The 243,614-nt window shown below is 41.2% G+C and overlaps 4 protein-coding genes across 12 annotated transcripts in view; 2 read left to right on the top strand and 2 right to left on the bottom strand.

The window, feature by feature from the left end:
* Nucleotides 1-17,753, bottom strand: part of BORCS5 (BLOC-1 related complex subunit 5) — a 71,822-nt gene extending 54,069 nt beyond the window's left edge. The window contains exons 1-2 of one of the 2 annotated variants that reach the window (XM_059682223.1): nt 17,668-17,753; nt 15,642-15,785 (exon numbers count right to left, since the gene is read on the bottom strand). In XM_059682223.1, coding sequence (XP_059538206.1) covers nt 15,642-15,785; nt 17,668 — 145 coding nt within the window. In that variant the 5' untranslated portion in view covers nt 17,669-17,753. The other variant, XM_059682222.1, reaches the window with a different exon arrangement.
* Nucleotides 17,754-26,382: 8,629 nt separating this feature from the next.
* On the top strand, nt 26,383-40,733 carry MANSC1 (MANSC domain containing 1). 2 transcript variants are annotated; one of them, XM_059682220.1, is made up of 4 exons: nt 26,383-26,869; nt 28,346-28,665; nt 30,672-30,812; nt 39,368-40,733. In XM_059682220.1, exons 2-4 carry the CDS (start codon nt 28,443-28,445, stop codon nt 40,255-40,257), a joined length of 1,254 nt encoding a protein of 417 aa, XP_059538203.1. In that variant the 5' UTR covers nt 26,383-26,869; nt 28,346-28,442; the 3' UTR covers nt 40,258-40,733. The 2 variants fall into 2 exon arrangements, with proteins under 2 accessions (XP_059538203.1, XP_059538204.1); XM_059682221.1 differs by lacking the exon at nt 26,383-26,869 and adding an exon at nt 27,057-27,076.
* A 31,671-nt stretch (nt 40,734-72,404) lies between these two features.
* On the top strand, nt 72,405-218,615 carry LRP6 (LDL receptor related protein 6). Of its 6 annotated transcripts, XM_059682215.1 has the most exons (24): nt 72,406-72,729; nt 94,366-94,759; nt 138,707-138,904; nt 148,324-148,520; nt 150,456-150,587; nt 153,669-154,065; nt 155,756-155,927; nt 168,999-169,215; nt 169,985-170,274; nt 171,905-172,131; nt 174,258-174,442; nt 175,079-175,405; nt 178,170-178,372; nt 181,153-181,364; nt 182,508-182,698; nt 198,093-198,302; nt 201,926-202,051; nt 202,556-202,792; nt 205,141-205,251; nt 209,163-209,393; nt 210,833-210,972; nt 211,619-211,716; nt 214,703-215,037; nt 215,847-218,615. In XM_059682215.1, exons 1-23 carry the CDS (start codon nt 72,675-72,677, stop codon nt 214,995-214,997), a joined length of 4,845 nt encoding a protein of 1,614 aa, XP_059538198.1. In that variant the 5' UTR covers nt 72,406-72,674; the 3' UTR covers nt 214,998-215,037; nt 215,847-218,615. The 6 variants fall into 6 exon arrangements, with proteins under 6 accessions (XP_059538200.1, XP_059538198.1, XP_059538201.1 ...); XM_059682218.1 differs by having other exon boundaries at nt 202,691-202,792; nt 214,703-218,615; XM_059682214.1 differs by having other exon boundaries at nt 214,703-218,615.
* A 4,623-nt stretch (nt 218,616-223,238) lies between these two features.
* On the bottom strand, nt 223,239-243,265 carry BCL2L14 (BCL2 like 14). Of its 2 annotated transcripts, none has more exons than XM_059682212.1 (6): nt 243,034-243,265; nt 237,891-238,366; nt 233,192-233,371; nt 230,562-230,632; nt 226,816-227,082; nt 223,239-223,993 (listed from the first exon to the last, which is right to left on the bottom strand). In XM_059682212.1, the coding sequence occupies exons 2-6, from the start codon at nt 238,312-238,314 to the stop codon at nt 223,955-223,957; spliced, it is 981 nt and encodes a 326-aa protein (XP_059538195.1). In that variant the 5' UTR covers nt 238,315-238,366; nt 243,034-243,265; the 3' UTR covers nt 223,239-223,954. The 2 variants fall into 2 exon arrangements, with proteins under 2 accessions (XP_059538195.1, XP_059538194.1); XM_059682211.1 differs by having other exon boundaries at nt 237,891-238,321; nt 243,034-243,264.
* Between the last annotated feature and the right edge of the window lie 349 nt (nt 243,266-243,614).

Here is a 243,614-nt window from a genome sequence, read left to right as displayed (position 1 = left end):
TTCAGAAATCTGTGCAACAACAAGCATTACAACACGTACACAATGGAAATCCCAGAAGGAGAAAAAAGAGAACTTACAATTTTCATGAAAAACTTTAATCCACACATTCAAGAAGCTCAATAAACACCAAAGATAGTAAATATTTGAGTTAATATAAAATATTATATATTTGTGTTTTTACTAATTTCTTCTCTTAACATCTTTGAAAGATGTAAACATTTAAAAAATATATATTTATAGTAATATAAATACACTTTCATTTTAATATATTGTTTATATATTTATATGTTATTAGAGGCCATCGCATGAAGATTCGTGCAATAGGCCTTCCTTCCCCTGGCTGCCGGCACCGGTTTTCCTCCGGCACCTGGGACCCAGGCCTTTGCTCTGGCCGCTGCCTTCTGACTTCGCTCCGGCTGGAGTCTTTGCTGTAGCCAGAGCCTTCAGTCTTCGCTCCAGCCAGAGCTCCACTCCTATAGCTCTCTCCACCCCCCGCCCTCCTCCTCATAGCAGGCATCCCGCCCTGCCCGGCCACTCCGCGCCTGTATGCGTGCTGCCCAGAGGCCCGGAGTGGCTGGGGGTGGGGTTGCCACCATCTTTGGTGGGTTAATTTGCATACTCACTCCTGATTGGCTGGTGGGGGGTGCGGAGGTACAATTTGAATCTTTCTCTTTTATTAGTGTAGATAATAACAGCAAAAAGGAAGGAGGAAAAATGGAGCTATATTGGAGCAAAGCTTATATATTTTACAAGAAAATATCTGAAAAATCAATAAAAAATAATAAATTTTATAAAATCTGCAAAAATCTGAACAGAAACCTTACCAAAGAAGATATACAGATAGCAAATAACCATATGAAAAATGTTCAACATCATGTATCACTGGGGGATTGAAAATAAAAACAATAAGATACCACTACAAACTTATTAGAATGGTTAACATCCAAAACAATGACACCACCAAAATGGTGGTGAGGATATGGAGCAGCAGGAACACTAATTCACTGCTGGTGGGAATGCAAAACGGTATATCCAGACCCTTTGGAAGACAGTCTGGCAATTTCTTACCAAACTAAATAAACTCTTGCCATATTTACCTAAATGAATAAAAAAACTTAATGTCCACAGAAAAACCTGCACATGAATGTTTACAGCACCTTTATTATAATTGCCAAAACTTAAAAGCAACCAAGATGTCCTTGGAGGTAAGGGGGAGAGATCAACCAAAGGACTTGTATGCATGCATATAAGCATAACCAATGGACACAGACAACAGGGGGTGAGGGCATGAGTGAGGGGTGGAGGGGTAACGGGGGGATAAGGACACATATGTAATACCTTAATCAATAAAGAAATTTTAAAAAGTGAACGTATGACCTGTAGTACATCCAGGTATACAGTAGGTCTATTATTCAGCAATAAAAAGAAAGAAGCTATCAAGTCACAAAAGATCTGGATAAACCTTAAATGTATATTGTTAAATGAAAGAAAACAATCTAAAAGGCCTACATAATTTACAGTTCAACTATATGACTATCTAAAAGGAAAAACTGTAAGCTCAGTAAAAAGATTAGTGGTTGCCAAGGGTTCCACAAGTAGGGAAGGTGGAACATAATGGCAATGAAACTATTCTGTATGATACAGATGTAATGGTATGATACCAATGTAATGGCGGATTCATGTCATTATAATTTGTTAAAACCCATCGTATATACAACACAAAGAATGAACTCTAACAAACTATGATTTTTAGTTAATAAGAATGTATCAAATTTGGCTTGTTCATTATAATAAGCTACACCAATAAAAGAGAAAGATGTAAATTGGCCATACCTTCGTGATGCCCACCAGCCAATCAGGAGTGAGTATGCAAATCAACCCAACAAAGATGGCGGGTTAATTTGCATACGCAGGTGCCACACCGCCCCAGCCGCTAGGGGCCTCTGGGCAGTGTGGGAAGGAGGAAAGGCGGCTCCGGCCAGAGTGAAGGCGGTGCTGGCAGCCAGGGGAAGGAAGGCCCATTCTTGCACGTATCTTCGTGCATCAGGCCTCTAGTGTATTATATTAATACAAGAATATTAATAATAGAAAAAACTAGAGGGGAAAGAGTATATGAAAACTTTTGTACTTCTTGCCCTATTTTTAAAATTACAAAACATTACCAAGCCTAAAACTTCTATAGGAAATAGAAGTTGGTTCATTGAACAGATCAACAAAACTGACAAATCTGTAACCAGATTGACCAAGAAAAAAAATGAAAAAAGATGCAAATGATCAAAACCAGGAATAGAAGAGAGACATCATTACTGACCTTACAAAATTTTGAGGATTAAAAGGGAATATTATGAAAATTTTTTTACCAGCAAATGTAATAACTTACTAGAAAAAAATTACCAAACTGACTCAAGAAAACAGAAAATCTGAATAGACCTATACCAAGTAAAAATCTCTTTGGCTTTACTGTGAATTTTATCAAATACTAGAGGCCTGGTGCATGAAATTTGTGCACGGGGGGGGGGGGGCCCTCAGTCCGGCCTGCACCTTCTCCAATCCTGGACCCCTTGGGGGATGTCCGATTGCTGGGTTGGGCCCGATCACTGTTTATCAGGCCTAAACCGGCAGTTGAACATCCCTCTCGCAATCCAGACTGCTGGCTCCTAACCACTCACCTGCCTGCCTGCCTGATCGCCCCTAACTGCTTCTGCCTTGGCCCCCGCCACCATAGCTTTGTCCAGAAGGACATCTGGAAGGATGTCCGGAAGACGTCCAGTCTAATTAGCATATTACCCTTTTATTAGCATAGATTTAAAGAAGGGATAAATACCAATTCTTCACAAACTCTTTCAGAAAACAGAAGAGGAAATACTTCCCAACTGATTTTATGAATTCATGATTACCAAAGGCATCACAAGGAAAAACAAAACAAAACATAAACTACTCCTTTGTTTATGATAGGTCAAAATGGTCTGAATGTCCTGTATACAGACATTTTTTTTTTATTCTAAACATTTAAAGTACAGGAGTGTACATATTTTTTTAGAGTAGGCTTTATTGAGCTTTTTAATTTTATTTCCAAGGTTATAAGTATATATAAAATTCACACACTGATTTTAGAACTTAATTATACCCAACACCTATACAAACATGAGATGTCACTCCACTATTGTTTAGGCCCACAGGGAAATCTAAGTAAAGATGATAAAACATATAAGGCAAGCAAATTTATGTTAAAAAAAATCATTTTTTAAGTTGAAATGCAAGGTATGTGTTGATAGCAAAGCCCTGGGAAGCTTCATTAGATTACTGTGCACATCCTGAAAAGGGGGTGGGTAGTACTAAATAACTGTTTGAAGAGTCAATGTTCAAGTGACCTTAAAAGCCAGGACATTGGGGAAATTTATCTATTAGTGTATTAGCAACAATATGTATAGATAGAGGTGTTAAAATGGACTCCAGGGTCCTTATAAGTTCTACTTCCCAATATTCTGTAATGTCTCCTCCCACCTAAAAAAATATTAAGTCTAAGTATAAGCCTTAAATTCCTGGCCCTTGACTTCTTCCTTTTCTGAATATTTATTGTTCATAATTTCCTACCCTTCAACCCTGGCTCATTACTTTGTTCACTTGTACCTGCCCTCCCTTTTCATCTCTAAATACTCTTTCTTGAGGACAACTTTAATCCCTGCCCCTAACTCCCAAGAGCTAATGATCCCCTGAAATACCACAGAATTTAATGACTGCAGTACTCATTTGGTACATAGATACTACACTGACCTGTGGGCATATGCTTTTGTAGATTTTTGTCTCCCAAATGAGACTATCATGGCCTATCTTTTTCCCCCTATGACATCTAGTATACTATTATAATGCTTAATAACACATTCCGAACACCTACCAAGTGCCAAACTATATGCTAGGCTCTGAGAAATTAAAGATGATTATATACAATCCAAACGCTTGAGAAATGTTTGGTATAATAAATATTTTTCTGAGTGCAGAGATAGCCTGAAAATAGTTTTCTCTTCAAAAATTAAGGTCACTGAAAGCTTCCTATGGCAATAATTTTTTCCTTTTCTATCCTGATAAACACTAAAATAACTAATTATAGATTACTGCTGTGTTACAGAACATTTATATTTTTCAACTAGGTTGTGCTTGAAGCTGTGACCTGGTTTTATGAGAAATCCAGATGCTACAGAGTAAACTTAATTAGCCAAAGGCTTTTGCAAATATTGCCTCAGGTTGTAGCAATTGTAACTAGTTTAATAATTGTTTTAGTCTAGTGACATCTAGTGGCAAAAGTGGTAAAAATAGCACTGCTGTAAATTAAACTACATTAAAGGGAGGCCATCTTATAGGGAAAAAAGGCAAACTATGAACAAACTATGATATTTATTAGCATTAAATAATGTTTCAATCTCTCTTCGGCCTATATAACTGTTAACTCCTCTCAGTAGGATTTATCATTTGTTTCCTTATAGCTGGTACATATTAATCTTGATATAACATAAGATTTACTGAAATAAAAGATACTAATATTTTAATTATAAGTTAGAGAAAAGCTCTCACTTAGAAAGACCGAATGAAGAACAAAGCTGTCCCCACCGGTGATATGCCTGCTCCAACAATCTTGCAATTCAAAACTGCATTGTTGTTTACGTGATTTGCTTACTGACACATATATTAATAAATGCTTAGAAACTTTTGTCAATGATTTTAATCAGCTCTTATGAGGCAAATAATTATATATCAAAACTCGTTCTTTACAATGTCACTTTGCATTTCATTAGCTTTCTGTGAAACTGAATTTTGATAGAAACATTTTGTTAATTTTATTTTTTCAATCACCATTTATCCCCTTTATCACCTCCCCTCACCTCTCTCCCTTCACCCCTGCAATCACCATACTGTTATCCATGTACATGAGTTCCCTCTCTTATTTTTTCTTTTTTGCTCAATCCCTCCATCCCTCCCCAACACCTCCCCACCTCCCAAAGCTGTCAGCCTGCTCTCTATCTATGAGTCTGTCTCTATTTTGCTTGGCAGTTCAGTTTGTTCATTAAATTCCACATATGAGTGAAATCATATGGTGCTTGTCTTTCTCTGACTGGCTTATTTTACTTAGCATAATGTTATCCAGGTCCATCCATGCTGTTGCAAAGGGTAAATTTTTCCTCCTTTTTATGGCAGAGTAGCATTCCGCTGTATAAATGTAACACAGCTTTTTTTATCCACTCATTATGAAAACCTGCGACTTCTAAAAAATTCTTCCTCAATAATGAATTCTCAATGAATCCAAAATTTAACATACAGGCATCAATATGAATCGGTTTTAATACTGGAGTTTACCCAAAAATAGTAAAAACCCAATAACATATTGAAAATACTCTTTTGATAACCACTTTTTAAAATATCTAAAATCATTTAGTTAAATGATCTAACAGCTCTGTGATCTCAAGTAAGAGACTCATGTTCTAGCTCAATGTTTTCCAAAGTGTGATCCATGGACCCACTTCAGAATCACCTAGAATGCTAGTTTAATATACAGTTGCCTTAAACCTGAACCTACTGAATCAGGCTCTCTCTCTGAGTTGGGATCTATAACCAGAATTTTTAAAAAGTTTCTTCAGATGGTTTCTTATGCATGATAAAGTTTTGAAAATAATTACTATCAAGATCATGAATATAGCCCAGCAGGTGTGGCTCAGTGGTTGACCGTCAACCCATGAACCAGGAGGTCACGGTTTGATTCCTGGTCAGGGCACATGCCCGAGTTGCAGGCTCGGTTCCTGGTGGGGGCATGTGGGAGGCATGATTCTCTCATATTTTTTAAAAAGACCACCAATATAAATTCTTCTAAGTTGTTCTGCAGAGTCTCTCAGAATAGGCTGTTCCGTCCTTTAAGTTCTCCAAAGGGTTACACTTTATTTATAGGCATTATCATGTTGAACCACAATTTATCTATTAACAAGATACATAGTTTCTCTCACTGGACTGTGAGCTCCCTCAAGAGAAGGAATAATGGTTTTTGTGTTTGTATCTGTAAGCCTAACAATATCTAACAAACAGCAAGCATTCAATGAATATGGTTAAATGAATACATGAAACATCATGGTTCTAAAAAGAGCATGTGACTTTGACTTGTGCCCAGTTCCGAATACTATACAATTAGCATCAAATTAATCTGATCAATAGCCAGTTAAAATTTGGGTGTAGGGGGATGGAATTTTTTAAAAATGTTAGGAATACCTTTAAAACTCAGATTTCCTAAACATTTCGGTCTCAAATGCTAATGTGTTTAAAAATAGAATTTTTAGCCGAAACCGGTTTGGCTCAGTGGCTAGAGCGTCGGCCTGTGGACTGAAAGGTCCCAGGTTCGATTCCGGTCAAGGGCATGTACCTGGGTTGCGGGCATATCTCCAGTGGGAGATGTGCAGGAGGCAGCTGATCGATGTTTCTCTCTCATCGATGTTTCTAACTCTCTATCTCTCTCCCTTCCTCTCTGTAAAAAAATCAATAAAATATATTTTAAAAAAAATAGAATTTTTATATGTGGTTTTGGAAAGGTAGAAAAACTGAAGATGACTAACAGAATTTTATACTACTCAGACTTAGAATGTTTCTAGGCTGTCACTTAGCAGAAACTACTGACAAACCAGAGCCATAAAAGGAAGTACATACATCTATTTTTATTGTCATATTCCAGGATTAACCAGCTAGCTCATTCAGGAAATGTTGTTGCTTACAAAGAGGAAAACATAGGATGATAACCAGAGAAATGAAAGCCTTTTTTAAAGGTGGGGAAGGGACATCTAAAGCTGAAAAATACAATTGTCTGAAATTAAAAATAGATTGGATGAGATTAAGAGCAGTACAGACATAACAGAAATAAAGACCATTGTACCTGGAAACACAGCAGTAGAAATTATCCAAATTAAGGACAGAAAGAAAAAAGTTTTCTGTTTAACTGAAAGGTGAGTCCTCTGTGAGAAAATACCAAATGGTCTAACAGAAATTGAAGTCCCACAAAAAGAGAGGCGTGAGGACAGAAAAATATTGGAAGAAATAATGGCCAAACTATTTAATAAAAACTATAAATTTATTGATCAAAGAACATGGGACACTTAGTGGGAACTCATAATTTTCAATATGGATAGGTAAATATAGAAATAAACATAGGTGCAAAGGTGTGTGCATGTATGTGTCTGTGTGTATATTTTATATATCCTTGCTAAATGCAATGAGAAGGCCCGGCTCTCTACTGAAAGAACCGGGGTTCCTGGAGATTCTGGGGCTGGGGCCAGGGAAGAACAAGATAAGTCTGGGATATTATATTGTCCCAGAATATAAAAACATGTTTGAAGAATAATGAGAAATGTTAAATGAACATAGGAAGCTAGACTGATGGTGCTCTGACTAGTTAAATTTGGAGCAAAAAACTTTATAATGAAAATGGCCAAAAACTGATATTTTCAGATAAATAAAAATAATTTGTTTCCAGCTGACCTGCACTTGTACAAAATGCTATAAGAAGTTCTTCAGATTAAAAATAAGTGACATCAGCCAAAGCCGGTTTGGCTCAGTGGAAAGAGCGTCAGCCTGCGGACTGAAAGGTCCCAGGTTCGATTCCGGTCAAGGGCATGTGCCTGGGTTGCGGGCACATCCGCAGTGGGAGATGTGCAGGAGGCAGCTGATCGATGTTTCTCTCTCGTCGATGTTTCTAGCTCTCTATCCCTCTCCCTTCCTCTCTGTAAAAAAATCAATAAAATATATAAAAAAAATAAATAAATAAGTGACATCAAATGAAAACGTGAATCTACAAAAAGGGATTAAGATTTCCAGAAATGGTAAATATGTAGTGTAGGTAAACATAACATTCAATATGCAATGTTTTTCTCTTAATTTAAAAGATATATGATTTTTTAAAATCAACTAAGAAAGCTAATAGAAGAATTAAAATGAAATACTAAAAAATATTCAACTGATCCAAAACAAGTCAGGAAAGGAGCATGAGAGAAACTAAAAGCAGGCAGCATAAATAGAAAATGAAGAGCAAAAGGATAGATCTATATTCAACCATATCAATTTATATACCAATTAAAAGGCAGCCTGCCCTTGCTGGTTTGGCTCAGTGGATAGAGCGTCAGCCTGCAGACTGAAGGGGTCCCGGGTTCAATCAAGGGCATATGCCCAGATTGCTGGCTCCATCCCCGGTTGGGAGGAGCGTGGGAGGCAGCCAATCAATGATTCTCTCTCATCACTGATGTCTGTCTGTCTGTCTGTCTGTCTCTCTCTTCCTCTCTGAAATCAATCTATATATATAAAACCCTAATATGCAAATAGATCAAATGGCAGAACGGAACCGGTCGCTATTACATGGACTGACCACCAGGGGTGAGTGCAGAATATGGTGGGCATCGGCAGCAGGTGGCAGAACACGGAACATGGTGGGCGTCGGCTGTGGTGGGATGGTGAAGCAGGTGAGCGGGGGTGCCAGACCAAGGCAGGATACCAGCTACTATCAACAGGGTGAGTCTCTGGTGGTTACTGAAAATTCTTTGTTCCCACATGCTGCGGTCCCACTGGGCGCTTATACCCGCTACTGGCACCGGAGCCACCGCTTACACCTGCTGCTGGCGCCCAGTGCCAGCCCCCATCACTTGGTGCTGTCAGAGGGTGCGAGCAGCGGCTACTGGCCCCTATCGCCCCTCAGGGCTTCTCCACCTCCCACTGCTCCTGAGGGGCGATTGGGGCCAGCAGCCACCGCTCACACCTGCTGACGGCGCTGGAGCCGCCGTTCGCAACCACTGCCAGCACTGGCCCCACTCACACCCCGCCCACCACTCGCACCCACTGCTGGCGTCTGGTGCCAGTCCCGATCGCTAGGCGCCATCAGTGGATGCCAATAGCTGCTGCCGGCCCCGATCGCCCCTGAAGGCTTCTCCACCTTCCCCTGTTCCTGATGGGCGATCAGGGCAGCAGCCACCGCTCGCACCTGCTGCTGGCACCAGCCCCAATAGCTCCGCGCTGTCAGCGGGTGCAAGCAGGTCCTGCGCTGTCAGTGCATGGGAGTGGCAGCGGGAGAGAGGCTGCCGGCAGACAGGGGGTTGGGGCCATGGCGGGAGGGCTGGGCGGTGGAGCGGAGGATGGGCTGAGACCCGCCCCTGTGCCCACCACAGCTTTGCAGCCAACAGTTCCTTTCAAGGTGCACAAATTTGTGCACTGGGCCCCTAGTAAAAATATAAAAACAAACAAACAAACAAACAAATGGCAGACTGTCAGACTAGATACAAAAGCAAAACCCAATTATATACAATCTACATGAGATATGCTGTAAATATAAAGACAAAAATAGGCTTAAAAATAAACAAAAGAATGGAAAAAGATATACTAGCAAACAAGTGTAAAAAAGCTGGAATGACTACATTAATATAAGATAAAATGCACTTCAAGATAGGGGGTAAGACCATAGATAGAAGGGCATTTCATAAGATAAAATGGTCAATATAATAATCACTAATGGCTTTGTGCTGAATAATAAACTTCCAATGCACAGAAAGAATGAAAGGAATAAACAAATTCACAACCGTAGCTTGAGATTTTAATACCTCTCTTTTAGTGAGCGAATAAAAAAAATGGAAGATTTAAACAACGCCATCAACCACACTACACCCTACAACTGTAGAACACATTCTTTTCAACTGTACCTGAATGTGTCTTATTCACCTAATAAAAATAAGGTTCTATAAATTTTTGTTAAATAAATGAACACATAAATGGAAGATGGGGTATGCTGACTTTTTAAATATAATTTTTAAATTTTTGATTTGAGACAGACAGAAACATCAATCATGCTCCCCAGGGCATACCCTGGGTATGTGGCCTGACAGGGAGTCCAAACCGCCACTTTTTGGTGTAAGGTAAGGTGCTCCGACCAACTGAGCCATACCAGTCAGGGAAGGACATGCAGAAATTAAAGTAACAATGGTTGGCTGTATTGACTAGTTCATAGTTAAAGAAATGGACAAGAAGTTGAAGCTAATGTTATAGACTTAGAATCATCTAGGCCAGTGATTTTCAACCTTTTTCATCCCATGGCACACAAACTCATTACTAAAATTCTGCAGCACACTAAAAAATACATTGTCGATCTGACAAAAAAATAAGTATAATTTTGACTCATTCACACCAGACAGCTATTGATGTGTTGGCTGTTGTCATTTTTTTCTAAGGAAAAAGAGGTCAGTACCCCTGACTAAATAGTCAAGTATTGCATGTTTTAAATTTTTTTGCGGCACACCGGTTGAAAATTGCTGATCTAGATGTCTATATTTCAAAATACTTAAAGTTCACTAAGCTAGATGCTAGACACAAGTACAGAAGCAAAGTCCCAGGGAATGAAGGAAAAAGTTAAATAAAGAAGCATTAAGTTTCAGGGATAGGCATAGGTACCTTCTCTGAGATTTAATACAAAGAAACAAAAATGGATGCAGGCACAGAGCTTTATTGGAGTGAGGAAAAGAGTGAGGCTACTCTTGCAAAATGGCTTCACCTTCTCAAGCGGTTTAAAGGACCTTTCGCTTGGTGTTTCCCAGTCTTCTGAGTAAGGCTCACTATACTGGTTAACAGCCTTGTTAAAAAGGTTAACTGGTGAGCTATCATACATACAAGACTGATTACAAGGTAATCAGGAATAAGTGATCAACTGTTCTAATATGGTGTTTGGGGGGGAAATATACTCTTAGGATCCACCTGGGCTGAGTCACCTTAAAGCCATTCAAAGACTGTGCTCTGATTAAGATCCATTCTCTTGACACCCCATTTTCCAATGCAGAGATAAAATCTGACTGCTGGGAAACACGGGTGTCTTATAAATGCAAAGACTTTCTACCTTCATACTATTTGTCTGGCTAATAGACAAGGAGGTGAAAAGGATGTGTAGAAACTGGTCATTGAAAATCTAGCTCCCTCGTGTTCTCCTTATCGCCCTTTTCCATCGAGTCATTCTAACCCAGCTTCAACCTCAAGCACTCATTCTCAACATTCCATGTGATTTGAGAAGCTTCACTGCTGTTCCATGAGCTGTTGCTCCCCCAAGGAAAGCCCCTAGCTCTTTTCAATTGTCAAAATCTACTTCACATATATCATGGTCTTCACAACCAAACACAAAATTCCCAACAAAGCTGTTTAGTGTCACTGAAGCATCTACACTGTATGTTTGACCTTCCTTGTTGGTAACAAAGACAGTCTCTTCCGTAGTCAGCAAAACAATCATATGCTATATCCAGGGCCAACAACAAAAATGATAGGTCAATTGCAAAGAATGTGCCTATGCATGCGTATGTGTATGCATGCATATATATTCATCACCATGAGTAAATAGAATAATTATTTAACATATGTATATATAAAACATCAATATTGCCGAAACCGGTTTGGCTCAGTGGATAGAGCGTTGGCCTGCGGACTGAAAGGTCCCGGGTTCGATTCCGGTCAAGGGCATGTACCTGGGTTGTGGGCACTTCCCCAGTGGGGGATGTGCAGGAGGCAGCTGATCGATGTTTCTCTCTCATCGATGTTTCTGACTCTCTATCTCTCTCTCTTCCTCTCTGTAAAAAAAAAAAAATCAATAAAATATATTAAAAAAAAAACCAAGAACATCCTTTATAAAAAATAAAAATAAAAAAAAAACATCAATATTGCCTTTAGCTTGTGAATATTTCATTTCTATAAAATGACATAAATAATGGGAATCATTAAAAAATATGAGTGGTTAAATTTTTTTTAAAATAGATTTTATTGATTTTTTTACAGAGAGGAAGGGAGAGGGATAGAGAGTTAGAAACATCGGCGAGAGAGAAACATCAATCAGCTCCTGCACACCTCCTACTAGGGATGTGCCCACAACCAAGGTACATGTCTTTGACCAGAATTGAACCTGGGACCTTTTAGTCCGCAGGCCGACGCTCTATCCACTGAGTCAAACCGGTTAAAGCTGAGTGGTTACATTTTAAGAAATCTATGGAGCTTGTTTAATCTTTAGGAATCTAACTACTTTGCATCAAATCTACATTTTGACTGTTCTGTCATTACAATTTATTGCTACTTTCTAATTTTTTTAATTTCAAACTTCTACTAAATGTTTTACATTTCAAAATAAATTGGTACACTCAGACACTGCTATGACAAACAGAAATTCTTTTGACTTTAAAAAAAAAAAAGAGGAACAGATATTTGGCATTTGTATGGAACATACATTATATTCTGGTATAATTATCCAAAAGGGTTAAAGACCAAAGAAAGAATCTGCTTGCTTATTAAAAATGCAAACATTACCTCAGTCATACAAATAGCCCCAAACTCGCCTGGCCACTGCCTCTGCAGATCACCCACCAGCATCAGCATTACATCATATGACATTATGGAACAATAGTGAACTCTGTGTAATACTTGAATATATTGTTTTGGAAGAATAAACTGTCATTAACTTGAATAAAAGCTTTCTGAAATCAAACCTGGGGGTAGAGCCCTCACTGTGCAGCCCTTTTACTACTTTGAGAAATAGCCTCATCCTGAAAGCAGGAAAGAGGGGAAAAGAGATTTGAGTATAAAAGCTACAGTGATGAGTGGCCCCTGCAGCCGCCCAGCGGACAGCCCGCAGGGCTTTAAATTACCAGACAGAACAATGTCAAAGCAGGAGGCACCTCGACAAACGCTGCACCTAGAAGTCCAAACAACCTCACACCCATCACTCTATTTCCTATTACAGCCCAGTCATTTGAACAATGGGTTTTGCTAGAATTGGGAACTGAGTCTCTTCCTATGTACAAAATTTTTAAACACTTGATGTCCCGATGCCATTGCAAGATGGGCTATCACGTACAGCCATGTGACTTTCAGGCACTGAATTTAAGCTCTGAGCACCAATGTTTTAATCCACGAAATGAAAAGAATAACAGCTATCATGCAGAGGCATGAGGGGGAGGGGATTAGCTACTATTAAAATTATACTTATTATTTCCACCAATTGTCCCCTTTGCCTATCTTTTCCACTGTCCAGGATGCTGCTACTTACTTCACAAGTGAAACATGAGCATCAACTTCAATACTCACTGTTTTTTTTTTTAATGTGTTTGCTTGTTTCCTGCAATCTGGCCATGGTCACATGTTGCCATTTCTACTTTCATGCCACTCTTATCAAGTGACTTCTGTACCTTCCAAATCCTAGATCACCTCTCAACTGCAACCTGCTACTCACCAGCTTTCCTCTCTCCTGAAACTGTCCTCAATGTTCTCAACACACAAGGTTCACAGAGGCGGAAAACAAAGCCAGAGCAACACAGCTAGCTAGCGAGTCCCAGTTAAAACCTCGGTAATCAGTGCAACCAAGTCCAGCTGCACTGCATTGACTACACCTCATTAACTATTCACTTTCAGGATCCCCAGAGATTCTTTTAAATCTGAAGTCAGCTTCCCTTAATACAGAGGTTCTCAACCTGTGGGTCGCAACCCCTTTGGCGGTAGAACAACCCTTTCACAGGGTCGCCTAGGACCATCCTGCATATCAGATATTTACATTACGATTCATAACAGTAGCAAAATTACAGTTATGAAGTAGCAACGAAAATAATTTTATGGTTGGGGATCACAAAATGAGGAACTGTTTTAAAGGGCCAGAAGGTTGAGAACCACTATTAAGGCTTAATACCAAGCCTTTTCCTAGATGTTTCACTTACTGATCAATTTATTATCATAAAATATGACTTATTTCAAATACTTAAAAAAAGAAACATTAATCACAGAAAATTATTCAGTATATCTCAAAGTTCTGGGGGAATTATTGTTGCTTGTTTGTTTTTAGTATTTTCCTAAAGTGGGACAAAAATTGGTCACATAAGGCCTCATCCAGGGACTAGAAGACTTTAGAAGAAAGGATGCAGCTAACAGCCATGAAAATTCTGACTGCGAGAAGTACTGCATGCATTTCCAGAGGGACAGAGTAGAAAGGTTTCCTTAAACCAGCGGTTGCCAACCTTTCAGACCTCACGGACCACCAGTGGTCCACGCACCACCAGTTGGCGACCGCTGGGAGAATACCAGTTCCCACCTCTAAGTTTCTAAAGATAAAGGTAATATCTTTTAATATTATTGTACAAGGATATGTGGAGATGAAAATTTCATTAACGTTGGCTTCTTTGGAGAATCACATCATTCCTCAAAATTATGAAAACTAAAAAGAGAATGTAATGTGTCATTTTATGTAAGAACCAGAAGAGTTTACCAAAGTCTAACTCTAAGGCAGCCGTGGGCAAACTACGGCCCGCGGGCCGGATCCGGCCCATTTGAAATGAATAAAACTAAAAAAGAAAAAAAGACTGTACCCTTTTATGTAATGATGTTTACTTTGAATTTATATTAGTTCACACAAACACTCCATCCATGCTTTTGTTCCGGCCCTCCAGTCCAGTTTAAGAACCCATTGTGGCCCTTGAGTCAAAAAGTTTGCCCACCCTAGCTAAGGACTGTGGGGAAGAGAATGAAAGCTGTACTGCCTCATTAGTAAAGCAGATGAAGTGCTAGGAAGAATGAGTTGATATATGGATCATCTATAAAGCACCATTTGTTTTTATATTTTTGTTTTTTAAGTATAGTGTGGAATAGTGTAACTAGTATAGAATTTGACATCAGTGATGAAGGTTCAAGTTCAATCTAGCAGCAGCTATCTGATCTGGCACAAATCACTTAAACATATTTAATGATGTAAAAATTAAGGGAATGATATGTGTATGGAAAGGGGCTTATAAAATATATAAATGTAAGATGATTTCTATTACTATACACTGTACCAGGTTAATAAACCAGTACCTCATGTTCATTTATACGCCCTAATATTTTAGGGGAGAGGGAGACAGAGAGATTCTTATAGTAGAAACCCCAATCCATTAACAGAAAATCATTACCAGTACTTAATGGAGATATGAAAATAGCAAAATAAATTAATATATTTACTAATGTAAAAGTAACAGAAATATAAAATTATTAAATAAACAATAAAACGCATAGTAAAAGGTAACTACCTCAATATACACTAATCAAGAAAGCTGATGGTTTGTATACACTCTCCCTCCTCAATATATACGCTCTCCTCTCGTACAATACGGTTGCCAGAATTAATTAAAAGTGTATCAGTGGTCATGGAGATTGCCTCTATGGATCTGAACTACTCAACCCATAGTCCAGACCATTCATGGAAATATAACAGGTAAGGGCTAACTCCAACATCATTCATTCATTCACTCATTTATTCAGACCCTACTTTATACCAGGCTCTATTCCAAGTGCTGAGGATTTAACACTTGGAACCAATGCCATCACACATTCTAGTAGAAAAATAGAGACCGTAACCAAATAAACAATGCAGTAGGTCAATGATGATTAAGTGCTACAGAGAAAAACAGGCAGGGAGAAGGGGAGAAGGGCTGCAATTCTAAATAGGGCAGTCAAGGAAGGCTTCACAGAGAAGATGCCATTTAAGGGAAGACCTAAAGGAGATGAATAAGGCACACAGATATCTGAGGAGAGTAGTGGGGCTATGCAAACCTTTCCAGCAAGTCCAGATAAGTCAAAAGGCAAGTCCTTACCTTTCAAAAGAGGTTGGAAGGTTGGAATCTCTTGCAACTTGATGACATCGGGATCGTTGCTGACGTTCCGTGAGGCCTGGGAGCCCTGAGCTACAACCACAATATCATCCATCTTGGCTCTGTGCTTAGCTGGAGAAGGAGTCACTGAAAATAAAGTTACACCACTCAGGAGTTGCATGTTCGTTAGCCACCTCTGTCTCACCAAAGCTGTTTCACTGTAGTTATTAAAAATAATACTTTTATACCCAAAAAAATGCTAACTGGATTTTTCCTGTGGTGGGGGCTCATAAGGGAAATGAATCATGGAGGACCTCCATTTTCTATCATAGCTTTAAAAAACTCAAACATTACAGGAATATATATATATATATATATATATATATATATATATGAAACTGTTTTGTAATTTAAAATATTTTATTATTTGGCACACAAAGGAATAGGCAAATTGCGTTTTTAATTTTTATTTCTTTGCTCTTCTTGATGTGTGTCCCTATTTTACCAATGAGGAAATAAGGGCACAAAATTTGGCTGTGACTTGCCAAAAGTCAACAGCGGCAGAAAAGGGGTTAGGAAAGGAACTGGAGGTCTACAGGTTGTTGGTATACATGATCCATCCCTGTGGCACTGCGGGTGCAGAGCTGTCTAGCCACCCATCCCAGAAAACCAAGTATATTTAACAGTTCCTAATTATGGGGGGATGGGGACAAACCCTGATACTCAACCCTAGATAATGGGTGTATTCCTGAGGCACCAGCCCCCTCATCCTTAAAGTTACAGGCATTAGTCCAGGAAGGTAAAAAATAATCAGTAGGTCCCTTCCAGACTGAGGCAAAATTCAGAAACTTGGAGGACCGCTCGAGGCAGGTCAATTTCAGGTCTCTTAGGAAATGCAATCGACTCGGAGGGAAGTGATTCAAACTATCAAGGACTCACTAGTCCAAGACATCCTCCTCTCCCCAAATATGTTCCTGGCTGGGGCCAGAATAAACCTTTTACACGCTACAAGGCAGATCTCCACGCTCATCACAGTCAGGGTCTCGAGGGTCGATCCAGGGATGCCACAGAACTGCCCTGCCACCTAGAGGCTGCAGTCTCCTATGGCATGGCGTTCACTCTTCCAGAATCCCCCTTTTTTTTTCTCTCTCTCTCTCTCTTTAAGAAATATCTCTTAATCTCTTGGTAATTTACCTAACGCACCCAAGAGTTAAAAGACTGTACACCTGCCACACATCCCTTCTGAAAAGGAAGCTCTGAGACCCGTTTTTAAGAAGGAGCCTGTTCTTAGAAGTCCTGTCTACGATCCATCCACTGCGAGAACCAAATCTCACTCGGGCAGCCCCGAGTCCCAAAGCCAATCATTAACTAGGTCATCTTTCCAATAGGCTGCGGCCGGGAGAGACAGCTGTTTCGAAAATAAATAATGGGGATGGGCGCCCACGCTGGCTTAGCTGCTGTCACAGGCGCCCACTTCATCAGGGGGGGATTCAAGGCTAGGACAGATGGTGACTCAAAAAAAAAAAAAAAAGCACGGGGAGGGCTTTCGGTGCGTTCGTGCCCGCCGGTCCCAGACCCCACTGGGCTGGGAGGCAGCGCCCTCCGCAGGCCGACACGGCTGCGTGGAGGAAGGTGGAAGTTAGGGCACCGACCTGAGGAGTTCAGATCGTTGGGTCGGCTCTCGGCCTCCGAGCTCTGCTCACTGCCCATGGTGCAGGCAGCAACCGGCAGCGAACAGCGGGGAGGCGGTCACCGCTCCGGCTGGGCTGCGGGGCGACGGGCCAGGACGGGAGCGGGACGGGGATGCTACATCCAGTCGGGGCGCCGCAGCGGGGCGCTGTGTGCGGATGGAGCGCCCAGCCCGCGTAGGGGCGCGGGCGGTGGGGAGTGGGGAGCCCCTGTTTGGGGAACGGACGCGCAAGGAGGAGCAGCGCGGCCGCCTCCTCTGGAGGAATTCCAAGGAGAGACAGGCGGGAACGGCCGGCTTCAGCCGCGCCTGCCACCTGCGGGCGGCGCCGCTTTCACTCACTCGCTCACGCGCCGCCGGCTCGCTCCTTCCGGGACGCGGATTGGCGGCGCCGGCGGCGCGCGGCCGTCAGTTCCGGGTTAGAGGGCCGCCACCTCCCGCCGCAGGACGGGCGGGACGAGTCGCGTAGGAAACTAGGGTGACGCCCCCTTAAAGGGCCCCGACACCCTGAAAACCAGACCCGCCCAAAAGGATAAGCTCTTTGCTATTATACTGACCCGTCACCTTTAAGCATCATTCACACGACACTTTATCCCTATCTTTAGAACGTTATAAAATAGATGTGTTTTTTTTAGACTTTATTTTCCAGATAAGGAGAGGTAGACTCAGGGTCTGAATCCACAATTGTCTGGATCGGCGGTTCTCAAACTGTGGTTTGCGACCCCTTTGGCGGTCAAAGGACCCTTTCACAGGGGTCGCCTAAGACCATCCTGCATATCAGATATTTACATTACGATTCGTAACAGTAGCAACATTACAGTTATGAAGTAGCAACGAAAATAATTTTATGGTTGGGTCACAGCATGAGGAACTGTATTTAAAGGGCCAGAAGGTTGAGAACCACTATTGGAAAGCTCCTGTTTCAGCTCTGAAAGCTGGTCGTGTGGCAGCGGACCACCATCCCAAAAATACGATGGTGAAAGAAGGAGCTGGAAGTGAGACAAAATGGTATGTGTGCATCTTCAAAGGAGAGTGGATGCCGCTCCAGTCTAGGCACTTTCTAGGACACCTTGACAATTACCGGCAAGCTGCCATTCTGAAAGAAGCAAAGGCGAGGAAGGAGTACAGGTAATGCAGAGTGGAGACTGCAGTTTGGGCAGGTCAAGGACTTTGACTTAGCAATGCAATGCCATCAGAGTTGGGAGTTCTGGGATTCTCAGAACTTTGCAATTGATTTCTATTGTTTGCTTCAAGAAATTTCAAGCAAATGCCCTGAGATTTTATATATCTACTAGGGGCCCGGTGCACGAAATTCGTGCACTGGGTGTGTGGGGGGGGGGGGAGTGTCCCTCAGCCCAGTCTGCCCCCTCTCACATACTGGGAGCCCTCAGGCATTGACCCCCATCACCCTCCAATCGCAGGATCGGCCCCTTGCCCAGGCCTGACGCCTCTGACAGAGGCGTCAGGCCTGCGCAGGGGACCCTCATTTCCCCCCATCACTGGTTCTGCCCCCAGCCCAGGCCTGATGCCTTGGCCAGAGGCGTAGACCCCCATCACCCTCCAATCGCCTGATCGGCCCTTCCCCAGGCCTGACGCCTCCGCCAGAGGTGTCAGGCGTGGACAGGGGACCCCCATCTCCCCCTTATCACTGGCTCTGGCCCCCGCCCAGGCCTGAGGCCTCTGGCCCAGGAATCATGCCTGGGCAGGGGACCCCCATCTCCCTCTGATCGCTTGCTCCACCCCCCGCCCAAGCCTGACGCCTCTGACCCAGGCTTCAGGCCTGGGCAAGGGGACCATCATATCCCTCCAATCCCCGGCTCCGCCCCCCACCCAGGCCTGATGCCTCGGCCAGAAGAGTTGACCCTCATCACCCTCCGATCACCAATCACCGGATCGGCCCCTTGACCAGTCCTGAGGCCCCGGCAGAGGACCCCCAGCTCCCTGTGGTTGCAGGCTCCGCCCCAGGACTGCCAGCTTCGACCGTGCCCAGCTCCCATCGCTGGCTCCACCCCTACTTCCTGCTATCACTGGCCAGGGCGGCAAAGTCGCCTGATTCTCCTTGGCAGGGGGCTTCTTCCTGCTTTCCCTTTCGCCTCCCTGCATTGTGCCTACATATGCAAATTAACCACCATCTTGTTGGCAGTTAACTGCTAATCTTAGTTGGCAGCTAACTGCCAATCTTAGTTGGCAGTTAATTTGCATATAGCCCTGATTAGCCAATGAAAAGGGTATCGTCGTACGCCAATTACCATTTTTCTCTTTTATTAGATAGGATAATAAAAGCGTAATATACTAATTAGACCGGACGTCCTTCTGTCCTTCCACATGAAGCCAGGGCTGCAAGGGAAGCCTGGGTCACCGGTGCCAGAGGGAAGCTGGAGCTGGCAGCCGGAGGAAGGAAGGCCTACTCTTTTTTTTTTTTTTTAATTAAATCTTTATTGTTCAGATTATTACATTTGTTCCTCTTTTTTCCCCCCATAACTCCCCTCCTCCCAGTTCCCCCCCCACCCTTCGCCCTCACCGCCCCCCCACTGTCCTCATCCATAGGTGCACAATTTTTGTCCAGTCACTTCCCGCATCTCCCACACCCCTTTCCCCTCCCAAGAATAGTCAGTCCATTCCCTTTCTATGTCCCTGATTCTATTATAATCAACAGTTCATTCTGTTCATCAGATTATTTATTCACTTGATTCTTAGATTCACTTGTTGATAGATGCATATTTGTTGTTCATAATTTGTATCTTTACCTTTTTCTTCTTCTTCCTCTTCTTAAAGGATACCTTTCAGCATTTCATATAATACTGGTTTGGTGGTGATGAACTCCTTTAGCTTTTCCTTATCTGTGAAGTTCTTTATCTGACCTTCAATTCTGAATGATAGCTTTGCTGGATTAAGTAATCTTGGTTGTAGGTTCTTGGCATTCATCACTTTGAATATTTCTTGCCACTCCCTTCTGGCCTGCAAAGTTTCTGTTGAGAAATCAGCTGACAGTCATATGGGTATTCCCTTGTAGGTAACTGAGTTTCTTTCCCTTGCTGCTTTTTAGATTCTCTCTTTGTCTCTTGCTCTTGGCATTTTAATTATGATGTGTCTTGGTGTGGTCCTCTTTGGATTCCTTTTGTTTGAGGTTCTCTGTGCTTCCTGGACTTGTAAGTCTTTTTCTTTCACCAGGTAGGGGAAGTTTTCTGTCATTATTTCTTCAAATAGGTTTTCAATATCTTGCTCTCTCTCATCTTCTGGCACCCCTATAATTCGGATGCTGGTATGCTTGAAGCTGTCCCAGAGGCTCCTTACACTATCTTCGTATTTTCGGATTCTGTTTTCATATTGCTTTTCCGGTTGGGTGTTTTTTGCTTCTTCGCATTTCAAATCTTTGACTTGATTCTTGCGGTCCTCTGGTCTGCTGTTGGGAGTCTGTATAATATTCTTTATTTCAGTCAGTGTATGCTTAATTTCTAGTTGGTCCTTTATCACAACATCGAGGGTCTCATTAGATTTCTTGAGGATCTCACTATATTTATTGGTGGTCTCACCAGTCTTTTCGAGGGCCTTACTAAATTTATCGGCAGCTTCTAGACAGTTCTTGAGAGACCTTAAAAGTGTGGTTTTGAGCTCTATATCCAGCATTTTGCCTTCTTCCATTTCTGTCCTGTTTCTTTGTCTCCACATTTTTTATGCTTTCTTGGTGCACCCCCTAGTGGTATTTGTGTGCTGTCTTGTTGTAGTTAAGCCTTGATTGTTGTAGGTAACACTGGGGGGGGGGATTTGACCTCCAGGCCAGTTGGCTGTGAGAATCAGCTGTGTCTGCAGTGGGAGAACTTCTGTCCTCTAGGGTGGTGCTAATCTAGCCTTTGCCTGAGGCTAACCAGCAAATGCCTCTGTGCAGGGCTTGGGCAGGGCGGGTCCCAGGGGATCATCAGGGCAGGCGGAGCAAGCAGTTATGGCTGTTCTCAGTCCCATCCCCAGAGGCTCTGCCTCACAGTGTCCCAGCGACCGCTGCAAGTACCTCGGAGAGAAAGCTGCCCTCGAGTTCCTACTGATGCCAGACAGTCCCGCTTCTCCCGTTTGAGTCTGGGTCCCCAGAGACTCGCCTGGAACTGGAGCCCAGAGCCTGAGACTCCCTCCCGATTGAAACAGACAACTGCGCCCTCAGCCGCCAGCCCACTCTGCACGCACCTCCGCACCTTAGTATTTTACTTCCGTGCTGCGCCTCCTCTGAGTCTCGGTATGCTTTTCTCTTTCCTTCTAGTTGTAGAATTTCCCCTAAGCCAGCTTTCCTGTGGTTCTGGGTGATGTCCGTTCCGTCTTTTAGTTATATTTTTGAAGTGGTTGTGCAAGGCAGCATTCTCCGGTGTTTACCTATGCCGCCATCTTGGTTTCTCCAGAAGGCCTACTCTTGCACGAATTTCATGCATTGAGCCTCTAGTGTAAATATAATCTCAGAAAGAGTGCCAAATTCACTAAATGATTAAGTCCCTTCTATTCTATATCTCAGGCATTTCCCCTATTTTATCTTATTTAATTTTCACAACAACTCTGAGGCCCATAAACAGGAAACTTCCTCATGGTCACCAAGCAGAATTAGTATTTAATATTGTCTGATTTCAAACCTCAGGCTCTTTCCTCTACTCAGCATTATAGCACTGGGGTGAAGTGGGGGTGGGGGAGTAAGTGCAAATGAATACAAGTTCAATGTACTGTGAGGATAGAACTAAAAACTGCCTGAGAGATCAAAATAAACTCCTTCTTAGAAGGTGGTGTAGTCCAGGTTTACACAAACCACCAGGCTGATAGGACTGGGAAAGGGCCCACTAGGTAATATGATGTTGCTCTCCTGGACAGCCCGCCTCTTCCCTCCCATATCTGCCCTCATTTGGGGTGGGTGAGAGAGGAGGTAATGGGGGGAGCATAACTCATATGCTGGCTCTTGTTCTCCCTCTTCCAGATCAAAGTATATTTATCTTGTGTTCCATAACCTACTTCATGCTAATGTGATGATGTTTTTCATGCTTCTTTTTAGATGAACATTTCATTCTAAAAGGGATATTCTGTCCATCAACTGACAAATGGATAATTACAGGGTGTGCCCCCCAAAAATGTACATACACTTTAATAGCTGATAGTTCAATTTTGAAAATGAAATGTATTTTAATAAAGACGGCCATTATAATTATTCAAAGTGTGTTTATGCTTTTTTTGGCAACACCCTATATATCACCCTGTTCTCTGCTGATCTGTAAGGTCTCTGGCTAAGACATCGACTTATGAAGTTTCCCTTGTATGAGAAATATTTTTTCTTGCTCCTTTTAAAATTCTCTGTCTTTGATTTAGACATTTTTTATTATAATTTGTCTTGGATAAGAATGTTTTGCATTGAAATTTTGGGATGACATATTAGTTTGGATATCCGAATCTCTCCCCAGAACTTTGGGAAGTTCTCAGCTATTATTTCTTTGTAAGCTTCCTGTTCCACCCTCCCTCTCTTTTCCGTCTAGGACTCCAAATGTACACACATTGCTTCTCTAATCGTGTTCCATATGTCCCACAGACCTTATTCCTTCTCATTTATTTTTCCTCTTTGCTCTTCTGATGGGGTCATTTCAACTGACCTGTCTTCTAGCTCACTGATCTTTTTTTCCTGTTTAGTCAAGTCTGCTGTTGAAGCCCTCTGTTGAATTGTTCAGTTCAGTTTTTTAATTGTTTCTTATGCTTTTTATCTCTTTGTTGAACTTTTCATCTTGTTCTTGTATGGTTTTGCTGATGTCATTAAATTATTTTTCTGGGTTCTCTTGTAGCTCTCTAAACATCTTTGGAACATTTATTTTGAATTCTTTGCCAGGCAATTCCTGGATCTCCATTTTTGGGGGGCCAGTTACTGGAATTTTACTGTATTCTTTTGGTGAGACATATTTCCCTGATTCTTCATGATCCTTGTAGCCTGTGTCTGCACCTACAGACTTTATGGACTGACTTCAGTAAGGGAAAATTTTTGCCTGTAGGTGGAGGCATGTTGGAACATGCTGTGTCCCCAGGGGTATAGGGCACAAATGCAGGGGCTTGTGGTAGCTAATAAGTGATAAAACCAGGAGTCAAGTATTCTAAAACTCATTATATCTCTAATCCACTCCAGACTAGCTCCTCCTCCCACAGCTTTATATTGCCTGGCAACCCATCCATCCAGTCTCCAAGCCAGAAATCTGCTTACCCTCACCTCCACATCAACCAATCACAAGTCTAGAGAGCCTCTTGCCTTAATTTCTTTTCTATCTCTATGTCCTGTTCAGGGTCTCCTCGTTTCTTGGAAAACAGAATGACTCTGGCATCACCTCCTGCAATCCATCCTACATGTGGTTGGCAGAGAGAATTTTCTAGAATGTTAAATAGGTCTCTGACCTGTCATTGCTGTACTAAAAACCTTCAATAACTCAGCATGTCTTTAGGATAAAGTTTAAAATTTAGCATATGAGATGAAATCCCCTGAATCCTGAATAGTCATGCTATTTTGTCTGTCTGGAATGGTTAGCTTTCATCTCTCCATCTAGCTAACTGAACGTCATCCTTGAAAATTTAACTTGTTGAAAATTTATATCCACACCAAACCAGCACACAGATGTTTATAGCAGCTTTATTCATAATTGCCCAAACTTGGAAGCAAACAAAATGCCCTTCAGTAGGTGAATGGATAAACAAACTATGGTACATCCAGAAAATAGACTATCATCCAGTGACAAATAGAAGCGAGCGATAAACCATGAAAAGATATGGAGGAACCTTAACTGCATATGATTAAGTGAAAGAAGCTAATCTGAAAAGGCTAAATACTGTGTGATTCCAACCATATGACACTATGGAAAAGGCAAAACTATGGAGACAATAAAATGATCAGTGATTGCCAGGGTCTGGGGTAAGGAGGGAAGGGATGAATAGGCTGAGACAGAAGATTCTTAGAACAGTGAGAGCTGTATGGTACTATAATGGTGGATACATGGCATTACACATTTGTCCAAACCCATCGAATGCACAACGCTGAGTGAACATAAGGTAAAATGTGGACTTTACATTTGTATACAAAGTGTAACAAATGTACCTTTCTGGTGTTGATAATGGGGAAGGCTATGCTTGTGTGAGGGCAGAGGTTATATGGCAAATCTCCCTTCAATTTTGCCATGAACCTAAAGCTGCTCTAAAAACATTGTCTTTAAAAACAAAAACAAAAAAATGGTTGAACTTATGCACCTTGTATCAGAAGTCCATATTAGATGCCCCTCTTCTAGGCTTCCTTAGTTGGGATCTCCCATCATGACATTTATTCTTTACACAACAATTGATTCACCTGCCTCCCGCACTGAATATAAGCATCTTGAAGGTAGATTCTGCGTCTCACTGGTCTTTAATTTCCCCTGCAGGTGTTTAATACATGTTTTCTGGGTAAAACCCTAAAAAAATATATACCTCCACAGAAATGGGACTCTTAAGTCTAAGAAGAAGAGGATCAGTAATCTCTTCAGGCAATGAGGAGACAATGACTATAATTTCAAATTTAAACACCTCGTTCATTTTAATAGAAAAGTTCCTTAATCATTATTTTCATCATTATTTAAATTATGTTCACTGTCATAACTAAAAAAAATAATATATCACTTCAGTGATAACAGGTTCATTATATCAAAACATTGAATCTGAAGTCTCTAAGTGAGGGAAAGGTCGCTTAGTGCCTAGTATGGACTAATCCTTAAGGGAGAGTCAAAGAATGTGACCTCTCTGTACCCTGGACCCCCAAGTATATCATCTGCAGAGATGAAATATACTATACATCAGTCTATGTGGCATCAGGAAAATCACTCCAATGAAATTACTGTGGAATTTCCTTGTCTTGGACAACTCTTTAAAGCTTTTGCAATATTATTGCAATTCAGGAGCAGGCCACCTTCTGAATACAGCTAGTAAGAGTTAGTTTCACACGACGGACCATTATTCATGGGCAGTCTTTGTCAACATATGCTTCCTACAGTGATTGGTTAAAACTAGGATATACTAGTCGCTGTTGGCTTCATCAGGGCTAGAATAATAATCTACAATTGCAAAGTGCTTTAGGTTTAAAAGCGCTTTCACACCTACCAAGGCGGAGATATTGTCAAAGGTCAGACCTCTTGGCAAGTTGTCAGTGGTTTCATAATGTTGGATTTGTTTGCATGTATATGGGCGTGTGGGGTGGAGTGAGCATTGATGAAAAACACACTTCTGCCACCTATGCCCTAGTAGTTCTTTTCCATTCACTCAATCTACAAATATACTTTAGTTAACTATTTACTGAGTACCCACTAAGTGCCAGTCACCATGCTAAATGTTAGGGATATCATTTTTTAAAATATATTTTCCTATTGATTTTTTACAGAGAGGACGGAAGAGGGATAAAGAGTTAGAAACATCGATGAGAGAGAAAGAGACATCGATCAGCTGCCTCCTGCACACTCCCCACAGGGGATGTGCCTGCAACCAAGGTATATGCCCTTGACCAGAATCGAACCTGGGACCCTTGAGTCCACAGGCCGACGCTCTATCCACTGAGCCAAACCGGTCAGGGCAGGGATATCATTTTAACAACTATAACAGACACCATTTTATTTTTAATCATTATCCATGCCTATATACAATAAATCCTGCAGAACCCCAAATGTCTTCCCTGAGTTGCACAAAATATTTAACTCATAAATAGACAACTTTCAGGATTAGCTAAATAGAAGAAAAAAATGCAAGTTGAACTCTTATCAAGAGAAGGGTGTTTAATTTTATCATTTACCATAATATCAATCTTGAATCTTTAACCTTTTTTCCTTTAACTCTAACTGAGGACCCTCCGGGCCTCCAGTTATCGAAATAGGTTCTCATAACTATGCCCCGGATAGAATGCACTGTAAGTTCTTGAACGTGGAGAATTTGCGCTTAGTGGTTGCCTGTAGGCCGGGAACTAGATTAGGACACAGGGGGGCGAGAAGCAGACTTTTCACTGTATATACATTTTGGTAGTTTGACTTTCATCCTGTGTGTATGCGCATTCTCTGGCCCTGGGAAGCCAGCAGGTGCAGCTGCAGACCCTCAGGCAACCACGAGGTTCGCGCCCGCGCCCACGCCCCCTCACCGTGCCCTTGGCCTCGGGTGCGCGCGTGGGTGAGTGGGGCGGGGGCGCGTGGGACGAGGGCTCTTTCCCCGGCTCAGCGCGGTCGCCCGGAGCTGGAGCCGCTGCCGGGAGCGGCTCTCCTCTCGCGCCTGTACCGGAGGACCGCGCCCGCAGGAGCTGGGAAGCAGGTCCGGGTTGCCGGGCCGGAATGTACCCTCCCCCCGCCTCCCCCCGCCAACTTTCGGCTGCTGCGACGGAAGCAGGAACTTGCGAACCACACACCAGCTGGGCCGGTGGGAGCTGCGGAGCATCCCCTGCTGTGCACACCGAGACCCTCGCGCGGAGTCGCCGCTGCTTCCCCGCAAGCGCGTGGGAGCCGTCCACGCACGGGTGGACCCAGAGGCTCCGGGGTCCCCTCGCCGCCAGGTAAAGGCGTCCCACCCTCCTCCCGACCTGCCCCCGGCAGCCTCGCCACCCCTCCTGGCCTGGGGCGAGGCTCCTGCACCCGCCCTGGAGCAGGCGGGGGAGCGGGCTGCGCGCCGGAGGCTGACCCGGATCCTGGCGGCGCTGCGTGTCCCGGACAGGCTCTCCAGGCCGGCCCCGCGTCGTCGTCAGGACCCGCAGAATAGTTTAGTGAGCGACAAACATGTCCTCCACGGAAGGGAAATGTTCCCCCCCCTTTTTTTTTTCTTGTATGATTTGTGTCCCGTATTCATTATCAAACCTACTAATTGTCTAATACTCTGTAGGTGTGTGCGTGTGTGTGTGTGTGTGTGCGCGCGCGCGTGTGTGGTGATGGATTAGATGATGCTGTGAGTAAAATGATTTCCAATATTTGAAGTAGTTATGTGCACGTATGTTTGACTATAGTAATCAGGCATTAAAGCTCAGGCACTTCTTCTCATGCCCACCTATATCCTTTTCCCTCGCATCTTACAACAAGATTGAACTTGACTTTAGACCTTGAAGGCCTAAATAATAATGGCATAGAAGATTAACGTATCTAATAGTTGTTGAGTATTTTTAATGAGATAAATTCTTCAGTACTTCTCGCTGTCCAGGAGCTACAACGATGTTGCATAGTGAGAACACAGCTCTTAGCATAGAGACTGGCATGTGAGAAATATAAGTATTACTTATAATTTTATTGTTTCAAAAGTTGGACATCACAGTTAACAAGGTAGTTATTTGACTTGTGCTGGTTTGTTTGGTTTTTAAACTATTTCCTTGTTTTTTACTTACTAAAGTATCTATTTACATTAGAGTTCACTCTTTGTATCGTACAGTTCTATGGATCTTGACAAATATAATGATATGTACCCATCATTACAGTATCATATAGAATAGTTTCACTGCCCTAAAGTCTCCTGTGCTCCACTGATTTTTTTTTTTTTTTTACTGTCAATGTAGTTTTGCTTCCTCCAGAATGTCATATAGTTGGAATTATACCTTTCAGACTGGCTTCTTTAACTCAGCAATATGCAATTAAGGTTCCTCTATGTCTTTTTGTAGTTTGATAGTTCATTTCTTTTTATCCCTGAATAATATTTCATTGTATGGATGTACCACAGTTTGTTTGGAGATAAAACAATGAGAGGCAAGAAGAGGAAGGATTCTAAAACTCAGAGGCAGGCCTACTGTTTGTACCTCTTTCTTCACAAACACTCGCCGGCTTTTAAGCAGTGACAGGATAGTATATGTGTTTGTGTTTATTAGTTCTTTGCCAAGTTTTTAAATGAAAGGTTGTCTCAAATCTTTTAGAAGTGATATGAATAAAAATACTTGTTTATTTTTGCCCTATGAATTGTAAGTCATTGACATCAACTTAAAGGAAATGAAATGTATCTTTTCTAGATTTGCTAAAAGAAACAAAACTCACTAATGATTTTCTTTTTGGTCTAGAGAGAAATTCCATCATCCGTGCAATCTTCTTGATGCAAACTAAGACCACAGGAAGGGTTATCCTTGACCTTTGAGGACTTTAATAGTGAAATTTAAAATGTTCTTCAGGGAAGAATGGCGCTTGACCTACACTTTTATAATCATTGGTTTCCTGACAGTCAGGCTGTCTGCCAGTCATAATTGTCCTACCCAGAGTCTAGAAGATGTTGTCATTGACATCCAGTCATCTCTTACTAAGGGAATCAGAGGCAATGAGCCCATACATACATTAACTCAAGAAGACTGCATTAATTCTTGCTGTTCAACAAAAAACATATCAGGTAAGTAATAGTCCCTTGACAACCCTTTATTCCATGTGTTTTGTGACATAAGTGACTGGTTGACATGGCTCAACAGTTTATATTAGTGATTCTCAATGAGGTAGAAAGGTAGGTGACAAAATCACCCAGGCAAGGTTTCACAAGTGTGCCCTCTCCTCCCCTAAGCTGTGTCAGAGTTACTGATGTGTGTGTATGTGTGTGTGTGTGTGTGTGTGTGTGTGTGTGTGTATTACTCAGGTGTTTGAGTATAAAAAGGTGGAGAACCACCAGTGTTAGGTTCTAACAGGTATCTGGGATATTGAAACAAAAACGCTATGTAAATGCTTAGCTGCCATTCATATGACACTGAAGGAAACTAAGGCCACAGGTTTAAACCATGCCTTTGCATAATTTAGGCTCCAAACCTATTACCTGAAAAGAGGAGTATATGTCTAAGTGAAACAATGTTGTTCAGTTGTTTATGAACCTGCCCTAATTCCATAAACGAAAAAAACCCCAAAAACACCCACCTAAATTTATTGAGCACCTAATGCCTTGCTGGAGATAAAACAAATGAGTAAGATGGACAAGGCCTTGCCCTCAGAGCCTAGAAGAGCTAGTGAACGTTGGACAAGTGATTCTTACTTGATTTATTAGCCAACAAAATCCTGTTTTCTCTTAGATATTTACTTCCTTTTCTTTCTATAATGGTTGTGATATAGGAAGGAAGGAAGGAAGGAAGGAAGGAAGGAAGGAAGGAAGGAAGGAAGGAAGGAAGGAAGGAAGGAATATCTTTTCATCACCATATATTTGATTCCCTTTACCCTCTTTGTCCTCTCCATTCCTGTTCCCCTCTGGTAACTACCATTCTGTTTTCTGTATCTATGAGTTGATTTTGGAGGGGACGGGACTATTTTTTGTTGCTTTTTGTTTTATATCCCACATATGAGTGATAACATCCGGTTCTTGTCCTTTTCCGTCTGACTTATTTCACTTAGCATAATTCCCTCAAGAACATGCATTTTAAATAATTAGCCTATATGCCTCTTAACCTTCAACTTGGCCGAAGGGTCACAGGCCAAGCTGTGAGACTATACCAGATTGAGGTCAAAGCCAACTGTAGGCCATGATAATTAGAGAGAACGTAAGAGAAAGAGAAGCCAGCAATGAAAGTTAAGAGTGAAAAGTGAGGAAAGAAAACAGAAAAGCAAAAACGGTAAGAAATAAAAGAAATACTAAAAAAGAACCAAAAGAAGAATGGCACTGATAAAAATAAAAAATGGTCTTTGCATTCCATATCCTACTCAGATTCTTTGTGGAAGGAGGCATATTATGTATGATGCTGAATTTACTGACTCCATTCAAGGACACCTGGCTCATGCCTTCATATGTGTGTGAGACGCCTCAGGATACAAGAGCTATATGAAATCATTAGGGTTAGATCCATTTCTTAAGTCCCAACTCAACTGTGAGTTGTATAAAGATTGCACAATCAGTGTTTCTATATATTTTTTTGGTGGATATATTTTAGCAAATGGAAGGTTTATTTCTAAATAGTTAAATGCACTGTTAAAAATTGGTTTTGCCAGTCCTAGCTAGTTTGGCTCAGTGGATAGAGTGTCGGCCTGTGGACTGAAGGGTCCCAGGTTGAATTCTGGTCAAGGGCACATGCCCAGGTTGCAGGCTCAGTCTCCAGTAGGGGTGTGCAGGAGGGAGCCATTCAATGATTCTCTCTCATCATTGATATTTCTATCTCTCTCCCTCTCCCTTCCTCTCTGAAATCAATTAAAAAATATATTTTTAACAAATTGGTTTTGCCAAAATTACCTTAATTCAGGTTTTTAATCCAATGTCTTTAAACGTTGCTTCTAGTGGTTAAACTAAGGAAAAGGAAATGATTCAGCAGTCAGCAAGCAAGGGAACAAAAGTGTTTGTGTTGGACACCAGAATAAATGAGGTTCTTCCTGCTTGCTGTGCTCTTTAGAAAATCCTATTTCACAATAATGCTTATGAACCTTTCATTGCAGGGGACAAAGCGTGTAACTTGATGATCTTCGACACTCGAAAAACAACTAGACAGCCCAACTGCTACCTGTTTTTCTGTCCCAGCGAGGAAGCCTGTCCACTGAAACCAGCAAAGGGTCTTATGACTTACAGGATAATTAAAGGTAACGAGAACATTGTTCTTTTTCTTTTGTGATTGTAATTATTTAAGGGTCTGGTTCGTGTGAAAGATTTTCTGCAAAAGAGTCTAAGTAAAACTGCCCAAAGAGGCCACAAATATAGAGGCACACCAGGAAATCTCATGATTTGCAGTTCAGCTTTTAAACCAAACAGCTTTTTTTCCAGTGAAAGACCTCTGGGTGATAAGGTTTTTTTGTTTTGTTTTTACTTTCTTTTTTTTTTTTTTTTTATTGCTTAAAGTATTACAAAGGGTATTACATATGTATCCATTTTATCCCCCCGCCCTAGACAGTCCCCTAGCCTCCCCTATCACCCAGTGTCTTATGTCCATTGGTTATGCTTATATGCATGCATACAAGTCCTTTGGTTGATCTCTTACCCCCCTACCTCCTGTCCCCCAACCCTCCCCGGCCTTCCCGCTGCAGTTTGACAATCTGTTTGAGGCAGCTCTGCCTCTGTATCTATTATTGTTCAAAAGTTTATGATGGTCTCTATTATCCATGAATGAGTGAGATCATGTGGTATTTTTCCTTCATTGACTGGCTTATTTCACTTAGCATAATGCTCTCCAGTTCCATCCATGACGTTGCAAATGGTAAGAGTTCCTTCCTTTTTAGAGCAGCATAGTATTCCATCGTGTAGATGTACCACAGTTTTCTAATCCATTCATCTACTGATGGGCACTTAGGCTGTTTCCAGATCTTAGCTATGGTGAATTGTGCTGCTATGAACATAGGGGTGCATATATTCTTTCTGATTGGTGTTTCTGGTTTCTTGGGATATATTCCTAGAAGTGGGATCACAGGGTCAAATGGGAGTTCCATTTTCAGTTTTTTAAGGAAACTCCATACTGTCTTCCATAGTGGCTGCACCAGTCTGCATTCCCACCAGCAGTGCACAAGTGTTCCTTTTTCTCCACATCCTCTCCAGCACTTGTCATTTGTTGATTTGTTGATGATAGCCAGTCTGACAGGTGTGAGATGGTACCTCATTGTTGTTTTGATTTGCATCTCTCGGATGATTAGCGACTTTGAGCATGTTTTCATATGTCTCTTGGCTTTCTGAATGTCCTCTTTTGAAAGGTGTCTATTTAGGTCCTTTGCCCATTTTTTGATTGGATCGTTTATCTTCCTTTTGTTAAGTTGTATGAGTTCCCTATAAATTTTGGAGATTAGGCCCTTATCAGATATGACATTGGCAAATATGTTTTCCCACACAGTGGGTTTTCTCGTTGTTTTGTTGATGGTTTCTTTTGCTGTGCAGAAGCTTTTTATTTTGATGTAGTCCCATTTGTTCATTTTCTCTTTAGTTTCAAGTGCCCTAGGAGCTGTATCAGTGAAGAAATTGCTTCGGCATATGTCTGAGATTTTGTTGCCTTTGGATTCTTCTAGAATTTTTATGGTTTCCTGTCATACATTTAAGTCCTTTACCCATTTTGAGTTTATTTTTGTGTATGGTGTAAGTTGGTGGTCTAGTTTCATTTTCTTGCATATATCTGTCCCATTTTCCCAACACCATTTATTGAAGAGACTATCTTGGCTCCATTGTATGTTCTTGCCTCCTTTGTCAAATATTAATTGAGCATATGGGTTCGGGCCAAGGAAACATTTTAAAACACCTCTTTAGATCAATGTCAGCAGCACAGGAATAAGTGTTTTGAAAGGGTTAAGACCTATGTGACTATACAGAATTCTAGTATGTTTGTCATTAGGTTAGAATATTTTATAGTCACATGATCTGAAATCAAACTCAGTGGATTTTGTTGTGTAGACCTGTAGAGAAGTTCATTCAAAAATATTAATTGAGCATCTACCATGTAATAAATTCTGTGCAATGCATTGGAAATATAGTCTCCATGCACATGGAACTTAAATATTTCTTCAGAATACAGAAAATAAACTAATATAATTAATAACATAATTATTTGGATATATCTTGGTGAGAATTTGACTTAATTTTTCAGGATGAAATGCTTTCAGTATTAAATTTCCTTGAAAGCTTTTAGGCAGCAGAGTCGCGCAGCGGAAGCGTGCTGGGCCCATAAATTTCCTTGAAAGCTTTTGTTATTATACCTTGGATTATTAATATTATTTTCTTTATTCAATAAATAACATGTATTATTTAGTATCATCTGTGCGCCAAGCACTTTTTTACGCCCTAGGAATACAAGGATACAACACTAAATATAGAAAACAAGTTTCTCACTTCTGAGACAGAGACAATAACCATAATCCTATATATAAAAGGGCAATATGCAAATCGACTGAAACGGTGGAATGACCGGTTGCTATGACACAGAATGACCACCGGGGGCAGACGCTCAACGCAGGAGCTGCTCCGTGGTGGTCAGTGCACTCCCACAGGGGGAGTGCCACCCAGCCACAAGCCAGGCTGACGGCTGACGGCTGACCAGCACAGAGGCGGGGGCGGGAGCCTCTCCCACCTCTGCAGCAGAGCTAAGGATGTCCGACTGACAGCTTAGGCCCAGTCAGGCTGTCTGTTGGACATCCCCTGAGGGTTCCTGGACTGCTAAAGGGTGCAGGCCAGGCTGAGCGGACCCCCTCCCCCCCAGTGCACAAATATCATGCACTGGGCCTCTAGTAAATAAATAATCAAGAAAACTGTAACACAAGTGCAATGCAGATAATTAAGCTAAGATAATGTAATAGATAATCCCTGAGTGGACCCTCTGGATTAGGTGATCAGAGGAAGCATCTGTGAAGACGGAACCCTAAACTGGGATCTGAGCAGGAAGGACCCAGATGCGAAAAGATCATGGCAAGACCTTCCAGGGAGAGGAAATAGCCTGTTTCAGTATTCCAGTTGGCTGACTCACAGTGAACCGTGGACATAAAGGGTGATGTGCCCGAAGTAGGAAAGACAGAGAGATCACATAAAGCTTTGTAAGCCAGGGCAGGGTAGGATGTTATTTTAAGTTTATAATGGGAAACCATTGGAAGTTTGTTTCTTTAAAAAAAAGATTTTTATTGATTTCAGAGAGGAAGGGAGAGGGATAGAGAGATAGAAACATCAGTGATGAGAGAGAATCATTGATTGGCTGCCTCTTGCCCGCCCCGCAACCCAGGCGTGTGTCCTGGGCTGGAATCAAACCTGGGACCCTTTAGTCCACAGTCCGACACTCTATCTACTGAGCCAAACCAGCTAGGGCACCTTTGGAAGTTTTTAAGCAGGTATGGAACATGGTTGTTTTTTTTTGTTTGTTTGTTTGTTTTAATATGTTTTTATTTATTTCAGAGAGAGGAAGGGAGAGGGAGAGAGGGAGAGAAACATCAACGATGAGAGAGAATCACTGATTGGCTGCCTCCTGCATGCCCCCTACTGGGGATCAAGTCCACAACCCGGGCATGTACCCTGACCAGGAATCAAACCCTGACCTCCTGGTTCATAGGTTGATGGTCAACCACTGAACCACACCAGCCGGCAGAATATGGTGTTTTAAAGGTGATTTCTCGAAGCTCACTGTGATGGCTGTATTGGGAATGGACAATGACCCAGCAGCAAGAGGGGAAGTGGGAAGACTGGGTAGGAAGTGGGGGTGAGATGCATGTGGAAGGCCATGGCATGGTGGACCAGGGAGGTGGTAGAGGAGATGGAGAGAAGGAGACATAGGGGCTGTTTCAGAGGAAGAGTTAACAGGACTTGCTGCTGGCATGGATGTGGGGGACAAGAAAAAGACAAGCTGCCCTAGCCTGTTTTGCTCAGTGGATAGAGGAGTCCTGTGGACTGAAGGGTCCTGGGTTCGATTCAGGTCAAGAGCACATGCCCAGTTGCGGGCTCAATCCCCACTGAAGGGAAATGCAGGAGGCAGCCGATCAGTGATTCTCTCTCATCATTGATGTTTCTATCTCTCTCTCCCTCTCCTTTCCTCCCTGAAATCAATAAAAATATTTTTTAAAAAAGAAAAAGAAAAGCATTGAAGCTGAGTCCTAGCTTTTGTCTTGAGTGTCTAGGTCAGGGGTGGGCAAACTTTTTGACTCGAGGGCCACAATGGGTTCTTAAACTGGACCGGAGGGCCGGAACAAAAGCATGGATGGAGTGTTTGTGTGAACTAATATAAATTCAAAGTAAACATCATTACATAAAAGGGTATGGTCTTTTTTTTTTTTTAGTTTTATTTATTTCAAACGGGCCGGATCCGGCCCGCGGGCCGTAGTTTGCCCACGGCTGGTCTAGGTGGATGGTGGCACCATCTACTGAGCTGAGGAAGATTTGAGAAGTGGCTTCAGGGTTGGGAGGGAAAGTGCAGTCAAGGGCTCTCTCTCTCCTGACTGTATCTCGTTGCATGTGAAGAACTTTGGGGAATGATACTGCTCAGGGCACCTGGGCACTGACTCTGCTTCGTCCCCTGGGTGGGGCTGTGTCTGAGTTTGTTCATGAACCAGGAAAACCTGATATATCAAACGTTCCCTTAAACAGAGTATTTGTTTAAATAATAATCGCGATGTGAGCCCAAATCTAAAAAGACTGGCATGTTAAGATACAAAATTTCCATTTTGCAAGATGAAAAAGAGCTCTGGAGATGGCTGATGATGATGGTTGCACAACGGTGTGAATATACTCAGTGCCACCAAACTGTGCACTTGCAAAGGGTTAACTTGGTCAATTGTATGTGTATTTTACCACAATTTGTAAAAACAGTAATTTTTAAATGACTGTGGATGGTGTAGAACAGATTTGGTTTCTCAAAACACTCAAGACTGTACGTTGCATGGACAGTGTTTGTCCTCCTCCCCCCCTTTTGGGGCTTCAGTGGCCAGGGAGTGACCAGTGTAGCTCCTTCGCTTCCCCTGCCTGTTTGTATATGGTCTTGGCTAACCACACAGAGGACCTGCAGTGTGGGGTGGACATGGCTTCTCACTGTTCCTGCTTGACCACCTGGGACATTGCAGAGCCTGTTAGACACCCAGGGGTGGAGTCCACAGGAACTGGATATTCCAGTCTGAGTTTCCAGAGAGGTCGGGCTCAAGACATGGATTGGAACGTTAGCTCTTCTCCCTCAGGAGCTCCCGTCATGTAGAAGTTGGGCCATCACATTCCCCCTCTGTTATCCCTTCACACTACCTCTTCTTCATGCTGTCCTTTCTCCCACTATCCGTGTGTGTTCCCTTTGTCTATTATCTATTTCACAAGTAAAGCAGAATATTTAAAATATATAGGTAACTTTAATCCAGCAATTCTACTTCCATAAAATCTACACTAAAGAAACAGTATCAAAACAAGAAAAAAACTGTTGGTGTGAAGCTGTTTACTGTATAATTAGTCTAAAATATGAAAAACTAGAAGCAGCATAAATGTTCAGCTGCCAGAGTTTGGTTGGGTGGAAAATATGATGGGCCCACTTGAGGGAATATGATGCGGACACTAAAACGTAAGTTTGAGGTGTAGAAATAAACAAATTCACTTAAATTTCTGGTGAAAAACATTCAGTTTTTCAATTACATGAAAAAAAACTAAAGGTATACAGACAGGTTAATAGTGGCCGGAACATAACAGAAATTATAGTTGAATTTATTTTCATTTTTATAATACTTCGGTAATGTGGTTGCTTTTATAATACATATATTGTAAAAGAGGGGGTGTACGGTAAAGATTCTCTCCAATGGAAATGAGAGAAAAGGGAACTTGGCATGTGCGTAAATCTTTTAAGGGCTAGTGTAAAAGGCAATGAGGTGGAATGAGAATCAAGCAGTTCCTCTGGTAGCCACCAGGGGGTGTCATCAGCCCAGAGCAGGTTGATTAATAGCTAGGTGCAAAGTGGCTCCAATCCCAGACATAGTGTGCAGTGGACTGTTTATATTTTACAGGATGTTTACAAGTTGTGTGTGTAATTCAGTTTATGAATCTGCCCATGTTGATGGATTGAGATTACCCATAGAAGTAAATTATCTACCTCCTGTTTGGAGCGAAATTAAATGCCTGGTTGGTGGTGTGTTTCTGGATGAGCTCTATTTCCTATCAATGATTGACTAATATTTACAGACTGAAAGTTTGAAAAATGGCAGTGCATTCTACTCATCCTATAAAACTATAGCAGCTTGGCATCATTAAATTTTTTTCAGCTTGTGGGGTATCATGTCTACCAAGGACTGGAATAGGGGAATTCCAAAATAGAATAAATTGGGAGTCTTTGCTCAGCTGGTTTTCAAGTAATAATCAGTACGTAAGTTTTTTACCTAGTGAAGTCGCTTAAAAATGAAAATCAAAAGAGGGGTTGAGGGCACAGAACTGTTTCCCAACTCCCTCTGTGGCCTGTCTCTCCATGACTGAGAGAAACTTAAGTGGGTGAGGTCAGTGAACCAGGTGTGCAGGATCCCTGTGTGGTTCTAGGATCTTTGCCAATAGATGAATCTTATCAGGAAAGGAGACTGGCCCTTTCTTTGCTTTATTTACAAGTAGAGGCCCAGTGCATGAAATTTGTGCACTGTGCCCTCTCGCAGTCTGGGAGCCCTCAGGGATGTCCAACTGACGGCTTAGGCCTGCTCCTCACCAGCAGTCTTCTGGCTGAACGGCACAGCGCACTGACCACCAGGGAGCAGCTCCTGCCTTGAGTGTCTGCTCCCTAATGGTCAGTGCATGTCATAGCAACTGGTCGTTCCGCCATTTAGTTGATTTGCATATTAGCCTTTTATTATATAGGATGCTTGCTTTCTTGGGAAAGAAACAGCTCTTTTGGTCATTTCTTTCAATGGCCTTATTTAAGTTCTGAGTTCGCATATATCACAGAGCACTTCCTTAATCTTTTTTTTTTTTTTGAAATTTTAAGATGAAATATGTTAAGTACTGCTGGGTTGGTTTTTTTTTTCAAATATCTGATCCTACCTAAGCATAGAGATGCTGTTTATTTCATGGGGATGCTATGTCTATGAATATGATGTCACCTGCAGCAGAAACTCTTTTCTTCAGCATTGTTGGAGGAAAGGAATTCCAGGCAACTCAATTCTATTTTAGAGGAAAGTACAATATTCTTGAGCAGGTGTCTACAAACTTTTTTCAGTCAGGCCAGTATTTTAGTTTTTGTAGGTCATACACAATCTGTCCTACTTAGTCACCTCTGTCTTTGTAGTTGGAAAGCAGTGATAGACAATATGTAAACAAATGAACATAGTTGTGTGCCAATAAAACTTTATGAACACTGAAATTTGAATTCCATGTCATTTTCATATGTCACAAAATATTATTTCTTAGCCACTTAAAAATGTAGAAGCCATTCTTAGTGCACAAACCATATAAGGACAGGTGACAGCCCAGATTCGGGCCGCATACCATAGGCTGCAAACCCCTATCCTAGAAGGATTAATATGTGACAGTTCCAAAGGACCTCTTAGAGGTGTGAGGCTTAGAGAGTGGCCACAGATGTTACAGATCTGAAGTTGCCTCTGGATCTGTTTGTTAGGACAGAGGAGAGTGAGAGCTCATTTAGAAACCAACATGAGGGGAGTTGAGGAGGGAAAGGGGAAAGAGAACAGGGGAGAGTTGATCAGCAAAGGCTAGGAAATTCCTTTGCTTCCTTCCTTGTGTTTTCTGCAGTTCTCACCAAAGTGAACTGATTAGTTAACCAGCAAATGATCATTCCCTGTCCTGATTGCTTTAACAGACCTTTTGCAGTCTGAGCGGTGATAAATGGCGTGTGTGACTAAGAGCACCATTCTAAGCCTTCTCATGCGTGAGGAGGACCTGAGGCTGGTTCCTCTTCAGTAGGAATTAGGACTGTGCGATTTTCTGCTCTTTATGTGGCCATCATGATTTCAAATATGGGCTCATCATCCTCAGAACCTGAGATACTGGCTCTGAAATTTTAATATTTGAGAGCCAAAATTAAATCTCCCAGGTTGCCTCTCTCCCCTGAGTGTGGTGCTGAAAAAAAAATTTTTTTAATTGAAAAATGTCATCAACTGCTTTGGCCTCCCTGCCTTCTCCCTGCCTCCTGAGGAGACCAAAACCCCCTGTTCTCCTCCCCATTTCCCTTTGGCAAAGCAAATTTCGAGGATTCTGCCTCCTTTCCCCATTGTCCCGTGGCCTCCACCTACCTTTCTTGCCTGTCCCTGTCCCCTCTGTTAATCTCTCCAGGGATTGCTTGCTCCCCAGTTGTTATCACATCCCAGCTGGCACCGCCTGCAGGAGCTCTGGCCTCACGGGCAGTCTCCCTCCTGGTCCCTCTGCCACACCCCTGGCCCAGCCTTCTTCCATGGCCTTGGCCCCTAAGGCATCTCCATCTTCCTACATCTCCTGCTGCCGGTGCTGAGGTCCTCTTCGAGTCCCTGCTCCTCTCACCTCTTTCTTCGTTTGCCTGACCCTCCTCCACACATTCCCTTCTCCTCGGTCCCATCACCCTAGCCATAAACCACAGCGTCTGGTGGAGAGGTTCTGATTTAGCAGTTTGTATTTCTCCATTTTGCACAAGTTTCAAAGAAATGTCAAGTATCCGCAGTGTGGGACTTACTGAACAAGTGACTGTGTTTGTCTTTTTTAACCTACCTTATACATTTAAGTCTCCCTTATATTTTCTTTACATTTCCAGATTTTCCATCATTGGGCAAACCTGAGTTGCTGAGCCAGAGAGCCACTCCCATACCCCCTCATCCAACAGGTTATTCAAAGCCCACAGGTACCTTATGGAGAGATACATTTTCTCAGAAGTTTGGAGCCTCAGATCACGTGGAGAAACTACTCAAGATTGGTCCAGTGAGTACACCGTCCCCTCTTTATCAAGAAAAAGGGCATTCTCAGAGCTCCCAGTTTTCCTCAGGACAAAGAATAGGTCATCTGCTGCCTGAAAATGTGACGACATTCCCCACTACAGTAGCTGCTGCTGCTCTACATACCGCCTCCGCCTCTCCAGAGCCCCGGGCTCTCTTCCCCACCCGTGCTCCAGCCATGCCGTCTGTGTCTTCCCAACCACAGGCGGCCACCACAGCTCCGCCTGCAGCGACAGTCAGGTCTCAGCCTCCCGCAGTCACCTCTGCCATTCTGACACGTGCAGTGGTTACACCTCAAGCTCACATGACTACCACAGCAGTTCCAACCACCATCTCTCAGGCACCTACAGACTTGAAAGGCCTACCAGAAACGGCGCCCTTTAGAGAAATTTCCAACCTAACTGTGACCACAGAGCAGGTCCCTAACCCTGCTACAGGTCTTTTGCCAAATGCGGGTTCTCCCGCTATGAAGAAAACTGCTCCCCAGGAAAATGAAAAGACCAGTTTAGGCGGCTCCTCCCAGCGCGGTGTCTCGGAAAGTCAGCCCGGCCTCCCATACGAAAAGTGGCTCCTCATTGGGACCCTGCTCTTTGGCGTTCTGTTCCTCACAATAGGCCTTGTCCTCTTGGGCAGAATGCTCTTGGAATCCCTCCGTAGGAAACGTTACTCGAGACTTGATTATTTGATCAATGGGATCTATGTTGACATCTAAGAACAAAACTACATGTCTCTTAATTCATGTGGTTCCTAGTAGCCCAAACGCAGTGAGTTTCTACTAACTCGCTGATCCTAGGATTTTTGAAGGTATTTTAAAGGAGGTCAAGAGCCACCTACCACTTTCTTTTTTCTTTTTTTTGAAGGGGGGAAAGAAAGCAATTTAGATGATTGGAGTGATCTGTCTCTAAAATATTAGCTGAAAACAAAGCTTTACTTAAAGGAATAATGTATAATTGCCATATAAATTTGAAAAATGACTTTTTTGTTTGTTTGTTTTTGAGGGAAGGGGGAGAAAATGGTCAGGACTTCTAGGCTCCAATTTGTTAATATTTTTAGTTCCAGATAAAGTCATCTACTTATGATATTAATTCTAATGGATTTACTTTCCTTTTATATGTATACCAATGAAACTTATTCCAGATGTATTTCCCTCCAATTAAACATTTGAATAAATCTTTTGTTACTCAGTAATGTTCTTGTAAGTCATATGCCCAGCTGGATAACTTTCCATTTATTCCCACCAGTAAATGATTAAATGATGAAAATATGTGTTCTAAATTAAAATGAAAATTCCCCTCCCCCTTTTCTCATCAATGAGCAAAGAGGTTCCTTTGGGAGAATTCTAGCAAAATATTAGGCTACATGGAGACAATGGTAAGTCAGTTCTGATGCCCAAATCTACTTTGGATCTATTTTAATTTACTTTTAAAAATAATAATAATATAGGAATTTTCTTAAATTTAGAACTTAACCATATTCTTTATAAATCCTTATCTAAATTTGACCAACACTCATTTTTTGGCTTTATCTGTAGTAACATTGGAAATAATAGATAGCACTTACAATTTTTATTCAAGGATTAGCGTGTTTAACTTTCATTGATTAGTTATTGAAATGTCTGAGAAATGCTTTTAATATACAGAGTTTGCCAGACAAGTCACAGTGGGTCGCTAAGAAGCCAGGAGGCCACCTAGGTCAGTTTGACACCTGCAAAAGCAGAGGTTTGGTCCCTTCCTGGTGATAAAATGGAATTCAGGTGAGAACTTTACACAGTGAACACTAGAGGGCAGTAGGTGGTTAATAAGTATAGCAAGGAAGGCAAATGTAGGAAATGATAGAAACAGGCTTTTCTCTTTCCTCATCTCTTCCTTCCAGTCCCCTCTCCTGGAACCCTATCCTCCCCCTCCTCCCCCTTCCCCCCCCCCTAGCTTATACTAAGCTCATAAAGCTCATTAAGAGGAAAGCTAGTCTACTGAAAATAGTATTTTTCACATATTTTCCAACTTAACAGTTTGACACAAATCTCCAAGGGGTTTACATAAGCTTTAAGTAGGTTGAATAAATAACACCTTGAATCAATTTAATTTAACAAGCATTTATTGAACAGCCACCTGTAGGCCAGAATCAGATTAGTAACTAAGAGCCTCAGAATTTTTAAATCCCCCCGCCCCTCCTTTTTGATGGAACTAAATCGTGGAAATAAGGCTTTTCTGTGGGTGTTTTTAAGAGCTTTCTCCTGCTTCTCTTGGACCTCTCCATCTCCTTGCTGCGTACAGTCTTCTTCGAGATGGAAACTTGATGGGGAGCCCAGACCTGAGGCCCTAGCTGTAGTCCAGATGAGAAATGCTATGGGGCCAAACTCTGGCAGTGACTGGGGACGGATGTAGATTGTAGGGGAACCGTTGGATTTAGGACCTGCTTCTAAGGGGTGGGCTAGCTCTCCTCACACAGTGGATGGGACTGCTGCAAGAGGACATCAGGGGGGAAAGAAGCCTGCATTTGTGTTCTTTTAAAGAACTGTAACAGCGATTAGCTTAGCGGCTAAGCCTTAGCCGAACTTTTAGATAAGGTGCTCTGAACTATAAGCTCTCTCCTTTGGCTTGTGAAAAGGGATGGTGACAGCCTAGTACAGGTGAGTACATTACAATGGTTCCCCCTGCTCAAAAATATTCTGTCTCCGTGGTTAATGGAAGATAGTCACCTGGGTTAAAAGGCGATTCTTAAAAAAGAGAATGAGCCCTGAAGAACACAGCCCACCGTTCATTCCCCCTGGATGAATACCGCTGCATTCTTGTTTCTCAGTGAGCCTTGCCTGAGTGAGGCATCTTTGAAACTCTTTGGTTCCCAGGTTGTGGTGGGCACTACAGTTTATCCACGCAACAGCCACCCCCAGCTCCACGTCTGCCTTATTTGTGATAGGTTGGAAGTGTCAGATTCCTTCCCAGCCCCTCGTACAGTTAGGGATGGACCTGTGACCCATTTCTAGCTTAAAGGAAACCTACTGGAGGCTTCTGGGAAAGATTATCCTCCTTGATAAGTGAGGGTCACACAAGTAAGAAAGCCCCTTTTGCCTCTAACTCCTTATTTCCTGCTTAGAATGCAGGTCAGGTGGTTCTCAACCTTCCTCATGCCGCGACCCTTTAATACAGTTCCTCAGGTTGTGGTGACTCCCAACCATAAAATTATTTTCATTGCTACTTCTTAACTGTAATGTTGCTACTGTTATGATTCGTAATGTAAATATCTGATATGCAGGATGTATTTTCAGGGATCACTTTAAGGACTTGATAACTTGGAGCTACTGCATGCAACAATCATTGATAGTGAGGCAAACGTATACTATGTCCCAGGCACACTTTTACATATACAAACTCATTCCTACAATAACCTCATGAAGAATTTCTTAAAAATATGTTTTTATTGGTTTTAGAGAGGAGGGGAGAGGGAGAGGGAGAGAGAAACATCAATGATGAGAGAGAATCACTGATCAGCTGCCTCCTGCATGGCCCCCACTGGGGATTGAGCCTGCAACCTGGGCATGTGCCCTGACCGGGAATCGAACTGGTAACTTCTTTGTGTATGGGTCGATGCTCAACCACTGAGTCACACCGGCTGGGCAAGAATTTTTATGCTTATTTTGCAGATTAGTAAACTGAGGCACAGAGAGGTTAAGTGACTTGTTTGAGGTCATTTGCCCAGATAATCTGGCTCCAGAGTTCTCATTCTTTGCATTCTTATAACTGGGATGATAACAGAATAGCCAAAAAAAAAGAGGTTTGCAGTAGATCAGACATATTCTAGACAACAGCTTTGAAATTTTGTTGAATTGAATGATACCTTGAACCAAAGCATGAAAATTAAGGGATCAGTGGTCTCATTCTGGGATGGGCTTCCTGTAATTTTTCATTTGCTGACATCCTGTCTTCTTGTTTGGTCACTGACCACCTGTGCCAAAGTCAATGGCCACTCATTAGTTGGAGGTACACCAAAATAGAGAACCCATCCTGACCCCAGCTTCTCACCCCTCAATTAACAGTACCACCATCTCCCCAGTCTCCCTGGTACTGAGCAATGCCAAAGTCTAATCTACTTCTCTCTCCTCTTCAGCCTCCACATCCAGTGTTTACCAAGTATTACCTATTTATTCCCTTTCAAAAATGCTTTTCTCCCTGACCAGTTTCTCAGTGGTTAGAGCGCCAGCCTGTGGATGACAGGGTCTTGGGTTTGATTCCCAGCCAAGGGCACATACCTTGGTTGCAGGTTCGATCTAGGCCCTGGGGCTGTAGTTCTACACCCCTGCTCTCTGTTTCTCAAATGTGCCAGGCGCCTTCACGAGCCATGCCATTCCCTCTGCTTATAAGTGCCCTTCCCCTCGTTCACCTGGCCAACGTCCACTCACCTTTCAAGACTCAGCTCAAACATCACCTCTACCACTGTCTTCCCAGAGTCTCCCTGGAGATGTATAATCCTCCTGGATTTCTGGCATGGCTCTTGATTTGCACCACTAGCAAGACACTTCCATGGTATCTTCTAACATATCAGTTTATATGTTACACCGCTAGACTGTGATATATTAGAGAGCAATATTTCTCTGATTCTCCCATACTTAATAGTGTGCCTGGCACATAGGAGACACTCCATAAATGATCATAAGTGAATTTTAAAACCTGTTTGGTGAAGTTCGTTCCTTTCAGCAATGAGCAGTAATGTGATCGGCTGTACATGCAACAGCTTCTATATCATGCAGAGAAAATCCAGTTAAAACCTCCACTTATGTGCATTTCTTAAGAGAATAGGATACAATCCAAGTGCACAGTGATAAAGTATATACACTTAACTAAGACCATGTGCTGAGGAACCAGTAGATAAGTACTGATATTTGATTTTGTTTATTTCTTTCCTTAGAGCACAATTTACTTAGCCTATAGAGAGGGTGAGCTGACAGAATGTTTTCGCTTGTGTTCTCATACTATTTGCTTATTTTTTAAATCTATTTTTATTGTTGAGAGTATTGCAGATGACCCCTTATTTTTGGTTAATTTTAAGGTAACTTTTAGAGCACTCTTATAGCCAATGTAAGGCTCAGATTCTAAGTTGTGTGTCCCTAAATTATGATGTTAGTTAGCAAAGGAGTCAAAACTAAAACCTAGAGCTCCAGCCTTTTGATTCAATATTCTTTCCACCACACTGTACGACCATGAGCAGAGACGTGGAAATAATGCACCTAGCAACACACACCCAGACATTGTGTGGGTGTAGGTATGTGTCCAATTTTGATTTTCAATCTCATTGTCTATAACCTAATTTATAATGTCTTTAGTAACCATTTGTTTTTCATCTTCTTTTGATGAGAAATCCACTTACATTTAAATAATAGAAAATGAGGACATGAGGCTTATTGAATTCTGTTTTAATAATTACATGCAAATACTGTCCTTATCAAAGGACCAACAGAATTACCTATGCAACTTTACACTCGCTTGCAGTTTTTCATGTGGATAATTTGTCTCTTCAGCAATATTGGAAGTACCTGGAAGAGTAGAACTTCATCTTGTATTTCCTTTGATTGGCTGGTGTCAGTTATTGTTTGCCACCTGTGGCTACTGTGCAGGAAGGGTAAGAGAGGTACAGCTCAGAGAATTGAAGGACTCGCCCAACCTCGTCCCTGCCTCTCCATCTTTGCTTTTACTGCTGTGACAGCTCCCGCCGGCCTTTGCATTCAATAGGTGAGCAGTAAACATCTGTTAGTTTTAACATCTTATAGAGGGCTAAACTCTAAGGTTCCTGGCCCCTCTTTCATGGGATGAGCGGAAGCCCAAATGCAGCCAGACAAGAATTATAAAAGGTAGGAGTGGTGGGCCCTTCATAGGTCTGGCCTAGGTATGGGACCCCTCATTCCTCCTGTTCTTCTTCCCCTCTCTCTTCCTAACACCACCCTCAACTCCTCAGGCCCTGAGGCCTGTGCTTCCTCCAGCATTCCCTCTGCCTTCAGAGGCTTGGCTTCAATGGGAAATGGGGAGACACAAGATTGGCCATGCTCTGCTTTTGAGGTACCGTCTCCTCAGAGATGTCGCTTTTTCTCACAGTCACTGAAAGCCACTCACTCGCACCCTCAGAGGAAAAAAGGAAACCCTTACCAGCTCTGACAACACATACCCAGTTACACACCTTTGCAGGCCTTTTTTATAGGCATATGCATGATAAGCTTTTTCTTTCTTTTTTAAGAAATATATATTTTTATTGATTTCAGAGAGGGAGAGGGAGAGAGAGAGAGAGAGAGAGAGAGAGAGAGAGAGAGAGAAGAGAGAAACATCAATGACGAGAGAGAACCATTGATTGGGCCTCTGCAGGCCCCACACTGGGGATGAAGCTCCCAATCCAGGCATGTGCCCCTTCTGGGAATTGAACTGTGACCTCCTGGTTAATAGGTCGATGCTCAACCACTGAGCCATGCCAGCTGGGCTCATGATAAGTTGTTTTTTTTTTTAAATCCAAAACAACAAAATCTGAAAAGATAATATAGAAGAAATAGAATTTGGAGCTGATGCATAAACTCTTGAGTGAGTGAGTGAGTGAGTGCAGGGGAGTTAGTAAATGAGAGGGGACCGGGCAGATGAACCATTCGCCAGCAAATGGATGTTATTGCTTCATATTTCATGAAGCGATACATGGGGCTAAATTTACCAGCCTTAGCCAGTGTCCCCTAACAAACCACTAGGGCAGTGGTCAGCAAACTCGTTAGTCAACAGAGCCAAATATCAACAGTACAATGATTGAAATTTCTTTTGAGAGCCAAATTTTTTAAACTTAAACTATATAGGTAGGTACATTGTTATTAACTTAATTAGGGTACTCCTAAGCTGGCCTTTGCTAAAAACATCCTCAATCTGAGGGGTCGACCTCAGCGAACGTACCCCCACTTCTTCTAACGCCACTTCTTCAAAATGGACTCGCCCAGGCCGAAAACCGACTTCTGCGCATGGGCCACGAAGTTTCAATCGCACTGTACGTGCGCGCCCGCACGTGGTATTTTGTGGAAGAGCCACGCTCAAGGGGCCAAAGAGCTGCATGTGGCTTGAGAGCCGCGGTTTGCCGACCACTGCACTAGGGTGTTTCACGCTGGGTTGATCAGGGACAGCGGCACAAAGGCTGCTGTCACACAGCCTTCTTTTTGGATGCCCCAAGGTAGACAGGAACCAGGACAGCTGCAGTTTTGCAGACAGTAAGGAGCTAGAAAGAATCATTCTCTCCCGCCTGACCCTGCCTCCCAGGCAGCCATTCTCATACTCAAGTCAGGTTCTGCCTACCTCCTTTTTTCTTCCCATCCCCTTCAGTCCACATCATGAGCCATCTAAGGCTCGGCTTCTTATCTTGTAGAAGAAGGGAATCTCTTGCATCGGGAGGCTTTGTCCAGCATGAGCACTGGTGACATTCGCCCTCCCCCACCCCACCCAGCCACGAAAACCCAACATACCTCTGGGCTGGATTTCTGACCTCCCTCCTCCCCTCTGCAGTGGAGAGGGAAAGGGCACATTCTGAGAAAAACAAGTATCAGGGGTGGATGGTGTGTGCTGAACTTTAAAATGTTAAATGACGGTGAAAATATTTTGGAAAAGAAACCATCCTCGAAATTGCGCTACATGGTGAAGCTAATGGAGCCCATATGTCGTCTACCAAAACTTAGAAAAACAAACGAAAAACAATACTTTAGCGCCTGCCAGACTGAAATGGGACCGACTCCTTAATATTCACTCAACCCAGAGTAAAATGCTTTAAAATGGTAATGGTGCCAAAGTGTAGCCGAGCTGGGTGGATAAACAACAGACCTCAAACACAGGGGGCTTATGTTCAGATCCCAGCTCTGGGCAAATCACTTCATCTCCTTCTCAATTTTTTCAGCTCTAAAATGGGGATGTCGGTATTTCACAAGGTGTTTACAAGGCATACTAAAGTGATTGTAAAGCACTTGACAAATGTTCGGTAACTGGTGCTTTTTTCATAGCTTGGCTCTATCGCGCCCTTCGTTATTCACTCAGTGGTGTGGAATAAACGGAGACAAGCCAAAGGAGCACAGAGGCTATTCATCCCGGGCTTGCTTTAGTAAGGGAGTCAGCCACCATCACTCGCATTGGGTAGAGACTCAAGCCAAGCAGAGGAGTGGGGAAGCTTTATAGGGGTAAGGATGGAGGGGAGGGTGTTGGAGGTATGCCCTGGTTGGAGGTTGCTGGCCTGGGGAAGGTGGAGATGGGTTACCTAGAAGCTGGCCTCTTATGTGGTTGATTTGAGAAGCATCTTTGGTTTTCTCAGGTTAGTCCTGGACAGAAAGGGGACAGAGATCCTGAGTTGGAACCCAAGTGGTTAGACGTCTTCAGCTGATGGCAGCAGAGGCTGTGGGTCAGAGTTCTGCTGTCATATGTGGGCTGGCCATTGTCTGCTTGGGTTTTTATTCTCTCACTAGAGGCCCGGTGCATGAAATTCATGCATGGGTAGGGTACCCAGGCCTGGCTGGTGATCAGAGCCGATCGGGGCCTTCCGGCTGCCGGCTGGGGCCGTCCTTCATTCCATCCTGCCCCCTGGTGGTGGTGGTCAGCGCACGTCATAGCGAGTGGTCGAACTCCCGGTTGGTCGAATTCCCAAGGGGATAATTTGCATATTAGCCGTTTATTATATAGGATTGAAAAATAAAAGTTGGGAGGGGCCCTGCCTAAGCAGCCTTGGGAGTAGCGTGCACCTTGTATATCTTTGAGTCACTTTTAGAAGCAGCAAATTTGGAAGACAGATTGCTGAACCAACCATTTTTACTCTCCAAAATCAATGGACCTACCACTGGCCTAGCCATCGGGACACACACCCCCTCCCCCACCACCACTCCTCCACCCCCATTTCAGCTCCCTCATGAATAGGCTGAGAATTCCTATCTGTCTAGCCTGGCTTGTCCTTTGTTTTTGAGGATAAGGGGCTTAATGTTTGTAAGAGAACCCGGTCAGGCAGGTATTTTGGAAGGCATGTTAGCAGGGTGAAAAGGAAGACCGTGGCATAAGCCTTTGAATTTCCGCCTAGTGAACTGGAGTTTTGAAAATGTTTCCTTTTTTTTTTAGAAAAAGCATTTGCTACATACAGCACATGTAAGTGTAAAAACGTGTATACCCACTGCTTAAATATCCAGTAATGAGTCTGGAGTCTGAAAAGTCCTCTCCTTCATAAACACAGAGCCCAGACTACAACCAAGATAGGCCAGAAATCAGGCATACCCGTGAGAATAGGCAGAACTCATTGGCCTGGACACAGGTGCAGGGCTAAGGACATAAGACTTGGTGAATGTGCCAAGACCAAAAGATAAGCCTACAGGGGAAAGGCAGATGGACTCTCACCCCTATAAGCCAAGTCACAGTAGATCCTGAGGGTCAGCTCAAGCTGGAGTGGGGCAAGCAACTGGCAGCTGATTAGAAGGGGCCAAAGAGACTGTGGGCAACAGGGAGACTCAGCAGAAGGGCCCCAGGCACCACTCCCGAGTTCTGGAATCGTGGGTGATCTGAGGCAGTTAGGAACCAGAGCATACGACAGTCCTTCAACTCACGGGGTCATGGAAAAGTGGGAAAACCCGGTTTCAGAGACACACCTGTTAACCTAGCTCAGACATACTCAGTTCAGCCAAATGACTTGATGCTCATTTCTACCTTACAGGGTTATGATGGGAATTAAATAAAATATGGGAGAAGAAATACTCAGCACAGAGCCCACTACTAGAAATAAATCGAAGTCACTATTTAGTGTTATTGTAGTTATTGCTTTCTCTACTCATGAAATAGGGAGGGGGATGTAGAGAGGGAAGAATTTATATGTTCCTCAGGGACATTTTGTCCAATGGACCCAGTCTAGAAATTATTCAGTAAGGACCTGGGCACACATTCCCTCCAGACCTGCAGGTGCGTAGGGCAAGGGGGACTCATAGGGACATTCTGGTTGTTTGGCCTTCGGGCAAGGCTTTCTCACCTGGGGCAGCACCGCCTTCCCTGCACCACACCTGCATACGCAGCCTGCAAAATGAGGCGTCACTGCTTTCATTGCTTCGTCTCTGCGGGAGGAGGGAGCCAAAGCAGAGGTCACTTTCTTCTCTTAAGCCTTAAATCATAACGTTAACAAACATCATACATTTTATTATTAAGAAGCAATTACACATACAGATTATGAATCACATCTTAATCTAATTGGCTCTACACTCCATAACACATTTGAAACATACAGGAGGATTTTAAATATTTACCTTCAAATTTTCAATGTGATAAGGTAGTACCCTTTGGGAAAAAAGGAGGGAATTTCCTTCCTGATGTTTATGCCCTTTACTCAAATCTAGGAGAACATGCCCACACCCTTCGCTGCTCTCTGTATTGGGTCCTGCGTCCCAGACTTGTTTACTTATAGGTTTAAGAAGCTCAACTCCACCCAGGCCCTGAACAAAAATAAGATGTAGGCAGTTAGTAATTGCTGTTTAGGCCCAGTGTATGAACTTCAAGCCCTAGGCACAGTTATACCAACTATAGTAATTATTTTTCACTTTTCCCCTGCCCAGAATCCCTCCTGCCTCTTCTCATAACAGTACCCTATTTTTTTAGCAGGCGTCAGGGATTGGCAGGGGTAAGGAGGGGTGAACAATGTACTCAGGACAGAACTCTCATAGTGCTGTGCTTCCCTCACATGGGTGGGCACTGCTTCTGAATCAGAAGACTTGTCAGACTCCAGATGTATTATTGGATATTTAAGCAGTGGCTGTACTGACCATCCCTGGAGATTCTGATTTAGTTGGAGCCAGGGTATCGGTATTTTTTTTTTAAAAAAAGTATTTATCCATCCTCTTTTTTCTATTCTTTTCTCTCTCTTTTTTTTTTTTTTTTAAAAATACATTTTTATAATTGAACCCAGGACTTTTCAGTCCTCAGGCTGATACTCTATTCATTGAGCCAAATCAGCTAGGGGTATTCATTTCTTTTAAAAAATTAAATGTATCAGGGTAACATTGGTTAATACCACTATACAAGTTTCAGGTGTACAACTTTATACTTTCAAAAGTTCCCCAGGTGGTCCCAGTGTGCAGACAGGCTTGAGATCCGATGCAGCAGGGCAGCAAGCGGAGAGCTCCTATCCCTCACCAACTCCAGGGACTCTCTTTCCCCCTGCGCATTCTCCAGCTTTCTAGCTCTTGAACTTCCATCTGGTAGATCCATGTTATAATGTGGATATTTGCGCTGTAAAGCGAATACAGAATTAAGATTTTTAGATTGAAAAAATCCACCAGAGGTGGTGGATCATTTGTGACATTTTTCTTAAACTTAAAAAGATTCTACAGTTTCCAAGCATGACACATCTGTGTTAACAGAAAGGTTATTCTACTGGTCTTGTGAGGAGAAAACTAGTGATGAGAAGCAGCTAAGGCAGTGTGGAGGCTGTTTCCAGGGTGCAGTGGGCATGTTCTGATAAGACTCCTCTAGGAGGAGAGAGACATGCGGCCCGATGAGATGAAGGAAACAAGCCTTGTGATTCTGTGAAAGGACATACTCTGCTCATTTTTGTGCTATCTGGATGCCAGAATTTTGATTCTGATACTCATGTAGGACTCATAGGGTCCAGATACTAGATGCGCCATTATCTCTAAGACATGTTTTTAAAATTATCTAAATCAAGACTTTACAGGTAACAGACAAATGGGTTTGTCTGAAAAGACTGAGCCCACATACTGGGGTCCAAAAGGCACTTGACCCTCACAGAGGTTCATGTATAACAAACTATAACATGATACTTTCTGTGAAATATCATTCAATATCTCCCTGGCAGCAGTGGCAGCTGGAAATTACTGCTTAAACACTTCATGCTCACTGATGCATGGGCTACCCAGCACAGTGCTCAAAGTATTTAATTCCATGTCCTGGAGGTAGCCTTCCACCTGCTTTCCAGGTCAGCGACAAAGACACCTGTTGTAACCCCAGTCGGAGTTCACAATAGCCAATGATTTCTGGCCAAGCTACAATTTTTACGGTGAAAGTTAAAGGTACTGCTGTGACAGTTTTCCTCATTTCACTCATCCATTTCACAAGCAGTGACTGGGCAACTTCTCTGTGTGAGGCATTGTGTTAGGAACAGAGGACTCAAAGATAACTAATCCACAATGAAACAAATTGTGCCACAGACGATCTTAGAAGTATGAATAAAGTAGTGTGGAGAAACAAAGTTTTCCTAATAAATATAAGGGTTTTTGTTTTTGTTTTTTTAAAATAGGAGAAGTTGCCCTAACCGATTTGGCTCAGTGGATAGAGCATCGGCCTGCGGACTCAAGGGTCCCGGGTTCGATTCCGGTCAAGGGCATGTACCTTGGTTGTGGGCACATCCCCAGTGAGGAGTGTGCAGGAGGCAGCTGATCGATGTTTCTCTCTCATCGATGTTTCTAACTCTCTATCCCTCTCCCTTCCTCTCTGTAAAAAATCAATAAAATATTTTTTTTAAGAAAAAGAAAATAAAATAGGAGAAGTCATGTTTGACTTAAAAAGTATATGGGCGTTTCCCTAAAAGAAAAGCAAAGAATGGTACTCCAGGAAAAAGAATAGTGTGTACAACAGCATATGAGTAAAAAAGAGCATGGCAACTTTGGGAACAGTGAGAAATGCAGTATTGCTAGAACAATAGGTTCATGGCAATAGGACTGTGCATGAAACTAACAGGTAGTCTTTTGTGAGGGGCTTTTGTAAGCCTCTCTTGAGAGCTTACATGTTAGCCTGTGAATGCACAGGATAAAGTCATTCTTTCCAAGCATGCCATATTTTTTGTTTTAAATGAAAAGCTACCAGCTGAATGAGAAAAAGACTAGAAATGAGAGTCAGGAAGGTAGCTCCAAGGCTCTTTCTAGAGCATTGGTTCTTAAGCCGAGGAGATTTTTGCCACCAGGGGATGTTTTCTTACTTCATGATGGGGATTCTATAGTGTGTAGAGACCAAGGATGCGGCTAACATCCTGCAATATACAGGACACGCCCCCTCAACCCCAACAAAGAATTATCCCGCCCCAAATGACAACACAGTCAGCCTCATTATCCACTGGTTCTGTTTTACATCCATGAATTCAACCAACCGCAGATTAAAAAAAATTTTTTTTTAAAAAGTTACATTCTAGCCCTAGCTGGTTTGGCTCAATGGATAGAGCATTGGCCTGTAGATTGAAGGGTCCCAGGCTCAGTTCCAGTCCAGGGCACATGCCCAGGTTGTGGGCTCGGAGATTCTATCTCATCATTGATGTTCCTATCTCCCTCTCCCTTCCTCTCTGAAATCAATAAAAAAATATTTTTAAAAAATTACCTTCTTGCTGACATATGCTATGTAGCTAGGCCTATAATGGCTGTGTCTGTTCTGAACATGTACACATTTTTTTCCTTGTCATTACTCCCCAGACAATATAACAACTATCTACATAGCATTTATATTGTATTAGGCACCATAAGTAATCTAGAGATGATTTAAAGTTTATGGGAGGGTGTGTATAGGTTATGTGAAAATATGGCGCTGCTTTATATAAGAAACTTAAGTATGTGCAGATTTTTTATCCTTCTGGGGGAATCTGGAACCAGTATAGGAGCTACCTAAGAAAGAGTAGCACAGACTTCATGAGTGACTGGGTATGGGGGCTGCAAAGATGAAGGAGAGAAAGAGAATGTCAAGTATTCAGTTCATTATGATCGGAAGATTGTGATCTCCACAGATGGAAACAGGGTATTGTGGAAACAAAAAAAATAAAAATGCAGTTTGGAGGAAGCACGAACAAGGGGTCCTGTTCCAGGGTTTAGTGGACAGTCTCTGCTTTTGGTTGCTCAATGTCCGTCCCCTCTTTGTCTTTTCTTCAAGGAAAAGCACCTTGATTTTTTTAATATATATTTTATTGATTTTTACAGAGAGGAAGGGAGAGGGATAGAGAATTAGAAACATTGATGAGACAAAAACATCAATCAGCTGCCTCCTGCACACCCCCTTCTGGGGATCTAGCCCGCAACCAAGGTACATGCCCTTGACCAGAATCGAACCCAGGACCCTTCAGTCCGCAGGCTGACACTCTATCCACTGAGCCAAACCGGTTAGGGCGCCTTGATTTTTATTCAGATGTTCACCTTCCCTCTAAACCCCATGTTCTTCAGGGGCCGCTGACCCTACACCCATCCCTGGAGGTGGGTCCTGATTGGATTAAACCAATCAGTTCATCCCATTCTTCTATCGTAGTAATTTGGGTAGAAGCCAAGCAATGGTAACAAAGAAACCCACAAATAGTGCTTTAAATAAGATGGCAATTCACCTCTAACTCTCATGAGAGTCAGTGCTCAGGGAGGGATCCAGGGCCAGAGGGGAACTCTGTTCTGCTTGCAGTAGCGAACACAGATCACTTCCACCTCACGGCACCACCAGCTCCTGAGGCACAGTCCTCACAGTGTTGAGTTTGGCTCAGCTCCACGTCCACATTCCCGGCAGCAGGAGCTGTGAAGAGGGAGTTCACCGTTAGTCATTTTTTGTCTTTGAGAAGCCGATGGAGAAGTTTCACACACCCCTTCCCCTCCCATCCCACTGACCTGTACAGGACTTAGAAACCAGCGAGTGGCCATGTTCTCAGCTAACACTGGGGGGAAGTGGCACTTCTTGAGCTAAAAGGAAAAGGAAAGTGTAGAAACCGAGGAATAATTCCCATCTCTGCCACACCTAGATCGATTCAGTGTTTGATCCAGGATCATGAATTGATATAGGCCCATGAGATCGGAAAAATACACGAAAAAGACATTTTCTGGGAACTTCTGGGAAAGAAGCTGTAAAATTCACATAAACCTAAAAATAACTGACAGGGCCCTGCTATTTCCCCTTAACCTTATTAGATTTCTTTCTCCAAACAGCATTTTTTATTTTTTCAGTTTCCACAATGCCCTAGTTCCATCAGTGGAAATCACCATCACATTCTTCCCATCATAATGAACTGAGTACTTGACATTTTCTTTCTTTCCGTCGTTCCAGCCCCCAAAATCAGTCACTCATGCAGTCCTTGCTATCCTTTCTCAGGTACCTCCCATTTTTTCTTCTTCCTTTTCCCCATGAATCTTACCACTGTCTTTACTGTGGCCTACACGCCCTGCCAGGCCTGGTCTCTGCCTAACCCCCCCCCGAGCTCTCTCCTGTCTCCCTCCCTCACTGTCCTCCATCCACATTGGCCTGGCACTTGAGTGGCCAAACTTGCTGCCCTGTGTTCGCCCTGGCTGTTCCCTCGGCCTGGAGTACTAGTGCCCCAGCTATTCAATGCTTTACCTTTCCTTCATTTGCCTCTGCTCGAATGTTACCGCCCCAAAAGGACCTTCTGCAATCACTCTATCTAAATTTTAAATATTATCCACCATCATTCTCTATCTTCTTCCTCTGCCTCCCCCCACTTCATAGCAGTTATCACTAGCCTTTCATGTTTGCTTCAGATCTTTTGAAAATAAAGAATATAGTTGAAGGCTCCTTTGTCCATCTTCCACAATATCGTTCCATTTTCCTCCTTTACCAGAGGAAACTATTGTCATCAGTACCTCCTGAGAGGGAGCCCTTATTGGATTAAGCCAGTGGGAGGAAAGGGGTGGGAGTGGGGAGTGGAGAGCGAGATTAGGACATGTATGCTTTTGGCTCATATCCTTCTGGGTCTCAGAGGGCTGGCTGCATTCCTCTCTCTCCCTAAGGCTGCTGCTCCTTGGTTCTGTGGATCTGGTGACGACGCTTTGAATCCTTTCAGGGATAGCAATGAAGTTCTCCAAGCTCCCCTGCCATGATGACCCTCGTTGCTTTTTAAATTTTCCACGAACCCTACCCATGTTTTAGAAATAGTCGTTTTATTAAACTGTCCTCAATGACACAGGGTGAGAGTAACATTCTGTTTCTTGGAAGATGCTTGTGTGAGTGTGTGTGTGTGTGTGTGTGTGTGTGTGCGCGCGCGCGTGCGTGTGTGCATGTGCATTTTCAACTTTGCTAGATGCTCATCAATCAAACCAGCCTTCCAGCCTCGATTTCTCCCAGGGGACTTGTTAATGAAATCTTAGATATTTGGTAACATTACTAAAATATGACTTACTTTTCACCACCTGAAATCTCTTCTCCAGTCGGGTTAGGCTATTCACTGGTCCCTTGACAAGGTCTTCCTTGAGTGGGATATCATTCTCCCCTCTATTTCCCCCTTTTCATATTGTGATCATCTGAGCCCTCTCAAAACTTCCTATGAGGGAACCTCCCTTGCTTCCTGCAATCAAACTGATGAGGGAGCTGGTGCCTATGAGCTCCTAGCACTTACTGTCCCCACCACTCAGTGGGCACTGTGTGTCTCAAAAATCTTTTGTGTGGTTATTGTCCACTATTAACTAGTTTTTCCTATGCATACGTCTATGTTTTCAACAATACTACACTTCTCTTAAATGTAACAGATTTTGAGCTCTATTTTTTAGTATTTACTCCTATTAAGAGGTGCTCAGTTAGTATTATTAGTGAATCGATAAATGAATTTCTTGCTTTAATATCAATCATCAAGAATGGCTATAGCATGCATTCTGATGACCTGACATCCTCTCTGCAGTTGTAAATAGGTGTAATTTTTCTTTTCCATGCCAGTTCAATTCATTCCTAAGTCAAATGTGTCCTGCTATGTGGCCTGTGTGTCTGAATTCTGAGAAGTATGCATTTTGGTAGTGAATGAGTTAATGCCTATGAATTTACTGTCGATTAAAACCGCGTTAAAATAAAAATATTTATATTCTCATTAGGAAGACTTTTCTTAGCAGTGAAAACAATGATACCCAACCAAGTGAGTTAATAGGGATCAAGGACCTTCCATTCTCCACCCACTCCAATGTGAAAACCTGAGGTTTCTTTATCGACTTTGAAGTATCTGTTAACATCTGCAGACATCCTAAGGGAAATTGGCACGAAATAAATAGCTCCGTGCTATTTTTAACTCCACTTGGGGTGGGGGTGGGTGGGGGAATCAAGGAGAAATTGGGTTTCACTATATGAAAACAGGAAGAGAAATTTTTTTAGGATTCACCCTAAACAAAAAGAAAAAAATTGTCCCCTAACCTCCTTCATGGCCACCCCAAAAGCAATAATAACAACAATCACTTATCTCTAGCTAATATATACTCAGGGTACAAAATATCCTAGGTATCGTGGCCTTCAAAATATTATTTTTTCTTTAACATTGGGCTTTAAGCTTTTTTGTTGTTGTTTGTAATGAGTCTGTGAGAAGCACTTCAATTGCATTTGTAAGCAGTTACTCGGAGTAGTATGTAGATGCTAGAGGTGTGTTTTCAGTCAGGATGCATTAGACTGCAAGTAACAGAATGCCTGACAAAATGAGCTTAGCTCCTTGCTACTCAAAGTGTGGTCCTTGCCCAGTGATCCGACTTCTAGGACTATATCCCAAGAAACTAGAAGCACCAAACAGAAAGGATATATGCACCCCTATGTTCATAGCGGCACAATTTACAATAGCTAAGATTTAGCAACAGCCTAAGTGCCCATCAGCAGATGAGTGGATTAAAAAACTGTGATACATCTACACAATGGAATACTACGCTGCTGTGAAAAAGGAAGAATTCTTACCATTTGCAACAGCATGGATGGAACTGGAGAGCATTATGCTACGTGAAATAAGCCAGTCAGAGAAAGATAAATATCACATAATCTCACTCATTTGTAGAATATAATGAACAACATAAACTGATGAACAAAAACAGATCCAGAGACACAGAAGCATCGATCAGACCGTCAAACCTCAGAGGGAAGGTAGGGGAGGGTGGAGGCAAGGGGGAGAGGTCAACCAAAGGACTTGTATGCATGCATATAAGCCTAACCAATGGACACAGACACCAGGGGGCTGAGGGCATGAGGGGGGGGGGCAATGGGGGAATAAGGACACATATGTAATACCTTAATCAATAAAGAAACACACACACATACACACACACACATAAAAAAAACAAACACACAAAAACAAAAAACAACCACCACCACCAACAACAACAAAACACCAAACAAAGTGAGGTCCTTGAATCAATAACAGGGGCATTGCTTGGGAGTGTGATAGAAATGCAGAGTCTAGGCTCCATCCCAGGCCTACTGAATTGGAACAGTGCACTTTAACAAGACCCTCGGGTGACTTGTATGCCCATTCAAGTTTTATAAGCATTAGCTTGGGCTAAATAGGGCTTTATTATTTCACATAGCAGCAAGTCTGAAGATAGATGATTCTGAAGTGGGTTAATTCAGTTACAAAATGATGCTGTTGATAACCTAGGTGCTTTCCAACTTTCTGCTTTGACACCTTCGATGGGTTTGCTTTGGCCTCAGATGTCGCCCTTCTTAGTAATATACTAGTAATCATTGCCACAACTCCAAGCTTGCTTCAAGCGTCACATCCTCATGCAAACTGTATTCAAAGCAGGAAAAGTAATCTCTCCTTGTATTTCTTTTTATTTAAAGGAGAAAAATAATTCCTAGGATCCTCCTCCCCCTCCACAACCTCCCCTCTTCACACCAAACCTCTCTCCTTTTTGTCTCATAGGCCAGAACAGAACCATAGACTTGTCTTTAATCACTTTTAGTGGGCAAAGGGGTTTCGATAGTTGCACCTTATTGGCATTTTTAGCTACCTGTGATCAACCTCGATCTGAAAATATTAAATGGAAAATTCCAGAAAGAAACAATTCATAAGTTTTAAATTAGGTGCCATTCTGAGTAACATGATGAAATCTCGCTCCATCTCTCTGTTCTGCCTGGGATGTGAGTCATCCCTTTGTCCAGTGTATCTACATTGAATTCTCTCCCCATCCATTAAATCACTTAGTAGCCTTCTAGTTATCAGATCAACTGTGCGTTATTACGGTGTTGATGCTCAAGTCACCCTTGTTTTACTTAATAATGGCCCCACAGCTCAAGAGTAGTGAGGCTGGCAGTTAAGATATGCCAAAGAGAATTTGTAAAGTGCTTTCTTTCAGTGAAAAGGTGGAAGCTCTCATCTTAATAAGGCATGTTGTCATCTCACATCATCACAAGAAGAGTGAATACAGTACAATAAGGTATTTTGCACATGAGAAAGACCACATTCACATAACTCTTATCACAGCATATTATTGTAATTGCCCTATTTTATTATTATTAGTTGTTAATCTTTTATTGTGCTTAACATATATTAAACGTTATCATATGTATGTATGAATAGGGTAAAAAAGTATATAGAGTGTTTGGCACTATCTGTGGTTTCAGGTATCCACTGGAGGTCTTGGAACGTTTTCCCCCTTGATCCCCCCAAGGGATAAGGGGGGACTACTGTAATATGTTGGCTTAAATCAATCATGATTCATCTGGAAATAGGAAGGGGCCTACCTAACCTGGATGCCTGCACCAAAATGGGGTTCTATTAACAGGAGGTATTAATCTGTATTGTGTACGTACTCCTCAAGAATATTATAAGGGAAAAATAGCATTAGTGAGGAGAAGCAAAATGAGTTAATGAAGGGATGGGGACATAAGGACAATGTTCTAAACATACAGCTTTTTCTTATAAATATTGAGAACAGTTGGGTCAACAACGTCAAATCTGTGTCACATAAGTTTGACAAACAACGACTGGATCTGGTGATCATAAAGTTCAAATAATCTTTATGGACAGTAGAGTGGTAGGCAAGGGTAGAAGGAAGATTACAGGATGTTAAAGAGAATGAATGGCGAGGAAATGAAAGTAGTCAATATAAACAATTTTAAAAGTTTGCAAGTGAAAGAGAGATATAGAGTGATGGTTAAGGAATACTTTCATCAAGGGAAGGTGTTTTTGTTCTCTCCCCCACTTCTCCCCATAGCATCTATCTGAGAATGTCAAGAGGAGAAGGAGTCAGTGGAAGAAAGAATGTTGTCAGCAAGGAGAGAGCTAAATTTTGTATCACGGGGAACATTGCTTGTCTCAGGAAAGGACTGGCAAGCTAATCTATTGAGGAGAAAAATGTGGAGTGGGTGTTAGGAGGATGGTCCTCAAAGTGTTGTCCCCAAGACCAGAAGACCTGTTGGGAACTTTTAGATAAACCAATTTTCAGGCCACACCTCACACACCTACCAAATCAGAATCTCTGGGGATGGGACTTGGCCATAGGCATGTTGACAAGCCCTGCAGGTGATTCTGATGCATGCTCAAGTTTGAGACACACCATGCCAGGGAATTGTTTATACAGCATCTACCAGTGTGCATGCCTCTGCAATTAAACTATTTGAGTTTTTCCTGTCAGAAAATGTTTCCTACTTTGTTCTTCATTGCTCACTCCAGCTAGGTACACCTGTGGGCTCAGGTACGTTCACACTCTGAGGCGCTTCTGGCCCTGAGGAGGGTGTCTAGAACTTCAGGTAGACTAGGAGGTCTTTTGTGTATCATCTTTGTTTCTATTCTGGTCAGACTGGTTACCCACACTTCTTTATTTTCCTGCTTGGCTCTTCTTAAGTTCATAGAAAAAAGCTTCATTAAGTCTCCTTAATGACTGTCCATTGCTAAACTGTGAAAGTCTGCACCCCTTAGCATGAAAGGCCTAGCCTTCTATGACCTCATCTCTGCCGCTATTTTTTAATGTTTTAATTTGAAAAAAAATTTTTTTTCCAGAAAGGCAGGGAGAGGGAGAGAGAGATAGAGACATCAATGATGAAAGAGAATCATCAATCAGCTGCTTCCTGCACGCCCCTCACTAGGGATCGAGCTCAAAACCCGGGCATGTGCCCTGACTAGGATTGCAACCATGACCTCCTGGTTCATGGGTCAACGCTCAACCACTGAACCATACCTTCCAGGCACTGTCCACTTCTTGAGCCTTCTACCATGCTTCCATGAGGGGGGCCTCTTCTCTCTGGCAAGAAGTCTATGGACTGGAATAGAGAAAAATTCTTAGAGAATTCTAGCACATAGAACTTTATTAACTAACTACTATTTGCCAGGAATTCTACTAGGAACTAGGATAAAAAGATGGTTTGCAAAAGAGTATAACATATTCTGGAAGAGATGGTCAAATAAACAAATGATTTAAATATAGTGAAGTTAAATGCTATGACAAAGGTTTTTATGGGATGATGTGGAAGCAAAGAAAGGATATTTAAGTCAGGGAAAGCCTCCTGCAGAAATTAGAACTTGTACTTCAGACATAGTCTTGACGAAAAAGAAGTAGCTGAGAGAAAAAAGGTAGAGGTATGTGCTTCTGACAAAAGGAACAGTTTAGGGAGCTTCTGGTCAAGATGGCGGTGTAGGTAAACACATTACTCGCTTCCTCCCACAACCACATCAAAATTACAACTAAACCACTGAACAACCATCATTCAGAACCACCCGAAATCTGGCTGAACCAAAGTCCTTCAACTAGAAAACTAAAAGAAAGCACGTTGAGACTGGTGGGAGGTGTGGAGGTGCCAACGGGCTGGTCCCACACCCACGTGTGGTGGTTTGTTTGTTTTTTTTAAATATATTTTTATTGATTTCAGAGAAGAAGGTAGAGGGAGAGAGAGAGAGAAACATCAATGATGAGAGAGAATCATTGATCGGCTGCCTCCTGCACACCCCAGACTGGGGATGGAGCCTGCAACCCGGGCATGTGCCCTGACTGGGAATTGAACCATGCTCAACCACTGAGCCATGCCAGCCGGGCATGGGTTTTTTAATCAGGAGGGATATCTTGGCGGCAGAGGTCTCCTGTGAGGAGCAAGAGGCCCCAGCCCCACACCAGACTCCCCAGCCCAAGGTTCCAGTGCTAGGAAGAGAAGTAACTTCTGGCTATAAAATCCGGCAAGGGGTGGGGGTGGGGGTGGGGCGGGGATTGTGGCTGAGTAACAAGGAGGGTTTTGGAGTCCCAAGCAGTTGCTCTTAAAGGGCCAGCACAAGTACTTACTTGGACTCACTCCATCTGAGCTCCAGCTCTGGGGATCCAGGGACGTACAAGGAGGAAATAAATTATCTGGCATCAAGGCAAAAACTGGGGGCAGCTTTCTCCAGACAAAAGTACTGGCAGAGGTAACTGAACACAAGCACTGTGATACTATAACAGATGATCTGTTAATCAAGACTGCTACTGAGTGACTAATGAGGAGGGAACACATACAGTGTGGATACTGGGGACAGAGGTGGGACAGAGCAGGACATGGGAAAATTTCATCACGTGACTCAGAATTGCATGAAATTTATTTTTAAAATAATTTTTAATATATATTTTTTATTGATTTCAGAGTGGAAGGGAGAGGGAGAAAGAGAGAGATAGAAACATCAATGATGAGAGAGAATCATTCATTGGCCACCTCTTGCACGCCACAACCTGGGCATGTGCCCTGACCAGGAATCAAACCATAACCTCCTGGTTCAAAGGACCACGCTCAACCGCTGAGCCACGCCGGCAGGGTAGAATTGCGTGAAATTTAAAATTTGTGAATTGTTTATTTCTGTAATTTTTCATTTCATATTTTTAGACTGCTGTTGACCACAGATAACTGGAGCCACATATAAGGGAGGGCTACTGCATTTGGGAAACTCTTACAGGGCTGCATTAGCAAGTATAGGTGCCCAAGTGGGCTAGCCCTCCTCAAGAGAAGGGAAAACTGACTCAAGCCTCCTGTCTTTTGCTGTCCCACACAAGTGGGAAAATTAAAACACGTATAAAGAAACCTTGTTAAAGTGGGAGGTAGGAAAGGCAAGAAGCCAAGGAGGGAGGCTAAGACTTGCAGTCTGGAGTTCTGTGTTCACTGTCTCCACTTACTCACACACTCCTCTGCAAGCGTCAGCTTCCACGTCTGTGAAATGGGATAATACCTACCTCCTTGGTGTGTTTTGATGATCAAACAACAGAGTGCTGTGAAAAAGCTTGGTAACCTATAAAGCCCTAGATGAGTACTACTAATAGGACCACTGTCACACAAAATGTATGCAACCACATCAATCTAGAGAGTGTAATTTTGGCTGTGCTTGCATCACATTGCTTCCTGCTTTTCACCAGCCCTGCCATCATTAACAACTCCTGTATGTCAGCTGGCTTGCGTGCGGTTGAGAGCTGCTGGGGAGAATTGCTAGGGGAGAAGCAGTCTGGAGTCTTGTTCTTCCCTCACACCATAAACATTTAAACCAGTTAAACTGGGGCTGGAGTGAAGAAGTGGGGGACTGGGGACAAAAAGGAGTGGAAGAAATTTGTGCTAGCTCCCCAAATAACCATTCTAAATGTTGATATCAAGTCAGATCATGTCCTGCTTTGGCCTTTTAACAATTCCCTTTAGCCTATGGGACAAAGCTCACACTTCTTGATCTGGCCCCTGCTTACCTCTCCAGGCTCTGCCATATACTACAGTCCAGCCACAACACACTGCTAGCCAATTTGTCCTGCTCTCTTCTTGCCTGTGCTGTCCCTTTCCATGACTTTTCTCCTTAGACTTCCAATATGGGTTCAGATGCTACCCTCAGAGTGAATTCTGTTTTTTTCTTCCCCAAGGGTCAGGCACCAGTGAGCCAGTATATTTTCTGGTCCAGGTGAGGATATGTAATGTGATGTAGCAAATGAGAACATTTGTTGTCAGACATGCTCTGGCTTTTATACCTAGATCAACCATTTACTTAAAATTTATTTATTTATTTTTCAAACACGGTTTACATTTAACGCTATTTCGCATTAGTTTCAGATGTACAGTATAGTGGTTAGATAACCATATATTTTACATGGCGATTCTCCCCAATATTTCTAGTACCCACCTGGACACATACATAGTCATTATAATACCACCCTTTTACAAGTCAAATTCACCCTTTTGCAAAGCAAATTTGATTTGCAAAAGAGTGAATTTGAAAACCTGTATTACTGACCACACGTCCTATGCTATCCGCACATATTTGGTAATTGCCAATGAGCATTTCTTAATCTCTTCACCTTTTTCACTTGGCCTCCCAATCCCCCTCCCCTCTGGCAACCATTAGTCTGTTCTTGGTATCTATGAGTTTGTTTCTATTTTGTTTGTGCATTTATTTTGTTCTTTAGATTCCACATATAAGTGAAATCATATGATATTTTGTCTCTGTCTGATTTATTTCATTTAGCATAATACCTTCTAGGACAAGCATGTCAAACTCGCTGCCTGTGGGCTACATGCCTCATTTGGCCCGTGTAAACCTTTGTATTTGACATGCTTGGTCTAGGTCTACCATGGTGTTTGTGCAAATAGTAAGATTTCCTTCTTTTTAAAGCATTTCCTTCTTCAGGCAAGGCATAAAAGGCACTGGGGTGGATTGTGAAGAGCATAGAGCCAGTCAGCCTGGCTGTGAGACTTTGGACTGAACTTTGGGGGCCTCAGTATCTACATATGTAAAATGGGGATGATGATATTAGTACTCACCCCACAGGATGATCGTGAGGATAAAATGGCTTAATATACAGGGTTACAACTGTTCGTATGGAAAAAGAAGACAAATAATAACAAATAAATCATATAATAATTATATAAAAATTAATATGCAAGAATTACAACTGTAACCCTACTTTTACCCACCCCTGTATAGAAACACTGCAAACAGTACCTGACACATATTTGTTAGCGCTTGTAATTAATCACACTGTTTCTTTTTTTGTGAAATGGGAATAATATTCACTGGAGAGAGCTGGTATGAGAATTACTTAGGATGAGCAGAAGTGCCTGGCTTAGAGAAGATCCATGATAAATATTTTACTTGCCCTTTTAGCTCCTGCCCTTTGTATCATAATTCTCTATTTAAAGGTATCTCCACCACTAAAAACTCTTAGCTCCTCTAGGGAAGAGAGAGATTCAGCCATTTTTGTCCTCAGGAGGTCACGGGAAAACTCAAAATGGCCTTAACTGCCTCTCAGTAAGATCCTAAAAGGCCACAACATAGGAATTTAATACCTAAAAATTTGTATTTTTATAAATCTGTGTGCAAGTCATAGTTTGATGATTAGTTGTTGTTGTTTTTTTAATTATGTGTTTTGAGTTTGTGCTTCTTGGTGTATATTTTTCCCACGATTTCTCTCTCCTCTGTGTTTTCATCTCGGGCATGGTTTTTCCCTCCCGGTACTAACAATTCCTTGCTGTGGGGACTGTCCTGGGATTGCAAGATGTGTAGCAACATTTCTTGCCTCTATCCATGAGATGCCAGCAGCGTGTCCCACCCCTAGTTTTAACAACTTTGCTGAAAGTCTGGGAGAGAGGACACAATAAGCCCCCACTTCTTCCACCTTTGAGACACACTAATTTAGGGAATCTGCCTAAACATTTTCAGACAAAGTAAATTTTGGTAGGACTGATTTTTTCCCCTCTCTTTTATCTCCAAGGCAAAAATATGGCGCGTACGCCTCCAAATTGAACTGATTCTGACAATGGTGAAGGAAAAGGAATTTCTCCTCCCTGATGGCAGTATTCCTCTCAGAAATGGCCAGGGTGTGGCGAGGAGGAGGTTAGGACCATGTTTTATTTATCTGGACCTATGCCTCCAAGATAGCAATTGCATATTTCTTTCATTACATTTTGTGGGGAAACTGAAAGAATGCAGTGTTTTACAATTCAGATTAAAGCTACAAACACATCAAGCTGTCTGATTTTCTGGGAGTGAGAAGGGGGGAGGGGCTTTATTATGGCATAGCTGCATACTAGCTTTTCAACATCAGAAAAACTTTACAGCATGAAAGAAAAATGTATATGTTGAGAAGGAACATGAATGCTAAAAACACATTGTTACTATAAATCCCGAATCTGAGACACAGCTCACAATGCGGTTGTACTAATAGTGCAATTTTAAACCTATTTAAGCTGGGAAATTTGTTATCAGGTGACTCATACATGTGGGGAAATCCAGTTCATTTGTGCCAAAGATGAAATAAAGTGATTAGGTATTTAAATGTTGAGATTCTTTTCAGTCTTTTCAGTGAATGAATTGCAGTAACCTTGGATAGGGAGAAATGTAAGAGGGTAGTTACTCATCAAGTTAAAAAATGTTAAAAGGCTCTCTGGATTCAAATACTAAAAACTTATATCTATAACACATTTTTATTTAAATAGCATAAGTATTTTTATTTATTTTTTGAAATATTCAAAAAGTTCAAGAAAAGTTAAGTAGAGTATCAAGAACTTTCTGTTCTTAACCATTTGCGAGTAAGTACAGATCTGATGCTATCATTCCCAGATGCTTTTTTTGCGTTATTTCCTATAAACAAGGACTCTCTACTACAATCACAATTAAAATTAGAAAATTAACATTGATATATGACTGCTATATAATCCTCAGGCTCTACTCAAGTTCTGTCTACTTCAATAAAATGTTTTGTAGCAACAGGATCCACTTAGCATCACACCTTGTGCTCGGTATGTCTCCCTAGTCTCCCTTAGCCTGGAAGAAGCCTGGGAAAGTGGGCGTGGAGGAAGCGAGCTGGAACTTCAGCAGCCTTGATGGCACACTCATTCTCCCCTCATCCAGAAGTGGCTGGTCTCCTCTTCCCATCCAAGGCCAGTCCATCCTGCTGAGCTCCAGATCCTCTGGGAAGTCTCTTTTCTTTCCTCGTTCACTATTCGATCACCCACTGTTATAAATACGACCATGTTCCTTTGAACTTTAAAAAATAATGTAACCAATCAACCCTAACCAAGGCAACCCCCAATTCCTCCACCTCCAAATTCCAGCCACTCAATTGTGTTCTTGCCTTTAACAACAAAGTTCTGGAAGAACAACAGGGAAACCTCCCTGTTTCCCATTAATCTCTCAATTCACTGCATTCTTGCTTTGATTCTCCTAACTCTTCTGAAATCGCGTTGTCTAAAGTTACCAATGACTATTTTGTTCACTTTAATCTCGTTAGCAATTTTTAAAGACCCAGTCATTCGAATCCTATATAATAAAAGGCTAATATGCAAATCGACTGAACGGCAGAATGACTGGTTGCTATGATGTGCACTGACCACCAGGGGGCAGACACTTAATGCAGGAGCTGCCCCCTGGTGGTCAGTGCACTCCCACAGGGGGAGCGCCATTCAGCCAGTCACAGCAGTTGGACATCCCCCAAGGGCTCCTGTACTGCAAGAGGGCGCAGGCCAGGCTGAGGAACCTTCTGAGTGCATGAATTTTGTGCACCAGGCCTCTGATTAAAAAATAATGGTCCTCATAGTATCTTAAATAAAAAGGTGTCTAAAGTAGAATTAAGTTTCCTTCTAGTTTCTTTCCCTTCATTGCTTCTTTTCTCTAAATAAAAATTCCACCACACCATACATATTATTCTCTAGCTTGCTCTTCCATAACAACATATCAAGTCTATACTTCCAAATCAATACATATAAGTCTATATAATTACAATGGAATTTCAGTTCTCAAACTTAATTCGATCTGGAAGGCTGTTTGAAAACTGAATCATTTTTTTCCCATTAGAAATAATGTAAATTGAATTAATCCATTCCAAACCCCCAAATGATTCCGTTTTAACCTTTCTTATATACGATACATGTCTAATGTACTATTTAATCTATAAATAAACACTTTAAAAACAAAAAGTACATGACATTAAATGAAAATTTAACAAAAAGAATGTACAGTTAAAAATGAAAATTTAAGAATGGGAAGCAACAAAAGCAAAAAAAAAAAAAAAAAAAAAAAGAAAATATTCACAGCACAATTTCCTGAGATGTTAACAATGTGAGGTTTAGCGGTAAACTGACTCATACTCATGCATTCTCTCCTTTGTTTGTTACCTGAGAGGCATGTGACTGGTCATACAGGTATCAGCATGGAAGGGATGTCAGGTTGAGAAGTGAATTGCTCAAGATGGAACACGTTTGAGAATCGAGGTTTGACTGTATTTTTTAAAATATATTTTTATTGATTTCAGAGAGGGAGAGAGAGATAGAAACATCAATGATGAGAGAGAATCATTGATCGGCTGCCTCCTGCACGCAACCTGGGCATGTGCCCTTGACTGGAATCAAACCTGGGACTCTTCAGTCTGCAGGCTGACGCTCTATCCACTGAGTCAAACCAGCTAGGGCTTGACTGTATTTTTAACAGTGTATAGAATTCCACAATAAAGATATACCATTGTTCATTCAACTATTCCTATTGAAGAGCATTCAGGTTCTTTTGATTAGGTTGAACCATACAAAATTGTCATATTTGCAGGCTTTCTTTGTTGTATTTATTTTTATTTTCTTAAGAGAGAGAGAGAGAGCTGAAACCGGTTTGGCTCAGTGGATAGAGCGTCGGCCTGCGAATTGAAAGGTCCCAGGTTCGATTCCGGTCAAGGGCATGTACCTGGGTTGCGGGCACATCCCCAGTAGGAGATGTGCAGGAGGCGACTGATCGATGTTTCTCTCCCATCGATGTTTCTAACTCTCTATCTCTCTCCCTTCCTCTCTGTAAAAAATCAATAAAATATATTTTTTTAAAAGAGAGAGAGAGAGAGAGAGAGAGAGAGAGAGAGAGAGAGAAAGGGGGGGGAGAGATTTGTTGCTCCACTTATTTATGTAGTTATTGGTTGATTTTTGTATGTGCCCTGATCAGGGATGGAACTCACAACCTTGGCGTATTGGAACAAGACTCTAGCCAACTGAACTACCCAGCCAGGGCTGTTGTTTTTATTTTCCATTACAAACAATATTATAATAAATATCCATATACACATATCTCTGTAAACTTTTGTTTTTTTGTGGATAGGAAGCTGTGGGATTCTTGTTTAAAGGGGGTGTATGTTCTACTCATTGAAAGTAGATTGCCTTCCTAAAATACTGGTATAATGTATGGTCGCATCAATGACCTTTTGGGAAGTTATGCCACATGCCCTTTTTTCAGTGCTTCTCTTAGCAGACTTCTCCATAGTCCATTGGATATGTCATTATTGATCACACCTTCTCTTGTGACACCACTATAAACCAGTCTTCCACCTGCCTCTTTTTGGTCTCTTTCCCTAGCTTCTCTTCTGTTTTTTCCTAGATGCTTGTATACCACATGGCTCTTCCCTAGCTCATTTTTTTCTAGTCACACTACATGCTCTGGTCTCCTGTTAGGTAAGTTTATGGTTTCAACTATAATTTCTATCTGCCCTCAGCCCACCAGTGAGGTGGCCCAAAGGTGACTTCCCCTGAATTAGAATAGGGTTTCCCTTCCTGAAGACGTTTTCCTGTCATTGTCCGGAAAACTGCGGTGATTATTATTCAAGCACACTATTCAATATTCTACAGTATGTCCCTTGGGTTGTGTGGTGGCCAAGCTCCACAATCATCATTGATAGCTGTGTTTTCCATTTTCCCCCTGAGTTCAAACTTTCATGTAACAAATTTCCAGCTGGGTGTTTTTATGGGCACTGCCAATATAAAAGAACCATTGTTTAACTTTTATCATCATCACCCTCTCTTGAAATACTCCTTATGCATTTCTTAGTAAATGAGACTCCCATTCACTGGGATCCATAATTCAGAAACTTCATTCTAGACTTCTCTCTCTCAATTCAAACCTAATAGGTCACCAAGTCCTGCTGCTGTGATTTCCTATTCCTGAAATCCATTATTTCTTTTCAGCCCCCAGTGCTGCTGTCCTGACCATCCTTTTCAGAGACTAAAAATAACTTCTCACTGGTCTTCCTACTTTTTCCTTTGCTTCCCTTCTATTATCCACACTGCTGCCAGAGAACTTATTTAATATGCAAACCAAGGAGAAAAACCTTTAATGTCCACATTGTTAAGAGGCTAAAATCTTAGCACAACTTTAAACTGCTCTTTATTATCCAATACCTACTTAATGATCTTTACTCATTTCCTGACACTCTCTAAAAGCAATCTATGTTTCAGCTGTATGGGTCTACTTCCAAATCCCCAACATGCTGAGCACTCTCTAACAATTCCATGCCTTTGCCATGCTATCCTTCTGCTTGGAATTCTTTGCCAGTCTTGTTGCCCTGACAAACTCTTACTTATATTTCAAACCTCAGTTTTAGGGTCATTTTCCTTCTGTAAATTCTTCAGGCAGACTTAAACACTTCTGCATGTGAGTTCCTTGATAGTATGGGTACACTCCTGCACTATAGAAATTTTAGTTATTTGTTGTATTAATGTTTCCAAACTAGGTTGTAAGCCCTTGAGGGTAGGGACTATGATTAATCTCATGTTTCATCCCCTGCAAATATTTGACACAGTGACTGGAATTGATTATTTACTAGGTAATTGAATGAATGCAAAAACGAATTAGTTAAGTAGTGAGAGGAATAGTATCTAGGCTTGGGTTTAAGCTTAAGCTATAGATTGGCACTTAAGTACCTTTAAAAAATTGTAAAAGAATATATAATTCATTAAAGGAAACTTAAGAACAGGATAGTAAATATATTATTTCACCATCCTAATGCCTGTTTTAGTGCATTTACTTTCAGTCTTTGCTCAAATATGTGAGATATAGATATATATTTATATATATGTGAGATATATAACATGTGTATTTATATTTATATATATTTATATTTTACATAGCTATAATTAAAACGTACATGTACTTTTACATGCTTTTAAATTTAGCTAACTATAAACATTTATAACACTGTTACATTGTCCTCCAAAGTATTATTTTTCTGCATTGTATATCTCATTTCCTTACGTAGGTTGATAGCCTAAAAAAACTTAGGCTGCCCTAGCCAGTGTGGGTCAGTTGGTTGAGCGTTGTCCTGTGCACCAAAAGGTCTTGGGTTTGATTCCTGGTCAGGGCCCGTATCCAGGTTGTGGGTTCAATCCCCAGTGGGGGTGTGTACAGAAGGCAACTGATCAATGTTCTCTCTCACATCAATGTTTCTCTCTCTCTCTCCCCCCCTTCCCCTTCCTCTAAGATCAATAAAAACATATTTTAAAAAATAAAAATCAGGTTTTACTGGGGTTTCTATTATAAATAGGAAGAGAATAAGGTTTTGTGAAACATGAAATTGATACAGTTTTGAGGGATGTTTAAAAAAAAGAATACAAATGATCATACTTTTGCAAATAGGACAATGCGACCACTTTGTTAGGGTCCCTCCATGGAATCTGGAAGGGGCCTGGGAAAGTGAGAGGTCCTCCAGATTGTTTTATTGTCTTCACTGTTGACTATCTTCAATGATAAATAATTCTACAATAAACATTTTGAGCATGTAATTTTTGTCTTTCTTCTATTATTTCCCAAGAATCCAAGTTACTATGACACAATTCATCTTAAGGGGGTTGAGAAAGAAAGGAACTGGTTACATAGTGAACAGTTTATTTATACATTATTTAATTTAATCTCTCTTACAAGCCTGAAGAAGGCATTATCCCCGTTCTACAGAGGAGAAATACACCCCCTAGGCTATTGCTGGAGGTCAGAATACAAAACTTGCAGCGTATGACGTAGTTTTTGGAAGAAGAGAACAATGGTGGCTAGGCTTTCATAGGTAAAATTAGGATAAAGTGATGTGGGTGCTTCTGTCTTTCAGTCTTACAGATACGGATTGCAGCAGACATTTCTTGGAAGGAGAGTGAAGTCAGAATACCTGGTTTGGGTCCTGTGTTTGAGTGGCCTTGGAGAAGTCATTGAACTCCTCAGGTTCTCCTTTCCCTCATTTTTGCAATCAGGATGGTAAGTAACAAAACCTGCCTCACCCCAGGGTAGTTGTAAGTGTCAGATAGGATCATGTGTGTGTAAGCACTTGGTGAAATCCAATGTCCCTGAGTTACTAGTAACATGGCTGGAGTAGCTCCCCTTCCTCGCCCATGGGCCCCAGGGAGGGGCGTGTGACAGCTGGGCAGAGGGACCTGCTGGCTCCATGACAGCTGATTTAACTCCTGGCGCGCCCTCCTGGACTGAGCAGCCCCGCCATGCCAGGGGGTGTCTGGGTCGCTGCTCGTGAATGCCCCGTGCAGCGGCAGCAGCAGGGGCTGCGCCAATAAGTCTGAGATTCCGGGGGATCCTCTCCTCCTCAAGCTGGGAACTGATCATCAAAACATTGTGTTATAATGATATAAACACGACTAGTAAAACCCCAAATAACACTCCCGGTCCAACTGTGTCCCTTTTGCTCTGTCTTCGGTGCTGACGCATTTATCTAGGCATTTTAGCTGCCAGCTTAGTAGAAATCTTTAGTCTTGGTCTGACTTAATTCTGGGGGAAGTCTGCAGTTCTGGGAAACCAGGAGAAAAATAAAAATCTCAGGTTGAGTTGTCGTTTGAACATCCTTCACCAGATCCACGTTTAAAGCGGGTGTAAGTAGCACTGGCTTCTATTTTTTTTTTTTTAAATGCTTAAACCAATTTCCAACCCTGGAAGATTGAGCTCATCACCCCGTGTCGGGATCCGCGTGGCTCCCGGAGCGAGGGCCTGCAGCTCAGCCGCCCCCAGCCCGCCGCGCCCCCCAGGAGGGTCCCCAGGTGGCGGCCGGCGTGGACCCGGAGCGGCACCTGGCCCGGCCGGCGGCAGCCGCACAAAGAGCGGCGCAGGCGGCGGCCCGGCCGAGCCGCAGAAAGTAGTCCCGACCACGCCGGCTCCAATGTTGTCCGACGTCGCTTCACACCCTCCGCGGGGAGAGCCGGGGCCGCCGGCCCGGGAAAGAATCCCATTGGAATGCGTCGCCGGACGGCCTTTCCGCTGCAGGTCTCTTGAGCTCGCCAGGCAGATCTCTCGGGGTCTCCAAGCAGAGGCCGAGGGGGCGCCCCCATTTCCTTTCTCCACTGTCCTGGAGGCGGTGCCGGGGCAGGGTCCGGCCCCGCGCAGGGAGACCTTCGCGCAGCCGGAGGCGGTGGCGGCGGCGCGCGTCCCGTATCCCTGCGCCGCTGCGTGAGAGGAAGAGGCTGAATGAGGAACTGCGCGGGGGAAGCGGGGCGCCGGGGGAGGAGGCGGCGGGATGGGAGCAGACGCTGGCGTCGCGCGAGCCCCGACCAGCGCGGCGCGGTAGAGAGGGCGGCGGCGGCGCGCGCGGAGCCCTGACGTGCCCCTTTCTTTCTCTCTCTCTCCGGAAAGCCGGGAAGCATGAGCGTGCAGACCCGCCGCTGCGGCGGCCGCCCCGGCTCCTCGCCTCCGCCTCTGCTGGCCGCCCCTCGCCGGTGAGAGGAGAGAACGCGAGAAGGGAAGATGGGGGCCGTGCTGAGGAGCCTCCTGGCCTGCAGCTTCTGTGTGCTCCTGAGAGGTGGGCAGAGTCGGGGACACGGGAAAGTTGGTGGGGTTCGGGGTGGGGGGAGGTGGCCTTGTTTTGTGTGTGTCTGGGGGGAGGGGGTGAGGGGGAGAGGAGAAAAGGGGGACCGGGAGCGAGGAGAGGCCTGGTGGTGGGGAAGGAGGGAGAGGGGCCGGGAGCGGGGGCTGTGCGCTCCGCCCGGCCACGCTGCAGCCCCCGCCTGGGCTGCCGGACCTTCTCTGGGCACCGCGGGGCCCCGGCCGGGCTGCCGGGCGGAGGGAACCCCTGCAGCCCCGCGCTGTCGGCGTGGCTGAGGGTCGGTGCGTCCGTCTCCTGCCTGGAGTCCTCAGGGAGGGAGAAGGGTCTGTGCATGTATTTTGGCTTTGGGAGTATTGGAGCCCAAGATGCTTTAAGGTGGGTCTCCTCCCGCGGAGCCCCCGCTTTTCCGTGAACTTTTAGGGCCCCTCCGACTATTTCTCCAGGCCTTGTTGCAGCTCATCCGTGGCTTCGGTTGGGTATAGGATGATCCCGGGTGAGAGCGCACTTGGAAAGGGGCTCCGAGGTTATAGGCGAGCGGTTCGGCCCGGGTGTCCCCTGGGCTTCAGCCCGCAATGAACCGGGAACGCTGCACTCCCCGGTGTTCGCGACCGGCCTCTATTTTCGGAGCTTGCAAGTGTGCAGTGGGCACGGACCGGGAAAGTCATGCTGGTGCGGGAAGGAGCTGGGTCCGGGACCTCAGTATCCCTTGCTGCGTGCGCTCCCCAGGGGACGGCGGGGCAGTTGGGTGACTAGCCGAGCCGAGCCTGGATCCTTGGCTCTGAGAACCGCGTGCATTCGGTGGCTCTGTCACATATGCCGTGACTTTTATTTGGTGACAGTTCACGAGGTTAGGCTGGCCGGGAAGATGTCCACGGCTCCTCTCGAACTTAGCAGTGTGGAGGGCGGTGATGCGTCTGAGGCTCCCGAGCATTTACCAGCAGAGGAACCGAAGTCCTCATTGATGCGAGGGGCTCGCACTAGCTTTGGGTTTTGTCAAAATTCTCACTCGTGTTCATGGTCATTTCTTTTCAGGCATGAGACCTCTTGAGTCAATGGAGATTTTTAGCTGTTAATTAAAAAACAACAACACAAACTAAACTTCTGTTAAACCTCCAAAACGGACTGAAGTTTAGAGAACACGATATAGTAACTAAACGATCTTGTGATATAGATGAGCCAGGTGTGCCCTTTCTGCGTTTATATATTTCGGATGAGCTTGAGTGACCTTTCTTTTTCTTTCCTTTTTTTTTTTTGAGAAAATTCTTTTCTTTACTCTTCTGCAGGATTATTGTATTCATTTATATTTACTTATACTTATAGCGACTTATAGTTAATAATTAGGACCCACTAAGCATATTCCAAACTGTTTCCACATGCAAACCCCAGAAAGATAATGCTCATTTAATTTTCTTGGCAGTGGATTTAATGTGGTGTTAGGTACCAGAGAGGTTTAATAAATGTGCTTATTTTAGTATAGTATACTCCCTGTTGAAAGGGGTTTTTGTTTTAATAAATGTGTTTATTTTAGTATAGTATATTCTCTGTTGAAAGGGGGTTTTGCCATAGCTGTGAGAAACAATTATATTAGTCATCGCATATGTCTATATTTTAAGACAGAAAGTTAATAATGTTAACAAATATGGGAGTCTGCCGATAAGTTAAAGGGGACATTTAAATCCATAAGCCAACATGCTTCTGGTTGCCCAATTGTATTTTTTGGAGGGGAAGGGTATAATGTTAATGCCATTTGTTTATTTTAACACCAAGTTTGAGCCTATCATTATTGGAATTAAGAGATGTTGCACTTGAAGTATGATTTTGAAATATTGGTAGTATTGTAACAAGACCTAAGAATTAGTGGTTTAAATAGCCTCATTTCCACTAGCAAACAAAGTTTCCAGAAGTGGAGTTTTCATTTTAAATGTAGCATAATAATGGTATAAGGTGGTCTTTGAATTTAACCGTACTTGACTGTAAATACATATTATTTGAGCTAAAACTATCTTTTGATGTGAAAGATTTTGATTCATAATTTAGATTCTTTTCATTATTTAATAATGTCATTCTCTGTTATAATAGTGATATTAGTTAACTTAGACTCCAAGGAGAAAATGTGGATAATTTGTTGCATTTAAAGTCATTTTTCTTCATAGAAGAGTTGAAGCTTTAACATTGGAAAGCTGGGATGATGAGAGAATTGGGAGACCTTTTGTCCTGTAACCCTGTTATATTAGTAGCTGAAAGTCAGGAAATAATGCAGTTGTCATCTAGGCTGCGTTTCTGCCCCTATCACTAGAGATGTAATGGAAAGAATTGGAGATTTCAATCCTAAAATCCTGGGTTTAAACTCCATATTTCACTTTGTATTTCTGGTCTAGTCAGTCAATTTTTCTGGCCCTCAATTTCTTTACCTGTAAAATATACATAGTAATATTGCTCTAATTTGCAGGTTTATTGGGTGTAATGAATGAAGTAATGAATGTGAAGTGACCTGCAAATGTTACTTTTTGTTAAAATTTTTGATTGTGGACATATCCTCAAATGCTGGGGATTTGAAATTTTATTTGTTTAAGATTCATGAATTCTTAAAGATAGAAGAGATATTGATCATTTTGGTATAAGCTTTATTTGCAAGTGGGGAAACTCAGATTCAGAGATTATACCTTGATCAATATCCTACAGCTAATTAATGGTAGAGCAGGGATTTATTGTTCATTCTTTCAGCAAATATGTATGTATAGAGTACCTACTATATATCCAGCTCTGGTATATTGGTGAGCAAAATAGACATGGTTGCTGCTCTGATGTACCTCACAATCTAGGTTGTGACTTTTGCCATTCTCTTAGTTCCATCTAGGTACTGATTAGAAAATATTGTATCTCTTATTTTCTAGAGGAAATATTTTTATAAGAATGTATGTTTTGGATACCACTAGTGTGTATAATCTGTAAATACCATGTCCCAGTTTACTTTGAGGAGGAGAGGCTTTTGTTGTTTTATAAAAATTCTTTGCTCCTTACCTTTGTTTTTTGGTTACTTGTTTTGGTGGGGCTGTGGTAAATACTTTCAGGATAAGCCACTATTGTTTGTCATCTTACATTTTTATAAAAGTGATCCTTGGGCCCTGCTGGTGTGGCTCAGTGGTTGCGCATTGGCTCATGAACCAAGAGGTCACCAGTTCAATTCCTGGTCAGGGTTGGGGGCTCGATCCCCAAAGTGGGGGGCGTGCAGGAGGCAGTCATTTGATGATGTTTCTCTCTCATCAGTGTTTCTACCTTTCCTTCTCCCTCTCTAAAAATCAATAAAAACTGTTGTTTTTTTTTAAAGTGACCTTTGGAAAGGTTTTTTCTTGTTGTTGTTGTTGTTTTTTAATATATCTTTATTGATTTCGGCTGCCTCCTGCGCGCCCCCCTCCTGGGGATTGAGCCCACAACCTGCGCATGTGCCCTGACTGGGAATCGAACCCTGACCTCCTGGTTCATAGGTCGATGCTCAACCACTGAGCCATGCCAGCTGGGCCTTTGGAAAGGTTTTTTAAATACTAGATATGATGAAGTCTTGCGGAGGTAGAATGAATTTTGGAGTGGGAATCCGGAGAATTAGGTTTTAAATTTGCCATTAGCTAGTCGTGTGACCTTGGATAAGTCACTTAATCTCTGTACACCTTATCTTCATTAGGATAATGAATCCTTCTTTTGGAGATTCATTATTCATATGTACATATTAAGGGCTCAGGCATCCCCAGGGAGAAAGACCAGTTCTAACTTTGTTTAACCCACTATTCTCAAACTTGACAATACATTTTAACATGAATCTTTTTAACATTCTGCTGAACCTTTGTTCCAAGCAACTCACTTGAAGGAAACCTTCAAGCATTGGGTGATTCATGTGAATTGATATTTGATGACAGTTCCATATACTTACTTTAAGGTTTGCTCATCTGGCTAAGGAATAATTTGGTTTTGAAATTTAAGGTTTCAGCTCAGTGTTATAACCAGCCTAAAAATGATTTCGCATGGTTCAATTTTTCTTTTCTTTCTTTCTTTTTTGCTTTAATTGGAGGTTTTTCTATTGAACTGAAATACTGTTTTCATATAGTTGCACATGCTTTGGCTATCAGAAATGACTCCTTTGAATATAAAAAGATTCTGTGAAGTAGTATATAAATGGAAAATATTTTATGTGAACTTAAAATTTGAAGATATTGGATAAACAACACAGATTATGGTTTTGTTTAGGCCATGGGCAACTAATGAGAAAATTTATTTCCATCATGGAAATTTTATTGCAAATTTTTATTTGGAGAAGATTATAAAGGAAAGCACTATAATAGAAAGGTATGGGTTTTGTTGACTAACCAAGTTCAAATCGTCTACCACTTTATGTATCCTTGGGCAAGTTATTTAGCTTTCGTTTCTTCTGTTAGATGGGAATACCTTACAAGGTGACTGAGAACTGATGAAATAATGTTTATAAATGGGTAATACAGTGCACAGTCCATAGTAGACTTTGAGTAATTGGTCACTATTATTAACATGGCTAAATTATAAGAAATAGTAATGCTCAGGAAAACATTTAAGTGCCAGACACTATTTTAGATACTCAGTAGTTTTCGGTCAGTGGTTTTTAACCTTTTTGACTCTTCTGATATTTTCTATTTTGTTTTATATAAATAAGATGGCCACTATCTACTAGATTTATTTTACCTTCTAAAGGATTGCAACTTTAACACTGTTTTAGGTGATTATTATAAAAATGCTAGAGGAGAAATAGTTCATTTGATTGAGATACTTATTTACTTATTTGAGTTAACTATGGGAAAAATAATTTTATCAAGACATTTTCTAATTGAGAAATTTTACTGTATTTTTTGTTTACAATGATTAAAATTGTTCAGTTGATTTACTTTTCCCTGTAGGATCGGTAAATGCTACACTGCATTACCTGCATTGCACGTTTCACCATTCCTAGTATCTTCTGTAAAATGAGCCCAACATAATGAACAGAACACTGCTCCATGTGAATAACTTTGAAACTTAATCAAATACATGGACTGGGCAATCTAAGAATAGGGTATTTGTCCTTGAAATTACTCATTTTAAATATAATTCATCATAAATACAATAAAACAGTGTTACTTGATATTATTAGGATATGCTTTTGTTTCTCAAGCTTGTGTTATCCTCATAAAAGGTTCAAGAAATTCAGATGTGGGACTGAAAAATATTGAAATGTGCCTGGGTTCAATTTGATGAAAATTACTGATAACTTCAATGCTGGGATTCTGTTAGCTGTAGGATGAGTTGCTAATTTTTGTTTCTGTGATATCTTGCTTGCAAGGGATAGGACATAGTGGATGAGAAGTTCAACCACATTTTCAGGCAAAAATAAAAAGTTAAGTGCATTTTTAAGTTATTAGTTGACACTAGGCCTAAAGTTATTGATTAGATTCTTGGTAAAAATAAAAATGCAGAGGTGAATATGGTCAGCAATGGTCATATTTTTCAAGAAAGTAGTGACTCAGATACTGGAAAACTGTACCTTTATCAAATAATGTATGTTTGACCAGGAAGGCATTTTCTCTAATGGCCTTAGTTAGTCATCACTTGATCACTCCTGGACCAAAGCCACATCAAGTAAAGGATTTAGGGATAGAAGTCTTTCTCATTGTTGACCAGCTTTATGGGGGGTGTAATTTGCCTATGTCCATCTATCAATTTAAAGACAGCATATTTTGCAAGTCTGGGAAAGCTAACAGCTGACCTTCATTAGCATGAACTCTTATCTACACAATATATGGTATTTATTTGTAACAGTTTCTTGATTTATGCCAGTGAGGACAACAGCCCTTTGTGAGATAAAAGGTGTTTCAAGAGTAGAGTTTTCTCTTTCATATACCACAATGTACCAGAGCTTTGCACATATTAGGTATTCTAAATTTTATATTTAAAACAGTATAAAAAGATGTGATTTTTCATGTTTATACAGTTATATTTGGAGTTTCATTTTGTGTTTTATTAGACATGGTTAAATTATAAATTTGTAATTACTATAAAGTTTTTTTTTTAGCACATATTAAGAAAAACTAATCATAATAGACATAAATCATATTTATAACTGAGGTTGAACTTGAAATGTGGGCTATGTAACATTTTCTGGTTTTAGGATTTAACTATTACATCGATAGTATAATTATGTGCTCAACTACTTTTTTAACCCACTATTTAAAAAAAGATATTTCTTTTAATTATATTTCTTATAATTCATATACCATAAATTTCATTTTAAAAGTATCCAGTTCAGTGGTTTTTAGTATATTTACAAGGTTGTACAACCATCACCACTATCTAATTCTAGAACATTTTCATCACCTCAAGAAGAAACCCCATGCCCCTTAGCAGTCATTTCCCATTCTCCCTCCCCCCAGTCTCTGGAAACCACTAATCTATTTCCTATCTCTATGGATTTGCCTATTTTGAACATTTCATATGAATGGGATCATACCGTATGTGGCCTTTTGTATCTGGCTTCTTTCTCTTGCATAATGTTTTCGAGGTTCATCCATGTGGTAGCATTATCAATATTTCGAAAATTCACTTTTATGGCTGAATAATATTCCATTTTATGGACATATGGAGTACTTTTGAATGAGTGTGGGTTTGATCATTGGAATTTTTACCTTGAGAAATTATTTCTGAAATCTGTTTTTGAAGTTAAAGAAATAATCTTAAAAAAAAAATCTATGTTCCTATTTTTTTTTTTTTCTGGAGAAACACTGAGTAGGTCACCAGCATATTATTTCTGTGTATTGACTTATGAATAGCCTTGTCCCAGTTAAACCTTTTTACCAAATTCATATCTAGGACAGAAGGGATATTAGAAATTACCTGGCCCAACCTCTTCATTTTATAAATTAGAAAGATGTATGACTGACTTAAGGCCAGATTGCTGGTCTGGACAGTAATTTTATATTGCAGTGCTTTTTGTATGTATCTAATTTTATCTGGGCCTTATGGTTTTGAAAATGATACCAATCACCTTTGAAAGAGGAAAATAATTGTTAGCGTAATTTTGTAGTTTGCAGATGGGTGGCTTGTCATTTTGGTTAAATAAAAACAATTCTGGATTTAGGTAAGGAGAGACTTTTATTCAATAGGGAAAATTATTATTACAATAGGGAAAATTTCTAATAGCCAGATTTGCAGGGATCTCAAAATCAAACACAGAAAGACTTCTTTTATAGAGAATGGCTAGAAGGAATTTTGTAGGCATGTGGGCCAAGTGGGTGGGGGTGAGCAGATTGCATGATAAATGGAATTTTTTATTTCCTGCAGTCAGCTGATGCTTGGAATGAACTGTTAAGGGAAAAAGTTCTATGTGTACTAGCTTAAATTTAGAGCAAGCCAGAGTTTAGGGGATTGTGGGAAAGGAGAAAAGCTTGACTAAAGTTTGGTCAAGCCAAGTCAGTGGATAAGTAATGGGCAGTTGTGAACACTTGGTCAGGCTTCCTGTTTAAAACAAAATTTGTCATTATTAGGGATATGTTTTAGTTAGTTCAAGCTGCTATAAACAAAAATAGTATAGACTGGGTGGCTTACAAAGAACAGAAACTTATTTTTTATGTGTGGAGGCAGGAAGTCCAAGGTCAGGGTGCCAGAATAGTCACGTTCTGGTGAGGATCTACTTCTCTGTTGCAGACTGCTGACCTCTCTATGTTCTCACAAGGTGGAGAGCAGAGAGAGGAAGTAAGCTCTTTCTTGAATTTTATACAAATTCCATTCATGAGACTCCACCCTCATGACTTGATCTAATCCTAATTACCTCCTGAAGCTCCCACCTCCTAATCCTATCACATGAGAGGATGTAGGATTTCAACATATATATTGGGGATAGGGGCCACAAATATTTAGTCCACAATGGGATAAAATAAGAGCCATTGTGAAGTTGGTCTCATTAGATTTGGCCTGGTTATTTATGTAGGTTAGGCCTTTTACATTTGCTTTGCTGGAAGTTTTTATAAGGAATCTTGGATTGGACTTTCATAAAAGCCTATTGAGTCCGGGAAGCCAAGCTAAAAAAATCGCCATCATGTTTCATTTGCAGTATCTATAGATTTGGGTGAATTTCATAAGTTCTCAAAGTATCTTAGTATCTTAGGATTCCTGAGCCTGCCTAGAAGTGACCTTGCTTACTTCACCTGTAAGGCTGGAAACGCTGTAACCAGGTATCAGTCCAGTTTTCCTATGAGGACTGCAAGTAAGCATTGACTTGGTAAAGTCAACCATAGCTCCCTAAAAGTGTCTGATCATATTTGATTAAATGAGCACCACTTTCAAATATGGCATTCCAATCAAAGCCTTGGCTGTATAACCAGTGTTTCCAATGAGGAGGACAGACTCTTCCTGATCTTATGCTAATTATATTGGCCTGAAAATATGAATACTCAATAAGAATCTTTGAATTATGGAGATGTCAGGCAGGGAGAAAAAGGTAAATGTTTCATTTTTGTTTACAAAGGGATAGTTTGCTTAAATTGTTAATAAGTTATAGGTAGCTTAAAGAGACAGGAATTCCTTATATCCAAAAAACAGGACATTAAAGCATCACAATATTTTAACAAAGCCCATAATAATCCTTCATCAGTTTATTCAGTCCTATGTAATTAATTCTTGTTCTGCTAGATCTTGGGTTAGTAGTTTCCTGAATCCATCTGTTTATCCACTAGCTTTTGGGAAATCCTGACTCAGTCCACTGATATAGCCTCAAAGTTATTTAAGTGATGCCATCAGAGGCTTGTGCCCAAGAGTACCTGGTATAGTCATTTTTCAACAGTCCTTTTTTTTTTATAGTTGAAGACAAACACTCTGGCCTATAGCTCATGTGTAAGCACTTTCAGGGAATCATTGGAATAAGCCAAAAAACTATCTGTAGATTACAAAAGACTTAAAAAATGATGGTGATTAACTTATTACTGATACTTTTAAAAGTGAAAGATCTGATGAGAATTTTTAATAAAAAAGATAATGCAGTTGCCCGGCCAGCATGGCTCAGTGGTTGAGTGTTGACCTATGAACCAGGAGGTCACAGTTCAATTCCCGGTAAGGGCACATACCCAGGTTGTGGGCTTGTACAGGAGGCAGCAGATCAATGATGCTCTCTCATCATTGATGTTTCTGTCTCTCCCTTCCTCTCTGAAAAAAAAAAATGCAGTTGACAATGAAGTTTGTTTTTGTGACATACAAATCAAAATCAAGTCAATCCAAAGCAGTTTTTTTATTTTTATATTTTTTATGTATTACAATACATGTCTCTCATTAGAGGTTGAAAGCATTAGAGGTTGAAAGCATTGTTATTTTTTAAAATATATTTTTATTGATTTTAGAGCGGAGAGGGAGAGAGAGACAGAAACATCAATATCAGTGATGAGAGAGAATTATCAATCGGCTGCCTCCTGCACACTCCCCACTGGGGATTGAGCCCGAAACCTGGGCATGGGCCCTTGACTGGACTCGAACCTGGGACCCTTCAGTCCGCCGGCTTTATCTACTGAGCCAAACCAGCCAGGGCCAAAGCACTTTTAGACAAAATATAATTATTAACCTTCTTTTATTTATTTTATTTTATTTTTTAAAAATATATTTCTTACAGAGAGGAAGGGAGAGAGACAGAGAGTCAGAAACATCGATGAGAGAGAAACATCGATCAGCTGCCTCCTGCACACCCCCCACTGGGGATGTGCCAGCAACCAAGGCACATGCCCCTGACTGGAATCAAACCCGGGACCCTTCAGTCCCCAGGCTTGACGCTCTATCCACTGAGCCAAACCAGTCAGGGCTATTAACATTCTTTTAAAGAAGAATAAGTCTATGTCCTAAACATTTGTGTAATAAAAGTCCATAAAGTAAGTGATGTGAATCCCCAGTTAGCTATCTAGAGTATGCTGTATTCAAATTAAAGAAGTCAAATTGTGACCAACTTGACATAAATATGTTATTAATATAAAATATAAAAAGTATAACTGAAATTATGACTTGTGATACTATACTGTTGTCTAATATTAGGCAATGCAGCCCTGGGACTCTTAATAAATATAAACATCATGGACAGTGAGAGTACTAATTAATTTCTGGGAACAATATACAATTTCTGAACTAATCATATTAACATTTTACCCATACAGATTTAACCTTGGGGAGGGTAATCTCTTTTGATTTGACAATGCTTCGCATGCGAATTATGACATTGATCAAATAAACCAAATTATTTTTAACACCTCCCTTTTACCAGGTGAAAGAATAAATTCTTGTGAACCTCAAGGGACCATTTGATTTTGAAAAGACAGAATGTAAAAAATCAAGAGGTTTGAAAATTGATTAAATAGGTCATGAGAAAAAATACATGACTACCTATTTAACCAAAGTGCCAAAAATCTTTTTAAAAAGTTTACATGGGGGGAACATGATGGTAAAGAACCTTAGCTCTTTCAAAATTGAGAAGACTTTGTTTATATAAGTACAGTCATGCTCTGCTTAATGTAATGATTAACATTATATTACAATTTTGTGGGGATATGGTCTGCGAAATGCATCATTAGGTGCTTATGTCATTGTGCAAACGTCATAGAGTATACTTACATAAACCTAGATAGGATAGCCTACTACACACCTAGGTTAAATGGGATACAGAACCCAGCAATTTTCAACTGGTGTGCTGTAAGAATTTTTAAAAAATGTTTTGATTGAATTTTTTAGAGAGAGAGGAAGAGGGGGGAGAGAAAGAGAGAGAGAGAGAGAGAGAGAGAGAGAGAGAGAGAGAGAGAGAGAGAGAGAACATCGATTGGCTGCCTCCTGTATGTACCCCGACTATCTGGGATCGAGCTGGAAATCTGGGTATGTGCCCTGACAGGAAATTGAACCTGTGACCTTGGGGTTCATGGGACAACACTCAGCCAACTGCGCCACAATGGCCAGGGCCTGCAAGAATTTTTAAAACATTCAATACCTGACTATTTTAGTCAGAGGCACTGACCTCTTTTCTCTTAGATTGTCAAATAAAAAAATGACAACAGCCAATACAACAATAGCCGTCCAGTATGAATGAATAAAAATTATACCCTTTTAAAATCAGATTGGCAAAAAATACACTTTTGATGTGCTGCAGAATTTTAGTAATGAGTTTATGTGTGCCATGAGATGAAAAAGATTGAATGTCACTGGTATAGATAGTCTTTTGCTCCTAGCCTGTAAGCCTATCTATACAGCAAGTTTCTGTATAAAACAACATGAGATTAAATCAAGTGCAAGAGGAAATGATGCAATCAAGACATGTAAATATGTATGAGGCTGCTGCTGGTGTAACAGCATACTGTTTTGTAGCAAATTTTTTAATAACTAGATGGAGTACAGTCTAAAATAATGATAAAAAGTGGTCCAGTTCCAGGTTTCGGTACATACACAAAAAAGATAAGTATAGTATGGTAAATTCACCAGCCATTTATTATTATTATTATTAATTATTATTATTATTATTATTATTTAGTGTTATGTGTTATACATAATTTTATGTGCTATGCTTTTATATGACTAGCAGTGCAGTAGATTTGTTTATACCAGCATTACCACAAACATGTAAGTAATGCATTGTACCATAATGCTATGACAGCTATGATGTCACTAGGTGATAGTTTTTCAGCTCCATTATAATCATACTAGAAGCCTGGTGCATGAGGAGGGTCCCTAGGCCTGGCCAGCGATCAGGGCTGATCTGTAGGGTGACTGGCGGGGCGATCGGGGGGCCCCCGCTGGCACCTGCCTTGGCTGGCGTGGCGCTGCCCACTTGCCGGCCGGTCCTGTCCCCTGAGTGTCCCGCCACTGCTGCTGGTGGCCTCCCTCTGTGGGTGACTGGTGCGGCGATCAGGGCAGCCCCCTCTGGCACCTGCCTTGGCTGGCCTGGGGCCTGGGCGCAGCTCCTGCGTTGAGCATCTGCTCCCTGGTGTTCAGTGCTTGTCATAGCGACCAGTTGTTCCACCGGTCGTTCCGTCGTTTGGTCGATTTGAATATTAGGCTTTTGTTATATAGGATGGGACCACTGTCATAGTGTGTTGTTGACCAAAACTTTGTTATGCTGTGCATTACTGTAATCAGACATGACAAAGTCAACATTAAGCACAGGAAATTCTGATAACACAAAGAATCTTTGCCTTCTAGGGAGATTACTTAGAAAACCTTTTATAAACTTTATTAAGAGCAGACCAATAACCCAAGAAAATTTTGCCATTTTAATATAAAACCAAATTTTAGCTTTGCATCAGTTTAATATTTGATACTCAAGTGCTTTTTGAAAACCTTACAAATAAGCTCATGAAATCTTAGCTGGCTGTTACCACAACAAACAAAATTCCTTTTTCATGAACTCTTTATAAGTTTCTATATCCATTCAGGTTTTGTTCTACATTTTTCTCTTTCTCATTCTGAAGGAATTAGTCATTTTTACTTTAGGGCTGTTTTCTTCTTCCTAATTTATTTTAAAATTTTAAAATATTTTTTTTATTGATTTCAGAGAGGGGAAGGGAGAGGGAGAGAGAGAGAAACATCAATGATGAGAGAATCATTGATCAGCTGCCTCCTACATGCCTCCTACTGGGGATTGAGCCCACAACCCAGGCATGTGCCCTGACCGGAATTGAATCATGACACTAAACCACTGAGCAACACTGGCCGGACTCTTTTTCCTTACTAAAAACACATCCTACATACTTTGCATACAGTGTTCTTTTCTGTCACTATTTCTCTTAGTAGTCTCATTAGCATAAAATTGTAATTTTAAATTATAGTACCTACTATTTTCAGAGAAAACTGTGAGGTGAATAATTGTGAACTGTCTATGCTATGACTAAAGTAGACTGGCAGAGCTTATGAATATACATCTTACAACTTTTTATAGCCATATACTTTGTGATAGTACAACTTCTTAATGTAGCAAAAATGAGTATGTTCATGAAATAGACTCAGATATATAAAGCTTTTGGTACCATAAAAATAAGAGGCAAAAAAAACACAACCAACTGTATAAAATAGGAATGCTTCTATATTTCACTGTTCTCTCTTACTTTGAAGTTACATAGGTATTTAATGAATATCCATGAATCACCTTAGCATAAGTGTAAAGTTTTAAGTTATTAAAAGATTTTGGAAACTATCTTCAAGTTTGCTTATTATAAAACATAATAACTGTTGAAATAAAGTTTGTCAGAATAATAATTAACTTGGCTAGCTACAAATGTAGATGAAATGCTCGTTTACTCTATCAAAAATTTGTAAAAGTTTAGGAAGAACATATTCAAGTAGAATAAAAATATATGCTTGTGTTATACTTAATGCTGATAACTCAAAAGACAGCCGGTTTTTATTAAACCAGCAATATTTAACTAGTCTTATTTGCCAAAGATTTGTTTAAATGTTAACAGATTCTTAAAACATTTGGGTTAGTTTCTAAAGGACACATATGTAATACCCTTTGTAATACTTTAAGCAATAAAAAAAAAATAAAAAAAATAAATAAAACATTTGGGTTAGTTTCTGTAAAAATACCTTTGAAAGTATAAGAAGTTTAATTTCCGAAAATCCTAGGAATATTTAATTTATATGAGGTCCCATTTATCTTCAAGTATATCAGAATAGGACTCATTTAAGGGATATGGTAATCTAAAATTATAATTGGTAATACTGTCTGGAGGTAGGGAAATATTTTATATACATAACATATGTACACATAACATGAAGACATATAGCCACAGAGAGCTTAACTTCAGTTTGAAATTTACAACTCACTGGTGGTATAACAGAGCTAGTTCTTGTCCTTTCTTTACCTTTACATTTTTTAAAAGCATAATTGTGTTTCCTGCTAAGTCAATATGAGGGCTGAAGTGTCCTGAACAATATTTGTGGAGGAGACCTTTAAGATATTTTTTGCTCTGATGTGTATGTAGTCTTATGAAGGTTGTGGACTAAATGTTGGGTGAGGGAAGGAAGAGAGATCAAGGGCTGTTTGGGTGTTTCTAAAGCTCATCTGAATGGCTGACAGATTCAGCCTGTTTCCAATTAGGTTTTTTAACTTCAGGTCCTTGATCCCCTCATAAGTCCCTGGTGGGGAAAAGGGAACCTTAAAGCTCGAATGACTACAAGGAGATAAGGGGTTGGAATGGGAAGAGGAAGGTCTGACAGGGGTGGATAGAAGGATGGTGGAGACTGGAGTATTAAAGGAGGATAGATTAAGAGAGCTAAAGGCAAGGCAGAGGGTGGTAACAAGGAGGAAAGAAGAGCAGAGGGTGATGGGAAAGGGGAGAGGTTTTAGGTGAGCCAGTTCGGGGAGCTCCTAAATTTCCCCAAGGAGGATATTGATGTTCTAAATTATCTTTAGGAAAATTTTGCTATTTTTGAAGTTTTTGAACTTGAAGTAGTTTTGTATGGTGAAGTGTGCAGTCAGTGGAAGAAGAGGGAAGGTTTCCTGTAGAGGGCCCCCTGGGAAGGCACATGGGCATTTTTCCTTAATAATTGTCAGCTGAACCCAAGGCGACAGGCAGAGCCCAATCTTGGATACACATCTTACCAAACAGGCAGAAGTGTTCTCAGCATTGACTTTCATCTTTGCCCAGGTGTCCGGGAGTGGGTTTTGATACGTAAATCCAGTCTAGCACCAGGAATGAATAGGACTCATATCCACCCAAGCTCCTTTATCTTGAGTTTTGGTGAAACCTCCTGGTTTTTGGGGTATAAAATAAACACGCTGCTTTGGTGCTGGGTCCCTGTCTCTCCCTCAGAAGAGGATGGCGGGTCCCACCCTGTCCCAGCCTTTTCCTTCCATCTTTGTGTCTTGTCTCTTTATTTCATTTCTCAATCCCCAGCCCCCCTACTCAAAGAACCGGATCATTCTCTTTCCGTGCTGGATGCAGAAAAGAGAGACCCTGCTATAGGTCCCAATAGAATGAGAGTTACCTATGGGATTAGAAATTTAAATCAGACATAGGGATTTACTAGGTGTACCGGTTAATAATGCGGATTTTGTAATCCAAGAAAACATGATAATTTCAAGAGAAACATCAAAAGGGCTTTATTCAAAGTAATGTCTATTGCTAGCTACACATTTCCCCATCTTTCAGGTAATTTGTGGATACCATCCCAATAGAACTTTTCTTGTTTTGAGGCAAACCATTCAGAGACCCAATTTTCCACTTCTTTGTACATTTTGAAGTGCTGCTCAGAAAGTGCGTGTGCCATTGATCAGAACAAGTGGTAATCTGAAGGAGCAAGGCTGGTGAATATGGTGGGTGGGTTAATACTTCCCAGGCAAGATCTTCTAATGTGTCCTTAACTGGTTTTGAAGTATGTGATGGTGGGTCATCATGAAACAAAATTACTTTTCTGTGTCTTCTAGAACATTCTGGTTGTTTCACGATCAGAGCGTGGTTCAAATTGATTATTTGTTGTCAGTAGCAATCAGTGGTTCAAATTGATTATTTGTTGTCAGTAGCAATCAGTATTAACGGTTTCACCTGGTTTTAGAAGCTCATACTACACCACACCTTCCTGATCCCACCAAATGCGATTTGGCCTTGCAGTCGATGTTGATGGTTGACCTGGATCAACTCATGATATTGTACATTTGGGATTCTCAAAATAAATCCACTTTTCATTGCAAGTTACACAGTTCAATGCAAAAAAGACTTTCGTGCCGTTGAAGCAACATTTTACTAATGACTTTGCAGTTTTCCATTTGTCTTTCACTCAGTTGATGTGGCACCCATTTTCCTTCCTTTAGTATCTTTCCCATTGTAAATGATTGGAAATTGTTTGCTGAGCAACGTTTAATCTTTCTGCAAGTTGTTTTGGAATTTGACACGCATCTTCATCCAATAATGCTTGTAATTGTTGGTCTTCAAACTTTTTCAGTTGACCTGGACGTTCTTTGTCTTTCACATCAAAATCATCAATTTTAAAGCGTTTAAAACAGTGTTCACAAGTATCTTGAGATGGAGCATGTTCACCATAAGCTTCCCGAAGTATTCAGCAGCACTTTTCTTCAGAATAAAATAATGAATTAAAACTTCCCGCAGATGCTCTTTTTTTGGCACGAACTTTGACATTTTTAAGCATAAAAATATCTATGATGTTAATACCTTCAGCAAATTTGACATACGAAGTTTTGAAGCTTGTTGTCAATACAACAAAATAGCATACATATCAAATCGCATATATATCAACATATGTGTAACTCCATCTGTTGAAAAAATCACCTTATTAACCGCTACACCTAGTAAAGAGACTTGGAAAGGATATTCGCCTGTGAGGACTCCAGGGAAAATAGAAGAGGCCTTGGAGTAGAGCTGGGAATATTCTGACTCGAGTCAGGGTGTGATTCTCTACACAAAAGAGCCAAAGAAAAATTTTCTTTTCTTGAAAATATTAAAGTAATTCTTTACTATGTTGCTATAGACAAGATGGAGCACTGTTTTTAAGAGTTGAACTCAGAGAAAGATCCCTCTGAACAGGAGAGGAGTTTAAATGACTCGCAAAATGACAGTACTGAGATGAGGATGGCAAGAGTTCATAGGTGACGTCCAATCCTCATCCAAGTCACATCACCATACAGATATCAATTAAAAAAAATCCTTATTTAGGGAGAGACTTTATTTTAAAATACCATTTCAATAGGGAGAATGCTCTGACCATGAGATATGCAGGTATTTTGAAATCAAACACAAAAAGGCTTTTTTCTCTTATAGAAGTGAATAGTGCCAGCAGGATCTTTGTGGGAGAGTGGGATAAGCAAGTGAGGGTTAGCAGATGGCCTGACAGGGGCAGTTTAACAGGAGATATATCTTTTTCTGTGGTCAGCTGATGCCCAGAATGAATCCTTAAAAGAGGACTAAGAGTTCATTGGTTGAGCGTTGTCCCATGCACTGAAAGGTGGCCGGTTGATTCCCAATCTGGGCACGTACCAGGTTGCGGGTTCGATCTCTGGTTGTGGTGCGTGTGGGAGGCAGCTGATCTCTAAAATCAATAAAAACATTAATTATTTTTTAAGTATTAAAGAACTCTTTATTGGCTTGTTTAGAGCTAGATAAAATTTAGGGATCTATGAGGAAGATAGAAGCCTGACTAACTTTGGTCAAGCCAATTCAGTGGGGCATTTGTGAGCATTTGGCCAGTACTCAATATAAATTTTTTTTGGATAATGTGTCTTGACAGGGAATCAAACCCATCACCTTTTGGTGTACAGGATGACACTCCAACCAACTGAGCCACAGCAGCCAGGGCGATACTGGCATTTTCTAAGAGACTATTTCCAATTTCAACTAGGATCTCTGCCCCTTGGGAACAGGAGCCATATCTTATAACTAATTTTATCCCCAATTCTTAACACAGTTGCCTGCACAATAGTAACATGGTAAACATATTAACTAATATTTAAAAGAAATTTTCCACAATTTGATCTAAAAATCAAACCTGCAACCCAGGTACATGCCGTTGACCAGGAGTTGAACCTGCCATCCTTCGGTGCTCGGGCCAGTGCTCTAACCCCTAATGCGTGCTGGCCAAGGTGAGACTTTTTATTTTAGGCAAAGGAAATCAGAAAGCTTTTTGAGTTGGATAAAGTTGAAGTATTAGAAGTAGAAAAGGGAAGGAAAAGTGTTGAGGATGTAAGACATTTTACCTTGCTTCCTGCTTCACTAAGATTATGAGATCTGAAAATGAATGATTCAAAGCATGAAAGTTGTCTTAGGAATGCAGAAAACATTTAGAAAGGCGACTAGTGAAAGTTTGGTAGGAAGTTACTAAAGGAAAATAGGATTCTTACATACCCATGTAGGTCCCAGTAAAGAAATGATGGTGGCTATTTGGGTTATATGGGTTTTAGGAAGTCAGAAGGTAACTTCTTTGGAATGGAAGATATTGAGGGCATATATGCTATAACTAGGAGCAAGTATGTGTGGATCCAATGTATTTCTTTAGTAGATTGAAAGTATTGCAGATCAAAGTATACCTTTTAGATATCGCATTAATATATTGCTAAATAGATATTGGTGACAGTATAGTAGAAAGTATTTAAGTATCAGAAGGGTAGTTAGGATGAACTCTGTGATTTCCTTTCAATACGTGTAGGTTTACATACAGTTCTTTAAAAATCCTTAATTATAAATAATCAGTACTGCTAACTTACACACACACACACACACACACACACACTTTTTTTTTCTTGTACTATGAAGGAAGGCTTAAATGACCAGAAAGTTCCTTTGGATTTTGTAGTTCAGTAGAAATGTTAATGTTTAACTTGACAGTCATAAGACATTTAGCTATCACCTAATGCCATAGATTTGGCACACAGTTTTCCAAGCATAGTGCCATAGAGAAAGGTGCCCAATAAATATTACATTATGTAGCATTTAGCATTCTACCCTTAACTAATAGGGATCTATTTTCTGATTTTTATAATTGGCCCATATTGTAAGGGGTTATCCTATATAATAAAAGGCTATGCAAATAGACTGAAAGGTGGAACACTGGGGGCGTGTGCAGAACGTGGCAGGCTTTGGCCACAACAGGATGGTGGGGTAGGTGAGCAGGGGTGCCAGACCAAGGTGAGGTGCTGGTTGCTGTCACTGGGGTGAGCCTCTGGTGGTTACTGAAAATTCTTTGCCCCCATGCGCTGCGGTCCTGTCTGGCACTTGTACCTGCTGCCGGTGCTGGCCCCGCTCGCACCCGCAACTGGCGCCAGAGCTGCTGCTCGCACCCGCTGCCAGTGCCTAGCGCCTGTCCCAATCACTCGGCACCATCAGTGGGTGTGAGCAGCAGCTGCCGGCTCCAATAGCCCCTGAGGGCTTCTCCACCTCTCCCTGCTCCTGAGGGGGTGATTAGGGCAGCAGCCCCCGCTCACACCCACTGCTGGCGCCAACCCCAATCACTCGTGCGGTCAGCAGGTGTGAGCAGGGCCTGCACTGTCAGCGTGTGGGAGCATCAGTAGTGGGAGCAGGGCTGCTGGCAGAGAGGGGACTGGGAACTGCAGTGGGAGGGGTTAGGCAGGGGCGTAGAGGATGGGCTGAGACCCACCCCTGTGCCTACCACAGCCTCTCAGCCCACAGTTCCTTTTAAGGTGCACAGATTTGTGCACTGGGTCCCTAGTTTTGTGCACTGGGTCCCTACCCATGTAGGGACTGATAAATCAGTGTGATGTTTGAAAGCCTGAAATGAGGTAAAAGTGAATCTGTGAGGTCCCTGGCCAGTGTGGCTCGGTTGCGCATTGCCCCATGCACTGAAAGGTTGTAGGTTCGGTTCCCAGTGGGGATACATGCCTGATACTAATTTGCTAATAGCAGCAGTAAATACACTGATTAAGCAGAAAGGACTCTTAGTCACTTTTTAAAAAAGCTCTCTGCCCATTTGTTTTTGACTAAGAACGTTGGATTTTAGCTTAGAAGAGAAGTTCAGGTTTGTTGTACTTAAAGATGAAATTAGTGGTCATCATAACTCCATTTGGCAGACATAGTCCATAAATTGGCTTACTTAGCACTTTTCTGAGCATTTTAATTTTTTGAAATTAATTTCTTAAAAGAGGGAGTGTTTGCTTTTAAATGGTATGTGGTCTTGGCTCTGGGTGACGTATTTTAAACCTTTAGTAATTTATTGTGAGAGAAGATCATGTGGATTAGTGCATCATAACTGGTCTTATTTTTGCTGCCTCACTTGTGTTCTTGACCTCAGCCTGTGCTGTACAACCACTTGTTAATTTAAATTTTAATGAATTAAGATTAAGTAAAATTAATTTCTTTGTCACACTAGCCACATTTTAAGTGCTCCATAGTCACATGTGGCTGGTGGCTACTGCATTGCATGGTGGAGAGAAAACTTCCGTCATCACAGAAAGTCTGTTGGGTAATGGTGCTCTAGATCTTTACTGTTGATACCAGGAAAGTCTGAAGCTTGGAACAGATCCTTTAAAAAAACCCAGATATAACATTTGTACTACTTCAGTCCTAATAGTAGCTTCAGCTTTCTCAAAGTACGATTTAGGATAGACTTTATGTTTAGTTTTGATATTAGGTCATTCTAATATTAATATAAGAGAATAAAATAATTGTATTAAGAACTCTCTCTGCCCGACTATTTATATAACAGTTTTATTATAGCATAATTGCTCTGCAATAAATTGCACATATGTAAAGTATAAAATTAAGTAAGTTTTGACATGTATACATCTCTGGAACCATCATCATAGGCAATATAATGTAGCTGTCACCCACAAAAGTTTTCTCGTGCCCCTTTATAATCCCTGCTTCCCATTCTTTTTTACTTTCTCCTCCCACCTCCAGACAACTACTGATCTGCTTTCTGTTAAAACAATTTGAATTTTCTAACATTTTATATAAATGGAGTTATGTAATATACACTCTTTGTCTGACTTCTTTCACCATACATTATTTTGAGATTCACCTGTATTAGTTGTACAAATAGTTCATTACTTTTTATTGTATGAATATATCACAATTTATTAATCCATTAGTTTGTTGATATTTGGGTTGATTCCAGTTTGGGTTATTACAAATAAACTGCTATGAACATTTATGTACAGGTCTTGGTATTGACATATGCTTTTATTTCTATTGAGTAAATACCAAAGTGTGATATGGCTGGATCACACTGTAGGTTGTATGTTTAATTTTTTTAAAAAATTAAATATCTTTATTGATTTCCGAGAAGAAGGGAGAGGGAGAGAGAGATAGAAATATCAATAGTGAGAGAGAATCATTGATTAGCTGCCTCCTGCACGCCCACACTGGGGATCGAGCCCACTACCTGGGCATGTTCCCTGACTGGGAATAGAACCATGACTTCCTTGTTTATAGGCCGACGCTCAACCACTGAGCCATGCCAGCTGGGTGAACCAGCAACCTTTTGATGCACGGGATGACGCCCAACCAACTGAGCCACACTGGTCATGGCTTTATCTTTAATCTTTTAAGAAACTGCCAAACTGTTTTCCAAGATAGCTGTACATTTTACACGCCCCCCCCCCCCCCTTCAACCCCTCGAGTAGAGTATGAACATTCTGCTGACTCCATATCTTTGCCAGTTCTTGGTAGGGTCAAACTGTTTAATTTTATCTGACAGACTATTTTAATAAGAAAAGATTGTCCTGGTAGAATTGATTTCCTCTCTTATAACTTTTTATATCTAAAATGCTACAAAGTGCCTGCTGGTGTGACTCAGTGGTTGAGCGTTGACCTTTGAACCAGGAGGTCATAGTTTGATTCCCGGTCAGGGCACATGCCCAGGGCACATGCCCAGTGTGGGGCATGTAGGAAGTAGCTGATCAATGATTCTCTCATCATTGATGTTTCTATCTCTCTCTTTCTCCCCCTTCCTCTCTGAAATCAATAAACATATATTTAAAAAATATAAATAAGATGCTGTGAAAATATTTTAAGATTGCTTCTATTTATTTACTATTTTTTTGATAGTATTTATTCACTGATGCTGATTTGAAATTCGGTTTGTAAGAACAAATACATTTCCTTCCATTTACTTACATCTTTTTTTTTTTTTTGGTCCTAGCGGCCCCTTTGTTACTTTATGCAAACAGACGGGACTTACGATTGGTTGATGCTACAAATGGCAAAGAGAATGCTACAATTGTAGTTGGAGGCTTGGAAGATGCAGCTGCGGTGGACTTTGTGTTTGATCATGGCTTGATATATTGGAGTGATGTCAGCGAAGAAGCCATTAAACGAACAGAGTTTAACAAAACTGAGAGTGTACAGAATGTTGTTGTTTCTGGATTATTATCTCCTGATGGGCTGGCATGCGATTGGCTTGGAGAAAAATTATACTGGACAGATTCTGAAACTAATCGGATTGAAGTTTCTAATCTAGATGGATCTTTACGAAAAGTTTTATTTTGGCAAGAGTTGGATCAACCTAGAGCTATTGCCTTAGATCCTTCAAGCGGGTAAGTTTTGTGTAATGTACAAAGGATATTGCATCTCCTCCTGATTTCTCTCCACTAGCATAGACCCCTCTCACCCCCAAGAGAACATAGAGCAAAACCAAATGTTAAATTTTTGGGGCTTCTTTGTCAAGTACACTTGAATGTGGGAATTTATGTTGGGTTTTTATAGTAAGGTGTTTCTGTAAGTTTTGTGTTTCTCATATTGCAAATTTATAGTTCTTGGTTTTTCTTTTCCATTTATTTTTTTGTAATTATGAGAGGATAATTAGAAGGCAGAGAAGAAGGAATGAAGACTTAACAAAAGTGATAGCTCAAGATGATAGAAACATCTGCATCTTGTAATTTTTTATATACATAGTTATTTTGTAATACTAGTATCTTTTATATAAAACTCTAAAGTATTATTTAATGTCAGTATTGAATGAAAAATAAAAATTAAGTTGTTAAATAATTCATTTTCAGTTAGCTAAACATATATTTGCTATAAAGGTTTATTTTAAAATGAAAAGGGAAACTTAAAGCTGTGGGTAAATCCCATTAGAAAATGTAAACTGTGTCCCCACATGCTTCTTTGTTACTGTGCTTCAGTCCTGCCATATACCATTCCTTGCTATTTCTCTGTTGAATACATTGTCATACCAGGGTTTGTCATGGCTAAGTATATATAACTATCTCAACATGAACCTGAAGTGAGTTACTAATAATTGATTAAAATTTAAAGATAACCTGTAAATAACTATTTTAATATTTTGATTTCTTTTATTTTCAAGTATGTTAAAATGTTTTAAAACTTATTTATAAAAAGGAGGATATTAATATTATGTAATAAAACGAAACTTAGGGAAGAAAGAAAGGTTTATTTTGCTCCTTTGTCTTGATATCAGGTCTTATTTGGTGACAAAGGTTAAAGAAGGTGCCTTGGAACATCAGCTACCTTCATGTTGTAGGAAAATGAAAAGATTTGACTATAAAAGAAAACAGGGCAATAGTGTAGTGACATTTTAGGATAAAGGATTCTGGAAAACACATATATTTATATATGCTTTATATCCTATATAATAAAAGAGAAAAATGGTAATTGGCGTACGATGATACCCTTTTCATTGGCTAATCAGGGCTATATGCAAATTAACTGCCAACTAAGATTGGCAGTTAACTGCCAACAAGATGGCGGCTAATTTGCATATGTAGGCACAATGCAGGGAGGCGAAAGGGAAAGCAGGAAGAAGCCCCCTGCCACTGACAGTGATCGGAAACCCAGGGGGGAGCTAAGAGCTGGGGGGCAGGGCAAAGACGGCCCTGGGGCCGCCTTTGCCCTGCCCCCCAGCCATGATCGGAGAATCAGGTGCCTTTTCCGCCCTGGCCAGTGATAGCAGGAAGTAGGGGTGGAGCCAGCGATGGGAGCTGGGCACGGTCGAAGCTGGCAGTCCCAGGAGTTAGGGGTCCCTTGCCTGGGCCTAAAGCGAAGCCCATGATCGCGGGGCCGCTGCACCTGCGGGTCCCCGCTGCCCGGGCCCGACGCCTCAGCCAGAGGCTTCCTGCAGGGGCAAGGGCGGAGCCTGCAACCAAGGGGAGCTGGGGGTCCCCTGCCCAGGCCTGACACCTCTGCTGGAGGCCTCAGGCCTGGTCAAGGGGCCGATCCGGTGATTGGTGATCGGAGGGCGATGAGGGTCAACTCCTCTGGCCGAGGCATCAGGCCTGGGTGGGGGGCTGTGCCGGGGATTGGGGGGATATGACGTTCCCCTTGCCCAGGCCTGAAGCCTGGGTCAGAGGCGTCAGGCTTGGGCGGGGGGTGGAGCAAGCGATCAGAGGGAGATGGGGGTCCCCTGCCCAGGCATGATTCCTGGGCCAGAGGCCTCAGGCCTGGGCGGGGGTCAGAGCCAGTGATCGGGGGGAGATGGGGGTCCCCTGTCCAAGCCTGACACCTCTGGCGGAGGCGTCAGGCCTGGGCAAGGGGCCGATCCTGCGATTGGAGGGTGATGGGGGTCAATGCCTGAGGGCTCCCAATATGTGAGAGGGGGCAGGCTGGGCTGAGGGACACTCCCCCCCCCACACACACACCCAGTGCACGAATTTCGTGCACCGGGCCCCTAGTATACTTTATATAACAAAAATTCTATATTTTTTAAAGGGCTGTTAAATTACATGCTAAAGTCAGATGGTCACTTAATAAGGCATCAGAAACTATTTTTGTGACTCTTGTGGTAGGAAAAGAGTTGAGTATCTATCTCATGGAGAAGGTTGCAGCTGTTGGATGTGCAGTGAATTGTACTCATTTGACAAATTTGGTTGTTGAGAATTTGCGAGATGTTTTTGAGAAATGGAATCTGTGTTTTGCCAACAAGGTTTGTCTCAGGTAGTGTTGAAATGTTTTTGAGGTTACTGCTTTGTAGAATACACGGGTTTTTTTTGGTGGTCATTGGGGGGTAATATTTTGATGAAAAGGTAAATATTTCTTTTTCTTTTTGACAAACTCAATCTTATAACTGTGAGAGTGATGTTGGAAATTCACCCAAATATATATTAAATGTTTAGTATGTTTAGAGCTCTGCTTTTTTGTACTCCTGTTGGAGAGAGAGGGATAATACCTTTAAGGATTTACTATCTAAGGACAGAAAACTTGGGAGAGAAAGAACTTTCCCTTCTTCAAAATATGTTTCCCTGCATTATGTAGTATGTATATGTAGAAGGGAAGAGTTTTAAAGGAATTAGAGGAACCACAGAACTCTTGAGGAAGATGGCTGGATAAAATATCTTGATTACCACAACTCTGGAGCAGCATTTGATAATTTCTATATGTGATAATGATTATGTGATAGTACATATTCACGGTGCTGAATTTATAGACAACTTTTGACTATTCAGGTTCTAATAATTTAATTAGTAAATTAATCATTATCATTTTATTCCCTAATGAGCTCTACTTCTGGCTGGCAGGTCTTATAAATGTTTTAGCTGATGTCTCAGGTGGCAGCTGATCAATGATTCTCTCTCATTGATATTTCTATCTTTGTCTCTACCTCTCTGTTCCTCTGTGAAATCAATAAAAAATATGTTAAAAATTATATTTCAAACTCATGCATTTTAAAATATATTTTATCAAGCAGTCTTTCATGTTGATTTAAATTTGTGTTAAGGATTGTGGTTTTAATGGAAAAGTAATTTTAGATTGAGTACATCACTTATTAAACAGAAGAAATGATTTCCAGATTTATTTTTTTGGAAACATCAAGTTTTCTTTCCAGAGAAAGTACATGAAAACAGTGCTGAGGAAAAATGTAGGCTTTATTAGAGTTCCAGGATCTGGGTTATGAGGTTCAGAAGAGCTGACTGAGCTTTCTCACATCAGCTTATGTAAAAGGAAGGCTATTGAATGACTAGTATTGTTTGAGCCCTGGGAACTAGTGCAGACATCTGTGTGCTTTCTGATGTATGGAGTTCTTTGTATAATCAGCCCATTTAGCCTAGACTGAAAGATGATTTTTATTTCTCTCCCTAAATTTGGGCTCTATTAGTCTGAGATTTTTTTTCCTCTTTTGACTGGCAGTGTACAATTCAGAATAAGGAACAGGAAAATGTGTATAGAAATTGGTACAGAAATTAACAACCGTAGTTATAGAAAGCTGTATCCTTACTTTATTCCTGACATTATGGCTGCTCCTAATGATAGAGTTCCTTAATCTGTTCCACAATGACTGTACTAATCTTTGTGATGTTGAGGAACTGCTGTTTCATGTACAAATAAAGCAGTCCCAAGGGTTTTTTTGTTTTGTAAGGATCTATTCATATTCCAGATCATTTTGGATATTTTTTAAAGAGTTAAATTTTAGTGATTCAGTCAGAAGTAAATTCCTACTGAACAGCTTTGACTAATATACAGTTGACCCTTGCACAATGCAGGGGATTAGGCCCAACTCCCACCCTCATGCAGTCAAATACGCACATATAACTTTGGACTCCCCAAAAACCTAACTACTGATAGGCCTTTGTTGGTGGGAAGCCTTACTGATAACATTAACAGTCAATTAACACATTTTATATTTCTGTATTACACTAAAGTAAGCCAGAGAAAAGAAAATGTTATTAATAAAATCATAAGTAAAATATATTTACAGTATTTATTGAGAAAAATCCTTATGTAAGTGGACCCATACAGTTCAGACTCATATTATTCAAGGGTCAATTGTATATTTTAAAAATACATTTTTAGCCCTAGCTAGTTTGGTTCAATGGATAGAGCGTTGGCCTGTGGACTGGGTCCCAAGTTCGATTCCGGTCAAGGGCACATGCCTGGGTTGTGGGCTTGATCCCCAGTAGGGGGCGTGCAGGAGGCAACCAATTAATGATTCTCTCTCATCATTGATGTTTCTATCTCCCCCTCTCCCTTCCTCTCTGAAATCAGTAAAAATATATTAAAAAATGCATTTTTATTGTTGCTAAGAATAATATTAAGAACACTAGAAGTTCTACTTTAAAAATCCTTGTAGACCTAACTTAAAGGAAAATTAATGGTTTATAATTTCCATCAATTGTATGCATATAATTGTCATATCTTGATTATTTTCTACTCTAGTATATCCCAGATGACTAAAATAGTTCCTGCCACATAGTAGGTATTCAATAAATATTTTTTTGAGGGTTTGGACTTTACATTTTCTTTTATAATACTACTAGGGGCCCGGTGCACGAAATTCGTGCACTGGGTGTGTGTGGGGGGTGGGGGGGGAGTGTCCCTCAGACCAGCCTGCCCCCTCTCACATACTGGGAGCCCTCAGGCGTTGACCCCCATCACCCTCCAATCGCAGGATCGGCCCCTTGCCCAGGCCTGACGCTTCTGACAGAGGCATAGACCCCCATCACCCTCCAATCGCCTGATCGGCCCCTTGCCCAGGCCTGATGCCTCCGCCAGAGGTGTCAGGCTTGGACAGGGGACCCCCATCTCCCCCTGATCACTGGCTCTGGCCCCCGCCCAGGCCTGAGGCCTCTGGCCCAGGAATCATGCCTGGGCAGGGGACCCCCATCTCCCTCTGATCGCTGGCTCCACCCCCCTCCCAAGCCTGACGCCTCTGACCCAGGCTTCAGGCCTGGGCAAGGAGACCATCATATCCCCCCAATCCCCGGTTCCGCCCCCCACCCAGGCCTGATGCCTCGGCCAGAGGAGTTGACCCTCATCGCCCTCCGATCACCAATCACCGGATCGGCCCCTTGACCAGGCCTGAGGCCTCTGGCAGAGGTGTCAGGCCTGGGCAGGGGACCCCCAGCTCCCCGTGGTTGCAGGCTCCGCCCCTTCCCAGGCCTAACGCCTCTGGCTGAGGCGTCTGGCTTGGACAGCGGGGACCCGCAGCTGCAGCAGCCCCGCGATCGTGGGCTCCGCTTTAGGCCCAGGCAAGGGACCCCTAGCTCCCGGGACTGCCAGCTTCGACCGTGTCCAGCTCCCATCGCTGGCTTCACCCCTACTTCCTGCTATCACTGGCCAGGGCGGCAAAGGCGCCTGATTCTCCGATCATGGCTGGGGGGCAGGGCAAAGGCGGCCCCAGGGCCGCCTTTGCCCTGCCCCCCAGCTCTTAGCTCCCCCCTGGGTTTCTGATCACTGTCAGTGGCAGGGGGCTTCTTCCTGCTTTCCCTTTCACCTCCCTGCATTGTGCCTACATATGCAAATTAACCGCCATCTTGTTGGCAGTTAACTGCCAATGTTAGTTGGCAGTTAATTTGCATATAGCCCTAATTAGCCAATGAAAAGGGTATCGTCGTACGCCAATTACCATTTTTCTCTTTTATTAGATAGGATTAGTTTTAATTGTTAGGGGAGAAAGCATTTTCTAAGCAAATGTAAATGTTAGCACAAGTACTTACGATTTCTGAATCAGTATGGCTTTGATTACAGTCGTTTATTTAAAAACAAAAGTTTTACTTTTTTCAACAAGTTATTAAGATCACATTTTGTAAAAATATACTCACTGACGCTTGTTTTATGTCACATACAGTTCTGTTTTCAAAGATGTGCTGGTAATTGGGGAACCCTATTTCCTAACCATAAAATCTAGAACTGGTTCGGAATATTACAGATCTTCTAGCTAAATGCCTTCACTTTTTGGCTGAAGAAACCAAGGCCTTTGGCCAAAATTAGATAAGAGAAAGCTAGATTCTTAATTGAGATTTTCTGATTCCATGTGTGGTGCTGCTTTCTTCTTCATGAAAAATGTATCTTGCTGAAGCTATGTTTTTTTGTTGTCATTGTTTTTGCAAATGAATTATTTTAAAGATGCAACATTGTAGCTTATTTAAAGGGGGATTTTATAAATTCTGTGTTTTTAGATTTATTCACTGTACCAATTTCTTACTTTGCCATTACTTTTTGCACTTAATCCATTTGGGTTCAGCTTCCTTCTGCTTGAAATATATATATATATATATTTTAAATATATTTTATTGAGTTTTTACAGAGAGGAAAGGAGAGAGACAGAGAGCCAGAAACATCGATGAGAGAGAAACATCGACCAGCTGCCTCCTGCACACTCCCCACTGGGGATGTGCCCGCAACCAAGGCACATGCCCTTGACAGGAATCGAACCCGGGACCCTTCAGTCCGCAGGCCAATGCTCTATCCACCGAGCCAAACCGGTTCCGGCTTGAAGTATATTTTTTAATATTTCAGCAAATAATGGTAAACCCATGGTCTTAATCTGAAAATGCATATATTTTGCCTTCATTCTTGAAATGATAATTGATTATAGAATTATAAGTGACATTTTTCTAAGTTCTTTGAAGGTATTATTACTTTAATTGTTGTTTTAATAAGCCTACTATTTTCTAATTATTGTTGCTTTGTAAGGTGCCCCCCCCTCCCCCTGCTTCTTTAAAAGCAGCCCTTAACTTTTTGTATTTTTCAGCTTTGCCTACCCTGTGTCTAGATGTGGCTATATTTTTTTTATCTTGCGTATAACCCATGTTTCTAGAAGTCTAATAATTATTGTTACTTAATTCTAGAAAATTATTATCCATTATTTCTTACTTTTCCTTCATTTTTGGGGTCTCCTTTGGAATGCTTGTTTGATGTATGATGGATTGTCTGATTTTCTGCTCCATACCTCTTAATTTTGCTTTTATATTTATGTATCTATCTGAATTACTTTCTGATTAATTTTTGTATCTGCCTTTCATATAACAAATTCTTTCTTAGCTGTGCCTAATAATGAATCCATTGAGTTTTTAATATCATTGACTGTATTTTGCTTTTCTAGAAGTTCTTTATGCTCCTCACTTAAAAGACTTATGAGAAAATGTCAACCTAAATAAAAGTAGAGAATAGTGTATCAATAATTTTAAACTTACAAAAGAGTTTCAAAAATAGTAGAGTTTATAACCTTCACCCAGTTTCCCATAATATTATCATTTTATTTTATTTTTAAAATATATTTTATTGATTTTTTACAGAGAGGAAGGGAGAGAGATAGAGAGTCAGAAACATCGATGAGAGAGAAACATCGATCAGCTGCCTCCTGCACATCTCCTACTGGGGATATGCCCGCAACCCAGGTACATGCCCTTGACCGGAATCGAACCCGGGACCTTTCAGTCCGCAGGCTGACGCTCTATCCACTGAGTCAAACCGGTTTCGGCATAATATTATCATTTTATATAACCATAGAACAGTTACCTAGACCAGGAAATTAATGCTGATGAATACTGTTAATTAATCTGTAGACCATATTTGAATTTTTCAAGTTTCTCTCTAGTGTCCTTTTTCTGGTCCAGAATCCCTTGTTGCATTTTGTTGTTATCTCCTTAGTCTTTTCTAACCTGGGATATTTTAGCAGTCTTTGTCTTCATAACTTTGACCTTTGGAAGATTACTGGCCATTCATTTTGTAGAATTGGATTTGTCTGATGTTTTTGCATGATTAGATTAAGGTTATTTTTACAAGAATAGCACAGAAAGGATGCTTTGCTCTTCTCAGGGCATATCTGCAGGTACATGATGTGGATACTGGTGATGTTACATTTGATCACTTGCTTATGGTGGTGTTTGCCAGGTTTTTGTTTAAAAACTGCATTTACTATTTTTCCCCCTTGTAATAAGTATTCAAAGCTATGCAATTAATCTGTTTCTTATGCTTTATCCACTAGTATTAGCATTCTTTGATTTTTTTTGCCTCCAACAATTGTTACTGTGGTGTTGGCCAAATGGTTATTTTTTTCTAGTTCCATTCTTTCCTCTTGTATGCATTATTAATTAGAATTCTGCCTTAAGGAAGAGCTGTCCTGTCTCTCTCACAGTTAATTATATTAGTATGTACTCATGGACATTTACTTTGTTCTATAGGTTATAATCTATTACTGTTACTTACATTAGTGTGGACTCATGGGCATTTATTTTATTCTGTCTACTAGAGGCCCGGTGCACAAAAATTTGTTCACTCGGGGGGAAAGGGGGGTGTCCCTCAGCCCGGCCTGTGCCCTCTCGCAGTCTGGGACCCCTCGGGAGATAACGCCCTGCTGGCTTAGGCCTGCTCCCGGGTGGCAGAGGGCAGGCCCAATCCCTAGGTGCAGCCCCTGGTTGGGCTCAGAGCAGGGCCGATTGGGGAGTTGGGGCGCCACCCCTTGTCATGCACAGAACCGGACGGATTGGGAGGTTGCAATGCCACCCTCAGTCATGCTCAGGGTAGGGCCGATTGGGGGGTTGGGGCACCGCCCCCTGTCACACTCAAGACAGGGTCGATGGGGAGGTTGCGGCGCCACCCCCTGTCACGCACAGAGCAGGGCCAATCGGGGTTGGGGCCCTGCCCCCTGTCACGCACAGAGCAGGGCCCATCGGGGGTTGGGGCTCCGTACCCTGTCACGCACAGAGCAGGGTCGATCAGGGGGTTGGGGAGCTCCCCCCTGTCACGCACAGAGCAGGGCCCATCAGGGGGTTGAGGAGCTCCCCTCTGTCATTCACAGAGTAGGGCCGATAGGGGAGTTGGGGCACCACCCCCTGTCACACACAGAGCAGGGCGGATCAGGGGGTTGGGGCGCCGCCCTCTATCACCCACAGAGCAGGGCCGATCAGGGGGTTGGGGCGCCACCACTCTCACACTCAGGACAGGGCCGATGGGGAGGTTATGGCTCTACCCTAGCCGTGGGCAAACTACGGCCCGTTTGAAATGAATAAAACTATTGAAAAAAAAGACCGTACCCTTTTATGTAATGATGTTTACTTTGAATTATATTAGTTCACACAAACACTCCATCCATGCTTTTGTTCCGGCCCTCCGGTCCAGTTTAAGAACCCATTGTGGCCCTCGAGTCAAAAAGTTTGCCCACCCCTGGGTTAGGGGCTATCTGACAGGCAGGCAGATGTGTGGTTAGGGGCGATCAGGCAGGCAGAGGCGGTTATGGTCAATCAGGCAGGCATGCGAGTGGTTAGGGGTGATCAGGCAGGCAGGCAGAGGGGTTAAGGGTGACCAGGCAGGCAGATGAGTGGTTAGGGGCGATCAGGCACACATGCAGGCAAGTGGTTAGGAGCCAGTGGTCCCAGATTGCGAGAGGGATGTCCGACAGCCGGTTTAGGCCCTATCCCCTAAGGGGTCCTGGATTGTGACAGGGTGCAGGCCCGCCCCCCCCCCCCACCCCGCACGAATTTCGTGCACCGGGCCTCTAGTAGGTTATAATCCATTACTGTTTCTTGCTCATATTGTCCCAGATATTGGCCATGAGGAGTGCCTTCAAATTTGGTCCTGTGTCCCTCATCATGTTTTAAGCACCCTTTTACTGTCTGGTAGCACAAGATGGTCCAGACTTGTCCTTTTATTGCCTCACTCTTGGAATCAAATGGTATTTGGAAACTAAGATCTGGAAGCTAGGTGTGTTCATTGCTGAGTTTTCTTTGCTTTTAAGCCCTCTCAGTGGGTAGAGTTAGGAAGTGCACATGTATACACATATATGTATTTTGTCGATATCTACATATAAAAAAATGAGTTTAGCTGAAACTGGTTTGGCTCAGTGGATAGAGCGTCAGCCTGCGGACTGAAAGGTCCCAGGTTCGATTCCGGTCAAGGGCATGTACCTTGGTTGCAGGCACATACCCAGTGGGAGGTGTGCAGGAGGCAGCTGATTGATGTTTCTCTCTCATTGATGTTTCTAACTCTCTATCTCTCTCTCTTCCTCTCTGTAAAAAATCAATAAAATATATATATAAAAAATAAAAAATAAAAAAATGAGTTTATGTTAATATCTCTAATTCCAATCCATGACCAGCAATTTACATTATTATAGTCTTTTCTCTTTCTTTTTCTGTTATTCCATTCTATGATAGTGAGAAACTAGTTCTTATTACCACAATATAATTTCTTTCTTTTTTTAGTCCTTACCCGATATGTTTATTGACTTGAGAGAGAGAAAGGGAGGGAGGCAGGCAGGAAGAGATAGGTCGTGGTGGTGGTGGTGGTGGAGGGGGGAGATGTGAGAGAGAAACATCAATCGGCTGCCTTCTGTACGTGCCCTGACTGGGGATTGAACCCACAATCTTTTGGTTTATGGGATGATACTCCAACTAACTGAGCCACCCCGCCAGGGCCACAGTATATTTTCTTATTTGCTCAATCCTGGGGATTTCAGAATTGCTAACCTATATTCTTGTGAGAAATAATTTCACTGTTTAGAATTCAATAGTATGAAAATACTGCCAATAGAGTCAAAGTACTGTCTTTCAAATTTATTTAGGTAATTTCTTTTCTTTCCCACTCATTGTAGTGTGGCTGTTATTCTTTTATAATGCATTTATTAATGTATTCCATTTTGAATATCCCCCTGTATCCTGGTTGATGTCTTCTTAAACTTTTCTTTTAAATATATTTTTATTTTTTTCAGAGAGGAAGAGAGAGGGAGAAAGAAATAGAAACATCAGTGATGAGAGAGAATCCTCCTGTAAGCCCCACACTAGGGATTGAGCCCGTAACCCAGGCATGTGCCCTGACTAGGAATTGAACCGTGACCTCCTGGTTCATAGACGACACTCAACCAATGAGCCATGCTGGCTAGGCTTGATTTTTTATTTATTTTTTATTTTTTTATTGCAGCGAGAAGAACGGAGGGGAGGAAGAGAGAGAAACATCAATGTGATGGGAGAGAAACATTGTTTGGTTGCCTCCCATATGCTCCCCAACTTGGGACTGACTGAACCCTCTACCTGGGCATGTGCCCTGACGGAATAGAACTGGCTACCTTTTGGTGCATGGGATGATGCCACAACGGGCAAACCTGTATTTCATCTTTTCTGTGTTTTAATCATGTTAAGTATTTACACTCTCTATCAGATTGTTCAGTTTTCTGAAGTTCTTAGAAATCCACCCCTGTTCTTTCTTATATTTGCTGATTCTTGCTTAACGCAAACTGTTTCCTTAGGTGTTTTCTAGTTTTGGATTATGAGCTGATCATCTGAGGGGTTGTCTGTAAGAATCCTGAGTGGCTTGATGGGGAGCATATTTCTCCAGAGAGATTTGGGTTTGCTTTTGCCATCCACCCTAGAGGTGTTTCCAGGGACCACATTATTATTATTATTATTATTATTACTACTACTACTACTACTATTACTACTACTACTACTAGAGGCCCATTGCACGAAGATTCACGCAATAGGCCTTCCTTCCCCTGGCTACCGGAACCAGTTTTCCTTTTGCACCCGGGACCCAGGCCTTTGATCCGACCGCAGCAGCGAGGCTAGCCTTCTCTGCTCCTGCCACAGCGAGGCTTGGCTTCTCCGCTCCAGCCACAGCGAGGCTTGGCTTCTTCGCTCCAGCTGCAGCAGAGAAGCCAAGCCTCTTCAGTCTTCAGTCGTCTTCAGTCTTCGCTCTGCGCCTGTATATACAAATTAACCGCTATCTTTGTTGGGTTAATTTGCATACTAATCCTGATTGGCTGGTGGGTGTAGAGGAGTGACGCCAATTTGCCTGTTTCTCTTTTATTAGTGTAGATTATTTTAATTGAAGTGTAATTTTTATATAGTAAAATGTACAGATTTTCAGTGTGCAGTTTTGACAAATGTGTACACCTTATCCTCTTCAAGCAGAGATTAATTTTTAAAAAATATATTTTATTGATTTTTTTACAGAGAGGATGGGAGAGGGATAGAGTTAGAAACATTGATGAGAGAGAAACATCGATCAGCTGCCTCCTGCACACCCCCTACTGGGGATGTGCCTGCAACCAAGGTACATGCCCTTGACTGGAATAGAACCTGGGACCCTTCAGTCCGCAGGCCAATGCTCTATCCACTGAGCCAAACCAGTCAGGGCAAGCACAGATTAATTTCTATATTTATTTTGGAGTTAAGAGTTCCTGTACTATGTGTGTGGGATAAATTTAAACTCTAAACTTATGTGGTTAAAAAGTCTTTGGTGATTTTTGCCATCTTTCAGAACTGGGACCAAGACAGAAAAGCTTCTTTGTCTCCCACTGCCAATGGCAGAGTTTTTATTTTTTTTTATTGTCTAAAGTTTTACATATGTCTCCCTTTTCACCAATTGACCCCCACCCCATCCCCCAGCCATTCTCACCCCGGGCAAACCCCCACCACCACCCCAGTGTCTGTGTCCATTGGTTATGCTAATATGCATGCATACAAGTCCTTTGGTTGCTCTCTAAGCAACCCCCCACCACCACCACCATTTGTCTCTGGATCTATTTTTCATCAAATTATGTTGATCATGATATCCCACATATGAGTGAGATCATGTGATATTTGTCTTTCTCCGACGGACTTATTTTGCTAGCATAATGCTCTCCAGTTCCATCTATGCTGTTGCAAATGGTAAGATCGCCTTCATTTTTACCACAGCTTAGTATTCCATTGTGTAGATGTACCACCGTTTTTTAATCCACTTATCTGCTGATGGGCACTTAGGTTGTTTCCAAATCTTAGCTATGTAAATTGTGCTGCTATGAACAAGGGGTGCATATATCCGTTCTGATTGGTGTTTCTGGTTTCTTGGGATATAGTCCTAGAAGTGGGATTACTGGGTCAAATGGGAGTTCCATTTTTAACTTTTTGAGGAAACTCCATACTGTCTTCTACAGTGGCTGCACCAGTCTGCATTCCCATTAGCAGTGCAGGAGGGTTCCTTTTTCTCCATATCCTCGGCCAATGGCAGGTTTTTCTACTTTCTTGTTCTGTGAAGTTGTACTTTGTGCAAGAATGTTATTTATAATGCTTGTTACTTATAGTCCTTGTTGTGTCAAGGCCTTATCTTCTTCTGCGCTTTGCCACTGAAATAGAAGTCCCTCAATTTCTGAGATGGGAAAATCCTACAGGGTTACTGTAGTATAAGCATGTGCTGCTTTTTTTTTTTTTTTTTCCTGATTTCATGGTTTATTTTTCTTTTTTCTTTTTTTTTTTTTTTTGGTTTTCTGCTTTCAATTTTATTTTATTTTATTTTTTTTTAAAATTAAATCTTTACTGTTCAGATTATTACATTTGTTCCTCTTTCCCCCCCCCCCCCATAACTCCCCTCCTCCCAGTTCCCGCCCCACCCTCCGCCCTCACTCCCCACCCACTGTCCTCATCCATAGGTGCACGATTTTTGTCCAGTCTCTTCCCACATCTCCCACACCCCTTTCCCCCCCAAGAATAGTCAGTCCATTCCCTTTCTATGTCCCTGATTCTATTATAATCACCAGTTCATTCTGTTCATCAGATTATTTATTCACTTGATTCTTAGATTCACTTGTTGATAGATGCATATTTGTTGTTCATAATTTGTATCTTTACCTTTTTCTTCCTCTTCCTCTTCTTAAAGGATACCTTTCAGCATTTCATATAATCCTGGTTTGGTGGTGATGAACTCCTTTAGCTTTTCCTTATCTGTGAAGCTCTTTATCTGACCTTCAATTCTGAATGATAGCTTTGCTGGATAAAGTAATCTTGTTTGTAGGTTCTTGGTATTCATCACTTTGAATATTTCTTGCCACTCCCTTCTGGCCTGCAAAGTTTCTGTTGAGAAATCAGCTGACAGTCATATGGGTATTCCCTTGTAGGTAACTGAGTTACTCTCTCTTGCTGTTTTTAAGATTCTCTCTTTATCTTTTGCTCTTGGCATTTTAATTATGATGTGTCTTGGTGTGGTCCTCTTTGGATTCCTTTTGTTTGGGGTTCTCCGAGCTTCTTGGACCTGTAAGTCCATTTCTTTCACCAGGTGGGGGAAGTTTTCTGTCATTATTTCTTCAAATAGGTTTTCAATATCTTGCTCTCTCTCATCTTCTGGCACCCCTATAATTCTGATGTTGGTACGCTTGAAGCTGTCCCAGAGGCTCCTTACACTATCCTCGCATTTTTGGATTCTTTTTTCATTTTGCTTTTCCGGTTGGATGTTTTTTGCTTCCTCGCATTTCAAATCATTGACTTGATTCTTGCGCTCCTCTGGTCTGCTGTCGGGCGTCTGTATAATATTCGTTATTTCAGTCTGTGTGTGCTTAATTTCTAGTTGGTTCCCCAATATAAGATCGAGGGTCTTATTAGTTTTCGTGTAGATCTCATTAAGTTTATCGGCAGCTTCTAAACAGTTCTTGAGAGACCTTAAAAGTGTGGTTCTGAACTCTATTTCTTCCATTGACAATTTTGTCCTGTTTCTTTGTCTCCGCATTTTGTTATGCTTCCTTGGTGCACCCCCTAGTGGTCTTTGTTCGCAGTCTTATAGATAAATCTTGATTGTTGTAGCTAATTCCAGGGAGGGTTTGACCTCCAGGCCAAGTGGCTATGAGATTCAGCTGTGTCAGCGGTGAGAGAACTTCTGTCCTCTAGGGAGGTGCTAATCTAGCCTTTGCCTGAGGCTATCCGGCAAATGCCTCTGTGCAGGGCTTGGGCGGGGCGGGTCGCACAGGATCAACAGGGTGGGCCGGAGAGAGCAGTTATGGCGGCTCTCAGTCCTGTCCCAAGGGGCTCTGCCTCTCTGAGTCCCAGCACCCGCTGCAAAGCTGGGAGAGAAAGCTGCACTCGCTCTGACCGAAGCCAGACAGTCCCGCTTCTCCCGTTTGAGTGTGGGTCCCTAAAGCCTCGCCCGGATCTGGTGCTCAGAGTCTGCGACTCCCTCCCGATTGAAAACAACAACCGCGCCCTCCGCCACCAGCCCGCTCCGCGCACTCCGCACCTCAGAATTTGACTTCAGCACTGCGCCTCCTCTGAGTGTCCGTATGCGTTTCTCTTTCCTCCTAGTTGTAGGACTTCCACTCAGCCAGCGTTCCTGTGGTTCTGGGTGATGTCCCTTCCGTTTTTTGGTTTCACTTTTGAAGTAGTTGTTCAAAGCAGCAAACTCCGGCGTTAACCTATGCCGCCATCTTGGTTCTCTCCATGTGCTGCTTTTTACTTCTTGAGAATCCCTCCACTTTCTTGATACCTTAGTTCTACATTTAAAGGAGTATTTATTTTTTGTGTATATGGATGTCTTAGTTCATTTGGGTTGCTATAACAAAATACCACAACCTGAGTAGCTTATAATAAGAGAAACTTATTGCTCACAGTTCTGTAGATAGGAAGTCTATAATCAGGTACCAGCATGGTCTCCTTCTGGGGAGGGACCTCACTGGTTCATAGCTAGTGTCTTCTTGCCGTGTTCTCACCTGATGAAAGGGCCTACAGGTCTCTCTGGAGCCTCTTTTTAAAAGCACTGATCCCATTCACGAGGCCCCTGCTCTCAGCTGAATACCTCCCAAAGGCCCCACTCCCGAATACTATCATTTTTAAGGCTTAGGATTTCAATATGAATTTGAGGAGACACATTCAGGTCATAACAATATATAAATCAAAAAGACTAACCAGTGGTACTAGGTGTTTTGTAAAAGGAGGGTTTTCTGATTATCTTGTTACCAAATTACCAGAAATACAAAATGTAACTTTTATGTTTTTAAATATTACCTTTTCTTATTGGGGACATATGTGCATAATAGTTGGATATTATTCATATGTGTGAATTTGTATATTAATGATTTCTTTAAAGGATTATTTAAATAGCTTCAAGGACTATGAAGTGATTTATGATCTAGTATAGTTCACTTAGCTTTTATGCCTCAATTCTAAATGTCCTAATTAGCCACCTGTGTGTCTAATTACATCTTGTAAAGGGTGAAAATTTATCCCTTCAGTTTAGATTTATTGAAACTGAATATTTCTGAATATTTTTGTTAGGGAAATTGGATTCAGATTGAGTGTACATATTAGATTAGGGGTTTGTGAGTATTTTGGAAAGTTTATTATTTTATTCTTACCTAATTGTAGAAATGCTTTGGATTGTAATAAATTTGCATAAAATGGCTATTATCTAATCATAAATTGAAATGTTTTTATTTTTCTGGCATAAGAAATTTTGACATCTTGAAAACTTAATGTTTCCTTTACATACTTTAATTCCTAGTTAAAATGAAGCCTATCTTCTACTCTTCACTTTATTTAAAAATTATTTTCCTGAAAGTATTGCAAATGGATATCAGACCAGATACATCAATAAAATTATATGTATGAAAATTAGTGAACAGCATATAATAATCTGGTACTGGTTTTCATGATTTTGATGAAGAGCAGATGTGCATATTATTTCAAAGTGGAGCTGTAGCCACACATATTTAATTTTTCAGTATCAAGTAAATATGTTTATCTTTTCTTAATGCAAAGTCAAAATAGAACCCATTAAAGCCAAATAGACTACATAATTGGAAAGTTAGTAGTAATTATTCCTGAAGAGAGATTTTTTTCTATATGAGTCTATAGCCTGGCTTTTGAGAAGCCATGGAAGTTATTTATCAGATACTTGCTTTTCCTAAAGAATACTAGAATTGGCTTTTAAATAGGATGCTGTTAAAAAAAAAAAAAAGGACAACCTTTGCAGAATATATTACACAGATAGTTGTAATATAGTAACTTTATTAAGTACTTTTAGGTAACCAAAATTTCTAAGTTAGGTTAACTGCCCAAACAAAAACAAAACAACGAAGCCAAACCAAACCTCCTTAATATGTGTGCTCCAGTTATTATTATTATTATTACTAGGGACCCAGGGCATGAAGATTCGTGAACTGGGAGAGGGAAGGTGGAGGGGCGGTCCCTCAGCCCGGCCTGCACCCTCTCCAATCTGGGAGCCCTCAGGGGAGTGCTGGGGTCCAACCCCAGCAGGTCCAGGGGTCCCCAAAGGTGTGGACGGAGTCGGCGAAGAAGGAATGACACGGAGACAGCGTTCAGTTGATCAGCAGCCTAGCCAGGATCTCTAGCCAAGTTCTGGTCAGGATCTCCAGCCAGGTTCTGTGTCCATGTTCTCTTGCTAGGTTCTATCCAGGTTCTGTAGCCAGGTTCTGTCTCTAGGTTCTTCAGCCATGTTCTCTCGCTAGGTTCTGTCACTAGGTTCTGTGGCCAGTTTCTGTCCAGGATCTTTTGCCATGTTCTCTCCAGCGAAGTTCTTCTGTCTCTAGGTTCTGTGTAGGTTCTGTGTCTAGGTTCTGTGTCCTGTTGTCTTGTTACATCTGTATTTAAACCAGTTGATTCCAATCCTATCAATCTCTATTCCAAAGGTTAGGGCATTTCTTATCTCCATTCCAGGGAGTAAAGATTATGTAGCTTAAGCATGATAGTTCCTGGTTAAAGTGATTAATTACTCGCCTGGCACTTAGTTAAGGGGTTTTATTCCCTCCCTAAATTCAGGGGAAAATCCCTACCTGGGGAAACAACCTTTCTCAGAGAGGTGACCTTGGTTAAAACACATAGTGCCAAGAAGGTGAGCAAACATATTAAGAACAGTATGCCATATATGCCAGGTCCCTTGAAACAGCAAGGATGGACCGGCTCCCGGTAGGGGAGCCTTCTCCAATCCGGGAGTTTCTGTCTGTCTTTGCAATCATATGAGCGAATTGTCTGAGACCCCCCAATTCAGTTTCGTTTGTTGCTCACAGAATAATAGAGGCATTTTTTTTCTTTGCTCCTTTGGTGGAGATTTCCTGGAAGTTTTAGGATATCTTTAATTTTTCCTAGACACTCTGATTTTACTTATGTCTCTCACCATTGCTTTCCCCTCTATATCCAACCGCAACAGTAACTTGCTCCAGGCTCACTTTGCTCCAGTGTAGCGGTTCTCAACCCTTTCGAACGACCCTTTCACAGAGGTCGCCTAAGACCATTGGAAAACACATATATAATTACATATTGTTTTTGTGATTAATCACTATGCTTTAATTATGTTCAATTTGTAACAATGAAAATACATCCTGCATATCAGATATTTACATTACGATTCATAGCAGTAGCAAAATTACAGTTATGAAGTATCAACGAAAATAATTTTATGGTTGGGGGCTACCACAACATGAGGAACTGTATTAAAGGGTCGTGGCATTAGGAAGGTTGAGAACCTAGTATCTGGGAGATTCGTCTGCTACCAGAACTACGATTCCCAGCATTCCTGGTGCTCCCCACGCTCTGGGCTTCTGCTTCCAGTCCTGGGGCTGTCACCAAAACTACTATTCCCAGAATTCCTGGTGCTCCCCACGGTCTGGGTTTTCCCTGACCAAGGAAGCCACGTTCCCCCAAGCCTCTGGCTCTCCTGCTCTGCTGTCCGTCCAGTGACTGAGGGAGCCACGTCCCCCCAAGGGAGCGACCGAGGGAGCCACGTCCCCCCAAGCTGCCGGCTCTCTCACTTTGCTCTGTGTATGCATCTTTGTTGGGTTAATTTGCATACTCACTCATTGGCTGGTGGGCATGGCTGGTGGGAGTGGCTTGAACATAGCGGAAGGACGGTTAATTTGCATGTTTCTCTTTTACTATATAGGATTATTTTGAAAGAGTCCAAAATAAAAATGTAGTCAAAGAGTTTATAAAACTTAGTCTAATTTTTAGGTATCTAGGTTACAGGGGAGGTTTTCAAGCCTCTTGAAATGTCATATTCTAGCAGAGAATTCAGAGAATGTTTTTTTCCTCAGGAATTTTCTTTTTTCCTGCATCCTGAAGTCTCTATTCTGCTAGTAGCAGTCTAATGTCTTCTGTTAGTTGATCTTTTTTAAAAAAAGTTTATATCTTTCTGTTATTGGCTAATGCCCACACCTCCTTTAAAGTTAACTTTCTTAAAAGTAGCAGCCTCTAAATATTGCACCTTATTAAATAAATCTGACACCTTTATGTTATTCAAACTCTTTTTTTATTAGGTGCCCTTTACTGTATCAACTTGATTTCTTCAGATTTTCTTACAGAGCTTACCAGTTATAGTTAGAGTCTCTATATCTGATATATACAACAGTTGAGAGCTGTTAAATGAAAATGAAATATATCTTAATAAACACTGCCTTTATAATTATTCAAAGTGTGTGTATACATTTTTAGGGGACACTCTGTATTTTAGTGATGGAAATAGCCTTTCCTCGCTTCTCCAATGTAGATATAACTCTTTTTTTCTTATATTTTATTGATTTTTTACAGAGAGGAAGGGAGAGGGATAGAGAGTTAGAAACATCGATGAGAGAGAAACATCAATAAGCTGCCTCCTGCACACTCCCTACTGGGGATGTGCCCGCAATCAAGGTACATGCCCTTGACCAGAATCGAACCTGGGACCCTTGAGTCTGCAGGCTGATGCTCTATCCATTGAGCCAAACCGGTTAGGGCTAGATATAACTCTTTTTAAAGCTTCTTTTTTAAAAATATATTTTTATTGATTTCAGAGAAAGGGAGAGGGTGAGAGAAATAGAAACATCAATGACAGAGAAATATCGATCGCCTGCCTCCTGCACAATCGCTATTGGGGATTGAGCCCATAAACCGGGCATGTGCCCTGACCAGGAATAGAATCAGTGACCTCTTGGTGTGTGGGTTGATGCTCAACCACAGAGCTACATTGGTTGGTTTGTAAATATAACTCTTAATGATTTATTTAGCATTGACACCATGATGCTTTCTGTTGGCAGCTTTACTCTAGTTGTGTAAAGTTTCTGGAAATTTTGAAGTCACAGATGAATTTTGAAAATGAAAAACAAAAACTTCTAAAGGATCCAATTTAAAAAATTATGTGTAATAGATTGATGTGAAAAATTGTAAAGTTAAAAAAGATTTTTTTGCATTGAAATCTGAATACATGAAGTATGGGTAAAGAATAATATGGTATTTATTAACTAGAATGACTTAATGTAATATATGTAGTCAAGAATCTTAATTTTGAAGGATGAGTTCCAGGCATATTCAGAGTTTTTAACTTGATTGGGGCAGGCATCCAGGGAATAGAATCTGTATGCTCCTATATCTTAATTATATCCCTGGTCTTAGTCTGGTTCCCTGAACTGTTGGTATTGGATGTTAACAATACTGTTATTTATTACAATAAACTATTTATAGCAAACAGATACTGTTTAGACAGGACTGATTTTCTTTAAAAATCCTTACAGTGAGACTGAGCTAAGTGAATCTGTATCACCTCAGTTTATATCAGGGAAGACCAAAGTAAAAGTGAAAGCAGTAAAATCTTATATAATAAAAGTCTAATATGCTAAGTGTCTGGTTGTCCATTCAGTCAATCAAAACGTAATATGCTAATGATATGCTAAGGCCGCTCAACCGCTCGCTATGACGCGCACTGATCACCAGGGGGCAGATGCTCCGACCAGTAGGTTAGCTTGCTGCTGGGGTCTGGCTATTCAGGACTGAGCCAGACGGGCTGGATACTCCCTGGAGCCCTCCCGCAGTCCCTCCCCGGCTGGCCAACCTCCCTTGTCCCTCCCCGGCCTCAGTCATGCACCAGTGGGGTTCCTTGGCCTGGCCTTCACCCTCTCACAATCTGGGACCCTTCAGGGGATGTCACAGAGCCGGATTCAGCCCGATCCTGCAGGCCAGGCTAGTAAATTCTTAATTGTCTTTTAAAGTTTACTAATGATAGAAGTATAAGTGAAATTCCTATAAGTTGGTTATAAAATAAGGTATGAAATCTGTTGTTTTTTTTTTACCTAACTACTTTTTCTTTGAAGCCTAATCATGAGAATATAACTGTTAGTAATTGGAAAACAAAAGTTTTCTGAAATGAGATTGTGAAAAAAGTGATCTGTACATGGAGATAAGCCTACAAAGATGTACACTGAAGAAGACTTTGAAAATGCATAGCATTTGCCTGAAGAATGAGTGGTAAAATTGTTTAAGATGTTTTACATATAGAAGATGAGAAGCATCATTAAAGAAATCCGTGTACATTTGTCAGAACCAGTAGCTTTACAGTAAAAAGTGAAACTGTATAAAAATTAAAAAAATAAAATAATTGGGTCCTGGCTAGTATGCTCAGGAGGTTGGAGTCCTGGGTATCAACGGGTCTCAGGTTCAATTCCCAGTCTGGGCACGTACCCGGGCTGTGGGTTAGATCCCCTGTCGGAGCATACGGGAGACAACAGATCGATGTTTCTCTCTCTCAAGCTATCTCTCTCTCTCTTCCTAAAAAAAATAAATTAAAAAATTAGGAGGTTGGAGGACCTCAAGATGAAATGTAGAATGAGACAGACAGAAAAATCTAATTCTATTAGAAATGTATGAAAAATCTCACTGAAGAGAATGGGGAACGAAAAGTGCTGACCTAAGTAACTTTGGAAATGCAAGGAACCTTTGAGACTAAAGGAAAAGGAACTGCACATAAGCAGTGTACTCTAGGTGATAGTGTTGCTTCCCATAAGTACAGTTAACAATTCTGATTCTATACTAGAATTATAAACAGTTAAATAAAATAGATGGTAGGTGGTGGGAACCAGTTTTCTCACTGTTGGAGTAGGAAATTGTAGATAAGCAACTTGTTTGGGGCTAGAATGATCCATGTGATAGTGGTTTAGAATTAGAGACATCAGTGTGAGCTTATGTTTAATCTAATTTAGATAGTCTATATTTTAAATGAGTTTAGTTCATTAACTTCAAAACAATGGCCATTTCCAAGTCGTTCTGGGAGGCTGAGATGAATGACTATAACATACATATAAAGGTTATTTCTTTATATGAAATAATTAGGAAAATATTCTTAAAAACCTTGGAGCACCTTTATAATTTTTATTATACTTAATGAATGCTATGGTGCTTATCATATTCTCTTGGAGAATGATTTAAAATATTTTATTTTGGTGTTAGACTGTGTCAGCTATAATTTTGGGTTCAGCAAGTAGTCACAGTATAATTGAGATTTAATTGATGGTTTTTCTGAATTGATCTAGGAGCAATTTGCCAAGTGCATTATAGATTTATCCTAGAAATACTGTAGTGTTTTGTAGAATTGTGTATACTACTTCTATTACTATGTGTTTACTATGTATTTTCTGATGTTGCAAAGACTTGTCTATAAGGAACAATATACTTTGGTTTTATTCTCTGTTACAGTGCAGATTCTTATTTAGTAGTTCTAGGATGGAGCCTGAGATTTTGCTGAGGACCACATTTTGTAGTCAGGCTTTAGAGCAAGGGGTGGGCAAATGTTTTCTATAAAGGCTCAGACAGTGAATATTTTAGTCTTTGTGGGCCACATACAGTCTCTGTTGCATGTTACGTTTTTCTTTTTTTACAACCCTTTAAAAATGTAAAAATTATTCTTAGTTCATGGACCATACTAAAACAAGGAATAGATCGGACTTGACCTCGTGGCCATAGTTTGTATATTCCTGTTAGAGAAAGGTGTATACATTTGTTGATTGATAGAAACACAGTTCTATAATTGGTTTTTGTCATGACTTTCAGCATTTCAGGATCATCTTTTTTTTTTTTTTTTTTTACCTGTTAATGAGGTGAATTACTGCTAATGGTTCAGAAGCTTTTTTCTTAATTGCTTATAAACGTTTGTTTTCTTATTTTGCGTAGTTCTACATATTGTAAAATTCACCCTTGTTAATGTATGAATTTTGACAAATGCTGGATCCTAGTTTAAATGGTAAGGACAGATTTTAATCAGTAATATATTATTGCAACATGGAAAAGAGTCCAGCATGAATGGAACTCAAGTTTGATTTGTACAGGGATGACTCAATGTTTTAAAAGGAGAATGAGGATCAATAGGGGTGGGGGGTGAGTAGAGGTTCACTAGAGTCAGGGAATTGATAAATTACAGAAAGCTGGAAAGGGAGATTGGTCCATGTAAAACCATATGGGTTGGGTAACTGGCGCTTGTCGAAAGCTCCTACCCTCCCAGGGACACTGGTAGACAGGGACCCTATGTTTGGGTGTTGGCTGGAACAAACAGTAAATTCTTTTGGCAGCTTTGTGTTTTTTCAGGCAGGCACTTTAGGAGAGGCCAGGGTCCTCCTTTGGATTGTTAGAAACTGTGTTAGTATTTTGTTCATGTCTTTATTGGCCAAGGTTGAGGCAGTTGAGAAAGGACTCAGAGGAATCGGGGTAGAGTTTAGTCAAAGAAAGTATCTTTGTCAGTATCACCACACAATCCAGATATAGAATTGTTCATCATCCTCCCCTCAAATTTCCTTGTTCTCCTTTGTATGTACCTTCTTGCTCCACCCCCAGGTCCTGGCAATTGCTGATTTCTTTTCTGTTCCTGTAGTTTTTTCTTTTCCAGAATGTGTATAAATGGAATCAGTGTGTAGCCTTTTGAGATTGGCTTCTTTGATGCATCATACATTTGAGATTAATCTATGTTGTATCAGTAGTTTGTTTTTTATTGTTGTTCTGACCGAGTTCTATTCCATTGTGTGGATGTATTATAGTTTGTTTATCCATTAATCAGTTCAAGGACACTTGGGTTGTTTCCAGTTTTGGTTACAAATAAAGCTACTGTAAACAATACAGATTTTTGTGTGAACATAGGTTTTCATTACTCTTGGTTAAGTATCCAGGAGTCAGATTGCTGGGTTCTGTGATAACTGTAATTGATAAGAAGCTGAAAATTTCCCAAAGTGTCTATACCATTTTTCATTCCCACTAGTAATGTAAGAGAGTTCCAGTAGCTTTGCTTCCTCTCTGGTAGTTGATATTGTCATCTTCCTTTAAGCCATTCTTATATCTATGTACTGATATTATATTACATTGTGGTTTTAATTGAATTTCTCTAATGGCTAATGATGGTGAGCAACTTTGTATGTGTTTAATGTTATTTATGTATCTCTGTTGAAATATCTATCAAATTTTTTGCCAAGGTTTATATTGTTTTTATTATTATTCAGTTTTAAAAATTGTTGATTTAGCTTGGATACAAGTCCTTTATCAGATAGGTGTTTGATAAATCTTTTCTCCTAGTCTGTGGCTTGTCATTACACTCTCCCTTTAAAAAAACCACCATATATATATATATATTGGTTTCAGAGAGGAAGGGAGAGAGAAAGAAACATCAATGATGAGAGGGAATCAATGATCATCTGCCTCCTGCATACCCCATACTTGGGATTGGGCCTGCAACCTGGTCAGAGGACCGGGATTTGAATGTGATCCATGCTGGCCAGGCCTCATTACATTCTCCTAACATCTTACAAAGAGCAGACATTTTATATTTTCGTTATCAGTTTTTCTTTTTTCTTTTAGGGATTATGCTTTTGACTTTCAGTGTCAAATCTTAGAAATCTATGCCTAAACTGAGGTCTCAAAGATTTTTTTCCCATGTTTCTTATTTAGAAGTTTTAGATTTTACATTTAATTCTGTGACCTATTTTGAGTTAATTTTTGTATGCGATATGTGATATAATTGAAGTTCATCTTTTGGCATATGGATGTACAATTGTTCCAGTACCAACTGTCCTCTGTGGAATTGTGAGTCTATTTCTAGACTCTCTGGTCTGTGCTTTTGTTTTTTGTGTCTATTGTTTTGTTACTAACATGTTGTCCAGATTACTGTAGTAAAGATAGTAAGTCTTGAAATCAGTATTCGTTCTCCAAGGTTATTTTTCATTTTCATAATTGTTTAGACAACTCTAGTCTTTGTTTTTTCAAATGAATGTTAGTATCAGTTTATCAATTTCTAGTTAAATTTTGCTGGGATTTTTATTAGGATTATAAATTCTAATTATTTGTTTTGGGAACATTGGCATATTAACCATGTTAAGTCTTTTCCATTTCTGTACATGATATAACTCTTCATTTATTTTTGGTCTTTGATTTCTTTCATCACTGTTTTGTAGTTTTCAGGAAACAGATCCTGTTGTTACATTTATACCTAAATATTTTATGTTTTATAATTCTATTGTAAATGATATTATTTACAAATTTTAATTTTCATTGCTCTTGTATGGAATATAATTGATTTTTATATCAACCATATATCTGAGATCTTGCTCAACTCATGTATTGGTTCTAGTAACTTTTTGTAGATTTTTTTTGGATTATATACATAAATAACCTTTTCTATAAATAGAGAAAGTTTTATTATTTTTTTTAGTCTGTTGTTGTTGTTGTTGTTGTGTGTGTGTGTGTGTGTGTGTGTGTGTGTGTTGTTTTTTTTTTCACCATGCTTTCTCTCCCCCCAACCTCTTACTCCACTGATTCCACTGGCTAAGGCTTCCAGTAAGATGTTAAATTGGGATGGTGAGAGCAGACATCTTTGCCTTATACTCCAAATAGCATTCAGTCATCCATCATTATGTGGTGTTAGCTGCAAGTGCTTTTGTCAATGTACATTATTAAGGTAAGAACATTCTATTCTAGTTTGCTGAGCGTTTTTATTATGAATTAATGGTGGTGTTTTTTTCCAATGCCTTCCTGTATCTATTGAGAATGATACATAGTTTTTCTTCTTTAGTCTGTTGCTATTCATTGTGTGAATTTCATTGATTTTTTTAATATGGAACCTGCCTTGCATTTCTGGGATTGCTCAATTTAGTCATGCTGTATTCACCTTTTTATATATTGTTGGATTTGATTTGCTAATAACATTAAGGCTTTTGCGTTTGTGTTCATGAAAGATACTGGTTTATAGGGTTGTGTTTTTTTTCCTCTTGAAATGTCATTTTCAGATTTTGGAATCAAGGCAATGCTTCATAAAATGCATTGGGCATTTATTGCTCTTTCCTATTCTATTTTTTGGAAGAATTTATGTAGAATTGGTATTATTTGTCTTAAAGTATTTAGTGGAATTTACCAGTTTAGCCATCTAAACCTTGAGTTTTCTTTATTGTAAGGTTTTTAAATTATGAATGTAATTTCTTTAATAGGTACAGGACTACTCAAATTGTCTATTCATGTGAGAACTTTCATAGTTTGTGTCTCTGTGAAATTTTGGAGAATAAAGTTGTAATTATTTTTGTTAGGTTTATTTATTTATTTTTAGTTCTAAATCACTTTTCTGTTTGTTTTTCCTGTGGTTACCTTGAAGTTTATTCTTCTGATGTGTATGATCCCAATGTGAAATTGAAGGTAACTTATTATTGCCTTTTGACCCTAGATAGTATCCAGGTAGCTGTAAAAATATCACCATTCTTAGAAGAATGGAGAGCTATTTTACTCTGATTCTTGGTGTCTCAGGAAGAAACTGAGTCAGTGATTTTGACAAACAATCTTAATGACTCTTTCCCCCAACACACACATGCAAAGAGGGTTGGTTTTGGGGCGTGCCTGTCTACTATGGGTGTCTGAGTAAGATTGCACACTTTTTTCTGCTGCTGATTTATGTGGATTTGAAAAAGAGGTTAATAAGTGATGCCTTTTATTTTTGGGAGTGTTGAAACACCATTTCTCCTTGGTGAAAACTCAGGATTATCCATTGCTTTTTGAGTAATACAGTTTTGTTTAAGGCATGGCAGCTTTTAAAATATTAATCTCTTACTTGACTGGACCTAGTTAAAGAAAAAACAAAAAATTCATAATTATTTAAAAAAACATTAGTTTTGTGATTTCTTTCACATTTAATTTAGCATAGCCACGCGTAGATGCAAATTGATCAGTGTCAAAGTAACATATTGTCAAAGTGACTACAGTTGACCTTTGAACACTGCAGGGATTAGGATTATTGATAACCATGCAGTTGAAAATCCACATATAACTTCTGATCCCCCCCCCCAAATCTAAGTACTAATAGCCTGCTATTGACTAGAAGCCTTACTGATAATATAAGCAGTTGATTAACACATACTATGTATATTCTATATATTATATACTTTATTCTTACAATATAGTAAGCTAGAGAAAAGAAAATGATATTAAGTAAATCATGAGGAAAATACATGTAGAGTACTGTACTGTATTTATTGATACTGTAGGTTTATGTTGTCTGTTTACAAGATAAATCATCTATCAGTACCTACATCTTATATTGTACAAAACACTATATATATTTTATGTATTACTAACATTAGACATCAAAAATAAAAAGGTAATGTGAAAAAGATTCATATTTATTTACAGGTATAACGATTCATGCATTGATAATGAGGAAGCAGCAAAATGATTGCTTTATGGTAGCTTAGTGTAATTGATATCATAGCTTAGCATATACACTAAAGAGTAAATGTAATAAAATTTTCATGGCACATTCAGCATTGGAAGCATTGTTACAACTTTATAAAACCATGTACCTGTGATGTACCAATTATGAGAGAGGCATATGTACTGTAATATAATTATTTGAAAGCAAAATTCTAAAACAGTAGGAAAACTAACACATTATTAATTTGATATGAAATATCACTCACTTTATGCCTATGTAAGGATTGGCAATCCACTGCAATACACGTCTTGCACCTGATGTTCTACACAGTGAATACTTAGGCAATGATGATGATGATGACACAAAACGTCTCAAACAGTTCTTGCCTACAGTTACTGGATTTTCACATGAAGACACTCACATACATACACAGCAAGTAAGTATATTAACTATACAGCATGATGTTTATTTACTACTATTTATATGGAAGTGGATCATCATAAAGGTCTTCACCCTCAATTATCTTCACATTGAGTAGACTGAGGAGGAGAAGGAAGAAGAGGGGTTGGTACCCCTGTTTCAGGGGTAGAAGAGGTAGAAGGGTAGGCAGGAGAGGCATGCACATTCGGTGTAATCCTACGAGAGTACATCGTACATCATAATTTCTGTCCGACAGTTTTGCTTTTTCATTTCTTTAAAATGTTGCTGTATGGTACCAATCCTTCCACTGTTTGCTTTAGTTTCAACACCCATATTATAGAAGGGTCCATTTTAGAAAAGTAGTTAAAAAAAGCAGTCTTGAATAATCAAAGTCTTTCTGCCAGATTGTCCAATGTCAATTTATTTTCTGGCACTGCGTCTTCTACATCTTCTTAGTCTGGAACTGGTTTGGAAGGACTCATCTTCATCAAGTTGTCTTCTGTTAGTTCCGCTACTGTGGTGTGTGTTAGCTCTTGAATTTTTCCAAGATCCATATCTTGAAACACTTCACTCCCTTGCCCCCCTTTTTCTTCTTTGTCTGAATCACAATCTCTTTCGTGATTTCCTTGATTGGCTTTGTTGGGAATCCTGTGAAGTCATGTACAACATCAGGACACAGTTTTCTCCAGCAGGAATTTATTATTTCAGGCTTGATGTCTTTCACGCCTCTTTCTATAATAAAGATGGCATCTTCAATGGTGTAATCCTTCCAGACTTCCATGATGTTCTCTCTATCCGGGTTCTCTTCCATAGTGTTGACAGTCCTTTTCATAGAGTGCTGTGTGTAATGAGTCCTAAAAGTCCTTACCATCTAGAGCAGTGGTTCTCAACCTTCCTAATGCTGCGACCCTTTAATACAGTTCCTCATGTTGTGGTGACCCCCAACCATAAAATTATTTTCGTTGCTACTTCATAACTGTAATTTTGCTACTGTTATGAATCGTAATGTAAATATCTGTCTGATATGCAGGATGTATTTTCATTGTTACAAACAACATAATTAAAGCATAGTGATTAATCACAAAAACAATATGTAATTATATATGTGTTTTCCGATGGTCTTAGGCGACCCCTGTGAAAGGGTCGTTCTACCCCCAAAGGGGTCACGACCCACAGGTTGAGAACCGCTGATCTAGAAGTTGAATTGCCTGTGTTTGGGGGCAAGTAGAGCACTTTGATGCCTTTGGTCTTGAACTCACCGGGTTCTAGGTGGCCAGGGTGATTGTCCAATATCAAAAGAACTTTAAAAAGCAGTTTTTTTGCTGTTAAGGTACTTCCTGACTGCAGGGACAAAGCATCAATGTAACCATTGCAGAGAAAGAGTTTGTCTTGTCTAGGCCTTCTTGTTTTACAATTGATTTCAGAGAGCAAGGGAGAGGGAGAGAGAGATAGAAACATCAATGATGATAGAGAGTCATCAATCAGCTACCTTCTGCATGCCTCACACTGGGGATCGAGCCCACAACTCAGGCATGTAATCCTGACTGGGAATCGAACCGTGATCTCCTGGTTCATACGTTGACGCTCAACCACAGAGCCATGCCGGTCGGACAGTTGAGCTTTTTTAAAAAAATGTTTATTGGTCATTCCTCTTCTGTGAAATGCCTATTAAAGTCTTGTACTAAATACTAATACTAATACTAATACTAATACTACTAATAATAATGTCTCATACTCATTAAAAAACTGGCAGCTGGTATTTATCTTTTTCTTTCAAAGCTCAGGGTTTAGGAGCTTGATAGATAAGGGCAATCCTGATTATAAACCTGATTGCATTTGCACAAAACATATAGTCTATCCCTTCCAGTCTTAAATCCTGGTGCTTGTTTCTCTTACTAATAAATGTTCTTTGTGGCATTCTGCCCCTCCCCCCCATAATAGGGTACTTTTGTCTGCAGTAAAAACCTGTTCAGGCAGATAAACTTTCTCCTCAATGATTTTCTTTCTTTCTTTTTTTTTTTTATTGCTTAAAGTATTACAAAGGGTATTACATATGTATCCATTTTATCCCCCCGCCCTAGACAGTCCCCTAGCCTCCCCTATCCCCCAGTGTCTTATGTCCATTGGTTATGCTTATATGCATGCATACAAGTCCTTTGGTTGATCTCTTGCCCCCCAACCCTCCCCGGCCTTCCCGCTGCAGTTTGACAATCTGTTTGAGGCAGCTCTGCCTCTGTATCTATTATTGTTCAAAAGTTTATAATGGTCTCTGTTGTCCATGAATGAGTGAGATCATGTGGTATTTTTCCTTTATTGACTGGCTTATTTCACTTAGCATAATGCTCTCCAGTTCCATCCATGACGTTGCAAATGGTAAGAGTTCCTTCCCTTTTAGAGCAGCATAGTATTCCATCGTGTAGATGTACCACAGTTTTCTAATCCATTCATCTACTGATGGGCACTTAGGCTGTTTCCAGATCTTAGCTATGGTGAATTGTGCTGCTATGAACATAGGGGTGCATATATCCTTTCTGATTGGTGTTTCTGGTTTCTTGGGATATATTCCTAGAAGTGGGATCACAGGGTCAAATGGGAGTTCCATTTTCAGTTTTTTAAGGAAACTCCATACTGTCTTCCATAGTGGCTGCACCAGTCTGCATTCCCACCAGCAGTGCACAAGTGTTCTTTTTTCTCCACATCCTCTCCAGCACTTGTCGTTTGTTGATTTGTTGATGATAGCCAGTCTGACAGGTGTGAGATGGTACCTCATTGCTGTTTTGATTTGCATCTCTCGGATGATTAGTGACTTTGAGCATGTTTTCATATGTCTCTTGGCTTTCTGGATGTCCTCTTTTGAAAGGTGTCTATTTAGGTCCTTTGCCTATTTTTTTATTGGATTGTTTATCTTCCTTTTGTTAAGTTGTATGAGTTCCCTATAAATTTTGGAGATTAGGCCCTTATCAGATATGTCATTGGCAAATATGTTTTCCCACACAGTGGGTTTTCTCGTTGTTTTGCTGATGGTTTCTTTTGCTGTGCAGAAGCTTTTTATTTTGATGTAGTCCCATTTGTTCATTTTTTCTTTAGTTTCAAGTGCCCTAGGAGCTGTATCAGTGAAGAAATTGCTTCGGCATATGTCTGAGATTTTCTTGCCTTTGGATTCTTCTAGAATTTTTATGGTTTCCTGTCGTACATTTAAGTCCTTTATCCATTTTGAGTTTATTTTTGTGTATGGTGTAAGTTGGTGGTCTAGTTTCATTTTCTTGCATATATCTGTCCAATTTTCCCAACACCATTTATTGAAGAGACTATCTTGGCTCCATTGTATGTTCTTGCCTCCTTTGTCAAATATTAATTGAGCATATTGGTTCGGGCCGATTTCTGGGCTCTCTATTCTATTCCATTGATCTATATGCCTATTCTTGTGCCAGTACCAGGCAGTTTTGAGAACAGTGGCTTTGTAATACAACTTGATATCTGGTATTGAGATCCCACCTACTTTGTTCTTTTTCAGGATTGCTGCAGCTATTCGGGGTCTTCTTTTATTCCAGATGAATTTTTGGAGAGTTCGTTCTAGATCTCTGAAGTATGCTGTTGGTATTTTAATGGGAAGTGCGTTGAATTTATAGATTGCTTTGGGTAGTATGGACATTTTAATGATGTTGATTCTACCAATCCATGAACACGGTATGTTCTTCCATCTGTTTATGTCTTCCTCTATGTCTTTTTTCAACGTCCTGTAGTTTTCTGAGTAGAGGTCTTTTACCTCTTTAGTTAAGTTTATTCCTAGGTAGCTTAATTTTTTTGGTGCAATGGTAAACGGGATTGTTTTTATAATCTCTCTTTCTGAAAGTTCACTATTGGTGTATAGAAATGCCTCAGATTTCTTGGGGTTAATTTTGTATCCTGCTACATTGCCAAATTCATGTATTAAGTCTAGTAGCTTTTTGATGGAATCTCTAGGGTTTTGTATGTATAATATCATGTCGTCTGCAAATAAGGACAGTTTTACTTCCTCTTTTACAATTTGGATGCCTTTTATTTCTTCTTCTTGCCGAATTGCAATGGCTAACACTTCCAGTACTATGTTGAACAGGAGTGGTGAGAGGGGGCATCCCTGTCTTGTTCCTGTTCTTAGGGGAAATGGTGTTAGTTTTTGTCCGTTGAGTATGATGTTGGCTGTGGGCCTGTCATATATGGCTTTTATTATGTTGAGGTATGATCCTTCTACTCCCACCTTGCTGAGAGTTTTTATCAAAAATGGGTGTTGAATTTTGTCAAATGCTTTTTCTGCATCAATTGATATGACCATGTGGTTTTTTTCTTTCAATTTGTTTATGTGATGTATCACGTTTATTGATTTGCGGATATTGTACCATCCTTGCATCCCTGGGATAAATCCTACTTGGTCATGGTGTATGATCTTTCTGATGTACTGCTGGATCCGATTTGCTAAGATTTTGTTGAGGATTTTGGCATCTATGTTCATGAGGGATATTGGCCTGTAATTCTCTTTCATTGTGTTGTCTTTACCTGGTTTTGGTATTAGGGTGATGCTGGCTTCATAGAATGAGCTTGGAAGTGTTCCTTCCTCTTGAATTTTTTGTAGTAGTCTGAGGAGGATATGTTTTAGTTCTTCCTTGAATGTTTGGTAAAACTCCCCTGTGAAGCCGTCTGGTCCTGGGCTTTTGTTTGATGGAAGCTTTTTGATGACTGCTTCAATTTCTTCCATAGTTATTGGCCTGTTGAGGTTTTTAGATTCTTCCTGATTGAGTTTTGGAATGCTGTATTTTTCTAGGAATTTGTCCATTTCCTCCAGGTTGTCTCGTTTGTTGGAGTAGAGCTGTCCATAGTATTTTTTAACAATCATTTGTATTTCTGTGGGGTCTGTTGTTATTTCGCCTCTATCGTTTCTGATTTTATTTATTTGGGTCCTCTCTCTCTGCTTCTTGGTGAGTCTGGCTAGAGGTTTGTCAATCTTGTTTATCCTTTCAAAGAACCAGCTCTTGGTTTCATTGATTTTCTGTATTGTTTTTTTGGGCTCTATGTCATTTATTTCTGCTCTAATCTTTATTATCTCCTTCCTTCTGCTCACTCTGGGGTTTTCTTGTTGCTCTCTTTCTAATTCTTTGAGTTGTAGAGTTAGATGATTTACTACCATTTTTTCTTGTTTTTTGAGATAGGCCTGTAGAGCTATAAACTTCCCTCTCAGGACTGCTTTCATTGTGTCCCATAGGTTTTGGATTGTTGTGTTTTCATTGTCATTAGTTTCCATGATGTTTTTAATTTCTTCTTTGATTTCATTGGTAACCCAATCAATATTTAATAACATGCTATTCAGCTTCCAGGTGTTTGAGTATTTTGGGTTGTTTTTATTGTAGTTTATTTCTAGTATTATGCCATCGTGGTCTGCGAAGATGCTTTTTATGATTTCAATCTTCTTGAATTTGGGGATACTTTGCTTGTGACCCAATATGTGGTCTATTTTTGAAGATGTACCATGAGCACCTGAGAAGAACGTATATTCCCTGGCTTTGGGGTGAAGTGTTCTGAAGATGTCTATTAAGTCCATCTGATCTAGTGAGTCATTTAGGATTGCTGTATCTTTGCTGATTGTTTGTCTATAGGACTTATCCAGTGCTGTCAATGGTGTATTAAAGTCCCCTACTATGATTGTATTGTTGTCGATCTCTCCTTTGATATCTTCCAGGAGTTTTTTTATGAATTTGGGTGCTCCTACATTGGGTGCATATATGTTTACCAGGGTTATATCTTCTTGTTGTATTGATCCCTTTAGTATTATGAAGTGGCCTTCCTTATCTCTTGTTAAGGCCTTCACTTTGAGGTCTATTTTGTCCGATATAAGTATTGCTACCCCAGCTTTCTTTTCCTTTCCATTTGCCTGGAAGATATTTTTCCATCCTTTCACTTTCAGTCTGTGTGAGTCCCTTCTAATGAGGTGGGTTTCTTGTAGACAGCAGATGTATGGGTCATGTTTTTTTATCCATTCAGCCACTCGATGTCTTTTGGTTGGAGCATTTAGTCCGTTTACGTTTAAAGTTATTATTGAAAGGTACTTGTTTGTAGCCATTTCTTTTTGTGTGTGTGTGTGGCTGTTTTCTTTCTGAGCTTTTTATTTCTTCTTTTTATACCAGTCCCTTTAGCATTCCTTGCATTGCTGGCTTGGTGGTGACAAACTCCCTTAGCCTTTTTTTGTCTGTGAAGCTTCTTATTTCCCCTTCAAGTTTGAATGATAGCCTTGCTGGATAGAGTATTCTTGGATTCAGTCCTTTGCTTTGCATCACTTTGTAAATTTCAGTCCATTCGTTTCTGGCCTGATGTGTTTCTGTTGAGAAATCATTTGACAGTCTAATGGGAGATCCCTTGTATGTAACTTTCCGTCTCTCTCTTGCAGCCTGTAAGATTCTCTCTTTGTCCTGAACATTTGCCATGGTGATTATGATGTGTCTTGGTGTGGGTCTTTTCGGGTTCACCTTGTTTGGGACTCTCTGGGCTTGTGTGACTTTTTTCTTCCCCACCTCAGGAAAGTTTTCTGATATTATTTCTTCAAGTAGGTTTTCTAATCCTTGTTCATCCTTCTGTTGTTCTGGTACTCCTATTATTTGTATGTTGTTTCGTTTCATGTTGTCCCAAAGCTCCCTTAGGCTCTCCTCCTGTCTTTTAATTTTTTTCTCCAATTGCAGTACATTTTGGGTGTGTTTTGCTTCCTTGTCTTCTAATTCACTAATTCGGTCCTCCGCTTCTCCTAGTCTACTGTTGATACTTTCAATGGAGTTTTTCATTGCAGCTATATCACTCTTCATTTCTTCTTGGGTCTTACTTAAGTTGTTGATTTTTTCATCTGTTTCTTCTAGCTTCTTCCATATGTTATCGATTTTTTCATCTGTTTCTTCTAGCTTCTTCCATATGTTATCGATTTTTTCATCTGTTTCTTCTTGCTTCTTGAAGAGGTTGTCGATTTTTTCCTCCATCCAGTTTATGCACTCTAGGACCCTTATTCTGAATTCTTTATCTGTCATGTTGCATGCCTCTGTATTACTTAGCTGCTTTTCTGGAGAGTCCTCCTTCTCTTTCCTTTGGGGGTTTCTTTGTCTACCCATGTTTGATCTCACTGACATATCTAGATGTTGAGTCGTTCAGTGGTTGCTCCCTGGGTGGCAGTGACTCCTTGGTCTGTGGTTGCTCTTCGGGCGGTTGCGGTAGCTGCTGCTCTTCAGTTGGCAGCAGCTCCTCTGGTGGGTGCTGTTCACAGCTGTGGTGGCTCTTCTGGCTGGTGGGGCGAGGTTTCACGTACAGCTGCTGTTCCTTAGCAGAGGATGTGGTGCTCAGGAGGTTGCTGTTGCTTGGATCTGCTGCATTGATTTAAAGGCACAAAATACAACACAACAAGGCACCACGTACCAGGCACTATACACAAATATATCCACGATATTAATAACTCCAAATAAAGGTGACCACCTGAATTAAGAGAATTAGGGGATAAGGAAGAAGGAAGAGAAAAAGATAAAAGAAAAAAAAGAAAAGAAAAGTAGGGACCAAGAAAAGGAGTGCAAAAATGAAATCGGGAAAAAGGAGGGGGGAAAATAAAAGCGAGAAAAGAAAAGAAAAAAAAAAAGAGCGAAAAGAGAGAATGAAGTGGAAGAGGGGAAGAGACTTTTTATATGAGGAGAATACTCCTATAGAACAGCCATTAATCCCAACAAATTCCAGCAACAGCTCCCTGGATATGAATGCAAACTAGAAACAACCAATAATATAACAATGAAAATAGAATGGAGAACACTAATCCCAAAATGAAATAAAGAGGAAATAAAATGGCACTTTAAAAAATGGTAAAATGGTAGCAGTAATAATACTGGTTAAAAAATAAGAAGGTAGTAATTAAAAGGGTAAAATCAGGTGATGGAAAAAGAAAAAAAAAAGAACAGGAAAAAAAAAATTGATTTCTTAGTTAAAAAGTGAAAAAAGAAAAAAAAATGCAGTAGTGAAGGTCCTTCGGTTCTTCTATTCTTCAGTGTGGCTCGCCTTAGACCTTCCAGGTATTCAGGAGAGTGTTGAGTTTCCCTGCGATATACTGTTCCTCTGTGTTGTGAACCACAGTCCTTATTTTAAAGCAGGTTGCATTTATTTCCCAGACTGCCTTATTTTGTGTTTAGCAAAGAGTCAGTTTGTGGGTCAGCCTCTGGGTGGCAGTGTTCTGGGGTTGGCCTCTGGGGCTATAGGGCCTCTCTTTCCAGTGGAAGTTCACTGCCCAGAGCTGACTGCGTAATAGTTACCGGCGCTATGTTGTTGCTGGGATTGAAAATCCCTCTATAGGCCAGCCTCAATGATTTTCTTAATGGCACCTGGAACCTTGTCTGCTGCCTCTTGATTGGCAGAAGCTGCTTCTCCTGTTATGGTGATATTTTTAAAGCCAAATTATTAAACCAAAAAACCCCATATATCTAACAATCCTTTGCAGGCATTGAATTCTCCAGCTTTAGATCCTTTATCTTCATTTTCAATCCTGCACCCAAATAAAAGCTGCATTTTCAATATGTGGTAAAAAGGTTTTTGCTCTTGATGGCATACCTGCAAGAATGGCTTCACAAATGTTATTTTTTTACAGCGGTTCTTAAGGCTGGACTCATTTATCTTGAAATGACTGAGAGGCAACTGCAATCTGCAGTACACATCAAGTAATTCAAATTTTTCTTGTAATGTCAAGACTTTTCTTTGCTTTTAGGGCACATTTCCAGTATCACTAGTGGCATTTTGTATGGGTCCCATGGTGTTATTCAAGGTTTTATAGTATTGCACTAAACATGATGAAAAAGTACTCGAGAACCGCAAGAGATCACTTTTTACTATGATACACAATTTAATGGAGAGAGGAACTGCTCACACAGAGATGATACTTAACACAACATGTGAGTTTACCACAATAACAGTAGGAGGTAACTGCGAAATTATTATAGTAGTACAAGTACTACAGTTAATTTTATGTACTTATGATTTAATACTGCATCTTTTACATTTGTTTACATTTTTCTTGACTGAATGGTACTGTGCTGTGTCTATAAATTTTGATAAATGTTAACTTTTTAGAATAGATTTGTGCATGTTTTATGGCAGTAAGTGGTAATACAGACTAGTGTCTACATATATTTTATGTAATGATGACATAAAACATTCCTTAAGGTTTTTAATATTTCTAGGCTTTGTGATTTGTGTGTGTGTGTGTGTTTTTAAATTATTGCAATTTTTTTAAAAAAATGTTCCTATATATTATTTTGAGAAAAAATGAATACAAGTGAACCTGCTCAGTTTAAATCCATATGTTTAACGGTCAATTGTATATGTATACTCTTTGTGCTGTATACATTTCGATGAAAATTCCTAGGTAATCTAATGTAATCCCTCTTTTATCATTTTTGTAACATTTTCTAAACTGTAGACAAAAGATTTTAAAGGATATTTGTAGTAATATGCTATATATTCATATCTTATAAGTAAAATGAGACTGTTGTGTGTAACATATTGAATGGATTAACAAATTAAAATCATAATTGTGGGGTGCTCTTCTATAAAGAATTGGATATCAAGAGCTTGAAAAGTTGTAGAAGAAATTTGAAAATCCATTTTTATTCTCACAGATCTCTGTATATTTCTACTTAGTAAAATTTAAGCAGTAATTATGAACTTTTAAAATGTCATTTGTCAAACTATGAAATGTTTGAAGAATATATGAAAGGCTGTTATGTGGGTGAAATTTATTTGGTGCTTCACTCCCTTACATAGCTTTTCACAATTTACGTATTGAATGTGCCACCTGGGGCTAATTATTTGTTAACTAGAGGCCCGGTGCACGACATTTGTGCACTGGGGGGTGTGGGGGTTCCTCAGCCCGACCTGCACCCTCTCCAATCTGGGAGCCCTCAGGGGAGCCCTCTCCAATCCGGGAGTTTCTATCTGTCTTTGCAATCATGTGAGCAAATTGTCTGAGACCCCAACTCAGTTTGATTTGTTGCTTACAGAATAATAGAGGCATTTTTTTTTTCTTTGCTTCATTGGTGGAGATTTCCTGGAAGTTTTAGGATATCTTTCCTTTAATTTTTCCTAGACACTCTGATTTTACTTATGTCTCTCACCTTTGCTTTCCCTCCATCCCCCACCGCAACAGTAACTTGCTCCAGGCTCACTTTGCTTCAGAGCTCTGTCTGCCACCAGAACTATGATTCCCTGAAATCCTGGTGTTCCCCGTGGCTCTGGGCTTCTGCTTTTGGTCCTGGTGCTGCCACCAAAACTACTATTTCCAGAATTCCTGGTGCTCCCCATGATCTTGCTTTTCCCTTCCTGCTCTGTCTCCGTCCCATGGCCTCCTACACTGCCAAATCCTCCAAGCCGCCAACTCTCCCTCTCTGCTCTCCGTCTTGCGGCTTGGGGAGCCAATTTCCCCAAGCCGCTCCACTCTCCGCTGGCTCTCCTGCTCTGCTCTCCGCCTGGCGCCTGTGTATGCAAATTAACCCACCATCCCTTGTTTTTGGTTAATTTGCATACCCACTCCTGATTGGCTGGTGAGCGTAGCAGAGGGATGGTCAGTTTACATCTTTCTCTTTTATTATAATGATATTTATGGTCAACTGGTTAATGAGTGAAATATATTAACACCACTTGTACAGAAACTGGGTGCTAAGGATAAATAGGTGCTTGCAGATTTCTTTTTACTGGTTCTAAACCCTGTTTGAGTGCATTAGAATTCTTTTAGAGAAATTTAGACAATATTGATGCCTGACCAATTTAATGAGAGTCTCTGATAGAAGAAACCAAGTTATTGATACCTTAATGAGTTTCTTAGGTCATTCTCAAATGCTGCCAGGGTTGAAAGTTTATGCTTTAGGTATTTCATGCTTCTGCTGCTGTTGGTGGTGGTGGTATTACTACCACTATTATTATTATTATTATTATTATTATTAGTAGTAGTAGTAGTAGTAGTATATTTGTATAAGAAAGGATGTACACAATCTAGAAACATTGTGTGAAAGATAACTTGTATTTGTCTGTTTGGATTTCTATAAAAAATATAACTGATGGCTTATAAACAACAGACATTTATTTCTCATAATTATGGAGGTTGCAAAGTCCAAGATCAGGGCGTTGGCAGATTTGTTGTTTGGTGAGGGCCTGCTTCCTAGATAGCTGTTTTTTGTTTGTTTTTCACTGTAACCTCACACAGTAGAAAGTGCAAGGAAGCTTTCTTGGGCCCTTTTTTATAAGGGCACTAATCCCATCCTGATGACCTAATCACTCGAGACCTAGTTATACCATCACCTTGGGTGTTATGATTTTAATATATAAATTTTGAAGGGATAAGCATTCAGACCATAGCGTAACTGTTAATTATATGTACAATTCTAGTTTCTGAGTATTTAAGAACCGGTTATCTCATGGTCATTATGTATTGATGATTATTGAGTTTTAAAATTATAATGGTGTAGATGAAGCAGTTTAGTGGTTTTCTGTTCCTTTACACCTCTTTGTTTCATGTTTATGGTGACATAAATATCAAATCTGTCACAAATTGTTCCCTTTATATCAGTTTTTATTAAGATACTCTTTAAGGTAAGTGTCTAGATGGCAGTTCAGGATGTGATATGCCTGACAGTTTTCTACCAGTTGTTCTCATGAATGTTGACATTGGTCCTTAATGAGGAGGAGTCACAGTAGATTGAGGGAAGAGCTGTGAGACTTTTGAAACATACCATTTGTAAGATGGTGTGCGTGGGAGGAGTTCTAAGATAATAGGCATTGCTGGCACAAAAGAGTTGAAGTAACTTAGTTTAAAACTTTTAAAGTAATGCTTTGGGATGCTGTTTCTATCTAAAATGTGTGTTAGTGTTTATAGTTTTAAGCAATAAAAATCCCTCTAATTTAAACAGGAAAAATATTTTGAAAGCTTATATTGGGTTACTCATAAAGTTTCTTAAATGGTAGAAGAACCAGACTTGGAATCTTAGGATAACACTCTAAATCTGTTGTTGATTGTTGTTGGTAGTGGTTCCTTCACTGGCCTGGGACAGTGAGGGCACCAATGTAAGGTGGTACTCTCTCAGTGACTTGAGGCAAAAGGTACTCCTAAAACTGCTGCCAGTGCTTTTTTGTAAAACTTTGGATTAAAGAAGGATGAACTAATTAAAACTGTATTAGCCATTGTTATTGCCCTCAACCTCACTGGAATGGATTGCTTGTGGTCCTTGTTGCTGCTGTTGCCACCTTTGCTTCCTTTTCTTCCATCTCTACCTCCTCCTTTTCTTGGTTTACCAGAGTGGCAAAACCCAGATCCTAATGTCCTTGTTTCAGTTGCAGTGGAGGTTTTGAGGTAAATACCTTCAGACAGTAATTGATGTCCTTATAGCATGTGTGGATTCTGAGCCCTCCCTGGCTTGTTGCTTTGCTATTGTTTTTATTTGTTTAATGACTTGCTTCAACTAATTCTTTTGAATGTGTTTTCCTCTCAATGTCTGCTTCTGAAATCACCCCCACCACCCTAAAAGTTTATTAGACTTAGTAAAGGCCAGCAAAAAAACAAAAAACCACCCAAACCAAAACAAGAAAATTACTCTAGAAACTGCTTCTCCAACAAAGCTCTAGAAGAGAAGGAAGGCTACAATTTGGAATTTCAAAGAAAATATTTGAAGGAAACTTTTCTCTTACTGAAGGGCTATAGCTTTTTTCTTTAAAAATTTTTTTTTCTGCCTGGCTTTCTAGGATTGTCCCTGGGCACTATATTTTAGTGGTCTGTTAATGATTCATTAGAGCAGCGGTTCTCAACCTGTGGGTCGCGACCCCTTTGGGGGTCTAACGACCCTTTCACAGGGGTCACCTAAATACATCCCGCATACCAGAGATTTACATTACGATTCATAACAGCAAAATTACAGTTATGAAGTAGCAACGAAAATAATTGCATGGTTGGAGGTGACCACAACATGAGGAACTGTATTAAAGGGTCACGGCATTAGGAAGGTTGAGAACCACTGGATTAGAGGTTGTTCCTAAATGCCTTGAGCCAATAATTGTTTCATCATTTTTCTTTGAATCTGTTTGTGGTTTGGGGAATGTTTTCAAATTTTAAGAATTTTAAAGTTTGTCCTACATTCGGCCAGAGACTAGTGTTTGGTTGATCTCTTTAGTGTCTCTTGAGCAAAAGCCGCCTTATGCATGGAATAGCCTTCCTGACTACCAAGGATCTCCCTATTAAATTTCTGTCTGGTGTGTCATTTTGTTGTCTTTCCCGACCACTATTGTTGGGATTGTTTGCCACTGAGAGAGCACTCTTGTTTTTGACAATATTCCATAAGTGCTCCAAATAAAGGCAGTCCCCTCTTTTAGGGCCAGTCAACTGCCAATCTTTTTGGCCTGTCTTGTCTGCTCAGAGTAAAACTTCTGTGCCACAAACTCAGCAGTACTATGGATGCTGATGCTAGTAACCTCTAGCTGAAATACAACATTACTTACTGTGATTTGGTAGATTTTCTTGAATAAATGCTTCTTGTTTTGTTGTATGTCCTTTGATCAATTCTCAGAGACTTTAGTTCTTTTTGATAATATTTTTCTATTTTTTCATTAGTTTTAGGGAAGAGGATTTGCTGAGCTCCTTGCAGAGTCATTTTGGGAGCTCTGGCGTTTCTATTCTTTTTAGTGGTCTGCAGTCTTCATACTGCAGCCAGCCGCTTCCCCTTCCCTGCAAGCTAGTAATTTCACCTCCAATTTTAAAAGTCTTTATATTGCTCTAAGAAGAAAAAAAACAGACATTCTAACATAGTCTAAAATTGCCTCTTATATAGTTTCATCTTACATAAATCTAACTCCCCCTCCCCTCATTCTGGACATTATCCAATCATCATCATTAATTTAGGGAGTCATTAATTTAGGGAGCACTTTGCCTTTACAAATTAAGGCTCTGATCTGTGGCATAAGTGTTGGAATCTGAGGCATACAGATTTGAATTTCTGTTCTGTATTTATTAGCTGTGTGACTTTGAGCAGTTTGGTAACTTTTCTGAGTTTTTAAAAATCTAAAATAATGGTGATGGAGATCATCTCTATCTATCCTATATAATAAAAGGCTAATATGCAAATTGTCCCCTCGACCGGGAGTTCAACCAGGGGGCGGGGATGGCCAGCCAACTGCCCATGGCTCTTCCCCCTGGCCGGCCTGGCCCAGTCAGTCCTGATGGACCCTGATCAGGGTGGGCCGGCCAGACCCCACCCATGCACGAATTTGTGCACCGGGCCTCTAGTTTATAGATATAAAAGCCTAAGTGACCATTCAATTGTTCGACTGGTAGCTATGACACACACTGACCACCAGGGGGCAGCTGAATGCAGGAGCTGTCCCCTGGTGGTCAGTGCACTCCCACAGGCGGAGCGCTGCTCAGCCAGAAGCTGGGCTCACTGCTGGCGAGCACAGTGGCAGTGATGGGAGCCTCTCCTGCCACTGCAGCAGTGCTAAGGAGCAGCGAGCCGAGTGGTAAGGAGCAGCAAGCCGAGTGGTAAGGAGCAGCAAGCCGAGTGGTAAGGAGCAGCAAGCAGGCAGGCAGTAAGGAGCAAGGGGTCCTGGACTGCGAGAGGGATGCCTGACTGCTGGCTTAGAGGGATCCCAGACTGCGAGAGGGTGCAGGCCAGGCTGAGGCATCCCCCTCCCCCCCCCCGCCCCGTGTACGAATTTCATGCACCGGGCTTCTAGTATTTTATAATGTTGCTATGAGGCTTAAGTGAGATAATGTGCAAAACTGTTAGCATAATACCTTGTAGTTAGAAAGTATGTTTATTCCCCACCTGATATTCTCTTCCTCTCATTTGAGTAAGCACTTTATATGAAATACCAGTATGCATAAGTAGAATCATTCCAGTATTACAGTTCCACCTATTTTAAAATATATTTTTATTGATTTCAGAGAGGGAGAGAGAGATAGAAACATCAGTGATGAGAGAGAATCATTGATGTGTCACTTTTATTGATCTGCCACGCTGGGGATCAAGCCTGCAACCTGGGCATGTGCCCTGACCGGGAATCAAACCGTGACCTCCTGGTTTATAGGTTGATGCTCACTACTGAGTCATGCCAGCTGGGCTCCACCTATTTTTTGAGTAAAAGTTATACCTGAATTTCAGTTGCATTTAACTTTTAAAAAATGCTTTTGATTGAAATATAACATATTAAGAGTTTTGCCTTTAAATCAAGGGCAAATGTTTTTCCCCTCTAGAATGAGACTATTAAGATTTTCTTTTTCTTTGTGAATTCTCACCTGAGGATATTTTTTCCATTGAATTTTGAAAGAGTAGAAGGGAAGGAGGGAGAGAGAGAGAGTGAAACATCAATGTGAGAGAGACACGTCGATTGATTGCCTTCTTCAGGCACCCCAACTGGGGCTGGGAAACGAATCTGCAACCTAGGTACATGCCCTTGACCAGGAATCAAACCTGTGACCCTTCAGTGAGACACTCTACCACTGAGCCACATGGGCCAGGTTCCATGTTCTTTTTTTTGAAAAATATTCACATCTGTAGAAGCAAAAATAGCATAATGAAATTTTGTATACTCTAACCATAGTACAGTGATCATATATATGAAATTAACTTTAGTACATTACTATTATGTAATTTGACAGTCCATCAGATTTTTTAGGTTTCCCAATAATGTCTTTATAGCATTTCCCCAACCGATTAGAATCATGCACTTAATAATGTAGTTACCATGTTTCTTTATTTTCCTTTAATATCCTTGAATGGTTCCTCAGCCTTTCTTTGACTTTCATGACTTTATATTGTTTTTCAGAATGTTCCTCAATTTGTTTCTCTGTTATTTTCATAAATTTGTTTAGGCTACGCATTTTGGGGCAGGGTTAAGGTGGTGCCCACCAAGCTTATTTTCTCTAAAGTTACCCGTTTCCCCTTTGTCATTAATAAGTAATGTGTGGAGATATATTAAGATAGTGTAAACATTATTTTTCCCAGTAAACACTGATCAAATGTTTTTTGCATCCTTTATTATGCTTGCCTCAATCAGTTATTACCAGGTAGATTATTAAAATTTTGATAATTTCTGGTGTTTTAATTTGAGTGTTCCTGAGTTTTCTTTATCTAATAGTTATAATTATGAAATACTTTGCTGTGAACCTGCTTATGTCATGGGTTTATTGTTTATGTGATTTTTAGATTCATATACTGGACAGACTGGGGAGAAGTACCAAAGATAGAGCGTGCTGGAATGGATGGTTCAAGTCGCTTCGTTATAATAAACACTGAAATTTACTGGCCAAATGGATTGACTTTGGATTATGAAGAACGAAAGCTTTATTGGGCAGATGCAAAACTTAATTTCATTCACAAATCAAATCTGGATGGAACAGATCGGTAAGATTACCTTATAAATTTACTTTTAACCTTTGATTAAACACCATGTGTCTTGATATAGTCATTAAATTATAAAGCCTGACTTTATTAAGAAGAAATTAGTTTATCTTTTGCTAAGTGTCAAAGTGGAAGAAGAATGTACTTTCAGTTTGTTCTCAAAATGTAACTATTTCTCATCTGTTGGTAGCATTTAGAATTTATGAACTATATTTTCTCCTTCTTTACTCTGAGCTAATTTACTTCTCCAGTAGTTCTCAACTAGAGATAGTACTTCTCTCTCCAAGAGTTTTTGGAAATATAGCGGGAATTTTGATTAACATGAGGCCTGGGAGTGGTATTAGCATTGTAGCTCCGAGGGGACATGCTAAACATTTTACAATGTGCTGGATACCCAATACAACAAAGAGTCATCCTACTCAGAATTCCCCATAGGCCCCCTAGGAACTGCATATGGAAGCTCATTTGGGAAATCTCCACATTGGACAGAGGTTGATAAACTTTTTCTATGAAGGGCTAGTTAGTAAATATTTTAGGCTTTGTGGGTTATGTATGACTGCTGTTGCAACTATTTACCTCAGCTATTGTGGTGTGAAGGCAGCTATAGATAATACATAAGGGAATGAGCATGGCTATGTTCCAGCAAGACTTTATTTACAACACATATAGTGCATCAGTGGGCTGTAGTTTGCTGACTCCTGGACTAGGAGAAAACCTAGTGCAAATGCATAAACATGGAATTTCTACTCTGATCATGTTCAGATTTTTAAAAATATATATTTTTATTGATTTCAGAGAGGAAGTGATAGGGAGAGATGGAAACATCAATGATGAGAGAGAATCACTGATTAGCTACCTCCTGCATGCCCCACATGGGGGATTGAGCTTACAACCCTGGCATACGCCCTGACAGGAATTGAACTGTGACCTGGTTTGTAGGTTGATGCTCAACCACTGAGCCATGCCAGCCAGGCTGATCGTGTTCAGATTTTATTTTATTTTTTTCATGTTCAGATTTTTATAACACTTCCTATTTACATTCTTGTGTTTAAATGATTATTTAGGTTTCTAATGGTCTCATTCTAAAACTCCAACAAAAATCTAGGGAGCCTTAGGTAGAGTTGAAGGAATTTTTCAGAGTAAGCATTTGTAAGTATCTGAATGATGAATCAGGAAGCATTTAAAAGTATTGAAAACCAGGAAAGATTTAAATAATTTATTAAGATAATGTTTTTATAGTCATGGAATTAGAGTGTTTTTTGCCTTGTTTAAAAAATGAATGAAATAACTTAAGCCAAGGTGGTTTAAAAACAATCCTATATAATAAAAGCCTAATATGCTAAGTGTCCGGTTGTCCAGTTGGCCATTCAACCAATCAAAGTGTAATATGCTAATGATATGCTAAGGCCGCTCAACCGCTCGCTATGACGTGCACTGACCTCCAGGGGCAGATGCTCAGACTGGTAGGTTAGCTTGCTGCTGGGGTCTGGGTGATCCAGACTGAGCGAGACAGGCTGGACACGCCCTGGAGCCCTCCAGTGGTCCCTCCCCAGCTGGCCAACCTCCCGCGTCCCTCCCTGGCCCCGATCATGCACCGGTGGGGTCCCTTGGCCTGGCCTGCGCCCTCTCACAATCTGGGATCCCTTGGAGGATGTTGGAGAGCCGGTTTCAGCCCAATCCCTCAGGGCAGGCTGAAGGACCCCACTGGTGCACAAATTCGTACATCGGGCCTCGAGTTGGAAATAAATGTCAAAAAAGTAATAAGTATATAAACATGAATATATAAACACTAGAGGCCTGGTGCACGAATTTCTGCACAGGTGGGGTCCAGCTGGCCTGCTCCGATTGGGGGCGGAGGGGGGCGGGGCCGGCTGGGGGGTAGGGCCGTGGGCAGTTGGGCAGCAGGCCCCGTCCCTGATCGTGGTGTTGGGGGCTGATTGGGGGCCAGGCCCGCCCGGGGGAGGGGGGGCAGTCGGGGCCTGGATCAGGCTGGTTGGCTGCTGCAGTGTGTGTCATAGCCACCAGTCATTCCGGTCGTTCTGCCACTGTTCCAGTTGCTGGGCTTTTATATATATAGGTAATTGTTGTGTTTGAACTTAACATCTGGCTTTGAGAGGGGCACTAGTTGAATGTGGCCATGTCATAGTTTTCTTGACTCCTTCAGATACTCATACAAACACCCATGAAACTAGATAGCAAATCCAAAAACATATAATAAATAAATCTCAAGCATCCACAAATAAAAGCAAGTAAGGGCAGACCACTAATAGCTACAGACCTCCATAGTATTACTATCTGTGCAAGAATAAGTGGGGGGAGGGTGAATTATATAGGATGTTTCATTGCACTTAAATGCAGGAGACCTCCAAAATAGCCTCAATGATTTACTAGACAATGTGGTGGACTATATTAAGAGCAGCAGCTGAAATGAGAGGGTGGGGGTTGCCCACTCTAATATCAGGCAAGTACAGTGAGTCCATGGTAAAGACAGAAAAGGATAGAGCAGTTTGGCTCCAAAGAATTCTTGAAATGGACTTGCTAGAGTTCTCTACCAGAGCAGGATACCGCACTGAGTGGAAACAAAATAGAATAGAATAGGATCATCAAAATTGAGAAGACTAGGGAAAATGAAAAGGAATGAAAGGGAAAGGAAAGATAAAGTTCAGTAAAGATAGAGGAATAGCTGGAGATCTCATAAAGGAAGCTTCCATTGTCTTTAATATTACATGAAAGCAACAGAGGACTGAATTCTGTAAAGTTAGAAAAACTACCTTGACCACCACTTTTTTATAAAAGTTCAGGAAAACTAATTTTACATAAACATGAGAAACAGAAGTGTCAAGATTAAGTCCCACTTAAGGTATTGTAAGGAACATTTTATTTATAGCAGTATTTTAAGCTGATAACAACTTAACTTTGAACGCATAATTAAGTCCTATACTTTTACTCTCCCCCACATTAATGTTTCTGATGTTACAATTTACATCTTTTTACCTTGTGTATTCATTAACAATAACATTGTACTTATTTTTTACTACTTTTGTCTTTTAACACATTTACCCACCACTATTCCAACATTAGAGTAATCTGAATTTAACCATATATTTGTCTTTACCAGTGAAATTTAAATTTTCATATGTTTTTCTGTTACTGATTAGTGTTCTTTTGTTTCAGCTGCAAGAAGTTCCTTTAATGTTTCCTGTAAGGCTGATCGAATTGTGATGAACTCTTTTAGCTTTTGCTTGCTGGGTAGAGTACAGTAGGTCCAGGAACTTAACTCTTGTTTATGTCAATTAGCTTGTGGTAAAATTTGTTTCATTAGATGTCATTTCACTTAAAGTCACAGAACCTATAAGAGATATTAAATAAGGACTTACTATATTTTTGTTTGGCAGTTTTTGTCTTTCAGCACTTTGAATACATTGTGCCACTCTCTCCTGGTCTGTAACATTTCTGCTAAAAACTCCGTTGATAGCTTTGTGGAGGTTCCCTTGTGTGAAATAAGTTGTTTTTCTCTTGCTGATTTAAAGAGTCTCTTTAACTTTTGACAATCCTATACAATAAAAGCTTAATATACTAAGTGTCCAGTCAAAGCATAATATGCTAATGATATGCTAAGTCTGCTCAACCACTTGCTATGACGTGCACTGACCACCAGGGGACAGATGCTCCAACCATTAGGTTAGCTTGCTGCTGGGGTCTGGCTGGTCAGGACTGAGCGAGATGGGCTGGACACGCCCTAGAGCCCTCCCATGGTCCCTCCCCAGCTGGCCAACCTCCTGCGTCCCTCCCTGGCCCTGATTGTGCACTGGTGGGGTTCCTTGGCCTGGCCTGCGCCCTCTCGCAGTCTGGGACCCCTCAGGGGATGCCGGAGACCCGGTTTCGGCCTGATCCTGCAGGCCAGGCCAAGGGACCCCACTCGTGCACAAATCTGTACACCGGGCCTCTAGTTTAATTATAATGTATTTTGGTGTGTGACCTTTTGAATGAATAGTTTTTGGAACTTTCTGGATGTCTTTGGAACTTTCTGGATGTCTTTTTTTTCTTCCAGGTTAGGTAAATTTTTAGCCATTTTCTTCCATTAATATTTTTGCCACTTTCTAGCCTCTCCTTCTGGAACCCTTATATTGCAATTATAGTCCACTTTATGGTGTCCCATAAGGCCCTTAGGCTATCTTTACGTATTTTTTTAGCCTCTCTGATTGGGTGACTTTCACTGCCTAGACTTTGAGTTTGCTGATTCTTCCTTACATTTGAACTATTGTGCTTTCGTACCCTTCTATTTGAAGTTTTCAGATCAGTTATTGTATTCTTCAGCTCTGTGATCTTTCTGTATACTTTCTTATTTTTTTTTATCTCTTTCTTGAAATTTTCACTTTGTTCATGCATTGTTCTCCTGACTTCAGTGAACATCTTTATGACTGTTATTTTGAAATCTTTATCAAGTAAATCATGGGCCTCTGTTTCATTAAGGTTTGTTTCTAAAGTTTTATTTTGTTTTTCTTTGTTTGAATATATTTCCTGTTTCTTCATTTTCTTTGACTCTTTGCTTTCTGCACATTAGATAAAACAGACACCTTTTCCAGTTTTGACAGAGTCATCTTGTTTAGGAAATGAACCTTGTCAATCAGCCTGGCCTAAGCTCTTGGTTGTCTCTCAGACTTTTGTGATTGTCCAAGCTACCTTTTTTTGACTTAGTGGCTGGCTCCCAGTAGCTGAGGTTGTGCCAATACCGGTCATGCATTTCAAAGTGGAGGATAGCACTTCGATGAAGGCTGATTGGAAGCTGGAATCCCAGGCAGCAGCTGCAAAAGTATACAGCCAGGGCCCTTCCAGGGAGAAATTTGAAGATGGGCTTTTTACCTGCTCCCTCTATGTTGGATGTGGATATATAGCTGCAGAAGGGGTTGCTTCTATACCCATTAAGAACTGCTTCATTACTTGCTACAGTCCTGAGGGACTTGTGGATGTAAGTCTTATTGGCTTTCAGAGGCAGGCTGTCTTGGGCCTCATCACTTGGGCAGCATGGAAAAAGCTGGGGCACTAGATATGTGTACAAGCTGAATCTGTGGAGATAATGGAGGTTTGGAGTAAGCTAGGATGGAGGTTGCGTCTGCCAGCTGCTTTGGTCTATCAGAAGGCTTACAAGTCATCCTCTAGATATCTGCTAAAATAGAATCCTGAGCATTAGACAGCAGCTTTCAAAGGAGGCAAATAGACTTCTTTCAGGAATAACTTGAGAGATGGGTGATTCTGACTGCTCTGTCTGTGCTCATCCCTGCTGGGATAGATTCCTTTTGTAAGCCTCATGGTAAGGTAATCAAAAACAGAAACCTATTAAAATTCTAATGGTATTCTTCACAGAAATAGAACAACCCTAAAATTTGTGTGGAACCACAAAGTACCCTGAATAGTCAGAGCAGTCTTGATGAAGAAGAACAAAGTTGGGGGCACTATACTTTATAATTCCAAACTATATTTCAAAGCTATTATTGTCAAAACATTATGGTATTGATATAAAAACAGATAGATCACTGAAACAGAGAGTCCAGAAATAAACAACTGCATATATGCTCAATTTTAATTTACAAAAAATAAGCCAAGAATATACAACAGAGAGAGGATAGTCTCTTCAGTACATGTTTGGAAAATTGTGCAGCCACATGCAAAAGAATGAAATTGGACCCGAAACTCAAATGGGTTAAATACTTAAATTTAAGGTCTGAAATTCTAAAACTTTTAGAAGAAAACAGGGAAAAAGCTTCTTGAATTGGTATTGGCAATGATTTTTTGGATTTGACACCAAAAGCAAGGCAATAAAAACAAAAATAAAAAAGTGGGACTACATCAAATTAAAAAGCTTTAGCATAGTAAAGGTAACCAACAAAATGAAAAGGCAACCCGTTGTGCAATGGGAGAAAATATTTGTAAATTGTATATTTGATAAGGTGCTGATATCCAAAATATATAAAGACACCTCTCATAATTTCCATCATCACAGAGACAAGAGATAAACATTGGTGAGGATGTGGTGAAAGGAAAACCTTTTGCCCTGTTGGTGGGATTTTATACTGGTACATACAGAATATAAAACAGTATGGAGGCTCCTCAAAAAAAAAAATATTACTATTGTATAATCCTGTAATCCCTCTTCTGGATATATGTCCAAAGGAAGTGAGAACAGAAATTTGAGGAAATATCTGCTCTCCCATGTTCCTAACTGCATTATTCACAATAACTAATATTGCATAGAAACAACCTAAATGTCTATCTGTCAGTACATGAGTGGATAACTTGTGATGTACATATACATTAATGGAATATTACTCAGCCATCAGAAAGAAGGACATGGGACTTGAGGGAATTATGCTCAGTAAAAATGAGTCAGATAGAGAAAGGCAGGCACTATATGGTATCAAGTATATGGAATCCCAGCAGAAAAGTAAGGTCAAACTCATAGAAACAAAGAGAAGAAAACTGGTTGTCAAGGGCTAGGATGTAGGGGAAATAGAGGTTGGTAAAAAGGTTTAAACTTTTAGCTATAAGATGAAAAAGGTCTGAGGATTTAATGGAATTAAATTTTTAATACAGGCGTGGTCATCCCTGGCTGGTGTGACTCGGTTGAGCATCATCCCTTGCCCTGAGGGGCCGCTGGTTCGATTCTAGGACAGGGCACATACCGGGGTTGTGGATTTGATCCCCAGACAGGGTGCATATAGGGACAGCCAATTGATGTTTCTCTCTCCCTCTTCTTCTTTCTCTAAAATCAGTAAAGACATGTTAACATTTTAAAAAATATATATGTACAGGGGAGGGCAAAAGTAGGTTTATAGTTGTGAGTATACGAAATAGTTTATTCTTGATTATTGTTTATGAATTATTGTATTATTTATTATTATAATCTATTTTTGCCCACCTCTGTATAACATCTATAATAATAAAAGCATAATATGCTTATTAGACCAGACGACCTTCCGGGAAAAGCCGGGGTTGTGAGGGAAGCCTGGGTCCTTGGTGCCTGCCAGCAGCCAGAGAGAAGCCCAGGTCCCAGGTGCCAGAGGGTAGCTGGTGCCCACAGCTGGGGGAAGGAAGGCCTGCTCTTGCTCGAATTTCGTGCATCAGGCCTCTAGTTGTGATTATCATTGACTAACTGCATTATATATACTAGTAATTGAAGTTTGTTAAGAGAGTTGAACCTTAAACACCAAACAAACAAAAAAAATTGTGAGATATGATGTTTAACTAGATGGGGGAATCCTTTCATAATTTATATGTATATCTTATCACTACATACACCGTGATATCTTTCCATTTTATTTGTGAATTATACCTCAGTAGAGCTGAAGAAAAAAACGTTATAAAGAAAAAAACAAACTGATGAACCGAGTAATGCTTTTCATAGGAAACTTCCTAAAAAGATATCATAGAACAGATCAAAATCTCCATTTTAAAATGCACTATCAGTAAGTGAAATGTTACCTGTCAAAAACCAATATAAATTAAAATTAGAAGCTCAGAAATTAGATGACAGAATCCAGGGAAGTATAAATAAAAGAAAAATCATTATGTACGTAATTTGCAATTTTTAAAAATTGTTAATGAAGTGCTGAGTAGTTTAGTTTTTACTATTATTTTTCAGTTGTGTTACTTGCCTTTCTTGGCAACTTCTCAGAACTCTCTCTCTATATCTTACCATAATGAATTCCGAAAGACTTTAGTATGAAATATGTTGGTCTATTTAAATTTGGACTTAAACTATGATATCATTCCTGTAAATGTCATAATCACTGTAGGGAACTTAAAGCTGTTCATTTAAAATGTGGAGGACATTGTAACAGTTCTTTTTGGGAAATGAGGTGGAAAACTAATTTGCTAGGGAAGAGAGAAATAAGAAAAATGAGAGGAGAAAATTGCAGTGATTGGGCTGGTAGAGTAGATATAAGGTTCTAAAATAAAAAGTTTGTTTGCTAAACTAGTAATGCTAATTGTGTATTCAGTTTTTTAAAAATTTGCCCTAAATATAAAACACCGTAGGCTAGAGCTAGACCCATTTCATGTGCAGTAACGGATGCTAATTCTGCTTAGATAAAAATTATTTTATCTCAATTTAATTTATTTTACTGGTAGTCTCTTAGATATTACAGATCATCAAATAACCTCAAGGACCAAAAATTGAATTTTCTTCCCTAAAATATGTGATATTCTTTATTTATCTTCAGTTGCTTATATTCTCGCTCCCTCTGTCCCCCCCCTTTTTTTTCTCTCCCTGGGCTATTTATGAAACTATTATATTTGATATTATGAAAATGTCAAAGCATTTATTTTCTTTAATATTATTTCGGCTCAGAACATTTTTTGTTTATTATTCAAAAGTATTTATTAATTATATCACTCTCCATGACACTCTGCAAAGTTCTGTGCCTTTAGTACTAATCAGGCAGTCTACCTTTTCTTTCATATAGCATAGATTGCTTGTGAAGGTTTTAGGTCTGCTTTATCTCATGAACACATTCTGCCAGTGGCAGGACTTCCTTTTTGCTACATGACTTGTGAAGGTTAAGAAACTATATAGCCAAAAGTTAGCTGAGATGATCTTGTGCCGGACTAGATGGGTTTCCAGAGAAAGCTCTACCAGAACGCCTTTTTAGCCTTATGTGTATGTTTTTACTTTCAGTTATCGAAACCATACGAAGTGATGGAAGAAACAGGCTTAGGTTCTTTGTTCTTCCACATCAAGAAGGGAAAAAACCTATTGCTTGCTTGCTTATTTATTTATTTATTTTAAAAATATCTTTTATTGATTTTTTACAGAGAGGAAGGGAGAGGGATAGAGACTTAGAAATAACATCAATGAGAGAAACATTGATCAGCTGCCTCCTGCACACCTCCTACTGGGGATGTGCCCACAACCAAGGTACATGCCCTTGACCGGAATCAAACCTGGGACCTTTCCGTTGCAGGCCGACGCTCTGTCCACTGAGCCAAACTGGTTAGGGCCCTATTGCTTATTTAAAACTGCTTCCCAGTGCCAACCATAGGATTTTTCTTTTTGCTAACCTTTCTCCTGTAATGAGATGAATTATGTGGAAGGATGGAAGATGTGAATTCAGAGATGGGAATTGATAGCAGTGCTAATATTTGGGCTTCTCTGTCTGGTAGCTTCTAGTGAACCTGGGGGCTGCTACCAAATTAGGGACCATTCTGAAGTACTTGGTTTGGGGGTCTTGGACAGTGTGAAAATATATTTGAATTTACTATGTGACTTATTTTTCACAGGCGTATTTGACCTTAAGATACTAGTGTGTGTTACTCAGGGTTTGTATGTGTTAATGTGGATTACAAAACCATTTAATGGGAGAGATGACATTCTGATAAAATAATAAAATTTAGAAATATATGAGTTTTTCTCTTTGTGTTAATAGGCAGGCAGTGGTTAAAGGTTCCCTTCCTCATCCTTTTGCCTTGACGTTATTTGAGGACACATTGTACTGGACTGACTGGAATACACACTCCATTTTGGCTTGCAACAAGTACACTGGCGAGGGTCTGCGTGAAATCCATTCTAACATCTTCTCTCCCATGGATATACATGCCTTCAGCCAACAGAGGCAGCCAAATGGTAAGTGATTTTGATTTTTAAATTGCAAGTTGGAATAACTTTGAAGCACTGTGTTGTCTGGCGTTCTTGAGATGCAGGAGGACATGGTAGCAGGGAGGAATTAAACAATAGGGAAAACATCAAAATATAATTCAGGTTAAACAACAGCTTAATATCTATCACTACAGATGACCTCAGCCCCTTGTTTGGATTTAGAGTTATAGAGGTGGAGAAGAGGGAAATAAGAAATTGAGATAGCTCATACACAAATGTATTTCTTGTTCATATTATGTCTCTCTAATGTGTGTGTGATGTTTACTATGAGTATGTTTAAAAACAAACTCTTCTTGAATGGAATCTTCTGTTAATCTAACTGGTAAATTTAAGTACCTCAGTTTGCTGAATAAAATACCTACAGAAACTTTTCTGTGCACACTCCCATCCCCTTTTATCTTAATTTTGCTTTTGTTTTTTGGTCAACCTTTACAATGGTTTGGGCTGTGACTGCCTACAACAATTACTTACAAAGGGGATAGAATTATATTTGAAGGAATTTGAGAATGTTAAATGTTTGGCAGTTGTGTGTAAATAAATATTTGGCATGTGTCTGATTGTATTCCATAGTCAAAAATGAAGAGTTTTTAGATTATACATTGCCTTGTATTAGCTCCTTCCATTTAGGGCAGCGGTTCTCAACCTGTGGGTCGCGACCCCTTTGGGGGTCGAACGACCCTTTCACAGGGGTTGCCTAAGACCATCGGAAAACACATATAATTACATATTGTTTTTGTGATTAATCACTATGCTTTAATTATGTTCAATTTGTAACAATGAAATTGGGGGTCACCACAACATGAGGAACTGTATTAAAGGGTCGCTGTATTAGGAAGTTTGAGAACCACTGATTTAGGTGGGACATAGTTAAATGTTGAATTTGTTATATTGGAATCTTGTGATTATGAGTCCATAGAAATGCTTTTAAATGTATGTGTTGCTCTTTTGTTAAAAAGAAAATGTTTAGTCATTTGTATGAATTTTTTATTCTCATGATTAGCCCTCAGGAGAGAATTTCCATGTTGTTGTTTTTTTAATTGCACTGTTGGTACTTTGTGTTTTACTAATTTGAGAATTTGCATTTATCCGTGATATTACTTTCCTTAATCTTTCATATTTTGTTGGCTTCTATCTTACTGATTTTTTTCTATGAATATTATTTAAATCTATTTTTTTCATAGATTCTACAAATTCCCTTTTTTAATCCATATGCGTATCTTTTCCATGTTAATCTTTCCAAAGTGTTTTTTTTTTTTTTTTTTTTTTTTACATTGGAATTACTTTTCTTGGTTATCAGTCCCTTCTGCCAGTCTGTTCTCATTCTCTGTGTTCATTCAACTTTAGTTCTTATTAATCAACAGAAACCTTAATTTCCAGTTAGACTATTCACTTTATTTTCTTTCCCAATTACAGACTTCAAGCTTTTATATTATGGTTTCACCGCGCTTGAAATGTCTTCTTTCCTGTCCTTCAAGGCCCCTGTCATATCCTACATCCTCCATGAAGCTTTTTTGTTTTTTTAATCTCTAATGATTTATTTCCCATTTGACTCTATACTTATTTACATAGTCTATAATGTGCAACATAGGCTTTAGTTTCATGGTTTTATATTGTTTTCTAGTTTGTTAATTTTGGCTTACCGACTAGATTGTAAGCTTTTTTAGGGCAGGGACCTTCTGCTTTATTTCTGTGTATTCCTCTTGGATACTGAATGCTAAATAACTTCTCACTGATTAACTCCCTTCCTTGCAGATGTTCTAGTAGTCAAGCACCTGGATGGCATTTGGTAATAATTTGGTTTATCAGAGTTGTTCATGTTATGGTTGTTAACCTTTGTGTACCTAGAGTGAGAGAGGTCATCTATAATCATTGGTATTAATCAGTGTGATTTATACTTGACAGCTACAAATCCATGTGGAATTGATAATGGTGGTTGTTCCCATTTGTGTTTGATGTCTCCAGTCAAGCCTTTTTATCAGTGTGCTTGCCCAACTGGGGTCAAACTCCTGGAGAACGGAAAAACTTGCAAAGATGGTAAGAACATGGTCTCCAAGAAGGAAACATTTTTAATAGCAATTGGAATTCTTTATGATTTGTTTTATTTCTCTATAATAAGCTCTATATAGTAGAGTGCTTCAGGAGACTCGTTACTTAATCTTAGCTTCATAATTGGTTAAATAACAGGAGTGTTTTCTGTTTTTTGGCCTCTTGCAAACTATTTTAAAAATTATTTTAGTATTTTTAACATGCTGTTTTTGAAAATAATTAGGTGCTATTTCTTTTTTCTATCAACTCTTATAATCATTTATGTCACAATTGATTCCTGTGGAAATGAGTATTCTCATAAAAAGTACATTTTTAACAATAGGTAACACTTGTACATAAAGAACCTCTGTGCAAGGAAAATATGTTTATTAAACTTTTAACTGTAAAGACTATCATGGGGGTAGATAATATTGTCTGAAAAAGAATGATATTTTTAATTGCCTTTTAATAACAGAGAAGTGCTTTCAGAAGAAGAAAAAGTTGCATATTGTACTGTTTAAAGCAACCTCTCTCTATACATAGCAACTACACTGCCTCTTCTTACTTTCTTAATTCTCTATAGCAGTGATTTTCAACTGGTATGCTGCGAGAATTTTTAAAACATGCAATACGTTACTATTTAGTCAGGTCACTGACCTCTTTTCCCTTAGATTGTCAAATTAAAAAATGACAACAGCCAACACAACAATAGCCGTTCAGTGTGAATGAATCAAAATTATACTTTTTTGCATATAAGCATAACCAATGGACATAAGACACTGGGGGATAGGGGAGGCTAGGGAACTGTCAAGGGCGGGGGGGAAAAATGGACACATATGTAATACCCTTTGTAATACTTTAAGCAATAAAAATAAATAAATAAAAAAAATTATACTTTTTGGTCAGATTGGCAAAAAATATATTTTTTGGTGTGCCGCAGAGTTTTAGTAATTAGTTTATGTGTGCCATGAGATGGAAAAAGCTAAAAATTGCTGCTCCATAGAGAGAGGGCATGTTGGAGAGGTATACTGGTTAGGACATTTCAGGGGATTTCTGATTTGGGAGAATACCAGTTCTTCTCTTATTCTTCTTAATCTGAATGTTATTCTTCAGTCTCACCCCTATGGATCACCATCTGGTTCTCTAGCCACCAGCAAGACCTGGTAAAAAAATTGTTGTATTTAGCAGTGGCTTCTTTATCTAACTCTGTAAAGCAGAAGCCTTTTTTTTCAGAGTGAGTTAGAGAGTTCCTGGCAGGGGGGTCATGGAGTCAGAGAGATGGAATTGAGCCGGTGTACAGGATATTTGTCATGACTTGGCATTGATAAATTATTCTCATAGTCAAAGGTGAAGCTGGCTGACTCTTGTCAGATGGTTTCCATGGCAAACAGTAATTTGGTTTCAATTTAAAACAAAAGGTTTTTGTAATGTTTCCTTTTTGTTTAAAAATATGTAGCCTGACTTTAAAACAGGATTTATTTTAGCAATAGTGGTCTGTCTACTCCCTCAAAGGGTACATGTTTAACAACTATTTTGAAATTCAGATATATATTTGACCTGTAGTAGCCTTCAGTTAACTATTCTGTTTTGATCACCTTGCTTAAATTAACAGCTTAACTTTCTGTGACTTCTTTGTTTACAAAGTTTTGGGCTGCCTCCTTTTGATAGAGCAAAGGCAGTAAATTTTGCAGTTATTCCTACTTGGTGCCTGCTATGGCTTTTAGGGCTATATTTTCTTCAAGACAGAGTTCATTTACAATTAATTCTACATTTAAAAAGCTGATGCTGAGAGCTTTACTCTTGTCAGTTTAATGCTAGTATTTTCCTTTGCACTTACTGCTTTGGTTAGGAATCTTTTTTCACTCTTTTGGATGTCAATTTTCTTACTAGCTTTTATAATTAGATGACTTTTTGCTAGTGATTTACTTGAACAATTATAAATATTCTCAGTATCTGCTGTATTTTTATTGAATACTAATTTGAGTTTAAAATATTTCATAAATAAATTGGATTTAAAACTCAATGAAATAAAAATTTGAAAGTATTTTCTAATGATAATAATATATTAATTAATATTTATTGAGTACTTTTATGTTCAGTACATTCCTGAGCGCTCGAATCAACCCTGTGAGATACAGACAAAGTGACTAGGCTTAGAGAGAGTGGGTGTTTTGTCTAAGTTTGTATAACTACTTGAATTCAGTTCTAGCAGATCCACAATTCGTACTTTTAACCACTGTTACATTTATCTGATTCCCTCTGTCTTCTGTTGCTATTTCCTTCAGCCAGGCATTATCTTATAGTTAGCTTTGTCCACAGCTTTACTGAGATATAATTTACATACCACAAAATTTAGCCATTACAAGTGTACAAGTCAATGATTTTTAGTAAATTTACAGAGTCGTGCAACCATCACAATCCAATTTTAGAATATCTTTATCAATCACAAAAAGACCTTGTTCTAGATGACCTTGTTCTAGATTTCCTTACCTTTTAAAGAAGCATACTTAATATGTGTGTGTGTGTGTGTATTCATTTATTTATTGCTTTCAGATAGAAGGGAGAGGGAGAGATAGAAACATCAGTGGTGAGAGAGAATCATTGATTGGCTGCCTCCTGTATGCCCCATAATGGGGATCAGCCCACAACCTATGCATATGTCTTGACCGTAAATGGAACTATGACCTCCTGGTTCATAGGTCAACCTTCACCACTGTGCCACAATGCCCTGGCAAAAGCATACTTTTTGAACAAAGGACCTATATCCTATCTCCTTCCTCCGTTAATATTCAGCTACTTAATTTCTTAGTCACTACTTACTTAGTGTTCATTATACCTTTAAGCAGCCCCCCAGAGGCTGCATATAATGAATGAAACCAGAGTTCAGTCATTAAAGAGCTTCACCTCATAGTCAAGCTATTTCTATTTCACTGCATTACTTTTCATTTTCACCTTAAATAGATGCTAGTATCCTTTTATACTACGTGTCAATTCCTAAAGGAATTCTACATTCTTTATTTAGAGTTGCTCAATTTTGCTTGTGTGTTTTAATTTTATTTTTGCCTTCTCATTTATTCTACTTTGTTCTAGGTGCCACTGAATTATTGCTTTTAGCCCGAAGGACAGACTTGAGACGCATTTCTTTAGATACACCAGACTTCACAGACATTGTTCTACAGTTAGAAGATATCCGTCATGCCATTGCTATAGATTATGATCCTGTGGAAGGCTATATCTACTGGACTGATGATGAAGTGAGGGCCATACGCCGCTCATTCATAGATGGATCTGGTAGTCAGTTTGTGGTCACTGCTCAGATTGCACATCCTGATGGTATTGCTGTTGACTGGGTTGCCCGAAATCTTTATTGGACAGACACTGGCACTGATCGGATAGAAGTAACAAGGCTCAATGGGACCATGAGGAAGATATTGATTTCGGAGGACTTAGAGGAACCCCGGGCTATTGTGTTAGATCCCATGGTTGGGTAAGAAGCTCTGCTAATAGAACATTTTGCCTGGTATTTTTGTTTCCTATAGGTCCCTAAATATATTGACAAAAACAATTTGATGTATGGTTTCCAATAAATGGCTTTCCATTTTTGGTATATAGTGATTGTAATAAAATATCAAGTTAAAGAATTGCTAGTTTTTTCCCTTGAATGTTTTGAATACTTTTTCTTTCTAAATTAAGCCCATGCTTGCTGACTTTGTGTTGGCTGCAGATTTTGTCTAGGTTGCATCATGACCATGAAAAATGTTAAAAGAAATAGTTTTCAGAACTCTTTTTCTTTCTCTTTCATTTAATTTCATTTTATTTTCAGTACTTCTGGAATGATATGGTAAAAACATATCTTCTGTCATATATTTTCAAATATATAAATGACTCTATTTTTAAAACTTTGTCAGGCCATGCAGCTTGACTCCCAGTCTTTTTTATTTTTTATAGGAAGGAAGAAGTTATGAAGAGCATGCCCCCTCTTTTTTAAAAAAGTATGTTTTTATCCATTTTAGAGAGGAAGGGAGAGGGATGGAGAGATAGAAACATGGATTAGAGAGACACACTGATTGACTGCCTCCTGCACGCCCCCTACTGGATTGAGTCTGAAACCCCGGGCATGTGTCCTGACCAGGAATTGAATCTCGGACCTCTTGGTTCATGGGTCGACGCTCAACCACTTATCCACACTAGCAGGGCATATTTTTATTTTTGTGACATAACATCCTGACCGTAGTCCAGGGAAACAAAGTTTTCTACATACTCACCAATGTTATTTGTTAACTATGATATTCATTCTGAGGGCAAATGTAGTGGCAAATCCTTAAACTTCTGTATATACCAATGCCTTAGAGCCAATTAAACTCTCAAGGGCCTGAAGAATCACTTGGCACTACAGTGAGAGTTTGTTAGAGAACTCTATTTATTATTGACTAGAGGCCCGATGCATGAAGATTTGTGCAAGAATGGGCCTTCCTTCCCCCTGGCTGCCGGCACCGCCTTCACTCCGGCCGGAGCCGCCTTTCCACCTTCCCACGCTGCCCAGAGGCCTGGAGCGGCTGGGGTGGTGCAGAATGCCTGCGTTGTCGCCATGACGACGACACAAGTGTCCTGCCCTGCCCCTCCCCGCCCCCGGGGAGGGAGCACAAAATATTTTGAAAAAACATAACTAATAATGGAATCTCATTATTTATTGGAAGGCATTTTTATTATCATTTCTAGAAAACACTTTTTTAAAAATATATTTTATTGATTTTTTACAGAGAGGAAGGGAGAGGGATAGAGAGTTAGAAACATCAGTGAGAGAGAAACATTGATCAGCTGCCTCCTGCACACCCCCTACTGGGGATGTGCCCGCAACCAAAGTACATGCCCTTGACCGGAATCGAACCTGGGACCCTTCAGTCCACAGGCCGACGCTCTATCCACTGAGCCAAACCAGTTAGGGCTCTAGAAAACACTTGATATGAAAATTCCCTTCAAGCTTATACACTGCTAGTATAAATGCCTTAAACATACTCTTGGTATGTTTAAGTGCTATTTCTCCCCCTTCTATGGTGTTTATTGATGACATCAGTGTGATATGACTGGTCGATCTCACCTTAGTATATCTGAGAGCTATAGTTTATTATCTGTTTTTAGCTCATTTTTTTTTTGTGTGTGTGTGTTTACTTCTATAGGTACATGTATTGGACTGACTGGGGAGAAATCCCAAAAATTGAACGAGCAGCTCTGGATGGTTCTGACCGAGTAGTGTTGGTTAACACTTCTCTTGGTTGGCCAAATGGTTTAGCCTTGGATTATGATGAAGGCAAAATATACTGGGGAGATGCCAAAACAGACAAAATTGAGGTTTGTTTTTTGCTTTTCATTTTAGAACCAGTTTTATAATGGTTTTGAGTTATGGTAATTTGATGGATATATTCTTGCCTTTTGTCTGGGGTTCTAGAGGAATCTTTTACAGAAATTTTGCTCAACCTTTAGGATTCTAGGAATTAATGTGTTTTCATGCACCTAACCCTAGGATTTCTGAGTTATACTGGTATGAGAAATGGGTATTCATCTTTCATATCACTTATATGAATGATTTTCTTCATTATGGGTAAAAGCCACTGCCTAAATTTCCTAGGGGCAGTTTATGCACAAAACAAATGTTATATAAGATCTATACTGGAAAAGCTGGTAGTCATGTCAGGAAAACAAAGCCCATGTGTGTGTATAGCCTTTTTGTTGTTAAATTGATTATGAACTATGGGGAGAAAGATTAATTAACCAAAGCTTGGGAAAAATATTTACCAAACTAGAGGCCTGGTGTATGAATTCGTGCACTGCACAGGTGGGGTTCCTCGGCCTGGCCAGCAGTCGGGGCTGATCAGGGCCATCTTACCCAGTCCCGATTGGGGCAGTTGGGGCTGGTGACGGGTGGGCGGTTGGGGGGTGGGGGAGGAACCACAGGAAGTTGGCCCACCACAGGAGTTTAGCTGTGGGAGCACACTGACCACCAGGGGGCAGCTTCTGTGTTGAGCATCTGCCCCCTGGTGGTCAGTGCGTCATCATAGCAACTGGTCGAGTGGTCATTCTGTTAACCAGTTGTAACAGTTGCTTAGGCTTTTATCTATATAGGTGGTAGAATTAAATTGTAGTATCAGAATAGAAATATGGTGGAAACAACTAGTGGTGAGTATTTTTTCAGTCTTTTGTAAATGGTTTATAGCTTTAATATTGAGCATGAAGTCTAAATTTCACAGCTTTGAATTAAGCTGTGCTAGAAATCTTATGGATTGCATATTTAAAACAGAGTTTTGATCATACTATTCCTTTGAGGAATGCATGACTTTTCATATCAAGAATCACTTTGAATGTCTCTTCAAAGCCACAGCAGGTATTTTCTAGTACATAGGTAATTTGGGATCTAGAGTTTTTATTTCAGAAAGGTATTCTTAGGAGTTCCAGGGACTCTGAGAGAATAATGAATTGAAGGGCCTCGCTTCAGAACGGAAACTTGGAATAGAAAAATCCCATCAGTATTCCCACCAGGCTCAAATACTGAAAACTGCATCTCTTATTCTTGCAGCTGGTTTCCATTAATAGAAAATTTTTCGTAGACTTGACTATATAAATTTTCTCCCTGTTGTTAGTGTTTTATTGCCCCCCACCCTTTAAATCCAAGTTAGTGTTTCAATCTTTAACAGCTGGAGTACAGTGCTAATGAGACAAAGGTTATGGGTTCACTTTTCAGAAGGCTATTAGCTTCACTTGGTTGGCCTGAATACAAATTGCACACCCATTCCCAACCAGTTCACAAGTGTGTATTGTTGATCAGCTGTGGACTATCCATGATTGATAGGTAATAACTACTCTTCGAAAAAGTTTAAAGCTTATGTGTCCAAGAAGAACGTCTGTACATAAGGGAAGAGAACATAATTAAAGTAGGGAAGAACACTTGATTTCTTATTTTGTAGGGATTTTTTAAATTCCATATTTGGTCTTACTTTTTTTTTAGCTTTCCCATTTCAGGTCACTTTTAGCACTTTAGATATAGAAATTTATTCAAAATCACAAATAGTTCAGGAGGGATTCACGTAAAGAAATGAGAATTTATGGAGGTTCTGAGTGATAGTATTTAAGAATAAAAATGAAGCCCAGCTGGTGTAGCTCAGTGGTTGAGCGTTGATCTATGAACCTGGAGGCCACGGTTCAGTTCCCAGTCAGGGCACATGCCTGTGTTGCAGGCTCAGTCCCCTGTGTGGGGGCATGCAGGAGGCAGCCAATCCGTTCTCTCATCATTGATGTTTCTATCTCTCTCTCCCTTGCCCTTCCTCTCTGAAATCAATTAAAAATATTTTTGAAAAAGAATAAAAATGAATACATATTACATAACAATATGTAATACTGATTAAATGCGAATTATTTTCTTAGTTTGCTGTGAATCCAGTAGATCTCAAAATTAGTATTTATTCCGATATCTTTGCCTGTTGTCCTGTGCTATACATTGTATACAGGTGTATATGGTAGTGTCATTTGCTCCCTCACTTACTTCTTCCTTGAGTGGTACCAACATTTTTAAACCTAACTTTTAGATCTGTTTCTCTTCTTGCAGCTTTGCTAGAACACAGCTTCTATTTGTCTTTGTCCTCTTTTTGATAGGTTATTTGGGGTTAATTGTACATCTAACTTCCACTAAAATATATACACACACACCTCTCCTTATTCTGTTCCCTGAAGATTCTGATGAAGTTTCCCTAATTGAGCATCAATGCTTTTGTCATTTTCTTTTCACAGACACATTTGGGAAATAAAGAGCTGGTGTTGTTATTTTTTCTCTTCTGAATTTAGGATGATGTGTAAAATTGCTGATATATGACAAACTAAGGAAAGAGCGCAGCTCCTTACCTAAATTAATCTTACATAATTGGGGGAGAAAAACTGTTAATTTCCCTGAGACTAGTAGTGATTATAGGAGCAACTGCCACCACTGGCTTTTCATCTTGCTTTACTGAATAGTAGATGGATTATACTGAACTTGAAAACTTCTGAAAAGATATATAATTTTTAAAATGCTTCTTTTTCTAGAAGGTTATTTGTTAGCCTTTGTTGTGTAGCAGCTGATCCTAAGTACTGACCTGACCCTAGTCTAGGTCACATGCTCTCCTCTAGATGCATCCTTTTAAGAAAGCTTCCTAACTTTTGTCATGCCCAAGAGTGAAAACTGCTTTTTTTCCCTGGGTCAATAAGAAAATATCAAATTATGGATTTAATAGCCGTGTTCTTTTCTGGAAGACTTAGAGTTTACTTGGGATCAAACTGTCCTATATGTGTTTATAGTACATTTGAGAAGAGAAGATAGTTCTTTGGTACATTACTATGTAGCATTGTAAGGCATAGTAAATCTTGTGTTTCAAGTGGATCTTATGGGAAAAGCTCAGAATGTACATTTGCTATTTGCTTCCTCAGTGGAGATTCCTTAGGTCTGGTTCTCACTCCCTTTTTTTGTAAGGGAGGATAACCAAATGTTGGATATATTGGGGGACTGGGTCTAAGGATTAGGGAAGCCAGAGAAAAGTAATGGGCAGCTCTGGGTTTGAGATTCAATTTCTATTATACAGAGTTGCAGAAAGAATAAATAGGTTTATCTGAGGTTTATAACCATCTTCTGTAGAGAGGGATGAGGGGACACAAGGAATTGCTAATGTCAAACTTTCTGAAAGACAGTCATAATATTGGCCTGTGATTTAATATAAGACTGCATCTGTGAGGATATGTCTGATTTCCTTACTTGTCACCTGAAGAGTGACTACTTATCTGTATGTGTCAGTTAAAAGGTACATGCTGGTACTTGTTTATGCTGCTTCATTATGCTAATATTTAATTGCCTTTTATGAACCAGCTTCTGGTTTACTTGTCTGCACTGGATTTCCCCGCCCTTTCTCCACCCAAGTGTTAATATAGTGTTTTGGGGCTTCCTGATAATAAATATTAAAGCATGTGCAGAAAGGATCATTTCTATTTTTCTGATAGGGGAAACTTGAAATAAGCCTCCATTTCTGCTTTATGAGATCCTGCAGTAGGCAGAAACATGTTGTGTCTTAACATTCTCATTTTTCTTGGTCAGGTTTCACTGCCAAAAACATCTGTTGCACTGAGGGTTTCTCCACCTTCCCCTGCTCCTGAGGAGTGATCAGGGCAGCAGCTACCACTCACACCCACTGATGGTGCAGGCCTTGCTTGCACCCACCGCTGGCCCAGGCTCCAATCGCTCCGCGCTGCTGGTGTGAGCAGGGCTGGCCGCCGTCAGTGCGTGGGAGCAGTGGCAGCGGCAGCCGGAGCGAGGCTTCTGGCAGAGGGGGGAGGGGGGGAGGGGAGGGCTGTGGCAGGAGGGGCCGGGCAGAGGCGGAGGATGGGCTAAAACCCACCCCTGTGCCCACTGCAGCCGTGTGGCCCACGGTTCCTTTCAAGATGGACAAATTCGTGCAGTGGGCCCCTAGTTCAGCATAATTGACTAAGGTGATGTTGCTGTTTATTATGCCTTTTTCTGAAAATCTGTTCTCAATTTTATAGTTTTTCTGTGCAATTCAGATTTTAGAAAGCTTTGGTGACAATAGCAATTCTTAGCTCTCTCTGTAAAAGAACTTAGTAACTGCAAATGTTTAATATTTTAAGCATGACTTCTTGAAAAAAAATAAAACGATCTAGTGCAATTATGATACTTTCCCTTCATATTAAAAAATCACTTGCATTTACTTTGAACCAGGTTAAAAGGCTTTAAATGCAGCACTGTCATTGCCCTTCCTGCTCTCTTAAACAGGTGCATGGCATCCCCTTACTTCCCCTACTTGGTCCAAAGCATTTCTCTTTACTTGTCACCCCTGCGAGATTCTGCATGACTGAAATGTTATTTCCATGGGTATATATTTTATTTTTTAAGTGCCATTTCTGTTAAATTATATTTTATGTCCTATGAAGTGTATTAATCAACCCCCAATAATATCTATTTGTCTGTCTTAAAACTTCTGATTCGCTCCTTGATTTAGCTATTGCCTGGAACATTAGAAGAGGAATAGTTCCCTGTGAGCATAATTTTAGTTTCTCTTTTACTGCATAGCATTCCCACTCCAATTCATTTTATGATAGGTGCCTAGTTGTCCTATTGCAGTGATAGCGAACCTTTTGAGCTCGGCGTGTCAGCATTTTGAAAAACCCCTAACTTAACTCTGGTGCCGTGTCACATACAGAAATTTTTTGATATTTGCAACCATAGTAAAACAAAGACATATTTTTGATATTTATTTTATATATTTAAATGCCATTTAACAAAGAAAAATCAACCAAAAAAATGAGTTCGCGTGTCACCTCTGACACGTGTGTCATAGGTTCACCATCACTGTCCTATTGTCATCTATTTGTTAACATGCCTAGTTAAGTAAAGTGGCATAGCAGCAACTTGGGTAGTAGACTGGCTGCCTTCCAAGAGTTCATGGGTAATCCTGTCTTGACATTTAATGAACTGATGAAACTGCTCCAAAAACCGGATGTGATGTTTATAGAAGGTTTGCTATTACCTCCTCTCCGTAGAGATAATGTTCTTGTTAACTCACATCTGTTTCCTGTTGTAGCCCACATTTTCAGTGTGGTTTGGGAATATTTGAGAATGCCTCAGAATGTTAAATCTATACCACAATGTGGTTGAAGCAGCTGAAACCACTGGAGACTCTGGTTCATATTTGGAGGAAGATTTTAGAGGTGACAGAAGCCTAATTTAAGTTTAACTAATTAACCACTCTGAGGTAATACAGGGAAGCACACACCCTCAAGAGTTGCCAGAGATTTAAGTAGGGTTGGCTCGACTACTAAAGCATAAGGGTAATCTTTTGGAATCACCTAAAATGGTTCACTTGTTCTAGATTCAGAATGTACAAGCAAGCTTTTACCAGGAATTGTGTTGTTATTTTAGACATAGGGGCTTAAAACCACATATACAAACCTAGTAACCTGTCCCAAACTGTGCCTAGTTGACTATGAGAAATATAAGAGTGATAAATCTAAGAGTGATTAATTTTAGCTCTTCCTTTTAATGTTTTAAAAGCAGCATGTTCTTGTTTGTTGCTTCTGCCCAGTAGAAAGAAATCGTGTGGTTGGTAAAAGAAAAATATTTAGGGTAGAAGCCAATTTTCTAATAAAAGTGTGAACTCTGAACAAATAATTAAAAGAGGTTTCAGAAAGTAAGCATTGTTCTCTATACAGAGGGAAATAATATTGTTCTTTAGATGTACAGTCTCAAAATCAGAATTTATTTAAGCTGTTGATTCCTTAATCTCTTCAGAGGATTATTATACTAGTAATTGCTTTCCACATCATATCAAAAGTAATAGGATTTATTAATAACAGTCCTTCCCCTCTTCCTCCTTTGCTGACCCCTCCTCCTTTGGACTTGCTCCTTATCTTTATTTTTTATTAGGGAAAATTTCAGACATATAGCAAAACAGAGAAAAGAGTCATGAACCACCCACCCTCAACCATTATCAGTACATGATCAATCTAGAATGTTCTAAATGAGAGAACCAAGGAGATGACAGATAAGGATTCTCTTACTGATACAACTATGGTTTTAATACTTCTATTTTTAGATAACCTAAAAGAAATGAAAGAATCCGGCCTTTGTCCTTGCTCGTATAAACCTCAGCTAGTGCTTTGAAATGTAAACTTGCAAATTTGATAAAAGATTTTTTTTAAAGGTGGAGTTTTATTTTTTTTAAAATATATTTTATTGATTTTTTTACAGAGAGGAAGGGAGAGGGATAAAGAGTTAGAAACATTGATGAGAGAGAAACATTGATCAGCTGCCTCCTGCACACTCCCTACCAGGTATGTGCCCGTAACAAAGGTACATGCCCTTGACCAGAATCGAACCTGGGACCCTTGAGTCCGCAGGCCGACGCTCTATCCACTGAGCCAAACCGGTTAGGGCTATTTTTTTTTTCATCAGAAATTGTTTGTGTGCTTTTTAAAAGTAATTTTAACCCATATTAGAATTAAGTATAGTATAGCTGAGGAGAAAGGAAAGACCAAATGAAAGACAACCCTGTGGCAACCCTGAAAGTGGCAGGTGTGAGAGGGGACAGAGATCTAATCTGAATATATTTTGGATATGTTTGATTTGATAAAGTATATTATTAAAATTAATTTTAGCTATTCCTTTTAATGTTTTAAAATCTGCCTACCACCAAACTTAAAATTACACACGCGACTCACATTTGTGGCTTGTATTACTATTTTTCTCTTGGACAGCACTGTTCTAGACTCAACCCTGTTGTAAAAACATGCCCAGCCGGCATGGCTCAGGAGTTGAGCATCAACCTATGAACCAGTAGGTCACAGTTCCATTCCCTAGATTGTGGCCTCCATCCCCAGTATGGGGTGTGCAGAAGGCAGCCGATCAGTGATTCTCTGTCATCATTGATGTTTCTCTCTCTCCCCCTCCCTCTTCCTCTCTGAAATCAGTGAAAATATATTTTAAAAAAAGCACACAAAAGGACAGCAGACAAGAATAGAAAGGGAATTAAAGGAAACAATGTGCTTATAAAATTACATTTAAAAAATCTTTAGTACATTTTAATTACATTCTTTAATTTGAAATAGATGTGCTATATCTAGCTTTCCTGTGAGTTTCATTTATGTTTTCCCTAAACATTCCCCTTCCCTAAGACTTTTATAATTTGCTTTTAAAGTGAAAGAACAGGAATAGCTGGAAGGGACTAATGCTCGAAGAATCCTTAAGTGGTGGCATTTAGGGAGCTGAATATAAGTTCTTGGCCATTGTGCTATTCTGAAGATCTTCTTAAGACCTTCATTACCGTTTGTTGTTTTTCTTCCAGATGTTGCTAAAAACCTTACTAAGTCCTTTGCTTTTTTCTTCTTCCCAGAGACCCTTGCTTGCACTTAGCATAGCATTAGCACTGATCCAAACCCCAGTTTTGTCAAGGGACTGGAGTGAAGATCAGCCAAGCATTTCTGATCTACAGTTATGTGCAATTCTGAAATCCAAAAACCTCTCAAAACCAAACATTGTTTTTGTTAATTCAGTTTGTGAAGAACCTGACCTGAAGCAGTATAAGACTATTTGTAGCCTTTATTTATCTCCCTCTGTAGAAATATTTATAATGAACTGCTGCCCTGAACCCAGGAAGAGGGGATATATGCACATTGTGGTAACTTTGTTAAAACAAAAAAGGGCTGAATTCTGAAATACTGCTGGCTCCAAGACTTAGATAAAGGATTTTGGACTTCTTTTACAATCTCACAGAATTGAAAATATTTTATTAACCATAATTCTATATTTAAGATACTTTATCTTTAGCACAAACAGTCTGAACACAGTGACAGAAGTAAATGAGGTCTTCCTGAAATACAGCTTTGTTATGTCACTCTCCTGAAAGTGCTTTCAGAAGTTTCTTGTTTTCTATAACTCTCCTTATCCTGGAATTTTATACCTACCATAGGCTGGTATCTGCCTGGTGATGTCTTCTTTAAGTATCTTTTGTATTCTTTCTGCCTCAAAGAGTTTCTTTCAAAGTAAGTCAAGCAAAGCATCATTAACTCTGTGTCTTGACATGTGTTATTTCTCTTATTGTGGAAAATCCGTGAATTCTTCAAGGTGGATTTGAATTCCTACTATTTCCTGAAGTTTCTCTTGATTAGCTATAGACTAGAGAAGGTTTATGTATATGTATGTGTATGTGTATATGTATATGTATATGTATATATGTATATATGTTTTAATGTAAATATAATTTACCCCTACAACTAGAGAGTGATTCCTAAGCTAAAAGAAATCCTGTTATAAATTTCTTAGCATTCATCATAATATCATTCATGGTGATTTGAATTTATTAGATATGTTTATTAATGTTGTTTGCTTTTGTGGGGGAGTGCAATGAGGGTCTGGTAGAGCAACAAACATATGCTCTGATGATACTGTCAACTATTCTTTCTGTTTACTGTTTTAGTTTCTGTTGCATAAGCAAACAGTAAAAATGGGGGGTTAGAAATGGGAGTAAGGGCCTGTTGTTTTCTACTAGTTGCCATAATATATAAAAGTCTGTATTACTTACATTCTTCAGTTTAACAGTGTGCGGTGTTTTGGTCTTTTATTTCCACATACTCTTTTATATTTATACTAGAGGCCAAGTGCACGAATTGGGGATTGGGCTGAAACCGGCTCTCCAACATCCCCTGAGGGGTCCCAGATTACAAGAGGGCGCAGGCCAGGCTGAGGGACCCCACTGGGGCTGGGGAGGGATGCGGGAGGTTGGCCAGCTGGGGAGGGCTTGAGAGAGGGCTCCAGGGCATGTCCGACCTGTATCACTCTGGATTGGCTAGACCCCAGCACCCCAGCAGCAAGCTAATCTACCAGTTGGAGCATCTGCCCCCTGGTGGTCAGTGCACGTCATAGTGAGCGGTTGAGCGGCCTTAGCATATCATTAGCATATTACACTTTGATTGGTTGAATGACTGACCAGACCACTGGACACTTAGCATATTAGGCTTTTATTATATAGGATATTAATTTTTGTTTTGAAGCATTATATTTTATAAATTATATGTATCCATTTAAATATAGCTGTTTACTTTTAAGGACTGAATAAAACATTTCTCTAAAATAATTTTAAAAGGCAAGAACCAGCATTTACTGAGCATCTAGTACATATCTGGTATTGTGCTATATTTCTTGAATCTTTAACTAATTCTATTCTGTTTTACATGTGAGAAACTGGGTAAAGGTACCCAGTGAGTTTAGAGCTTATATTTGAAATCCAAATTTATCTGATTCTGTCAGAATATCGTTTGCTAATCACGAGAGGTTTCTTTTTACAGCAGAAGAATGAACGGTAACTACTAAATAGAAGATGCTTAGTTAAGTAAACTAAAAAGATCTTTTGGGATTGTGCTTTTGTTCTTTTTCCCTCTGTGATTTTCAATTTTATTTTTTGCTCATTCTCCAAACTCATACTTAATCAGTAATCTTATGTTTAAATTGTTCTTTTATCAGAATGAACTAACAAAAATGTTGTAGGATGACAACAGCTAAAAGAGAAGAGTTGGTTGGTCCTGTAATATTTTTGAAGTAGAAATTTACTTTTTACTTTTTAAAAAGTTCAGCATAAAGCATCTAATTCAGGATTAGGCATCTTAATTGGAAGGCCAATATTTGGGTACAGTAAAGCAATATTATTTTATTAAGCAGTATTAATTTATTAAGTGAAAGATAATGCATATTGATTTAAGATAATACTGAATGAAACTAGGAATACATTAAATCAGATATGTTTTTTGTACCATAAACTTGTAAAAAAGTAGTGTTTTAGAGTTTTATGGTACGGAATACTTAGCACTCAGAGTTAGATGCTCTCTGATAAGAATGATGAACTCCTAATGGAGAACATAGGTTCACTGTTAAGTATGTGGCATTTAGATGAGGTAGCAGTATATTTTCTGGGAGATGGGAATTTTGCAGGAGAAACTGGTGAGACTTAGACTGCAACTTTACATATTTGTAGTTTTTCTACATGAGATAATAGCAGAAACTATAAGACTTGCTAGGCCTTTTAAAGGGTGTTTACAGACAAAGAAGAACTCAAGAAATCTTGGGAAATATCCATCCAGATTTGAAAAGGAAGGAGGAACAAGTGAAATAAAGACATAAAAAGTAGTCCTGGTTATAGAAAGAGAAATAAGATCATATTGTGCCATGATCGTCAAGAGTAGAGTTTTAGTGGGTGGTTAAGGTTGTCAAATGTTAAAAAGAGACAAAGAACCCAAGAACTGAGAAAGTAGTCATTGACTGTTTTCAGTAGAGTTATTTATTCTGAAGCATAGATTGGAAGAGATTTGTAGGGCGTTAAGGGAATAAATGATAAGAGGTAGAAATAGCTGTTAGAGATCATATTCAAAGAATATGACAGTTAACACAGAATCATTCACCTTTTAAACAGTCTTCATAAAATGGGAGAAATTGGGTTGTGTTAAAGGCAGAAAAGAAGGACCTTATGGAGAAGGAAAACTTGAAGATCCTGGAAAGGAAGGAAGTAGTATTGGGAGAAAGTTCTTGTAAATGAGGTAGAGGAAGACACTAGAGTTAAGAGATGATTTCCATATTAGGATGAAGAGGCAAAAGTATAGAGTTTTGAAAATAAGCTTTTTCTAAAATAGGTTTTCTAAATTATACGTCTAATGAAGGAAAGATTTTGCACCCTGGTCAAAGTTTCCAAGCAGCAATAGATTGGGGCCAGAAATTCTTTCTCTGAGCACTGCCATTAGAAGGGATCAGGAATGTATCCCTTCTCCAAAAGTAGGCGTCAAATGCAGTTTTACATGGATTTATAATTTGAGCAAGAATTTCATTCATTCAAATGGTTAAGCTGTAGGATCTGATGATAAGAACTGTTATAGAAATTTTTGTTTCCATTTTTAGGAAGGTTTCTTGAGTGTCTTAGGAAACCACTCTTTAAAAATTATTTAACAAAAATTTATTGAGTTCTTTGCTAGGCCCTTTAATAGTTGTGGAAGGTGCATAAATGGATGAATTAAGGTTCCTGCTATTGTAGAGCTCACCTTTTCGATAGATATGTAAAAAAGTTATCTATCCTTTTTCTCTGCTTAGTCCTTTTACTCTTAAAAATCAAACTGATTTTAAGATATAACATAGACATCATAAAATATGTCTAGGAATGCTCTATAGCAAGAAAATATAAATGTAAAAAGTTTAAGCTTTTGTCTCAAATTAAAGAGAAATTATTAACTTTAAACGGTATTTAATGTAGGAGTTAGAGTAGTACTTAATTCTTTTTAACTATATTTATGACTTTTCTTTTTAATCCTCACCAGAGGTTATGCTTTTACTAATTTTAGGGAGGGAGGGGAAGACGGGAGGGAGAGAGAAGGAGGGAGGGAGGGGAAGAAAGAGGGAGAGAGAAAGAGAGATCAATTGGTTGCCTCTCATGTGCACCCCAGCACAGAGATCAAACCGGAAACCTAGGCATGTACCCTCACCAGAGTGTATGGAACAATGCTCCAACCAGCTGAGCCACCCAGCCAGGGCTATGCGTAATAACTTTAAAAAAAACATTTATATGAATACAGATTTATACAGTTGGCTTAATATAAGTTCTGTTGTATCTGATATGAACAGATAAATATTCAACTAATATAATTTCTCAATCATCAGATATAAATCAGATATTTATTGATAATTGCAAGTGAAAATACAGCACAGTTTTACTTGTTCAATTTTTAAGTACTTCATCTGTTTCTAAGGTTTGGCTGTTCTTAGAACATTAGCAGGTGCTTTAAAATTTTTAGAGAGGAGAGATAAAGAACATCTAGTTGTCATTCCATCTAGGCAATCACATTATTGGCTTACATGGAATATTTCTTACTAATTTTATAGATAAAAAATTAATACGTTGTATATAAGATTGTATCTGATATTTTTTGTAGACAGTTTGGGGGGCAGATATTGATTACATGTACATGTTTTTAGTACCATTATAACATTTCTGAATGCTAATTTGCATAAGATCACTTTAAATAGAAATGATCTCAGGGACTTGCAAGTTGGTGCTTTAGAAGACTTATTCCATCTTGTAGAAAGAAGCTGCTGCTGCAATATCAGAGACAGAACACCTTGATTACTTCTAGGGAAATTGCTGATATTTATGAGAGTATCAGAGTGTATTAATAATGTTAATTTTAAGTAAAAACAATGAAATAAAAAATATACTAAGTGGAGTACTAAAAAGTACTTCAGCTCCAGCTCTGTTTTCAAGTTGTGTGAACTGATATGAATGTTTCCTTAGATGTAAAAAGGCAAAATTCTCAGGATAAAATGTTCTAAAACAGATCCTATATAATAAAGAGCTAATATGCTAATTAAACTGGATGGCAGAACGACTATCCGACTATCCGGAACGACCTTCCAGAACAACCAGTGGGTGGGGCGGGGGGGCATGTGGGGCAGCTGGGGCTGCGAAGGCCTGCTCTTGCACGAATTTCATGCATTGGGCCTCTAGTATGCAATAAGATAATGTATGGGAAGGTACATTATAATTTGAAAACAAGGTACAAGCAAACTTAAAGTGATGATATAGTATTTTTAATTTTTATATAATCACTTAATAGAAGAGCTAATATTGCCAAATTTTTTTAGAAGGAAGGGTAATAAGAGATTGGAGAAATAGAGATAAAATATGAGCTTATATTGAATATTTGAAACCACCCTCATTAAACAGCATTTTGTCATTTTGTGAAAGCATTGTAATAAGGATAAATAAGATGACACTTTTGGATTTTGATGTAACAGAAAGTTATATTGGTCATTTTTACATACATTTGAAGAATAAGTATACATCTTTTTCCCTTCACTTGAAGGTTATGAATACTGATGGCACTGGGAGACGAGTACTAGTGGAAGACAAAATTCCTCATATTTTTGGGTTTACTTTGTTGGGTGACTATGTTTACTGGACTGACTGGCAGAGGCGGAGCATCGAAAGAGTACACAAACGAAGTGCAGAGAGGGAAATCATCATAGATCAGCTCCCTGACCTCATGGGCCTAAAGGCCACAAATGTTCATCGAATCATTGGTAAGTTCTTCCCAAGTTCTCTTAGAGGTGGATGCCAGAAATGAATAAAGATTGAGATAGGTAGCAGTTTATAAAGCAGCATTGTGAATTGTTGATGTTTTGAGGAAATATAGAAATCAGTAAAACTTTAAACCGCCCCTCCCTTTTTTTTTTTTAACCAGGAAAGGTTTTTTTTAAATGTTGGCTTACTACTCTGGTCACATAGTTTGAATTGAAGGGTGCTCGTACACACACACACACACACCATCAAAAGAATTCAATCCTATTGTATGAATAATGTAGCTTATTATTGTAAGCTTACTGTGGGTACAGAGGAAAGCATTTTGCAATACTTTAATTCCCAATTGATTAGCAAGTGAGTTTTGTTTGAACTGCTCCATTTCCGACCTTGGCCACTTCACCCCTCCTCAGGCCCTCACTCCTGGAAGGTCACCACATTGATGCCAACTTTGTGCAGACACTTGAATGGCATAGCATATACTGTACTTCAATATGCCTACAGCTAAGAACTCCTGGTCTCTAGTGATTCTCCTGGCTTGGCCTACTGAATAACTGGGGCCACAGTTTGCAGCACTGCACTAGGCCTTTTATTCACTGTCTGTGCTCATAGTGCTTGTTGGTGAGATTAGAAATGAAACTGTAGATTTGGGAGCAGATATAATCATAAGTCTCTGCGAACCAAAAGCTCAGTCATTTTAAAGTAACAATGTGTTGTTGGTGTCAATGTGTGTGTCCTTCTGTGCCCTTTTATAATTAATTTATCTTTTAGGTTCCAACCCTTGTGCTGATGAAAATGGGGGATGTAGCCATCTTTGCCTCTATAGACCTCAGGGCCTTCGCTGTGCCTGTCCCATTGGCTTTGAACTCATCAGTGACATGAAGACCTGCATTGTCCCAGAGGCTTTCCTTTTGTTTTCTCGGAGAGCAGATATCAGGCGAATTTCTTTGGAAACTAACAATAATAATGTGGCCATTCCACTCACTGGTGTCAAAGAAGCTTCTGCTTTGGATTTTGATGTGACAGACAACCGAATTTACTGGACTGATATATCACTCAAGGTTAGCAAAAGAAGTGGAATGTTAAAACGGGACTAAAAAGGAGAGCTGATAGAATTTCTGAGTCTTCGTTCTGTGATCGATCAATCTCCCTCATTGCTTAATAGGCAGGCAAAGTTCAGTAAAACCTTAAACTTTTAAAGGAAGCCAAGGGAAAGGCCCATTGAGTATTTAATTTACTGCCTTTTAATAGAAGATATGTTGCTTAAGCATCTAAATCTGTAAGATATAATCTACAGACATAATTGTTCTACTATGTTCCCTTTGAAGATAATGAGTGACTTTTAGAGAGTAAGCAATTGCATGTTTCACATAAATGGCATATAGAGACTTAATTTATTTTCAACAAAATTTTGGAACCTGACTGAGGTAGAAAATGCCAGTTATGAGTTATAGCACAACTTTAGTTTCTTTTTCCTGGAATAAACATTGAAAAGCATACTGAGTCAAAAAGGAGTTCTCAGAAAATCTGGAGAATAATGTTTTCTTCCAGATTGTTTTGGGCTTGTTTCACATAATTTGACTAAAATTTTGTCTAACATGCAAAATCATGGCATTTTGGAGCAAGAGTAAGATTCTTTTTTAAAAAAAAAATTTATTATTGAAAGTATTTCTTGTCTCCTTTTCCCCACATTGACCTCTCTCCACCCGCTCCCGCCTCCCCCCCTCCCCCACAGAGTAGGATTCTGATGATATTCTTTAAAGTCTATTAAATGAGTGAATAAGTGAAATAAATAAATAAATCTTGGCTTTTACTGTGATTTTCTGTTTCCTCATCTTGTAAATAGAGATGAGCCCTATCTTGCAGGGCTATTGTGAGGATTAACTGAGAAAATTTATGTACATAAAGTACTTAGGATAGTGCCTGGCAGCTGTTATTAATAGTTTGACTTAGATTGTTTTAAATTTTAGGGAATTCAAAGCTGCATTTTATTTATTTATTATTATCATTATTATTATTATTATTTTAATCCTCACCTGAGGATAGGTTTTTATTGATTTTTAGAGGGGAAGGGAGAATAAGAGAAAAAAAGAAACATTGATGTGAGAGAGAAACATCAATTGGTTGCCTCCCGTATGCACTCTGATCGGGGATCGAACCCACAACCTAGGTATGTGCCCTTATCAGGAATCAAACCCAAGTCCTTCTGGTGTACGGGACAGTATTCCAACCAACCAACTGCACTACCCAGCCAGGGCAGTATTATGTATTTTATAAGGTATAAGTTTATTGAAATCTTATCAGATTGACACAGTGACATGGCATACTTTCAAGCACCTTTAAAAGTTGATTACCAGTGAAGAGTTTACAACATTCTGTTCACATTTTTTCCACTTGATTAATAGATTTTAAAAGTCATTCCACTGTCTTACTAGAATAACTTTTTGGTCCGTAAGAACCTCAAAAATTTCTCCCTGAATTGGCAATAAAACTTGAGTTCACATTTGCATTTATTAGAACTTGATATAATTTGTTTCCTGTATTAAGAAACTGTATTAAGAAATTATATTAAGAAACTGTATCTCTGGCTCTTCTGGATCCTCCCACCCAACAAAACCCAAATCAAACATTCTTTTTCCAAGTGTTTTGTACTTAAGTCATTTGACTTTGTTGTTAATCTTATTTTTGCAGACCATCAGCAGAGCCTTTATGAATGGCAGTGCATTGGAACATGTGGTGGAATTTGGCTTAGATTATCCAGAAGGCATGGCAGTAGACTGGCTTGGGAAGAACTTGTACTGGGCAGACACAGGAACAAATCGAATTGAAGCATCAAAGTTGGATGGGCAGCACCGACAAGTTTTGGTGTGGAAAGACCTAGACAGTCCCAGAGCTCTTGCGTTGGACCCTGCTGAAGGGTAAACAGCTTTATGTATGCATTCTTTGCAGCTACATTGTACATGGCCTACTACATGAGTTATATTCTTCTTTGTTAATCCTCACCCAAGAATATGTTTCCATTGATTTTAGAGAGAGAGGGAGGTAAGGAGTGTAAGAGAGGAAGAGACAGAGAGAGACAGAGAGAGGTAATGATGTGACCTTGGGGTTGAACCTACAACCTTTTTGGTGCATAGGATGATGTCCAACCAACTGAGCCATCTGGCCAGCGCATGGGTTATGTTCTTGATGTTTTAATTCTTATTAGGAATCTGATGACTAAACTATATAGATAGGCTTTATTTTAAAACCGTTAGCTGACATTTCACTGATTTAGAATTAATAATTATTAGCTAAATTTTACTTTTGTCATTATGAACATTTGATGAAGAATGAATAGTGAAATAGATTATTAATTAAATATTACTGCTTGTATTTATATACTAAATAAACAGCCTTCATAAAGATAGCAAGTCTATATTTTCTTGCATCCCCTCCCAAGTTATACCAGATTCCAAACCTATTAAAGTAAATTCTCTGAAATAAATGTTACGTGCAAAGAAATGACTGCATTTAAAAATGCTCCATTTTAGAATATTCATTCAAGAGGACAACTATTTTGATCATTATTTATAAGCTTGAAGAAACTTTGTTATTAAACAGTTAACTGGTTTTGTGAATTGTTGAGCCTCTATTTATTTATAAAGTGATGCTTTCCAAGAGCAGATGATCCTGCATGATTTAGAAAAATTTAAAAAGCCAGCAGCTAAGAGATATAAAAGTTGAAGAGTAATTTTACTTTTAAAAGCAGAAGTTAATGTGAACATACAAGAATATTTTACCATATCTACAATTAAAAATTGTTTCCCTGAATCACATTAATTCCATGATGAGCTTGTTAGCCATACCAGAGACAGTTTCTCTGTGCTGACATGTTATGGTTGGATTATGGTGATCTTTTACTTTAATAGCTTCAGTTACCAGACAGATAAATTTAGTAGTTGGGACTAAGAACTCTAGTTTATGTGGCTGTTGGCAACTGTGAAATTTCTCTCACAGTTGTTTCTCTCTGGCTCTTGTGGTGTGCACGTGCCTGTCAGTAGACAAGTACAGATGCAAACCAAGCCCAAGACCAACTTTACTTTTCAGAAAAGCATTGCTACCAAGTCAGCCATCAGCTGACAGGCTCCTGAGTATATGTCTGTCCTCAGGTATGTGATGAGAGTTGGCATGTGGAGTGCTTTTCTAGTCCCAGTATTCAGAGTGTTTTGCAACTAACACCTTACTAGTTTTAGTTGAAAGGGCATTTGGCTAAAGAACTGGGTATAGTTCTAGCTCTATCATGTGACTGGCTTGAGGACATTGGACAAATTGTTCACATTTCTTTCAGTGCTTTGGCCTCCTCATAAGAAAAAGCCCATATAGTACTGTTGAGCTGCTGTAAGGTTAATATGAAAAACTTGAAAAAGTAAAATAAAAGCAAAAGCATATTCTAAAATTTCACAAGGATTATAGTTCCAGTGTTCAATGCCAGATGACATATTAAGGAGTGATTCATTGCTCTTATACACATAGTATGTTCCATTCTTTTTTAACTTCAGTTTAAAGCTATTAATTTGTATTTTTTATATACTTCTGCATCTTGTTTTCGGGGAGAGATTATAGAAGTCGAAAAGTAAGTTTAAAAATTTAAAAACTCAAATTAGTTGTATTCAGAAATACATAAAGATATATTGTTTAGAAGTGAACCAGATTTGGAGACCAGAGCTATAATTCTTCTTATCTTCTTGAATATTAGTTTTATAAATACAAGTGTTGCAATAAGGAAATCACTGGTTTGTTTCCAATCCCTAGGTTTTGGATGGAACAGATTCATTGGAAAAACTAAGGAAAGCTGACTCATTTCCTTTTTAGGATATAAGAAAAAAATACTTAGCTGAGGGTGCCAAAATAATTGAAAAATTATAGCAATGATTTTGTTTTACCAATTTCCTTGATTTAATGTATATTTTTTTAAAAAAATTATTTAGTTAACTGTGCATGAATGTAGCTCTTTCTCCCAAGTAATCAAAAGTGAAATTATAAATATCCATTATTTTGAATTTAGGTTTATGTATTGGACTGAATGGGGTGGAAAACCTAAGATAGACAGAGCTGCCATGGATGGAAGTGAACGTACTACATTAGTTCCAAACGTGGGGCGTGCAAATGGCCTAACTATCGATTATGCTAAAAGGAGGCTCTACTGGACAGACCTGGACACCAACTTAATAGAATCTTCAAATATGCTGGGTAAGTTCTGCTTCTTTTTATTCAAACCGATAATAGTAGATTGTTCTTTCTATGCAAAAATCAGAAAGGTTGCTATTACCATTGGTTATGTTCTGTTAATAAAATTTCACATGAATGTCTAGATTCTTCCTCTGGCTGGCATTGTATTCTATTTATTATTATAACAGTGGGCTAGATACCTGGATTCACATCTCTTTATTTTGTGGAAATTTAGTTATTGTTGTGCTTATAATGGAATTTATAACACCCTAGATATTCCTGAAGTGATTTTTTGTACCAGTAAAATACAGTATATGCATTTCCATCTTATTATGGAATGAAGAAGAAAAATTGAACTATGGGCCCTTTTGGAGAGAAAATAAGATCACAATCAAAATAGGCCATTTACAAGAGTTTAAACAAACTCAGTGATTTATAGCAAGAATATAAGTTTGAGGCATGGGGTCAGACTGCTGATGGATTGATTTCAGAGGACTGGTCTGGTTTTAGAATTGCTTTTAAATGAATTGTTCTATTTTAAATTGCTAACAAATGTTTGTTTTAATGTTAAAATTTGGAGGATGGGGCAATGAGACTCATATTCTTAGAAAATGCATCCCTCTGCTTTTCCCTTTTCTACTGCTTTTCTGAAAATAGGACTCAACCGTGAAGTTATAGCAGATGACTTGCCTCATCCTTTTGGCTTAACTCAGTACCAAGATTACATCTACTGGACGGATTGGAGCCGACGCAGCATTGAGCGTGCCAACAAAACTAGTGGCCAAAACCGCACCATCATTCAGGGCCATTTGGATTATGTGATGGACATCCTCGTCTTTCACTCCTCTCGGCAGGCAGGCTGGAACGAGTGTGCTTCCAGCAATGGGCACTGCTCCCACCTCTGCTTGGCTGTGCCAGTGGGAGGTTTTGTTTGTGGATGTCCTGCCCACTACTCTCTTAATGCCGACAACAGGACTTGTAGTGGTAAGCTGCATTTCTCCAAAGCAAACTAGAAATAGAGGAAAAAGAAGGACTTTGAAAACACTGCGGTTCATGTTCTTTCTAGAGTAAAAAGTTGCAGAAGTCCAGAGCTAGTGATTTGTTTAATAAAAGGGAAGGACTAGAGATGGAAAAATGCATGTTTTTATTACTACTTATTTGATGATAGCTAGTTGACATTATGGGATAATAGATGTTGTAGAAAAATTAAATCTTTTACCCTTGAGCATTAAATATTTAGTGTAGAATTTGCTTAGCTTCATTGAGAGAGAGAGTCATACATATTTGCCATACATAATTAATTCATACTTATTCATTACAAAGAAAGAAAGAGAAGAGCAGTACAAATGTTGTTCTATTAGAGGATCTCCAAAATACAATCACTTTGTCCTTTGAAGTTCATAGAATAGGCTAAAGATAAAAAAATTTAAGAGTATAAAAGGCCAGGTAGAAAATGCATACGAGTAAATTTAGTCAGTATGAAACAGCAGAACATAGCTGGGAGACTAGAGCACATGCTCTGAACATAGTGGGTGGTTGCTACTTAACTCCAACTTTTATTTTTATTTTTGGCTATATCATCTCCTGATTGTAAATGAAATAAGGTAGTGCATATTAAATACACACACACTGCATAGGACAGTACAAACTGCATAGGATATTAAATAAACACACACACTGCAAACAACAACAAAACACAGTGTTTGGTAATGCTGGAAAACGGACTGGAGTGGTGGCATTGGAGATGGAGAGAAGCTGATGGAATTAAGGTGTATTTTGAAGCTAGAATGAACAGACCTTGTTAATGGGTTGTATGTGGGGGAGAAGTAAAGGGAGGAAGTAACAGTGATTATTTGATTCCTGGTTTGATCAGTTAAGTAGATAGTAGATGAGGAAGTATGAAGAGGAAAGTTAGTTTTCAGGAAGAAATAAAATTAATTTTAGGCAGGTTTATATTGATATTTCTATGGGGTATTGCAGTAGAAAAATGAAATAAGTTGGGAGAAGATCCCAGAGCTCAGAGAAGAGAGATGAGGTTGGACAGATAACGAACCAATTAAGTAATCTTTATCATGGGTTAGATGGAGATACATGTTTTGGAAAAATATGGAGAAAGTATGGAGAGGAGGATTGCAAAGTTAAATAGGGTGATTAGAGAAGTCACTACTGAAAAAGTGACATTATGTCATGACCTGAAGGAGGTGAGGAAATGAGCTATGTGGATATCTGGGGTAAAACCTATCAAGCAAAAAAGGGACAGCAAATGCGAAGGACCAAGGGGAGAACATGTTTGACATGTTAGAGGAACACCTAGGAGGCCAGTGTTGTTGGAACAGAATGAATAAGTAGATTAGGTCAGAGGAAACAGGAAACCAAATTGTGTAATCCCTTGTTCAGTACCGAAGTGGCTGGCTTTTATGACAACTTTGTGCAAATTGGGGAAAGGTGTTTCCTCTGGGCAGATGGAGCTGTGCCACTGCATGGCTTGGATGATGAAGTATGGATTGGACTTCAGTCCCAACTCCATGCCTTGAGCACAGTGCACAAATGGCACAGTCAGACGTGGTGAGCTGGACCTTGTAGATTACGCTGTCTTCAAACATGTGCAATGCCTCCCTTTAAACTACAGGTGAACACTTGTGCCTTCAACAGAGAACTAAAAAGCTCCCTCCTGCTTACACCTCATCCTTCAACTTCTGCATGTTGGCTCTTTTCATTGTGGGAGTGTAAAGCTCAGACAGCCTGAGAGGATAATTTTTAAAGCACTATTCTCCAGGAGATGAGGTGGTTAGAGGTTGCATAAATTAGTATGGATTTAGGTTTATAAAATTGGATATTCTTTGTTACTTTAAGCACTGAAAGACTTGTAAGTGAAAACATCAGCTTTCTCTTAGAAATAATTAAGCCAGCTAATTATAATTGCTAATGTTAACTTTAGACTTTTTGAAACAAGCATTTATTTGGAGCCATGTTTGGCTTTGTCTTAATTCACATTTCTAGAACACCTAATTGTAGAATCTTATTGAAGGCTAAAACTTGATTCAAAAGAAATAGTACTCAGTAAAATATACTAGGAGCCAAGTATATATTTGATATTGTTTCCCAGTCAGGAAAAGTTGGCAACTAAAATTATGGGGTCTTTCTTCTAAGTCTCAATGTATGTCTTAGTATAGGTGATGCTTATTGTGTTGGAAACTTACAATTTAGAACTTTCTTTTCCTTGCTTTACAAGAAAGTAGTACTGCCAAAACACAATTCTTTAAATTAAAAAGGATGCGAGACTTGTGAGCTACTCTGTTGAAGCTTGTGTTCTTACTACTTAAGACACAGGTTCTACTAAAATTGCTAAAAGTTGTTAAATCAATATGTGATGGACTCCAGATAATGGAGAGCGCCACTGGGATCATTGGAATATGTTCTAAATCTTCTAAGCCAAGTGTGGACTTTTATATCTTTGTCAAATGCTTCACTGAACTCAACTCTCTTATGATACCACTGTGGACAAAATAGGAAAAAACTGGCTAGGTGGCTATGTCATTGAGTAAATTATAACTGGTTTGGGAACAGGAATGCTGATTAGTGTCCCTTTGAAGAGGGTTTCTGGGGACATACCAAAGGGTTTTGTCCTCAGTTTTACCTCTTCAACATTTATGTGTGTTTTGTTTGAGATATAGCTACAGGCTGATCAAATCTTTAAGTGATACAGGACTTAGTCTGTGTTTCAGATTTGCTCTTTTCTTTCTTGAAGCTCCAACTACTTTCCTGCTCTTCAGTCAGAAGAGCGCCATCAACCGCATGGTAATTGATGAACAGCAGAGTCCCGACATCATCCTTCCTATCCACAGCCTTCGGAACGTCCGGGCCATTGACTATGACCCACTGGACAAACAACTGTATTGGATTGATTCACGACAAAACATGATCCGAAAAGCACAAGAAGATGGAAGCCAGGTAATTCAAGGCTCAGTACAAAAACCATTTTTTTTTCCCATCTAGTAATTGGACTAGCCAATCATCTTATTTTATTTGTATTGACTCTGCACGTGCGTGCGTGCGTGTTTGTGTGTGCGTGTGTGTGCGTGCGCATGCGCACGCATGAAACAAATTCTGGACTGAGCAGCTTTTCCCCCTTCTAATGATCTTTGAGTATACAATTTTTGATAATGCTATTGGGATGAAAATTATATTTGGATAACTTACCCTCATATATTGGTAATGACTTAGTCACTGCCACTCATATTCATTTATGTAGTTTTTTCATTCATTATGGTTCCATCTACATGGAGTCTTGGAAGCTTCAAAATCATAAAGACTTTGGTTCTGATCGCAGGTCTGTTACTTGCTAGGATTACTATGAAGTTTTTAGATGTATGGAATGTAAAGCACAGCCCATTAGCTATTACGTGATAGGGACTTAATAAATAATGGTTCTGTTACTAGTTTATTCTTATTTAAAAGGTTCAAAGAGAAAACACATAATACAACCTCATAACAGTTAAAATAGCTAGGATATGTTACCCAATTTTGTTTTGGTAAATATTTGGTGACTGTGGGATGGGAATGAAAACTTTATCAATAAATCTTACCTATACTTAGATACAAGTCATGGTTTACATACCACTCTCGATACTTTTTTGCTTTCTTTGTATGACCAAGCAATATTAGACTAGGATTACTATAAATAATTATAGTCATCTTCCTCATAGAAGTGAAGTTAATTTTGATTTTGAATGTGTTAAAATTTAGGGAGATTTTTACCTGGCTTATCTCACACAAAAGAGCAAGTGATAATGTAATGATGGCGGCTGAGGGATCATTTAGGGGTATAGTTATAGTGGTTTATGGCATATGTACTTTACTCTATGTAGGCCAGTTCTAACAGGTTGATAACTAGTAGAGAGAAATTATAGGTGTTATTATATATAGCCAAGGACATGGTAAATAAATGAGAGAGCCTCATTACAGAATGTTACCTCAGAGATGCCAAGTAAATAAAATATAATTTATTCAGATAAAACAGGTGAAAAAGGCTCTCATTTTGCTTGGCTTTGTATAAAAGAACCTACAGGCACTGTGCACAAAAATTTGTGCACTCAGTGGGGTCCCTCAGCCTGGCCTGTGCCCTCTCGCGGTCTGGGACCCCTCGGGGGATGACCACCTGCTGGCTTAGGCACACTCCCCGGGGGATTGGGCATAAGCTGGCAGACATCCCTCTGGCAGCCTGGGATCTCTTCTTGCCAGCAGGGAGCAGACCTAAGCTGCAATTGGACATCCTTAGTGCTGCTGAGGAGGCGGGAGAGACTCTCACCACCACCGCTGTACTGGCAGCCGTCAGCCTCACTTGTGGCTGAGCAGAGCTCCCCCTGTGGGAGCGCACTGACCACCAGGGGGCAGCTCCTGCATTGAGCGTCTGCCCCGTGGTGGTCAGTGTGTGTCATAGTGATCAGTCATTCCCAGTCGTTCTGCTGTTAGGGTCAATTTGCATATTACCCTTTTATTATATAGGATCGAGGCCTGCTGCATGGGGCTGGCTGGTTTGCCCTGAAGGGTGTCCCGGATCAGGGTGGGGGTCCCGCTGGGGTGCTTGGCCAGCCTCGTGAGGGGCTGAGGGCCGTTTTCAGACGTGCCACACCCCCTTCAGGGTGGGGGTCCCCGCTGGAGTGCCTGGCCAGCCTGGGTGAGGGGCTGAGGGCTGTTTGCAGGCTGGCCACAGCCCCTTCTGGGTTGGGGGTCCTGCTGGAGTGCCTGGCCAGCCTGGGTGAGGGACTGATGGCTATTTGCAGGCTGGCTAGGGCCCCCAGCCACCCAAGCTCCCAGTGAAGGCTGGCTGGAAGCAGGTATCTGGGATTTATTTATCTTCTATAATTGAAACTTTGTTGCCTTGAGCAGAGGCCGAAGTAGGCAGGCAGGCAGCTTGGCTTCCTCCATCGCCGGGGCAACCAAGCCTCCTGCTTGCTCCAGCTCCGTGGCTGCCCTCTGCCATCTTGGTTGGGTTGATTTGCATATAGTCACTCTGATTGGCTGGTGGGTGTGGCTTGGGGGTAGCAGAGGTACGGTCAGTTTGCATGTTTCTCTTCTATTAGATTACATACTTTGGGGGGGGGGGGGCTAGCTTTAAGGATTAGAGACAGACATGATTGATAGCTGTGGTTTATGGCCCCAATTGCTGTTGTCTCTAGAGCAGAGTTTGTCAGCTTCGGCACAGTTGATGTTTTGGCTGGATAACTCTTTGTTGTGGAGGACTGACCTGTACATTGTAGGCTATTTACCAGCCTCTACCCACTAGATGCTATCTATACCGCCCATAGGCATAATAATAAAAAAATGTCTCCAAACATTGCCAAGTGCCCTGGTTTAGGCATTTGCAAATGCAGAGTTGCCCCTTGTAGAGAACTATTGCTTTTGAGATATTTCTAGCGGTGATTGTAGCAGGGTTGTCTGTAAAAGAGAGTGCCACCTTCTCACGCTCATCTCTAACCAATGCACTATATCAGGTTCTTAGAGCCACTGATATGGCCTTAGCTCACTCTTCTGCCCCATGTCATAATAACCAAATGAAATGCATGTTAACAAAGAAGCACATTACTCATAAAAAATATTAGTAAGAAATGTCCCTTGAGACTTCCTTCTCAGATGAGTGACTACATAAATGTAAGCATTGTTGAGTGATCACCTCAGGGCTTCTGGTTTGGAGCTTAATTTTCTATGTGTGTGTCTTTTTCTTTCCCTAGGGCTTTACTGTGGTTGTGAGCTCAGTTCCGAATCAGAACCTAGAAATACAACCCTATGACCTTAGCATTGATATTTATAGCCGGTACATCTACTGGACTTGTGAGGCCACCAACGTCATTACTGTAACAAGACTAGATGGGAGATCAATTGGAGTGGTGCTAAAAGGCGAGCAAGACAGACCTCGAGCCATTGTGGTAAACCCAGAGAAAGGGTATGTTACTAAATACCATTAAGGTGTCTTGGCATGTGAGACCCTCATCAGCCTTCTTTTTCAGTCTTTAGTTATTTATCTTCAAGTGTCCTGTGTTCCAGTGAAAAACTTGACATTCTCTATCTGTTGGCCCCTGCATTTCTTGCTTTCTCTGATTTTACTGCCTATAATTTTCTTTCTTAGTCACTATTGCTTTAATTCTAACTTATGCCTATATTTCCACGACCATTTGAACTGCAACATCATCCATGAAGTTCTCCTTGATTTACCCCACCCCTAGCAAGATGTGATTTTTCCTCTCTCCCAAATATCTATGCCTCTCTAGTCTTACCTAGTCCTTTCCGATTGACCTTACAACTTTTCAGTCTTACATTTCCTACTAGAATGTAGGTTTCTTTATGCCAAGCACTAATACCTTCTTTCATTTAATACAGAGCTTTGCATTTAGTAAATAATAAGTTTATGCATCTGAATAAAAAGGAATTCAGCAGGGAAAGTAGCTGACTTCAAAAGAGTTATAGGAAAAAATATAAATATAAGGAATGATTCTTGCCCTAACCGGTTTGGCTCAGTGGATAGAGCGTCGGCCTGCAGACTGAAAGGTCCCAGGTTCGATTCCGGTCAAGGGCATGTACCTTGGTTGCAGCACATCCCCTGTAGGAGGTGTGCAGGAGGCAGCTGGTCGATGTTTCTCTCTCATTGATTTTTCTAACTCTCTATCCCTCTCCCTTGCTCTCTGTAAAAAAATCAATAAAGTATATTTAAAAAAAAAAAGATGATTCTTATGACCTCTTTTTAGTTATTAAATAGACTAGTTAGGGAAGGATTTAAAAATTTTGTGTCCAGGTCTCTGGTTTTATTTTGTTTTATTTTATTGTAGTATTTCAAAAGTGTAGGTGTGCCTGTGCCCTAACACCTTGTTTTATTAATCCGTAAAAGTTAGCTCCCACAGAAATTATTATGTGTACCCTTTTTTACTATTACTGAAAGTAGTAAAAATATGGCATTTTAAAAAATATTCTGAAACATTTCAAAATAAGATTTTATAATATTCTAGCTCTTTTTGTTGTAATCAGTAAGAATATTCTCATTTTGTATGATTTCTTATTCTGGTAAACTCATTGTTTCCTCCCCTTTTTTCAGGTATATGTATTTTACCAATCTTCAGGAAAGGTCTCCAAAAATTGAAAGAGCTGCTTTGGATGGAACAGAACGGGAGGTTCTATTTTTTAGTGGCTTAAGTAAACCAATTGCTTTAGCCCTTGATAGCAGATTGGGCAAGCTCTTTTGGGCTGATTCAGATCTCCGGCGAATTGAAAGCAGTGATCTCTCAGGTACCCAAGAAATATGTTTCCTTATTTTGATTTTAGTTATTGAGATGATTCATCACCATTTGTATTTTTTTCCACTGTATTATTTTTTGTGTACATTTTCTTTATAGTTTTGTTCACCAAAAGTAGTCAGCATCAAGTTGGTTGGGAAGCACTTTTTTCATCAACCATCATATGATTACTCTCTCTTATCTAATAACTTGCCAATATTTTTCATTTGGGCTCTGTAAGTAATGCATCTCTTCTTCTTTTCTAGTTCTGCTCTAGTTTATGTTAACATTGTCTCTGTCCTGAATTCTGACATATGATTAGTTTCCTCCCTGCTGATCCCCTGCCTCTGAGATTTATATCCTATTAGTGGCCTGGTGCATGGATTCATGCACGTTGAAAGGAAATTAATTAGAAGGTGGCATCACCCGAGAACTGCTGCTGCCAAGTCACTGCAGCTCCTGCGTTGAGCGTCTGACCCCTGGCGGTCAGTGCGCATCATACCTACTAGACGGTTGCTTAGCCTTTTATATATATAGATTTCTAGATTAATTTTTTGAAGTTTGGTTTCTAATCATCTCACTCCTGTGCTAAAAAAGAAATCTTCAGGGTAGTCTCATAGCCTGAAGGAAAAAAAGTCTAGTTGTACATTAAGTTGGTATTCACCTTTCATAAGTTCATCAGCATATTCAAATAATCTTTACATTCCTGGTGTTTTGCGACTAAATCAAATCATTTGTTTGTCTTTTTCATTTCTCTGCAGTCCTCTATCTACACTCATAGTTACTTCTCCTCCCCACAAATATTCTGTGTGGACTTACAAGTGACCATGAGTATTATATGAAAATGGTTCACTATTTATGTCTATCAGAGTGACAAAAATATGTTAAAGTTGATTATATCTAACACTAGAGGCCTGGTGCACAAAAATTTGTGCACTCAGGGCGTCCCTCAGCCCGGCCTGTGCCCTCTCGCAGTCTGGAACCCCTTGGGAGATGATCACCTGCTGGCTTAGGCCCGCTCCCTGGGGGATCGGGCCTCAGCTGGCAGTCAGACATCCCTCTGGGAGCCCAGCAGCCCTCGGGGGATGTCCACTTAACAGTGGGTGCCGGGGTCCAACCCCAGCAGGTCCAGGGGTCCCCAAAGGTTTGGACGGAGTCTGCGAAGAAGGAAGGACACGGAGACAGCATTCAGTTGATCAGCAGCCTAGCCAGGATCTCTAGCCCGGATCTCCAGAGAGGTTCTGCTTCGGATCTCCAGCGAGGTTCTGTAGCCATGTTCCCTCGCTAGGTTCTCCAGCCAGGTTCTGTCCAGGCTCTCCAGTCAGGTTCAGTGTCCAGGTTCCAGTCAGGTTCTCCTGCCAATCTCTGTAGTCAGGTTCAGTCCAGGATCCCTTGCCATGTTCTCCCGCTAGGCTCTGTCTCTAGGCTCCGAGGCCAGTCCCTCTCCAGGATCCTCTGGCATGCTCTCTCCAGCGAAGTTCTTCTGTCTCTAGGCTCCATGTAGGTTCTGTCTTCTTGATTCTGTTCTAAGTTCTGAGTGTTTCTGTCTTGTTACAACTGTATTTATACCAGTTGATTCAATCTTATCAATCTCTATTACAAAGGTTAGGGCATTTCTTATCTCCGTTTCAGGGAGAAAAGATTATGTAGTTTAAGCATGATTGTTCATAGTTAAAGGGATTAATTACCCGCCTGGCACTTAGTTGAGGGGTTTTATTCCCTCCCTAACTTCAGGGGAAAATCCCTACCTGGGGATTCAACCTTTCTCGGAGAGGTGACTTTGGTTAAAACACAGCGCCAAGAAGGTGAGCAAACATATTAAGAGCCGTATGCCATATATGCCAGGTCCCTTGAAACAGCAAGGATGGACCGGCTCCCAGCAAATTCCCCCTTTTTTATTTTTTAAAAGCAAGCATTAAAAAGAAAAACCTGAAACGCTCTCTTGTATCCATTTTAAGAGTAGGATTGGCGCTTTCTGCTATTACCTGAGTCCTGATCTATCACCCCAGGGAGAGCTTGCCAATCCTGCACTTTCCCGGGGTGGAAAGGCTGCAGTGGGGTTAAGGATAAGGCTCCTTGGGCCTACCTTCTCCCATGCCTCTACATTTACCTTTCCGGCACCTTTCCTTCCTCAGAAAAGCATGGACGTATTTCTTGTATAAAATGTTCTGTCTGACTGGGAGTAACCTTAATTCCTCTGCTAACAAGCATATATGTTAAAAGATCAATACGGAGTCTTTTTTCTTTAGACTCAGTATGGCACATCTTCTTAATCTAAAGATCAATACAGAGTCTTCTTTCTTTGGACTCAGTATGGCACATCTTCTCAATCTAAGAATCAATACAGAGTCTTCTTTCTTTGGACTCAGTATGGCACATCTTCTCAATCTAAGTTCTGTACTATCCACCTTCTTACCCTACTTATCCTCTATAGGGGGGTCTGTAGCACCCTGGTGGAGTCCTATCCGTCCCGAGTGTGGGGTTCTCAATGGGGGGGGCTTACCTAAGGGAATCCTGTTCCAGGGGTTCCCAAAGGTGTGGACGGAGTCGGCAAAGACTATCCACCCTCTTCCTACAGTGGAGTCCTATCCGTCCCGAGTGCGGGGCGCTTACCTAGGGGGTCCCTGTTCGGGCGCCATATGCCGGGGTCCAACCCCAGCAGGTCCAGGGGTCCCCAAAGGTGTGGACGGAGTCGGCGAAGAAGGAAGGGCACGGAGACAGCATTCAGTTGATCAGCAGCCTAGCCAGGATCTCTAGCCCGGATCTCCAGAGAGGTTCTGTAGCCATGTTCCCTCGCTAGGTTCTCCAGCCAGGTTCTGTCCAGGCTCTCCAGTCAGGTTCAGTGTCCAGGTTCCAGTCAGGTTCTCCTGCCAATCTCTGTAGTCAGGTTCAGTCCAGGATCCCTTGCCATGTTCTCCTGCTAGGCTCTGTCTCTAGGCTCCGAGGCCAGTCCCTCTCCAGGATCCTCTGGCATGCTCTCTCCAGCGAAGTTCTTCTGTCTCTAGGCTCCGTGTAGGTTCTGTCTTCTTGATTCTGTTCTAAGTTCTGAGTGTTTCTGTCTTGTTACAACTGTATTTATACCAGTTGATTCAATCTTATCAATCTCTATTACAAAGGTTAGGGCATTTCTTATCTCCGTTTCAGGGAGAAAAGATTATGTAGTTTAAGCATGATTGTTCATAGTTAAAGGGATTAATTACCCGCCTGGCACTTAGTTGAGGGGTTTTATTCCCTCCCTAACTTCAGGGGAAAATCCCTACCTGGGGATTCAACCTTTCTCGGAGAGGTGACTTTGGTTAAAACACAGCGCCAAGAAGGTGAGCAAACATATTAAGAGCCGTATGCCATATATGCCAGGTCCCTTGAAACAGCAAGGATGGACCGGCTCCCGGCAAGTGGGGAGCAGGCCTAAGCTGCAATCGGACATCCTTAGTGCTGCTGAGGAGGCGGGAGAGACGCCCGCCACCACCGCTGTACTGGAAGCCATCAGCCTGGCTTGTGGCTGAGCAGAGCTCCCCCTGTGGGAGTGCACTGACCACCAGGGGGCAGCTCCTGCATTGAGCATCTGCCCCTTGGTGGTCAGTGTGTGTCATAGTGACCAGTCATTCCCAGTCATTCTGCTGTTAGGGTCAATTTGCATATTACCCTTTTATTATATAGGAGTGCCTGGCCAGCCTGGGTGAGTGGCTGATGGCTGTTTGCAGGCTGGCCAGAGCCCCTTCAGTGTGAGGGTCCCCGTTGGGGTGCTGGGCCAGCCTGGGTGAGGGGCTGAGGGCTGTTTTCAGACTGGCCACACCCCCTTCAGGGTGGGAGGATCCTGCTGGGGTGCCTGGCCAGCCTGGGTGAGTGACTGATGGCAGTTTGAAGGCTGGCCAAGCCCCCCAGCAAGGACCCTCATCCCATGAGTGTGTGGCCAGCCTGGGTGAGTGGCTGATGGCTGTTTGCAGGCTGGCCACAGCCCCTTGTGTGGGGGTCCTCATTGGGGTACTTGGCCAGCCTGGGTGAGGGGCTGATGGCTGTTTGCCGGCTGGCCACAATCCCCAGCCACCTAGGTTTTCAATGGTGGCTGGCTGGAAGCAGGTATCTGGGATTTATTCACCTTCTATAATTGAAACTTTGTTGCCCTGAGTGGAAGCCTCAGCCGGCTCAGGGCTGGCGTGAAGCTTGGCTTCCTCCATCGCCTTGGCAACCAAAGCCTCCTGCTTTCTCCAGTTCCATGGCTGCCGGCCACCATCTTGGTTGGGTTAATTTGCATATAGTCGCTCTGATTGGCTGGTGGGCGTGGCTTAGGGCGTAGTGAAGGCACAGTCAGTTGGCATCTTTGTCTTTTATTAGTGTAGATCAGCAAGAAAAGCAGAAAATGGCATACTTCCATGCATTTTGGTAAAAATGGAAATTCGTAGAACCTTTCTGGAGGGCTATTTGCCAATAAATTTTTAGATAGCTGCTTATAGAAATGCTGACCCAATTGTAAAATGTATTTGATAACCATTATTTGTAATAGCCTATTATAGAGACATACATTCTGCTATATCAAGTATGTGGAGTATTGCAGTCATTCCAACAAATGAGGCAGATCTGTGTGTAGTGACATGGAAGAATGATTTTTATTTTTGGTATTATTACTAAACTTCACCAGAGGATATTTTTTCCATTGCTTTCAGAGAGAATAAAAGGGAAGGAGGGAGGAAGAGAGGAAGGAAGAAAGAGAGAGAGAAAGAGAGAGAGACATCGATTGGTTGCTTCTTACACAAGCCTCATGAGGAGGGGGTGGCATGATCGAGCCTTCAACCTTTACCAGAATCGAACCTAAGACCCTTCAGCCTTCAGGCTGACATTCTAACCACTGAGCAAAATTGGCTAGGGCAGAAGAATGGTTTTTAAAAATTAAGTTATTTATTAAGATCTAATTTTGTTTAGCTGTCACTGGTTTGGCTCAGTGGATAGAGCGTCGGTTTGTGGACTGAAAGGTCCCAGGTTCGATTCCGGTCAAGGGCATGTACCTTGGTTGCGGGCACATCCCCAGTAGGGGGTGTGCAGGAGGCAGCTGGTCGATGTCTCTCTCTCATCGATGTTTCTAACTCTCTATCCCTCTCCCTTCCTCTCTGTAAAAAATCAATAAAATATATAAAAAAAGATCAAATTTTGTTTAAAAATTAAGTAATATCCTATATTTATTGGTAAATTGCCTTTCAAAATATTTATATAATATATACATATTATAGATACACTGTACATATACTGTATTTATGTATATATCTTCCTATCTAATAAAAGAGAAACATGGTAATTAAGCATACCTCCGACACGCTTCCCATTGGCTAATCAGCGAGATATGCAAATTAACTGCCAACCAAGATGGCGGATGGCAGTCAGCCAGCTGAGGCAAACAGGAGGCTTGCTTGCTCCAGTGACAGAGGAAGCCAGTTTCCCCGCCTGTTGCTGCCGGCCTCTCAGCTGCTCTCTAAGAAACAATGTTGCAAATATAGAAGCTAAACAAAACCCGGAAACCTGCTTTCAGCCAGCCGGGATCTCAGAGCTGAAGTCGCAACAACGTTTCAAGTACAGAAGGTAAACAAAGCCCAGAAACCTGCTTTCAGCAGCTGAGGTCTCAGAGCTGGAGCTGAGCCTTAGAGCTAAGGACGGCTCTCAGCTCCAGTGACAGCCATAGAAGGTAAATAAATCCCAGAATAAAAAAGAAAAAAGAAATAAAAGAGAGGTTGGGAGCTTCAGTCACCCACCAACCTGAAAACGGCCCTCAGCCCCTCACCCAGACTGGCCAGGCACCCCAGTGGGGACCCCCACCCTGAAGGGGGTGTAACCAGCTGCAAACAGCCATCATCCCCTCATCCAGACTGGCCAGGCACCCCAGTGGGGACCCCCGCCCTGAAGGGGGTATGACCAGCTGCAAACAGCCATCATCCCCTCACCCAGGCTGGCCAGGCACCCTAGTGGGTACCCCCACCCTGATCCAGGACACCCTTCAGGGCAAACCAGCAGGCCCCTAGCTGTGCATTAGGCCTCTGTCATATATCATAACAGGGTAATATGCCTACCAGCACTGGGATCAGCGGAGCCGTGAGGCCTCCTGACCCCTGGAGCAGCGTGACGGGGCAGCTCCAAACCTCCTGATCGCCCTGTAGCTCTGTGTGTGACAGAGGGCGGGGTCACAACCTCCCTATCCGCCCTGCGCTGTTATTGACAGGGGAAGGTGCCCCAACCCCCTGATCGGCCCTGCTCTGTGAGTGACAGGGTGGAGTCGCAACCTCCCCCTCGGCCCTGCCTTGAGTGTGACGGGGGTGGCGCCCCAACCCCCCAATTGGCCCTACTCTGAGCATGACTTACGGTGACATCGCAACTTCCTGATCCACCCAGCTCTGTGCATGGCAGGGGGGACCTCCCCAACCCCCTGATCTGCCCTGCTCTGTGGGTGACGGGGGAGCTCCCCAACCCCTTGATCGGCCCTGCTCTATGTGTGACAGGGTATGGAGCCCCAACCCCCCGATGGGCCCTGCTCTGTGCGTGTCAGGCGGCAGCACCCCAACCCCCTGATCGGCCCGCTCTGTATGTGACGGGTGGCGCCACAACACCCTGATCTGCCCTTCTCTGTGCGTGGTGGAGTGGCGCCATAACCTCCCCATCGACCCTGCCTTGAGTGTGACGGGGGGCAGCACCCCAAACCCCCAATCGGCTTTACCCTGAGCGTGACTGAGGATGGCATCGCAAACTCCTGATCTGCCCTGCTCTGTGCATGACAAGGGGCGGTGCCCCAACTCCCCAATCGGCCCTGCTCTGAGCCCGACCAGGGTCTGTGGGGCAGGCACCTAGGGATTGGGCCTGCCCTCTGCCACCCGGGAGCGGGCCAAAGCCAGCAGGTCGTTATCTCGCAAGGGGTCCCAGACTGTGAGAGGGCACAAGTGGGGCTGAGGGATACGCCCGCCCACCAGTGCACAAATTTTTGTGCACTGGGCCTCTAGTCCTATCTAATAAAAGAGAAACATGGTAATTAGCCGTACATCCGCTACCCTTCCCATTGGCTAATCGGGTGATATGCAAATTAACTGCCAGCCAAGATGGCGGCCGGCAGCCAGGCAGCTTGAAGCTAACATGAGGCTTGCTTGCTTCAGTGACGGAGGAAACCAGTGTTCCTCGCCTGCCTTGCCGGCCTCTGAGCTTGCATTTTGAAACATTGTTACAAATACAGAAGCTAAACAAAACCTGAGAAACCTGCTTTCAGCCAGCCGGGATCTCAGAGCTGGAGTTGGTACAGTGTTTCGATTATAGAACCCAAACAAACCAGATACCTGCTTTCAGCAGCAGAGGCCTCAGAGCTGGAGCCAGAGCTAAAGCTGGCCCAGAATAAAAGAAAAAAGAAAAAAGGAGCAGTTGGGAGCTTCAGTCACCCGCCAGCCTGATAACAGCCCTCAGCCCCTCACCCAGACTGGCCACGCACCCCAGTGGGTACCCCACCCTGAAGGGTGTGTGACCAGCTGCAAACGGCCATCATCCCCTCACCCAGGCTGGCTAGGCACCCCAGTGGGGACCCCCACCCTGATCCAGGACACCCTTAAGAGCAAACCAGCCGGCCCCCACCCGTGCACCAAGCCTCTATCCTATATAGTAAAAGGGTAATATGCCTCCCAGCACCGGGATCAGCGGAGCCGCGAGGCTTCCCGGCACCGGGATCAGCGTGACAGGGGACAGTGCCCAAACCCCCTCATCGCCCTGCGGCTCTGTGTGTGACAGGGGGCGGGGCCACAACCTCTCTATCCACCCTGCTCTGTTCATGACCGGGGAAGGCGCCCCAACCCCCTGATCTGCCCTGCTCTGTGTGTGACAGGGGGCAGTGCCCCAACTCCCCTATCGGCCCTACTCCGAGTGATGGTGGAGCTCCTCAACCCCCTGATCGGCCCTGCTCTGTGCGTGGCAGGGGGAGCTCCCCAACCCCCTGATGGACCCTGTTCTGTGCGTGACATGGTACGGAGCCCCAACCCCCCTGATGGGCCCTGCTCTGTGCCTGACGGGGCAGCACCCCAACCCCCTGATTGGCCCTGCTCTGTGCGTGACGGGGTGGCACCGCAACCTCCCCGTCGACCCTGCCTTGAGTGTGACAGGGGGCGGTGCCCCAACCCCCCAATTGGCCCCACCCTGAGTGTGACTGAGGGTGACATCGCAACCTCCCGATCTGCCCTGCTGTGTGCATGAGAGGGGGCAGCGCCCCAGCTCCCCAATCTGCCCTGCTCTGAGCCCGACCAGGGGCTGCACCTAGGGATTGGGCCTGCCCTCTGCCACCTGGGAGCAGGCCTAAGCCAGCAGGGCGTTATCTCCCGAGGTGTCCCAGACTGTGAGAGGGCACAGGCCAGGCTGAGGGACCCCCCCTCTCCCCCCCAGGGCACAAGTTTTTGTGCACCAGGCCTCTAGTATCTAATAAAGAGCAACATGCAAATTGACCATACCTTTGCTGCACCCACAAGCCATGCCCACAAGCCACACCCACAAGCCAATCAGGAGCGTGTATGCAAATAAACCCAAACAAGATGGCTGTGGCCATGGAGCTGGAGCAAACAGGCGGCTTGGGTTTCCCCTGGTGATGAAGGAAGCCAAGCTTCCCACCTGCCCTGGCCGGCCGTGGGCTCCTCTGAAGGCTACAAAGTTTCAATTATAGAAGATAAATTAATCCCAGATACCTGCTTCCAGCAGCTGTGGCCTCCAGCCTGAAAGCAGCCATCAGCCCCTCACCCAGGCTGGCCACACCCCCAAGCAGGGACCCTCACACTGAAGGGGGTGTGGCCAGCTTCTAAACAGCCCTCAGCCCCTCACCAAGGCTGGCCACACAATCATGGGTTGAGGGTTCCTGCTGGGGACTTGGCCATCCTGCAAACAGCCATCAGCCCCTCACCCAGGCTGGCCACACACTCATGGGGTGAGGGTCCTTGCTGGGAGGCTTGGCCAGCCTGCAAACAGCCATTAGCCCCTCACCAAGGGTGGCGAGGCACTGCAGCGGGGACCCCCACCCTAAAGGGGTTGTGGGCGGTTTGGAAACAGCCCTTAGCCCCTCACCCAGGCTGGCCATGCCCCTCCAGTGGGGACCCCCACCCTGAAGGGGGAGTGGCCATCCTGAATACCACCACAGGCCTCTCGCCCAGGCCGCCCCACGCCCCAAGGAAACCCCCACCCTGATCCAGGACACCCTTCAGGGCAAACCAGTGGCCCCCACCCGTGCACCAGGCTTCTATCTATACTAATAAAAGGGTAATATGCTAATTAGACCTGGAGACCTTCCGACGTTCTTCTGGACAAAGCCATGGTGGTGGGTCCAAGGTAGAGGCAGTTAGAGGCCAAGAGGGGAGGGCAGTTATGGGTGATCAGGCTGGTGGGGGGCGGGGCTGTTGGGGGTAAGCAGGCCAGCACGGAGGCCAGTTGGGGGCAAGTAGGCCATCAGTGGGGGTCAGTTGGAGGTGATCAGGACAGCAGGGGGGGTGCAATTTGGAGTGAGCAGTCCAGCAGGGGGGCAGTTGGGGGCAAGCAGACCAGCAGGCAGAGTGGTTAGGGGCAATCAGGCAGGCAGGCAGGCAGGTGAGCGGTTAGGAGCCAGCAGTCCCGGATTGCGAGAGAGATGTCTGATGGCTGGTTTAGGCCCGATCCCTGTAAACCAGCAGTAGGGCATCCTTCCAGGGGTCCCAGACTGGAGAGGGTGCAGGCCGGGCTGAGGAATACCCCTCCCTTTTGCACGAATTTCATGCACCGGGCCACTAGTGTGTGTGTGTGTGTGTGTGTGTGTGTATTTTAAAATCAGATTAAGAAAGTTCGCTTCTGTTTTTAGTTTGCTAAAATAAACCAAACTTTGCATGATATAGTATCCTTTTTATATTTATACTCGAGGCCTGGTGCACAAAATTCATGCATGGGGGGTAGCGTTCCTCAGCCTGGCCTGCACTCTCTTGCAATTCAGGACCTCTCAGCGGCAGTCGGACATCCCTCTCGCAATCTGGGACAGCTTGCTCCTAACCGCTCGCCTGTCTGCCTACCTGATCGCCCCTAACCACTCTGCCTACCTGCCTGATCGCCCCTAACCACTTGCCTGCCTGCCTGATTGCCCCTAACCCCTCTCTGCCTGCCTGATCGCCCCTCACCACTTGCCTGTCTGCCTGCCTGATCGCCCCTAACTGCTTGCCTGCCTTCCTGATTGCCCCTAACCACTTCTCTGCCTGTCTGATTGCCCCTAAACTGTCTCCACCTTGGCCCCCACATCCAGGACCCAGGCTTCCCTCCCTCTGGCTGGCCGCAGGCACCCGGGACCCTGGGAGGCGCCACCTGGGCCCCAGCTTTGTCAGGAAGGACGTCTGCAATGATGTCTGGTCTATCTGGTCTAATTAACATATTACCCTTTTATTAGTATAGATTGCTAGATTTGATATGCTGATGCTTCACTTAAGATGTTTGCATCTTTGTTCATGAGAAAGATTACCCTATAATTTTCCTTTCTTATAATGTACTTGGAGTTTTGCCATCAAGGTTACATTGCCTCATAAAAATATTTTCCCTTTTCCTGTTTTCTGAAAAAGGTTAGTGTAGTATTGGGTCCTCCCTCCCTCCTCCTTATATAGTCTTGGATAATTATATACATTTTTATCATGGGGTCTTTTTCTACTTAATATTTTTTTAAACATGTTTTTATTGATTTCAGAGAATGGAAGAGGGAGAAAGAGATAGAAATATCAATGATGAGAGAGAATTATTTATTGGCTGTCTCCCACACACCCCCTACTGTGTATCAAGTCTGAGATCTAGGCATGAGCCCTGACTGGGAATCAAGCCCTCACTTCCTGGTTCATGGATCGATGCTCAACCACTGAGCCAAACCGGCTGGGCTCAACTTAATTATTTTAGTCTCCCACCATACCTTTTGTACTGGATTGCCTAGTACATGCTTTGTTTGTTGAATAAATAAGCATGTTTTTATATTGTCTTTTTCTCTGATTGTCCACTTGAGTCCATCCTTTTACCACCACCAATTAATCATTTTTAATCTTATTATTACTGTTTTAAGTTTGCCATCAAAGTAATGCATGTAAATATTTATGGGAATCAAATGATTCCACTTGGCTTATAACAGAAAAACAGGTCTGTTCTACTCATTCCCACTCTCAGAGACATCCACTTTCCGTTCTCTTAAAATAACTTGCTTAAAACTACTATTTCTCAATTTTTTAATTTTATACATTGCAAGTTGACTGCCTTTGATGGAAGATAAAGATTTTGCTATCTTAAGCCATAGATTCCCCAAAATACACATATAAACTCGCCTCCCAGCCTCCCAACAGTTATATCATAATACTTAAGTTTATACTTAATTATTTGTTATTTATGGTTATTTTCCTCCCTGAAGTTAATTTTATCTAATGTAAACATTGTTTCAATACATACAGATGCATCAAACAATCCATCTTTTTTTCTTTTGAATTGAAAGTATACTGCTGAACTTCTCTTTTTATTAAATACTAGAGGCTTGGTGCACAAAAATTTGTGCACTTGGGGGGGTCCCTCAGCCCAGCCTGTGCCCTCTCGCAGTCTGGGACCCCTCGGGGGATGTCCACCTGCTGGCTTAGGCCTGCTCCCTGGGAGAATGGGCCTAAGCTGGCAGTCAGACATCCCTCTGGCAGCCCAGGAGCCCTCAGGGGATGTCCCCTTGCCAGCGGGGAGCAGGCCTAAGCTGCAGTTGGACATCCTTAGCGCTGCTGAGGAGGTGGGAGAGGCTCCCACCACCACCGCTGTGCTGGCAGCCGTCAGCCTGGCTTGTGGCTGACCAGAGCTCCCCCTGTGGATGCGCACTGACCAGGGGGCAGTTCCTGCAATGAGCGTCTGCCCCCTGGTGGTCAGTGTGTGTCATATTGACCAGTCATTTCCAGTCGTTCTGCTGTTAGGGTCAATTTGCATATTAGCCTTTTATTATATAGAATAGGGGCCTGGTGCACAGGTGGGGCCGGCTGATTTGCTGTGAAGGGCGTCCTGGATCTGGGTGGGGGTCCCGCTGGGGTGCCTGGCCAGCCTGAGTGAGGGGCTGAGGGCCGTTTTCAGGCTGGCCACACCCCCTTCAGGGTGGGGGTCCCCACTGCGGTGCCTGGCCAGCCTGGGTGAGGGGCTGATGGCTGTTTGCAGGCTGGTCAAGCCCCCCAGCGGGGACCCTCACCCCATGGGGGTTTGGCCAGCCTGGGTGATGGGGCTGAGGGCCGTTTTCAGGCTGCCCACAGCCCCTTCAGGGTGGACGGTGGGTCCCACTGGGGTGCCTGGCCAGCCTGGGTGAGGGGCTGATGGCCGTTTTCAGGCTGGCCACGCCCCCCCATGGCGACCCAAGCTCCCAGCCTCTCCTTTTTTTTTTCTTTTTCTTTCAGCGCCTCCTTGAGCGGAGGCCAGGGCGGGCTGGAAGCAGGTATCTGGGATTTATTTATCTTCTATAATTGAAACTTTGTAGCCTTGAGCGGATCACAGGGCCGGCCAGGGCAGGCGGGAAGCTTGGCTTCCTCCATCGCCCGGGGCAACCCAAGCCTCCTGATCACTCCAGCTCCGTGGCCGCCGCCATCTTAGTTTAGTTAATTTGCATACTCACTCCTGATTGGCTGGTGGGCGTGGCTTGCGGGTGTAGCGGAGTGATGGTTAATTTGCATGTTTCTCTTTTATTAGTGTAGTTATAAATATTTTTAAATATATTTTTATTGATTTCAGAGAGGCAGGGAGAGGTAGAGAGAGAACATCAATGATGAGAGGGAATCATTGATCAGCTGCCTCCTGCATGCCCCATACTAGGGATTGAGCCCGCAACTCAGGCATGTGCCCTGACTGGGAATTGAACCATGACCTCCTAGTTCATAGGTCAATGCCCAACCACTGAGCCATGCCAGTGGGCTGCTGAACTTCTTTATCATCTTCCTCCAATCCAGATTTGCTTGCTTTCTAGGGCAACCTCCTTTCACTATTACCCTGGGAATGTACTTGTCAGTCTTTTTGGTGCTGTACCTACTGTTTCCTGGACTCCATTTCTCTGGTTAATTCCTTTTTCTTGAAAAAGGGTTTATAGGAGCTTAAAATTCTTGATCTTATTTGTCTGGTTTTTCCCCTATCACACTTGTTTGACAATTTGAATGTGTGTAGGGTTCATGTTTCATATCTCTTTCCTCTCTGAATTTTGAAGGCAGAACTCCGTTGTCTTTAAGCATCTCATGCCATTGGGAAGTTTTGTACCATTGTGATTCCTGACTTTACATGTGATCCTTTCCTTTCCTTTCAGAAGCTTTTATCCATTCTTGTTTCCCCAGTGTTTTAGAACCTGATGATGATGTGCCATTGTGTGTGATCCTTCCCCTGCTCCCCTCTTTTCTTTGTTTCTTTCACTGAACTGGTTACCAAGTGAATCCTTTCTATTTGGAAACTTATACCATGAGTTCTGAAGAGTTTTTAAATGTGATTTCTTTTCTGTTTTCTCATTCTGGAATTTTATTAAAATGTGCCCTTTTGACTATAGCTGTATTTTCCTTTCCTGTTATCTAGCTTTGTCTTTTTGTTCTGCTTTCTGGAGGAGTTTTTCAAATTTATTTCAACCCTCTTGTTGGATTTTTTAATTTCCAAGGGTGCTTTTGTGTTCTCGGAATGTCTTCCCTCCACGATAAGCATGCTGTTCTTTAAGGGTTTTTGTTGCTGTTGATTTTTCTTCTCTTAATTGTGTCTTTTTCTGTAAGTTTTTTTGTTCTGTTTGTCTTGGGCTTTGAGTATCTGGCGATAGTTAGTTGCTTGTTTGTATTTAATAGTGAGGCACTAAAAATGCTGACTTTCACATTGCTGCTGCTTGTGAAGCAAGGATTCTTAGAGACCTGGCTGTTTTCTAATGGGACTCCCAGATGGCAGGCACTATCTAAAGTTCTTTTCTTTTGGATACCTCAGGTTTTTTGTTTGGTCATTGTTGGTGGTGGTTTGTTTTTCCTATAGGGAAACCTTCTAGTCTTCTCTAGGAGGATAAAAACTTGTTTTTGGAGTCTAGTGGGAGAAGGGTGTTGGAGAGAGTCCAACCAATTATCAGTAAACTTAAGTAATTCCCTGGTAAAATTCTATGTATGGCACTACCTTTTTGTCTTTGCCTGGTATATTGAAGTCTAGTTTAACCTCTTTAGGAGGCATATCTTCAGTCTTCTTCTAGAGGAGGAAGGAGATCCAGGAGCTGCCTTACTTCTTATACTTATTTTCAGCTGGTACTCTTTCAGCCTCAGTCACATAACTCCTCCTTTTACTCTATCTGAAAATACCTGGCTCTTCTGGTTTGTGAGCCAGCTAATTTTGCTGTTGGCTTCATCAACTCTAGGCATTTAGCTTTTCCTGGGATACTGTGTTATTGTATCTGATCTGTCTGGTCTCCAACTTCTAAATTTTATGTCACTCTGCTCTTCTGTCCTACTTGTTTTTATGGGTTTATACCTTAATTTTGTTTACCACCATTTTAGTAGATTTGTTGGAGGGAGCATTGTTTTTAACCCACTGTCGATCTGAATGTTGACTTAGGCAGTGCCTTTTCATCTGGACTATCTCCCCACTTTTCTTTATTTATTAAAGTTTAGCTTTATGCTTGCCTCCTTTCTGGAACTTTCCCTGATATTTTCGAAGTGTAATGGCTTTTTGATTGAACCTCATCACTTAGTAAGCATGAGAATATATTATAGAGCTATTTGAGAGACTATTAGGAGGAAGAGGAAAAGAATGAGTATATTTTTTTCTGTTTAAATGAGGGGGAAGCTATGGGATTTCAGCACACTGTGAAAGAACTTTCTCACAGTTCAGCTACAGAAATAGATTGCTTCTTCAGAGTCCGGATGACTCTGTGTCTGTAATGTTGTAGGAAGAATTCCTACTTTGAGCTGTGGCTTGAACCAGGTGACTTTTGAGTCAGTTGTTTTTCTGCGTCCTGAGTGGGGTGAGGGTGAAGTTCTTCACAGTTGCCTCTGGTGTACTCCATGAGTGGGGAAGCCAAGAGCAGAGAGCTCTGGGCTCACCACCACTGCTTCATCCAGAGAAATACCATTTTCATCTCTTTTTATATGTAAGAGCTTTTCATGAAATTTAATTTGAAAAATGGACTCAGCTTTAAGAAACATTTGAAAACTGCTCTGTTCTTTTCTACATTTTTATGAATTAGAATATTTACTATGTATTGGACACTTATTTGCTCTTGATTGCACTTGAATGTGTCTGTTATCTATCTTCTAGTATGTATATATCTGCTAAGAATGATTCTGAAGTTTTGTGGTAGAGAGTTTATATTTTCCTTTTCAGAACTTTTAGAATCTGATTTTTTCAATAAATAATTGTTGAATGTATGACTTAGCCCACATGAATTATTTCTGGTGAATGTTCTTTTTTCCAAGGTGCCAACCGGATAGTATTAGAAGACTCCAATATCTTGCAGCCCGTGGGACTGACTGTGTTTGAAAATTGGCTCTATTGGATTGATAAGCAGCAGCAAATGATTGAAAAAATTGACATGACAGGTCGAGAGGGTAGAACCAAAGTCCAGGCTCGAATAGCCCAGCTTAGTGACATTCATGCCGTAAAGGAGCTGAACCTTCAGGAATATAGTAAGTGCTGAGGATGTACTGCTCATTGTAGGATTTCTGTTTGTTGTAAGAAGTTAAGATAATAATTAGATGTTCTTTTGTGTCTTCTTACCACTTTATCTTGAAGATGTCCATGTACTTTTAGTTTTGCCTTTTTAAAAATTTATTATTTATTTATTTTTAATCCCCGCCCAAAGATATTTTTTCTATTGATTTTTAGAGAGAGTGGAAGGAAGGGGAGAAACAGAGAGAGAAACATCAAGGTGAGAGAGACACTTTGATTAGTTGCCTCCCCCACGTGCCCCAACTGGGATCAGGGATCGAGCCTGCAATCAAGGTACATGCCCTTGACCGGAATTGAACCCAGGACCATTCAGTCTGAGAATCGACGCTCTAGCCACTGAGCAAACCGGCTAGGGCTAACTTTGTGCTTTTACAGACTTATATTAAATTCATCTGGGAGCTTTTTAAATTAAGCTTAATCTTTTTCTCCATAAAATAAGAATGGGGGAATGGAATGGTCTTGCTCATTTTCAAAAATTTTCTCAGGTACAACAGACACTCTGCTTGTGATGCCCTTTCTTTCTCTCCTTCAGCCCCTTTAAGAATACTGATATAAAACGTATATTTCATTCTTTGTATACCCCATAGTTCAAACTAAAGCAAAAGTTATATTTATATAATGATAGATATAGTTATAATGGAATAACTTTATCTTGAGCAAAAGCAAGCTAAAATCTGTAGGTAAACTTGGAATACTGTGCTTTTAATAAGTGCTTGGTTTTTTCCCCTCTTGGATAAAGTTTTCAACTCTGAGCTTTAAAAAAGTAGCCATAAATATTCTTTTTATCGTACTGAAAACTCCAAAATGGATGATCATCTTGGACTATTTCCTTGTTAATAGGTGTCTGTAATCAAAAATACCTTCATAGCAATAATTACTACAGGTCTTACATGATTGTAGTTTTGAGCTCTGGCCTGTGTGCTCAATGTTTAGAGCATGGACCAGCGTACTGAAGGGTATCGGGTTCAACCCCCAATCAAGGGCACGTACCTGGGTTACAGGTTTGATCCCTGGCCTCGGGTGAGGCATGTGCAAGAGGCAACCTATCGATGTGTCTCTCACTTTGATGTCTGTCTGTCTGTCTCTCTTGTCTGTTTCTCTGTCTCTCAAAATGAATGGGGAAAATATCCTTGGGTGAGATGAGAGAGAGAGAGAGAGAGAGAGAGAGAGAGAGAGAGAGAGAGAGAGAGAGAGAGAGAGAGAACACTATTGAAACTCCTTCTCAGCACAATGCCTTTAAATCAAATTGTAATATGAAAGGAGAATAGAGGAATGAGAGCACCATTGCTTGTTCAAGTCCTCATTATTTTGTCACTGTTTATGAACTTGGAAGTTAAGTTTAGAGGTATTTAAGAATTAGAAAGTCAGAATTGTTGCCATTCTCTGTTATGATATGTAACTCATGCAGAACATTTAATAGGAATAAGGTAGTAATGACACAGTGCCTAAGTTATTCAGTTGATATAAGATCTCAATTGAGGTTTTCAGAATTTCCAGGGGGTTTGGTATCTTTTTTATAAATAAATGAACATTTAAATATGGTTTTATGTTTGGAAAAACATTTTTTTTTCAAATTTCTAAGAACATTAAAGAGAATGAGATTTTTATCAAAAGTGCCATGGAATTAAAAGATTGAGAAACACTGCCGTATTATTTATGTATGCTGATCTAATGACTGATGTCTGTTTTGGGACATTGATGTCGTATAGCACACTGCTCATTAGTAGATAGCTGACTCCCTTAAGCTCATCAGCACTCACCAAAACAGAACGGATGTGTTAGTGAAAAGTCAGATAACAAATGGGTGTCTACATCAGATGTTGGTATTCTGTGAAGGCATATGTCCAGTTACTTTTAACACAAGCTAAGTAGAAAATTCATAGCAATGATTTCATTGGATACAACCTGTCAGACAGACTTCAGATAGTTGCCAGATGGTGTATTTATATCATTTAACACAAATATGAGGAAATTAAACATTTGTAACATTGCAGGTTATCTTTTTAAAAATTATTATTATTGATTTTAGAGAGAGAGGAAGGAAGAGGGGGAGAGAGAGAAACATGGATGTGAGAGAGAAACAATAATTGGGCTGCCTCCTGCAGGCCCCCTACTGAGGCTAGAGTTGAAACTCTGGCATGTGCCCTGACTGGTAATCAAACCTGCCACCTTTTGGTGTATGGGGTGATGCTCAACCAACTGAGCCACTCCAGCCAGGGCACATTGCAGGTTACCTTTTGCAATTGACTAAGCAAGTAATTTTGATTATTTCTGATTGATTGAGTTCCATGTGAATTTAAATTTTTTCAGTGGATTCTTTATTAATATATACTTTTTGAGTAAAATCATCTTTTTAGAAAGTTAGAATTTCTGAGTTAAAATCTGTAGTTTAGAAGAGTTTTTATATAGTCTCATCATTCTTCCTACACATTTTTTTAGTTTCAGTAATCAGTTTTTCTTAGTCACAAAATTAACATGAGCTGTATCATTACCTTGCTTAAAATACTTTAAGATATATATAAACTAGAGGCCCGGTGCATGAAATTCGTGCGGGGGTGAGGGTGGTTCCCTTAGCCCAGCCTGCACCCTCTCTAATCTGGGACCCCTCGGGGGGATGTCTGACTGCCAGTTTAGGCCCAATCCCTGGCTTGGTCACCCTTAACACATTGTATGTGGGAAACGTTTTTATATGTTTTACGTATTTATACGTTCTACCAGTGTAGTAGAGCGTGGGACACGTATTAATACGTTTTTTATAGACTAGGGGTAGAATGTGGGTAACGTATAAATATGTAAACTAAAGTTATCGTAATTTTACTGAACGTTGCCATTTGCGCAAAAAATTAGCAAAAATGGCCCGCGCTACCTGTTAGTGCACGATAAAAACTACCTGCAAACAATGTGTTAACTGCCCCCCGCTGCCGGCAAGGTCGACCCCAACTGCCTGCTCTCTGCTGGCCTAGTTGCTCCTAACTGCCCCTCTCTCCCCAGCTGCTGGCCTGTTCACCCCTTACTGCCCCCCCCCCTCACTGCCCTGGTCGCCCCCAACTGCCCCCTCCCTGTCAGGCTGGTTGCTCCTAACTGCCCCCCCCCCCCCCTGCTGACCTGGTTGCCCCCAACTGCCCCCCCTGCTGGCCTGGTCACTCCACGCAGCCTGCTGTTCAGTCGTTTGGTCGTCCCTCACTAATCCCCCTGCCTGCCTGGTCGCCCCACACATCCTGCTTGTTCAGTTGTTTGGTCATCTCTCACTAACCCTCCTGCCAGCCTGGTTGCCCCACACAGCCTGTTGTTCAGTCGTTTGGTCGTCCCTCACTAACCCCCTTGCTGCCTGGTCATAGGCAGCCATTTTGTGAGGGCATGAGGGTTAATTTGCATATTGCCTATTGATTATATTGCATATATAAAAACAGTGTTTTGTTGTCCTCGTTTTCTTATAGATTTTGTAGGGATGGAGCAAGGAATTATATATGTGTGGTAAAAATGTCCTTGGTAATTCATAAATGATTGATTTTGACCTGGCTGTCCTTCCTCCCTCCCTCTCTTTCTTCCTTCTTTACTTTTTTTTTTTTTTTTTTTGCAGGACAGCACCCTTGTGCTCAGGATAATGGTGGCTGTTCACATATTTGTCTTGTAAAAGGAGATGGTACTACAAGGTGCTCTTGCCCCATGCACTTGGTTCTGCTTCAAGATGAGCTGTCATGTGGAGGTAAATACATTATCATTTTCCTGTGCAGGTCTAAATGCCAGTTAACATGTTCTGTAACTTTAATTCAAATGAAAGAGAAAGACTGTTGTCTACAGTGACAGAAATTTAAAAATAATCTGATTTCTAATGTTAGGAAAATTATTACATAACTGAGTTGATACAGCTATTAGACATTATGATTATAAACTGATATAAAAATGTAGCCCCCCCCCAAATCAGTGTTTTCTACTATAAAAGCTACATAAAATACATATTTCTGTGAACAAAGATTGAAAGAGCTTATACACTCAAAAAACCATTGAGAAGATGGTATTATAAGACTCTTATTCTAACTTTTCTAAGTTTAAAAAAAAATAACGTGTTGAATAGCAACTGTGAAGCATTCTGCTTGGACTGCAAGAGATTGTACATGTTGATTATTAAATGAGCTTCGCTCAGGTATGTTACCTCTGCGTGACAATTATTTTGTTTTTGTCACTCTCCTCCCCCCCTTGTTCATTGAAGAGCCCCCAACATGTTCTCCTCAGCAGTTTACTTGTTTCACGGGAGAAATTGATTGTATCCCTGTGGCTTGGCGGTGTGATGGGTTTACTGAATGTGAAGACCACAGTGATGAACTCAATTGTCCTGTATGCTCAGAGTCCCAGTTCCAGTGTGCCAGTGGACAGTGTATTGATGGTGCCCTCAGATGCAATGGAGATGCAAACTGCCAGGATAAATCAGACGAGAAGAACTGTGAAGGTATCTAAAAATTTTAAGACCTTTTTATATAGTCCTTTTTCCATTAAGTTGTTTGCAATTCAGAATGGGAGTGTTGCTTTGGCTCAGTGGTAGATTGGGGATTTTCAAGTACATTTGACTTTATTATGTCTAAACATAGTTGAGTACTAATATATGGTGACAGGAGAAGATTTGATTTTGGGTAGTGAACACATGATGCAATATACAGATCTTGTAACCAGAAACCCACACCTGAAAGCTATACATTCATGTTGACAAATGTCACCCCAATCCTATCTAATAATAGAGAAACATGGTAATTAACCGTAATTTTGCTACCCTTCCCATTGGCTAATCGGCAGGATATGCAAATTAACTGCCAACAAAGATGGCAGCCGGCAGCCAGGCAGCTGAAGGGAACATGAGGGTTGCTTGCTCCAGTGACGGAGGAAGCCAAGGTTCCCCGCCTGCCTCAGCCCAGCTCTGAGCTCAGGATGCAACAATGTAGCAATTATAGAAGCTAAACAAACTCCAGAAACCTGCTTTCAGCCAGCAGCGGGCTCAGAGCTTAGAGCGCCAGTAATGGTAACAGAGTTTCAATTATAGAAGCTAAACAAACTCAGATACCTGCTTTCAGCCAGCCGCGGCCTCAGAGCTGGAGCCGGCTCTCAGCTCCAGTGACAGCTATAGAAGGTAAATAAATCCCAGAAGAAGAAAAAAAGAGGCTGGGAGCTTCAGTTGCCTGCCAGCCTGAAAACGGCCATCAGCCCCTCATCCAGGCTGGCCAGGCACCCAAGCGGGACCCCCACCCTGATACGGGACACCCTTCAGAGCAAACCAGCCGGCCCCCTCCCGTGCACCAGGCCTTTATCCTATATAGTAAAAGGGTAATATGCAAACTGACCCTAACAGCAAAAAGACTGGGAATGACTGGTCACTATGACACACACTGACCACCAGGGGGCAGATGCTCAATGCAGGAGCTGCCCCCTGGTGGTCAGGGCGCTCTCACATGGGAGGAGTTCTGCTCAGCCACAAGCCAGGCTGATGGCTGCCAGCACAGCGGTGGTGGTGGGAGCCTCTCCTGCCTCCTCAGCAGTGCTAAGGATGTCTGACTGCAACTTAGGTCTGCTCCACGCTGGCAAGTGGACATCCCCTGAGGGCTGCCGGGCTGCCAGAGGGATGTCTGTCATCTTAGGCCCAATCACCCGGGGAACAGGCCTAAGCCAGCAGGTGGTCATCCCCTGAGGGGTCCCAGTCTGCGAGAGGGCACAGGCCGGGCTGAGGGACACCCCCTTCCCCCCCCACCCCCCCCACCCCCGTGCACAAATTTTTGTGCACCGGGCCTCTAATGAATGTAATAAAAATAAATAAATACAGTAACATGTTCCAAATTATTGTTTTAATTAACTTAATATGCATAAGGTTTATACACATCAATAAGCTTTACAGATCCCTAGCTGGTTTGGCTCAGTGGATAGAATGTCAGCCTGCAGACTGAAGGGTCCTGGGTTCGATTCCTGTCAAGGGCACATGCCTGAGTTGTAGGCTCGACCCCCAGTGTGGGACCTGCAGCTGATCAATGATTCTCTGTCATCATTGATGTTTCTCTCTCTCCCTCTCCCTTCCTCTCTGAAACCAATATATATATATATATATATATATATATATATATATATATATATATATATATATTAAAAAGCTTAACAGAGGAATGAGGCCAAAAGAACTTTAGAAGGTAAAAATAGTACTTGTTCCCAAGAAACTCTGAATTCGTGAATTTATTTCAGTGTAAAATAATTTTTTTTTAAAATATATTTTATTGATTTTTTACAGAGAGGAAGGGAGAGAGATAGAGAGTTAGAAACATCGATGAGCGAGAAACATCGATCAGCTGCCTCCTGCACACCTCGTACTGGGGATGTGCCAGCAACCAAGGTACATGCCCTTGACCGGAATCGAACCTGGGACCTTTGAGTCCACAGGCCGACGCTCTATCCACTGAGCCAAGCCGGTTACAGCTGTAAAATAATTTTATTACTCTTTCCTTCACTAACCTTTAATATGGTATAAAACAAAAAACAAACAAATATTTTGGAATTCTTTAGTGTCTAGAAATGCATGTAGAATTCTTTAATCCTTAACAGAATTATTAGTGAATGATGAAATTTAACATGAAGAACAAAATAGGAAATTTCCTGCTGGATTGCCTTTTTCCTCTCTTAAGGAAAATCCCCTGAGAATAATTTTTAAGATATATCTAAAAGTCTAATTTGTTTTCATTTGCACCCACAAAGTAGTTTTTGACTTGCTGGTATTTGGCTTCACATTATAGTAAAAATAAGAAAACTATTTGCCTTTTTTCCCAGTGCTTTGTTTAATTGATCAGTTCCGCTGTGCCAATGGTCAGTGCATTGGAAAACATAAGAAATGTGATCATAATGTGGATTGCAGTGACAAATCAGATGAACTGGATTGTTGTAAGTAGGACTAAAACCTGCATATTACTCTTTAGGGAGAATTTTAATAGTATATTTTCCTTTTCTTTATGTGTGAGTTTTACTTATAATCACTACTTCCTTACTAAGAAACAACTATTAATGGTAAGCATGTTTTGCTTTTAATAAGTCCTCAAAAGACAGCAGTTTTCTTATGCACAAAAATTCTTCACAGAAACATTTAGTGTAAAGCATTAGAAAATAATAAATATTGTTTAGCCACAACTAAAGTTAAGAAATTCTGAAACAATTTATAGGCATACCATGGAGATATTGCGGGCTTGGATCCAGACCACTGCAATAAAGAGAATATTGCAATAAAATGAGTCAAACTAGTTTTTTTGTTTATACTGCATATAAAAGTTTACTTAAACTATAATGTAGTCTATTAAGTTCAATGGCATTATGTCTTAAAAAAACAGTGTACATAATTTAATTTAAAAAGTTCACTGCTAAGAAAATGCTAACTGTCATCTGATCTTGTTGGAAAATGGCGCTGATAGACTTTTTTGTCATCGGGTTGCTACATACCTTCAGTTTGTAAAAAAAAACACAATCTGTGAAGCATACTAAAACGAGAAATGCTCCTAGTTATGTGGAACTCAACCAGTAGTCTAAACTTAAGAGTTTCTGAACATTAGTTCATATTTAACATCTCCCATTTTTTTTTCTTGATACAATTCCACCAGTATCTCAGTGATTTTAAGAGCTTTCTTCCCCTGGCTGGGTAGCTCAGTTGATTAAAGTGTTGTCTTGATATGCCAAGGTTGTGGGTTCGATCCCCGGTCAGGGCACAAACAAGAATCAACCAGTGAATGCATAAGTAAGTGGAACAAAGAAGCAATGTTTGTCTCCCCCTACTTCCCCTCTCAAATCAATTAAAAAAAAAAAAAAGACAGTGCCCTGGCCAGTGTGGCTCAGTTGGTGGGGCATTGTCCCATGCACCATGAGGTTGCTGGGTCGGGCATGCCCGGGTTGTAGGTTTGATCCCCGGTAGGGGACATGCAGAAGGCAGCTGATCGATGTTGCACTTTCACATTGATGTTTCTGTCTCTAAAAATCAATTTTTTCAAAGTAATTTTTTAAAAGGACAGTAAAAAAAAGGTTAAGGACACTTATGCTAACATATACTTATAAACCTAGAGAATGTAGGCTGAATAGCCTATAGTTTCTTCAAGGTTCATAACTATTGACCAGTGCCTGAACATATAATATATTCCAAAGTGGTAAACTTAGTTCTGAATGCAGTTCAGCATAAGCCAGGTCTATCCTGTCAAAATTGGTTTAATGGAATTTAGATAGGTTTCGTTTTAAAACTCTTTAATCTTTTTTTTTTTTAAATATATTTTATTGATTTTTTACAGAGAGGAAGGGAGAGAGATAGAGAGTTAGAAACATCGATGAGAGAGAAACATCGATCAGCTGCCTCCTGCACACTCCCCACTGGGGATGTGCCCGCAACCCAGGTACATGCCCTTGACCGGAATCGAACCTGGGACCCTCCAGTCCACAGGCCGACGCTCTATCCACTGAGCCAAACCGGTTTCGGCAAAACTCTTTAATCTTAATAAAGACTTTAAGCTGATATTTTTACAAATTCAAATAGGATACTTACTAAGACTTGTAGAATCTATTCACTTATTCAGGATGGCATGGCTGTGGAATTGGGAAAGCTGTAAAGCAAATGGATTGGAGGTGATAAGATTATAGGAAGGGAAATGTTAGGCTGGTTGCTGTCAAGCTTTTTTGACCAAATCAAGAGGATACAAAGACATGGGTGCACACATAAACAGATATGTCATACAACAGTATTTATCCATAGTTTGTAGAATGCATTCTGACGTTTTCTGTTTTAAAATTCTATTTGCATCCCACTCAATTGTTTTCACTATCTAGTAACTTGCAGCCTGTAATTTAAAAATGCTTAGGAGACTATTATAGCTCAGGCAGAAGATGATGAAGATCTAAATCAAGAGGAGCAGTGGTGGTGGAAAGATAGATTTCAGAGTTATTTCTGAAATAAAAAAGGTTTGGTAACCATTTAGATATAGTTGATAAGTTTAGGTTGACACACAGATACCTCATTGAGGTACTGGAGTCATTAACTAGAATATATCACAGGGACTGTAAACTGAGGTACCATATCTTGGCAGCAGATGTAATGTTTGGCTGATTTAGGTTTTTTAAAATTTATTTTTAATTTAATTTAAATGCCTTTAATTTGCCAAGAGCACCTCATTTGTTTTATGATCTGCTTTACCCCTGGCATCTAGGAAACCTGACAGATGCTGGTGACAGAGAGTTCACTTTGAATGTGTTGCATTCAAGTCGCCCATGAAGTTTTTCAGGAAGTTGTTGACTGTATGGGTCTGTAGCTCAAGAGAGAGATTTGGGCTCTTCAATTTATTAATGATAATTAAAGCAGAGTTGGTGGATGAAATCTCCCAGGGAGAGTTAAATAGAGGAGGAAAATAGCAGGGGTAGACAGAACTCTGGGAACCACCTGTACTTAGGAGGCAGACAGAAGAGAATGAAGCCAACAAAAGGAAACAGAAAGAATAATCTGAGATAGTGAAACTAAGAGAGTGGTATCTTGGAAGGATATTGATCAGACATTTTTGAGGAAAACAAGAGCCAGCAGCATTGAGAATATAGAGGCCAGTGAGGTGAAGGGTTCATTGAATGTGGCAAATAGGAGAATGTTGATCTTTGCCAGACTAGTTGCAGTGTGGTGGTGAGGATAAGAGCCTGATTTCAGTGAGTCAAGATATGACCCAGAGACTTTAAGAATTGGAGCTAGTGAGTGTAAAGTATTCCTCGTAAGCTTGGCACTAGGAAGGAATGTCAAGGCACTAGAAAGGAATAAGAAAGATGAGATGGTTGCTCACGGGACTAAGAATCTGCCTCACATGCCATAGATGAAATATGTAACTGGCAGCCCCTATGAATTGTGTAACAGTAATGTTATTTTCTCTCATTTATTTTATTTAATCTATCAGAGGGTGAGTTTAACTATGTGGATGGGTGTTTGAGGTAAGACAAAGCAGAAGGAAGGTTTTTAAAGGATTTGCAGTTGTGAGCGATATAGTCTGACCATTCAGAATGGAATGATTTTCCTTCTAAATTGAAGAGTAATGCTCTAAATCAGATGAGCCCTTTTGCTCTTTCCCTCTACCTCTAATATTGATGTCTCTGCTTCTAAAGCCTCAGATGGAGCAGGTGGATGCCAAGGGCAGGGTCTTGCTCCAGTGCTCTCAGGCCCTGGCTTTCTTTCTGAGTCCTCAAGTACTCCTGTATCAGAGGCCTGTTCCTTGCCCTCAGGCAGCAAGACTCACCCTGAAGGCATCAGCTCATTGGGCCTGAGAGCTAATGCTCATCTTTAGCCCCCAGTTTCCTGTCACCAGGCCTACATGTCACTTTTCAAACCTAAAATCCAGCCCAGGCTTGCTTTTGGCTTCACCATTCCAGGTCATTTAATGACTTTTTTAGATTCATCCCTTCTGGCCCTAAAATTTGTTCTAAGATTCTAAAATAAGTTTGTTGATTTTTAGGATATACAGAATAAAGTATGATAGATTTTTATATGTATATGTAATTAAAACTTCTTAATGGAGTTTAACTATAATTCACTTAATTTTTTTAAAATCATTTACAGTATAGTTCCCAATGTTTTGTTTTATTTTTGTTTTCACTTAAGGATGGTTCCTTTGATTCTTAATGATAACATTTATCCATAATCCATGGGGCATGGTGTATATGCGTTCATAAAAAAGAAAAGTGTTTATAAGTTGTCTTCATTAGCTTCCCACTCTGCTCGCAAGCCCTCTTTTTGATTACTACTTTGACTCTACAGTTGTTTTTCATTATATAACTGTACTGCCTTGCCATTTTAGATCCAACCGAGGAGCCAGCACCACAGGCCACCAATACAGTTGGTTCAGTTATTGGAGTAATTGTCACTATTTTTGTGTCTGGAACCATATACTTTATTTGCCAGAGGATGTTGTGTCCACGTATGAAGGGAGATGGAGAAACCATGACTAATGACTACGTAGTTCATGGACCAGCTTCTGTGCCCCTTGGTTATGTGCCACACCCAAGTTCTTTGTCAGGATCTCTTCCAGGTGAGTTAAGACTGATCCATTGAGAATCAAGTCTTGGGTCCTGGCAAGATTCCCAGATTTCCATAATTGAAACAGGATACTACCCAGAGTCTGTATCAAACTAGAGCACCTTGGATTTAAAAAATTATAAGAACAAATTTTCTCTTTTACTTTTTGCATCTTCTCTGTACACAAAAGATCTGAGGTATGGTTGGTGAAAGCTGCCAAAAGATACAAAGCGAGTACATAGACAAGCATTTCTGTATACTACATATATGCATTTCTGGATGCAATCTATTGAAAGTGAATCAGCTAGTCATTTAGTGAAAAGTCATAAACCACAGTTCTTTAGATTCACTACCAGACAACTTTAGTACTATGGAGACCAGGAATTAAAGGAGGCCAAAAAATGGACTAAGATTTCTTTTTAGCAAAAATTTGGAAATAGCTGGGTGATCGCCGGGAGGTATATAATGTCTTATGTTCTCTTCTAACTTTTTTTTTTTAAATATATTTTATTGATTTTTTACAGAGAGGAAGGGAGAGAGATAGAGAGTTAGAAACATCGATGAGAGAAACATCGGTCAGCTGCCTCCTGCACATCTCCTACTGGGGATATGCCCGCAACCCAGGTACATGCCCTTGACCGGAATCGAACCTGGGACCTTTCAGTCCGCAGGCCGACACTCTATCCACTGAGCCAAACCGGTTTCGGCTTCTCTTCTAACTTTTTAAGTGGTGACTGGGATTGGGGTTTATTCAGGCAAAGCCAAGTAACCAGAAGTTCTAAACTTGGGTAGACCATGTTGCTCTAGGGAAGTACAGCTTTTTTATCAGAGCTTTCTGGTGCCCTTAGTGTAATGAGCCTCTTAGAAAGAGGTTCTAGGCAAAAGCCCTCTAAAAATATTTAGAAATTACATGTAACCAAGTAAACAGACATGATTTTTAAACTGTTAATGATTCTGTGTTACTATAACTATTTGCAGTTGTAGAACTTAGGAAGTCACGTGGAAAAAATGAAAATTTTTCTTTAGCATTGGTGGTTGTGATTACAATATTTGCATCCAGTAGCTGAAGAAATAATCTTCCATACATTGTATTCATGCCTTAAAAAATGGGTTTAGTTTCCTTTTGTGCAGATCTGTTGTTAGTCTAACCTGCTGCACAACCTCCACTCTCAGATCCCTTAAGAGGTTGAAAACCTCTCATTTTATCTCATTTTGAAGAGCTCTGCTTCCATTCCGGGTGGGTTGGGGGCGGGGAGCGGGGGTGAAGAGGCTATTCTTGGCCTTGTCCTAGGCCAGCTCTCAATGGAAGCGTTCACTTTAGAGAGCATTCATTTCCCTTCTCCATTAAATGTTCTCAATTATTAGAAAAAGAAGGCATATATTGTTTAAAAGTCAAACTCTTTGACTGTTTTATAGATCTTACTCATCTGTATTTGTCCTCCTTCATTTTAGGAATGTCTCGAGGTAAATCAATGATCAGCTCCCTCAGTATCATGGGGGGGGGAAGCAGTGGACCCCCTTATGACCGAGCTCATGTCACAGGAGCCTCATCAAGCAGCTCTTCAAGCACCAAAGGCACTTACTTCCCTGCAGTAAGTAGTCTGGTTTCCTTCATTTCACTTTGAATACTAAGAACAGAGGATCTCAGATTTTTAACTCAGTTAAATGTGGGTGCTCAGTGATGGTAATGTAAAAAGGTTTTTAGTATAGGAGTCAGGCATATAAGGTTCAAAGAAGGCTTTATCGTCACCGTGCAAGCACTTGTAAATCTTTCTTTATGTTGGCTGTGTAGTAAACAGCATATTTGAAAGCACTGGACATTACTTTCTCTGTAGGTAAAAGTAACTCCTGAGAGGCCTCAGCGCCTTCATTTATCTCATGACCTCCCAAAAGAGGAAGCACGTGGTATTTCTCCTAAGTCAGTAATTTTTCTTTAGACAATTATAATTTGAAAAAAACAACAACAAACAAAACCCAGCTCTACTGAACTTAAACCAGTGACTTTTAGATTATAGACTTTCTTCTCATCACCTTGAGCTGGCTAGCCATGATGAAACTGTGTTGTAAGGAGTGGAGAGCCACAAACCTAAGGTCACTTCTTTGCAGAAGGATTGTGCTAACAGTGTAATGGGAACGAATAGAGTAGAGATGGAAGAAGAGAAGTTGAAAGAAAGTTTGATAGTCTCTGTCTGGGATGGACCATTGTTATTTTAATAATTTCATTATTTTCCCTTTTAGATTTTGAACCCTCCGCCATCCCCAGCCACAGAGCGATCACATTACACTATGGAATTTGGTTATTCTTCAAACAGTCCTTCCACTCATAGGTCCTACAGGTAATACACCTCCTCCTCTAACACATATAGAGGTATTTATTAGAAGGATGGGGTATTCTAATACCTCGGGCTTGATGTAGCACCAAGTGAGTAGATGATGGTCACAGAGAGAATAGGCCTCTTGTCTTGGTAATGCTGACACTGCCCCTGTCACAGATTCTTTTCTTTCAGGGCATTATATAGTGTTTAAAAGAGAGTCACAAATGCTGGCTTTTAGAATAACAGTATAGCCCTCAGTGCTTTGCAATATTCTAAGGAAAAGTTACCTATCAAAATGACTGATTTCGAAATAGGTTACTGCTCGGGTTAGGTTTGATAGAAAGTCTAAGGATATGAAGTATTGGAATAAAACTCCACATGGTTCAGAGAGTTGAGAGCGCTCTAAAACAGCAGGGTTATTAAGAGCACAGAATTTGAGAGAACCTTCTGTTCAGCCCTTGCTTACATGGGTTATTATGACCTGAAATGAGGTATTTCTCATACAACTGCATGGAATAGGTCACAACTCATTAAGAGGGGGAGTGTGCCTTTGAGCTGATCTGTAGAGCATAGTGAGCAGGTTAAGCATGAGTATTAGAGTGTTGCCCTACTTGTCTCTCTTATTTGAAAGGCCAACAGTCAAGAGCTTGATATTCTTTGTTTAAACACTCAGTGCCCGGTATTTAATGTCAGTCCTCAAGTGCCTGTTATCTTCTAGATAAGGTGTTTCCTAGTATTCCAGTCAAATTGCCCTGAAGTAGCTGCATAGATGTGTGGAAATCAAATGGAAACTTGTTATAGTACCTCATTCAGAATTCTCAGTTCAGCTTATAGATAATGGCTATTTGAGATAGGCTTGACACTGAACTGAATGTTGCTTTTCCTGCCACAAGTTTGTTTTTAAAAAGCTAAAATAAAAAAAACAGTGGAAAAAATATCCTCATGTGAGGATTAACAAATAAATTAAAAGCCAAAATAGAAAGGCAGAAACCTGAAAATTGAAAAAAAAGAAAGGCCTAAATATTTATTTTAAACCTTTAATTTCTTTAAATTGAATAAAAAACTGTTTGATTATAATGAACATAATTACATCAAAACCCGTTCTTAATAATTTCCCATATCTCAAATTAAGCCCGGTTTGTTTCTTCTGAGTGAAACTTATCATTTGTTGAGATTTTTGTATAAAATGGAACTAGAAAGAATTTTGTTAATTCTGTTACCTTCCCTTCCCTGTTTTTTCCCCATGAAAATGGAAGTATTGGGCTTTTTAAATGTTGAGCCAAGAAATTTTATCAAGACTCTTTTATCTGGACAGAAAGATAAGACCTAAAAAATACTATGACATCATGTTGATATTGGTAGTAAAAAAAAAAAAAAAGCTTGAGAAAACCTGCTCAGCAGGTTATGTGATATTTGGTCTTTTGGCAACCTTCTCTTTTGAGGCAAGTCCTAATGCTCTCAGATGGTTTGTATCCTGGGATATAATCTGTGGTACTTTCTATCACTAGGTATTTTGTGGATTGTTACTTCAGTTTTGCACTTGCTCTTGCCCCTCTGTTACAGTTACTGTGTTTGATGAGAAAGCATATAAGATTAACTTTTCTATATTTAGAATATAAGAAGTTGCAGGTAGAAATAGAAATGATAGAAAAACTAGCACGTTAAGGCAGCTCTTATTTTTACTAGTATGATCCTGTCTTTTCAATGCCTTTTTCTTTAGTTAGTCATGCTACAAACTTTATTAATGACTATAGATTATTTAAAAAGGTAAGTAAGTTATGTCAAATACATATTAAAAGTTCACTGGTCCTCTATGGGTATTTAGAATTTATCTTTTTTTTTTTAATATATTTTATTGATTTTTTACAGAGCGGAAGGGAGAGAGATAGAGAGTCAGAAACATCGATGAGAGAGAAACATCGATCAGCTGCCTCCTGCACATCTCCTACTGGGGATGTGCCCACAACCCAGGTACATGCCCTTGACCGGAATTGAACCTGGGACCTTTCAGTCCGCAAGCCGACGCTCTATCCACTGAGCCAAACCGGTTTCGGCGAATTTATCATTTTGATGTTGAGGTAAAGCTGCTCTTATGACCATACGCTTGTCTTTTGGAGAATCAAAACCTTCTCTGAAACCACAGCAGTTTCCCTTTGCTGATAGGAACAGTAATGGGATAGATATGCCCCTTAGGCTGTCTATAATATTCAGTCTGGCTTGTACAGTATTTGATTTTTAAAGAGAGAATGAAGTCTTCAGACATCACTAAATTATTCATCAGGTAAATTATAGAGCAGTTGAAGAATGTTGAAGGAACATACACACTTTTAAGTAGTATAAAGCGTGTGAAGACCCACCTGGCTGGCATGGCTCAGTTGGTTGGGGGTCATCCCCTGCACCGAAAGGTTGCAGGCTCGATTCCCTGTTGGGGTACATGTCCCGGTTGAGGGTTCAATCCTTGGTAGAGGGCGTGTAGGACCAATCGGTGTTTTCGCTCTCAGATCAGTGTCTCTCTCTCTACCTCTCCCTTCCTCCCTCTCTAAAAGTCAATAAAAAATATATTTTTAAAAAAGTGTGAAGACCCATTCTTCTTACAGACCACGCAGAAATTGGTGAGGCTCACTATATCTAGACTAAAGGCTGAATGTATAACTGACAGATTTCCAAAAATAACCATTATGTACAACTTTGAATAGTTCTTTTTTATTTCTTTATCCAGTTTAATGTAAAGCTATAAGAGCACATCCAGGGTCTAGATTGAGTTTATCTGTGCATTTCCATCCTATTCATTTTCAATTGCCTCTAATCACATTGTATTTTCAAATATAAAATACATGCTACCTTCCACTTCCAATCTGCCTTTGAAAATTACCTCCTGGTCTGTGCAAATTTAGATTGTAGTTTATTATCTTCAATGTGAAGTTTACATCTAATACCTCTGTATTTTGATAGGAAAAACCACTTTTCCATAAAGCTAACTCTTCTCTTGGTTTTCTCCCTATACCAGCTACAGGCCATACAGTTACCGGCACTTTGCACCCCCAACCACACCCTGCAGCACAGATGTTTGTGACAGTGACTATGCTCCCAGCCGGAGAATGACCTCAGTGGCAACAGCCAAGGGCTACACTAGTGACTTGAACTATGACTCAGAGCCTGTGCCCCCACCTCCCACACCCCGAAGCCAATACTTATCAGCAGAAGAAAACTATGAAAGCTGCCCACCTTCACCATACACAGAGAGGAGCTACTCTCATCACCTCTACCCTCCGCCACCCTCTCCCTGCACAGACTCCTCCTGAGGAGGGGCCCTCCTCCTCTGACTGCCTCCAATGCAAACATGTACATACAGATTTGGTTGAGATCTGGAGGGGGGGAGGGAGATACTAGAGAAGGATGAGGCAGACCATGTACAGTTAAAAATTATAAATGGGGTAGGGAATACTGGAGATATTTGTACAGAAGAAAAGAATATTTATATATTTTCGTAAAACAGCAGATTTGCTGCTTGTGCCATAAAAATTTGTATAAAAATAAATTTGTACTAAAAGTTTTATTTTTGCAAACTAAATACACAAAGCATGCCTTAAACCCAGTGAAGTGACTGAGTACAAGGAAGCAGGAATAATAAAGGCATCAGTGACCAGGAATGTCTGGGCTTTATTGATACCAAAAATAAAAGTAGAAGAAGAAAAATTGAAGTCCATTTTAGAGCAGCTTGGAAGTAGCCAGATTGCCTTCATGTTTACTAGCACTTGAGGGCCTACAAGTATAAGAAATCATGAAAGAAAATGGAATTAATATTAACTTTGGACATAGGACTTTGTTTTCTCTAGAACCCAGCAATTTTAGTGAGGAAAACATACAAAAATCCGATCTGGGTGTTGCTGTTGTAGGAAGATCAGCTGTCTGGTGAGAAGCTGTGGGGCTGATGGTATGCACAGCCTCCTGTCTCTCCCTCAGAATCCACACTCGCCTCTCAGAATTTCTCCTCTAGGGGTTTTCACCCTGCTTGTTCCCCCAGCAGCTCTGTAGTCTGTTTGCCAAGATACCATGATTTATTCAAAGCTTGTTATCTGAAGATTGATTAAATGAAATTTTCTAAATTAAGGTTTTATTTTAATATTTATACTCGCTCCACTCTCCTGTAGGCTCAGCTCTTCAATTTGATTGCTGTTTGTGCATAATGATTGAAGGTTAGACATATTATTGCTCCTCTTCTAAGATTGTTTTAATGCTCATTAAACTGTCTTTTTACAACACATATAGGCAACGTTTAAGAATTACAAATTTAACCGTATGTTTTTGTTGTAAGTTGATCATATATCCTTGCAGTACTTTCAGCATGTAATATCACAGTATAAAATCATTTTTATATATATTTTTCCTACTAAAATATTAAAATATGTTCTGGTTAGAGACAATCTATATAAAAGGAGAATGTTTTGTTATCATTAGGGTTTCCCGTTAGTAACTGTTCATGACATTTTTGTGTTCTTTAGGCCAATTTTTCTCAGAATGATGTCTGCATACATACCTCTTCTAACGTGTGACATGAGTTTAATATCTTTCTTGTTACCTAATGTGAATATTACATTTTTTTCAAATTATCTAAATTATCCTTATAATCACCTCCTATATATATATCAGTGTGTGTTCTCTCTTATCCTGTTACGGATTAAGATGATTTAACAAATTTAACAATACGGATTAAATGAGAAGGCAAACTATTAACTTCTCAGCCGTCAGAACTCGGTGGAGAGGATACTGGAAGGCTCTCTGTAACCTGCCTGGCCTGCATGGTACGGGCTGCTGCACCCCCAGCTGTCAGGGCTGACCTGTGGGACGATTCTAGCGCTTCGTTGCCACCTTGCCAGAAGTTGGTTTCCTGCTTTACACGTGTTTCCAGCATTTCTCTGCTAAAATTGAATGTGTTTTTAAACTAGTGTATTTCTTACCTTAGCAAATGTTGGTCGTTTATTGCTGAATGGTTTTTTTAAATTCAATCTTGCTGAGAGGCCTCTCTGGATTTAAGGGCCCAATGAAAAACAATGGAAGAAAGGATTCAGAATATCAGCAAGGGTGAAGTAATTCTTTAAGCAATTAAAAAATGCCTAAGTAAACTTTTTCAAGAGAAAAAAACGTGGTTTCAGAATACTGGTTAGATTGCTGGGGACACCTTATAAGAATCCGTGCCCCTTATAAGAATCCTGTGCACTTGATTTTGCATATGAATAAATGGTGATCCAGCAGTGTCTTGCATCTCAGTCAGCAAATGTAACTCTTCCTGTGAAAGGAACAGTGTGCTCACAGCCCAACAGAATGGACACAGAAGGTGCATTCTGTGACACACCGCGGGCACTTGATGCTTAAATGAAGATGGAAAGGTTAGCAATAACTGGGTATCAATTAGAATTTGAGAATTCTATATGTTTACATTTTTTAATGTGCATCTTTATCTGGTGGGCTTCCCATGTGGAAACTTGCACTATAATTAACTAAGAAGAATATTGCCTTGTTGTATCTCAGTCCAAGTGCTTGTACTGCGATGGCAATGGCCTCTTCTTGCAAAATGCTAATTTGTGTGCCAATTTGAAATTATTTGAAGGTGGTTCAGCTTAATCTCAGAATCCTCTTTCTGGGGTAGTTGAGATGGATTTTTAATGTTTTGGGGAGTACCTTTAAAATGAGAGAATTGTCAGAATTCAGGAAGGATTTATTGGCCCTCAGGTTAAATGGACAGTTAAGCGTAAGTAAACTTTCTTGATTATTAAACACAAGAGCTTTAATTAGAAAAACTAAGGATTAAAAAAAAACCCTCACAAATCATGACAGCACAAATTGGGAGAAAAAAAATCAAAAAGGGTTTTTAATTTGATGTATTGTGAGATTCATCATCCATGAGTGGAGAATAAATAAAATTTCATTAGATTCCTTAAATAAAAAAGTATTTCGAACATGTCTTAAAGTATGCCCACTTACTGATATGTTTAGGGTTATCTGAGAAATTAACTTTAGCAGAGCATACGTTCAGTGCACTATAGTAAGCTGTTCCGCATCAACATGGTCTTTTATGACCCTGAACTTTTCTGACTTTGAACTTGGCTCCTGCAGAGCCCTGGTCTTCTGAACAGTGGTCTGGGGAGTTTTGCTCTGAACCGTTAATACATTTAACAACTATTCTAAATGGATGTTATGTATTTAGAAATCTAGTACCGGAGGATAAGTCAGAGGGGTGTGGTTTGAGCAGTAAAATTTTAGGATGTTTGAGGATTGCATTTGTTCATTTAAAAATTCTCTTAAGTCAATAATTTGTATAGGGCCAACTCATTCGATATTAGGATATAAAAATAGCCTCCATTTTTATTGGGTAGCAATTAGTTTTGGGGGGAAAGCCCGTTTGCTGTAAAGGCCCATTAATGAAGAATACTTCAGGTACAGTTAGTAGCTGCAGCTTACCTGGCCTGTTAATAAACTGTATATATATGTGCCCTGATACCAATAATCATGGTAGACATTGTTTACTTCTGGTACTAGAGGGGCCTTCCTGAAGCTCCTCTGCGATAGATGTGCTGCTGCTGTTCCCTGTCTAGTCCTGTGTCTAGATTAGATGCTTAGACATGCAGTTTTAAGATTGTTTTATCTCTTGCCACTCCATTGGTTTGCATGCTATAAGATCTGCATGTTGGTTACCATTTCACATGTAACAAAATTCAGAAACAGAAATCTTGGGCTTTTCAAACCCCAAATATGTCATGCTTTGTTAAGTTACATAGTGTGGACTGTGGATATGAGTATGTAAATATTAGTCAGCTGACAAATATTTGGACATCTACAAATGAGACTGTACACCAGGTGTAGACATGAACTGAGTCATAAAGAAGTTTATAATCAAATTTGTTTAAAACACCTTCTCAGAATTTTTAAACTAAAGAAATTTAATTTTATTTGAATTACTTTCCTTATCCCAAGCCTAAAATGAGCCAAGAGAAATAACAAATGATTTTAGAAAGTACTGGTGCATGTGTGGTTTCTATCTTTTGGAATGGCATCATTTCATAATAGTCTGAAAAGTTAGCTCTTGAAATTTTCAATGTTTTAGACAGAATTTGGACCTAAAATATGTCATTTTACATTTATAATTTTGAAATACTGTTAATGATGAGTATTGTAAATTTATATGCTCAGGATATTTATCTAAATTCTGTGTTTTATTAAACTAAAACGACGTGAGTAGAGGGGGAGGTAGATTTTTTTTAGGGTAATCTAGATTATTTAGAGCAGCAGTTCTCAACCTATGGGTCGTGACCCCTTTGGGGGTCGAAAGACCCTTTCACAGGGGTCGCCTAAGACCATCGGAAAACACATATAATTACATCTTTTTTTGTGATTAATCACTATGCTTTAATTATGTTCAATTTGTAACAATGAAAATATATCCTGCATATCAGATATTTACATTACGATTCATAACAATAGCAAAATTACAGTTATGAAGTAGCAACGAAAATAATTTTATTGTTGGGGGTCACCACAACATGAGGAACTTTATTAAAGGGTCGTGGCATTAGGAAGGTTGAGAACCACTGATATAGAGTGAAATGACTATCCTCACCCTTCTTCAGTGCAGGTACACTTCACTCTGTATCTGTTTTTTGTAAGGCATTCTTAAACCATGAAGTTTACTGCTGAAAGAAATATTCATGACTTTACAGATAGAATTATAAACTAACCATATAGAACTAACAAAAACTTCCCCCCCACCCCACCCCCTGCCATTAGTTAGGATTTGCCTAAAAGTTAACACCAAACAATTATAGAGAACTGCTTTTGCTTAACTGTCCATTCTTTTTTAAATTAAATATAATCAGGGTAGGGATGCATATATATGTATGTGAATATGTATATATGACCACTCCTTTAATATGGGTATTAAAAGGAAAATAAAGCAAAGAGAGTCTGATTAAATGTAATGTTATGTGAAATTAAGTATCTGGGGTTAGTGAGGAAAATTTAGAGTAAAGAGGATACTGAGAAGCTTGAGCTGGACTAGCCTTATTTGCAAGTGAAGGATCTGGTGCTGCTTTCAGATGTTTATCCTTTATGTGTGTTAAATTTTTTCTTAAGCTTTAATCTTCGTTTTGTCTTAAAGTCAGCTGGTGTTTCTTGTCCATGGACTTTGGTACGATGGTGCTTTGCAAGGATGTATTTATATATTTTAATGGCCAACATTTGGTCAGCCCTTGTCCACTATTCAGTTCCCCCATTTTGTAAAATAAGTGCTTTAATTGTAAACTGTATAAAGATACCTTGTATAAATCCTCCTTTTGATTATTACAATAAGCTGAGTTGTAACAAATGAAATGTTGATTTTTATAATAAAACAGTGGAAAATAAAAGTGTTTCTTTTCAGCAAGAAATTAAAACCAGCTGCTTGGGCTTTGCTGTGATACACAACCATTGTGTTTCAGACACACCAAAACCCACCTTTATTTTTATTTCAAATGAAATACAACCTTATTAGTCAGTGATTGAGCTCAAATAGGTGATTAATGGAAACCAAGTTTTAACATAAAGGTCTTTCCTTAGTAGATACTTTCACATCAGAGAGTTTACCTTGGCTTCTTTTTTTTTAATCCTCACCCAAGGATATTTTTTCCCATTGATCTTGAGAGAGAGAGAGAGAGAGAGAGAGAGAGAGAGAGAGAGAGAGAGAGAAGGAGGGAGGAGGGTAAGAGAGAGAGAAAGAGAGAAACATCAATGTGAGAGAAACTCATCTACTGGTTGCCCACTGGTTGCCTCCCCCACGTTGCTGGACTCAGACCTGGGATGGAACCTGCAACCAAAGTACGTGCCCTTGACCAGGAATCGAACCTTAGACCCTCAGTCCACGGGCCAGCACATTAACCACTGAGCCAAACTGGCAAGGGCTACCTAGCTTCTTTGCTAACCCCTCGTATTCTTTATTCTGGTGAGGGATTCTTTTAGCTTTTATATATCTCATAAAGTCTTGATTTCACCTTCTTAAAACATCTTTTTGTTGGGTATAGAATTCTGTGTTGACAATCTTTTTTCTCTTGATGCTTTAAAGATTTTATTCTGCCTTCTATTGTTTCACAAGAAAAGTTTGCTATCATTTTGTTTGTTTTTTAATGTGTAATGTGCCTTTTTCTCTGGCTACTTTCAAGATTTTTTGTAATCACTGATTTTGAGCAACTTGTGATGTGCCTTAATGTAGTTTTCTATTATGTTTTTTGTGTGGTTAGCATTCATTAAGTTTCTTGGTTCTGTGAGCTTATAGTTTTCATCAGATTTTGAAATTTTTAATTCCAGTTACACATATATTGGCTGGTAGAAATCAGTCCACATTTCACTATTGCTTTGTTTTTTCTTCCTCCAGTCTTTCTCTCTTTTGTCTTTGAATTTACTTTCCTGTTCTCCTACAATGTGTAGTTGCTGTTAACCCAGTCTGGTCTACTTTTTTCATTTCTTCTCCAATAGTTTGATTTAAATCATACTTATAATTTCTGTGTAGACTTCAGAAGTTCAGTCTTTCCTTTGACTTATTGAGCATATGGAATATTAATAGTTTTAATGCTCTTGTCTAGCAATTCTATCGGTTGTATCATTTCCAGGGTGCCATTTCTTGATTTTTCTCATTATTGGTCTCATTTTTTTTTCTTGTGATTTTTCAATTGGATGCCTGACATTGGCAATGTTGTGTTAAGTATTGGATATTTTTGTGATCCTATAAGGATTCTTGAGCTATATTCTGGAAGACAGCTAGGTTACTTGGTAACAGTTTAATCTTTTTGGTTTTTGCTCTTCACCTTTGTTGGGCAGAACCAGAAGTATGTTTAGTTCAGGGCTAATTTTTTTCCCCATTACTGAGGCAAAATTCTTCTGAGTATTTTACCTATTGCCATACAAATTTTGAGGTTTTTCTATTCTGGATAGTGGAAATAGACACTGCTCCCAAACCTGTGTGAGTTTTGGAGAGTGGTCCCTTAATATTTTCAGATGTTCTTTTTCAAAGCCTTGGGCAATGTCTTTATATGTATGGGTTATTCAGTATTCACCTCAAAATTTGAGACCTATCTAGATCTCTGAAGCTTTTTGTGCAATTCTCTTCTCTCCATTATTTGCCCTGCAAACTTTAGCTGCCTTGGCCTTCTTGGACTCCTAGGCACTATTTTCTCTATTCAGGGAGATTGCTGCGCCCTGTGTGGGTTCCCCTCCTTCCAGCACAGCCTGAACATTCTTTACCTGCAGTATTCTAGGTCAAGCAAGCATAGGCCTCACTTTGTTCTCATCTCTCAGGGACCAGTTCTTCATTGCCTGATACACAATGTCTTAACTATTCTTTCATATATTTTGTTATTTTTATTTTTTGTTCTAAGCAGGAGATTAAATTCAGTTACTGTTCATTTTAGTGGGAAGCTGTAGTCAATATTGGAACACTTGAAGAGCTTGTTGAAACTACATATACCATAGGCCATACTCCAATTTTACTGATTTACAGGATACAGCAGTAAGGCTAGGATATGATTCTGCAACTGTGCACTGAAAATACGCCAGACATTACGTATGCAAAATTAAATTAGCCATAATACTTGTATACGAAAGTTTGCAATCCAGTGTGAACGGCTGATTCTTATGGGACAATGTATTAAGTATATTGTCCATGTACAGGTGTTATGGAGCTTTCTTAATGAGGAAAGGCATAAAAATGTAGCCCCGTGGAGGCCAAGAGAGTTACAAATGGTTCCTGGAGGAAATGGAGGAGTGAATGGGAAGATGGGCTAGAGTCAGGTGAATTAGTGGAAATAGGGGAAGGAGGACCAGCAGGCAAGAGCACTTCAAATGGAGAAAATACTGTTCTCAAGCCTCTGGACTATGAGATTGCATAATACATGTGGGGAGCTGCAAATAGTTTGAAATGCTTGGATCAAAGTGGGAGAGGAGATGGTCTCCAGTATCTCCATTTGTAAAAGGAGACTCCTTTGTCCCTAACATTTATGACTTTCAGTATGGGGGAAGACAGAATAACTCACTTTAATTGAGATGGGTTGGGCAGTACAGCATGTGGTAATAGATTGTTCCACATTTCCCTTGAAGTTGCAAGTATGTCTGAATAACTCAGTCATTTATTTGTTCATCAAAGGTTTATTAAACGCCTATTTCATGTCAGGCTCCGTGTTGAGTGCCAGAGGTCCAGAAATTTGTAAGACCCTATAATTTGAATGTGTTTTAAAACGTCGTATGTCTTAAATACTTTCTATGGGACATATTTTAATTACTGGAAGACCTCATTCTGAAGAGTATCATTTTCAAGGAAACAACCAGTGACTGCTTCGAGAGGAGAGAAAATTTCCAGCTTAGCTCTGGGCAGCACATAGCAGGGAACATGCGTGAACCCTTGGCACTAAGTTCCAAGCACTATTCTAAACACTTCATGTAAATTAACTCATTTGATCCTGACAGAAATTTTTGTACTATTACATATTGCTTATTTTAACCACAAGATACTCTTAATGACAGTGGTCTTTCCACATATTTATTTTACCAGCTACTAATCATTACATTCCCATAAAAAATAATAAAGTCCCAAAGACCTTGAGAGTCAGAGGCAGGGTCACTGAGAGGTGAGGGCAGGAGGAGTAATTGTGTTCTGCCAAATGGAATTTTTTCAAACCACCAAAGAATTCTCCCAGAAAAGTGAGTCCAAAAGGCAGATATGGTAGCATTTCCCCCAACTAGTGGATCTAGCGATACACTTGAGTCTCTCTGGAGCTATGTCTACTAACATGAACAGCAGCATCTTCCTACAGGTGGGCTTGCAACAATGTCATTAGGCCGTACGAACCGTGGTTTAAAAATAAATAGCACTGGAAACCAAAGTGTAGGCACATACATGCACAGTTTATCATTGCGCCCTTGTGAGGTCGGAATAACACACTTTCCCTATGGTGACCACAGAGGCAGGATGGCGGTGTCTGTTCTGAATAATGGAATTACACGTCTTTCTGGATTTCCTCACACACTCAGTGGAGGGCCTGAAGAACATGGGTGGCAAGGCCATGCTACCTCCGCCTGTGAGCTGGGCACGAACGAGGCCTCTCCTGATGTTCTTGGCTCACAAGAACAATGCGCCTTCTGCCTTGTACACTTGCATTTTCTCCTGGAGTCTATGCTGAGACCCATGTACACAGGCCACAGCTGGCCAATGAGTTTTCCGGATTACGCATCTTCTGATGTTTCAGTCTACTTCTTCAAGGGATATCCCAAGTACCTTTTCCTGGAGGGGGAAAAAGAGAAATAGATTCTTAAAATTCCAAGTTAGTGAAAACATACGCCTGTTAACTCTGCTCTCTTCTCCCAGGGATGACCCTGGGATCAGAGACCATAGCAGGGTTGGGGGAGGGTTTGGAAAGGTGGCTGGCATCCTTGGTATGCCTGAAAGGAAACCACCAGCTAAGGACTTAGGTTACACACCCAGGGCTAACAGGCTAGATAGGAAAAGGCTTTGATGCTGTTATTTAACATTCAAAAGAGTAGATAGGAAAGGATTGATGACTTTCTTTTACAAACTCCTCTTTTCAGAGGGCTAGAGAATGTGTGAGGTTACAGGACCTCAGGGTAACTATGTCAAGGGTGAGGAAAAAAGGCCAAGGAGTAAATTAAAATCTCATGGTAGCACCCTGACCGGTGGCTCGGTTGGTTAGAGCGTTGTGCCTATATGCCAAGGTTGCAAGATCAATCCCCCAGTAGGGTGTGTGCAGGAAGCAGCCACAATGATGTTTCTCTCATCAGTGTTTCTCTCTCTCTATCCTCCCCTTGTCTCTAAAAATCAATAAAAATAGATTTAAAAACAAAAAAGAAACTCCTATTCATTAGCAGTCGCTCTCCATTCCCTCCTCCCAAAACCCCAGGAAGCCACTAATCTGTCTCCATGGATTTGCCTCTTCTGCACATTTCATATAAATGGAATCATACAATAGATGGCCCTTTCGTCTGACTGCTTTCACTTAGGATAATGGTTTCAAGGTTCATCCATCTGTCAGTACTTCATTCCTTTTTGTGGCTGAATAATATTCCATTGTTTGAATATGCCACACTTGGTTTTTCTATTCATTATTGATGAACATTTGGGTTCTTGCCTCTTTCGGCTTATAAATAATGAATGCTGCTATGAACACTCATGCACAAGTTTTTATGGGAACATTTGTTTCCAGTTTTCTTGGATATGTACCAAAGAGTGGAACTGGTAAGTCTATGTTGCACATTTTGGGGAACTGCCAAATCGTTTTCCAAAGGGGCTGGATCATTTTAGAATCCAACCAGCAATGTATGAGGGTTCAAATTTCTCCTGTCCTCATCAACACTTGTCTTTTTTATTTTAGCCATGCTAGAGGGTGTGAAACGGCATCTCATTGTGGTTTGGATTTGCAATTCCCTAATGCTGAAGTGAAGATGTCAAGCAAGCATTTTTTCAGATGCTCATTGGCCATTTGTATATCTTCTTTGGAGAAATGTCTATTTAATCTATTGCCCATTTTAAAAATTAGGCTACTTGTCTTTTTATAGTTGAGTTTTAAGAGTTCACTGCACATTCTGAATACAAATCTCTTATCAGGTATACAACTTGCAAATATTTTTCCCCCAATTACATGGGTTGTCTTTTCATTTGATGATGGCCCTTAAAACAGGTACGTTTTTTTCATTTTGATGTAGTACAATGTATTTTTTTTTCTTGCTTGTGCTTTTCGTGTGGAACCACCATTGTTTATAGAACACTTTTGGCATTTCAGCTACATTAACTAACTAAATAGACTTTTGAGAACTGGCCTGTGAGCCCAATGGATACTTATAATCTCTCTGGAAAAATGATGGTGATTTCTGGTCTATAATGATAGTGTAAACATGAGGGGTTATGAGAGCTTCAGAGGCTGGTGAGGATCTTGAGCTGGAGTGGTGGGGAAAGGCTCTGGGGCAGAGGAGGGACCGGGGGTGGGGGTGGGGGGGGGGCGCGGCCTGGAAGAAAGAATAAGCTGCAATAATGTCCAGAACTCTATCCTCTTAGCATGAGTGAAGGCAGCTTGAATTTAGAACACTTAAGGGCCTTAGTTGTTCAGATCAGCCATATCTGGTACAAAGGTGGGAAATAGACAAGAACAGAAGACAGGTAGCTCATTGGGCATTCACTGAAAACCATGGAGGGCACTTCAGTCCCTTAGGAAAGATTGGCTGTACATTCTCCCTGGTTTCTGAGAGACTCAGCCTGTTTGAAGGCCCCAGGGTCAGGCTGGCCGTGCCTCAAAGAGACTCAACCCTGCTCCTGGCCCTGGAGCATTCTAGCGGAAAAAGAACTAACGACAACCGTGACAACATGGGGCAAAGGCCTAGCTTCTGAAATTTAAAGCTCCAAGCAGAGCGTTTTGACAGGGTGACCTGATGAGGCCATTTGAACATGAAAGTTTGAAGGAAATTTCAAGGAATGGGGATAAAGGATGAGGGAGGGGTTGAGGCTGAGGCATGGTGTGTGTGTGTGTGTGTGTGAAGATATCTATTTTGTTTAATATCAGGTTATTTAAAACAGATTAAAATTTCACTGTTTGCTTTTTAGTTTGTATCAAAATGTCCCTGTCAAAATTCTGGGTCAAAGCAGTAATGACAAAAATGTCACTGTCACCCTGAATCTCTGCCTGAGGACTCCCCCCACACTCTCAGCATCTGCGAGGATGAGAAGCGGCCTGCCTCTCCTTGACTCACTGCCAGACGTCTGCTGCCTACAACATTTGTGAGCACAGAAATGATATCTATCTAAACATTTCATCTCTCAACATCTCCTCATTTCCTGTGATATCTGCCTAGTCCCTCTCCCCTCGACACACATACCCCATGTACCCTTTGGGAGCTCAGTAAGTATTTATTGGCGATGAAGATAATCACTAAAAATAGGTTCCCATCAATGGGATCTATCTCTTGCCACTCAAGTGTCCTAAACCCATGAGAACTGCTTCATGGATGTGTTCCCTTTGCTTTTTAAAAAACCTTCAAACGTCCCATCCCATCTCCTCTGGATCTGGGAAGATTCTCCGGTAAATAGTGTGCACTTACCCATCCACCGTGCTGCTGCACCCACGGCGAGAAGTTCTCTCTCAGGTACTTGGCTCCAAAGCCTAGCACCTTGTTCATGGGGTGGTTGTCAATGGCGTTGAGCTTGGCGGCGACGTCGATGGCAAGAGCAGCCTTAAAGCCCCGAGCTTTGACCTCTGATTCTCCTCTGGTATCTATGCCCCTTAGGAACTGGTCGGTGATGGTCTTGAAAACAGAGTAGGACAGCCCGTCCTGGAAGCTGTTCATCAAAGCCTTGTCTTTCTTCAGCTGAGTGCAAGAGGATAAGCATTCAGTGGAGCAGCTTGGCCCAACCAGACAGACCCCCTCGCTCAACAGGGATTCTAGTTCAACCCCAGCACAAGGTCCTGCAGAAGTGGACCAGGCCAGCGCCTGCTCTGTGAATTCATTTCATGGGACAAATCAGTGCCTTCATTCCGCATTCAAGGAATGTTTCTGGAGCGCTTACAATGTAGACGACTGAGCCCCAGGCCCTCACTCAGGCCTCCCAGTCTAGTGACAATTACAATCCAAGGCCATTCAGTCCCAAAGTCGTGTTAGGGACTGAATCCAGAGCCTGGAAACCACTGTCTTGGTTCAAACTCCTGCTCCAGCTCCTCCTAGCTGTGCAATCTTGGAGAAATTACTTAACCTCTCGGCTCCAGTTTTGTCACCTCTAACCGGGATGATGACAGTAACTGTACTACAGGGTAATTGAGTAGAACGCTTAGTGCAGTGCCCCACGTGGAGAAGTGTGCTTGGAACGTCAGTAATTTTTCAGGATGCTGTGAGAGGTCAGGGGCGGCGGGGAGAACTCCCCGAGGGCATCTGTTCACCGAGAACAAACCAACAGACTGAATTCATGGATGCCTTTCCGTGGTTCTGCTCCTTCTGTTTTACCTCCCCCCGTCTTTCTGCTCCACCTTCTTTGGACTTCCACACCTTTAACCAAAAACACGAGTATTGCTTCTGCTTCTTTTGAAAAACCCGGGGCTTGTGTCACCAAGGCAGACATCATCCTGATTTAAAGCCATCCTTGCAATGTCTATTAATATGGTGGTTGTCATGTGAAAACAGCAATGTCTTAGCAGGGGCTAAATGTTTACTTGGACATTCTCTAGCTCTGTGCCTGAGGAATGAGCTGAGCAGGTTTTCAACAAACCCTGTTTATAAGAGGGATATTCTGGGGATGCGTCAGGCTGTGGGAAGATTTTGGTGGAGCAGCGTCCGTTACCACCCCCGACATCCAGATGTCGGGGGCCTGTTGGAATCTGAAGCAGGAACGACCTGCGTCCTTTACAACCCACAGCAAGAATGGACTCCTGCTAATCAGTGAAGAAGCTAGACTCCAGACCTCTGCAGGCGTGGGAGCCTGGACGCTGCCAGACAGTGAAAGAACCGAATGCCCCGAACACCTTCCAAGGAGCATCCTGCCTCCTCCCTGCCCCTCTCCTGCCTCTCTCCGTGCAGCTGGCTCTGTGGCCTCACGGGGAGGTATAGTTGAGGCTGCAGGTGCTCCGGGGATGAGCGGCTTTGCAGACACTCTGCAGCCAGGGTGGGCCCTCCCCGGGGTCACTGTCCCTCTCTGGTGAGAACTCACACCCCACAGCACAAGTCAGACCTTTCGTGTGTTCCTGCCAGAGTTCCCTACTGGGGAACCACATAAAACAAACAAACAAACAAAAAAACAACAACCAGCCCTAGCAGGTTTGGCTCAGTGGAGAGAGCGTCAGCCTGCATGCAGACTGAAGGGTCCTGGGTTCGATTCTGGTCAAGGCCACATACCTAGGTTGCCGGCTCAATCCCTAGTAGGGGGTGTGCAGGAGGCAGCCAATCAATGATTCTCTCTTCTCATTGATGTTTCTGTCTCTCCCTTTCCCTCTCTCTGAAATTAATATATATATATATATATATATATATATATATATATATATATATATATATACACACACACACACACACACACACATACAGTGGGGCCTTGACTTACAAGTGTCCCGACTAACGAGTTTTTCGAGATACGAGCCGTCTCTCGGCTGATTTTTTGCTTTGAATTGCAAGCTAAAATTCGGGTTACGAGCCAGCTTCAGATAGCCCGCTAGTTGGCGCCCAGCATCACGTGTCTCACTAGTTCACTTTAATGATTTGACATATGAGTAATTTGAGTTACGGTCACGGAACGAATTAAACTCATAAGTCAAGGCTCCACTGTATGTGTGTGTGTGTGTGTGTATATATATATATATATATATATATATATATATATATATATATGTGTGTGTGTATATATATATATATATATATATATATATATATATATATATATATATATATAACAGCCATGTGCTCTACATAAATAATGCCAAGTATCTCAAATCATCAAGAGAGTGTATCAAAGTGAGTTTTTTTTAAGTGGTCATTTGTGGAGGAAAGGAAAGGCATCTCTGTCCATAACAAAAGGGGTTGCCTTCGTCCTGCCTCCCAGCCCTGGCCTCCCTGACCTGCTGCTGGTCACTCTAAGGCTGCTGGAAGGAGGCTGCACGAGAGCCACCAGCTTCGAGCTGTGAGGAACCCTCGGGGTCCTGTGGTGGAGCCCTCCCAGTTCAGGAACTGAACTGCGCCCGGTTATTGGCATCTACTTGAATTCTTCTAGTGACAGGAAGATCATCCCTTCCCGAGGCAGCCGCAAGCGCTGGAAAGGTCATTCTTAAAATGGGGAGATCCCCATCACCCTGCAACTCCTACCCACTGATGTTAGTGCTGGAGAAGCGCAGGGGTGTCCGTAAATCCTGTACCATGTTCTACTTTCTGCTTCCTCTGCACCCCTGTTCACCCCCTACTTGTGGCCCTGACCTTCATACACCCCTTCTCTTTAGCCTCAGATCCCTGGTTTTCTCATTGTGTCTCCTTCTGCACCGTCTCTCATGCCCTTCAGCTCCCTGGGCACCATCCTTGGGGCACCCGTCTGACAATGGCATTGAGAGAGCAGCACAGAGCTCTGTGCCTGGGGTGGCCAGGGCCATGCCCCCTCCTGCAGAAGCCCCTTGGGCCGGACTTCTTTCCCGGGGATCCTGGCCAAACAGGGAACCAGGTCCCCAGGCCAGTCCCTGACTGACAGACCCTAGAGACAGCTGGGCAACCTGCGGGCATGGAGGAGGTGGCGCTCAGAAGCCCTCTGTGGACAGGGGGAGCCTGCTCACCACTTCATCTGGAGGCGCCTCTCACATGTTTCTCATTGGAATGGCGGGTCTCGACTTCTAAACAGCAGGAAATCCAAAGTTCCAAGTAACACTAACCGGCCTCCCCAGCCGAATTGCTAAGAGCCCTGGAGCAAAGAACAGTCCAGCCACTCGGGGGAGATTTCAGAGGAGGCTCCTGGCCCGAGCAGCTGTGGGTCACAGATATCCAGGCTGCAGGGCCAACACAAGAGTCTAAACTTCCCTGAGGATCCGTTACATGGGGAGCTAGGCTCAGCATTATATGCAGAGAATCTGTAATTTATTGGTGTCTTTTCTTACAATAACAAAGTTACTTTTCTCCTTTCCAGAAATTCCAAGGAGGCTCCAGGAGGTTTAGTTATGTTTTCCAAAGTGATTCATTTTTGAGACGCTGCCAGAATGAAGAATTTTGATTCCAAGGGAAATAAAATGTAGGACTCAGTGTAAACCAGAACGTCGACAGGCCTACAAGTCGGTTCTCATGTGCCAGCGCACGGGCACAGAAACAAACCGTTAGTCCAAGCTCCATACCTCTCTTTCCATCTGATCCCCCGAGTATTTCAGCAGCTCAACGATTTTGGCTATTATCTGGTCTTCTCCGTCTGTCGGGAAAACCCAGTTATTATTTTTTTTCCAAGAAAAAACCAAATCTTAAAATTTCCCAGTGACCGTGCTTAGCCTGGTTAGGGATGGAGGAAGACAAATGCTTTGTAATTCTTAGAAAATTAAATCATACCTCCCTTTTGCTGATTAGGCACAAACACTCCCAGATTCCCTCTCTTTTCCATCTTCTTCTCCCTCCTTCCCTGAGTCCCCAGTTCTCACCATGAAATTCATCACTCTATTTACTGTAACAATGTTGTTGAAGATGTTAGTTCTGCCACACATGATCCTGTCTCTAAAGGTATTTAGGGGAGATTTCTCCCTGGTCTTTGGGCTTCTCCTGAGCTGATGGTGCTTTTCCCACATGGACCCCATCAATGCCCCGTTTGACCACACTCCTCCTTGTTAGCTGCTAGACAAGGTAGAGCCAAATTCATGCTCCCCGCCCCCGCCCCCCACATCTAAGAGGGGGTATAGTCTTTCTGACCTGCATTTTGAGAATTAAACTCACTTCTAAACCCACCTTATTTTCCTGCTGTTGTTTTCTTTTTCCATTGTCCTTCACATTTATTTTATGATACCAAAACGTCTACTTTGCACGCCATGTCTTTACAACAAGGTGGAGTATAAATAAATAACACTGGTAAGTTTTCTCCCACCCCAAAGGCTAAAATGGCAGGGGGATCCAGAGACGGCTCTAGTGGGTGTGTTGTCAGAACGGGGGAGGTGGAGTAGCAGGGCTTTTCTTGTCTCAAACATGCTGACAAGGATACATGAGGGAAATGGTCACTGCCTTAGCACAGAATCCAAACGGAGAAAAGCCAGTTACCGAGAGAACGTATTTTTTTTAACTTATGGCACAATCTCTGAAGTCATGGAGTCCTCATGTTTGTTCTCGATAAAAGGGAGAAAGGCCAAGACATTAATCTAGCACGTCCCGTCCCAAGAAGGTCAAGTGAAGGGCAAGGTACGTGGGAAGTCTGGGATTCGAGTCACCTGGGAGAAGAACGAATGCGTGTCTCATCGCCCATGTGCAGTTTGTATCTGCTGCCGCTGCCTCTCTCGGGGAAGGCTGTAGCGGCCCAGATTCCCCATGTGCACGGAGGGTAAGAGCCTTAGCGTTGGCTTGGCTTAGGGCTTTGCTTTACATCGCCCAGACACGCCCAAGGGAGCAATACAGGGCAGACACTGTTTCCTCCGCGGACTGAGATGTGTCCCCTCCAGCTCCTCGCTCCAAGCCCCTGTGGGAGTTTTGGTCCCAACAGCACAGCACAGGGTGGAGAGCTCACCACGTTGCTCCCGTGGTTGGAAGACACTTTTGCCTCGTGCTTTACTGTGCCGCAGACCCAGGTCCCACCTCTGCCCCTCAGCCCCCACTGGAGTTTGGGGGACCACAACCGGGGAAGAGGGCTGTCATTAGTGGGTGTGCAGGACTGAACTTCCCCTCCCGTGGCACGTGGTCCTACTCCCAACTCCAGAGTTCCTGTGAGTCCGATGGGATCTACGGTCCTAGCTATTGCTGCAGTTTTGGTGACAACTGACCCAGTCTGGTCACTGCTTCTTAGTTCTGCTTCATGTTCTGCCCTAGGCCTGGTGTCTGACACCCATCCCCCTGCTTTTTCATGGGAGCCCAAAGCAATCTACACTAATAAAAGAGAAAGATGCGCCCTAACCGGTTTGGCTCAGTGGATAGAGCGTCGGCCTGCGGACTGTAGGGTCCCAGGTTCGATTCTGGACAAGGGCATGTACCTTGGTTGTGGGCACATCCCCAGTAGGGGACGTGCAGGAGGCAGCTGATCGACGTTTCTCTCTCATCGATGTTTCTAACTCTCTATCCCTCTCCCTTCCTCTCTGTAAAAAATCAATAAAATATATTTTAAAAAAGAGAGGAAGATGCAAATTGACCATACCTTTGCCATGCCCACCAGCCAATCAGGACTGCGTATGCAAATTAACCCAACAAAGATGGCGGGTTAATTTGCATATGCAGACTCCAAGTGGCTGGAGCCGGATGCAGGCTTCCACACTGCCCCAGCCGCTCCAGGCCTCTGGGCAGAGTGGGAAGGCGGAAAGGCAGCTCCGAGCCGGAGCGAAGGCGGTGCCGGCAGCCAGGGGAAGGAAGGCCCATTCTTGCACGAATCTTCATGCATCGGGCCTCTAGTATTATATATACATCCCTGGGCTGGTGCTCAATCCATACCCGCTGCACTCCCATGAGCCAACTGGTCCCTGGCCATGGCTAACACGATTACATCTAACACTGCACTTCCCCCTGTGGACAAAGTTGATTGCACGCTGTGTACTTTCCCCTCTCCCTCACCAGACTTTTCTTTGGACTTAGCAGTGAGCTTGGCATGTGGCTTCCATCTGCTGGCACACTCCCCTGGCTTGGGCTCTCAAGCTGAAGGTCAGTGCCTCCAGCGGGCTGCCGTTCTGCCCTTGGTCCAGGTCAGCTGAGACTCCGACATCGCAGAGCCAAGCTGAGTCAGTACATGGGTGCTCCCGCGCCTCTGCCTGGAGACGCCCAGCCCCCCACACACTCTCAGCGGAGAGCTTACCTTTCTTCCCACCTGCAGCTCTAGGCTGGGAGCTCAGGCCCTCCGAGCGGCAGAGGGTCCTAGGAGCAAAGGTCCCTTGACGCTTGACGCTTGCTCCCTGGGGGTGCTCTTCGGGAGGTGGCCAGGAGTAAACAATTTCAGCAACTCGGTTGGCAATGGAAGCAACTTTGGGGTCCACACCTGAAACAGGAGAAAACGGTGCTGAGAGCCCTGCCCAGAACTTGGAGGCGATATTGGTACGCACTGCTGCCCGATCTGAAAAGAGGCCGGAGAGTGTGTGTGCGGGGCGGGCCATTCCTCAGAAGGCACGGGCAGTTGCCTGGCAGAGGCTGGGATGGGGGAGGAGCCCACCGAGGAATGATGGCCACTTTGAAACTGGGATCCTTTCGCACCCTCTGTTTGAAGTCTTGCAAAACTAGGGTCCCCTTCTCCTTTGTGAGGGAAGGAACACAAAAGGGAGGGCTTAGTTCTTTGCTTGAGGAAATGCTCATTATGCTTTTATTTTTATTCTGTTTTTCCCCCAGACCCTTTATAGTTTGGAGAGCTGGCCCTTATGTGCAGAGGAGGACATTCAATAGTTTGACAAGCCTTTGGGGGCTGGTCACTGGAGAAAGATAAATATCCCTGCTCTCAGGCCATACTCATTACTCAAGTCCATTATCAAGTAAACACTGAGCTCTCCTTGCTTATAAAGTCACGTGTTTCCGCTCTCCTTCAGATCTACTGGGAAACGTCCAACTAAGGCTGATTGGAAGCGAGGGCACATAAAGTGCAACCCATAACCTTCAAGAATTTATAATCCAGGAAAAGAGCACGGCATGTATTTGCACACGTAACTGGTGAAGCAAAAACGTTTTGGGACGTGAAGGTTTCAAGGACAGTGGCTCCCTGAATGTCATAGCCTGTGAAAGACCCTGGGGGGACATGGGGTTGGTGGGGTGGGCAGGCGGTATCTCTGACTAGTTTGGGAGCAAAATGTTCATTGTTGATTCATTACTTAAGTTCTTAACTTTTAGAAGCTTGAACAAGCTTTATCTTTGATGCCATTTGAAGCAATTGTATCGTGTAATGCTTGAAATAATACAATTTCATTTATGGGCTTGGAGTAACAGAGAGGGGTTTCGGCTGGAAGTGGCTGTGTCTGGGAAATCCCCTTATAAATCAGGAGAGGCGAGAGGCAGGGCCTGGGTCTCAGGAGGGACTGTGTAAAACGCAGGTTCTGACACCCCGTGGAGCTGCCACAGGGACACCTGTGCCTCTCTCCCTGGACTCCTCCGTGGCGTGTGTCTTGGTGTTCTCCTTCCACTCCCTGGGCATCCCCAGAAGGGCCCCGGAGACTGCTGCTCGGCTCCTATGTCCCCTTTTAAAAAAGGCACAATGGCTTCCTTAAAGAGTCATGCTCCATCCATAGGGTTCAATAGCAGATGCGTGAATTAGAGAATAGAGAGGTCAAGGACAGAAGAATCAATGCCTTCATTCCCATTTAAACAACCAAACTAAATACACTTTCCACTTTTAAATCACCTTCTTGCAGCCCAACCAGCCTCCTCTTGAACTCTCAGCACCCATGGCCCTTGGCAAGGATATGGCAAGAGGCTGGATCCCGAAGCCAACAGGAACCTTCGTTTGCAGTGTCCACAGGACACGGGAAAAAAGAGCTTATGTTCTCTACCTCTGTGACCTTGTGCCGCCTAAGATGATCAGTGCATGGTTCTCATTATGCCCCATCTTGCACCCAAAGAAAGCAGATAACGGTCCCAAAGGCTGTCCCTCCTCACCCCCCACCCCCATGTGGCAGGGCAATCACAGGACCCTGGCAGTTACAGAAGTACCCAACCTGACTTGCCTGTGTACAGTGTATGGGTTTCTTGGTGGGGGGGGAGGGGGGGATCGCAAGCAAATGCATTTTGACTCAGATGAACTAGCTCTAGTTAAGATTCCCGTTTTGAATACCTTAATTTTAAACACTGAAAAAAGAAAAGATTCCTTTCTTGCAGAGTAGGTTCCACCTGATAGGCAAGGGGAAATTGGGTGGGGGTGGGGAGAGAACAGAAAGGCTGCCCAGTCTTTGGCATCTATTTTGGGGGGGTCACTGTGGGGCTAAGGAGAGCAGAGTTGGGAAGGTGCCGTTCAGCCTTTGGCCCGAGACTTTTGATTTAAAGAGAAGGGGCAGAAAGTCTGGGAGAGATTTCCATATGGTTGAGAGTGCTATTTCCCACCCAGTATCTGTTTTCTTCTTCCCTCCTGAAATGTCAGAGGCAGCAATGGTTGCAGCTGAAAAACTCCACTTCCAAGCCTCCCTTGCAGTTAAAAATGGCCAATGTGATGCAAGAAGAAGTTGGGTGCAGTTTCAAGAAAGCTCTCTGAAAAGGAAGCTGAGTTCTTTAGAAAGAAGACACCCTTTTGTCCTTCCTTTGCTGCCTCTTTCTCCTGCTTGAAATGTAGACATGATGGACGGAGCCACAGCAGCTACCTTAGGAAATAAGGTCACGTTGAGGTTGGAGCCACTAGCTAAGGGATGGAAAGAATAAGAATCCCTAATGACTATGGAACTACCATGTCAGGCCTGGGCTGCCAAACGCTGGTCTTCTTTGATGGGAGAGGAAAGTAACCTCTAGGCCACCTGGGACACTTGCTGGGACAGGACTTCCATAGTGACAGATATGCCTGCAGGCTGTGGCCCAGGCCATTTTTGCTGGCGGTAAGCAGGGTCTCTGGAACCAGAGGGAGCACACAGCTCTTCTTAAAATGGAAGATGTTGATGCTCAAGATGAAACGGAATTCTGTCTAGGCAAGAGATGTGCTCATGAGTACGAGGCAAAGAACAACACAGTGACTTCTGGTGGCAAACCGAACAAAACCAGAGCCACTGGGGGAAAGCGAAGTCATGCTCACAGAAACAGTCACATGGCTTGTGCTAAATTCTGAAATAACCTTCCTGCTAAGGCCAATGGATGCCGAATCTGTGTAATGCTGTACCCCTCAAGGACTTAAACTTACTGAAAAGAAAAGAAATAAAAGTAAATTTGTAAAAAAGAAAAATAACCTCTACACTATTTAAGCCGTAGCTATCCGAGTTTGTCACTATACGTGTGCTGCTGAGCCTGCCTGTTCTTAGCTGCCACATTTCACAGGTAGTGAGTCACAGCTGTGGGGAAACCAAAGATTCACAAGTAAAAGAACCTGGGTTGGTACTTTCTAAAAAATGGGTATTGACATCCGTTTTTCTACATCATAAGACCTCTCCGTACTAGACTCTGGCCTTGAGACATCACCTCATAGTCCTCAATTAAGCCTGGAGCCTGAGGCCTGGAAATGGCAGCCCAGGGTTCATTGTGACCTTTAGTTAAAAGAACCTTGGGGATGCCAACTGCTGAGCTCTGACTTGCATGCGGCAAAATAGAAAGGGAATTTGAGGCTCTCTGGGGTCACACCCAACATAAAACTAACTAACCACCCACACAATTAATTGAACAAGAAAGCAAGGAAGAAAAAAATAGGTGAGAAGAGAGGATAACTGTGTAAAAATGTTTAAAGCTAAGTCTACTTAGGAGGTAACTTTTTCTATTTTTTAGGGATATCTCTCTATCTACCTATATAGACATCTTAAAATGTTAAGAACTAAATAAAGGTCAAGTGGCACTTGAGTAGTATGTCATTCATCTCAGGAAAGCCAGAAGATGAAAGTCTGTAAAATCATCTGTCTCCTGGCAAAGTCCAAAGAACAGGCCAAGCAGAAAAGCCTGCTTAGATGCCTTCAAATGGCTCTGTTAGCTCCAGAGCTCCGCGCCCACGCCCAGCAGAAGGAGCTGCTGTACGGCTGGGGGAAGGGAGCTCCCCAGATAATCCCACCCTCACTTTTGCTCTAGAATTCTATGTCTACTGGGAAGTAGACGTTTCCTTGATCATAGGGAAGGATCTAGAGCTGCCCATGTGTGAGCTGATTCTCCAGGCCCGTCCCAAGGTTCAAAAACTGAGACATCACTGCCACCTGTTGACTAATTATAGAGAAGCTACACAGTCCCGTCAGCCCAGGAGAGGAGTTTTCATTTAAAATCTGGGCATCGGGCACGACATGGCTGAAGGAGAAAAAGAAGCTTATGCCAAGCTTTGTGTATGAAGGTCAACTCTCTGACGAAGTCTCTTAGGAAAATGTTTTATTCACTACACTGGATTTCGTCCCTCTGAGGGGAGATTTTGTAAGAGTGCTTCAACGTTGTCTTTTTAGAGTGGTTTAGACTTTGAAAAGTATTTCTGTATGTAGCTACCTGATCTTTCCAACTCTCCTAAGAGCTCGGGAGGGTGAGATACCCCAATGTACAGATGGAAACACAGAGTCCCAGGGAGGTGAGTTGGCTTACCCCAGGAAGAGAAGCAGCCAGAGCCCCTGGCTAGAGCACTTCCCCGCACACTAGTACTGGTCTTCGACACAGAAGTTTAGGAACTTGGGCAGTAAGCTTATTCACAGACAGTGAAGCCAGAAAACCAATCCCATCACCTTTCACTGACACCCTTTCCTCTCTGCTCAGTCTTGAGAAAAGTAGGGCAATTATTATTAAATATCACTAACTTGGGAAACTGAGGCACAACGAATGCCTTGCTTAAGGCTGCATTACCAGCTGGGAAGCGATGAACTACCATGCATACAAAGAAGGGAAAGATTTAGTTGCAGGAGAAAAAGAATCCCATCAAAGCCTACCTTGGTTCTCTAAGCGCTGCTCCACGTTGGAAAGGGACCTAGAACACTGTTGAGTGTGAAGACCACCCTCATACTCCACTCTCTTTGAACCCTGAGCCTGGATCTCCGTAGGCAAGCTCTCTGAATCTTCACCCTTCTCTGCTACTCCAAAGAGAGATCTCCAAGAGGACTTTTTCTTGGTGAGGTTTATGGGCTTCTCACTAGATCGGGAACTTCTGCAAGGCCACGGCTCGTTTGCTGACCAACTCCCCAGTCCTCTCTGGGACAGACTTCTGGTCCTAGGCAGCTTTGGTGAGAAGACAGCAGACGTGCTCTTGAAGACGTGGTGTTTGGCGTAGAACTCCAGGATTTTGAATTCGATGCTGTTTGGGTCATCATCATCCAGGGGGATCTCCTCCAGGTCGCACGCACTGGTGGTGCACATGGCGGGCCTGCAACGACAAGATCCACGCGTGTCCTCTACCTGTGGGCGCCTCCTGTCGGTCAGGAGAGACAGGGGTTAAACTGAATGAACATTTATTAAGCATCTATTCAGTTTGTTCTGGGAGGTAGGAATAGTCGGAGATGGAAAAGTCAGGGCTCTTTTTGAAAGTTCAGTCTCAAAGAGACACCTGGACATAGATAATTCCAAACAGTGAGCTAGGACTGGAGTGGAGGTGCAGAGCCAGGCGAGGAAGATGGGGAGGAATAGAAGGTGCAAATCAAGGGCGAGTGATGGCTCTTTGAAAGATAAAAGGGTTTAGGCAGGTGGGTGGATAGTGGGGCTAAGGACAGGATGGGCAGAAGAGAGTCTATGGATGAATTTAGGACGTTCAAAGAGTGGTTAGCCGGGGACTCAGCATGTGGAGGGACAATAAATGAAGTGGCAGTCGGGGCCAGGTTATGGGGACCTTCGAATGTTAGGGTGAAAGCTTTGCATTTGCTCATGTTGGTCAGTCTGTACATTTCAAAAGGAGCCCTAGACTATAGAGGGCAGCTAAAGGCCTTCTTGGGAGTTAAAGGTCTTCTTCTAGGTGGGCAAATGAGAAGGCCAGCTGTCTGGGGTGTATGGCCCTTCCCATCTTCTCTCCCATCTTCCTTTACACTCTACTTTAGCCTGTGTAGATTTGCTTATTTATTTATTTATGAGAGAGAGAGAGAGAGAGAGAGAGAGAGAGAGAGTAAAATGAGAGCAACACATTGATTGGCCTCCTCGTGCACGTTCCCTACCAGGGACCAAGCCCACAACCAGGGCATGTGCCCTAATCAGGAACCCAACCGGCAACCTTTTGGTGGTACACAGGACAACGCCCAACCAATTGAGCCACACCAGCCAGGGCTGTTTCTATCTCTTTCCATATTTGGTATTCCATGTAAGATTTCATCTGAAAAACCCTGCTGTTTTTAACAAATTTTAAGATTACTAATGGAGGCAATGGAGAGCTTTTCAGTTTTGAGCAGGAGAGTGATGTGATCACAGACATGGTTTAGAAAGATCAGTACAAGAAAAAAAATGACAGGGAGGGAAGGGTTTCATTTTCATATGAATAACCAAATCGATACAATAAACTGATTTTGTTCATTTTAAGCTTTCATGAAATAATTCCTGGTCCCCTGCTGGGAAGGCATTTCTTTTTGTTAAACATCTACTTTGCTTTCTTCTGAGTGAAAGATGTTGCTTAGCAATATTGAGACCTGCAGTGGGTGTGAGTAACTGAAGTGGACAAGGACTGTGCGACCTGAGACACACAAGGAGTGAGCCCAAAAGGATGTGGCGAGAGCGGGCTGTGCGGGCAGAACGCTGGGCAGCAACTTGGTGTGGAAGGGGCTGAGCCCAGGCCAGAGCCCAGAGCTGGAATGTGTCAGGAGGGGATGGCTGAGGTTTTTAATTTGAAGCTTCCTTTTGAATTGGACAGTCCAGGACACTGTGGGCAGAAGGACATTTGGATCCTACAGGAACTATGTACTGGGTAGAAGGGCGAGCCCTCTCCTCAAACCATATTATTATGCTTCCGTAGACACCTCCATCTAAGTTTGCGTTGTTTTTTTAAACAAAACCTTGGACCTTTCTCATGTAGCATGAGGACTTTAAGGGTGTGTGTGTGTGTGTGTGTGTGTGTGTGTGTGTGTGTCATTGTTGGAGAGAGGAAGGTCAAACTTAAGTTTGCTAAATGCTGATTCAGGAGCAACATCAGAAAGGAGGGAAAGCCACTGAGGCCACGAAGGACCACAAAGTCTTTCTTCCATTTGTGAAAGGAGTTTTTGTTGTGCTACAGGCTAGAAAGGGAGTACCTGGCCCACGCAACAGGCAAGGTCAAGGACGAGAGAGCAGCAGAGAGCACAGCAGTGCTGAGGCAGTGGCTACCCCAATGGATGGGGCAACCCTACGGAGGGGGTGGGTGCTGGGACCAGGGCCTGGGAAGCACTTGGCTCAAAGAGAACGCATGGAGACATGAAAGTATTACTTAGGACACTGTAAATGCATTTGACAGTGTAGGCTTATTTTTCCTTATTAATCCTCATTGTGAATTAAGGGAGAGCTATTGTTCAATGGACAGCTAAGTCTTAAAGCAGCAGTGAGCTAGGTTATCACATGTGGGACCCCTTCTGCTCTCAGCTATTCCTTGTTGAAAGTAAAAGCCCAAGGTCTGGGTTTTGGAAACTTACACCACAGGTTTATGCTTATGTTCATGGAAGCAAGGCTCTGAGTGGAGCTCCTGGCTCTGGGTCAGAGCCAGGAGGGATGAACTAGCTCCCTAATCAGACCTTTGAGACTTGTTCTTTTTCTTTCTTTCTTTTAAAAAAAAAATTTTTTTTATTGATTTCAGAGAGGAAGAGAGAAATAAAGACATCAATGATGAGAGATAAGCATTGATAGGCTGCCTCCCGCACGCCCCACACTGGGGACTGAGCCTGCAACCTGGGCATGTGCCCTGGCCAGGAATCAAACCATGATTTCGCTTCATAGGTCGATGCTCAACCACTGAGCTACACTGGCCGGGCAGTTCAAACGGTTCTAATGCCGCGGTTGTTTGAGAACCGCTGAACTTTAGGGACATGTTGCTCGTTGGCTTAAAACTTCAATGAGCACCATTTTGGCTGAGTGGCTGATTCTTCATATAGTGGTTTTAAGAAAACTAGAAAAAGGCTAATTTGGGGCTCTGGGTGGCAAGAGGTGGGCAAGACAGTACCATAATCAGCCCTGTCACAGTCACGTTTATTTATTTTTTGTCTATGGCTGACCCTGCGAGTGTATTAGAAAAATTCCTTCTCCTCTGGGCTTCACAGTCCTTGTCTGTAAATTCAGGGAATGAGAGTCCTGCTTCCTCTGCCTGGTGTGGGGTTAAGTGAGGTTGCAGGCCTAGTGCCTCGTGCAGCAAGTGTTCAGTGATGGTCCCTTTGCTCCCCTCACTGAAGTCAGTGAGCTACCTGCGATGCCCCGGACTGCAAGGTCAGGGGCAGGGCCAGCCTGTCCTATGGTCAGTGTGATAGCCCTAGGAACCAGCACAGTTCCTGACCCAGAACTTTCTACTTTTGGAGGCATAGTAGAGACTATCAGAAAAAGTTGAAGAGCTGATTCTGAGGTCTGGGTCTAAGGTGCGCACACCCGGCGTCAGGCATGGGCGAGTGGGAGGTGGAGGGGAACAGGTGGGCCTTGCCCCTCGTGAAAGCCTAAGCCCTGGGGTGGCTCTGCCCAATCCTAGAGAGGGTGTCAAAATGTGTTCCATTCAATGAATGACTCGGGATCCGGCTATTATACTCTGCTCACCTTACACTTACATTGTCTCTCCTTATCTATAGCAAACCTCACCAACTTACTCTCCAAAGCAAGGTTACACAACTCCTTTTGTTGGCCTCTTTTCCTTCCCAGAGAGTTCTTTCCCCACAACCCCCCCCCCCAACGGCCAAAGTCCTTGGGGTCTCCTCTGGCTTGTCCTTCAGGAGCCCCACGGTGAAGGAGCTGGGGTGTGGGAACAGAGGGGGAGCCCAGAGCTGCGGGGGAAGCACCTAAACTCCTGTGAATGCCAGACACACTTCTGGGATTTTTCTAGTCCTGGATTTGTTTGTTGAGGTTAGATTTCACTTCCCTGTGGGAGGTAATAGATGCAGGAAAAGAGGAAGCAGTCTGCCATGACCCCCAGGGCCCCAGGTCAGCTGGGCAGAACTTTGCATGGCCTGTCCCAGATATGAGGGGTATGGAGGTCCCCTGGGCAACAGGCTCTGCCAAAGAGCTAACTTGCATTTGCTCTGGACACAGATAAGACCCGAGGGTAACACATGGGTGGGGGTGGAGGACAGAAACTCATCTCCAGGGAGGTTCCCAGACCAAAAGATGAACTAAACTTGGTCTGGGTGGCTTGAGCTTCCCCTTGAGCACCCTTTGTCCCAATGCCCTTAAGAGACTTTCCTTCCTTCTTACTAATCCTTCCTTCTCCAAACTCCAGGCCTTTGAATGTCTTCATTCCTTCTCCCCTGTTTGTCATTTCTTTCATCCTAAGGTGGGCTGGAGAAATGTGGTAAAATGCCTTAGCTTTCTACAATAGGAGCTAAACTGAGAGACAGAGCCTTAGGTCATATAAATCAAACAAAAGGACCAAGACTCTGATGGGAGGACAGAGAGTGCAGGCACCAGACAGGAGGGAGCTTTCAAGAGGGGAGAGAGAGGGATTTCCAATGTTAACTGGGCCTGGTTCTCAAGGAAGTCCCCATGGGGTCTGCCAGGACCAGACCTGGTGCCCAAGTTCCCTCAGGCTGCTCAGGACTCTGGGCTCAAACCCAGGACTCCCGTCCTCAGCCCCATCCCTGCTCCAGAGAGGAAGTCAGCATCTCCATGGACCACTGACCTGCTGGCATGTCATCACATAGGACATATTCAACGAGAGACAGCTGCATTGTATTAAAGGTGATTCAGCCCGTTATAGAATCTTAACTGAACTATCCCAACCATCGGTAGCAAAGGAGAAATGAAAGAGAAACCTAAATATCTTCTTTCCCTTTCTTGTTTTAAAAATGTTGCTGAGACTGACATGGTAAGAACTTTTTAGTCAACTCAGTAAACGTCTCCCCTAGTTAGATTGTCTCATGACGAGTAAAACCAGGACTGAAGGCCCACCTGTGTCCTCCCGGGAAGGCTGAGAATGAAGACAAGGTGCCTCCGTGTTACCTGGTCTGGAAGCTGTCAGTGGTTCCTCCGGCTTCAGGTAGGTGGCAGTAAGGGTATTTCTATACCTCAATCTCCCTCCACGAAATGCAAGAGGAAACGTTCACCAAGTCTTCGTGGCTTCTCATTTGGGAAGGTTTGTGGGATCTAAGACTTCATCTGGCGGGGCCTCCTCAGTGTTAGGACTCAGGTTGATGAAGTAAGACTTAGGGGAAGGATTGCCACTTCCTGGTTAAGCCCTGCCCCCAGCTTTTTAACTGAAGGAGTGGCTGACCTTTGCCCGTGTAATTTGACTCTAAAAAGGTTCTGCACCTTTTTTTTTTTTTTTAAGTTGGCAAGTCCAAGTTTCTTTATTTTATTTTATTTTTTTATTTTATTGAATTTATTGGGTAGCAAGGATTCTCACTCCCCTCCAGGACAATTACGTGGGTATTTTCCTGAGAGGTTTTTTTTGTTTGTTTGTTTTTTTAACTTTACTTTCTTCTGTTCAGCAAATGTTTGTTTACTGAGCACCTATCACAGGTGTTATACAATTACTTAATCTTAACTACATTGAGAGGCAGGTGTTGTGATTCTCATTTTAC

Source organism: Myotis daubentonii, chromosome 2 (assembly GCF_963259705.1).
Source record: "Myotis daubentonii chromosome 2, mMyoDau2.1, whole genome shotgun sequence".
NCBI classification, from domain to species: domain Eukaryota; kingdom Metazoa; phylum Chordata; class Mammalia; order Chiroptera; family Vespertilionidae; genus Myotis; species Myotis daubentonii.
The sequence above is the reverse complement of the archived record's forward strand: the minus strand, read 5'-3'. Positions and strand labels throughout refer to the sequence as shown.

Coding starts and splice junctions, on each gene's coding strand:
- MANSC1 (XM_059682220.1), top strand. CDS start 28,443: ATGTTCTTCAGGGAAGAATGGCGCTTGACCTACACTTTTATAATCATT. Junction 28,666..30,671: donor TTCAACAAAAAACATATCAG/GTAAGTAATAGT, acceptor CTTTCATTGCAG/GGGACAAAGCGTGTAACTTG. Junction 30,813..39,367: donor GACTTACAGGATAATTAAAG/GTAACGAGAACA, acceptor TTACATTTCCAG/ATTTTCCATCATTGGGCAAA.
- LRP6 (XM_059682215.1), top strand. CDS start 72,675: ATGGGGGCCGTGCTGAGGAGCCTCCTGGCCTGCAGCTTCTGTGTGCTC. Junction 138,905..148,323: donor AATCTGGATGGAACAGATCG/GTAAGATTACCT, acceptor TTGTGTTAATAG/GCAGGCAGTGGTTAAAGGTT. Junction 210,973..211,618: donor AAGGCACTTACTTCCCTGCA/GTAAGTAGTCTG, acceptor TTTCCCTTTTAG/ATTTTGAACCCTCCGCCATC.
- BCL2L14 (XM_059682212.1), bottom strand. CDS start 238,314: ATGTGCACCACCAGTGCGTGCGACCTGGAGGAGATCCCCCTGGATGAT. Junction 230,633..233,191: donor AGCTGCAGGTGGGAAGAAAG/GTAAGCTCTCCG, acceptor TTTTCCCGACAG/ACGGAGAAGACCAGATAATA. Junction 227,083..230,561: donor GGGATCAGATGGAAAGAGAG/GTATGGAGCTTG, acceptor TCTTGCACTCAG/CTGAAGAAAGACAAGGCTTT.